General features: G+C 48.7%; 2 protein-coding genes across 3 annotated transcripts; one reads left to right on the top strand and one right to left on the bottom strand.

Annotated features, from left to right (window-relative positions):
* The first annotated feature begins 3477 nt into the window (after window positions 1-3477).
* LOC147097535 (uncharacterized) lies at window positions 3478-21687 on the top strand. Its single transcript, XM_085971465.1, has 2 exons — window positions 3478-6256; window positions 16179-21687. Exon 1 carries the CDS (start codon window positions 3946-3948, stop codon window positions 5308-5310), a length of 1365 nt encoding a protein of 454 aa, XP_085827591.1. The 5' UTR covers window positions 3478-3945; the 3' UTR covers window positions 5311-6256; window positions 16179-21687.
* Window positions 21688-57691: 36004 nt separating this feature from the next.
* pkn1a (protein kinase N1a) lies at window positions 57692-243553 on the bottom strand. 2 transcript variants are annotated; one of them, XM_085971466.1, is made up of 21 exons: window positions 243367-243553; window positions 217695-217824; window positions 203330-203475; window positions 185019-185232; window positions 178384-178584; window positions 176897-177006; window positions 171139-171282; window positions 165448-165523; window positions 153200-153365; window positions 146609-146717; window positions 139393-139425; window positions 132360-132430; window positions 131744-131819; window positions 122095-122186; window positions 116167-116343; window positions 115729-115791; window positions 110417-110493; window positions 99386-99528; window positions 84184-84291; window positions 68650-68730; window positions 57692-60746 (listed from the first exon to the last, which is right to left on the bottom strand). In XM_085971466.1, exons 1-21 carry the CDS (start codon window positions 243424-243426, stop codon window positions 60543-60545), a joined length of 2481 nt encoding a protein of 826 aa, XP_085827592.1. In that variant the 5' UTR covers window positions 243427-243553; the 3' UTR covers window positions 57692-60542. The 2 variants fall into 2 exon arrangements, with proteins under 2 accessions (XP_085827592.1, XP_085827594.1); XM_085971468.1 differs by lacking the exon at window positions 139393-139425.
* Window positions 243554-253509: the final 9956 nt, after the last annotated feature.

Here is a 253509-nt window from a genome sequence, read left to right on the forward strand (position 1 = left end):
TTTAAAAATCCGCCAATTGTAGTCGACATTTCCCTCGAGATTCAAATGCTCTGGTGGCTTCAAATTCTCCATGTCGCTTTTCACAATTTTTTAGCAGATATTTACAACTCTTGGTATCCTGGTACCATCTTATATTCATTAATAAATAGACATTCTTATTATGAACACAGCTAGCGTTTGCTAGACACTTTTATTGAGCACATGTGGACTAGGTACAGTATCTGTAGAGGCTTCCATATTGACTGCTGCCTTGTGGGTAGCCTAGTGCCTCATGGGTAATGTAGTCTTAATATACATACAGCTGGGTAGTGTAGTCTTATACAGACAGCTATATATAGCTCTACACAGCTCTACAGCTACACCTAGTGTCCACTATAGAATGACATGTTATTGATCATTACATTGGGATGAGGGTTGCCAGGCAGCATTTGTCAGGCTCAAGAAGGACTTACAGACCGCATCAGCTCTAGGGGCCATAGATGGGGGGAAAGAGATTTTCCTGGAGGTAGCAGCCAGCGGGGACTGCCTGAGTGCTGTGCTGCTCCAAGAGTGGCATGGCAGGCTGAGGCCAGTGGCCTACTCCTCCAGGATACTCACGGATGTGGAGAGGAGCTACTCCAACTGTGAGAGGCACTTTTTAGCCACATATTGGGCTGTGAAAAGATCACTGATCTTCACAGGCACCTCTCCCATCACCCTCCTCACCCATCACACACCCGCCCAGATGCTCTTGGATGGGAGGATCAAGGATGGAACAGTGAGCAGTGCCCGCATTGCTCGCTGGACCCTGCTCCTCTCACAGATAGACCTCAAGGTGAAGGGTCTCTGCAAGCCAAAGCTCGCAGCCAACCTGATATATCCTGGAACAGCCCACCGGTGTTCCATAGAAGGGGTTTGAGAAGTGGACATAGGTTTACGGGCCAGGAAAGATCCCACAGGCCACGAGATCTATGTGGACAGCTCCAGCACGGTATCTGCTGGCGAGCGACTCACGGGGTGTGGAGTTTATGACCCAGCGGCTGACATTGCCCTGGCAATTAAGCTCCCCAGCACCATGAGTGCCCAGCAGGCTGAACTGTCTGCGGTAGTGTACGTCATTACACACCCCGAAATCTTCCCCACCCCATACACGATTTGCTCAGACAGCATGTTTACGTGCAATTCGTGTATGGCGTACCTAGCCATTTGGTCCCGCCGCGGATACACCTCCGCCGACGGGAGACCCCTCACAGTGAAACCCCTGCTGGAAAAGATCCTAGCGGCAGTGGGGGAGGAAGAGGAGGTTTTCATTCACAAGGTGAAGGCCCATTCCTCCACAGAACCCCGCGGCCAAGGCAACCAGCAGGCTGACATGCTCGCCAAGGAGAGTGCCCACACAGGCACTTTCTGGGACCCATATGGGTCCAGACCCATGGCGGCGGTCAGAGGTAGGGACAGGACCCAAGGGAGTGCAGGGGTAGCTTTAGCCCTGGACCTTAAGACGGTACAAGCCCAAAGCCCCGTCCTCAAAACAGTCCTTAGTGCAGTGACTGAGGGAAAAAGGGTAGAGGGTCCTTACGGCACAGCAACCGTCTCCGTCAAAGAGGGCATGCTGTTCCAGGGGGAGCAGTGGGCTGTGCCGCAACAACACCGGAGGGAATTCCTTCAACTGGGCCATGAGGGTCCAGGAGTGGGGCATCCCGGACCTGAGACCACCTGGCAACGGGTGGATCAGGCAGGATGGTGGCCAGGACTCAGGGAAGATGTCCGCGAGTTCTGCGCCGGCTGTCTGGTGTGCGCTGCGAATAACCCTGACCCCCACAAAAGGAAGGTACCCATGGGACACATCAGGAGGGTAGAGGGATGATGGCAGTCGATACAGGTCGACTACATCGAGCCCCTGCCCACCGCCCAGGGAGGCTATAAGTACTGCCTAGTCCTGGTAGATGTGTTCACGAAATGGGTAGAGGCCTTCCCCTGCAGAACAGCCACAGCTCTGGGTACTGCCAGGATCCTGGTCCGGGAAGTGTTCTCGCGATGGGGGCTACCACAGTATGTGGAGTCCGACCAAGGGAGTCACTTTACCGGGCATGTAATGCAGAATACCCTTATGCTGCTAGGCATCGAGGGGAAGTGGCACGTGGCCCACAATCCACAGTCATCAGGGATTGTGGAGAGAATGAATAGGACCCTGAAAGAAAGGTTGAGGAAGGAGACGGTGGACTCGCCACGTAAATGGGTCGAGGTCCTACCGTTGGTTCTGATGGGGATCCTGGCCAGCCAGTCAAAAAGCACGGGGTACTCCCCGTACGAGCTGATGACTGGCCGGGTTATGCGGACCCCCACCCATGTACTAGCCCCGGTGCTCACAGACGGTCAGCTCAGAGAGGTAAACCGGGACATGTTCGCCCGAAACCTCTTCGAGCACCTTAAACAGGCCCACGAGCAGGCGGCTGGGAACATGGGAAAGCAGCATTGGAGTAACCGATTGCTGTTAGAACCCCGAAAGCACCACGAGTGGGAGGTAGGAGATCAGGTCATGGTGAGGAACTATGCCCGAGTAGGGAGTCTGTAACCATTATACATGGGGCCCTACAGCATTGTAGACAAAGCCAGCCCCATGGTATACGCCGTTAAGATGCCTCGGCGCACAAAATGGTTTCACATTAATCGGTGCAAACTGTTTAAACCTGAAAGGAGAAAACAGCCAGTTGGGGTAGGGTCTGAGGATAGAAATCCTCAGCCTGCAGCGGGGGCGAGTTCACAGGCTGCACAGGCAGGCGCTGTGGCTTGCTTAAGGGGAGGGGCCATCCCGCCCACCGATTGGGACACCCCCCCACTCTTCTGGGCTCCAGATGAGGAGGGACCCGAGGGCGAAGACCCCACCCCTGACCCAGGTTTAAAGGAGGAGGGACCCGAGGGCGAAGACCCCGCCCCGGACCCAGGTTTGGGGCCTGGGGGCGGAGACTCTCAGCCTGCAGCAACAGGCCGTGAAGAGTTAACTGCCCCTAGCCCAGGTTCGGAAGAGGTAAAGCCTGAGGGCGAGGACCCCCAGCCAGCGGCAGTGGTGAGCCCACAGACCGCACCGGAGGGGGCAGCGGTTCGGGTTAAAGGACCACCAGCCAAGAAAACCCCACCTGCCAAAGTCCTCAGAAGGTCCCCAAGGACGCCCCAGCCAAGGAAACCATGGTCACCAGCTCCCCATTTTAAAGGGACAGCCCCCCGAGTGAGGGGGAAGTCCAAGGACAGAGGTCCCCAGCCGGCAACCACAGGCTGCGAGGGACCGACAGTGCAGGACAGTGCGGCCACGCCAGAGGGAGCGGTGTGCCGCAGTCCAAACAGAGATTAGCCTGGCCGCCCGGAGACGAGTGGCGGATGTACATAGTTTAGGTAACGTAAGTTTATATTGTTAAGTTCGGGTGTTTTAGTTTAAGTCTAACCACGGTGACGGGTAGTTTTTAAATAAATAGTATTGTTAAGAATGTGTGTATTGAGTCGAGGTCGCAAGACTCGACTCTGCTTCACCCAAGCCAGAGAATCTCCTCGGGACCTGGTTATATGCTCTTGTGTCTTTTTGCAGAAAGAGGATTTCAGAATGAAGGGGGCGTACTCCTACTCGCCCTGCTGGGGATGAGCGTCGGAAAGTGAGGCAACGTGGAGGACTCTCACATCTATGGGTGCTCGGGAGAAAAGGCTCCAGTGGTGACTGCTGGGAGCAGCGAACAAGGCGCGGAGGAGCCCGCCGTCTGCGCCCATGAGGGAAGATGGCCCGGGTGGTTAGGATCCAACTCCACCCGGTACTCCAGCCAGACCAGGTTCACCTACGGGGAGGCCTCCCTCCCCTGCCCCAGCGTACAGGTTGTGGCCTCACGGGTCGGGGTCGCTGAGGGGAAACGCGTGTGCCTGACTTGCAAAGGACAGATTCCCCTGAGAAGGTGGTGGTGGCTCAGAAAGCTGAGCACGGACATGGGGGATCGTACAGCCGACTGGGTACGGATGGGGAACGACACTCACCGGACAGTCACTGGGACCCAAGAAGGGACTAGCATATGTTGGGATAAGTGGTGGGAGTCGGAACAGGGAATCTATGTCTGTATGCAGGGGTCGAAAAGGGCCTGCCCCACAGGCATATCTATCATCTTCTCCGCATCATGGCAGGATAAGGGGAAGGGGGTGGAATGGGATTCCCACCTACACACCTGCATAGTCCCACCTTACCCAGCCCCAGTCAAAGCCACTGAGCTAGTGGCACGCACCCGGAAGCCCCTGCCCACGACTCAGGCAGCAAGGACACACAGAGAGGGGTGCCCCACCACCACCAAGGGACCAGGGAATGGGCTGGTATTGGTGCCTACGGATCAGGTACTATACCAAGGGGTACACTACGCGGTAGCCTCCGTGATTTTAAACCTCACCGAGGTACACTTACCAGAGTGGTGTCCCAAAGAGACAGAGCAGCTGTACCAAGCCCTGTTAAAGGACATCTTTAAGAAGGTTTATGAGTTCGATTTCGCCAATGTCGACAAAACCGAACTGTACACCACACACCGCGAGTACTTTGGTAATACAGGGAGACAAAGAAGGGGAGTATGGAATGATGTTTTTACTGCGTTTAACACAGGGTCCTCTGTCATCAACAGTCTGGATGACATAGAGCTGCAGACCCAGATAAACGGCTTAAAAACACAGTTAAGGAAGATATTAATGGATGAAAACAAAGTAGTAGGCTCGGAGTTACATAAGGACCAGGTCATGACAGTCCATTTAAAAGAGATTATAGCCGAGCTGGAGAAGCACGCAAAGACTGTAAATGCCCTCATAAGGGAGGACAGAAATGCTTCTGACCAGGCTGCGCAGAATGAGGTGTGCGTGTTATACGGGGCATGGTTGCTGGGCGAGGGCCGCAGTAACCTGGAGGATTTAAAACAGGGTTTAGTCCCCTCCTGGATCAGCAACAAGCACCTCGCAGCCCTCTATCTGTTTGAGAATGCATTAAGCCTGTGCCAACTCTGGCTAGCTTCCGAGGCCTACCCAGTCCCAGTGGATTGTGGGCGGTCCAACCACACCATCATGGGGATAGTTAGAATGCCAGTGACGGGTAGGATGGCCCGACCCGCACCGGTATACAGGGTAGAGAACATTGGAGTCATTCAAGGGGGTGCACACATTCGTTTCACAGCGGTCCCACCTTATGTCATAAAGTGGGAGCACGCTATAACAGGTACTGACTTCTCGGGGTGCCGGAGCCGGGGAGCACACATAATACTGTATCCCCAGCACTTGATTCAAAACCACAGTGCGGATTTAAAGCTGTTGGCGCAAAACCTATAAGTTGCACCATGGAGGCAATGGCACAAAGCCATGTTCCCCCACAGGTAGCATATATAGGAGGTGGGACATATTGTGTCACCACAGGTGCGCCCCACTACCAGCATGGACATAATGTGCTCCATGAGTCCGGCACTTCTCTTCAGTGCAGGGCTCTTTTGCCGGCACTCTGATCGCCGAGGGCCCAGCTGGCCCCGGTTCGTGCTGCGCAAGGCCCCTCCCCTTTAAGAAGGGGAGGAAGGCCTGCAATACCGTGGCACGTAGTGCCGCGATATTCCCTCGCAGCGCCCACAGAGGGAGGCGGGGTGCTTCCAGTAGCGCCCCGCTTTCTTATTGGGGTGCTACCACTCAATTTCTGCCGCGGGAGCACTAATTTTTTTCGGGGGGCTAAAAGTAACACCCCGGCAAAGTTAGCACCCCAGAGGGGGCGTGACTCAATTTTTCCCCCCAGGGGGTGAATGTAAATAAAACTCTGAAGGTGGCAGGAGAAGTTGAGAAGGCTGTTACTGCTACTTTCATATGAGGGGAAAAGCTTCTAATGGGATGTCCAGTTTGGCTCTCCATTCGAGGGCCTCCTGAGATGCCGAGTGGAGGAGTGAGGTGCCTCCTGCAACAGATCTCAGTGAGCAGGTCGATGTGATGTGTTCCACGGTCTGGGACTCATGGCCACAGTCGCACTTCGGGCCTTCCCTCATCTTCACTTGTGGAGCAGGCGGCCGCATCGTCCGTGCCCTGTGCGGATTGAGTTGAGCGCTGTCCACGGTCTGCGAGGAAGGTCGAAGCCGGGGCCTCTGCTTTTTTCCAGTTCTGACGAAGGGTCATCGACCTGAAAAGTTAACTCTGTTTCTCTTCCCACAGATGCTGCCCTGACCGGCTGAGTGTCTCCAGCATTTTCTGGTTTTACCTCTGCTGTTGGGTCAGTGATGAGGTGTTGGTTCTTCAAGTTGCCGTGAGTGACACGATTCTGTCTATTTAGATAGCGGGTCGATACCAGCTGTGTGAATATTGGCTGCTATTTCCCAGAATGGCCGGTGCCTTTAACATACTAAACCATTCCAATGGGCTGTTACAGAGGCACACGGCATCCTGGGCTTCACTAATGGAGGCGGAGAGCCTTGCCCGCAACACCCATATCCTGTGAATAAATAAATCAACAAAATCAGAAATCCTTCCTTTGTGACTTCTTAATGGCTACAAAACAAGACCAGTTTTTGCTTAAATTCACAAAGGACCTGAACATTATAAAACCTGCCGAACAAAGCAAAGGTTCCACTGGGATTCACCCCAGGATCTGCCTGCTTACTAGACAAGTGCTTTTTTAAAATTGTATCATTTATTGAACATTAAGAACATTTACAACATCGTGATCATTCCATTGTATCATACAAATCCATTCCGCCGCTCTGCACTGCCATTCCTCCACCACATATTGGGCCAGTAATTCCATTCCCAACGCGTGAGTATGGACGGTGTACTCACGCGTGTGGCCGGAGGAATTGCCGGATTCCAGCATGCACAGTGCATGCGTGGGAAACCGGCATTTCCTCTCCATCGAACTAAGGGGTTAAGAGGTCCAACACGTGCGCGCAGGACTCTGTGCGCATGCATTGAACTTCCTTCGTTTTGACAGGTTTGCGCGTGTGCAAGGGCCTGGACTTTTTGGAAATGAAAAAAGGAGGCGTAAGGATTGGATTCTTGAAGGTAAGTGGTCTATTATTTAAAATTATTACATTTTTTCCACAGCTTCATTGTTTTTAAGGACTGTACAGTAAGGTAAGTTTATTTTTAGACCCGAATTCGTAAAAAAAAAAAATTTCAAAAATGTTATTAATTGTTTTAAATAGTTTTTAAAAGTTACTTATAGTTTATTTAATTATTGGGATGTTTTTTAAAATTTTAATTAAAGTTAAACTAGTCTTTTGGGCGCCCGTACTTTTCATGAGTTTGACAGTCTTTACTATCAAACTCATGAATGAGTTTCCCCTCCCCTGATTGGCTGCATAGTGCTCACCTGATCCCAGCCGGCACATCGCACTAACTACACCGCTGGATCAGGTAAGCACATCGCGCCGACATCGGAACCGGGCCAGGGACAGGAAATGCGAGCAGGCCCGGGCTTCAGATGTCGGCGCGCAGGGTGAGTGCAGATCGGGGGCTTGCACGCGCGGCAAGCCCCCGACACCAAGTTCTGGCTCATTAACACCAAAACCTGAAGTTTAATTTGTCTCCCGTAACATATATTACAGGAAACTTTGGTTTATCCGGAGGTTGTATGCCCGGAAACCTCGATCTAATGGCAGAAATCAGCAGCCATTTTGTTAGGTTTTTTTTCTTTTTTTTTCTTCTCCTAGCATTTTTTTAAACAGTCAGTCTCTGGAAAGCCTCTCTGAAGCTGTTGCTAAGCTACAGAGGCGCTTCCAAGGTATGGGCCGACTGTTTACAAGCTGTTGCTACGCAACAGTGTTTGTTGTCAGATACGGAGATGAAAACCTCCGTATCCTTCAACATTAGCGCTGGTCTATCCGGAAGTTTTCATAGATCGGCATCACGCCGGTCCCATCGGTGCCGGATATCGCGAAGTTTCCTGTAATCGATACTAGACAAGTGCTTTAACCAACTAAGCCACAGATTGATTAAGTTTTGCCAGCTTCTCTCATTACCATATCTGATAGCTGCTTGCCCCTGACTGTCGGGTATCCGACAGATTTGTCCATGTCTATTTTTCTTGTCTATTTCCCTCTGAGATCTCTGCACTCCTCCAATTCTGGCCTCTTGTGCATCCCCCGATTTTAATCGCACCACCATTGGCGGCCGTGCCTTCAGCTGCCTGGGCCCTCAGCTCTGGAATTTCCACCCTAAACTTCTCCGCCTCTCTACTTCTCTCCCCTCCTTTAAGGTGCCCCTTAAAATCTACCTCTTTGAGCAAGCTTTTGGTCACCTGTCCTAATATCTCCTGATATGGCCCGGTATCAAAGTTCGTCTGATAAAGCTCCTGTGACGCGTGTGGAATGTTTTAGAATGTTAAAGGCGCTATATAAATGCAAGTTGTTGTTGTAAGTTGGTGTCGCGGTGGGTGACGACAAGGTGGATCCTATCATGGTTCTGTGAGGGTGGGGAAGGGGTGAGGGCTGAAGTGCAGAAATGGAATGGACACAGTTGAGGGCCCTGCCAACCACAATGGAGGGGTATCCTTGGATCAGCAATAAGGAAGACATTTCGGAAGCACTGCTGTACAAGGTTGCATTGTCAGAACAGATGCGACGGAGAAACTGGGAGAATGACATCAGTGGTAGGGAAATTATTGGAAAAAATTCTGAGGGACAGAATTAGTCTCCACTTGGAGAGGTAAGGATTAATCAAGAATAGTCAGCATGGCTTTGTCAGGGGGAGATCATGTCTGACCAATTTGATTGAATTTTTCGAGGGGGTGACTAGGTGTGTGGATGAGGGTAGTGCAGTTGATGTAGTCTACATGGACATCAGTAAGGCTTTTGACAAAGTCCCACATGGGAGACTGGTCAAGAAGGTAAGAGCCCATGGGATCCAGGACTATTTGGCACACTGGATCCAAAATTGGCTTAGTGGCAGGAGGCAGAGGGTGATGGTCGAAGGTTGTTTTTGTGACTGGAAGCCTGTGTCCAGTGGTGTACTGCAGGGATCGGTGCTGGGTCCTTTGCTGTTTGTAGTGTACATTAATGAGTTAGATATGAAGGTAAAAGGTATGATCAGTAAGTTTGCAGATGAAACGAAAATTGGTGGAGTGGTAAATAGCGCGGAGGGAAGCCTCAGGCTACAGGATGATATAGACGGGTTTGTTAGATGAGCAGAACAGTGGCAAATGGAAAGTGTGAGGTGATGCATTTTGGGAGGACTAACAAGGCAAGGGAATACACAATGAAAGATAGGACCCTAGGAAGGACAGAGGATCAGAGGGACCTTGGTGTGCATGTACATAGATCCCTGAAGGCAGCAGAACAGGTGGATAAGGTGGTTAAAAAGGCATATGGGATACTTGCCTTCATTAGCCGAGGCATAGAATATAAGAGCAGGGAGGTTATGCTGGAGCTGTACAAAACGCTAGTTAGGCCACAGCTGGAATAGTGTATGCTGTTCTGGTCACCACACTATAGGAAGGATGTGATTGCATTGGAGAGGGTGCAGAAGAGATTCACCAGGGTGTTACCTGGGCTGGAGCGCTTCAGCTATGAAGAGAGGCTGGACAGGCTGGGGTTGTTTTCCTTAGAGCAGAGAAGGCTGAGGGGGGACCTGATTGAGGTGTACAAAATTATGAGGGGCATAGATAGGGTAGGTAGAAAGGAACTTTTACCCTTAGTAGAGGGGTCAAAAGCCAGGGGGCATAGTTTCAAGGTAAGGGGCAGGAGATTTAGAGGGGATTTGAGGAAAAACGTTTTCACGCAGAGGGCGATTGGAATCTGGAACTCACTGCCTGAAAGGGTGGTAGAGGCAGGAACCCTCACAACATTCAAGAAGCATTTGGATGAGCACTTGAAACGCCATAGCATACAAGGCTATGGACCAAATGCTGGAAAATGGGATTAGAATAGACAGGGTTTGATGGCCGGCGTGTACACGATGGGTCAAAGGGCCTCTTTCTGTGCTGTATAACTCTATGACTCTATGAAATAGAGCTCTTACAGGAAGCAAGATGGGAAGAAGTGTAAGCAAGATAATTGTGGGAGTCGGTGGGCTTAAAGGAGACAGTGGTGGCCACCCTATGCCCAGAAATGGAGATAGCAAAGTCGAGGAAGCCAAGGGATGAGTTGTAGATGGACCATGTGAAGGCAAGGGAGGGCTGGAATTTGGAAGCAAAGTTGGTGAAATGTTCCAGTTCGGGGCGAAAGCAAAAAGCAGCACCGACACAGTGCTGAACATACTGGAAAAAGAGGTGAGGGAGGGGACATGAGTTGGACTGGAACATAGAACGTTCCACATAGCCCACTAGGGCCCATACAGGTTCCCATAGCAACACATTGTATTTGGAGGAAGTTGGTAGAGTTAAAGGAAAAGTTGTTCAATTTGAGAACAAGTTCGGCCAGGCAGAGGAGGGTGGTGGTTTATTGGGACTGGTTGGGTGGCTGTTCAAGGAAGAAACAGAGGGTGCGCAGGCCGTCCTGGGGGAGAGGGAGGTGTGGGGGGAATGGACATCCTGGGGGAGAGGGAGGCGTGGGGGGGGGGCGGGACGGGACGTCCTGGGGGAGAGGGAGGTGTGGGGGGAATGGACATCCTGGGGGAGAGGGAGGCGTGGGGGGTGCGGGACGGGACGTCCTGGAGGAGAGGGAGGTGTGTAGAGGGACAGTACATCAATGGTGAAAAGGAGACCGTTAGGGCCAGGAAACTGGAAATGGTTAAAATGGAAGAAGATGTCAGAAGAGCCACGGATGTAGGTCGGAAGTGACAACAGCGCCATGCTTGTCAGCAGGTTTAATGACATTATCAGGGTTGGACCTGAGAGAACGGAGTGCTGCAAGTTCAGGGGGATATAGATCTGAGTGAGTGAGGGGAGCAGAGAAATTGAGATGCTCAATGTCATGCCAACAGTTCCCAATGAAAAGATCAAGAGAGGGTAAGAGGCCAGAGGGAGGGATCCAGGGGAATGAGAATTCTGGGATGTGCAGCGGGAAGACTCCTGGCCAAAGAGGTGGGCATGGAAGCGAACATGATGGAAAAAGAGCTCAGCATTGTGTCGAAGCAGAAATTCATTGATGTGGGGGTGCACGGGAATGAAGCTGAGGTCTTTGCTGAGGATTGATCTTTCGGGGTCAGAGAGGGGAAGGTCAGAGAGGAGAAGGTCAGAGGGGGGAAGGTCAGAGAGGGAAGGTCAGAGAGGGGAAGGTCGGAGAGGGTCAGAGAGGGGAAGGTCGGAGAGGGGAAGGTCAGAGAGGGGAAGGTCAGAGAGGGGAAGGTCAGAGGAGAAGGTCAGAGAGGGGAAGGTCAGAGAGGGGAAGGTCAGAGAGGGGAAGGTCAGGGAGGGGAAGGTCGGAGAGGGGAAGGTTGGAGGGGAAGGTCAGAGAGGGGAAGGTCAGAGAGGGGAAGGTCAGAGAGGGGAAAGTCAGAAAGGAGAAGGTCAGAGAGGGGAAGGTCAGCGAGGGGAAGGTCAGAGAGGAGAAGGTCGAAGAGGGGAAGGTCAGAGAGGGGAAGGTCAGAGAGGAGAAGGTCAGAGAGGAGAAGGTCAGAGAGGGGAAGGTCAGAGAGGGGAAGGTCGGAGAGGAGAAGGTTGGAGAGGAGAAGGTCAGAGAGGAAAAGGTAAGAGAGGAGAAGGTCGGAGGGGAGAAGGTCATAGAGGGGAAGGTCAGAGAGGGGAAGGTCGGAGAGGGGAAGGTCAGAGAGGAAAAGGTCAGAGAGGAAAAGGCCAGAGAGGGGAAGGTCAGAGAGGGGAAGGTCGGAGGGGGGTAAGGTCGGAGAGGGGAAGGTCAGAGAGGGGAAGGTCGGAGGGGAAGGTCGGAGAGGGGATGGTCACAGAGGGGAAGGTCGGAGAGGGGAAGGTCAGAGAGGGGAAGGTCAGAGAGGGGAAGGTCGGAGAGGGGCAGGTCGTAGGGGGGGAAGGTCGGAGAGGGGAAGGTCAGAGGAGGGAAGGTCGGAGAGGGGAAGGTCAGAGAGGGGAAGGTCAGAGAGGGGAAGGTCGGAGGGGGGAAGATCGGAGAGGGGAAGGTCAGAGGGGAAGGTCAGAGAGGAGAAGGTCAGAGGGGGGAAGGTCAGAGAGGGGAAGGTCGGATGGGGAAGGTCAGAGAGGGGAAGGTCAGAGAGGGGAAGGTCAGAGAGGGGAAGGTCGGAGAGGGGAAGGTCGGAGGGGAAGGTCAGAGAGGGGAAGGTCAGAGAGGAAAAGGCCAGAGAGGAGAAGGTCGGAGAGGGGAAGGTCAGAGAGGAGAAGGTCAGAGAGGGGAAGGACGGAGAGGGGAAGGTCAGAGAGGGGCAGGTCGGAGAGGAGAAGGTTGGAGAGGAAAAGGTCAGAGAGGAAAAGGTCAGAGAGGAGAAGGTCAGAGGGGGGCAGGTCAGAGAGGGGAAGGTCAGAGAGGGGAAGGTCGGAGAGGGGAAGGTCGGAGAGGAGAAGGTCAGAGAGAAAAAGGTCAGAGAGGAAAAGGTCAGAGTGTCAGGAATGACCCAGGTTCTGCCTCGCCTCATCACCAGAGGGCACCATGAACTCTTAATTGTTTCCTTCTTTATTCCTAATTGTACTCACCTGTGCATGGTTATATGCCTGCTATTTAAGTGGTGCTTAGTTTATGTTCATTGCTCAGTCTTGAGTTTCACTGCCTTGTGATCCTCTTGCCGGCCTGCTAGCCTGTATCTGTGCTGTTGCCAGGGTCAAGGATGTCACTGAACAGCTGCAGGGCATTCTGAAGGGGGAGGGTGAACAGGCAGAGGTCGTGGCTCACATTGGGACCAACGACATAGGTAGGAAGAGGGATGAGGTCCTGCAACAAGAATTTAGGGAGCTAGGTAGCAGATTAAAGAGCAGGACCTCAAAGGTTGTAATCTCTGGATTACTCCCACTGCCACGTGCTAGTGAGTATAGGAATAGGAGGATAGAGCAGATGAATGCGTGGCTAAAGAGTTGGTGCAGGAGGGAGGGCTTTAGTTTCCTGGATCACTGGGGAAGCTTCTGGGAAAGGTGGGACTTGTACAAGTTGGACGGGTTGAACCTGAACCAGAGCGGGACAAATATCCTTGCGGGGAGGTTTGCTAGCACTGTTTGGGGGGGGTTTAAACTAAAATGGCAGGGGGTTGGGAACCTGAGCAGGGAGACAGAGGAAAGGAAAACAGGGATAAAAACAAAAGATAGGAAGGAGAAAAACAAAAGTGGCAGTCAGAGAAATCAACGGTTTAAATCAAACATGGCCACAGTAAATAATAATTCTAATAGGTCTAAGAGCGTTAAAAAAACAAGCCTGAAGGCTTTGTGTCTTAATGCGAGGAGCATTTGTAATAAGGTGGATGAATTGGCTGCACCAATAGAGGTAAACGAATATGATTTGGTTGGGATTACAGAAACGTGGCTCCAGGATGGCCAAGACTGGGAACTCAACATCCAGGGGTATTCGATATTCAGGAAAGATAGGCAAAAAGGAAAGGGAGGTGGGGGTAGCATTACTGGTTAAAGAAGGGATTAATACAACTGTAATGAAGGATATTAGCTCTGATGATGTGGAATCTGTATGGGTAGAATTGAGAAATACTAAGGGGAAAAAAACATTAGTGGGAGTGGTATATAGACCTCCAAACAGTAAGGCGGAGGTTGGGGATGGCATTAAAAGGGAAATTAAAGAAGCGTGCAATAAGGGCACAGCAGTCATCATGGGTAACTTTAATCTACATATAGATTGGGCCAACCAAATTAGTAACAATACTGTGGAGGAGGAATTCCTGGAGTGTTTACGGGATGGTTTACTGGACCAATATGTCGAGGAACCAACCAGAGATCAGGCCATCTTAGACTGGGTATTATGTAACGAGAAAGGATTAATTAGCAATCTTGTTGTACGAGGCCCCTTGGGTCGGAGCGATCATAATATGATCGAATTCTTCATTAAGATGGAGAATGAAGTAGTTGACTCAGAGACAAGGGTCCTCAATTTAAATAAAGGAAAGTAGGATGGTCTGAGGAGCGAGTTGGGTAGGATTGAGTGGGGAATGGCGCTCAAAGGGTTGACGGTGGATAGGCAATGGCAAACATTCAAAGACCGAATGGATGAGCTACAGAATTTGTTCATCCCAGTTTGGCATAAAAATAAAACAAAAAAGGTGACTCAACCGTGGCTAACAAGGGAAATTAGGGATAGCATAAGATCCAAGGAGAGGACGTATAAATTGGCTAGAAAAAGCAATAATCCTGAGGATTGGGAGCAGTTTAGGAGTCAACAAAGGAGGACAAAGGGATTAATTAAGAAAGGGAAAATAGAATATGAGAGTAAGCTATCAGGGAACATAAAAATTGACTGTAAAAGCTTTTATGGATATGTGAAGAGAAAAAGATTAGTGAAGTCAAGCGTAGGTCCCTTGCAGTCAGAATCAGGGGAATTTATAATGGGAAACAAGGAAATGGCAGACCAACTAAATATATACTTTGCTTCTGTCTTCACAAAGGAGGACACAAATAACCTCCCACAGATGCCGGGGAACATAGGGTCTGATGAAAGAGAGGAACTGAAAGAAATCAGTATTTGTAGGAAAATGGTGTTAGGAAAATTGATGGGACTGAAGGCCGATAAATCCCCAGGGCCTGATGGTCTACATCCCAGGGTACTTAAGGAAGTGGCCCTAGAGATAGTAGATGCATTACTGGTCATCTTCCAGAACTCGATAGACTCTGGAACGGTACCCATGGATTGGAGGGTAGCTAATGTTACCCCACTATTCAAAAAGGGTGGTAGAGAAAAAGCGGGGAATTATAGACTGGTAAGCCTGACACCGGTAGTGGGGGAAATGCTAGAGTCTATTATAAAAGATGTAATAGCAGAGCACTTGGAAAGCAGTGACAGGATCGGACAAAGTCAACATGGATTTACAAAAGGTAAATCGTGCTTGACTAACCTACTGGAATTTTTTGAGGATGTAACTGGTAAAATAGATAAGGGAGAACCAGTGGATGTGGTGTATTTGGACTTTCAGAAGGCTTTCGATAAGGTCCCACACAAGAGATTAGCATGCAAAATTAAGGCACATGGGATTGGGGGCAAGGTATTGACTTGGATAGAGAACTGGTTGGCGGACAGAAAGCAAAGAGTTGGAATAAACGGGTCGTTTTCCGAGTGGCAGGCAGTGACTAGTGGGGTACCGCAAGGATCGGTCCTAGGACCCCAGCTGTTCACAATATATATTAATGATCTGGACGAGGAAAATGGATGTAATATCTCCAAATTTGCAGATGACACAAAGCTGGGTGGGAGGGTAAGCTGCGAGGAGGATGTCGGGAAACTCCAGTACGATTTGGACAGGTTGGGTGATTGGGCAGAAACATGGCAAATGCACTATAATGTGGATAAATGTGAGGTTATCCACTTTGGTGGCAAAAACAGGAAGGCAGATTATTATTTGAATGGCAATAGATTGGGAGAAGGGGAAGTGCAAAGAGACCTGGGTGTCCTTGTGCACCAGTCGCTGAAGGTAAGCATGCAGGTGCAGCAGGCGGTTAAGAAGGCAAATGGTATGTTGGCCTTCGTAGGAAGAGGGTTCGAGTACAGGAACAAGGATGTCTTGCTACAGTTGTACAGGACCTTGGTGAGACCGCACCTTGAGTATTGTGTGCAGTTTTGGTCACCTTACCTGAGGAAGGACGTTCTTGCCATGGAGGGAGTGCAGCGAAGATTCACTAGGTTGATACCTGGGATGGCAGGAATGACGTATGAGGAGAGATTGGGTCGATTGGGCTTATACTCACTGGAGTTTAGAAGATTGAGAGGGGATCTCATCGAAACCTATAAAATTCTGTCAGGTCTGGACAGACTAGATGCAGGAAGGATGTTTCTGATGGCCGGGGAGTCCAGAACCAGGGGTCATAGTCTAAGGATAAGGGGTAAGCCATTTAGGACTGAAATGAGGAGGAATTTCTTCACCCAGAGAGTGGTGAACCTGTGGAATTCTCTGCCACAGAGGGCGGTGGAGGCTAGTTCATTAAATATATTCAAGAAAGAGTTGGATATATTTCTTGAGGCTAAAGGGATCAAGGGATATGGGGAAAAGGCAGGGACAGGGTACTGAATTTGGATGATCAGCCATGATCACATTGAATGGCAGAGCAGGCTCGAAGGGCCGAATGGCCTACTCCTGCTCCTATCTTCTATGTTTCTATGTTGTTATTTTGTTTATTTCAAGTAAAGTCTATCTTTGTTTTTGCAACCTAACCTCTGCCTCAGTTTGCCTTCCTGCAGTTGGGTTCACCAAGTTCCATTCCTCTCAGCAAGACTGAGCCAAACATGGACCCAGCAGGGAAGGACCAATGGCTACGACAAGTCTTTGAACAGCTACAACTGGTCTTGGACGAACTGCGGTGCCTCGCCACGTCATTCTCCCGAAGCCAGAAACAGCTGGAGGCCCTCGTCATTGCTTTCCATCAGAGCCAGAGTCAGGGGACACAAGCTACTCCAGCACCATTACCCGCTCCTCTGGTTTCACCTCCCCCTCTGAAAGAACCCCGATTACCTGCACCCGAGTGCTACGACGGTAACCCAGGAGGATGTCGAGGCTTTCTAACCCAGTGTTCCCTGGCTTTCCAACTGCAGGGTTCATTATTTCCCAGTGACCGTTCCCGAGTAACCTACATCATTTCGCTACTCACCGGCAAAGCACTTACCTGGGCTACGGCCATCTGGGAACAGCAAACTCCGGCATGTTCAAACTACCAACTTTTCTCTGAGGAAATGAGAAGGGTCTTTGATCATCCTGTCAGTGGGAGAGAAGCATCTAACAAACTGCTTCGGCTTCGCCAGGGGGCTCGTAGCATTGCGGACTACGCTATTGAGTTTCGCACTTACAGAGAGCCAATGGAATTCGGAGGTGCTCATCGCCACTTTTCGCCATGGTCTCACGAATGAAATCAAGGACGAACTGGCTTCCAGAGATCCGGTGAGTGATTTGGAGTCTCTCTTTGATATCTCCATTCGAGTGGATAATCGTCTCCGTGAGAGGCAAAGAGAATGCCGCTCCTTTTTCACCCCACTTCCGGAGACAAGAGCCTTCCCTGCTTCGAAGCCACCCGAGAACCTCCGAGCCATCCCGAGTCCATCTTTGTAGTGTATGTGCCATTAAGAGCCCCATATGTGCTGTAATGCCGGTAATGGCCACTCGGGCTATATAAGCCTGTATATTGTGTTATATCCGTTAGTACCCCTCCAGACTTTGCTTAATAAACACCTATGAACCAACTCCTGTCTTCAGTGTCTCTATCAACACACGGACACTACAGTGGCGACGAAGTGGAAACGGACTTACCTGCAATTCGGCAGCACCTCAAGGACATCGATTCCTCGGGCGTCCAGAAGACTCAAGAAAGTGAGAGAAACTGTGGATTCACCAGCTGGCCAAGCTGGTGGCAGGTACTGCGCTAATCCTTCCTGGGCATCAGGCTGGGGCTCCAGCGGCTGGCTCTAAAACTGGGCCAAGCAGCGAAAGCAGAGGCAAGCAGTAACAGACGGGGAGGGAGCACTTGGGAGACGGCTGCGGCTGCAAGCAGGTCGGCGTTCAGACCTACAGAGAGAGTCCGACGGGAAAGAGTCTCCAACTGTAAATAAATAAAAAAGGAACGGAAACCGCGGGAAACAGCGTTGTCATCGGCAGCAGCGGCGGGAAAGCGCGGGAAGCGCCATATCTTTTCTAAGATGTCTAATTTTGGCAATATTGATGCTTTTGATAACGAGATAGAGGATTGGACCACATATGTGTAAAGAGTGGAGATATATTGCACCGCAAATGGAATAGAAGATGAAAAAAAAGCTTCAGTACTTCTAGATCTAATGGGCGCAAAGACATACAAGCTGTTACAAAACTTAATCACTCCAGCCGAACCGATGGACAAGAATTTTAAGGAGATTGTTGATACCCTACACTGCCAATTCGAGGCAGGACTGGCAGATTCTCTGCGAGACCAATTCGTCTGCGGTCTCCTAAGTGTAGGAACACAAAAAAGGCTATTTTCTGAGAAAGATTTAACACTGAACAAGGCTTTCAGTGCAAGAGGAGCTGCAGAGATACAGCAAAGGCCACAGGACTTCGGCACCCATGAAATGACACGGGTTTCGAGAGATGTTATCGCTGTGGCAGATCCACCCATGACCAGAGGGACTGCTGGTTCAAGGACAAAGCATGCAGGCAATGCGGAAAGATGGGACACATTACACGTGTATGCCGATCTGGGAACAACAAATCCACTAACAGGAAAAGAATCAATAAGGAAAAGCACGGAAAGGTACAAATGATGACGGACAGTAGCTCCGAAGACCAGAAGAGCGATAGCAACTCCGGGAACAAGAGACTAAGCTCTCTCAAATTACATAATGTAATTGCCAAAGAAGATTACCAGACCATTTGGGTTACCCTCACAATAGCAGGGCCCCCAATTAAAATGGAGCTAGATACAGGATCAGCTCTGACCGTCATAAATCGACGGGATTACGAGCAGCTATTTCCGCATATACCTTTAAAAGACACATCCATTATCTTGAAAACATATATGGGGCAGAAAGTATACCCCAAAGGAAAAATAAGGGTGCCTGTTGTATACAACGGCAAGGAAATACAGAAGTTGTATTTATACGTTCTACAAGATGGTGGTCCACCGCTGTTGGGACGTGAATGAATCAGGAAAATACGTTTAGACTGGCACTCCATTCAGGCACTGACGGTGACCAGTAAGAAAAAAAATGATGATGACATCATACCTGAACGATTAAAAGACATCTTGGCCAATGCCAAGGAAGTGTTTCAAGAGAAACTAGGAACCTTGAAAGGCATCACCGCCTCAATAAAAGTGGAAGATGCAGCAATTCCCAAGTTTTTTAAGGCAAGACCGGTGCCATACACAATTCGTCCAGCAGTCGAGGCAGATGGAAAAGGCAGGCGTATTATCTAAAATAGATTGGAGCGAGTGGGCAACACCCATCGTCCCAGTCATGAAGAAAGCATTGAAGAATGATAAATCTGAAGAACAGAGAAAAATTTGCATCTGTGGAGACTTCAAGGTGACTGTAAACCCGATCCTTCACACGGTACAGTATCCTCTTCCGAGGATAGAAGATATTTTCGCCTCACTATCCGGAGGGAAACGGTTCACCAAAATTGATTTGGCACAGGCGTATCTACAGATGGAGGTTGAAGAGGCCTCTAAAAAATATCTCACGATAAATACACACAAAGGTCTGTACCAGTACAATCGACTGGTTTTCGGAGTAGCATCCGCTCCAGCTATCTGGCAAAGAGCTATGGAGCAAGTCCTCCAAGGGATTCCGGGGACTCAATGCTACCTAGACGACATCCTTGTAACAGGAGAAAACGACAACGAGCACCTTGCCAATTTAGAGCAGGTGCTCACTAGACTGAGAGAACGGGGCCTACGAGCAAATCGCCCCAAGTGCGAATTTTTCCGAAATCAAATATCATATTGTGGCCACATAATAAATAAGGAAGGGTTGCATAAGTCACCTGAAAAAATTGAAGCAGTCATAAAAGCCCCAGCACCTGAAAATGTTTCACAATTAAGGTCGTTCCTGGGATTAATAAATTACTATCATAAATTTTTACCGAACTTATCAACTCTTCTACACCCTCTTAATGAACTGCTACAAACAGGAGTAATTTGGAAATGGAACGAAGACTGCAAACGTGCCTTCCATAAATGCAAAGACTTAATCACATCCAAAGAAGTTTTGGCTCATTACAACCCATCACTGCCAATCAGACTGGCGTGCGATGCATCCCCTTACGGCATAGGAGCAGTATTATCGCATAAATTCCCTGATGGCTCGGAACGGCCGATAGCTTTTGTGTCACGCTCATTGAACTCAGCTGAGCGTAACTATGCCCAAATCGACAGGGAAGCACTCAGCCTGGTATGGGGAGTGAAGAAATTCAACCATTACCTACACGGACAAAAATTTACCCTGTTGACTGACCATCAACCCCTCATCTCCATATTCAACCCTAAAAAGGGTGTTCCCATTATGACAGCGCAAAGGCTACAGAGGTGGTCTCTTTTTCTAGGGGCACACCAATACAACATAGAATACAAAGGATCGAAACAGCATGGGAATGCTGACAGTTTATCACGCCTACCATTGCCAACAGTAGAAGAGGCACCTACAGTAGACCCAGTGGAGATGTTCCACTCTACCATAGTGGAATGTCTACCAGTAACAAATTCTGCCATTGAAAGGGAAACGAGAAATGACCCGACTCTCTCACGGGTCTACGATTTAACAGTGAAGGGATGGCCAGCACATGGCGAACCACTGTTGCCAGCATTCTTGCAAAGAAGAGAACAGCTGTCAGTGTGCCGAGGAACCTTGATGTGTGGATCCAGAGTGGTGATTCCACCCAAACTCCAGGATAAAGTGCTAAAGGAGCTTCACGAGGGGCATCTGGGTGGAGTGAAAATGAAGAACCTAGCCAGGGCGTTTGTATGGTGGCCAGGTATTGATGGAGACATCGAAGAAATGACCAAGAGCTGCCTAGGATGCCAGAAGGTCCAAAACGCTCCACCACAAGCCCCTCTACATCCATGGGAGTGGCCCTCATCTCCCTGTCAAAGAGTACACATTGACTTTGCTGGTCCATTTATGGACTCAATGTTCTTAATCGCGGTTGATGCACACTCCAAGTGGCCGGAGGTAATAAAGATGTCCTCCACCACCACGGAAAAAACCATCACAGTATTAAGGACCATATTTGCCAGGAATGGGCTGCCGGAACAGATCTGTTCTGATAATGTACCGCAATTTGTGTCCGAAGAATTCAGGAAGTTCTTAAAAAACAATGGGGTTAAGCACTACACATCCGCCCCATACCATCCCGCCACCAATGGATTGGCTGAAAGGTTTGTCCAGACCTTCAAGAAGGCCATAAAGGCCATGGGTAATGAAGACATAAAACTTCAGCACAAGGTGGATAACTTCTTGTTCGCATACAGGAATGCAACACATATGGTTACCAACCAAACTCCCGCCATGATGTTCTTCAATAGAAACCTAAGATGCCGGCTGGATTTGGTCAAGCCCAATATCAGAAGGGACGTGGAGAACCGACAGTTTCAAGGCATGAATGAAAGGCCAACTAGAACCTTCCAGATAGGTCAACAAGTTTTGGCCCGGGACTACTGTACCGAGAAATGGCAGCCTGGAACTATCTGCACACGACTAGGACCACTGATGTATACCGTGGACATCGGAGAAAGCATAATAAGGTGCCATGCTGACCAAATCATAGAGTCATCCGAAAAGGGACAACCTACACCACAAATCTATACGCCAAACAATGAAGTAGAGATACACATATCTACCTCCGATCCGGTGATACTGGAACCCGATGAACCCGACACTGGCATTCAAGCCGAATCAGCCTTGCCAAAAGAACCTACTACACCACCAGAAACTACTACACCACCGAGGCGTTATCCGGACCGAGTCAGGAAGCCTCCAGAGAGACTGACTTATAATTAATTAACTACAGCAATGTATATATTATTTTTCTTATAACATATAATTAATAATTACTTAAAATATGATGTACTAGTTAGCTAAAAGGGGAGGAATTGTAGTGTATGTGCCTTTAAGAGCCCCATATGTGCTGTAATGCCAGTAATGGCCACTCAGGCTATATAAGCCTGTATATTGTGTTATATCCGTTAGTACCCCTCCAGATTTGCTTAATAAACACCTATGAACCAACTCCTGTCTTCAGTGTCTCTATCAACACACGGACACTACAATCTTTGACTGATCCAGAGGAGCCCATGCAGTTGGGAGTAACTCGTCTCTCGCAGCCTGAACGTGATCGCCAAATGAGAGAGGGATCTTGCCTCTATTGTGGGGAACCGGGCCACTTTCGCTCTTCTTGTCCAGAGTTGGTGGGAAAAGCCAGGGCTCGTCCAGGACGGAGGGACCTGAGATGAGCGTAACCGTCCCTCCTGGTCCCACTGTTTCTAGGGTCCTGCTGACATCCTCCCTTTTCTGAGGCAATCAACAACATGATCTTAAGGCCCTGGTGGATTCTGGGTCCGATGGTAACTTCATGGATCTGGGTTTAGCTAAACAGCTCAAGATTCCCCTGACCCATCCAGTTCACCCCCTCACTGTTATCACCCTGGATGGAAGACCCCTGGGCTCCGGAACTATTCACCATCTTACTGCCCCCCCTGTGTTTGGGCGTGGAAGGACAACATTTCGAGACCATCCAATTCTCCCTTATCCACTCTCCCGAGTTTCCATTAGTTCTGGGTTACCCTTGGTTGGCCTGCCATAATCCATGCATGGATTGGGCCGCTGGCCGGCTTACGGAATGAGGCTCCGCCTGCCACACCACCTGTCTTCGCTCCAAGCCTCCCTCCCAGCCCCAGGAGCCCCCATCTCACTCTGAATTGTCCCGAGTGCCTCCCGAGTATGAGGATTTAAGAGAGGTTTTTAGTAAGGTTCGAGCCACATCACTTCCCCCTCATAAGCCATATGACTGTGCCATTGACCTCCTGCCTGGGACATGCCCACCTAGGGGTAGGATCTTCTCCCTTTCTGCTCCAGAGACCGCCGCCATGGAGGATTACATCCGTGATGCCCTCGCCGCTGGCTTCATCCGTCTGTCCACCTCTCCTGCTGGTGCTGCTTTTTTCTTCGTGAGTAAGAAAGATGGAGGTCTCCGCCCCTGCATCGACTACCGTGGCCTTAACAAGATTACTATAAAAAAACGTTATCCTCTTCCGCTCATGTCGACGGCCTTCGAGCTACTACAGGGAGCCACAGTCTTCACAAAATTGGATCTCCGCAACGCCTACAACCTCATCCGCGTCCGCGAAGGGGACGAGTGGAAGACGGCATTCAACACACCTACCGGGCACTATGAGAACCTGGCCATGCCTTTTGGATTGGCCAACGCCCCTGCTGTGTTCCAGGCGCTCATCAACGATGTCCTCCGAGACATGCTGAATCGCTTTGTCTTTGTCTACCTGGACGACATTCTCATTTTCTCCAAAACTCTTCACGATCATGTCCAGCATGTAAGGCAAGTCCTGCAACGTCTGCTTAATAACCTCTTGTTTGTCAAGGCTGAGAAGTGTGAGTTTCACGTTTCCATGGTTTCATTCCTGGGCTTCATCATCTCCAGCGGCAACATCCAAATGGACCCTGGCAAGACCCAAGCTGTCTGAGATTGGCCTCCACCCACCTCTCTCAAACAGGTGCAACGTTTCTTGGGGTTTGCTAATTTCTATCGGAGATTCATCAGGAACTTCAACACTATTGCTGCCCCTCTCAACGCCCTCACCAAAACCGCTTCCACCCGGTTTAGTTGGCCCGCTGAGGCTGCGCAGGCTTTCGAGGACCTCAAGCGGTGCTTCACGTCTGCTCCTGTCCTCGTGATTCCGGATCCCTCACTCCCCTTCATTGTCGAGGTGGATGCCTCTGATATAGGAGTGGGTGCCGTTTTGTCCCAGCGGTCTAATGACGACAAACTGCACCCTTGCGACTTCTTTTCTCGCTGACTCACTCCTGCAGAATGAAACTACGATATTGGAAATCCTAAACAGGCACAGCTGAATGTACGTTCAGCTCCCCGAGGGGCCCCTCGCCAGCGCAATTTAAAAGGGATAAATTCAACTTGCAGCTAAATTGATTTTTTTTCTCTTTTGCTGGCTCGTGATGACTGGACCGACTGATTGAATGACTGACTTAGGTGAATCTGGTTAAATCGGAACATTTTCAATCCTCCAGTCCTTTGGCACCACCCCTGTATCCAAGGAGGATTGTGGCCACAGCTCGCCCTTTCTACCCTTACTTCCCACAGACACCTAGGATGCGTCCCATCCAGACCGGGTGACTTAGAAACATAGAAGATAGGAGCAGGAGTAGGCCATTTGGCCCCTCGAGACTGCTCCGCCATTCAATGAGATCATGGCTGATCATCCAAATACAGTACCCTGTCCCTGCCTTCTCCCCATATCCCTTGATCCCTTTAGCCTTAAGAAATATATCTAACTCCTTCTTGAATATATTTAATGAATTGGCCTCCACTGCCTTCTGTGGTAGAGAATTCCACAGGTTCACCACTCTCTGGGTGAAGAAATTCCTCCTCATCCCAGTCCTAAATGGCTTACCCCTTATCCTTAGACTGTGACCCCTGGTTCTGGACTCCCCGGCCATCGGGAACATTCTTCCTGCATCTAGTCTGTCTAGTCCTGTTAGAATTTTATAAGTTTCAATGAGATCCCCTCTGATTCTTCTAAACTCCAGCGAGTATAAGACCAATCGACCCAATCTCTCTTCATACGTCATTCCTGCCATCCCAGGTATCAGTCTTGTTGTGTCTGTGTATAATAAGACACAGACTGCAGGAGAACGGTACAACAGGTGTTTACTCAACGTGGCTCACACTGGAACTGATCTGTACAGATTCCTACTCAGTACTATATAGAGGTGTGGTCACTGCTGGTACTGCAGTATACATGAGCTGTAAAAGATAGTTCCCCCTTAAAGGTATATACATTACAATTCCTCACCTTTTAGATTAACAGCACCATAACACTCATTTAACAATTAAATATCAAACTAATTACAATTAACACTTTTAACATGCAACATTAGCTGAAAATAGTCTATTTATATATTCAGTCTTTGGGGAGGCTTCCTGATCCTTTCTGGATAGCGCCTTTCCCGAGTGTCTTGCTCTTGGTGCGGAGACGATTCTGCCCCCTGTCGTTGGTTGGTTCATCAGCTTCCGATGCTACTGTTTCTGGGGTAGATGCGACCTGTACGTCGGGTTCATCACCAGGTACGTATGGGCGAGGCATGGGGTTGACTTGTTCCTGTGACTCTAGGATCTGGTCAGCATGGCGTCTCACGATGCTCTCCCCAATGTCCACTGTGTACATTAGTGGGCCCTGCCGTGTGCATATCGTTCCTGGCTGCCATTTTTCTGTTCGGCAGTCGCGGGCCAAGACTGGTTGCCCTACATTGAAGCTCCTTGTTGGCTTCTCATGGATGTGCTGGAATTGCTTACTCTCAACATCTCTTCGTACGTTTGGTCTGAGCAAATCCAGGCGAGATCTTAACCTTCGGTTAAAGAACATCATGGCTGGGGCCTGGTTGGTGACTGCATGTGTCGCATTCCGGTAGGCGAACAGGAAATTGTCCACCTTGTGCTGCAGCGGAATGTTGTCATTGTACATAGCCTTTATTGCCTTCTTAAAGGTTTGTACGAACCTCTCAGCCAATCCATTTGTGGCTGGATGATACGGGGCGGATGTGTAATGCCTTACCCCATTCTTTTTCAAGAACCTCCGGAACTCTTCGGACACAAACTGTGGTCCGTTGTCAGAGCAAATCTGTTCTGGCAAGCCATTCCTGGCAAAAATGGTCCATAGGACTGCAATAGTTTTCTCCGTGGTGGTGGAGGACATTTTGATGACCTCAGGCCATTTCGAGTGCGCATCCACTGCGATTAAAAACATTGAGTCCATGAACGAACCAGCAAAATCAATATGCACCCGTTGCCATGGAGATGAGGGCCACTCCCATGGGTGTAGAGGGGCCTGTGGTGGTGCATTTTGGACTTTCTGGCATCCTGAGCAGCTCTTGGTCAGGTCCTCGATTTGTTTATCGATTCCCGGCCACCACACATAAGCTCTGGCTAGGCTTTTCATTTTTACCCCTCCCAGATGACCCTCATGAAGCTCATTGAGCACTCTATCCCTTAATTTGGGTGGAATTACCACTCGGGATCCACACATCAAGGTCCCCCGGCACACTGACAGCTGTTCTCTCCTTGTCGAGAATGCTGGCAACAGTGAGTCGCCATGTGCTGGCCATCCCTTCACCGGGCAGTAGACAGAAGGCTGGAAACTATAGACCGGTTAGCCTAACATCTGTGGTAGGTAAAATTTTGGAGTCCATTATTAAGGAGACAGTAACAGGACATTTGGATAATCATAATTTAATAGGACAAAGTCAGCATGGTTTTATGAAGGGGAAGTCATGTTTGACAAATTTGCTGGAGTTCTTTGAAGAAGTAACATATAGGGTGGATAAAGGGGAACCAGTGGACGTAGTGTATTTAGACTTCCAAAAGGCATTTGACAAGGTGCCACACAAAAGATTATTGCTTAAGATAAAAAATCACGGGATTGGGGGTGGATAGAGGATTGGCTATCTAACAGAAGGCAGAGAGTTGGGATAAATGGTTCATTCTCAGACTGGCAATCAGTAACTAGTGGTGTTCCGCAGGGGTCAGTGCTGGGTCCCCAACACTTTACAATCTATATTAACGATTTGGAGGAGGGGACCGAGTGTAACATATCAAAGTTTGCAGATGATACTAAGATGGGAGGGAAAGTAGTGAGTGAGGAGGACATAAAAAACCTGCAAGGGGACATAGACAGGCTAAGTAACTGGTAGAATAGATGGGGGAGAGCCAGTAGATGTGGTGTACCTGGACTTCCAAAAGGCCTTCGATAAGGTCCCACATAAAAGATTAGCATGGAAAATTGAGGCTCATGGGATAAAGGGGAAAGTTTTGGCGTGGATAGGGAACTGGCTGTCAGATAGAAAACAGAGAGTTGGAATAAACGGCTCATTTTCTGAATGGCAGGCAGTAACAAGTGGGGTACCACAGGGATCTGTCCTGGGCCCCCAGCTGTTCACAATTTACATTAATGACCTGGATCAGGGAGTCGGATGCAGCATTTCCAAATTTGCAGACGACACTAAACTAGGAGGGGGGGTGGGCTCAGAGGAAGAGACCAGGAAGCTCCAGAGCGATTTGGACAGACTGGGCGATTGGGCGGATAAATGGCAGATGCACTATAATGTGGACAAGTGCGAAGTTATCCACCTTGGGTGCAGGAACGGGAGGGCAAATTATTATTTAAATGGCAATAGATTGGGAGAGGGGGAAGTACAGAGAGACCTGGGTGTTCTTGTACACCAGTCACTGAAGGCGAGCATGCAGGTGCAACAGGCAGTCAAGAAGGCAAACGGTATGCTGGCCTTCATAGCAAAAGGGTTAGAATACAGGAACAGGGATACCTTGCTGCAGCTGTACAGGGCACTGGTGAGACCACACCTCGAGTACTGTGTACAGTTTTGGTCGCCTCATCTGAGGAAGGATGTTCTTGCCATGGAGGGGGTGCAGCGGCGATTCACCAGGCTGATACCAGGAATGGCGGGAATGACCTATGAGGAGAGACTATGTAGTTTAGGGATGTACACACTGGAGTTTAGAAGATTGAGAGGGGACCTCATAGAAGTGTATAAAATTCTGACAGGTCTAGACAGACTGGATGCAGAAGGAATGTTTCCCTTGGCGGGTGAGAACAGAACTAGAGGACATAATTTGAGGATAAGGGCTAAACCATTTAGGACAGAGATGAGGGGGAATTTCTTCACTCAGAGAGTGGTGAACCTGTGGAACTCATTGCCACAGAGGGCAGTGTACGCCAGCTCATTAAATATATTTAAGAGGGAATTAGATATATTTCTACGGGCAAAAGGGGTTAAGGGTTACGGAGAGAAGGCGGGGACGGGATACTGAATTAAAAGATCAGCCATGATCTCATCGAATGGCGGAGCAGGCACGAAGGGCCGAATGGCCTACTCCTGCTCCTATCTTCTATGTATCTATGTATCTATGTAAGTGGGCAGAGATTTGGCAGATGGAATACAATACTGGAAAGTGTGAGGTTATGCACTTTGGCCGGAAAAGTCTTCGAGCAAGTTATTATCTTAATGGCAAGAAACTGGAAAGTACTGAAGTACAAAGGGATCTGGGGGTCCTGGTGCACGAAACTCAAAAGGTTAGTATGCAGGTGCAGCAAGTGATTAAGAAGGCCAATGGAATGTTGGCTTTCATTGCTAGGGGGATAGAATATAAAAATAGGGAGGTATTGCTTCAGTTGTACAAGGTATTGGTGAGACCGCACCTGGAATACTGCATACAGTTTTGGTGTCCATATTTAAGAAAAGACTTACTTGCTCTCGAGTCAGTACAAAGAAGGTTCACTCGGGTAATCCCGGGGATGAGGGGATGGACATATGAGGAGAGGTTGAGTAGATTGGGACTCTACTCATTGGAGTTCAGAAGAATGAGAGGCGATCTTATTGAAACATATAAGATTCTGAAGGGGTTGGATCGAGTGGATGCGGGGAGGATGTTCCCGATGATGGGTGAAACTAGAACTAGGGGGCATAGTCTTAGAATAAAGGGCTGCTCTTTCAAAACTGAGATGAGGAGGAACTACTTCACTCAGAGGGCGGTAGGTCCATGGAATATGCTGCCCCAAAAAGCTGTAGAAGCTACATCATTACATAAATTTAAAACAGAAATAGACAGTTTCCTAGAGGTAAAGGGAATTAAGGGTTACGGGGAGCGGGCAGGAATTTGGACATGAGCCTAGGTTCGGATCGGTCATGGCCCTGTGGGTAGTGGAGCGGGCCCAGGGGCCGTGTAGCCTGATCCTGCTCCTGTTTCGTGTGTCTAATTCTGTTAGATGCAGGAGATGGTTCTGTGATAGTGGATTGGCGGTTAGGATCAGATCAGCCATGATCTTATTGAATGGTGGAGCAGGCTCGAGGGGCCGATTGGCGGAGCAGGATCGAGGGGCCGATTGGTCTACTCCTGCTCCTGTTTCTTATGTTCTTATGTCAAATCATATACCCGAGACAGTGTCGGGTCATTTCGGGTTTCCTTTTCGATACAAGCGTTAGTTACCGGTAGGTATTCAACTATAGTCGAATGGAATATTTTGACAGGATCCACTGCTGGTGCTTCCTCCGCAGTAGGCAGTGGCAGGTGTGATAGCCCATCAGCATTTCCATGCTGTTTCGTGCCCTTATATTCAATCTCATAGTGGTGCGCCCCTAGAAAAAGTGACCATCTTTGTAGTCGTTGCGCAGTCATCACCGGAACGCCCTTCTTCAGATTAAAAATGGAGACAAGAGGCTGGTGATCAGTCAGCAAGGTGAATATCTGCCCGTGCAGATAGTGATTGAACTTTTTCACTCCCCACACTAGGCTGAGGGCCTCCCTGTCAATCTGAGCGTAGTTACGCTCGGCTGAGGTTAGTGATCGTGACGCAAAGGCTATTGGCCTCTCTGAGCCGTCCGAGAATTTGTGCGACAGCACCGCTCCAATGCTGTAGGGTGACGCATCACATGCCAACCAAATTGGTAATGCCGGGTTGTAATGGGCCAATACCTCTTTCGATGTGATTAGCGTTTTGCTCTTCTGGAAAGCTCGTCTACATTCATCACTCCACTTCCATGGCACCCCAGTTTGCAGTAGGGTGTTCAGTGGGTGTAGTATTATAGACAAATTTGGCAAGAACTTATGGTAGTAATTTACCAGCCTGAGGAACGACCTCAGTTGTGACACATTTCCCGGTGCTGGAGCCTTGACTACCGCCTCAATCTTCTCTGGGGACTTATGTAACCCCTCTTTATCGATAACGTGGCCACAATACGAGATCTGTTTTCTAAAAAACTCGCATTTGAGGTGGTTAGCTCGGAGCCCATATTCCTGCAATCTAGTGAGCACATGCTCCAGGTTGGCAAGGTGATCACTGTCATTTTCGCCCGTGACCAGGATGTCATCCAAATAACACTGGGTCCCTGGGATCCCTTGCAGGACTTGTTCCATTGCCCTCTGCCAAATAGCCGGAGCTGATGCTACCCCGAATACCAGCCGGTTGTATTGGTAGAGACCTTTATGGGTGTTGATTGTGAGGTATTTTTTTGATGCTTCTTCTACCTCCATTTGCAGATACGCCTGGGCCAGAGCAATCTTAGTGAAGCGTTTCCCTCCAGATAGCGAGGCGAAAATATCTTCAATCCGCGGAAGTGGATATTGTACAGTGTGAAGGACCGGGTTCACTGTTACCTTAAAGTCCCCACAGATGCGAACCTTCCTTGGTTCCCCAGGCGTGCTGCTCAATGACTTTTTCATCACAGGGACGATGGGTCTCCACTCGCTCCAGTCTACCTTGGACAGTACACCTGAACGTTCCAGACTCTCCAGCTCTGCTTCGACGGCTGGGCAGATTGCATAAGGTCTTAAAAAATTTTGGGCTTGCGTTTTCTTCAATTTTAATCGTCGCTGTCATGCCTTTTAGTGTTCCGAGTCCTTGCTGCAACACTTCTTTCGCGTCAGTTAGGATCTTTGACAGTCGCCCAGGTGTGACGTCGTCATCCTTTTTGTCAGCCACAGTCAGTGCCTGTATGGAATGCCAATCCAGTTGTATTTTCCAGATCCATTCACGTCCCAGTAATGGTGGTCCTCCATCTTGCAATACATACAGGTCTAGTTTTGGTGTTTTCTTACCGTTATATATAACGGTCACCCTTATTTTTCCTTTGGGGTAGACTTTTTGCCCCGTGTACGTCTTCAAAATAATTTTTGTGTCTCTCAAGGATATGTGTGAGAATAGCCGCTCGTAGTCCCGTCGGTTTATGACTGTTAGGGCTGATCCTGTGTCCAATTCCATCTTTACCTGGAGTCCTGCTATCTTGAGAGTGACCCAAATGGTTCGGTGATCCTCCGTTGTGATCACATTATGTAGTTTCAGACAACTCAGTTTCCTGCTTTCGGAGTCGTTATCACTCTTTTGTTCATCTGAACTATTCTCCGTCATCTTATGTACCTTCTTGTACTTTTCTTTGGCAGGTTTCTTATTGCTGGTTTTCTTTCCCGACCTGCAGACTCATGCTATGTGTCCTACTTTTCCACACTGTCTGCACACTTTGTCTTTGAACCAGCAATCATTCTGGCCGTGTGCTGTTCTGCCGCAGCGATAGCACTTCTCTGTTCTATATGACATTTCGTTTGTGCCATTTTCTTGCGGTCTCTGTTGTATCTCTGCAGCGCCCCGTGCTGCTGCTTCATATGATACCGCAATGCTGAAAGCCTTTTCCAGCGTAAGGTCCTTTTCAGATAAAAGCCGTTTCTGGGTTCCTTCACTTTGAAGCCCACACACAAACTTGTCCCTTAAGGTATCTGCCAGTCCCGCTCCAAACTGGCAGTGTTTCGATAGTTTGTGCAGTTCTGTTAAATAATCAGCATTGCTTTCATCCTTATGCTGGTTCTGTTTGTGAAACTTGAATCTTTCTGCTATCAGCAGCGGTGTGGGGTTTAAATGTTCCTGTAGTATCGTTACTATGTCTTCAAAACTCTTTTCCATTGGCTTCGTTGGGGTTACTAGATTTCGTAATAAACCATACGTCTTTGCACCCATTAAATTTAACAATACCGACGCTTTCTTGTCACCTGACACCTCATTTGCCTTGCAGTATACCTCTATTCGTTCGACATATGTAGTCCAATCTTCGACTTCATTGTCAAATGCGGTGATACTGCCACTCTTCGGCATTTTGGGTGTGGTTTAAAATGGCGTCTCCCAATGGCTTAAAATGGCGTCTCCCGCGCTTTCCTTCCTCCCCCGCTGCTGCCAACGCCACTCTCGGCGGTCCACGTGGCAATGGTGATGCCCTGTAGGTTTCGTGCGCTTCTCCTGCGCTGCTGCCAACGCCGCTCTCGGCGGTCCTCGTGGCAATGGCGGTGCCTCACGGGTTTCTGCGCGTCTCTCTCTCCCTCTCCCTCACTTCGATGCTGCTCGGCCCCTAAACACCGGCTGCGCCCTGTGCGCTCTGCCCTCTCTCTCTCTCCCCCTTCGACGCTGCTCAGCCCTTTGCTGTGCCGCTCGGTCGGGCTCTAGCCCGCCGCTGTCCGGGAAGAGTCTGCGCACTACCTGTTGCCAGCCCGTTTCACTGGACCACCTCGACTGGAAAGCCAAGACTGGCTCTCGACAGCCTCCCCCGCAATTCTCGAGTCTCTGCTGGATGACTGGGCGGTTGCCCGTGGTCGACGCCCGAGTCTCTGGCCTTGACCTCCAATCCACTGATCTCCAGGAACGAATCCCCAGGAGGTGATGCAGAGTTGCAGGTAGGTTCGAACTTGCCTTGTCGCCAATGTTGTGTCTGTGTATAATAAGACACAGACTGCAGGAGAATGGTACAACAGGTGTTTACTCAACGTGGCTCACACGGGAACTGATCTGTACAGATTCCTACTCAGTGTTATATACAGGTGTGGTCACTGCCGGTACTGCAGTATACATGAGCTGTAAAAGATAGTTCCCTTTTTAAAGGTATATACATTATACAAGTCTGGTGAATCTTCGCTGCACTCCCTCCATGGCAAGAACATCCTTCCTCAGATAAGGCGACCAAAACTGCACACAATACTCAAGATGTGGTCTCACCAAGGCTCTGTACAACTGCAACAAGACATCCTTGTTCCTGTACTCAAACCCTCTCGCTACGAAGGCCAACATACCATTTGCCTTCTTAACCGCCTGCTGCACCTGCATGCTTACCTTCAGCGACTGGTGCACAAGGACACCCAGGTCTCGTTGCACTTCCCCTTCTCCCAATCTATAATAATCTGCCTTCCTGTTTTTGCCACCAAACTAGATAACCTCGCATTTATCCACATTGGATAAATCATACTGGAGTTTCTCAGCATCCTCCTCATAGCACATACGCCCACCCAGCTTTGTGTTGTCTGCAAACTTGGAGATATTACATCTAGTTCCCTCGTCTAGATCATGTATATATATTGTGAATAGCTGTGCCTTAACTTTACACGCTAATCTCTTATGCGGGACCTTATCGAAAGCCTTCTGAAAGTCCAAATACACCACATCCACTGGTTCTCCCTTATCTATTCTACCAGTTACATCCTCAAAAAATTCCAGTAGATTAGCCAAGCACGATTTATCTTTTGTAAATCCATGTTGACTTTGTCCGATCCTGTCACTGTTTTCCAAGTGCTCTGCTATTACATCTTTTATAATGGACTCTAGCATTTTCCCCACTACCGATGTCAGGCTTACCGGTCTGTAATTCCCCGTTTTCGCTCTACCACCTTTTTTAAATAGTGGGGTAACATTAGCTACCCAACAATCCATGGGAACTGTTCCAGAGTCTATCGAATTTAGGAAGATGACCAGCAATGCATCTACTATTCCTAGGGCCACTTCCTTAAGTACCCTAGGATGTAGATTATCAGGCCCTGGGGATTTATCGGCCTTCAATCCCATCAATTTCCCCAACACCATTTCCCTACAAATACTGGTTTCTTTCAGTTCCACCCTTTCATCAGACCCTATGTTCCCCGGCATCTCTGGGAGGTTATTTGTGTCCTGCTTTGTGAAGACAGAACCAAAGTATGTAATAATAATAATAATAAATCAACTTTATTGTCATTGTTAGTGCACAAGTGCAGTACAACGAAATGTAGGCTTGCGGCTCCTGAGAGTGTACATTTAGATTAAGACATTTCTTTGTTCCCCATTATAAATTCCCCTGATTCTGACTGCAAGGGACCTACGCTTGACTTCACCAATCTTTTTCTCTTCACATATCTATAAAAGCTTTTACAGTCAGTTTTTATGTTCCCTGCAAGCTTACTCTCATACTCTATTTACCCCCTCTTAATTAATCCCTTTTTCTTCCTTTGCTGAATCCTAAATTGCTCCCAATCCTCAGGTTTACTGCTTTTTCTGGCCAATTTATATGTCCTCTCCTTGGATCTTATGCTATCCCTAATTTCCCTGTTAGCCACGGTTGAGTCACCTTTTTTGTTTTATTTTTATGCCAAACAGGGATGAACAAATTCTGTAGTTCATCCATGCAATCTTTGAATGTTTGCCTATCCACCATCAACCCTTTGAGTAACATTCTCCAATCAATCCTACCCAACTCGCGCCTCATACCAGCGTAGTTTCCTTTATTTAAATTCAGGACCCTAGTCTCTGAGTCAACTACTTCACTCTCCATCTTAATGAAGAATTCTATAATATTATGATCGCTCCGACCCAAGGGGCCTCGCACAAGATTGCTAATTAATCCTTTCTCATTACATAATACCCAGTCTATGATGGCCTGATCTCTAGTTGGTTCCTCGACATATTGGTCCAGGAAACCATCACTTAAACACTTCAGGAATTCCTCCTCCACAGTATTGTTACTAATTTGGTTAACCCAATCTATATGTAGATTAAAGTCACCCATGATAACTGCTGTGCCCTTATCCACTTTAATTACCGCCAGCCTTTCTAGTACCTCCTCTTTATCTATTTTTATCTCATCCAGTATCCTGGCAACCTCCTCATTTACCATAGCTTTGGCAAAGTCCTCTTCCTTGGTAAACACCGATGCAAAGTACTCATTTACTACCTCAGCCATGCCTTCTGCCTTCATCGGTAGATCTCCATTTTGGTCCCTAATCGGCCCCACCGCTCCTCTGACAACCATTTCACTGTTAATATGCCTATAGAAGACCCTTTTATGTTAACCGTCAATCTATTCTTGTCCTGTCTCTTTGCCCCTCTTATTTCCTTTTTCACTTCTCCTCTGTACATTTTATATTCCGCCTGATTCTCAAGCTGTATTATCAAGCTAACGTCTGTCTTCTGCTCCCTTTTGTCTGCTTCATTCTACTCTCTAACTCCATCATCCAGGGAGCTCTGGCATTGGTTTCCCTCCCTTTCCCCCTTGTGGGAATGTACCTCGACTGTACCCGAACCACCTCCTCTTTAAAGGCCGCCCATTGCTGCATTACATTTCTGGCCAGAACCCTCCTCAATTTGCTGAAATTAGCCCTCCTCCAGTTAAGTATTTTTATTCCAGGTTGCTCCTTGTCCTACTCCATAACTAAACTAAAGCTTATGATACTATGATCGTTAGTCCCGAGATGCTCCCCCACTGTGACAAATCTGACTTTAGATTCCTGAGGAATTGGACCGGTTGCACCTCAACGGAAACGGGACCAATATCCTCGGGGGAGGGTTTGCTAGTGCTGTTGGAGTTGGTTTAAACCCACTTGGCAGGGGGATGGGAACCTAAGAATAGTGTCAGTGGGGAGGGAAGAAAAACAGGAATTGGAAAACAAAAACGTAGAAAGTAAATTGGAAGGACAGAGGAATCAAGCACTAGATAGTAGTCAACAAGGAGGTTTGCCTGTATTAAATGGTATATACTTCAATGCAAGGAGTATAGCGAACAAGGCAGATGAGCTGAGGGCACAGGTGGATACTTGGGACTATGATATTATAGCTATTACAGAGACGTGGCTGAAAGAGGGGCAGGTATGGCAGCTCAACATTCCAGGTTACAGGATTTTCAGATGGGATAGAGAGGGAGGTAAACATAGAAGATAGGAGCAGGAGTAGGACATTCGGCCCCTCGAGCCTGCTCCGCCATTCAATGAGATCATGGCTGATCATCCAAATTCAGTACCCTGTCCCTACCTTCTCCCCATATCCCTTGATCCCTTTAGCCTTAAGAAATATATCTAACTCCTTCTTGAATATATTTAATGAATTGGCCTCCACTGCCTTCTGTGGTAGAGAATTCCACAGGTTCACCACTCTCTGGGTGAAGTAATTCCTCCTCATCTCTGTCCTAAATGGCTTACCCCTTATCCTTAGACTGTGACCCCTGGTTCTGGACTCCCCCACCATCGGGAACATCCTTCCTGCATCCAGTCTGTCTAGTCTTGTTAGAATTTTAGTGGTTAGCACTGTTGCCTCACAGCGCCAGGGACCCGGGTTTGAATCCGGCCTCGGGTGACTGTCTGTGTGGAGTTTGCACATTCTCCCCGTGTTTGCGTGGGTTTTCTCCGGGTGCTCCGGTTTCCTCCCACAGTCCAAAGATGTGCGGGTTAGGTTGATTGGCTATGATAAATTGACCCTTAGTGTTAGGGGGATTACATACGTGGGGTTACGGGGATAAGGTGGGATATGTGTTGGTGTAGGGGTTATGGGGATCAGGGTGGGATATGTGTCGGTGCAGGCTCGATGGGCCGAAATGGCCTCTATCTGCACTGTGGGGTTTCTGTGATTCTGTGAATTTTATAAGTTTCAATGAGATCCCCTCTCATTCTTAAAAAGGGAGGGGGGAGGGTTGCGGTATTGATTAAAGAAACTATTACAGCAGTGAGGAGGGATGATATGTTGGATGGTGTTACGTCCGTGAATAATTGAGACACGGACAGCAGGAGTGAACAAAGTAAGTCTTTACTGGTGGAAGTCAATAGTGAAACTAAAAACACAGAGGCTCAATAGCGCCTTTTATACAGGGGTGGTCACTGCCAATACTGCAGTCTGAGACCAGTTATTCTCTTAAAGGTACATACACAACAATTCCTCCCCTTTTAGATAAACAGTACATAACATTCATTTAACAACTAAATGATAACTAGTTACAATCACAATTACTGTTGCTAGATACATTGGTTAAGTTTAAGCAATTATAAGTTCAGTCTTTGAGGAGGCTTCCTGATTCTGTCTGGATAACGCCTCTTTGGGGTATCAGGTTCTTCTGGCAATGTTGAGTCGGGATCAATGTCGTTGTGTGGTTCATCTGCTTCCAATATTACCGGTTCTGTGGTAGCTGCAATTGGAACGTCGATTTCATTACCAGGTGTATCAGATCGTGGTGTGGAGTTGACGTTTTCCCGTGACTCTAGAATCTGGTCAGCATGGCGTCTTACAATGCTCTCCCCAACGTCCACGGTATACATGAGAGGTTCTTGTCGTGTACAAATCGTTCCTGGCTGCCATTTCTAAGTGCGGTAGTCCCGGGCCAAAACTGGTTGACCTATTTTAAAACTCCTGGTCGGCCTTTCATTCATATTCTGAAACTGCCTGTTCTCCACATCTCTTCGGACGTTTGGCTTAACCAAATCCAAGCGGCATCGTAGTCTTCGATTGAAGAACATCATGGCTGGAGTTTGGTTGGTAACCGCATGTGTCGCATTCCGGTAGGCAAACAAGAAGTTGTCCACCTTGTGTTGTAGGGGTATATCTTCATTACACATTGCCTTGATAGCCTTCTTGAATGTTTGGACAAACCTCTCGGCCAATCCATTAGTGGCTGGATGATATGGGGCGGATGTGTAATTCTTAACACCATTGTTCTTTAAGAACCTCCGGAACTCTTCAGACACAAACTGTGGTCCATTGTCAGAGCAAATCTGTTCAGGCAGCCCATTCCTGGCGAATATGGTTCGTAAAACTGGGATAGTTTTTTCCGTGGTGGTTGAGGACATTTTTATTACCTCTGGCCACTTTGAATGTGCATCCACCACAACTAAAAACATCGAGTCCATGAAGGGACCAGCAAAATCAATGTGCACCCTTTGCCATGGAGATGAGGGCCACTCCCATGGATGCAGAGGAGCTTGTGGTGGGGCGTTTTGGACCTTCTGGCATCCTGCACAGCTCTTGGTCATCTCTTCGATTTCTCTATCGATTCCCGGCCACCACACAAACGCTCTGGCTAAGCTCTTCATTTTTACCCCACCCAGATGACCCTCATGAAGCTCATTGAGCACTCTATCCGTCAACTTAGGTGGAATTACTACTCTGGATCCACACATCAAGGTTCCTCTGCACACTGACAGCTGTTCTCTTCTCGGCGAGAATGCTGGCAGCAGTGGTTCGCCATGTGCTGGCCATCCCTTCACCGTTAAATCATAGACCCGTGATAGTGTCGGGTCATTCCGTGTTTCCTTTTCTATGTTTGCATTCGTCACAGGGAGACATTCGACTATGGTCGAGTGGAATAACTCCATTGGATCCACTGCAAGGTCGTCTTCTTCCACCGTCGGCAATGGTAGACGTGACAATCCATCAGCATTTCCATGCTGTTTAGTTCCTTTGTACTCGATGTCATATTGGTGTGCCCCTAGGAAAAGGGACCATCTCTGCAGCCGTTGTGCTGGAGTCCATCATTAAGGATGAAATAGCGGAGCACTTAGCAAATGGGGACAGGATAGGACAGAGTCAACATGGATTTACAAAGGGTAAATCGTGCTTGACTAATCTATTGGAATTTTTTGAGGGAGTAACTGGTAGAATAGATGGGGGAGAGCCAGTAGATGTGGTGTACCTGGACTTCCAAAAGGCCTTCGATAAGGTCCCACATAAAAGATTAGCATGGAAAATTGAGGCTCATGGGATAAAGGGGAAAGTTTTGGCGTGGATAGGGAACTGGCTGTCAGATAGAAAACAGAGAGTTGGAATAAACGGCTCATTTTCTGAATGGCAGGCAGTAACAAGTGGGGTACCACAGGGATCTGTCCTGGGCCCCCAGCTGTTCACAATTTACATTAATGACCTGGATCAGGGAGTCGGATGCAGCATTTCCAAATTTGCAGACGACACTAAACTAGGAGGGGGGGTGGGCTCAGAGGAAGAGACCAGGAAGCTCCAGAGCGATTTGGACAGACTGGGCGATTGGGCGGATAAATGGCAGATGCACTATAATGTGGACAAGTGCGAAGTTATCCACCTTGGGTGCAGGAACGGGAGGGCAAATTATTATTTAAATGGCAATAGATTGGGAGAGGGGGAAGTACAGAGAGACCTGGGTGTTCTTGTACACCAGTCACTGAAGGCGAGCATGCAGGTGCAACAGGCGGTCAAGAAGGCAAACGGTATGCTGGCCTTCATAGCAAAAGGGTTAGAATACAGGAACAGGGATACCTTGCTGCAGCTGTACAGGGCACTGGTGAGACCACACCTCGAGTACTGTGTACAGTTTTGGTCGCCTCATCTGAGGAAGGATGTTCTTGCCATGGAGGGGGTGCAGCGGCGATTCACCAGGCTGATACCAGGAATGGCGGGAATGACCTATGAGGAGAGACTATGTAGTTTAGGGATGTACACACTGGAGTTTAGAAGATTGAGAGGGGACCTCATAGAAGTGTATAAAATTCTGACAGGTCTAGACAGACTGGATGCAGAAGGAATGTTTCCCTTGGCGGGTGAGAACAGAACTAGAGGACATAATTTAAGGATAAGGGCTAAACCATTTAGGACAGAGATGAGGGGGAATTTCTTCACTCAGAGAGTGGTGAACCTGTGGAACTCATTGCCACAGAGGGCAGTGTACGCCAGCTCATTAAATATATTTAAGAGGGAATTAGATATATTTCTACGGGCAAAAGGGGTTAAGGGTTACGGAGAGAAGGCGGGGACGGGATACTGAATTAAAGGATCAGCCATGATCTCATCGAATGGCGGAGCAGGCACGAAGGGCCGAATGGCCTACTCCTGCTCCTATCTTCTATGTATCTATCTATGTATCTATGTATTATGGGTACGCCCTTCTGAGGGTTGAAAATGGAGACAAGAGGTTGATGATCGGTTAGTAGAGTAAATTTTTGACCGTGCAGGTAGTGATTGAACTTCTTCACCCCCCACACTAGGCTAAGGGCCTCTCTGTCAATCTGGGCGTAGTTACGCTCGGCAGAAGTTAACGAGCGTGACGCAAAAGCTATCGGCCTCTCTAAACCATCAAGGAACTTATGTGACAGTACCGCCCCAATGCCGTAGGGAGACGCATCACATGCCAGCCTGATTGGCAGTGCTGGGTTGCAGTGAACCAATACTTCCCTTGAAGTGATTAAGTCCTTACTCTTCTGAAAAGCACGCTTACAATCATCGCTCCATTTCCATGCTACCCCCGTTCGTAGCAGGGCGTTCAGTGGGTGCAGAATTGTCGACAAATTCGGCAAAAACTTATGATAGTAACTCACCAATCCGAGGAATGACCTCAGTTGCGGCACATTTTCAGGTGCTGGGGCCTTAACAACCGCTTCAATTTTGTCAGGGGACTTATGTAACCCCTCTTCATCAATCACGTGGCCACAATACGATATCTGTTTCTTAAAGAATTCGCACTTGGGGCGGTTGGCTCGCAGCCCATGTTCCCGTAGTCTAGTGAGCACCTGTTCTAGGTTGTTAAGGTGTTCACTGTCATCTTCACCTGTTACAAGGATGTCGTCCAAGTAACACTGAGTCCCCGGAATCCCTTGCAGGACTTGTTCCATCGCTCTTTGCCATATCGCCGGAGCCGATGCTACTCCGAATACCAATCGACGATACTGGTAAAGACCTTTGTGAGTGTTTATCGTGAGATGCTTCCTAGAGGACTCCTCAACCTCCATCTGCAAATATGCTTGTGCTAGGTCAATTTTTGTAAAACGCTTCCCTCCAGACAGTGAGGCGAATATGCCTTCTATCCTTGGAAGAGGATATTGTACTGTGTGAAGGACCGGGTTCACTGTCACCTTGAAATCCCCACAGATGCGAATCTTCCTTGGCTCCCCGGACTTATTGCTTAACGTTTTCTTCATGACAGGAACGATGGGTGTCGCCCACTCGCTCCAATCGACCTTAGACAACACGCCCGCCTTCTCCAGATTCTCCAGCTCTGCCTCGACGGCTGGGCGAATTGCATATGGTACCGGTCTTGCTTTGAAAAACTTGGGAACTGCATTCTCTTCTATTTTTATCGAGGCGGTTACGCCTTTAAGCGTGCCCAGTTCTTGTTGAAATACCTCTTTGGCGTTAGCTAAGATTGTTGACAATCGTCCAGGAGTGACGTCTTCATCTTTTTTACCGTCCACCGTCATTGCATGAATGGAGTGCCAATCTAAGTTTATCTTCCTGATCCATTCCCGTCCCAATAACGGTGGTCCACCATTTGGCAGTATGTAGAGATACAATTTCCGTATTTTCTTGCCGTTGTATTCGACAGGCACCCTTATTTTTCCTCTGGGATATACTTTTTGCCCCGTATACGTCGTCAAGACGATGGATGTCTCTCTCAAGGGTATGTGTGAAAATAGCCGCTCGTAGTCTCGTCGATTCATGAAGGTTAACGCTGATCCTGTATCCAACTCCATTTTAACTTGGGACCCTGCTATCGTGAGGGTGACCCAAATGGTTCGGTGATCCTCTTTTGCGATTACATTGTGAAGTTTGAGACAGCTTAGTCTCCTGTTCCCGGATTCACTATCGCTCATCTGGTCTTCGGAACTACTGTCCGTCATCTTTTGTACTTTCTTGTACGGTTCCTTAGTAGCCTTTTTGTTGTCGCTGGTCTTCTTCCCAGACCTGCAAACTCGTGCAATGTGTCCCATCTTCCCGCATTGCCTGCATATTTTGTCTTTGGACCAGCAGTCCTTCTGGTCATGGTTAGTTCTGCCGCAGCGATAACATTTAGCAAATCCCCGTGTCATTTCGTGGGTGCCGTATTCCTGTGGTTTTTGTTGAATTTCTGCAGCTCCCCTGGCTGCTGCTTCATACGATACTGCCACGCTGAAAGCCTTATCTAGCATCAGCTCTTTCTCTGAGAGTAACTTCTTCTGTGTTCCTTCACTCAGGAGTCCACAGACAACTTTGTCCCGTAAGGTATCTGCCAGTCCTGCTCCGAACTGGCAGTGCTTTGATAGCTTGCGTAGTTCCGTAAGATACTCAGCATTGCTCTCATCTTTGTGCTGAGTTCTCCTGTGGAATTTAAATCTTTCTGCTATCAACAGCGGTGCAGGGTTTAAGTGTTCCTGTAGGACAGCAACAATTTTGTTAAAACTCTTCGCCTTCGGTTTGGCTGGAGTAATCAGGTCCCGTAATAGGCCGTACGTTCTAGCGCCCATTAAGTTTAGCAATATCGATGCCTTTTTCCCCTCCGCTATTTCGTTTGCCTCGAAATATACCTCGACTCTTTCCACATACGTGGTCCTGTCCTCTATTGTATTATCAAAAGCAGTGATACAGCCAGTCTTCGGCAAATCTAAAATGGTGCCTCCCGCGCTTTGCCTTCTTCCCCGATTTAACAAAATGGCACCTCCCGCGCTTTGCCTTCTTCCCCGCTGTTGTTAGCGCTGCTTTCCACGGTTTCTTGCGCGTTTAATATTGATTTTTTTTTTCTTTTATTATTTTCCCGTCGTGGAGCGGACCCTCTGGGACACTTCCCTCCCTCTTCTTAGGTCCGAACGCTGCCCGGCTCCGAAGCACCGGCCACGCCCTGTGTGCTCCACCGTCTCTCTCTCTCTTTGCTTCCCGACTCGCTGCCCGGCCCCGTTGAAAAGCCAGCCGATCGAGCTTCAGCCCGCCGCAGCCCAGGAAGGATCAGTGGACTGGATTATTACCTGAGCCACGAGCGAATTTGGCTAGGACAAATTAAATAAGAGAGTTAAATGCGTGGCTCAAAGACTGGTGTGGGAGAAATGGGTTTTGCTTCCTGGGACACTGGCACCAGTACTGGGGCAGGAGGGAGCTGTTCCATTGGGACGGGCTTCACTTGGCCAGTACTGGGACTAGAGTCCTGGCGGATCATATAACTAGGGCTGTAGAGAGGGCTTTAAACTAACTAGTGGGGGGGAGGTTCCTAGAGAACAAATAATAAAAATGACAACAGAGAAGGTCATAGACTTAGGTAGCAGTGGGGAAATTAAAAACCAGAGCATGTCAGGAAGGGGCAGAAGGTATGGAGTAAAAGGTAAAGTAATAAAAAGGGCAAAAGCAGGAACTAAGTGTCACAAAACACATTTGAAAGTTCTCTATCTGAATGCACGTAGCATTCGTAACAAAATAGACGAGTTAATGGCACAAATAGCTACATATGGGTATGATCTTGTGGCCATTACATAAACATGGCTGCAGGGTGACAATGCCTGGGAATTAAACATACCAGGTTATTTAACAATCAGGAAGGACAGGCAGGAAGGAAGGGGAGGTGGGGTGGCTATGTTAATAAAGGAAGGAATCACTGTAATACAGAGAAATGATATTGGGTCAAAAGATCAGGATAATGAAACAGTTTGGGTGGAGATAAGGAATAATAAGGGGAAAAAAACACGAGTGGGCGTAGTCTATAGGCCTCCGAACAGTCGCAACTCGGTTGGACGGAGTATCAATCAGGAAATAGTTGAGGCTTGTAATAAGGGAACATCTATAATTATGGGGGATTTTAACTATCATATTAATTGGACAAATCAAATTGGGCAGGGCTGCCTTGAGAATGAGTTCATTGAGTGTATTAGGGATGGGTTTCTTGAGCAGTATGTAACTGAACTGACCAGAGGGCAAGCAACCTTAGATCTGGTCCTGTGTAATACATAGATACATAGATACATAGAAGATAGGAGCAGGAGTAGGCCATTCGGCCCTTCGTGCCTGCTCCGCCATTCGATGAGATCATGGCTGATCCTTTAATTCAGTATCCCGTCCCCGCCGTCTCTCCGTAACCCTTAACCCCTTTTGCCCGTAGAAATATATCTAATTCCCTCTTAAATATATTTAATGAGCTGGCGTACACTGCCCTCTGTGGCAATGAGTTCCACAGGTTCACCACTCTCTGAGTGAAGAAATTCCCCCTCATCTCTGTCCTAAATGGTTTAGCCCTTATCCTTAAATTATGTCCTCTTGTTCTGTTCTCACCCGCCAAGGGAAACATTCCTTCTGCATCCAGTCTGTCTAGACCTGTCAGAATTTTATACACTTCTATGAGGTCCCCTCTCAATCTTCTAAACTCCAGTGTGTACATCCCTAAACTACATAGTCTCTCCTCATAGGTCATTCCCGCCATTCCTGGTATCAGCCTGGTGAATCGCCGCTGCACCCCCTCCATGGCAAGAACATCCTTCCTCAGATGAGGCGACCAAAACTGTACACAGTACTCGAGGTGTGGTCTCACCAGTGCCCTGTACAGCTGCAGCAAGGTATCCCTGTTCCTGTATTCTAACCCTTTTGCTATGAAGGCCAGCATACCGTTTGCCTTCTTGACCGCCTGTTGCACCTGCATGCTCGCCTTCAGTGACTGGTGTACAAGAACACCCAGGTCTCTCTGTACTTCCCCCTCTCCCAATCTATTGCCATTTAAATAATAATTTGCCCTCCCGTTCCTGCACCCAAGGTGGATAACTTCGCACTTGTCCACATTATAGTGCATCTGCCATTTATCCGCCCAATCGCCCAGTCTGTCCAAATCGCTCTGGAGCTTCCTGGTCTCTTCCTCTGAGCCCACCCCCCCTCCTAGTTTAGTGTCGTCTGCAAATTTGGAAATGCTGCATCCGACTCCCTGATCCAGGTCATTAATGTAAATTGTGAACAGCTGGGGGCCCAGGACAGATCCCTGTGGTACCCCACTTGTTACTGCCTGCCATTCAGAAAATGAGCCGTTTATTCCAACTCTCTGTTTTCTATCTGACAGCCAGTTCCCTATCCACGCCAAAACTTTCCCCTTTATCCCATGAGCCTCAATTTTCCATGCTAATCTTTTATGTGGGACCTTATCGAAGGCCTTTTGGAAGTCCAGGTACACCACATCTACTGGCTCTCCCCCATCTATTCTACCAGTTACTCCCTCAAAAAATTCCAATAGATTAGTCAAGCACGATTTACCCTTTGTAAATCCATGTTGACTCTGTCCTATCCTGTCCCCATTTGCTAAGTGCTCCGCTATTTCATCCTTAATGATGGACTCCAGCATTTTGCCCACAACTGATGTAAGGCTTACAGGTCTGTAATTACCTGCTTTTTCCCTACCCCCCTTTTTGAATAGTGGGGTAACGTTAGCTACCCTCCAATCCATCGGCACTGTTCCCGAGTCTAATGAATTCTGAAAAATCATCCTTAGTGCATCCGCTATCTCTAGGGCCACCTCCTTCAGTACCCTAGGATGCATGTTATCAGGCCCTGGGGATTTGTCCACCTTCAATCCCTTTAGCTTCCTTAACACCATATCCTTAGAGATATTGATTTGCGTCAGTTCCTCCTTTGCCAATGTCCCTATTTTTCCCGATATCCCAGGGAGGTTTTTTGTGTCTTCCTTCGTAAAGACTGACCCAAAGTATGCATTTAGTTGATCTGCCATTTCCTTATTTCCCATTATATATTCCCCCGTATCTGACTGCAATGGACCAACTTTGGTTTTCACCAGTCTTTTCCTTTTGATATATTTATAAAAGCTTTTGGAGTTAGTTTTTATATTTTCCGCCAGCTTGTTTTCGTAAGCTATTTTGCCCCTCTTGATCATGCCCTTTGCCCTCCTTTGCTCTATCTTAAACTGTTCCCAATCTTCCGTCCCAATGAGACAGGATTAATTAAAAATGTCCTAGTAAAGGATCCCCTTGGAATGAGTGACCATAACATGGTTGAATTCCATATTCAATTAGAGGGTGAGGAGGTTGTATCTCAAACAAGCATGCTAAGCTTGAATAAAGGAGACTATGAAGGTATGAGAGCGGAATTGAGTAAAGTGGATTGGGAAAATAGATTAAAGGGTAAGACGATACATGATCAGTGGTGTACATTTAAGGAGTTATTTTACAACTTCCAAAAAAAGTATATTCCACTGAGAAAAAAAGGGTGTAAAAGAAAAGACAGCCATCCGTGGCTAAGTAAAGAAATTAAGGATCGTATTCGACTAAAAACAAGGGCATATAAGGTAGCCAAATCTAGTGGGAGGATAGAGGATTGGGAAAACTTTAAAAGACAGCAAAAAATGACAAAAAGATTGATTAAGAAAGGGAAGATAGATTATGAAAGTAAATTAGCAAAAAATATAAAAACAGATAGTAAGAGTTTTTATAGTTATATAAAAAGAAAAAGGGTGGCTAAAGTAAATGTCGGTCCCTTAGAAGATGAGACCGGGAAATTAATGGTGGGAAATATGGAGATGGCAAAAACACTGAATGAATATTTTGTATCAGTCTTTACAGTAGAGGACACCAAGAATATCCCAACACTGGACAAGCAGGGGGCTATAGGGGGGGAGGAGATAAACACAATCAAAATCACTAAGGAAGTGGTACTCGGTAAAATAATGGGACTCAAGACGGATAAATCACCTGGACCTGATGGCTTACATCCTAGGGTCTTGAGGGAAGTGGCGGTAGGGATTGTGGATGCATTGGTAATAATCTTCCAAAACTCCCTGGACTCAGCAAAGGTCCCGGCAGACTGGAAAACTGCTAATGTAACACACTTATTTAAAAAGGGCAGTAGACAGAAGGCTGGAAACTATAGACCGGTTAGCCTAACATCTGTGGTAGGTAAAATTTTGGAGTCCATTATTAAGGAGACAGTAACAGGACATTTGGATAATCATAATTTAATAAGACAAAGTCAGCATGGTTTTATGAAGGGGAAGTCATGTTTGACAAATTTGCTGGAGCTCTTTGGATAAAGGGGAACCAGTGGACGTAGTGTATTTAGACTTCCAAAAGGCATTTGACAAGGTGCCACACAAAAGATTATTGCTTAAGGTAAAAAATCACGGGATTGGGGGTAATATTCTGGCATGGATAGAGGATTGGTTATCTAACAGAAGGCAGAGAGTTGGGATAAATGGTTCATTCTCAGACTGGCAATCAGTAACCAGTGGTGTTCCGCAGGGGTCAGTGCTGGGTCCCCAACACTTTACAATCTATATTAACGATTTGGAGGAGGGGACCGAGTGTAACATATCAAAGTTTGCAGATGATACTAAGATGGGAGGGAAAGTAGTGAGTGAGGAGGACATAAAAAACCTGCAAGGGGACATAGACAGGCTAAGCAAGTGGGCAGAGATTTGGCAGATGGAATACAATACTGGAAAGTGTGAGGTTATGCACTGGCAGGAAAAATCGTAGAGCAAGTTATTATCTTAATGGCAAGAAACTGGAAAGTACTGAAGTACAAAGGGATCTGGGGGTCCTGGTGCGCAAAACTCAAAAGGTTAGTATGCAGGTGCAGCAAGTGATTAAGAAGGCCAATGGAATGTTGGCTTTCATTGCTAGGGGGATAGAATATAAAAATAGGGAGGTATTGCTTCAGTTGTACAAGGTATTGGTGAGACCGCACCTGGAATACTGCATACAGTTTTGGTGTCCATACTTAAGAAAAGACATACTTGCTCTCGAGTCAGTACAAAGAAGGTTCACTCGGTTAATCCCGGGGATGAGGGGATGGACATATGAGGAGAGGTTGAGTAGATTGGGACTCTACTCATTGGAGTTCAGAAGAATGAGAGGCGATCTTATTGAAACATATAAGATTGTGAAGGGGTTGGATCGGGTGGATGCAGGGAGGATGTTCCAGATGATGGGTGAAACTAGAACTAGGGGGCATAGTCTTAGAATAAAGGGCTGCTCTTTCAAAACTGAGATGAGGAGGAACTACTTCACTCAGAGGGTGGTAGGTCCGTGGAATATGCTGCCCCAAAAAGCTGTAGAAGCTACATCATTACATAAATTTAAAACAGAAATAGACAGTTTCCTAGAAGAAAAGGGAATTAAGGGTTACGGGGAGCGGGCAGGAATTTGGACATGAATCTAGGTTCGGATCGGTCATGGCCCTGTGGGTAGCGGAGCGGGCCCAGGGGCCGTGTAGCCTGATCCTGCTCCTGTTTCGTGTGTCTAATTCTGTTAGATTCAGGAGGTAGTCCTGTCATCGTGGATTGGCGGTTAGGATCAGATCAGCCATGATCTTATTGAATGGCGGAGCATGCTCGAGGGGCAATTGGCCTACTCCTGCTCCTATTTCTTATGTTCTTATGTAGTGCACTACCTGCCACCAGCCCGATTAGCTGGGAAACCACAGACCGAGGAACCAAGACTGGCTCTGGACAGTCTCTCCTGCAAGTTTCCAATCCGACGATTTGGAGGGCGGTATGCAGTATTCCAGGTGCGGTCTCACCAATACCTTGTACAACTGAAGCAATACCTCCCTATTTTTATATTCTATCCCCCTAGCAATGAAAGCCAACATTCCATTGGCCTTCTTAATCACTTGCTGCACCTGCATACTAACCTTTTGAGTTTCGTGCACCAGGACCCCCAGATCCCTTTGTACTTTAGTACTTTCCAGTTTCTTGCCATTAAGATAATAACTTGCTCTACGATTTTTCCTGCCAAAGTGCATAACCTCACTTTCCAGTATTGTATTCCATCTGCCAAATCTCTGCCCACTTACTTAGCCTGTCTATGTCCCCTTGCAGGTTTTTTATGTCCTCCTCACTCACTACTTTCCCTCCCATCTTAGTATCATCTGCAAACTTTGATATGTTACACTTGGTCCCCTCCTCCAAATCGTTAATATAGATTGTAAAGTGTTGGGGACCCAGCACTGACCTCTGTGGAACACCACTAGTTACTGATTGCCAGTCTGAGAATGAACCATTTATCCCAACTCTCTGCCTTCTGTTAGATAGCCAATCCTCTATCCATGCCAGAATATTACCCCCAATCCCTTGATTTTTTATCTTAAGCAATAATCTTTTGTGTGGCACCTTGTCAAATGCCTTTTGGAAGTCTAAACACACTACGTCCACTGGTTCCCCTTTATCCACCCTATACGTTACTTCCTCAAAGAACTCCAGCAAATTTGTCAAACATGACTTCCCCTTCATAAAACCATGCTGACTTTGTCCTATTAAATTATGATTATCCAAATGTCCTGTTACTGTCTCCTTAATAATGGACTCCAAAATTTTACCTACCACAGATGTTAGGCTAACCGGTCTGGCTAACTGGACAGAAAGATTAGATTGGATCAGAACAGAGCAGAACTGCACTGGACTGGTAGATCAGGATAGATCGGAAGTGACCTGATGGATCAGATCAGAACTGAACTGGACTGAATTGGATCGATTGGAACTGAACTCAACCACACCCTCGCCTTTGATGCCCTCGTCCCCATTAAAACCTTTACTCTCTCACCCTGGCCATTTCCCCGGTACAGCCCTCATCCCTGCTCCATTTGGGATGCAAACTTGAACGGATATGGCGGATAACTGGTTTAGCAATTCACTGTCAGATCTGGCGGGACCACATGAAGTACTATCTAGTCCAGCTCTCGCCTGCCAAAACTGCTCACTGTTCCAGGATCATCCTGGAATGCAAAGATAACCTGTGGCTTCTTTTCTCTACTGCGACCCGTCTTCTTAAACCACTCTCCCTGTCTCCTCCAACAACAAGTGCGAGGAGCTCATAGACTTCTTTGTTACTGACATTGAGACCATCTGAGCAGCTGCCTCTGCCACTTGGCTCCCTTCCCCGATCCCACCGGGCCAAATTTCCCTAAGGTTCCCCCTGCCCTAACCCTGAACTCGCATCTTTCTCTAGTTTTTCTCCTATCTCCCCTCATGCCCTCTCCGCGCTCACCTTGTCCATGAGACCCACCCCCTGCTCCCTCAACCCTATTTCCACTAAGCTGCCGACCACCCAACTTCCAATTCCTGGCTCCCATGTTAGCTGATATTGTTAACAGTTCTCTCCTTCGGTACTGCCCCCCTCTCCTTCAAATCTGTCGTCATTACACATCTCAAAAAACAACCCTTGACCCCTCCATCCTTGCCAACTACTGCCCCATCTCCAACCTCCCTTTCCGCTCCGAAGTCCTTGAACGTGTTGTCTTCCAAATCCGTGCCCATGTTTCCTGGAACTCCATGTTTGAATCCTGCCAGTCATGTCTCCGCCCCGCCACAGTACCGAAATGGCTCACGACATCCTATGTGATTGTAACAAACATAAACTGTCCCTTCGCGACCTGTCTGCAGCCTTTGACACGGTTGACCACACCATCCTGTTCCAACGCTTCTCCACCGGCGTCCAGCTGGGTGGGACTGCACTCGCCTGGTTCCATTCTTATCTACCTAATCATAGCCAGAGAATCCCCTGCAATGGCTCTTCTTCCTGCTCCCGCACAGTTACCTCTGGTGTCCTCCTTGGATCTATCCTTGGCCCCTCCTATTTCTCATCAACACGCTGCCCCTCAGCGACATCATCCGAAAACACATCAGTTTCCACAAGTACGCTGACAACACCCAGCTCTACCTCATCACCACCACTTCGCTCAACCGTCTCTAAATTGTCAGACTGCTTGTCAGATATCCGGTACGGGATGAGCAGAAATTTCTGCTAAACAACTAAATATTGGGAATACCAAAGCCAGTCTTCGGTTCCTCTCACAATATCCGTTCCCTAGCCGCCGACTCCATCCCTCTCCCTGGCAAATGTATGAGTCTGAACCACACTGTTTGCAACCTCGGTGTTATATTTGAGCCTGAGATGAGCTTCCGACCACACAGCCATGCCATCACTAAAACCGCCTATTTCCACCTCTGTAACATTACTTGACACCACCCCCGCCTCAGCTCATCTGCTGCTGAAACCCTCATCCATTCCTTTGTTACCTCTAGACTTGACTATTCCAATACACTGCAGGCCAGCCTCCCACATTCTACCCTCCATAAAGTTGAGGTCATCCAAAACTTGGCTGCCCATGTCCTAACTCACACCAAGTCCCGTTCACCCATCTCCTCTATGCTCGTTGACCTACGTTGGCTCCGTTAAGCGACACCTCGATTTTAAAATTCTCATCCTTGTTTTCAAATCCCTCCATGGCCTCCCCCTCCCAATCTCCTCCAGCCCCACAACCCTCAGATATCTGCGCTCCTCTAATTCTGCCCTCTTGAGCATCCCCAATTTTAATCGCCCCACCATTGATGGCCGTGCCTTCAGCTGCCGAGGCCCTATGCTCTGGAATTCACTCCCTAAACCTATTTCCTCCTAAGATGCTCCTTAAAACCTACCTCCTTGACCCAGCTTTTAGTCCTCTGCCCTAATTTCTCCTTATGTGGCTTGATGTAAAATTTTGTTTTATAACGCTCTTGTGAAGCGCCATGGGACATTTTACTATGCTAAAAGCGCTATATAAATACAAGTTGTTGTTGTTGGAACTGATCGCATCGGAACTTAACTGGTGAATGGGATTGGATCAGATCGGATTAGAACTGAACTGGTGGACCAGATCGAGACTGTACTGATGGATCGAAACAGATCGGATAAATGGGATAAAGGGGAAAGTTTTGGCGTGGATAGGGAACTGGCTGTCAGATAGAAAACAGAGAGTTGGAATAAACGGCTCATTTTCTGAATGGCAGGCAGTAACAAGTGGGGTACCACAGGGATCTGTCCTGGGCCCCCAGCTGTTCACAATTTACATTAATGACCTGGATCAGGGAGTCGGATGCAGCATTTCCAAATTTGCAGACGACACTAAACTAGGAGGGGGGGTGGGCTCAGAGGAAGAGACCAGGAAGCTCCAGAGCGATTTGGACAGACTGGGCGATTGGGCGGATAAATGGCAGATGCACTATAATGTGGACAAGTGCGAAGTTATCCACCTTGGGTGCAGGAACGGGAGGGCAAATTATTATTTAAATGGCAATAGATTGGGAGAGGGGGAAGTACAGAGAGACCTGGGTGTTCTTGTACACCAGTCACTGAAGGCGAGCATGCAGGTGCAACAGGCGGTCAAGAAGGCAAACGGTATGCTGGCCTTCATAGCAAAAGGGTTAGAATACAGGAACAGGGATACCTTGCTGCAGCTGTACAGGGCACTGGTGAGACCACACCTCGAGTACTGTGTACAGTTTTGGTCGCCTCATCTGAGGAAGGATGTTCTTGCCATGGAGGGGGTGCAGCGGCGATTCACCAGGCTGATACCAGGAATGGCGGGAATGACCTATGAGGAGAGACTATGTAGTTTAGGGATGTACACACTGGAGTTTAGAAGATTGAGAGGGGACCTCATAGAAGTGTATAAAATTCTGACAGGTCTAGACAGACTGGATGCAGAAGGAATGTTTCCCTTGGCGGGTGAGAACAGAACTAGAGGACATAATTTAAGGATAAGGGCTAAACCATTTAGGACAGAGATGAGGGGGAATTTCTTCACTCAGAGAGTGGTGAACCTGTGGAACTCATTGCCACAGAGGGCAGTGTACGCCAGCTCATTAAATATATTTAAGAGGGAATTAGATATATTTCTACGGGCAAAAGGGGTTAAGGGTTACGGAGAGAAGGCGGGGACGGGATACTGAATTAAAGGATCAGCCATGATCTCATCGAATGGCGGAGCAGGCACGAAGGGCCGAATGGCCTACTCCTGCTCCTATCTTCTATGTATCTATGTATCTATGGAACTGGACACAACTACTGGATTAGAACTGAACTGTAGTTACGGATTGGATCGGAACAGAACTGGTGGATCGGATCAGAACTGGTGGATCGGATCAGAACTGGATGATCAGATCGGAACTGAACTGGTGGATCGGATTGGAACTGAACTGGTGGATTGGATCGGAACTGAACTGACCTGTTGAATAGGATCAGATTAGAAATGAACTGGATGATCGGATCGGAATTGAACTGGTGGATCGGATCAGATTAGTACTGGACAGGACTGGTGGATCGGAACTGAACTGAAAGATCAGATGGGATTGGAACTGAACTGGTGGATCAGATCGGAACTGGACTATCGGACAGGAACTGGACTGAAATGGAAGATCGGATGGGTTCGGAGCTGGACTGGTGGATTGGATGGGTTTGGTAAATAGAGGAATATAAAAGCAAAGAGATCATGCTAGAACTTTATAAACCACTGATTAGGCCTCAGCTGGAGTATTGTGGACAATTCTGGGCCCCACACTTCAGGAAAGATGTAAAGGCCTTAGAAAGGGGCCAGAGGAGGTTTACCAGGATGTTACCAGGGATGAGGGGCTTCAGTTATGAGGAGAGGTTGGAGATGTTCGGGCTGTTCTCCTTGGAACAGAGAAGGTTAAGATGTGACCTAATAGAGGTTTTCAAGATGATGAGGTTTTGATAGAGTAAATAGGGAAAAAATATTGACCCACTTACCAGAGGGAATAACTCGAGTCATAGATTCAAAATCATTGGAAAAAGATCTTGAGGGGAGAAATGTTTTCACTCCGAGAGTTGTGGGGATCAGGAACGCTCGACCTGAGAAGGTAGTGGAAGCTGATTCATCAATAATTTTAAAAGGGAGTTGGACGGTTCTTGAGGTTGAGGAACTTCCAGGGTTACGGACAAAAAGCGGGGATGTGGGACTGAGCACGACTGCTCATTCAGAGGCAGCACAGGCACGACGGGCCGAATGGCCTCCTTCTGTGCTGTAAGTTTCTGTGATTCTAGGGTGGATTGGAACTGAACTCAACTGAATGATCGGATTGTATCTGAAAGGGACTGAACTGTTAGATCGGATCGGAATTGAACTCAGAAATTTACGGCATTGGAGACCACCATTTGGCCCATCATGTCTCTGCTGGCCGAAAAAGAGCTATCCCGCTCTCGGTCCGTAGCCCTGTATGTTATGGCACTTCAAGTGCATATCCAAGCACTTTATAAATAGCACCTATTCAGGCAGTGAGTTCCAGACCCCCGCCACCCTCTGGGTGAAAAAAGTTCTCCTCAACTCCCCTCTAATCCTTCTACCACTTACTTGGTGTCTCTGCCCCCTGGTTATTGACCTCTCTGCCTTCCTATCCACTCTATCTGGGCCCCTCATAATTTTATACACCTCAATTAGGTCTCCCCTCAGTCTCCTCTGTTCCAAAGAAAACAACCCCAGCCGATCCAATCTTTCCTCATAGCTAGAACTGGACTGAAGGATCGTATCAGATTTGAACAGGGCTGTAGTTATTGATTAAATTGGATCGGATCGGAACTGAACTGGTGGATTGGAACTGAACATGAGAGTAGAGGGGAGGGGGGGAAAGAAAGAGGGAAAGAAAGAGGGGAGGGGGGAAAGAGGGGAGGAGTAGGGGAGAGTAGAGGTGAGGGCAGGAGAGGAGCGTAGAGAGGGGAGAGAAGGGGTCAGGAGAGATGGGAAAGGAGGTGCGTAGAGGAAAAGGGGAGAGGAGAGAAGTGGGGGAGAGGGGAGGAGGGAGTGGAAAGGGGGAGAGTGTTTTTTAAATGTCATCAGAATCTGTTACATTGAAAAGAGAAAAGCTTCCACAATTGCATTTTCATAAACATGCTGTGCTTAAGGTGTATAAATGATTGATGGCTTCAACTTTCATTTTCATAAATCAGTAAGATAGAGAGCGATTTAAAGAAGATTGTGTAGTCTCTGCCTTTTCCCTGGGGCCCGATTCTTTACACCTGCTTTTAGGTTTCTATTATTTGCCCATGTGATTTTCAGGAAATGTCAGGAAGCTCGGCCTACAAAACCTACTTACATTTCCTCGTGATTTTGGTATAAGTACAGTCCTTTGAATCCTTTTTTAATTCAAACATCTTTTGTGGATTTTTGTTTTTCACAGAAGCTTTCAAATTCCTTTTTAATCCTGTTGGTATCTTAAGATTGTTTTCCAATTTTTGTGTTGTATGATGTTATGCTCAGAGTCATGTGCAGGTACAGTGCCTTTGGATTATTGCTGCCACACATTTATAATACAATAGATATATTTATTAAAAATGCTGCCCTAGTCCACATCAACCAACACCACCAAAACAGATTATCTGGTAACTTATCTCATTGCTATTTGTGAGACTTTACTCTGCGCTAATTGGCTGCCGGTTATCCCTACATTACAACAGTGGCTACACTTCAAAAGTACTTCATTGGCTGTAAAGTGCTTTGGGACGTCATGAAGCTGTGAAAGGCGCTATATAAATGCAAGCTCTCTCTTTTTTGCTTTCTATGTAACGCATGTGAACTCATCAATTAGATATGAACCTGCAACTCTCTTCCAGGCATCCATTGTTCTATAATTAAATTACAGCCTGTAGCTCGATTCTCAGTATCCATTATGCTACACATAAAGCATCCAAACCCTTAGATTAGTTTCACCCATGGAACTCACTTTGTCGCTCTCGGTAATTGTATTTCAAGCTCCTCGATAAAATTCCAGGGAGAAAGTTCACTCCCAGTTATATATTCTATATGTACATCAGAAATTCGGTGGCACCCCCACCTGGGCGCCGGAATTTCCACTCCAGACGGAGCCGCTTGCGCCAGCGCGTATTCAGTTTCAGTGCCCCAAACGGAAGCGGGGCGCTGCTCGAGGCGCCCCGCGTCCCTCTTGGGGCGCTGCAACTGAATATCGCAGCGCAACGTGCCGCAGCACCGCACGCTGTGGTACTGCAGGCCTTCCTCCCCTTCTTAAAGGGGAGGGGCCTGTACCAGCGCGATCAGAGATCGCGAGTGCCGGCAGAAGAGCCCGGCACCGAGCTCTTGGGACACAGCCAGCACTGCCCCGGGGGGGGGGGGCGCTGAGGAGGCCAGGGACGGCGGCGCGAGGTGCTAGCAGGCGGCCAGCAAAAAAAATGTCCGCTCCGCACCTCCCCTTTAATTAGCGCCACTACCGCCACAGGTCGGCCCCCCTGAACCGGTCGCAATCAGCGGGGGGCGCGACCCAATATCGCGATCGGGGCGGTAGCGGGGCGCTGCGCACACCGATGACGTCATCGATGGCGGCACAGCGCTACAGGCTAACGCCGCCATTAGCGCCCCGCTAAATTTCACGGGGGGGGGCGTGGCCAGTGGCGCTAAAGCCACTAAGTGCCCTCTTTGGGCGCTAACTGGTGGCGCAGCCCACCGAATTTCTAGGCCAAAGGATCATCTAGCTCGCCCTCTACCATCCTGGCACGATATGACAATAATGGAGTTGTTGACCAATCACAGCGATCAATCTCTATCAATGAGTCTACAACAGACCCAGAAACGAGGTGTGGAAAACCCCCAGTGGAGGAGAGCTTTGGAACCATAGGCCCAAAGTCACCTGTTCCTCCCAAACATGCTACACTCACCACGTCATGTCTCTCATTACTATAAACCACCTGAATACCTCAGATTACAGCCTTTAACCCAATCTCCATTATCTGTTAGTTGAAACTGTCTGAACTATTAGATACCGTGTTACTCACTGCCAGGTATCTTGTAGATAAGTCATCTAACTCCTTTGATTAGATCCCAGACTGAAACTCACTCAAACCATCCAAACTTGATATAAAATTCTAGCCGCATAGTCATTCCCAGGTATCCATTATTCTACATATGAACCATGGAAATTGTTCAATTAGATTCCAGCATGGAATTCACTGCTAGCTGGGGACCCTTTCTTCTATACATAAAATATCCCAAGCCCTTGAATACATTCCAACTGCAACTCCCCACCACCAACTTCTGTTCAGCCCAAGTCGGGTTTGATGATGGTGGTGGAGCGAGGGATATGGAAGAGCGAGGGATCCTCCAAAGTTCCAGGCTGGAATCTATTTAAAGATTTCAGATGATTTATTTACAGGAATGAGTTACAGATTGATATCTAGTCAATGGGTTTTGATGGTGTACAGATGATTATCTATTATATAAAATAATGATACCCATGTTATGGGCTGGAAACTGATTGAAGTGTACATTTAGTTCAATAGAATAATAGGTGAGGGTCTAAAAATATTCCAAACACTAAGACTGGAACAGGACATGCCCCAGGTGGGCACGGGTCCGAGATCCTAGTACACACTCCTGGGTCACGGGTCCGAGATCCTAGTACACACTCCTGGGGCATGGGTCTGAGATCCCAGTACACACTCCTGGGGCACGGGTCTGAGATCCCAGTACACACTCCTGGGGCATGGGTCTGAGATCCCAGTACACACTCCTGGGACACGGGTCTGAGATCCCAGTACACACTCCTGGGGCACGGGTCTGAGATCCCAGTACACACTCCTGGGACACGGGTCCGAGATCCTAGTACACACTCCTGGGACACGGGTCTGAGATCCCAGTACACACCCCTGGGACACGGATCTGAGATCCCAGTACACACCCCTGGGACACGGATCTGAGATCCCAGTACACACTCCTGGGGCACGGGTCTGAGATCCCAGTACACACCCCTGGGGCATGGGTCTGAGCTCCCTGTACACACCCCTGGGACACGGGTCCGAGACTCCCGGTACACACTCCTGGGGCACGGGTCTGAGATACCAGTACACACCTCTGGGGCATGGGTCTGAGATCCCAGTACACATCCCTGGGACACGGGTCTGAGATCCCAGTACACATCCCTGGGACACGGGTCTGAGATCCCAGTACACACTCCTGGGACACGGGTCCGAGACTCCCAGTACACACTCCTGGGACACGGGTCCGAGACTCCCGGTACACACTCCTGGGGCACGGGTCTGAGATCCCAGTACACACTCCTGGGGCACGGGTCTGAGATCCCAGTACACACTCCTGGGACACGGGTCCGAGACTCCCAGTACACACTCCTGGGGCACGGGTCTGAGATCCCAGTACACACTCCTGGGGCACGGGTCTGAGATCCCAGTACACACTCCTGGGGCACGGGTCTGAGATCCCAGTACACACTCCTGGGGCACGGGTCTGAGATCCCAGTACACACTCCTGGGACACGGGTCTGAGATCCCAGTACACACTCCTGGGGCACGGGTCTGAGATCCCAGTACACACTCCTGGGACACGGGTCCGAGATCCCAGTACACACTCCTGGGGCACGGGTCCGAGATCCCAGTACACACTCCTGGGACACGGGTCTGAGATCCCAGTACACACTCCTGGGGCACGGGTCTGAGATCCCAGTACACACTCCTGGGACACGGGTCCGAGACTCCCGGTACACACTCCTGGGACACGGGTCTGAGATCCCAGTACACACTCCTGGGACACGGGTCTGAGATCCCAGTACACACTCCTGGGACACGGGTCCGAGATCCCAGTACACACTCCTGGGGCACGGGTCCGAGATCCCAGTACACACTCCTGGGGCACGGGTCCGAGACTCCCGGTACACACTCCTGGGGCACGGGTCTGAGATCCCAGTACACACTCCTGGGACACGGGTCCGAGATCCCAGTACACATCCCTGGGACACGGGTCTGAGATCCCAGTACACACCCCGTGGGTGCCAAAGATGCAACTTACCATGCCACGCAGAGATAATCAGATAACTTGTTAAATATCTAATTTGTTGTGAGGCTTGCTCCAGGGAAGTTTTAAATAAACAGGCAGCAGGCTCCACACTGGGCTAAATCATCTTATTCTGACAATGAACATCTGTGGTAATGATACGTGGAACAAACAAAAAGGTTATTTATAACAATAAGATATTTTTCTTTCTTAAAAAATACACCTTTCTATGAATAAAAAAATAGTCACGTTTCCTTAACAATCTAAGTTATTGTTGCTAGTGAGACAGCGAGCCCTTGGAGTGAAGAGGAACAGTAAGAGCTGCAGTAATTCAGTAGCGTGTTCAGCCTTGGGCCCTTCGCTCAAACCCATGCTTCTTCTTCATTTGCTGGGGTTTGAGCTCCAGGCATTCCGCGGAGGCTGAATGAGCAATGACAGGTTTGATGGAAATACACAGGCAACTGGGACCAGCATCAGAGTGTACGATTCACAGCGGAGATCAAGAATCCTTCAGAATACACCAGTTACCACCCAATGGCTCATTTCAAAGTAGCATCTGGAATAATTCTTGCAAAATATCCACCTGGAGTAACATCAGCAGCGTTCCAGGGGGAATGAGGCGTATCCCAGGGGGAATGCTTACTATGAGAGTGTGAAGCAACACTTCATCTTACTTTTTTCATGAGACGGTGGACACGACCCCCGAACAGAGACTTCAGGAAACCCAACTCAAGTATCAGGCAGTATTTTTTTTATATATTCATTCTCGGGGTGTGGGCCTCATGGTCAAGGCCAGCATTTATTGCCCGTCTCTTGCAGCCCTTAACTCTGAAACTTGTTAGGCCACATGGATGTGGGACGGGAGTCACATATAGGCCAGACCGGGTAAGGTCGGCAGGTTTCCTTCTCTAAAGGACATTCGTGAACCAGCTGGGTTTATGTGGGGGTTACAGAAATATCGAAGCCCAGCACCGGACGTGACCACTCCGATTTGCTGATCATTTCAAACACTTAAGAGGCCACAGCGCTATATTTCAGTGCAGGTAGCCCGTGCCATGCTGATATCTGTTATGTACTTTTGTTTTAAGGTTGCAAATTTATATGTAAACAAAGTCAGCAGTATCACAACAGCAAGATCACTGATCTGGGAACCGAGGAAGCTGCAGCCACACTGGGTCAGGCATTTATTTCAAAAGCGATTTCAATAAAACTCTGAACCTTGATTAGATTAGGTGGGTTATGGGGGATTTGTGGGGTGGGGGGTGGGGCAGTGGATGTGGTGGGTCATGGGGGGGGCAGTGGGTTGTGGGGGATGTGGTGGGTCACTTGGGGGGGGGGGGGGGAGATGGTGGGTCGTGGTGAGTCGCGGGGGGCTGTGTATCCTCTCCAATCGTAGACATTATTCACTGGGAGTGGGATCCTTACATTACGGACAATCTGAACAAACAGCTGGCTCTGTCAGAAAATAAAAGAGCAATTATGGGAAGTCATTGCACTGCCCTGCTCATCTTCAAAACTCTTCTCATTGGAACTAATGTCTGACACTTTCTATATAACTCTATGTAACAGTCCAACAACTGCAGCCTGCACTTGAACCCGAGAGCAATACTATCCCCTGGGTTCTACTAATCATGATTAATGCGGTCACAATGTCGTAGACATCACAGGTCAGGAATTAGCAATCGGCTCAGTGACAGTGTGACCTGACTTTTGGGGGGGGGGGGGGGGGGGGTGTTCGGTACAGCGGGTGACAGTGTGGGGGGTGGGGTTCAGTACAGCGGGTAACAGTGTGGGTGGGAGCGGGGGGGGGGGGGTGTTCGGTACAGCGGGTGACAGTGTGGGGGGGGGGGTTCAGTACAGCGGGTGACAGTGTGGGTGGGAGCGGGGGGGTGTTCGGTACAGCGGGTGACAGTGTGGGTGGGGGGGGTTCGGTACAGCGGGTGACAGTGTGGGTGGGGGGGGTTCGGTACAGCGGGTGACAGTGTGGGTGGGGGGGGGTTCGGTACAGCGGGTAACAGTGTGGGTGGGAGCGGGGGGGTGTTCGGTACAGCGGGTGACAGTGTGGGTGGGGGGGGTTCGGTACAGCGGGTGACAGTGTGGGTGGGGGGGGTTCGGTACAGCGGGTGACAGTGTGGGTGGGGGGGGGTTCGGTACAGCGGGTAACAGTGTGGGTGGGAGCGGGGGGGGGGTGTTCGGTACAGCGGGTGACAGTGTGGGGGGGGGGTTCAGTACAGCGGGTGACAGTGTGGGTGGGAGCGGGGGGGGGTGTTCGGTACAGCGGGTGACAGTGTGGGGGGGGGTTCAGTACAGCGGGTGACAGTGTGGGTGGGAGCGGGGGGGGGGTGTTCGGTACAGCGGGTGACAGTGTGGGGGGGGGTTCAGTACAGCGGGTGACAGTGTGGGGGGGGGTTCAGTACAGCGGGTGACAGTGTGGGTGGGAGCGGGGGGGGGTGTTCGGTACAGCGGGTGACAGTGTGGGGGGGGGTTCAGTACAGCGGGTGACAGTGTGGGTGGGAGCGGGGGGGGTGTTCGGTACAGCGGGTGACAGTGTGGGGGGGGGGTTCAGTACAGCGGGTGACAGTGTGGGTGGGAGCGGGGGGGGTGTTCGGTACAGCGGGTGACAGTGTGGGTGGGAGCGGGGGGGGTGTTCGGTACAGCGGGTGACAGTGTGGGTGGGGGGGTTCGGTACAGCGGGTGACAGTGTGGGTGGGGGCGGGGGGGGGGGTGTTTGGTCAGTTTGATTCCAACATCTTGATTTGAAAAGGCTTTTAAAAGTATAAAAGTTAAGATTGATGAAAAATATATATAAATAAAAGTTCTTTTTAAAAAAAAAAGGCAGAGAGGAATTGCATCACATTTCAGAGCATTGGTTCCACAAACAGATGCTGCTTTTAAGGTTCAACTTTTTGGAAATATGAAACCAGTGACTAGAATTTCTGTTGAACAAGCCAGTCACTGAACATTAACAATTTTCAGAGACGTAATCGAAGTCCTTGAACATGATCTGCTCCTTCTCGGTGAGAATGCGGGGCTCGCGCGGGGGAGTCAGCGTCGCCTCCTCTGCTGTAAACTCTTCGTCAAAATTGCTGACATCCTCCCGATCCTTGATGGTGGGAACGAAAGGCGGTTTCAATTTCTTTGCAAGTAAGGCTTCCCAATCGATCTCCTGAGAAATTTAAAGCATCATGATTTCAACATTACCATCAACTTGGGAAATAAAAGTAAAAAATGAATATTAATTTGTAATATTTGGAGAACACCATTTAAATAGAAATATTTAAACAAGCACCAATAAATCCCTGGGAACTGGAACATTTTGAGGCGCTAGCACACACAACCAAACTGATGGCCCAATGGAGGTCCATCAAACCCGAACAAAGCATTACTGCAATGTCCTGCAAAAGATGTCCACTTAACACTCAGACCTCAAACACTGCCATTTTATTGAAGGCACCGTGTAGTGAGCAATAATGACAGGGCAGCTCCAGCTCCAATCACCTGGTGTGAGCCAAATTCATTGCTGAGCCAGGGTGGCAATAGGAGCCCATCTACATCAGCCAGGGTCCCCGCTCCTGATTGATGGCAGCACATGTCGACAGCGGGTAATGGCAGGATTGGGGTTGGATGTGATGCATCCCCTCCAGCCGTGGTTGAAAAACCTTGTGGTGCAGACTCACAAACGGTTTGGCACTTGGACGAGGCACCCGAGGCAGCCTTTGGACCCATGCCCAAGCCCAAACTTACACCCTCGGGGAAGGGGAAATGAAACAAACAAATTGCTTTCCTCTGCAAATGGGTTTCATTTATCGTAGGAAAAACCACTGAACTCTGAACCATCTGCTGTTTCCCCAGTAATACACAAAGACACCACTGGTGCCCACGCAGCCTCACTGCTGAGCAATGATCGAGACTACACCCAGTCTGCAGGAGTGGATGGAACTGCCAAGCCAAGGAAAATGATGTGAGGATGTAAACCAAGGGAACAATATTGGGGTGAAGATTTACCAGGGCTCTCCCAAACTTCTGCCATACCTTCAGCAGAAATCCCAACCCAATGGTGGGAATGGGTGATGAGGCTGTTTCTCTGAAGTTTTGCCAAAGCAGGAGATTGGGAAAATTAACCCCAACCCTCTCAGTCCACTGATGTATGTTATCAAAACAGAATTTGACACTGAGCCACACAAGAACATATTAGGGCAGATGACCAAAAGCTTGGGTGGGTTTTAAGGAGCGTCTTAAAGGAGGAAAACAGGAAGAGATGTTGGCATAGAAAGCCATATTTCCAAATTTGCCGATGACACAAAGATAGGCGGCATTATAGGCAGTGTAGATGAAAGCATAAAATTACAAAGGGATAGCGACAGATTAAGTGAATGGGCAAAACTGTGGCAAATGGATTTCAATGTAGGCAAATGTGAAGTCATCCACTTTGGACCTAAAAAGGATCGAACAGGGGACTTTCTAAATGGTGAAAGGCTAAAAACAGCGGAGGTCCAAAGAGACTCGGGGGATCAGGTACATCGATCATTAAAATGTCATGAACTGGTACAGAAAATAATCAAAAAGGCTAATGGAATGCAGGCCTTTCTATCTCGAGGACTAGAATACAAGGGGGCAGAAGTTATGCTGCAGCTGTACAAAGCCCTGGTTAGACCACACCTGGAGCACTGGGAGCAGTTCTGGGCACCACACCTTAGGAAGGATATATTGGCCTTGGAGGGAGTGCAGCGTAGGTTTACCAGAATGATACCTGGACTCCAAGGGTTAAGTTACAAGGAGATTTTACACAAATTAGGTTTGCATTCCCTAAAATTTAGAAGGTTAAGGGGTGATCTGATCGAAGTTTTCAAGTTATTAAGGGGAACAGATACGGTAGACGGAGAGAAACTATTTCTGCTGGTTGGGGAGTCTGGGACCAGGGGATATAGCCCGAGTGAAATTAGGAAACACTTCTACCTACAAAGGGTGGAAGAAGTTCGGAGAACTCTTCCAGAAATGGCAATTGATGCTAGATCAATTGTTAATTTTAAATCCGAGATTGATAGATTTTTGTTAACCAAAGGTATTAAGGGATATGGGCCAAAGGTGGGTATATGGAGTTAGGTCACAGATCAGCCATTGTCTCATTGAATGGCAGGACGGACAGGCTCAAGGGGCTCACTGGCCTACTCCTGTTCCTATGTTCCTAAGAGATGCAGAAAGGTTTATGGAGGGAATTTCTGAGCTTAGGGCCTCGGCAGCTGAAGGCACGACCGCCAATGGTGGAGCAATTAAAATCAGGGATGCTCAAGAGGCCAGAACTGGCGAAGCCTCTTGAGCATCCCCGATTTTAATTGCTCCACCATTGGTTGTGAGGCTGGAGGAGATTACAGAGATAGGGAGGGGCGAGGCCATGGAGAGATTTGAAAACAAGGATGAGAATTTTAAAATTGAGGCATTGCTTAACTGGGAGCCAATGTAGGTCAGCGAGCACAGGGGTGATGGGTGAACGGGACCTGGTGCGAGTTAGGACACGGGGCAGCGAGCACAGGGGGTGATGGGTGAACGAGACTTGGTGCGAGTTAGGACACGGGGCAGCGAGCACAGGGGGTGATGGGTGAACGGGACATGGTGCGAGTTAGGACACGGGGCAGTGAGCACAGGGGGTGATGGGTGAACGGGACTGGGTGTGAGTTAGGACACGGGGCAGTGAGCACAGGGGGTGATGGGTGAACAGGACATGGTGCGAGTTAGGACACGGGGCAGTGAGCACAGGGGGTGATGGGTGAACGGGACTGGGTGTGAGTTAGGACACGGGGCAGTGAGCACAGGGGGTGATGGGTGAACGGGACATGGTGCGAGTTAGGACACGGGGCAGTGAGCACAGGGGGTGATGGGTGAACGGGACATGGTGCGAGTTAGGACACGAACAGCAGAGTTTTGGGGGATCTCAAGTTTGCATAGGGTAGAACATGGGAGGCCGGCCAGGAGTGCGTTGGAATAGTCAAGTCTAGAGGTAACAAAGGCATGGATGAGGGTTTCAGCAGCAGATAAGCTTAGGCAGGGGCGGAGCTGGGCGATGTTACGGAGGCGGAACTGGGGAGTCTTAGTGATGGCACAGATGTGCGGTCGCAAGCTTATTTCAGGGTCAAATATGACACCAAGGTTGCGAACAGTGTGGTTCAGCCTCAGACAGATGCTAGGGAGAGGGATGGAGTCGGTGGCTAGGGAACGGAGTTCGTGGTGGACTGAAGACAATGGATTTGGTCTTCCCAATATTTAGTTGGAGGAAATCTCTGCTCATCCAGTACTGGATGTCAGACCAGCGGTCTGACAATTTAGAGACAGAGGATGGGTCGAGAGAAGTGGTGGTGAGGTAGAGCTGGGTATTGTCAGTGAGGTAGAGCTGGGTATTGTCAGCGAGGTAGAGCTGGGTATCGTCAGTGAGGTAGAGCTGGGTATTGTCAGCGAGGTAGAGCTGGGTATTGTCAGTGAGGTAGAGCTGGGTATCGTCAGCGAGGTAGAGCTGGGTATTGTCAGTGAGGTAGAGCTGGGTATTGTCAGTGAGGTAGAGCTGGGTATTGTCAGTGAGGTAGAGCTGGGTATTGTCAGTGAGGTAGAGCTGGGTATTGTCAGTGAGGTAGAGCTGGGTATTGTCAGTGAGGTAGAGCTGGGTATTGTCAGTGAGGTAGAGCTGGGTATCGTCAGTGAGGTAGAGCTGGGTATTGTCAGCGAGGTAGAGCTGGGTATTGTCAGTGAGGTAGAGCTGGGTATTGTCAGCGAGGTAGAGCTGGGTATTGTCAGTGAGGTAGAGCTGGGTATTGTCAGCGAGGTAGAGCTGGGTATTGTCAGTGAGGTAGAGCTGGGTATTGTCAGTGAGGTAGAGCTGGGTATTGTCAGTGAGGTAGAGCTGGGTATTGTCAGCGAGGTAGAGCTGGGTATTGTCAGTGAGGTAGAGCTGGGTATTGTCAGCGAGGTAGAGCTGGGTATTGTCAGTGAGGTAGAGCTGGGTATTGTCAGTGAGGTAGAGCTGGGTATTGTCAGTGAGGTAGAGCTGGGTATTGTCAGCGAGGTAGAGCTGGGTATTGTCAGTGAGGTAGAGCTGGGTATTGTCAGTGAGGTAGAGCTGGGTATTGTCAGTGAGGTAGAGCTGGGTATTGTCAGTGAGGTAGAGCTGGGTATTGTCAGTGAGGTAGAGCTGGGTATCGTCAGTGAGGTAGAGCTGGGTATTGTCAGTGAGGTAGAGCTGGGTATTGTCAGCGAGGTAGAGCTGGGTATTGTCAGCGAGGTAGAGCTGGGTATTGTCAGCGAGGTAGAGCTGGGTATTGTCAGTGAGGTAGAGCTGGGTATTGTCAGTGAGGTAGAGCTGGGTATTGTCAGTGAGGTAGAGCTGGGTATTGTCAGTGAGGTAGAGCTGGGTATTGTCAGTGAGGTAGAGCTGGGTATTGTCAGCGAGGTAGAGCTGGGTATTGTCAGTGAGGTAGAGCTGGGTATTGTCAGTGAGGTAGAGCTGGGTATTGTCAGTGAGGTAGAGCTGGGTATTGTCAGTGAGGTAGAGCTGGGTATTGTCAGTGAGGTAGAGCTGGGTATTGTCAGCGAGGTAGAGCTGGGTATTGTCAGTGAGGTAGAGCTGGGTATTGTCAGTGAGGTAGAGCTGGGTATTGTCAGTGAGGTAGAGCTGGGTATTGTCAGTGAGGTAGAGCTGGGTATTGTCAGCGAGGTAGAGCTGGGTATTGTCAGCGAGGTAGAGCTGGGTATTGTCAGCGAGGTAGAGCTGGGTATTGTCAGTGAGGTAGAGCTGGGTATTGTCAGTGAGGTAGAGCTGGGTATTGTCAGTGAGGTAGAGCTGGGTATTGTCAGTGAGGTAGAGCTGGGTATTGTCAGTGAGGTAGAGCTGGGTATTGTCAGTGAGGTAGAGCTGGGTATTGTCAGTGAGGTAGAGCTGGGTATTGTCAGCGAGGTAGAGCTGGGTATCGTCAGTGAGGTAGAGCTGGGTATTGTCAGTGAGGTAGAGCTGGGTATTGTCAGTGAGGTAGAGCTGGGTATCGTCAGTGAGGTAGAGCTGGGTATTGTCAGTGAGGTAGAGCTGGGTATTGTCAGCGAGGTAGAGCTGGGTATTGTCAGCGAGGTAGAGCTGGGTATTGTCAGCGAGGTAGAGCTGGGTATTGTCAGTGAGGTAGAGCTGGGTATTGTCAGTGAGGTAGAGCTGGGTATTGTCAGTGAGGTAGAGCTGGGTATTGTCAGTGAGGTAGAGCTGGGTATTGTCAGTGAGGTAGAGCTGGGTATTGTCAGCGAGGTAGAGCTGGGTATTGTCAGTGAGGTAGAGCTGGGTATTGTCAGTGAGGTAGAGCTGGGTATTGTCAGTGAGGTAGAGCTGGGTATTGTCAGTGAGGTAGAGCTGGGTATTGTCAGTGAGGTAGAGCTGGGTATTGTCAGCGAGGTAGAGCTGGGTATTGTCAGTGAGGTAGAGCTGGGTATTGTCAGTGAGGTAGAGCTGGGTATTGTCAGTGAGGTAGAGCTGGGTATTGTCAGTGAGGTAGAGCTGGGTATTGTCAGCGAGGTAGAGCTGGGTATTGTCAGCGAGGTAGAGCTGGGTATTGTCAGCGAGGTAGAGCTGGGTATTGTCAGTGAGGTAGAGCTGGGTATTGTCAGTGAGGTAGAGCTGGGTATTGTCAGTGAGGTAGAGCTGGGTATTGTCAGTGAGGTAGAGCTGGGTATTGTCAGTGAGGTAGAGCTGGGTATTGTCAGTGAGGTAGAGCTGGGTATTGTCAGTGAGGTAGAGCTGGGTATTGTCAGCGAGGTAGAGCTGGGTATCGTCAGTGAGGTAGAGCTGGGTATTGTCAGTGAGGTAGAGCTGGGTATTGTCAGTGAGGTAGAGCTGGGTATTGTCAGTGAGGTAGAGCTGGGTATTGTCAGTGAGGTAGAGCTGGGTATTGTCAGTGAGGTAGAGCTGGGTATTGTCAGTGAGGTAGAGCTGGGTATTGTCAGTGAGGTAGAGCTGGGTATTGTCAGTGAGGTAGAGCTGGGTATTGTCAGCGAGGTAGAGCTGGGTATTGTCAGTGAGGTAGAGCTGGGTATTGTCAGTGAGGTAGAGCTGGGTATTGTCAGTGAGGTAGAGCTGGGTATTGTCAGTGAGGTAGAGCTGGGTATTGTCAGTGAGGTAGAGCTGGGTATTGTCAGTGAGGTAGAGCTGGGTATTGTCAGCGAGGTAGAGCTGGGTATTGTCAGTGAGGTAGAGCTGGGTATCGTCAGCGTGCATGTGGAAACTGAGGCTGTGTTTTAGAATGATGTCGCCAAGGGGCAGCATGTAGATGAGAAATAGGAGGGGGCCAAGGATCCTCGGGGGACACCAGAGGTAACGATGCGGGAGTGGGAAGAGAAGCCGGTGATTCTCTGGCTACAATTAGATCGATAAGAATGGAACCAGGCGAATGCAGTCCTGCAGCTGGACGACGGTGGAGAGGGGTTGGAGCAGAATTGTGTGATCAACCGTGTCAAAGGCTGCAGACAAGTCGAGAAGGACGAGGAGGGATAGTACACCTTGTGACTTTGGCAAGAGCCATGTGGCGGGGCGGAAAGAAAAAGACTTAAAGAAAGCCTCCAACATAGTGCCACAAACGTCTACTAAGCACGATTATGTCTTCTGGGATTGATGGGCAGATCTGGTGTTGGATAAAGAGCTGGCTGTGCAAACAAATTGTTGATAAAGATGATGATGAAGGTGTTGTGGAAACTATCCACAAGTTTGCAGATGACACGAAGATATGTGAGGGTGTAGGGACCTTAGATGAGACAAAGGGCAAGAGATTCGGCTCCTTAGCACCTGCCATTAGCGCCTCCGGTGGGCACTAACGGCTTATCACCCGGGGGAGGGACGAAAAAAGCACCTCCCAAGAAATTCGGTGGGGCGTTGCTGAGGTGCTACCCGCTGTGCGCCACAACCCCTTACTGCCCCGTGGCAGAAATGCGGCTGCACCCCGCGAGGCTGCTGCAGGCGGTGTCAGCGCCAGCTTCGCAGGTCGCGAACTGGGCCGACCTCCGCTCGCGGGCGGTATTTAAAGGGGAGGTGCGGCCGCGACCCACGCTGCCATTTTCTTTTCTTGGCCAACCTCCAGGTCGACCCTCCGTGGCATGTCGTGATGTGGTCCTGGCCGCCATTGCGCAGCCCAGCACCGCAGAGTGCGCAGCGGCCCTCCCCTTTAATTAAAGGGGAGGGGCGTTGAAACGCGGCAGCCCTCGATCGCACCCCGACATCGCCTCGGCTACTGCCCCAACAGGAAGTGGAGCGCCCGAGATTGCGCTCCACTTCCTGTGCGGGGCGGTAAGCTGAATTTAACATCCAGGGCAGTACTTCCGCGCCGGGCGTTAAATGTCCGGCCTTACCTCGGTTACCGCCCCCAAACAGGGCGTAACCGAATTTTGCACCCAAAGATACTGCAGGCAAATCTAGATGCAATGGGAGACTGGGCCTGTGTCTGGCAGAAACGTCCTTTAATACAGATGAATGTAACGTGATGCACTTGGGGAGGGTCAAGGCCTAGCACGTATACACGATGCAGGATTGTGTGCTGGAGGCTGGGAAATGGGGAATAGGAGCTGGGGGTTGTAGTGTACGAGTCACTGATGGACCATGACCAATGCCACCAGGTTATTATGAAAGTGACTCGGACCAAGACGTTGTACAGAGAAGGAGCTGTATTTCTTGTTTTGTTTTGGATTAAGCCGGCATTATATCTGAACACTCTCTGCTTCTCTAATAGCCCGTGGCTTTGGTCAGGGCCTTCAATGCTCGATCTCGTCCATCACAGCCTGACACTGCTGGAACGTTTTAGATTTTCCCGGTACTTCAACATCAGTGGCGCTCGGACAAAGGGAGGTTCCTGCTCCTGGGGTGTGGCTCCAAGTTCCAGGCCTGTATTTCTCTACCCTCCAGCCCAGTGTAATCACAAGTAGAGAAATAAAAGGCATTTAACAAAATTTGACTTGGCTGATTTGAAGACTATATAAATGTAATGAAACAATGAGTACAAACAACTGCTGTGGGATGCAGAAGGGAACAGAAGGGCAGTGTGATCACACGGTTTACTCACCCTGAAGAATGGCTGCTTCTTGACTTCTTCTGCATCTCGTTCACTGGACCCCAACCGACGCTCAGGATTCCTTCGCAGCAGCTGGGCATCAAGAAAACTTTCATCATTACTGAGTCACTTAACATGTGCTACACCTTCAAAATATCCATCCCCGTGCTTATTCAGATTTCACATCATGGAACAGAAGGAGGCCATTCGGCCCACCGTGTCTGTGCCGACTGAGAAAGAGCGATCCAGCCTAATCCCACTTTCCAGCTCTCGGTCCGTAGCCCTGCAGGTTACGGCACTTCAAGTGCACATCCAAGCACTTTTTAAATGTGATGAGGGTTTCTGCCTCTACCACCCTTTCAGGCAGTGAGTTCCAGACCCCCACCACCCTCTGGGTGAAAAAACTTCTCCTCAACTCACCTCTAATCATTCTACCAATTACTTTAAATCTCTGCCCCCTGGTTATTGACCTCTCTGCTAAGGGAAATAGGTCCTTCCTATCCACTCAATCTAGGCCCCTCATAATTTTATACACCTCAATTAGGTCTCCGCTCAACCTCCTATGTTCCAAACAAAACAACCCCATCTTTCCTCATAGCTAAAATTCCCCAGTCCTGGTAACATCCTCGTGAATCTCCTCTGTACCCTCTCTAGTGCATTCACATCCTTCCTGTAATGTGGTGACCAGCAATGCTCCCTGTAAGTTGCACGGACATGCAGCGCTCCAGGGAACCCGTGCAGCCGGCTTGCCAATGTAAAAACCGCACATGCGCGGTATTTTGAAGAGGCTGCGTAGCCCTATAAAGGGACCACCCAGGGCCAAAAAAAATGACAGGGAACATTGGTGACCAGAGCTGTACGTAGTACCCTAGCTGTACGTGTATAATTTCAAACTTCAAAGATAAGGAAATTGAGGGGAGGCGAGTTGTGTGGTGCACGCTCTCGACCACTCGAGCTGCCTCTGCTCTCACACTGTGTCCAACATCAAATCCCAGATGTGACAGCTTACTCCAATTCAATTCTGGGACGACCGAAGCCGTCATCTTCGACCCCCGCCACAATCTCTGCTCCCTGACCATCGCTCAGCAAAGGCCACTTACAATTAGGGCCTAGTTAAACCTCACATCCTTCCCAACACAAAGACTGCTTACTGTCACAAACACATCATAACCTTCCCCATCCACTGCCTCACCCACAGCATGTGATTTGCAACTTGAAATCCTCGTACGAATGCAAAATACTGCGGATGCTGAAAATCTGAAATAAAAGCAGAAAATGCTGGAAATACGCAGCAGGTCAGGCAGCATCTGCTGACCTCCAGTTTACTCTGACCTCTCTGTCCTCGGACTCTTACACTGTTCCAATGAAGCTCAAGGTAAGCTCAAGGAACGGCCCCATATCTTTCGGTTAGGCACTTAACAGTCTTCTGGCCTCAACATGGAGTTCACCAATTTGAGGTGATAACCACTGTTCCCTCTAAGGTGTGCGGGTGCAGTGATCCCTGGGCTCGTGTCTCTATGGTGTGCGGGGTGATCCCCGGGCTCGTGTCTCTATGGTGTGCGGGGTGATCCCCGGGCTCGTGTCTCTATGGTGTGCGGGGTGATCCCCGGGCTCGTGTCTCTATGGTGTGGACGCGGCGATCTCCGGGCTCGTGTCTCTATGGTGTGTGGACGCGGCGATCCCCGGGCTCGTGTCTCTATGGTGTGCGGGGTGATCCCCGGGCTCGTGTCTCTATGGTGTGCGGGGTGTTCCCCGGGCTCGAGTCTCTATGGTGTGGAAGCGGTGATCCCCGGGCTCGTGTCTCTATGGTGTGCGGGCGGGGCGATCCCCGGGCTCGTGTCTCTATGGTGTGCGGGCGGGGCGATCCCCGGGCTCGTGTCTCTATGGTGTGCGGGCGGGGTGATCCCCGGGCTCGTGTCTCTATGGTGTGGACGCGGCGATCTCCGGGCTCGTGTCTCTATGGTGTGTGGACGCGGCGATCCCCGGGCTCGTGTCTCTATGGTGTGCGGGCGGGGCGATCCCCGGGCTCGTGTCTCTATGGTGTGCGGGGTGTTCCCCGGGCTCGTGTCTCTATGGTGTGCGGGCGGGGCGATCCCCGGGCTCGTGTCTCTATGGTGTGCGGGCGGGGCGATCCCCGGGCTCGTGTCTCTATGGTGTGCGGGCGGGGCGATCCCCGGGCTCGTGTCTCTATGGTGTGCGGGCGGGGCGATCCCCGGGCTCGTGTCTCTATGGTGTGTGGACGCGGTGATCCCCGGGCTCGTGTCTCTATGGTGTGCGGGCGGGGTGATCCCCGGGCTCGTGTCTCTATGGTGTGCGGGCGGGGCGATCCCCGGGCTCGTGTCTCTATGGTGTGCGGGGCGATCCCCGGGCTCGTGTCTCTATGGTGTGCGGGCGGGGTGATCCCCGGGCTCGTGTCTCTATGGTGTGGACGCGGCGATCCCCGGGCTCGTGTCTCTATGGTGTGGACGCGGTGATCCCCGGGCTCGTGTCTCTATGGTGTGTGGACGCGGCGATCCCCGGGCTCGTGTCTCTATGGTGTGCGGGGTGATCCCCGGGCTCGTGTCTCTATGGTGTGGACGCGGCGATCCCCGGGCTCGTGTCTCTATGGTGTGCGGGGTGATCCCCGGGCTCGTGTCTCTATGGTGTGGACGCGGTGATCCCCGGGCTCGTGTCTCTATGGTGTGCGGGCGGGGCGATCCCCGGGCTCATGTCTCTATGGTGTGGACGCGGCGATCCCCGGGCTCGTGTCTCTATGGTGTGCGGGCGGGGCGATCCCCGGGCTCGTGTCTCTATGGTGTGGACGCGGTGATCCCCGGGCTCGTGTCTCTATGGTGTGTGGACGCGGCGATCCCCGGGCTCGTGTCTCTATGGTGTGCGGGGTGATCCCCGGGCTCGTGTCTCTATGGTGTGGACGCGGCGATCCCCGGGCTCGTGTCTCTATGGTGTGCGGGGTGATCCCCGGGCTCGTGTCTCTATGGTGTGGACGCGGTGATCCCCGGGCTCGTGTCTCTATGGTGTGCGGGCGGGGCGATCCCCGGGCTCATGTCTCTATGGTGTGGACGCGGCGATCCCCGGGCTCGTGTCTCTATGGTGTGCGGGCGGGGCGATCCCCGGGCTCGTGTCTCTATGGTGTGGACGCGGCGATCCCCGGGCTCGTGTCTCTATGGTGTGCGGGCGGGGCGATCCCCGGGCTCGTGTCTCTATGGTGTGCGGGTGCAGTGATCCCTGGGCTCGTGTCTCTATGGTGTGCGGGCGGGGCGATCCCGGGCTCGTGTCTCTATGGTGTGCGGGCGGGGCGATCCCCGGGCTCGTGTCTCTATGGTGTGCGGGTGCAGTGATCCCTGGGCTCGTGTCTCTATGGTGTGCGGGCGGGGCGATCCCGGGCTCGTGTCTCTATGGTGTGCGGGTGCAGTGATCCCCGGGCTCGTGTCTCTATGGTGTGTGTGTGCGGGGCGATCCCCAGGCTCGTGTCTCTATGGTGTACGGGCGGGGGGATCCCCGGGCTCGTGTTTCGATGGTGTGGACGCGGTGATCCCCGGGCTCGTGTCTCTATGGTGTGCGGGCGGGGCGACCCCAGGCTCGTGTCTCTATGGTGTGTGGACGCGGCGATCCCCGGGCTCGTGTCTCTATGGTGTGCGGGGTGATCCCCGGGCTCGTGTCTCTATGGTGTGCGGGGTGATCCCCGGGCTCGTGTCTCTATGGTGTGCGGGGTGATCCCCGGGCTCGTGTCTCTATGGTGTGGACGCGGCGATCCCCGGGCTCGTGTCTCTATGGTGTGCAGGCGGGGTGATCCCCGGGCTCGTGTCTCTATGGTGTGCGGGGTGATCCCCGGGCTCGTGTCTCTATGGTGTGGACGCGGCGATCCCCGGGCTCGTGTCTCTATGGTGTGCAGGCGGGGTGATCCCCGGGCTCGTGTCTCTATGGTGTGCGGGCGGGGCGATCCCCGGGCTCGTGTCTCTATGGTGTGCAGGCGGGGCGATCCCCGGGCTCGTGTCTCTATGGTGTGCGGGCGGGGCGATCCCCGGGTTCGTGTCTCTATGGTGTGCGGGCGGGGCGATCCCCGGGTTCGTGTCTCTATGGTGTGCGGGTGCAGTGATCCCCGGGCTCGCACACAGTTGAACTGAAAGGCGGCTCAGAGAACTGGCTTGGGCGGGGGAGGGGCCCAAAACACACTGGCCCCGGGAATCCAGACAGACTCGTGTGTGAGTCTTTCGACCTCAGTGCCGGTCGCAATTGCAGCTCTTGAAGTGTGTTCCGATGGTTGATGGCTCACTGTGTAACGCCGGGAGGGGTTTGGTTTACTCCACTGAACTTTGACCTTTCAGCGGGAGAATCCCCCGCTCTGATTATTCGCCTTTCAGCCTTCAGCGTCGGATCGCGGGACACCAGAGCCGTCCATGCACAGTATCCAGTTGGACCACGCTTTCGTTGGCTCCATGCAGAGGTCAGGGGATCCATTGGTGGCCGGTGGGGGGGAAGATCGAGGATCGGAGGGGGGAAGAGAGAGTGAATCGGAGCAGGGAGAGAGAGGGAATCGGAGGGGGAAATCAGAGGGGGGAGAGAGGGAATGGGAGGGGGGGGGGGGAGAGAGAGGGAATGGGAGGGGGGGAGAGAGAGGGACAGGGGGGGGAGAGAGGGACAGAGAGGGGGGAGAGAGCGACACGGAGGGGGCAGAGAGCGAGAGGGAATCGGAGGGAGAGAAAGAGGGAATCGAGATCGACGGGGGAGCGAGCGAGTGACCGGGGGGGAGCGAGCGAGTGACCGGGGGGGGGAGCGAGCGAGTGACCGGGGGGGAGAGCGAGTGACCGGGGGCGGGGAGCGAGCGAGTGACCGGGGGGGGGGGGGGAGCGAGCGAGTGACCGGGGGGGGGGAGCGAGCGAGTGACCGGGGGGGGAGCGAGCGAGTGACCGGGGGGGAGAGAGCGAGTGACCGGGGGGGGAGAGAGCGAGTGACCGGGGGGGGAGAGAGCGAGTGACCGGGGGGGAGAGAGCGAGTGACCGGGGGCGGGGAGCGAGCGAGTGACCGGGGGGGGGGAGCGAGCGAGTGACCGGGGGGGGGACAGAGCAAGTGACCGGGGGGGAGAGAGCGAGTGACCGGGGGTGAGAGAGCGAGTGGCCGGGGGGGGGAGAGAGCGAGTGACCGGGGGGGGGGGGGAGAGAGCGAGTGACCGGGGGGGAGAGAGGGAGTGACCGGGGGGGAGAGAGGGAGTGACTGGGGTGGAGGGGGGGGGGGGGGGGGAAGAGAGAGAGAGAGAGAAACTGGGAGAGGGAGAGACCGGGGAGAGAGACTGGGGAGAGAGAGACTGGGGAGAGAGAGAGACAGACTGGGGGGAGAGGGAGAGAGAGAGACAGACTGGGGGAGAGGGAGAGAGAGAGACAGACTGGGGGGAGAGAGAGAGAGAGACTGGGGGAGAGAGAGAGAGAGACTGGGGGGAGAGAGAGAGAGAGAGACTGGGGGGAGAGAGAGAGAGACTGGGGGGAGAGAGAGAGAGAGAGACGGGGGGGAGAGAGAGAGAGAGAGAGAGAGACTGGGGGAGAGAGAGGGAGAGACTGGGGGGAGAGAGAGAGAGAGACTGGGGCGAGAGAGAGAGAGACTGGGGGAGAGAGAGAGACTGGGGGAGAGAGAGAGAGACTGGGGAGAGAGAGAGAGACTGGGGGAGAGAGAGAGAGAGACTGGGGGAGAGAGAGAGAGAGACTGGGGGAGAGAGAGAGAGAGACTGGGGGGAGAGAGAGAGAGACTGGGGGAGAGAGAGAGACTGGGGGAGAGAGAGAGAGACTGGGGGAGAGAGAGAGAGACTGGGGGGAGAGAGAGAGAGACTGGGGGAGAGAGAGAGAGACTGGGGGAGAGAGAGAGAGACTGGGGGAGAGAGAGAGAGACTGGGGGGAGAGAGAGTGAGACTGGGGGGAGAGAGAGTGAGACTGGGGGAGAGAGAGAGAGACTGGGGGGAGAGAGAGAGAGACTGGGGGAGAGAGAGAGAGACTGGGGGGAGAGAGAGAGAGACTGGGGGGAGAGAGAGAGAGACTGGGGGGAGAGAGAGAGAGACTGGGGGGAGAGAGAGAGAGACTGGGGGGAGAGAGAGAGAGACTGGGGGGAGAGAGAGAGAGACTGGGGGAGAGAGAGAGAGACTGGGGGGAGAGAGAGAGAGACTGGGGGGAGAGAGAGAGAGAGACTGGGGGAGAGAGAGAGAGACTGGGGGGAGAGAGAGAGAGACTGGGGGAGAGAGAGAGAGACTGGGGGGAGAGAGAGAGAGACTGGGGGGAGAGAGAGAGAGACTGGGGGGAGAGAGAGAGACTGGGGGGAGAGAGAGAGAGACTGGGGGGAGAGAGAGAGAGACTGGGGGGAGAGAGAGAGAGACTGGGGGGAGAGAGAGAGAGACTGGGGGAGAGAGAGAGAGACTGGGGGGAGAGAGAGAGAGACTGGGGGGAGAGAGAGAGAGACTGGGGGGAGAGAGAGACTGGGGAGAGAGAGAGAGACTGGGGGAGAGAGAGAGAGAGACTGGGGGGGAGAGAGAGAGAGACTGGGGGGGAGAGAGAGAGAGACTGGGGGGGAGAGAGAGAGAGACTGGGGGGGAGAGAGAGAGAGACTGGGGGGGAGAGAGAGAGAGACTGGGGGGGAGAGAGAGAGAGACTGGGGGGGAGAGAGAGAGAGACTGGGGGGAGAGAGAGAGAGACTGGGGGGAGAGAGAGAGAGACTGGGGGGAGAGAGAGAGAGACTGGGGGGAGAGAGAGAGAGACTGGGGGGGAGAGAGAGAGAGACTGGGGGGGAGAGAGAGAGAGACTGGGGGGGAGAGAGAGAGAGACTGGGGGGGAGAGAGAGAGAGACTGGGGGGAGAGAGAGAGAGACTGGGGGGGAGAGAGAGAGAGACTGGGGGGGAGAGAGAGAGAGACTGGGGGGAGAGAGAGAGAGACTGGGGGGGAGAGAGAGAGAGACTGGGGGGAGAGAGAGAGAGACTGGGGGGAGAGAGAGAGAGACTGGGGGGGAGAGAGAGAGAGACTGGGGGGAGAGAGAGAGAGACTGGGGGGAGAGAGAGAGAGACTGGGGGGAGAGAGAGAGAGACTGGGGGGAGAGAGAGAGAGACTGGGGGGAGAGAGAGAGAGACTGGGGGGAGAGAGAGAGAGACTGGGGGGAGAGAGAGAGAGACTGGGGGAGAGAGAGAGAGACTGGGGGAGAGAGAGAGAGACTGGGGGAGAGAGAGAGAGACTGGGGGGGAGAGAGAGAGAGACTGGGGGGAGAGAGAGAGAGACTGGGGGGAGAGAGAGAGAGACTGGGGGGAGAGAGAGAGAGACTGGGGGGAGAGAGAGAGAGACTGGGGGGAGAGAGAGAGAGACTGGGGGAGAGAGAGAGAGACTGGGGGGAGAGAGAGAGAGACTGGGGGAGAGAGAGAGAGACTGGGGGGAGAGAGAGAGAGACTGGGGGGAGAGAGAGAGAGACTGGGGGGAGAGAGAGAGAGACTGGGGGGAGAGAGAGAGAGACTGGGGGGAGAGAGAGAGAGACTGGGGGGAGAGAGAGAGAGACTGGGGGGAGAGAGAGAGAGACTGGGGGAGAGATAGAGAGACTGGGGGGAGAGATAGAGAGACTGGGGGGAGAGAGAGAGACTGGGGGAGAGAGAGAGAGACTGGGGGAGAGAGAGAGAGACTGGGGGAGAGAGAGAGAGACTGGGGGAGAGAGAGAGAGAGACTGGGGGGAGAGAGAGAGAGACTGGGGGGAGAGAGAGAGAGACTGGGGGAGAGAGAGAGAGACTGGGGGAGAGAGAGAGAGACTGGGGGAGAGAGAGAGAGACTGGGGGGAGAGAGAGAGAGACTGGGGGGAGAGAGAGAGAGACTGGGGGGAGAGAGAGAGAGACTGGGGGGAGAGAGAGAGAGACTGGGGGGAGAGAGAGAGAGACTGGGGGGAGAGAGAGAGAGACTGGGGAGAGAGAGAGAGACTGGGGGGAGAGAGAGAGAGACTGGGGGGAGAGAGAGAGAGACTGGGGGGAGAGAGAGAGAGACTGGGGGAGAGAGAGAGAGACTGGGGGGAGAGAGAGAGACTGGGGGAGAGAGAGAGAGACTGGGGGAGAGAGAGAGAGACTGGGGGAGAGAGAGAGAGACGGGGAGAGAGAGAGAGACTGGGGGGAGAGAGAGAGAGAGAGAGAGAGACTGGGGGGAGAGAGAGAGAGAGAGAGACTGGGGGAGAGAGAGAGAGAGAGAGAGAGAGAGAGAGAGAGACTGGGGGGAGAGAGAGAGAGAGAGAGACTGGGGAGAGAGAGAGAGAGAGAGACTGGGGAGAGAGAGAGAGAGAGAGAGAGAGAGAGACTGGGGGGAGAGAGAGAGAGAGAGAGAGACTGGGGGGAGAGTGAGAGAGAGAGACTGGGGGGAGAGTGAGAGAGAGAGACTGGGGGGAGAGTGAGAGAGAGAGACTGGGGGAGAGTGAGAGAGACTGGGGGGAGAGAGAGAGAGACTGGGGGGAGAGAGAGAGAGACTGGGGGGAGAGAGAGAGAGACTGGGGGGAGAGAGAGAGAGACTGGGGGAGAGAGAGAGAGACTGGGGGGAGAGAGAGAGAGACTGGGGGGAGAGAGAGAGAGACTGGGGGAGAGAGAGAGACTGGGGGAGAGAGAGAGACTGGGGGGAGAGAGAGAGAGACTGGGGGGAGAGAGAGAGAGAGACTGGGAGTGAGAGAGAGAGACTGGGAGTGAGAGAGAGAGACTGGGAGTGAGAGAGAGAGACTGGGAGTGAGAGAGAGAGAGAGACTGGGAGTGAGAGAGAGAGACTGGGAGTGAGAGAGAGAGACTGGGAGTGAGAGAGAGAGACTGGGAGTGAGAGAGAGAGACTGGGAGTGAGAGAGAGAGACAGGGAGTGAGAGAGAGAGACAGGGAGTGAGAGAGAGAGACAGGGAGTGAGAGAGAGAGACTGGGAGTGAGAGAGACAGACTGGGAGTGAGAGAGAGACTGGGAGTGAGAGAGAGACTGGGAGTGAGAGAGAGACTGGGAGTGAGAGAGAGACTGGGAGTGAGAGAGAGACTGGGAGAGAGAGAGAGACTGGGAGAGAGAGAGAGACTGGGAGTGAGAGAGAGAGACTGGGAGTGAGAGAGAGACTGGGAGTGAGAGAGAGACTGGGAGTGAGAGAGAGACTGGGAGTGAGAGAGAGACTGGGAGTGAGAGAGAGACTGGGAGTGAGAGAGAGAGACTGGGAGTGAGAGAGAGAGAGACTGGGAGTGAGAGAGAGACTGGGAGTGAGAGAGAGAGACAGGGAGTGAGAGAGAGAGACTGGGAGAGAGAGAGAGAGACTGGGAGAGAGAGAGAGAGACTGGGAGAGAGAGAGAGAGACTGGGAGTGAGAGAGAGACTGGGAGTGAGAGAGAGACTGGGAGTGAGAGAGAGACTGGGAGTGAGAGAGAGACTGGGAGTGAGAGAGAGACTGGGAGTGAGAGAGAGACTGGGAGTGAGAGAGAGAGACTGGGAGTGAGAGAGAGAGACTGGGAGTGAGAGAGAGACTGGGAGAGAGAGAGAGAGAGACTGGGAGTGAGAGAGAGACTGGGAGTGAGAGAGAGACTGGGAGTGAGAGAGAGAGACTGGGAGTGAGAGAGAGACTGGGAGTGAGAGAGAGAGAGACTGGGAGTGAGAGAGAGACTGGGAGTGAGAGAGAGAGACTGGGAGTGAGAGAGAGAGACTGGGAGTGAGAGAGAGAGACTGGGAGTGAGAGAGAGAGACTGGGAGAGAGAGAGAGAGACTGGGAGAGAGAGAGAGAGACTGGGAGAGAGAGAGAGAGACTGGGAGAGAGAGAGAGAGAGTGACTGGGAGAGAGAGAGAGGGACTGGGAGAGAGAGAGAGAGAGAGAGACTGGGAGAGAGAGAGAGAGACTGGGAGAGAGAGAGAGAGACTGGGAGAGAGAGAGAGAGACTGGGAGAGAGAGAGAGAGAGTGACTGGGAGAGAGAGAGAGGGACTGGGAGAGAGAGAGAGGGACTGGGAGAGAGAGAGAGAGAGAGAGTGACTGGGAGAGAGAGAGAGAGAGAGAGAGAGAGACACTGGGAGAGAGAGAGAGACTGGGAGAGAGAGAGAGAGACTGGGAGAGAGAGAGACTGGGAGAGAGAGAGAGAGTGACTGGGAGGGAGAGAGAGAGAGTGACTGGGAGAGAGAGAGAGAGAGAGACTGGGAGAGAGAGAGAGAGACTGGGAGAGAGAGAGAGAGAGACTGGGAGAGAGAGAGAGACTGGGAGAGAGAGAGAGACTGGGAGAGAGAGAGACTGGGAGAGAGAGAGAGAGTGACTGGGAGGGAGAGAGAGAGAGAGAGAGAGTGACTGGGAGAGAGAGAGAGAGAGAGAGAGACTGGGAGAGAGAGAGAGAGACTGGGAGAGAGAGAGAGACTGGGAGTGAGAGAGAGACTGGGAGTGAGAGAGAGAGAGACTGGGAGTGAGAGAGAGACTGGGAGTGAGAGAGAGAGACTGGGAGTGAGAGAGAGAGACTGGGAGTGAGAGAGAGAGACTGGGAGTGAGAGAGAGAGACTGGGAGAGAGAGAGAGAGACTGGGAGAGAGAGAGAGAGACTGGGAGAGAGAGAGAGAGACTGGGAGAGAGAGAGAGAGAGTGGGAGAGAGAGAGAGAGAGTGACTGGGAGAGAGAGAGAGGGACTGGGAGAGAGAGAGAGAGAGAGACTGGGAGAGAGAGAGAGAGACTGGAGAGAGAGAGAGAGACTGGGAGAGAGAGAGAGAGACTGGGAGAGAGAGAGAGAGAGTGACTGGGAGAGAGAGAGAGGGACTGGGAGAGAGAGAGAGGGACTGGGAGAGAGAGAGAGAGAGAGAGTGACTGGGAGAGAGAGAGAGAGAGAGAGAGAGAGACACTGGGAGAGAGAGAGAGACTGGGAGAGAGAGAGAGAGACTGGGAGAGAGAGAGACTGGGAGAGAGAGAGAGAGTGACTGGGAGGGAGAGAGAGAGAGTGACTGGGAGAGAGAGAGAGAGAGAGACTGGGAGAGAGAGAGAGAGACTGGGAGAGAGAGAGAGAGAGACTGGGAGAGAGAGAGAGACTGGGAGAGAGAGAGACTGGGAGAGAGAGAGAGAGTGACTGGGAGGGAGAGAGAGAGAGAGAGAGAGAGTGACTGGGAGAGAGAGAGAGAGAGAGAGAGACTGGGAGAGAGAGAGAGAGACTGGGAGAGAGAGAGACTGGGAGAGAGAGAGAGAGACTGGGAGAGAGAGAGAGAGACTGGGAGAGAGAGAGAGAGACTGGGAGAGAGAGAGAGAGACTGGGAGAGAGAGAGAGAGACTGGGAGAGAGAGAGAGAGACTGGGGGGAGAGAGAGAGACTGGGAGAGAGAGAGAGACTGGGAGAGAGAGAGAGAGACTGGGAGAGAGAGAGAGACTGGGAGAGAGAGAGAGACTGGGAGAGAGAGAGAGAGACTGGGAGAGAGAGAGAGACTGGGAGAGAGAGAGAGAGAGACTGGGAGAGAGAGAGACTGGGAGAGAGAGAGACTGGGAGGGAGAGAGAGACTGGGAGTGAGAGAGAGACTGGAGAGAGAGAGAGACTGGGAGAGAGAGAGAGACTGGGAGAGAGAGAGAGAGACTGGGAGAGAGAGAGAGAGACTGGGAGAGAGAGAGAGACTGGGAGAGAGAGAGAGACTGGGAGAGAGAGAGAGAGACTGGAGAGAGAGAGAGAGACTGGGAGAGAGAGAGAGAGACTGGGAGAGAGAGAGAGAGACTGGGAGAGAGAGAGAGACTGGGAGAGAGAGAGAGAGAGACTGGGAGTGAGAGAGAGACTGGGAGAGAGAGAGAGAGAGACTGGGAGAGAGAGAGAGACTGGGAGAGAGAGAGAGAGAGACTGGGAGGGAGAGAGACTGGGAGAGAGAGAGAGAGAGACTGGGAGAGAGAGAGAGAGACTGGGAGAGAGAGAGAGACTGGGAGAGAGAGAGACTGGGAGAGAGAGAGAGAGACTGGGAGAGGGGGGAAGAGAGATGCTGGGGAGAGAGAGAGACTGGGAGAGAGAGAGAGAGAGACTGGGAGAGAGAGAGAGAGACTGGGAGAGAGAGAGAGACTGGGAGGGAGAGAGACTGGGAGAGAGAGAGAGAGAGACTGGGAGAGAGAGAGAGAGAGACTGGGAGAGAGAGAGAGACTGGGAGAGAGAGAGACTGGGAGAGAGAGAGAGAGACTGGGAGAGGGGGGAAGAGAGATGCTGGGGAGAGAGAGAGACTGGGAGAGAGAGACTGGGAGAGAGAGAGATTGGGGGGTGAGAGAGAGAGAGAGAGAGAGAAAAGAGAGAGAGTCCAGATGCGTGTAGTCCGTTCCCGGGGACTGAGCGGTGGCCGCTCTTGGAACAACACAGGTGGAGGCGCAGCACATGTAAAGCAAACAAGTTTTAGGCCCCCAGTGAAACAAAAATGAGGACTTAAAAAAAAAAAAAATTCAGAAAATTGTTTAAAGCTGGAAGAAATTCGGGAAAGTGATGTTGATTGTCCTGCGGTAAGTTCCAGGTGTTGTCCTCTTTTTGAAAGAGTCCATCAGGGTTATTTAAATCATGTTATGAGAGGGGAAAAAGTTTGTGCCCCTGTTTGTACCTCAGTCTGTGAGGGACGGAGGGAACGGCAGCAGAAAAGGAGGAAACAACTTCTCCAAAACTGATCCCAACTCATCGCCAAGGCTGGGGATAGATAACCTCACCGCCTTCTGAGGAAGTTTAACCACTTTATTCACTTTCTGATTTGAGCTCCGTTTGGAATTAAGAGTTTATTTTATTATTTTTTGTTGTATGTTTAACGACAGCGTTGAAGAGGGAAAGAGAAACTTGGAGCAACTTCTGGCAAAGCTGCAACGACAGTTGAAAGACTTTAAAGATTTTTAATGAACTTTTCACAAATAATGAGTGTTAAAAACACTTTTTCCCCCTAAGTTTCAAATATGATTTTGGAAGAAACTGAAACAAAAATCAATTTTCCCCTCATCTGAACAAGTTTCAACCAGGTCTTGAAGTCCTAATGCTTTTAAAGAGGCTCTGAAATGCTTAAAACATTTTAAAATTGAAATTTCTCAATATTTGATTTGGAATGATCGACTGGAGTGAGTAGCTGTACACAAACATGCAACCATGCTGTTGATGATGAGGGGGAGGGGCAGGGGAGGATTTGTAGGAGTTACATATTATTTTTAAAAATGTCAATAAAAAGTAAGATGTTTAGGAAGAGAACCAAAAAAGGGGAAATAAACAAACCATTGTGGCGTACCGACCACAGAAAGGACACAATCCGCTTTTCTGTCCGTAGACTATAAATCAGGCGTCATGCCTTTAAGAAGGATCACACCTTTAAGAAACTCGATCTGCAACATAGTTAAGCCCAGAGGAGCAGTCGAAGCTGTGGACTGATGAAAAGCAGTCAGACTTGGTGTAGGCTTTGACGCCATTTTGTGTTCAACATGCAGTCTCAAGAATTAAACCTTTTCTGTTGAACCTCTCCGAGTTCAGTATATTTTGTTAGGAGTACGTAGACTCCTACATTGGTGCCCCCGACGCTCAGGACGACTCCTAAGCGTAACCATGGCTGACACAAACGCAGTTTCTGTGAAGCTGCCGGAGTTCTGGGAGAACCTAGCCACCGCCTGGTTTCTTCAAGCCGAATCGCAATTCCGACTCTGCGGCATCACCGCCGACGCAACGATGTACGACTACCTCCTCGCCTCCCTGGGCAGCTCCACAATCACGAAAGTCTGGACAACACTACAAAACCCTTCGGAGGAAGGCAAGTATGCACATCTCAAGGCCGCGCTCCTTAAAAAATTCACAGCCTCCCAATTTTTGCGCAACTGCCACCTCCTCGACCTCGGTGACTCCACGCCGTCAGACTTGCTCTCACACATGCTTGCTCTGACCGACGAGAAACCGCCCGGCTCCCTCTTCCGCGCACTCTTTATCCGCCAACTACCTCCCAGCATCCGCCCGGCGATCGTGGCGTCCAGCCTCACGGACCTCGAGGTCCTGGCCGACGAAGCCGATAAGCTCCTGTCCGCCGGCTCCAACCACGCCATCACCCCTGACCTGGCCTCCGCAGCGTCGGCGCGCGCTCCACCCTCTATCGTGTGGCCACACAGCTCGGCCACGAGGCCCCCACGTCCCCCAAGCCCTCCGACCCAGGGCTACTGCTACTTCCATACCCAGTTCGGCGCATGGGCACGCCGCTGCAGCCATCCCTGCACGTTTCCAACCGCCCCCACACTGGCCTACACGATGGCCGTGGGGCAAGCAGGCGCGCTGCTGTACGTTACGGACAGCGCCTCCGGACGCCGTTTCCTATGCGACACGGGCGTGCAGCGCAGCATCATCCCCGCGTCCGCCCTCGAGATCCAGCGAGGCGGCCGCGGCCCTGCGCTGGCTGCCGCCAACGGCACCGACATCCGGACGTACGGCACCCGCACCGTCACCATCGACCTCGCAGGCCGCCGCTACCACTGGGAGTTTATCACCGCCAAGGTGCTCTCCCCGCTCCTCGGTGCGGATTTCCTGTGCGCCACGGCCTGTTGGTCGACATGCCTCGGCGCCGCCTCGTGGACATGAACACCATGGCCCCCCCCCCCACCCGCCGAAGTGGCGTGGCAGTGCCGCGCCCGCTCAACGGACGACTACTCAGCACTCCTGGCTGAGTTCCCAGCCCTCACCAACCCGACCTTCTCCGCGAAAGTTGCTAAGCAACTCTGCCCCATTTTTTCGGAGAGCAGCTGTTGATGATTCTGCCATTCCCATTTACACCTCCTCGAGATCCATCTTTTGTTTCTTTACTTGTCCCATTACCATCTCCTTTTGCCTTGTACCATCCTCCCTTTTGTCTTTTAATCTCACCTGCCTTCCACCCGATCAGACCTTCCCTTTTATTATTCCCTCCCCCTTCCGACCTGAACAGTTCACTCTCTCCACAGCATTTTGTTTTTATTTTATATTTGAACTCCTCGTACTTGCTTTTGCCACTTCCATATTTAAGTACGCCCATCCTCAGCCCCATAAACTCCAACTGAAACAAATTCTGCTGCCTAGATCCTGTTCCACAATAAATTACACTCTCCCGTTACCTCTTCCCTCTCTGACCTATGCTGGCTCGCTGTCCCCAGCACATTAAATTTAAATTCTTCATCCTCGTCTAGAAAATGCCTCTTCCCCACTCTACCTGTGCCAGCTCCTCCAGCCATATCCTCTGGCCTGCCCTGCACTCCCTGTCTCAGCCCTCAAGGCATGGATGAGGGTTTTAGCAGCAGATGAGCTGAGGCGGGGGGAGTGGGGGATATTACGGAGGTGGAAGTAGGTGGTCTTGGTGACGGAGAGATATTAGGTTGGAAGCTCAGCGGACAAGAGACGGTGCCGATAGGTTAAGGCGTTGGATTTCTAATTAACTGTAAACTTCACGCATGGGTGCAATCTCCATCCTCGTTATTCAAATGTAACAAACAGTGAGGAAGATAGTGATAGACTTCAAGAGGACATAGACAGGCTGGTGGAATGGGCGGACACGTGACAGATGAAATTTAACGCAGGAAAGTGTTGCCCTGGGACATCTTGTGTGTTAAAGGTGTCAATTAAAGGCAAGATGATGAGTTAAGTTGATCCCTTACCCTTCTCATTATGGCAATGGCCTCAGTAGAGAGGAATCGTGGGTATCGAACCTCATCATTGACGATACTGTCAAACACTTCCTCCTCATCATCCCCGGGGAATGGTGACTGCAAAACAAACAGTGAGAACTTAGTGCTTTAACCACAGCTCGGTCGAAATTAAGGCTTAATGGCCTTTGAATGACTCAATTTAAATCCAGTTATCATTGTACAATACACCACATACTGTGGTGTGTGAGGTGGCTGATAGTGAGTAGAGGAGCTGCACATGACCTGCCTTGATTATTCATTCACACTTTGATTCGCCATTATCAGTAGGATTAGAAAAACAAACAAATTCAAATCTTCCACAACACAGTGCAGATTTAGAACAAGATTGGCTGTCCCAATCACTGCACAAGCCTCGCTGTCCTTATCTGCTGATTCACACTTCAATGTCATTCCTGAGCAGTCCGCAAGCTTCTGCAAAATGCCCGATAGGTTATTTCCACTGTTGCTGAAGTTATTCAGTCCGAAATAGAGCTTGAGTTGTAAAGTATCAGTATGTAAGTGAGGTACCAATAGGTATGTGAGAAGGCAGATATAGTATCAATGCACAGATGTGTGAGAGCATCTCGAACACCAAGTTGGGTGGCTTCACATTATTTCGTTTTTTTTACTGACTTGATGTATACATCACAGAAGATGTTCACTTCCTCCAAATGTGTGCATAGCTGTCAGCATTTATTGCCATCCCTAGGTGCCCTGAGAGGGTGGTGGTGGGACGTCTTCATAGACACCACTTCATAGAATGATACAGACAGGAGGCCATTCAGCCCATCGTGACAGGATAGCTCTTTCAAAGAGCCAACACGATGAGTCCTACTCCATTGCCCTTTACCTATGGCCCTGCAAATTGACCTCCTTCAAGGATTATCTAGTTCCCTTTTGAAAGTTATTATTGAATCTGCTTCCGCCACCCGGAACCCACAAAGTCTCATGGCATCAGGTTAAGCATGGGCAAGGAAACCGCCTGCTGATTACCACCTACCGCCCTCCCTCAGTTGATGAATCAGTACTCCTTGGAAGAAGCACTGAGGGTAGCAAGGGCACAGAATGTATTCTGGGTGGGGGACTTCAATGTCCCATCACCAACAGTGGCTCGGTAGCACCACTACTGACCGAGCTGGTGGAGTCCTGAAGGACATACCTGCCAGTCTGGGCCTGCAGCAGGTGGTGAGAGAACCAACACGAGGGAAAAACTTATTTGACCTCATCCTCACCAATCTACCTGTTGCACATGCACCTGTGCATTACAGTATTGGTAGCAGTGACCACCGCACAGTCCTCGTGGAGACGCGGTCCCGTCTTCACACGGAGGACATCCTCCATTGTGTTAAACGGGATAGATTCAGAACAGATCTAGCAGCTCAAAACTGGGCATCCATGAGGTGCTGTGGGCCATCAGCAGCAGCAGAACTGTATTCCACCACAATCTGTAACCTCATGGCCTGGCATATCCCTCAATCTACCATTAACATCAAGCCAGGGGACCAACCCTGGTTCAATAAGGAGTGTAGAAGAGCATGCCAGGAGCAGCACCAGGCGTACCTAAAAATGAGGTGCCAACCTGGGGAAGCTGCAACACAGGACTACATGCATGGTAAAAAGCAGAAGCAGCATGCTATAGACAGGGCTAAGCGATCCCACAACCAATGGATCAGATCAAAGCTCTGCAGTCCTGCCACATCCAGTCATGAATGGTGGTGGACCATTAAACAACTGACGGGAGGAGGCGGCTCCATGAATACCCCCACCTCAATGATGGTGGAGCCCAGCACGTGTGTGCAAAAGACAAGGCTGAAGTGTTTGCAACCATCTTCAGCCAGAAGTGCCGAGAGGATGATCCATCTTGGCCTCTTCCTGAGGTCCCCACCATCACAGCAGCCAATCTTCAGCCAATTCGATTCACTCCACGTGATATCAAGAAACAATTGACTGCACTGGATACAGCAAAGGCTGTGGGACCCGACAATATCCTGGCTGTCGTGCTGAAGACTTGTGCTCCAGAACTAGCCGTGCCTCTAGCCAAGCTGTTCCAGTACAGCTACAACACTGGCATCTATCCCACAATGTGGATGAACTGCAGCAACTTGCCAAGGCTTCTTCGGCAGCACCTCCCAAACCCACAAAGTGATGGAAGGTGTTGTCAACAGTGCTATCAAGCGGCACTTACTCAACAATAATCTGCTCACCAATGCTCAGTTTGGGTTTCGCCAAGACCACTTGGCTCCAGACTTCATTACAGCCTTGGTCCAAACATGGACAAAAAAGCTGAATTCCAGAGGTGAGGTGAGAGTGACTGCCCTTGGCATCAAGGCAGCATTTGACCGAGTGTGGCATCAAGGAGCCCTAGTAAAATTGAAGTCAATGGGAATCAGGGGAAAGACTTTCCGCTGGCTGGAGTCATACCTAGCATGAAGGAAAATGGTTGTGGTTGTCAGAGGCCAATCATCTCAGCCTCAGGACATCACTGCAGGAGCTCCTCAGAGCAGTGTCCTAGGCCCAACCATCTTTAGCAATGACCTTCCCTCCATCATAAGGTCAGAAGTGGAGATGTTCGCTGATGATTGCACACTGTTCAGTTCCATTCTCAATTTCTTAGATAATGAAGCAGTCCGTGCCCGGATGCAGCAAGGCCTGGGCAACAACCAGGCTTGGACTGGTAAGTGACAGGTAACATTCGCACCACACAAGTGTCAGGCAATGACTACCTCCAACAAGAGAGTGTCTAACCACCTCCCCATGACATTCAACGGCATTACCATCGCCGAATCCCCTAACATCAACATCCTGGGGGTCACCATTGACCAGAAACTTAACTGGACCAGCCACATAAATACTGTGGCTACAAGAGCAGGTCAGAGGCTGGGTATTCTTGGGTATTCTGCGGCGAGTGTCTCACCTCCTGACTCCCCAAAGCCTTTCCACCATCTACAAGGCACAAGTCAGGAGTGTGATGGAATACTCTCCACTTGCCTGGATGAGTGCAGCTCCAACAACACTCAAGAAGTTCGACACCATCCAGGACAAAGCAGCCCGCTTGATTGGCACCTCTTCCACCACCTTAAACATTCTCTCCCTCCACCACCGGCGCACCGTGGCTGCAGTGTGTACCATCTACAAGATGCACTGCAGCAACTCGCCAAGGCTTCTTCGGCAGCACCTCCAAAACCCACAACCTCTACCACCTAGAAGGACAAGGGCAGCAGACGCAGGGGAACACCACCGCCTCCAAGTCACACACCATCCTGACTTGGAAATATATCTCCAATCCTTCATCGTCACTGGGTCAAAATCCTGGAACTCCCTCCCTAACAGCACTGTGGGAGCACCTTCACCACACGGACTGCAGCGGTTCAAGGTGGCGACTCACCACCACCTTCTCAAGGGCAATTAGGGATGGGCAATAAATGCTGGTCTTGCCAGCGACGCCCACATCCCAGGAACGAATAAAAAAAATAGGTGTCAGCCTCGGCTCAGTGGGTAGCACCCTCGCCTCTGAGTCAGAAGGACGTGGGTTCAAGTCCCACTCCAGAGACTTAAGCACAAAATTTAGGCTGACACGCCAGTGCAGTACTGAGGGAGCGCAGCATTGGAGGTGCCGTCTTTGGCATGAGATGTTAAACCTCTTGGGCAGACCAACATCACTAAAACAGAGTATCTGGTCATTACCTCATTGCTGTTTCACAGAATCACAGAAACCCCACAGTGCAGATAGAGGCCATTTCGGCCCATCAAGCCTACACCAACACATATCCCACCCCTATCCCCGTAACCCCACGTATTTAATCCCCCTAACCCTAAGGGTCAATTTTATCATAGCCAATCAACCTAACCCGCACATCTTTGGACTGTGGGAGGAAACCGGAGCACCCGGAGGAAACTCACGCAAACACGGGGAGAATGTGCAAACTCCACACAGACAGTCGCCCGAGGCCGGATTCGAACCCCGGTCCCTGGCGCTGTGAGGCAACAGTGCTAACCACTATGCCACCGTGTTTGTGGGATCTTGCTGTGTGCAAATTGTCTGTCATGTTTCCCAAGTACTTCATTGGCTGTAAAATGCTTTGGGACACCTGGGGTGGTGAAAGGTGCTATCGAAATGAACGTTCTTCCTTGAAAACAGCTACCAGGCGATTTTAAGATGAAAAACAGAGTGGAGGTGAAGCATGATTCTGAGGGCCATTTTTTAATGTTAACCCACGCTTCAAATTAAAAATTGATACAGAGGAGGTACTAGAAAGGCTGGCTGTACTTAAAGCAGATAAGTCACCAGGACCGGATGGGATGCATCCTAGGACACTGAGGGAAGTAAAGGTGGAAATTGTGGAGGTGCTGCCCATAATCTTCCAAACCTCGTTAGATATGGGGGTGGTGCCAGAGGACTGGAGAATTGCAAATGTTACATCTTGTTCAAAAAAGGGTGTAATGATAAACCCAGCAACTACAGGCCAGTCAGTTAGAAACAATAATCAGGAACAAAGTTAACAGTCACTTGGGCAAGTGTGGATTAATTAAGGAAAACCAGCACGGATTTGTTAAAGTCAAATCGTGTTTAACTAACTTGATTGAGTTTTTAGGGTTGATGAGGGCAATGCAGTTGATGTGGTGTACACAGACTTCCAAAAGGCGTTCGACAAAGTGCCACATAATAGGCTTGCCAGCAAAGTTGAAGCCCATGGAATAAAAGGGACAGTGGCAGCATGGATACGGAATTGGCCAAGTGACAGGAAACAGAGAGTAGTGGTGAACGGTTGTTTCTCAGACTGGAGGAAGGTACACAGTGGTGTTCCCCAGGGGTCAATACTAGGACCACTGCTTTTCTTGATATATATTAATGACTTGGACTTGGGCGTACAGGGCACACATTTCAAAGTTTGCAGATGACACAAAACTTGGAAGTGTCATACTGAACAGTGAGGACGACAGTGATAAGACTTCATAAAGACATAGACAGGCGGGTGGAATGGGCGGACACGTGGCAGATTAAATTTAACATAGAAAAGTGTGAAGTGATACATTTTGGTAGGAAGAACGAGGAGAGGCAATATAAACTAAAGGATACAATTCTAAAGGGGGTGCAGGGACAGAGAGACCTGGGGGTATATATGCACAAATCATTGAAGGTGGCAGGGCAGGTTGAGAAAGCGATTAGAAAAGCTTAAGAGATCCAGGGCTTCATGAATAGCGGCATAGAATACAAAAGCAAGGAAGTTATGATGAAGCTTTATAAAACACTGGTTTGGCCTCAACTGGAGTATTATGACCAATTTTGGGCACCGCACTTTTGGAAGGATGCGAAGGCCTTAGAGATGGTGCAGAAAAGATTGACAAGAATGGTTCCAGGGATGAGGGACTTCAGTTACGTGGATAGACTGGAGAAGCTGGGGTTGGTCTCCCTAGAGCAGAGAAGGTTGAGAGGAGATTTGATAAAGGTGTTCAAAATCATGAGGGGTCTGGACAGAGTAGATAGAGAGAAACTGTTCCCATTGGCGGAGTGGAGAACTGGAGGACACAGATTTAAGGTGATTGGCAAAAGAACCAAAGGCGACGTGAGGAAAAACTTTTTTACTCAGCGAGTGGTTAGGATCTGGAATGCACTGCCTGAAAGGGTGGTGGAGGCAGACTCAATCGTGACTTTCAAAAGGGAGTTGGATAAGTACCGGAAGGAAAAAAATTTGCAGGGCTACAGGGAAAGGGCGGGGGAGTGGGACTAGCTGAAGTGCTCCTGCAGAGAGCCGGCATGGGCTCGATGGGCCGAATGGCCTCCTGCTGTGCTGTCACCATTCGATGATTCACCTACAGCATTATATCAGCTGTCACAGACACGACGGGCCGAATGGCCTCCTGCTGTGCTGTAACCATTCTATGATTCACCTACAGCATTATATCAGCTGTCACAGACACGACGGGCCGAATGGCCTCCTGCTGTGCTGTCACCATTCTATGATTCACTTACAGCATTATATCAGCCGTCACAGACACGACGGGCCGAATGGCCTCCTGCTGTGCAGTAACCATTCGATGATTCACCTACAGCATTATATCAGCTGTCACAGACACGACGGGGCGAATGGCCTCCTGCTGTGCTGTAACCATTCGATGATTCACCTGCAGCATTATATCAGCCGTCACAGACACGACGGGGCGAATGGCCTCCTGCTGTGCTGTCACCATTCTATGATTCACCTACAGCATTATATCAGCCGTCACAGACACGACGGGCCGGATGGCCGCCTGCTGTGCTGTAAATTTCTATCATTCTGAAATGAAATTGCAATCTCAGCAGCATTCTTACTGCTTACATTCTTTCAGATGCTTACATCAAATCTCCATTGCTGGTAAAATTCAGTCACAGGCAACCCGAACCATCGAATCACCAATGAAATAGGAGCCTGGTTACTAAGATTCAGGCATATGGTACAGGAGGTAATGTAACAGCATGGATAGCAAGTTGGTGACAGACAGGAAGAAAAAAAGTTAGGGTTAATGAGTGCTACTCAGACTAGAGAAGAGTTGGAGGGAGTGTGTCCCAGGGGGCACGGCTGAGCCCACGTTCTTGGTATATAGAGATGATTAGGGCTCGGGTACAGGGAACAAGATATTGAAATCTGCTGAAGACACATAATTAGGGGGTTTGGCAAACAGCAAGGAGGCGGAAAAAGACCAGACACGGGCAGTGCGGGTCGGTGCGGCGGGCAGGTCGGCGCGACGGGCGGGCAGGTCGGTCTGACAGGCGGGGTCAGTGTCACAGGTGGGCAGGTCGGCGCGACAGGTGGGGTCGGTGTGACAGGTGGGGTCAGTCTGATGGGCGGGGTCAGTGTGACCGGCGGGGTCAGTGTGACCGGCGGGGTCAGTGTGACCGGCGGGGTCAGTGTGACGGGTGGGGTCAGTGTGACGGGCGGGGTCAGTGTGACGGGTGGGGTCAGTGTGACGGTGGGGTCAGTGTGACGGGCGGGGTCAGTGCGACTGGTGGGGTCAGTGTGACGGGCGGGGTCAGTGTGACGGGCGGGGTCAGTGTGACGGGCGGGGTCAGTGTGACGGGCGGGGTCAGTGTGACGGGCGGGGTCAGTGTGACGGGTGGGCAGATGCAATTTGATGTGCATATCACAGAATCACAGAAACCCCACAGTGCAGATAGAGGCCATTTCGGCCCATCGAGCCTGCACCAACACATATCCCACCCTATCCCCATAACCCCATGTATTTAATCCCCCTAACACTAAGGGTCAATTTATCATAGCCAATCAACCTAACCCGCACATCTTTGGACTGTGGGAGGAAACCGGAGCACCCGGAGGAAACCCACGCAAACACGGGGAGAATGTGCAAACTCCACACAGACAGTCACCCGAGGCCGGATTCGAACCCGGGTCCCTGGCGCTGTGAGGCAACAGTGCTAACCACTATGCCACCGTGTGAGGAAAAGTCAGGAATGGGAGCATACATTCAATGCAAAGACACTGAAGGGTGTGGATGAACAGAGACTTATAAAGTTTCAAATATATAATTCATTAAAAGTGCGAGTGCAGGTACAGCCGTAAATAAGGCCAAGAGAATATTACATTTCCAGCATTTTCTGTTGTTATTTTACATTTCATAAATTGGGCAATTTTTGGAATTGTATTATGGAAAGGACATTAAGCAATAGAGTGCAGACCGTGTAGATTCACCAGGATGATGTCAGGGATGAGGAACCATGGTTACGGTTAGAGGCTTGAGATACTGGGACTATTTCCACTGGAGCAGAGAGGGCTAAGAGATTGAATTGGGGTTTTAACAGAGTGAATAGAGAAAGACTATTTCCTCTGGTTGGAATTAGTGGTGAGAGGCCAGCAGTTTAAAATGGTGACAGAGTGAGGTTAGGAGCAATATCTTTTTGCAAAGGGTTATTAGGAGCATCAATGCTTTGCCACAGGGAGTGGTTGAGACAGTGACCATTGCATCTTTTAAGGAAAAAGTGCATAAATATTTGAAGTAGATGATGATAGAGCTATGGGTTGTGGATTAGTTCTGGGCGTTCCAGCAAAGAGCTGGTACAGGCACAATGTCCCGAATGGCCTCCTGCTGTGCTGCAAGCTTACTCACCAATAACCTGCTCACTGATGCCCAGTTTGGGTTCCGCCAAGACCACTCGGCTCCCGACCTCATTACAGCCCTGGTCCAAACATGGACAAAGGAGCTGAATTCCAGAGGTGAGGTGAGAGTGACTGCCCTTGACATCAAGGCAGCATTTGACCGAGTCTGGCATCAAGGAGCCCTAGTAAAACTGAAGTCAATGGGAATCAGGGGGAAAACGCTCCACTGGCTGGAAACATACCTAGCACAAAGGAAGATGGTTGTGGTGGTTGAAGGTCAATCATCACAACCCCAGGATATCGCTGCAGGAGTTCCTCAGGGCAGTGTCCTAGGCTCAACCATCTTCAGCTGCTTCATCAATGACCTTCCCTCCAACATAAGGTCAGAAATGGGGATGTTCGCTGATGACTGCACAGTGTTCAGCGCCATTCGCAACTCCACAGATAATGAAGCAGTCCATGCCCGCATGCAACAAGACCTGAACGACGTTCAGGCTTGGGCTGATAAGTGGCAGGTAACATTCGCGCCACAGAAGTGCCTGGCAATGACTATCTCCAACAAGCGAGCGTGTAACCACCTGCCCTTGACATTCAATGGCATTACCATCGCCAAATCCCCCACTATCAACATCCTGGGGGGTCACCATTAACCAGAAACTTAACTGGACCAGCCACATAAATACTGTGGCAACAAGAGCAGGTCAGAGGCTAGGTATTCTGCGGCGAGTGTCTCACCTCCTGACTCCCCAAAGCCTTTTCACCATCTACAAGGCACAAGTAAGGAGTGTGATGGAATACTCTCCACTTGCCTGGATGAGTGCAGCTCCAACAACACTCAAGAAACTCGACACCATCCAGGACAAAGCAGCCTGCTTGATTGGCACCCCATCCACCACCTTAAACATTCACTCCCTCCACCACCGGCGCACCGTGGCTGCAGTGTGTACCATCTACAAGATGCACTGCAGCAACTCGCCAAGGCTTCTTCGGCAGCACCTCCCAAACCCGCGACCACTTCCACCTAGAAGGACAAGGGCAGCAGGCGCATGGGGACACCACCACCTCCAAGTCACACACCATCCTGACTTAGAAGTATATCGCCGATCCTTCATTGTTGCTGGGTCAAAATCCTGGAACTCCCTCCCTAACAGTACCTTCACCACACGGATTGCAGCAGTTCAAGAAGGCAGCTCACCACCACCTTCTCAAGGGCAACTAGGGATGGGCAATAAATGCTGGCATTGCCAGCGATGCCCTGATCCCATAAACAAATTTTAAAAAACCTTCTCCGATCCTAACCGCTCACTTCGTAAAAAGTTTTTCCTCCAGTCGCCTTTGGTTCTTCTGCCATTCTATGGTTCAGTCAGCAGGTAGGGTGCCTCAGAAAGAAAAGGTCACTCTTATAGTGGTAAAGGGAAAAGACAACTCATCTTGTAATCCAGCCAGTAAGGTCGCTTTCTGCCAACAGCCCTGTCGCTCCCTCACCCGACTTCTAACTGAGTAAGGTTTCGTGGGGCAACATTAGAGCGGAAGGACAGGTTCGGGCTTGTGGACCAAATGAGCCTTCTTTATACAAACGCATGGAGTATAAGGAACAAATGGAATGAATTATAGGCGTAAATTCAACTTAGAGGGTACGACATGGAGCCATTACTGAGACGTGGCTGCAAGATGGTCAGGACTGGGAACTGAATATACCAGGTTATAAAGTCTAAGGACAGAAAGGGAAGATGGTAGAGGAGGAGGAATAGCCTTCGTGATTAAGGATGAAATCACTTCAATGATAAGAGATGATATAACAAGGGGAAAGCAGGCAGTGGAGCCATTATGGGTAGAATTAAGAAATAGGAAAGGATTGAAGGCTGGAGTGGGAGTTGTGTATAGGACCCTAGTAACAACAGTGAAGTGGGAAATGGTATAAATGCAGAGATTAGACAAGCACGTAGCAAAGGCAGAGTGGATTTAATGGGGGATTTTAACTTTCATACAGATTGGGATAGCTCATGTTAGAAAGGTAGGTAATTTCTTGTGTGTTCAGGACAGTTTTCTGCAACAATATGTCCTAGAACCAACAAGGGGGCAGGCCATATTAGATTTAATAATGAGCCAGATTTAGTTAACAGCCTTACGGTATGTGAATATTTATCTAATAGCGATCATAATATGACTGAGTTCAATGTTGTTTTTGAAAGGGAGAAATACGAAACAGCTTCTAAGATTCTAGGTTTAGGTAAGGCTGACTTCAAAGGGGTGAGACAGTGACTGTCCACAGTAACCTGAGTAAATCTGTTAATGGGTAAATCAACAAAAGATCAGTGGCAAGTGTTCAAAAAAGAATTTAATGTGATACAGAGCCAGTTTATACCCCTAAGGGGCAAGAGCTCTACTAGTCATAAAAAAACAGCCATGGACGACTAAAGAGGTATGGGACAACATAAAACTAAAAGAAAAAGCATACAAGACGACAAAAAATAGCACAGATCCTGGCGAATGGGAAAGATACAAAGAATAGCAAAAGGTGACAAAACAGATAGTAAGAGCTACAAAAAGGGAATATGAAAATAAACTTGCAAGGGATATGAAAATCAACAAAACATTTTTACAATTATATTAGGTAAAAGAGGGTGGTCAGGAGCAATGTGTGCCCCTTAAAAACTGATAACGGTGATATTATAAATGAAAATAAGGAAATGGTGGACATGTTGAATAATTACTTTGCATCAGTACAGTCGAGGAAGAGGACAGTATGACGGTCACCCCAAGGAAACTAATCAGGCACAAGGACTCACCATAAACAAATTAACAGAAATGAAGAAAATAATGGCACTAAAGTGTGACAAATCCCCAGGACCAGATGGTTTTCATCCCAGGGTTTTAAAGGAACTAGGTGAGCACATTGCAGATGCCCTAACTATAATCTTCCCAAATTCTCTCGATTTAGGAACTGTTCCTTTAGATTGGAAAATTGCACATTTCACTTCGCTATTTAAGAATGGCGAGAGAGGGAAACCAGGGAATTATAGACCAATTAGCCTAACATCTGTTGTCGGGAAATTACTAGAGTCTATAATTAAGGATAGGGTGACTGAACACCTCGAAAATTTTGAGCTGATCAGAGATAGCCAGTATGGATTTGTAAAGGGCAGAACATGCCTGACAAAGCTGACTGAACTTTTTGAGGAGGTGACTAAAGTAGTGGACAGGGGACTGTCTATGAATGTTATTTATATGGACTTCCAGAAGGCATTCGATAAAGTCCCTCATAAGAGACTATTAGCTAAAGTTGAAGCCTATGGAATTGTGGGCAAATTATTGCCCAGGTTAGGAGATTGGCTGAGCGGCAGGAGACAGAGAGTGGGGATAATGGGCAGGTACTCAAATTGGCAGGATGTGACCAGTGGTGTCCCGCAGGGATCTGTGTTGGGGCCTCAACTATTTACTGTATTTATTAACGACTTAGATCCCGGGATAGAGAGCCACATATCCAAATTTTAAGATGACACAAAGATAAGCGGCATTGTAAGCAGTGTAGATGGAAGCATAAAATTATAAAGAGATATTAATACATTAAGTGAATGGGAAAATCTGTGGCAAATGGATTTCAATATAGGCAAGTGTGAGGTCATCCACTTTGGACCTAAAAAGGATCGAACAGGGAACTTTCTAAATGGTGAAAAGCTAAAACCAGTGGAGGTCCAGGGTAGAACTTAAAAACAAAAAGGGGCAAGCACTTTGCTGGGAGTGTACTATAGGCCCCCAAACAGTCAGGGGGAGAGAGAGGAACAGATATGTAGGCAAATCTCAGAGAAGTGCGAAAATAATAGGGTAATAATAGTGGGGGATTTCAACTTCCCCAATATTAATTGGGATAGTCAGAGTGTGAAAGGCTGAGAGAGTGCGGAATTCTTAAAGTGCGTCCAGGAGAGCTTTTTGAGCCAGCGTGTAGAAAGTCCTACAAGAGAGGGGGCGGTACTGGACCTAATTCTAGGGAATGTAGCCGGGCAAGTGGTGGAAGTGTCAGTAGGAGAGCATTTTGGCGACAGTGACCATAATTCGGTGAGATTTAAGGTGGTCATGGAAAAAGACAAAGATGGCCCGGAAATAAGGGTTCTAAATTGGGGGAAGGCCGATTTTAATATGATAAGGCAGGATCTGGCCAAAGTGGACTGGGAGCAGCTACTTATAGGAAAATCCACATCAAAACAGTGGGAGACTTTCAGAAGGGAAATAGAGAGAGTACAACGCCAACATGTTCCTGTAAAGGTCAAGGGTGGTACCAACAAGCAAAGGGAACCTTGGATGACAAGGGATATACAAAAATGCATTAGGAAAAAAAGGGGGGCTTTTGGCAGTTACAAAAGACTAAAGACGGAGGAAGCCCTAGAGGAGTATAAAAAGTGCAGGGGCATACTTAAGAAAGAAATTAGGAGAGCGAGGAGGGGCCATGAAATAACACTGGCGAGCAAAATAAAGGAAAATCCTAAGGTGTTTTATAAGTATATTAAGGGCAAGAGGATAACCAGGGAAAGGGTAGGGCCCATTAGGGACCAAAGTGGCAATCTGTGTGTAGAGCCAGATGATGTAGGCGGGGTTTTAAATGAATTTTTTGCATCTGTGTTCACTATGGAGGAAGACGATGTAGACATAGCAATCGGGCAAGGGGGCTGTGATATACTTGAACATATTAGCATCGAGAGGGAGGAGGTACTAGCGGTTTTAGCAGGCCAAAAAGTGGATAAATCCCCAGGCCCGGACGAGATGTATCCCAGGCTGCTGTGTGAGGCAAAGGAGGAGATTGCAGGGGCTCTGACACAAATTTTCAGAACCTCTCTGGCCACAGGGGATGTACCAGAGGACTGGAGAACAGCTAACGTAGTACCATTATTCAAGAAGGGTAGCAGGGATAAACCAGGGAATTACAGGCCAGTGAGCCTAACATCCGTGGTAGGGAAATTATTGGAAAAAATTCTGAGGGACAAAATTAGTCTCCACTTGGAGAGGCAAGGATTAATCGGGGATAGTCAGCATGGCTTTGTCAAGGGTAAATCATGTCTGACCAATCTGATTGAATTTTTCGAGGGGGTGACTAGGTGTGTGGATGAGGGAAATGCTGTGGATGTGGTATACATGGACTTCAGTAAGGCTTTTGACAAAGTCCCGCATAGGAGACTGGTCAAGAAGGTAAGAGCCCATGGGATCCAGGGTGCCTTGGCACGTTGGATCCTAAACTGGCTGAGTGGCAGGAGGCAGAGGGTGATGGTCGAAGGTTGCTTTTGTGACTGGAAGCCTGTGTCCAGTGGGGGTACCTCAGGGATCGGTGCTGGGTCCCTTGCTGTTTCTGATCTACATAAATGATTTGGATGAGAATGTAAAAGGTATGATCAGTAAGTTCGCAGATGACACGAAAATTGGTGGGGTGGTAAATTGCGAGGAGGAAAGCCTCAGGCTACAGGACGATATAAACGGGTTGGTCAGATGGGCGGAAAAGTGGCAAATGGAATTTAACCCTGAAAAGTGCGAGGTGATGCATTTTGGACGGACAAATAAGGCAAGGGAATACACAATGAGTGGTAGGGCCCTAGGAAGCACAGAGGGTCAGAGGGACCTTGGTGTACATGTAGGCAGCGGATCAGGTAGATAAGGTGGTTAAAAAGGCATATGGGATACTTGCCTTCATTAGCCGAGGCATAGAATATAAGAGCAGGGAGGTTATGATGGAGCTGTACAAAACGCTGGTGAGGCCACAGCTGGAGTACTGTGTGCAGTTCTGGTCGCCTCACTATAGGAAGGATGTGATTGCTTTGGAGAGGGTGCAGAGAAGATTCACCAGGATGTTACCTGGGATGGAGCGCCTCAGCTATGAAGAAAGACTAAACAGGCTGGGGTTGTTTTCCTTGGAGCAAAGAAGGCTGAGGGGGGACCTGATTGAGGTGTACAAAATGATGAGGGGCATAGATAGGGTAGATAAAGAGGAACTTTTCCCCTTAGTAGGGGGGTCTATAACAAGGGGGCATAGATTCAAGGTAAGGGGCAGGAGATTTAGAGGGGATTTGAGGAGGAACTTTTTCACCCAGAGGGTGGTTGGAGCCTGGAACTCACTGCCTGAAAGGGCGGTAGAGGCAGGAACCCTCACAACATTCAAGAAGCATTTGGATGAGCACTTGAAATGCCATAGCATACAAGGCTATGGACCAAATGCTGGAAAATGGGATTAGATTGGACAGGGCTTGATGGACGGCGCAGACACGATGGGCCGAAGGGCCTCTTTCTGTGCTGTATAACTCTATGACTCTATGAGACTCGGGGGCCCAGGTACATGGATCATTAAAATGTCATGAACTGGTACAGAAAATAATCAAAAAGGCTAATGGAATGCTGGCCTTTCTATCTCGAGAGGACTAGAATCCAAGGGGGGTAGAAGTTACGCTGCAGCTGTACAAAGCCCTGGTTAGACCACACCTGGAGCACTGGGAGCAGTTCTGGGCACCACACCTTAGGAAGAATATATTAGCCTTGGAGGAAGTGCAGTGTAGGTTTACCAGAATATCTGGACTCCAAGGTTTAAATTATGAGGCGAAATAACACAAATTAGGGTTGTATTCCCTGGAATTTAGAAGATTAAGGGATGATTTGATCGAAGTTCTCAAGATATTAAAGAGAACACATAGGGTAGATAGAGAGAAACTATTTCCGCTGGTTGGGGATTCTTGGACTAGGGGACAAAGGCTAAAAATTAGAGCCAGACCTTTCAGGAGTGAAATTAGGAAACACTTCTACACACAAAGGGTGGTAGAAGTTTGGAACTCTCTTCCACAAATAAAGAAAATGATGCTCGATCAATTGTTCATTTTAAATCTGAGATTGATAGATTTTTGTTAACCAAAGGTATTAAGGGGTGTGGGGCAAAGGCGGGTAAATGGAGTTAGGTCACAGATCAGCTATGATGTCATCGAATGGCAGAAGAGGCTCGAGGCTAAATGGCCTCCTCCTGTTCCTAGCAGCCTTCTCCGAACAAAGTAAAAAACACACAAGGGGTATATACATACAACTTCTATGTAATAATGATGCTCTTCAACACTCACCTCTCCCACCAACATCTCATAGACGAGAACACCGAGCCCCCACCAGTCCACAGCCCGCGTATAGGATGTGTCTGTCAGAACTTCGGGAGCAAGGAACTCCGGAGTACCACAGAAAGTGCTTGTCCGTTCTCCATAGCCCATATCTACAGTGAAAGAACCAGATGCTTTGAGCCTTTTCTGTCACACAGTTTGAGCTGAACACATCAATAGCTGTTGCAGAATTCACACGAGTCTAGAGAATAAACCCAGAAATGTACCACGGTGCACTTAAACAAAGTATCAAAGCGCTGCTGGCCCCAATAGTATCAAAAGTGGCTTAACGGAAGCTTATAGAGATAGAAGAAATGGGAAACACACTTAGGTCAGTGGGTAGCACTCGTGTTTCGGAGTCAGAAAGTCATGGGTTCAAATCCCACTCCAGGACTTGAGCACATAATCCAGGCTGATAGTCCAGTGAAGTACTGAGGGAGTGCTGCACTGCCGGAGGTGCCGTCTTTCAGATGAGACGTTAAACCTCTCAGATAGACCAATATCACTAAAACAGATTATCTGGTCATTATCTCATTACTGTTTGGGTGAGACCTTAAACTGAGGCCCTGTCCGTCTTCTCAGGTGGACGTAAAAAAAATCGCACTGCACTAGTTCAAAGAAGGGCAGGGGAGTACTCCCTGCTGTCCTGGCCAAAATGTATCCTTCAATTAACAACTCCGAAAACATATGATCCGGTCATTTATCTTATTATTACTGCTTGTGGGACCTTGCGGTGTGCAAATTGGCTGCCACATTTGCCTATATTACAAAGTGACTGCATTTCAAAGGTACTTCATTGGCAGTGAAGCACGTTGGGATGTCCTGAAAGACCAAATGTAAATGCATAGAGGGTTGGGAGAGACAAACAACATTGGAATAAAGAGTAGTCCAGAAAAAGGAAGGATCAGACAGGGGAGAAGTGCAAAGCAGACTAAGGCGGGTTTGGAGTGCATGTGCGTAAATGCACAGAGCGTGACAAATAAGGTGGGAGTTGCTGCAGGTACAAGTTGTCACATGGGGTTATGATATAGCAGCAATGGGGGACTTCAGTTATCGTAATATAGACTGCGTAACAGGGTAACATAAACAGTGTAAAGGACAGAGAGGGGGAGGAATTCCTGAAATGTGTACAAGAGAACTTTGTTTCCAGCCCAATGAGGAAGGAAGCAGTAACAACAACTTGCATTTATATAGCGCCTATAACCGCAGTAAAATGTCCCAAGGCACTTCACAGGAGCCTTATCAATCAAGATCTGACATAAGGAGTCATTAGGACAGGTGACCAAAAGCTTGGTCAGAGAGGTAGGTTTTAAGGAGCGTTTTAAAGAAGAGATAGGTGGAGAGGTTTAGGGAGGGAATTCCAGAGCCTAGGACCCACACAGCTTAAGGCACGGCCGTCAATGGTGACGCGATTAAAATCAGTGATGTGCAAGAGGCCCGAATTGGAGGAGCGCAGAGATCTCGGAGGGTTGTACGAGATTAAAGAGATAGGGACGGGGTGAGGCCATGGAGGGATTTGAAAAACAAGAATGAGACTTAAAATCGTGGCGTTGCCAGGCCGAGAGCCAATGTAGGTCAGCGAGCACAGGGACAATGGGTGAACGGGACTTAGTACAAGTTAGGGTATGGGCAGCAGATTTTTGGATGACTTCCTAGTTTACGGAGAGTGAAAGATGGGAGGTCGGCCAGGAGAGAATTGGAATAGGCAAGTGTAAGAAAGGCATGGATGTGGGTTTCAACAGCAGATAAGCTGAGGCGGGGTGGAGTCGGGCAATGTTAGAGGTGGAAGTAGGTGGTCTTGACGTTGGAGTGGCTATGTGGTCGGAAGCTCATCTCTGGATTAAATATGACAGCAGGGTTGCGAATAGTCTGGTTCAGCCTCAGACAGTTACTGAGGAGAGGGTTGGAGTCGATGGCTAGAGAACGGATTTGTGGCGGGGACCGAAACAATGGCTTTGCTCTTCCAGATATTTAGTTGGAGAAAATCCTGTTCATCCAGGACTGGAAGTCGCACAAGCAACGTGACAAATCAGAGGCAGTGAAAGGGTCGAGAGAGGCGGTGGATGTCGTCAGCGTACATGTGTGGAAACTGACAGTGTTTTCGGATGATGTCGCCGAGGAGCAGCATGTAGATGAGAAATAGATCGGGGCCAAGGATAGGCTCCAGCGGTAACAGTGCAGGAGCGGAAAGAGAAACCATTGCAGGTGATTCTCTGGCTATGACTGATAGATAAGAATGGAACCAGGCGAGTGCAGTCCCACCCAGCTGGACGACGGAGGAGAAGGATGGAGTGGGCAACTGTGTCAAAGGCTCTAGACAGGTTGAGAAGGGATAGTTTATCACAGTCACATAGGATGTCATTTGTGACTTTGAGATGGGCTGTTTCAGTGCTGTGGCAAGGCCGGAAACTTGACTGGAGGGGTTCAAACATGGGAGTTCTGGGAGAGATGGGCACGGATTTGGGAGGCGACAGCACGTTCAAGGACATTGGAGAGGAAAGGAAGGTTGGAGATAAGGTGGCAGTTTGCAAGGACAGAGGGGTCAAGGGTTGGTTTTTTGAGAGGGGTGATGATGGCAGATTTGAAGGGGAGGTGGACTGTACCTGAGGAGAGGGAAGCATTAACAGTAACAGCTAACATGAGCACCAGGAATGGAAGTTGGGTGGTCAGCAGTTGGGTGGGAATAGGGCCGAGGGAGCAGGAGGTGGGTCTCATGGACAAGATGAGCTCAGAGAGGGCATGAGGGGAGATAGGGGAGAAACTAGAGAAAGAGGTGAGTTCAGGGTTAGGGCAGGGGGGGAACCCGAGAGGATGTTTGGCCTGGTGGTCTAAGGGAACGGAGGGAAGCGGCAGAGGTAGCTGAATGAATGGTCTCAATCTTAGTTACAAAGAACTACAAGCTTCTCACACTTGTTGTTGGAGGTGAGGGTGGAGGGGGCAGGGGAGAGGGGTTTAAGATGGTTTGTAGTGAAGGAGAGAAGCCGGGGATTATCTTTGCATTCCAGAATGATCCTTAATAGTGAGCAGTTTTGGCAGAGGAGAGCAGGTGATAGATGGCTAAACCAGTTGTCCACCATAAACGTTCAAGTCCGCGTCCTTTGGACTTCAGGGAGCGGAGATGAGGGCCGCACTGGGGAACGACCACGGTGAGAGAGAGAGTAATGGTTTTAATGGGGACTAGGGGATCAAAGGTGGAGGTGAGGGTGTGGTTGAGCAGATCGACAGCTGCAGCAATGTCATGGTGAATGGAGGGCCAAAGGCTGGACAGTTGGGAATTTGAAAGTGCCGTTGTATGTAACTTTGGGGAGAGCGCTTTCCAGGGGCAGACACAGAAGGAAGTGGGTTTGGGAGGGTGAAGGGGGACGTGAGTGGAGAGTGATACAAGGAACTGATCAGAGATGGCTTTATCTGTGATTGACATGATAGGAGTAGAGAGACCATGTGAGATGGCAAAGTCAAACGGATGGCTGTGAATATGGTTAGGCGAGTTTAAGGGGGGTCAGTGATCTCAGAGGAGAGAGGGCACGATGACTTGAGATGGAGCTTGAAATCACCAACAATGAGAAGTCGCTCGGTGCAGAGGGTGATGGAGGAAAGCAGTGAGGATAACCTGGTGAGAAGCTTGCCGTGGTACTTGGGTGGGCGGTAGAGGATGAAAATTTTAAAGAAAAACCGAGGGGTGGAACAAGTAAGATGTTCAAAGGAGGAGAAGTTGCCAGGGGAGTGGGAGACAGACCAAATAGCAATTTGGTGATAAGGGCCACACCGCCACCACAGCGTTCTGGGCGGGGAAAGTGTTAGAAGGTAGCCAGACGGGGAGACTTCATTTAGGGGGAAGGTGTCATCATCACCCGGCAGCCAAGTTTCCGTCAAGACCATGATGTTGATGCAATTATCCACGATAAGCTCATGGATGGCAAGGGCCTTGTTGACAAGTGAACAGACATTCTGGAGGGAGATGTGGAGAGGGGCGGCGATAGTCAATCCGCTGGCAGAGTGCACAGGGTCAGTGCTGGGAGGGGTGAATGGGACAGGAAGGAGATTGGCAAGAGTAGACCCCAGTGGACGGGCTGGGCGGCAAGGTCGGTGAGAGAGTAGGATGGGGCAGTTGGGGTTGCTGCTCGTAAGGAGGCAGCGACGAGTGCATCAATGGGCCCCTCGGAGGATGCCAACAGAGGCTCAGAGGGAAGCTGTAGGTTTATCTAAGAGGGAATCAAGCCTGGGATGGCGGCAGGAGAGTAGGAAGGTCGAGGAGTGTTGAAGGGTTGGGGAGGGATTTTGGGGGAGTACAGCACCCGAGTGGGGAGAAATGAAAGGACAGGGCAGAGGGACCTAGGAGGGGTAAAGAGAACAGAAGAAAAAAATGGAAAATAGAAGCGATGGGCTCGGGTCTAGGGCTGGATCTAGTTCTGGGGAATGAAGTGGGGCAAGTGGAGCATGTTTCAGTGCAAGAGCATTTGGGAAACAGTGATCACAATATAGAATCATGGAATCATAGAGAGATGCAGCACAGAAGGAGGCCATTCAGCCCATCGTGCATCAGCCAGCTCTTTGAAAGAGCTCTCCAATCAGTCCCACTCCCCTGCTCTTTCCCCATGGCCCTGTAACTTTTTTCCCTTCAAGTGTTTGCTATTCTGAGTGGCAGGAGGTGGGAAGTGGGGTCCCACTAGGATCAGTGCTGGGACCACTGTTGTTCACAATTTATATTAACGGTTTTGACTTTGGAATCAAAAACAAAATTTCTAAATTTGCGAATGACACCAAATTGTGTGTGTGGGGGGGGGGGGGGGGGTGGCGGGGATAGTGAATACTGAGGGGAACTGCAACAAATTATAAGACATTAATAAACTTGCAGAATGGGCATATAATTGGCAAATGAATTTCAACACAGATAATTGGGAGGTCAGATATTGGAAAATAAGAATCTAGATGGGGTAGAAGAGTAAATGGATCTCGGAGTACAAATACACAAATCACTAAAAGTAGCGATGCAGGTTAATAAGGCCATAAAAAAGCAAACCAAGCACTAGGGGCTATTTCTAGAGGGATAGAATTGAAAAGTAGAGAAGTTATGCTAAACTTGTATCAAACCTTGGTTAGATCACACTTGAAGTACTGGGTACAATTCTGGTCGCCATATTACAAAAAGGATAGAGGCACTGGAGAGGGTGCAGAGAAGATTTACAAGGATGATACCAGAGATGCGAGGGTATACATATCAGGAAAGGATGAACCAGGGGGGAACCAATATCCTTGCGGGGAGGTTTGCTAGCACTGCTGGGGAGGGTTTAAACTAACTTGGCAGGGGGTTGGGGTACAGAGTGGAGCTATAGTAGGGGGTGATTTACGGCCAAATACAGAGGGAAAAACAAGTCAGCTGGGAAGGCAGAGCAAATATGTGAAGGCAAAAGAGAATATGGCAGGGCTGGAAGGCATTTATTTTAATGCAAGGAGTCTTGCAAATAAGGTGGATGAACTGAAGTTGTTGTTGAACACATGGGAGTACGATATTGTTGCTATCACGGAGACATGGTTGAGGGAGGGTCAGGACTGGCAGCTCAATATTCCGGGGTATAGAATCTTCAGGCGAGACAGAGGGGGGTGTAAAAGGGGAGGGGGTGTTGCAATATTAATTAAGGAGTCAATTACTGCTGTAAGGAGGGATGATATATTAGCGGGTTCCTCTAATGAGGCCATATGGGTAGAACTTAAAAACAAAAAGGGGGCAAGCACTTTGCTGGGAGTGTACTATAGGCCCCCAAACAGTCAGGGGGAGATAGAGGAACAGATATGTAGGCAAATCTCCGAGAAGTGCGAAAATAATAGGGTAATAATAGTGGGGGATTTCAACTTCCCCAATATAAATTGGGACAGTCAGAGTGTGAAAGGCTTAGAGGGTGCAGAATTCTTAAAGTGCATCCAGGAGAGCTTTTTGAGCCAACATGTAGAAAGTCCTACAAGAGAGGGGGCGGTACTGGACCTAATTCTGGGGAATGTAGCCGGGCAAGTGGTGGAAGTGTCAGTAGGAGAGCATTTTGGCGACAGTGACCATAATTCGGTGAGATTTAAGGTGGTCATGGAAAAAGACAAAGACGGCCCGGAAATAAGGGTTCTAAATTGGGGGAAGGACGATTTTAATATGATAAGGCAGGATCTGGCCAAAGTGGACTGGGAGCAGCTGCTTATAGGAAAATCCACATCAAAACAGTGGGAGACTTTCAGAAGGGAAATAGAGAGAGTACAACGCCAACATGTTCCTGTAAAGGTCAAGGGTGGGACCAACAAGCAAAGGGAACCTTGGATGACAAGGGATATACAGAAATGCATTAGAAATAAGAGGGGGGCTTTTGGCAGTTACAAAAGACTAAAGACAGAAGAAGCCCTAGAGGAGTATAAAAAGTGCAGGGGCATACTTAAAAAAGAAATTAGGAGGGCGAGGAGGGGCCATGAAATAACACTGGCGAGCAAAATAAAGGAAAATCCTAAGATGTTTTATAAGTATATTAAGGGCAAGAGGATAACCAGGGAAAGGGTAGGGCCCATTAGGGACCAAAGTGGCAATCTGTGTGTAGAGCCAGAGGATGTAGGCGGGGTTTTAAATGAATTTTTTGCATCTGTGTTCACTATGGAGAAAGACGATGCAGACATAGAAATCGGGCAAGGGGACTGTGACATACTTGAACATATTAGCATCGAGAGGGAGGAGGTGCTAGCGGTTTTAGCGGGCCAAAAAGTGGATAAATCCCCAGGCCCGGACGAGATGTATCCCAGGCTGCTGTGGGAGGCAAGGGAGGAGATTGCAGGGGCTCTGACACTAATTTTCAGAACCTCTCTGGCCACAGGGGATGTACCAGAGGACTGGAGAACAGCTAACGTAGTACCATTATTCAAGAAGGGTAGCAGGGATAAACCAGGGAATTACAGGCCAGTGAGTCTAACATCTGTGGTGGGGAAATTATTGGAAAAAATTCTGAGGGACAAAATTAATCTCCACTTGGAGAGGCAAGGATTAATCGGGGATAGTCAGCATGGCTTTGTCAAGGGTAAATCATGTCTGACAAATCTGATCGAATTTTTCGAGGGGGTGACTAGTGGGGTGGATGAGGGAAATGATGTGGTGTACATGGACTTCAGTAAAGCTTTTGACAAAGTCCCGCATAGGAGACTGGTCAAGAAGGTAAGAGCCCATGGGATCCAGGGTGCCTTGGCGCGTTGGATCCTAAACTGGCTGAGTGGCAGGAGGCAGAGGGTGATGGTCGAAGGTTGCTTTTGTGACTGGAAGCCTGTGTCCAGTGGGGTACCTCAGGGATCGGTGCTGGGTCCCTTATTGTTTGTGATCTACATAAATGATTTGGATGAAAATGTAAAAGGTATGATCAGTAAGTTCGCAGATGACACGAAAATTGGTGGGGTGGTAAATTGCGAGGAGGAAAGCCTCCGGCTACAGGACGATATAAACGGGTTGGTCAGATGGGCGGAAAAGTGGCAAATGGAATTTAACCCTGAAAAGTGCGAGGTGATGCATTTTGGACGGACAAATAAGGCCAGGGAATACACAATGAGTGGTAGGACCCTAGGAAGTACAGAGGGTCAGAGGGACCTTGGTGTACATGTACATAGATCCCTGAAGGCAGCGGAGCAGGTAGATAAGGTGGTTAAAAAGGCATATGGGATACTTGCCTTCATTAGCCGAGGCATAGAATATAAGAGCAGGGAGGTTATGATGGAGCTGTACAAAACGCTGGTGAGGCCACAGCTGGAGTACTGTGTGCAGTTCTGGTCGCCTCACTATAGGAAGGATGTGATTGCTTTGGAGAGGGTGCAGAGAAGATTCACCAGGATGTTACATGGGATGGAGCGCCTCAGCTATGAAGAGAGGCTGGACAGGCTGGAGTTGTTTTCCTTGGAGCAGAGAAGGCTGAGGGGGGACCTGATTGAGGTGTACAAAATAATGAGGGGCATAGATAGGGTAGATAAAGAGGAACTTTTCCCCTTAGTGGGGGGGTCAATAACAAGGGGGCATAGATTCAGGGTAAGGGGCAGGAGATTTAGAGGGGATTTGAGGAGGAACTTTTTCACCCAGAGGGTGGTTGGAATGTGGAACTCAATGCCTGAAAGGGTGGTGGAGGCAGGAACCCTCACAACATTCAAGAAGCATTTGGATGAGCACTTGAAATGCCATTGCATACAAGGCTATGGACCAAATGCTGGAAAATGGGATTAGACTGGACAGGGATGGATGGGCGGCGCAGACACGATGGGCCGAAGGGCCTCTTTCTGTGCTGTAAAACTCTATGACTCTATGAGAAGGGTGAGGGGTGACCTAATAGAGTGCTGTATATCCTATCTATTTATCCAATTCCCCTTTGAAAGTCATTATTAAATCTGCTTCCACCACCCTTTCAGGCAGTGCGTTCCAGGTCACAACTGGCTGCGTAAACTTTTTTCCTCATGTCGACTCTGGTTCTTTTGCCAATCATCTAAAATCTGTGTCCTTGGTTTTGGGTAGAGGGGGCATAATCTCAAAACATGACACAAAACATGTCTGAAGGTGGCAGAACAAGTTGATAAATCTGTTAAAAAAGCATATGGGATCCGTGGCTTTATAAATAGAGGCATGGGGGCGATTTTCTGCTGTCAGAGGAGGCGGGAAAATCAGATTCAATGAGTGCGGGTTCGGAACCCGCCTCCAAGGGATTTTGCTGGTGCCGGTTTTGGAGGTCGGGAAATGGTCCCGCCTCCAGCTGGCCATAGCGATACTTGTGATCATTAAATGCTCATTAAAGGTCTCTCGAAGCCTATTTTGAGAGGCCCTCGTGATTTTTCGAGCATTTCGGAATGCTCCACGCACCTCCTAAATCACGCCAGATAAACCTGGCGGGTTGACTCATGGGTGGCCTCCTCACAGCTGCAGGTCCAACAAGACAGCGTTTATTGCATCAAGGATTACTTGCAGGTGCCAGACCTTGGCTTTAAAAGGTCTCTGAGCACGTTTAGAAGTCGGAGATGCTGCAGCTTGACTCCATCAACTGTGGGACCTCCTCTCCCCACTTGCAATGAGTGCTTCCCCAAAGGAGGCAGCTGCAAGCAGCATGGGAGCCATTCATTTTCTTTTACCATGGACCTCAGATGAGGAGGAGGAGGAGGAGGAGCAGGAGGTCAGAGCGCCAGTGTATCGACCAGCAGCAGCACGCAAGCACATGGCTGCCCAGGATGCAAGGGATGAACTTATCCTGGCCAGATTTGCATAGGTTGCCCAAGTTGGCACATGTCCTTGGCTCCATCCTAGTACATCATTGACAATGGACATGACTCTCTGGCCTCCTTTCACACTGGCCACCAACCTGACAACGCAAGTGTGGCGGAGCCCGCAATGTGGGGCTGCCTAAGGCGAAAGAACAGATGCCATAACGCCAACATTTTGGCTTCAAATCATTTTAATGCTTTCCAACGGGGATGGCATTTCATCAATACACAGAAACATTCTCCCAATCTGCACTCAGATCTGGAGGTTGTATCCCTTGCCAGCTGTACCCACACAGCCTTGGTTTCTTTGGCAGGCCTCTACCTCCCAGATGAGTGGAAGAGCACCTCCCTGCTAGCTGTCACCCCCTCAAACAACATTTGCAGCGCCTCATCCGAGAGCCTCGGGGAGGCCCTTGCCTTGGAATTGGACATAGTGGTTTCTCAGAAAATGTTGCAGGTGGTGCAGCATAGGCAGAAATGCTGTGGTATGAGACAAGAAACCATAAAATCAGGCTGGAAAAGTGATGTCAGCAGAGGCGAGTTTCAGTCCCAAAACACTCATTGACCAAGGGCATCCCACACCTCTGAAATCAAGTGGCCAATCAGGGGAAAATCACAATTTTTTGAAAACTCAGTGGAGGCGGGTTTCAAACCCACCCAAACCAAAAACCGCCTCCATCTCGCCTCCAGTGGGAAAATCGCCCCCATAGAGTACAAAAGCAAACAAGTTATGCTAAACTGCTTCCAATGGAAGAAGGGTCGATAACCAGAGGATACAAGTTGGTGGAAGTAGATTCAATATGAAGAGAGATCTAGATAAAGGGGCCGTATTGACCCAGTACTGGATAAAGGGGCCGTATTGACCCCGGACTGGATAAAGGGGCTGTACTAGGACTGGATAAAGGGGCTGTACTGACCCAGGACTGGATAAAGGGGCTGTACTGACCCAGGACTGGATAAAGGGGCTGTACTGACCCAGGACTGGATAAAGGGGCTGTACTGACCCAGGACTGGATAAAGGGGCTGTACTGACCCAGGACTGGATAAAGGGGCTGTACTAGGACTGGATAAAGGGGCTGTACTGACCCAGGACTGGATAAAGGGGCTGTACTGACCCAGGACTGGATAAAGGGGCCGCACTGACCTCGGACTGGATAAAGGGGCTGTACTGACCCAGGACTGGGTAAAGGGGCCGCACTGACCCAGGACTGGATAAAGGGGCTGCACTGACCCAGGACTGGATAAAGGGAGCGTACTGACCCAGGACTGGATAAAGGGGCTGTACTGACCCAGGACTGGATAAAGGGGCTGTACTGACCCAGGACTGGGTAAAGGGGCCGTACTGACCCAGGACTGGATAAAGGGGCCGCACTGACCCAGGACTGGATAAAGGGGCTGCACTGACCCAGGACTGGATAAAGGGAGCGTACTGACCCAGGACTGGATAAAGGGGCTGTACTGACCCAGGACTGGATAAAGGGGCTGTACTGACCCAGGACTGGGTAAAGGGGCCGTACTGACCCAGGACTGGATAAAGGGGCCGCACTGACCCAGGACTGGATAAAGGGGCTGCACTGACCCAGGACTGGATAAAGGGAGCGTACTGATCCAGGACTGGATAAAGGGAGCGTACTGACCCAGGACTGGATAAAGGGGCCGTATTGATCCAGGACTGGATAAAGGGGCTGTACTGACCCGGGACTGGATAAAGGGGCTGCACCGACCCAGCGCTGAATTAACAGGAGTGATACCAACCTTCCTTACAGAGTCCAAAATCAGCAATTTTCACATAACCCTGTGTGTCCAGGAGCAAGTTATCGAGCTTCAAATCCCTGCAGGAACAATACACAGACTCGTAGAAATCAATGCCAAGAAGCAATAATTTTGGAATAATCTGCCACGCAAGGTAACATTGGGGCTATTCAAAATACAACTGGAAAGGCCGTGCATTTTTATAGCATCCTCAGACTCTCCCACAATGCTTTACAGCCCATGAAATACTTTTAAAATGTGGTCACTTTTGGATGGCCAGAGGAGATGTTAGTGATGCAGAAGGGAAGTTAAATTACTGGGGGTGGGGTGGAGTTTTCCAACATTTCAACAGAGACCACACTTCAAAACATACTTCATGAGCTGTAAAGTGCTTTGGGATGTCTGGTGGTCGTGAATGGCGCTATATAAATGCAAGTCTTTTTTTTGAGTGAATTACTGCACAAGGGGGAGACCCGAGTATATTGGGGTGAGTTGAGTTTGTGTACCAGAGGGGATCAGAGACTTGGATGATCTGAACGGCCTGTTTGGTTTAGGAGCTCCCACATTCACTTTGTATAATACCAAATCATACAGACCCAAAGGAACATGTTCAAACTCCTTACACATCATCACACATCCTCAGTTCGGTTTGAGTTCGTGAGCGTGAGGCTAAATATTACCGAGGCTAACTTCTGAGGTGCTCACAGACAAACTGAAGCAATAGTGATCATTTGATCCTGAGTGTGAGCGGGTTAATAATCATAGAATCATAGACTACTAAGCACAGGAGGCCATTCGGCCCATCGAGTCTGCATCGGCTGTTTTGAAGAGCAATCTAGTCAGTCCCACTCCGCTGCTCTTTCCCCATATCCCTGTAATTTTTTCTCCTTCAAGTATTTATCCCATTCCCTTTAGAAGGCTACTATTGCATGGCTCAGTAGGGAGCACCCACACCTTAAAGTCAGAAGGTTGTGGTTTCAAGTTCCACTCCAGAGACTTGAACACAAAATCCAGGCTGACACTCCAGTGCAGTGCTGAGGGAGTGCTGCACTGTCGGAGGTGCCGTCTTTTGGATGAGACGTTAAACCGAGCCCCCGTCTGCTCTCTCAGGTGGATGTAAAAGCTCCCATGGCACTATTTCGAAGAGGAGCAGGGGGGGTTCTCCCTGGTGTCCTGGGACCAATATTTATCTCTCAATCAACATAACAAAAACAGATAATCTGGTCATGATCACATTGCTGTTTGTGGGAGTTTACTGTGTGCAAATTGGCTGCTGCGTTTCCCACATTACAACAGTGACTACACTTCAAAAAAAAAAGTACTTCATTGGCTGTAAAGCGTTTTGGGACGTCCGGTGGTCGTGAAAGGCAGTGCATTCCACATCCTCACCACTCGTCCTGTAAAAAAGTTTTTCCTCGTGTCGCCTCTGGTTCTTTTGCCAATCACCTTAAATCTGTGCCCTCTGGTTATCGACCCTTCAGCCATTGGAAATAGTTTCTCTTTATATACTCTATCTAAACCCTTCATGATTTTAAGCACCTCTATTAAATCTCCTCTTAGCCTTCTCTGGTCCAAGGAGAACAACCCCATCTTCTCCAGTCTGTCCACATAACTGTAATCCCTCATCCCTGGAACCATTCCACAGAATCACAGAAATCACAGAAACCCCACAGTGCAGATAGAGGCCATTTCGGCCCATCGAGCCTGCACTGACACATATCCCAGTAACCCCATGTATTTAATCCCCCTAACACTAAGGGTCAATTTATCATAGCCAATCAACCTAACCCACACATCTTTGGACTGTGGGAGGAAACCGGAGCACCCGGAGGAAACCCACGCAAACATGGGGAGAATGTGCAAACTCCACACAGACAGTCACCCGAGGCCGGATTCGAACCTGGGTCCCTGGCGCTGTGAGGCAACAGTGCTAACCACTATGCCACCGTGCTGCCAGTAAATCTCTTCCGCACCCTCTCCAAAGCCTTCACATCCTTCCTACAGTGTGGTGCCCAGAATTGGACCCAATACTCCAGCTGGGGCCGGACTAGTGTTTATATTGGTTTAGTGTAACTTCCTGCCTTTTGCACTCTCTGCCTCTATTTATAAAGTCCAGGATCCCATGTTAACTGCTTTGTTAACCTGTCCTGCCACCTTCAAAGATTTGTGCACAAACACCCCCAGGTCTCTCTGTTCTCGCACATTCTTTAAAATTGTACCATTTAGCTTGTATTGTCTCTCCTCATTCTTCCTACCAAAACGTATCACCTCACACTTTACTGTGTTGAATTTCACCTGCCGTGTGTTCGTCTATTCCACCAGCCTGTCCACATCCTCCTGAAGTCTATTACTATCTTCCTCAGTTCCAAGTTTTGTGTCATCTGCAAATTTTGAAATTGTGCCCTGTACCCCCAAGTCCAAGTCATTAATGTATATCAAAGACAGCAGTGGCCCTAGTACTGAACCCTGGGGAACTCCACAGTATACCTCCCTCCATCCCCCAGTACTGAACCCTGGGGAACTCCACAGTATACCTCCCTCCATCCCCCAGTACTGAACCCTGGGGAACACCACAGTATACCTCCCTCCATCCCCCAGTACTGAACCCTGGGGAACTCCACAGTATACCTCCCTCCATCCCCCAGTACTGAACCCTGGGGAACTCCACAGTATACCTCCCTCCATCCCCTAGTACTGAACCCTGGGGAACTCCACAGTATACCTCCCTCCATCCCCCAGTACTGAACCCTGGGGAACACCACAGTATACCTCCCTCCATCCCCCAGTACTGAACCCTGGGGAACACCACAGTATACCTCCCTCCATCCCCCAGTACTGAACCCTGGGGAACTCCACAGTATACCTCCCTCCATCCCCCAGTACTGAACCCTGGGGAACACCACAGTATACCTCCCTCCATCCCCTAGTACTGAACCCTGGGGAACTCCACAGTATACCTCCCTCCATCCCCCAGTACTGAACCCTGGGGAACTCCACAGTATACCTCCCTCCATCCCCTAGTACTGAACCCTGGGGAACTCCACAGTATATCCTCCCTCCATCCCCTAGTACTGAACCCTGGGGAACTCCACAGTATACCTCCCTCCATCCCCCAGTACTGAACCCTGGGGAACTCCACAGTATACCTCCCTCCATCCCCTAGTACTGAACCCTGGGGAACTCCACAGTATACCTCCCTCCATCCCCTAGTACTGAACCCTGGGGAACTCCACAGTATACCTCCCTCCATCCCCTAGTACTGAACCCTGGGGAACTCCACAGTATACCTCCCTCCATCCCCTAGTACTGAACCCTGGGGAACTCCACAGTATACCTCCCTCCATCCCCCAGTACTGAACCCTGGGGAACTCCACAGTATACCTCCCTCCATCCCCCAGTACTGAACCCTGGGGAACTCCACAGTATACCTCCCTCCATCCCCTAGTACTGAACCCTGGGGAACACCACAGTATACCTCCCTCCATCCCCTAGTACTGAACCCTGGGGAACACCACAGTATACCTCCCTCCATCCCCTAGTACTGAACCCTGGGGAACACCACAGTATACCTCCCTCCATCCCCTAGTACTGAACCCTGGGGAACACCACAGTATACCTCCCTCCATCCCCTAGTACTGAACCCTGGGGAACACCACAGTATACCTCCCTCCATCCCCCAGTACTGAACCCTGGGGAACACCACAGTATACCTCCCTCCATCCCCTAGTACTGAACCCTGGGGAACACCACAGTATACCTCCCTCCATCCCCGAGTACAGAACCCTGCGGAACTCCACAGTATACCTCCCTCCATCCCCGAGTACTGAACCCTGGGGAACACCACAGTATACCTCCCTCCATCCCCTAGTACTGAACCCTGGGGAACACCACAGTATCCTCCCTCCATCCCCGAGTACTGAACCCTGGGGAACTCCACAGTATACCTCCCTCCATCCCCTAGTACTGAACCCTGGGGAACTCCACAGTATACCTCCCTCCATCCCCTAGTACTGAACCCTGGGGAACTCCACAGTATACCTCCCTCCACCCCCTAGTACTGAACCCTGGGGAACTCCACAGTATACCTCCCTCCATCCCCTAGTACTGAACCCTGGGGAACACCACAGTATACCTCCCTCCATCCCCCAGTACTGAACCCTGGGGAACACCACAGTATACCTCCCTCCATCCTCTAGTACTGAACCCTGGGGAACTCCACACTATCCTCCCTCCATCCCCGAGTACTGAACCCTGGGGAACTCCACAGTATACCTCCCTCCACCTCCTAGTACTGAACCCTGGGGAACTCCACAGTATACCTCCCTCCATCCCCTAGTACTGAACCCTGGGGAACACCACACTATCCTCCCTCCATCCCCGAGTACTGAACCCTGGGGAACTCCACAGTATACCTCCCTCCACCTCCTAGTACTGAACCCTGGGGAACACCACACTATCCTCCCTCCATCCCCGAGTACTGAACCCTGGGGAACTCCACAGTATACCTCCCTCCACCTCCTAGTACTGAACCCTGGGGAACACCACAGTATACCACCCTCCATCCCCGAGTACTGCACCCTGGGGAACTCCACAGTATACCTCCCTCCATCCCCTAGTACTGAACCCTGGGGAACACCACAGTATACCACCCTCCATCCCCCAGTACTGAACCCTGGGGAACTCCACAGTATACCTCCCTCCATCCCCGAGTACTGAACCCTGGGGAACACCACAGTATCCTCCCTCCATCCCCTAGTACTGAACCCTGGGGAACACCACAGTATACCTCCCTCCATCCCCTAGTACTGAACCCTGCGGAACTCCACAGTATACCTCCCTCCAATCCCGAGTACAGAACCCTGGGGAACTCCACAGTATACCTCCCTCCATCCCCTAGTACTGAACCCTGGGGAACACCACAGTATACCTCCCTCCATCCCCTAGTACTGAACCCTGCGGAACTCCACAGTATACCTCCCTCCAATCCCGAGTACAGAACCCTGCGGAACTCCACAGTATACCTCCCTCCAATCCCGAGTACAGAACCCTGGGGAACTCCACAGTATACCTCCCTCCAATCCGAAAAACAGCCATTCACCACAACTCTCTGTTTTCTGTCCCTGAGCCACTTTTGTATCCATGCTGCTGTTGTCCCTTTTATCCCATGGGCTTCAATTGTGCGAAAAAGCCTAATATGCAAATTCTAATTTCTCTAAAATCTAGTAATGTGCAAATTATTCACTGTAGTATTCAGCAGCCGAGACGAAGCGGAGGCTCTAACCTGGTCATGAGCTGGAGGGTGAAAGCTCTCTTACCTGTACACAATCTTGTTATCATGAAGAAACTGCAGCCCAAGAACAACACATGCAGAGTAGAACCTGCGGAAAACATAATAAAAATTAATTTTCATGCTATTTTTGATTTTAGTCCCCTTCCAGTATCCAAGCTAAGGATCCCATATGCTTTTTCAACTTGTCCTGCCACCTTTGTGCACATACACCCCCAGGTGGCTCTGTTCCTGTACCCCCTTTAACATTTTACCATTTAGTTTATATTGTCTCTCCTCATGCTTCCTACAAAAATGCAGCACTTCACACTTTTACATGTGCCACAATTAGCTAATCATGTCTAAAATGGTCTTTATGAATTAATGCCACTTTAAACCATGCTATGTGAATGTATTATAGGTTAAAGTTGATAACTTTGGGAAGGCAACTGAAAAAGACAAAGGTCTGCGAGCTGATTGCACTCACACAGCTCTGGTTTCTGAGAAGACGTCGGCGTGAATGTGCATCATGAGATCCCCACCGGCCGTGTATTCCATCACAAAACATACATGTTCCTGGGTTTGAAAACACGCAAACAGATTGACCAGGAATGGATGATTGGAGATGTTGACTGTCTCGAAGATCCGTTTCTCACACATAAGGCTGTGGAGGCAACAGAACATTTCAGAGCATTGACTGGCACACAGGGGTGGAGCAGCACTGGACTTGCATAACATGTTAAAGTAGCATCACATCCGCCTGATCGAAGTGTTAAGCTGCAGCCCTTCCATTGACCTGATCAATGCCAGACACAAAACATCAAATTACATGCTGGGAATCTGCTCACAACTCCACAGTTAATCAAAAAAAATTAAATAATGGGTCTGTATCAATGAATGAAAAATGACTTGCATTTATACGGCGCCTTTCATGATCTCAGGATGTCCCAAAGTGCTTTACAGCCAATGAAGTACTTTTGGAGAGTAGTCACTGTTGTAATGTAGAAAATGTGGCAGCCAATTTGTGCACAGCAAGCTCCCACAGGCAGCAATGAGATAATGACCAGATATTCTGTTTTTGGGATGTTGATTGAGGGATGAATATTGGCCAGGACACCAGAGAGAACTCCCCTGCTCTTCTTCGAAATAGTGCCCATGGGGATCTTTTACGGCGCCTGGGTTTAAAGTCTCATCTGAAAGACGGCACCTCCGATAGTGCAGCACTCCCTGCACTGCACTGGGCGTGTCAGCCTAGATTTTCGTGCTCAAGTCTCTGGAGTTGGACTTGAACCCACAGCCTTCTGACTTAAAGCAAGGGTGCTACCAACTTGTCAAATATCAATTATTACCAATAATGGTTCTGCATGAAATGCCGCCAATAATGGATCTGTTTTGCATGCTGCCAATAATGGGTCTGTTTTACTTTGTGCCAATAATTGGTCTGTATTAAATGGCTCCTATAATGGGTCCGTATTAATTATCGTCAAAAATGGGTCTGTATTAAGTGGTGCCAATAATGGGTCCGTGCTAAATGGTGTCAATAATGAGTCAGTATGAAATGGTGCCAATATGGTTCCTATATTGGGTCTGTATCAATTATCTCCAATAATGGGTCAGAAAAAAGTGACGCAGCCATCAGTAAGACAGAAATAGAATCCATGTGGATAGAGATAAAAGATGATAAAGGATCAATCACACTACTGTAATAGGTGTAGTCTACAGGCCACCTAATAGTAGAAGGGAGGTGGAGGAAGGAATATGCAAACAAATTAGGGAAATGAGTAAAAAACATAGAATAATAAACATGGGGGATTTCAACTACCCTGAAATTAATTGACCAGAAGAGGTAGGTAAAGGGGATAAGGGAATGGAGTTCCTACAACATGTACAGGACTCCTTCCTACCCCAGTAAGGGAGAATTTGCTACTTCATCTCGTAATTGGAGGGGGGGGGGGGGGGGGGTGGTGAACCAAAGTAAATAAGAGAAGTAAAAGTTCGGAGAACACCTAGGCAATAGTGACCATAATATATATAGGAATCCCGCCCCAACCGCGGTTTTGCCATATGCGGATTTCACGTATACACGGTTTCCTCTCTGCGACAATTTTTGCCAACCGCGGCAGTGAATTTTGCGTATACGCGGTTTTAAATTTAGGATTAAGGTAAATAACATGATTTTATTGCTTTTTATATTATTTTTTGTTGTGTTATTTGAACATGTATACTGTATTTGCCAACCGCGGTTTTACTAACCACGGGGGTTTTCAGGGACGTATCCCCCGTGGTTGGGGAGGGATTACTGTGATACACTTTCAGGTAATATAATCGAGAAGGACATAAGCATGACAAAGACCAGGGTAATCGATTGGACAAAAAGTCGATTTTGGAGGGGTTGAGAATAGAACTTGGGAAAATAAAATGGACAACAATATTGGCAAACAATGATGTAGAACAGCAATGGGAAATATTTAAAATGGTGTTCAATAGAGTCCAGGAAAATATATTCTGCTTAAAAAAAACTAAACACTAATGAGACACGATGGATGAATAAAGACAGAAGGGAAAAATCGAGGGTAAGGAAAGAGGCCGACACCAAGTACATGTACAGCAGGGGAGAGCATGATAAGGGACAATATGATTAGGATCGGTTTGCATGCTGCTAATAATGGGTCTGTTTTACTTTGTGCCAATAATTGGTCTGTATTAGGAGAGAAGTCACAAAAACAATTTGGAAGGCAAAGAGGAGCGATGAAATTAAATGATCAAGGAACATAAAACAAAATAGTAAAATATTCTACAGGCACATAAATTTAAAAAAAAGGAAAGCCGGGATGGGAATAGGGCCACTAAGGGATGAACAGGATAAAACCTCAGGCAGCGATAGCGAAATGGCAGAAATATTAAACAATTACTTCAGTATTTACCGGGGAGATAGATCAGGTGGACAGGACATCGGAAGATGAAATTAGAAATGATATAACTGCATTTAAAATAAAAAGAAATATTAAATAAACTATTCAAACTCACAAGAACATAAAACCCCTGGTGTGGACGGATTGTATCCGCGCATTTTAAAAGAATCTAGGGAAGAGCTAGCAGAGGCACTATTACCCATATTTAATAATTCGTTAGAAAAAGCTGTAGTGCCAGAGGACGGGCAGATAGATAACTTTATTATACCTATATTTAAACATGTCCAGGGAACTACAGTCAGCTTAATATCGGTGACAGGAAAAATAATGGAATCCGTACTAAAAGAGAAAACAGAAAAACATCTAGAAACCAAAAATAGAATAGATAGAATTTCATAGAATATACGGCACAGGAACAGGCCATTCGGCCCAACCAGTCCATGCCAGCATTCATGCTCCACTCGAGCCTCCTCCCGTCCTTCCTCAAACCCTCTATTCCCTTCTCCCTCATATACTTATCTAGCCTCCCATTAAATGCATCTATACTATTCGCCTCAACCACTCCCTGTGGTAGCAAGTTCCACATTCTCTGGGTAAAGAAGTTTCTCCTGAATTCCCTATTTGATTTCTTGGTGACTATCTTATATTGATGGCTTCTAGTTTTGCCCTTCCCCATAAGTGGAAACACTCACTCTGTGTCTACTCTATAATGGGCCTGTATTAAAAGGTGCCGATAATGGATCTGTATTAAAACTACTACATTCAAAGTTCCAGATTTCGATTTTATGCCTTCAAATCTTTCCACAGGTGATTGCATGGAGTGGCTCTCAGCCTCGCTCCACTTGCTCTTCAGGATCCGCGTTTCACCCAGCAGAACTGGTCGTAGGAGGGAAGCCATATCATTTTGGCAACAGATTTGAAGAGCAGATTCAGAATTGTGTAATTGCTTTTTTCCTCCCACTTCAGCTTGCTCTCCTCTTTTTCTGTATGACATGCCCACCTCTCGGTTACCTCGCAAGTGGCAGGTGAGCACCCACGAGCCTAGACACTGTAGGCAGGTCACTGGCCCTACATTGCATCCGAACACATCCTGTTCTCAGGAACTGTTAAACTGTACAACAACAACTTGCATTTATATAGCGCCTTTAACGTAGTGAAATGTCCCAAGGCACATCGCAGGAGCGTCATCAAATCAAATCAGACACCGAGCCACAGGAGATATTACGACAAGTGACCAAAAGCTTGGTCAAACAGGTAGGTTTTAAGGAAGGTCGTAAAAGAGGTGGAGAGGCGGCGAGGTTTAGGGAGGGAATTCCAGGCAGCTGAAGGCAATGGTGGCGCGGTGAAAATTGGGCTGGCACAGGAGGCCAGAATTGGAGGAGTGCAGAGATCTGAGGGTTGCAGAGCCGGAGGAGATTACAGAGATAGGGAGGGGCGAGGCCACGGAGCGATTTGAAAACAAGGATGAAAATGTTAAAATCGAGGTATTGCCGGACCGGGAGCCAATATAGATCAGCGAGCACAGTATTGATGGGTGAACGAGACTTGGTGCGAGTCAGGACACAGGCAGCAGAGTTTTGGATCAGCTCAAGTTTACGGAGGGAGCAAGGCGGGAGGGCGGCCAGGAGTGCGTTGGAATAGTCCAGAGGTAATAAAGGCATGGATGAGGGTTTCAGCAGCAGATAAGCTGAGGTGGGGCGGAGACGGGCGATGTTACGGAGGTGGAAGTAGGCGGTCTTGGTGATGGAAAGGATATGGAGTCGGAAGCTCAGCTCAGGGTCCAATAGGACACGAGGTTGCAAACAGTCTGGTTTATCCTCAGACAGTGGCCAGGGAGAGGAAACGAAGTTTGTGGCGGGGACCGAAAACAATGGCTTCAGTCTTCCCAATATTTAATTGGAGGAAATTTCTACTCATCCAGAACTGGACGTCAGACAAGCAGCTAACAATTCAGAGGCACTGGAGGGGTCGAGAGAAGTGGTGATGAGGTAGAGCTGGGTGTCATCCGCACACATGTGGAACCTGATGTTTTGTTTTCGGATGGTGTTGCCAAAGGGTAGCATGTGGATGAGAAATAGGAAGGGGCCAAGGATAGATCCTTGGGGACTCTAGAGATAACACTGTGGGAGCGGGAAGAGAATCATAGAATGATACAGCACAGAAAGTGGTCATTCAGCCAATCGTGCCTGTGCCATTGCAGGAGATTCTCTGGCTACAAGTGGATAGAGAAGAATGGAACCAGGTGAGGACAGTCCCACCAGCTGGGAAACGGAGGAGAGACCTTGGGAGGATGGTGTGGTCGTTCGTGTCAAAGGTTGCAGACAGATCGAGAAGCATGAGGAGGGATAGTTCACCACGGTCACAGTCATATAGGGTATCATTTGTGACATTGATAAGGACTGTTTCAGTGCTGTACAGCAATGTCACTAGACAGTGGTCAGCAGGAGGAACCTTGGCTGATCTTTTCTCCGACAGCGGTCTGGCTCAGATCAGCAAGAGATTGAGTCTGGAATTTTTCTAGTCTGTATAACTTTGCACCACATCACAGGGTGCCTAACCCACTGCATCAACCCACACCCAAGGGAATGGGTTTACATTAAAAAAAATCTTCACAGTATGAAGTTCTTGCAGAATGGGTGTGTAAATGGCAATTAAATTTCAATATGAGTGTGATGTGGTGCATTTTGGTAGGAAGAATAAGGAGGCCACCTGCTCGTTGGAAAATAAAGAGTCTAAATGGGGTAGAGGAGCCGCGGGATCTTAGGGCACAGGTACACAAATCACTAAAAGTAGTGACGCAAGTTAATAAGACCATTAAAAAAGCAAACAAAGCACTGGGATTCACTGAGGCATAGAATTGAAAAGCAGAGAAGTGATGTTAAACTTGTACAGAACCTTGGTTCGACCACACTTGGAGTTACTGTGAACTGTTCTGGTCTCCATATTAGAGAAAGGATATGGAGGCACTGGAGAAGGTGCAAAAATGATTTACAAGGATGATACCAGAACTGAGAGGTTATAACCATCAGGGAAGATTGAACAAAACAGGCTCTTTTCGCTAGAAAAGAGAAGGTTGAAGGGTGATCTGATAGAGGTCTTTAAGATTATGAAGGGTTTGATAAGGTAGACGTTGTGAAGATGTTTCCACTTGTGGGGGAGACCAGAACTAGGGGCCATCAATATAAGATGGTCACTAATAAATCCAATGGGTAATTCAGCAGAAACTTCTTTGCCCACAGAGTGGTTAGAATGTGGAACTCGCTCCCCCATGGAGTAGTTTGGGTGAATAGTGTAGATGCATTTAAGGGGAAGTTAGATAAGCACATGAGGGAGAAAGGAATAGAAGGATGTGCTGATGGGGTTAGATGAGGAGGGGTGAGAGAAGACTCGTGTGGAGCATAAACACCAGCATGGACCAGTTGGTCTGTTCCTGTGCTGTATATTCTCCGTAATTCGATATAAAATACAGTGTACTGGTGTTTAAAAAGAAAGCAAAATCTCACCTGTCAACCTCATCTCTTGCAACAATATCTCCTTTCTTCAAGGCTTTAATGGCAAACAGCTGTCCTGATTTTCTGTACTCGGACAACAGGACCTGCAGCAAGGAAAAAGCCCATGGTGTGAAAAATGAAAATGTGTTGATTGCAGTGACATGTTGCTGTTCCCTTCCTTTTCCCCATGCTCTGAGGCTGATAACTTTGAGCGGCTTGGCTGTTTGAAGTGCTGCTTGTACACTGAGCTTACCTCACTGCCCGTGTTGATGGCCTGCCATGGATTTTGGAACATTTAATGTTAAACAGTAAGAGAAGTAGCAGCAACGCAACACAATATATATTCTGCTGCCATTTAGCTGCCTACTTGTGCGGTGGAAAATTAAAACTCTCAGCTGCTAAACTACGATACCTGCAATATTCCTGGACACTTTGTCACCATCTATGGAAGCAATCTCTCTGTGAGGGCTCCAGACACACTCACTGATTTGGAAAAAGACAGACTGATAAATGCTTCAACAAATTACTGGAACTCCGTTAATTATAATAACTGTTAGATTCAAAAGTAACTGCAATCAAGAATGTATTCAAACGAGATATCTGTATTTGAATTAAGTGACCTGGCTTCTCCCCTGGCCCGACAAACACTAACAAATCTCTCAGGTGAGCTAGAGCATTCCTCTTTGAGTCTTTAACCATTTATACACTGATTATTATTCAGAAGCTCAGACCAAGCTAAATTTAGAAAACATTTTTTTTGGGCACAGAACATGCGTCAGGAATATATGAATCATTAGACTGATCCGTTGCTTACGATGATGATTTGTGCGACTGGCCACAGCAATCACTATAACCAATTCAACTGTACATAGAAACATAGGAGCAGGAGAAGGCCATTCGGCCCGTAGAGCCTGCTCCGCCATTCAATACGATCATGGCTGATCCTCTATCTCAGTATCATATTCCCGCGCTCTCCCCATATCCCTTGATATACCTGAGAATAAGTCATTGAAAAGCCCACCTGTGTGTGCTGCAACTCCCACACAGCCCGATTCTCAAGTAAAATACTGTAAGGAAAGGGTTAATCGGATTGTCCCGAAACGGGCTCATGTCATACTTTGACTGATTTCTCTTTATATTGTAATAATAGTAACCTTTAGCTTTGGCCTGTTCAATAAGGAAGTGTAAGTCAATTTAGATACACTGGCCACTGAACTGTAGAGTTAATACTGAACTTAAAACAATCGCCAGTTTAGACAATAAACCTAATTAACAATACATTCCAGTGCATACTGCAGAGAACCTTAATCAGTTGAAAACAAGTTAGTTCTGCAGAAGGAAACATTTACGACTACATCATCCTTTTTAGAAGCAGGAGATTGGTGTGGAATGGCACAGATTTAAGAACATAAGAATTAGGAGCAGGAGTCGGCCATTCGGCCCCTCGAGCCTGCTCCGCCATTCACTAAGATCATGGCTGATCATCGACCTCAACTCCACCTTTCCCGCACTATCCCCATATCCCTTGATTCCCTTAGTATCCAAAAATCTATTGATCTCTGTCTTGATTATACTCAGTGACTCAGCATCCACAGCACTCTAGGGTAGAGAATTCCAAAGATTCACAACTCTGAGTGAAGACATTTCTCCTCATCTCAGTCCTAAATGGCTAACCCCTTATTCTAAGACTGTGACCCCTGGTTCTAGACTCCCCAGCCAGGGGAAACATCCTCCCTGCATCTACCCTGTCAAGCCCCTTAAGAATCTTCTATGTTTTAATGAGATCACCTCTCATTCTTCTAAACTCCAGAGAGTATAGGCCTAGTCTCCTCAATCTCTCTTCATAGGACAATCCCCCCATCCCAGGAATCAGTCTGGTGAACCTTCGTTGCACTCCCTCCAAGACAAGTATATCCTTCCTTAGGTAAGGGGACCAAAACTGTGCTCAGTACTCCAGGTGTCATCTCACCAAGGCCCTATACAACAGTAGAAAGGCTTCTCTACTCTGATACTCCAATCCCTTTGTAATTTATAATTACAAGTTTCACTTGATGAATAGAAGAAGAGTGAAACTATCGATAAGATAACAGAGTAGGAGAGTTGTACTGGTCTGTGGGTAAAGACGGCTAGGGAAGAATCTCATTAAATTCACCTTATATGGAGCTGTATTTGTTAATGCAAAAATGTGTGCCTTGTCGTGTAGAAGTGGCAAGGAAAAGGTATAAAAACTGGGTGTTGGAACAGAGACTTTGGATTCGATTAAGGTCTGCAGTCCGCATACCGAGCTCGGAGCTATAACGTGTTTGAGTTCTCCGACTAAACTCGCAAAGTTTGGTCCTAAGTACGGCTTCTTTAAGTGTATGTTTTACTGAATACTTAATAAATCTGTGAAATCTGGCAATCAATGTTGCGAACCCTATTGATTTGAGGAGTAAATTAGGAGCAAAAACGCACACATTCACCCGCTCTCCAACAGCTGGCACGCCAGGGTGAGCATTGTGTTGGTGCATCATAGGACGGAGCCTCAGGATCACAACCTGAGAAATAGAGTTAGGCTTTGAGCCTTCCACTGATTTTCAGTACTGGCCCATTACAGTAAATTATAAAGGCATGGCAGAATCAGAATGGAAACTAGAGGAGAGATTAGAGAAGTTTATCCTTGAACATCAAGCATCAGAATTTGCATTGGACACGGTCGGACTCGAAGAGGAATTTCAATGGTTTGGAGCCCACTTCGATGTGGAGTCTAAGACCAAAACGGGTTTGATGGTCCAAAGGTACCAATTAATAACAGCAGCAGCTTGCCTTCAGAGTGCTTTCAACTTAAAAACATCCCACAGAGCTTCACAATTGGCATAAGGTTAATGGACACTTACCTGGGAAGTGGCGTGATGAAAAGTCTTGGGCCTAGAAATTCGGTATAGCCGCGTTTGGGGCGCTAGTCCTGGCGATGCGCAAAGTTTAGCGCCAGGCGCAATTTAGCGCGATATTGGGTTGCAGCGCCCCTAAAGGTGATTGCGGCGCTAAATCAGGCGCTGCACGCTACTCTTAAGGCGCTAACCTGGCGGCGCAACCCAATTTCACGGCGGCGGGGCGCAGCGACGGTGCTGTCAATAATCACTTTCCCTGAGACACACTGGCACCGGCCAGCTCTTAAAGGGGCAGGTCAATTGGCATCACCAGACACACTCACTGCCTTGTAGGCCTTCAAAGCGGTGGGAGCCTACCTGTGGCGCACCACCCTAGCAAGACATGGAAAGGGTGAGGCAGAGGGCGGAACGCCTCACTGATGGGGCATTGGATGCTTTGGTTGGCGCAGTGGAATCAAGGCCAAGGAAGATGTTCGGAATGTGATTTGTGTTTTGGACAGTCTCCCGGGTGTGAGAGGCAGTTATGTGTCAGTGTATTAGTTTTGCTTTCTGTTGCCATAGCTTTCTCATGTTTGAAGGAAACACATTTTGTGTAATGAAACACTTTCTTCATTTACAATGGCCATGCCTGCTATTTACATGCATCTTGCCCTTCACAGGCTTGGGGGTATCAGACCGGTTCCATTCCTGTTCTTGGAATGGCAGCAAGCATTCCGTGAGAGGGGCCTAGAAGCTACTTCTGATCAGTCTCTGACGCGCAGCCTGAGAAGAGCCGCTCGCGTAGACGTTCAGGCCAGCAGGCATCTTCTCAGCCACCGACAGAGATGTCCTGCACCTTATCTGAGGCTGCAGATCTGGCTGAAGCAGCTGGCACAGGTCAGTCACCACCTCCTTTCTAAATCGCAGCCTTCTGACACACTGCTCCTCTGGCATGTTCATGTAGGAAAACTGCTGTCGGAAAACCCTGCCAGCGTAAGGTCTGCTGTGGCGACGTCTGTTGGCCCTCCTCTGTCTGGCCATGCCCGCCCCCCTCTCCCTGCGTCTCAGTGCCCTTTCCAGATGATTCTGCAGCAGGACGTTCCCCTCCAATGCAGCCCCCATAATAAGTGCCCACAGGAAGGTTCCCCGTTGTCAAGGCTCACCAACAGCAAGGTGATGGTCAGAAGGCTGAAGATCGTCTGCCTGCGCTGGCTCAGTGGTCAAATGGCTCTCAGTGTGCAGCTCAGCAACTCTTTGTAGCTCTCGAGGAAGTTGTGCTCCAAAAATGGCTGCCGCTTTTAAACCACACCAGTCCCCTTTAAATAACGCTCCGACAGCCCGAGAGCGACTTGGTAAGGTTCCAGGTAAGCTGTCACTATTAGCGCCAGGTGCTACGGAGGGGGGGCGCCACTGAATTTCCGGTCCGGGGCACCCAAAAGGCGGTGCACACTCAAATGACGCTGGCGCTAAATGCATGCTCAATATGGGGCAAGGCGCCCTGCGCCCGCCCGGAAATTGGCTAGCGCCCCACTTCTCGGCCTCTTTAGGCGTTAATCGGTGGCGCTAACAACCGAATTTCTCCCCCTTGGTCTCAGATGGGCTTTGAGAAGGTTTCTAACAAGGTAGAGAGGTTTAGTGAAAGACTCGCAGCAACAAGGCCAAGGTGTGTGAAGTGTCTGCCACCAATGGTGAGGGAAAGGAGGGGGATCCACAGAAGCACAGAGTTATTGAAACAGCATATTTAGGGAAGAGGGGGATATTGGGCTGGATTCCAATGCACCTGGGCCAGATCCTTTTTCAACTCACTAAAATTAGCCCTCCTCCAGTTAAGTATTTTGACACTTGATTGTTCCTTGTACTTTTCCATAACTATTCTAAACCTGTTATTCCAATCACTGTTCCCCAAATGCTCCCCCACTTTATTCCCCAGAAACAGATCCAGCACTGCTTCCTTCCTCGTTGGTCTACAAACATACTGAGCAATAAAGTTATCTTGTACACATTTCAGGAATTCCTCCCCATCTTTTCCCTTTACACTGCGACTATCCCAGTCTGTATTGGGATCATTGAAGTCTCCCATTATCACTACACTGTAGTTCTTGCATAGAATCATAGAATAGAACAGCACAGAAGGAGGCTATTCGGCCCATCGAGTCTGCGCCGGCTCTTTCGAAGAGCAATCCAGTCAGTCCCACTCCCCCGCTCTTTCCCCATATCCCTGCAGATTTTTTCTCCCACAAGTATTTATCCAATTCCCTTTTGAAGGCTACTATTGAATCTGTATCCAGCGCCTGATCAGGCAGTGCGTTCCAAATCCTAACCACTCGTTCTGTAAAAAGGGTTTTCCTCGTGTCGCCTCTGGTTCTTTTGCCAATCACCTTAAATCTGTGCCCTCTGGTTATCGACCCTTCAATCTGGGCCCTCTGGTTATCGACCCTTCAATCTGTGCCCTCTGGTTATCGACCCTTCAATCTGGGCCCTCTGGTTATCGACCCTTCAATCTGGGCCCTCTGGTTATCGACCCTTCAATCTGGGCCCTCTGGTTGTCGACCCTTCAATCTGGGCCCTCTGGTTATCGACCCTTCAATCTGGGCCCTCAGGTTATCGACCCTTCAATCTGTGCCCTCTGGTTATCGATCCTTCAATCTGGGCCCTCTGGTTATCGACCCTTCAATCTGGGCCCTTTGGTTATCGATCCTTCAATCTGGGCCCTCTGGTTATCGATCCTTCAATCTGGGCCCTCTGGTTATCGACCCTTCAATCTGGGCCCTCTGGTTATCGAGCCTTCAATCTGTGCCCTCTGGTTATCGACCCTTCAATCTGGGCCCTCTGGTTATCGACCCTTCAGCCATTGGAAACAGTTTCTCTTTATTTACTCAGGATTTTAAACATTTCTATCAAATCTCGTCTTAGTCGTTTCTGTTCCAAGGGGAACAACCCCGGCTTAGAAACATAGAGATAGAAACAGGAGTAGGCCATTCGGCCCTTCGAGCCTGTTCCGCCATTCAATGAGATCATGGCTGATCTTCGTCTGAGATCATAGCTGATCTTACCAGTTCAGTACCCCGTCCCCGCCTTTTCTCCGTAACCCTTAATCCCCTTAGCCTTCAGAAATATATCCAATTCTCTCTTGAAAATATTTATTGAATTAGCCTTCACAGCCCTCTGTGGCAGGGAATTCCACAGGCTCACCACTCTTTGAGTGAAGAAATTCTTCCTCATCTCTGTTTTAAATGATTTGCCCGCTATTTTTAGACTGTGGCCCCTGGTTCTGTGCTCCCCGGCCATTGGAAACATTCTCTCTGAATTCAGCCTGTCCAGGCCTGCCATAACTTTATATGTTTCGATGAGATCCCCTCTCAATCTTCTAAACTCCAGTGAGTACAAGCCCAAACTATTTAATCTCTCTTCGTAGGTCATTCCCGCCATTCCAGGTATCAGCCTGGTGAATCGCCGTTGCACTCTTTCCATGGCAAGAACATCCTTCCGCAGATGGGGCGACCAAAACTGTACACAATACTCCAGATGCGGTCTCACCAGCACCTTGTACAGCTGTAGTAAGGTATCCCTATTCCTATACTCGAACCCCCTTGATATGAAGGCCAACAGACCATTTGCCTTCTTAATCGCCTGTTGCACCTGCATGCTCTCCTTCAGTGACTGGTGCACAAGAACACCCAGGTCCCTCTGCACTTCCCCATCTCCCAATCTATTGCCATTTAGATAATAATCTACCCTCCTGTTTTTACCCCCAAAGTGGATAACCTCGCATTTATCCACATTATAGTGCATCTGCCACGTATCCGCCCATTCCCCCAACCTGTCCAAATCGCACTGTAGCCTCCTGACATCCTCATCAGAGCCCACCCCTCCTCCTAGTTTAGTGTCGTCAGCGAATTTGGAAATATTGCATCCAATTCCCTGATCCAGATCATTTATATATATTGTGAACAGCTGGGGTCCCAGGACAGATCCTTGCGGCACCCCGCTGGTCACTGCCTGCCACTCCGAAAACGAGCCGTTTATTCCAACTCTCTGTTTTCTATCCGCCAGCCAGTTCTCTATCCACGTTAATACTTTGCCCCCAATCCCATGAGCCTTAATTTTGCATGATAATCTTTTGTGTGGAACCTTATCGAAGGCTTTCTGGAAGTCAAGGTACACCACATCCACTGGCTCTCCCCCATCTATTTTACCAGTTACTTCCTCAAAAAATTCCAGCAGATTAGTCAAACACGATTTACCCTTTGTAAATCCATGTTGACTCTGTCCGATCCTTTCCCCATTTGTCAAGTGCTCCGCTATTTTATCCTTAATAATGGACTCTAGCATTTTGCCCACAACCGATGTAAGGCTTACTGGTCTATAATTCCCTGCTTTCTCTCTACCCCCCTTTTTAAATATTGGGGTAACATTAGCTACCCTCCAATCCACGGGTACTGTTCCCGAGTCAATGGAGTTCCGGAAGATGATCCTTAGAGCATCTGCTATCTCCAGGGCCACCTCCTTAAGTACCCTAGGATGTAGTTTATCAGGCCCCGGGGATTTGTCGGCCTTCAGTCCCCTCAACTTACCCAACACCAAATCCCTAGAGATACTAATTTCTGTCAGCTCCTCCCTCTCATTAGTCCCTATGTTTGCCGATATTCCTGGGAGGTTATTTGTGTCCTCCTTTGTGAATACAGAACCAAAGTATGAGTTTAATTGGTCTGCCATTTCCTTATTCTCCATTATATATTCTCCCGAATCGGACTGCAAGGGACCGACTTGGGATTTTACCAGTCTTTTCCTCCTGATATACCGATAAAAGCTTTTGCAGTCTGTCTTTATGTTTGCTGCAAGTTTACTTTCGTATTCTATTTTCCCCTTCCTGATTAATCCCTTTGTCCTCTTTTGCTGTATCCTGTACTGCCCCCAATCTTCCGGTCTGGTGCTTTTTTTTGCCAGTTGATATGCCCTTTTTTTTGATTTTATGCTGTCCCTAATTTCCCTCGTTATCCACGGTTGAGTCACCTTTTTAGGTTTATTTTTATGCCAAACCGGTATAAACATGTTCTGGAATTCTTCCATTCTATCTTTGAATGCTTGCCATTGTCTATCCACTGTCAATCCCCCCAGAAACACCACCCAATCAATCTTACCCAATTCCCGTCTCATACCCTCGTAATTCCCTTTATTTAAGTTCTGGACCTTAGTCTCTGATTCAATTTCCTCACTCTCCATCTCGACTGAGAGCTCGATCATATTATGATCGCTCTGACCCAAGGGGCCTCGTACAAGAAGATTGCTGATAAGTCCCTTCTCATTGCACAATACCCAGTCTAAAATGGCCTGATCTCGAGTCGGCTCCTCGACATATTGGTCCAGATAACCGTCCCGAAAACATTCCAGGAATTCCTCCTCCTCAGAATTTTTACTAATTTGGGTAGTCCAATCAATATGTAAATTAAAGTCACCCATGATGACAGCTGTGCTCTTATCGCACGCTTCTCTAATTTCCCTTTTTATGCCTTCTCCAGTCTCTCCACGTAACTGTGATCCCTCATCCCTGGAACCATTCTAGTAAATCCCTTCTGAACCCTCTCCAAAGCCTTCACGTCCTTCCTACAGTGTGGAGCCCACAATTGGACCCAATACTCCAGCTGGGGCCGAACTTTGGCATAACTTCCTTTCAAAACCTCACACCCCTTCTCGAACAGCTCACCCACAGCCAGCCCGTCTACTCCAACTACCGTGCAATCATTAACCTCCCTTCTTTGTCCAAGGTCCCTGAACATAGTCATCTCCCAGGTGAGTGCTCACCTCACCCAAAATAACTGTTCAAATCCCTTCAGTCTGGTTTCTGCCCTGTGCATTGTATGAAGACCATCCTGGTCAAAGTCCCCAACCTCACTGGAGCGCTCAACATGGTCTATTACACCATCCTCATCTCATCTGTCCATCCCAGTGGCACTGCCCTTGCATTGTCCCACCTCTGCCTGTCCCAAAGCACCAGTGCATCTCCATCAATGGCTTCTCTTCCTGTATCCAGCACAGCCCCCTCTTCTTCTTCATCCCCGTGACATCATCTGTAGATATATAGTCAGCTTTCACATGTATGCTGACGACACCTAACTCTACCTCTCCCAACACTTTCCTCAGCCACGAAACCATCTCCATGCTGTCTGACTGATCTGACATTAATTTGCAGATGAGCCATAATTCCCTACAGTTCAACACAGGAAAACAAAGCTGTTGTTTCCGATTGACAGCCCCTCCCGTAAGCTCAGGCTGAGTGCAACCTAGGCAGTCTGTATGACCCAGAGCTCAGCCTCCTATCCACCTCCACAACGCTGCTCACCTGCAGCCTACCTTACCCCCACGGAAACCCCTTCCACACCTTTGTCACCCCCAGACTCAACTACACCAACCCATAGCCTTGCCCCACCCTACCTCTACAACTTTCTCCAGGTTTATGTTCTCTCTCGCATCCTCCAGTCCTGACTCTGGCCTCTCATGCATCTCCCCTCCCTCTGCTCAAACTTTTGCCCAGCTTCGGCCCTTCTCTCTGGAACTGCCACTCCTTTCTCAACACCCACACCCCGCCCGACCCACCCCGACCCTGACCAAGCTAACAGTCACCTCTCCGAGCCCTCCTGCAAAAGCTCGGCACCCGCTCCTTGTCTCTGTGTGAAATGCCTTTCAATGTTTTTCTATTTTAGAGGTGCTATACAAGTTGTTTTATGTGTGAGGATAAATTTAGAACAACAGCATAGCAGTGACTGTGAAGTGGAAACCCTGAACGACTCACGAGAAGCTCTCTGGATCCTTACCTTTCCAAAGTGTCCCCTGCCCAGGACTGCAATGAATTTGAAATCATGCAGATTCAGTGAGGATTTCAGATGTATGCTATGTGGAGGAAGAGGAAACATATATTAATGCCATGATTCACCTCTCCAGTACAGTTTAGTCTTTGTTGAAGAGACATTGGTGTTGAATATCCAATAAACCCGGTTGCTCCAAATGCTCAGGTCCAGTAATGTGGGGGTTCCGTTACCCGACTAATCTTCCAGGGAATGGACTTCAAATTTCACCATGGCTGTTTGAGAATTTACATTCAGTAAAAGTGACGATTGTCGTAAAAACCCAACGGGTTCACTGATGTCCATTAGGGAAGGAAACTTGCCGTCCTCACCCGGTCTGGGCCTATATATGACTCCCATCCCAATGGCCTGGCAAGCAACTCAGTTATTTTAAACTGTTACCAGCAGTTCAAGCTGACCCACCGCCACTTCTCAGAGCAACGAGGGATGGGCAATAAATGGCAGCCTTGCCAGCAACGCCCACATCCCGAGAATGACAATAAAACACCGTTTCTAGTAAACCTTCACACACAATGAGCTTTGCAAGAAGATAAATTGACCCAAAGGCACTGCGAAGTGGACGTACCTTTGTCGATTACTATCTGCGTCAGATGTCGATGAAATTCGCCTTACTGGAGAAACTGGACTGACATCAGTCTGGAAAGGAGAAACCGATGGACATGAAGATACCATTCAACAGTAAAAGGGACTGCAACTTCCCAAATACACCGGGCAAACTTGCTTTTAGTTTTAAAAACTTAAAGCTACAATAGCTCAACTCCTCCACAAAATGTATTTAGAATTCACAGGAGTCTTTTACCTTGGGGTTTACCGTTTATATTAGCTTTTATTGGTCTTCATCTAGCGCACACCTTAACTGGTAGGGAAGAACCCTGCTCTAAGAGGATGTAAGGCTCCACCTTACACACTGGAGGAGCAGTCAGTCTGACAGCAGACACAGTCTGTGGGGGAGCAGTCAGTCTGACAGCAGGCACAGTCCTCGGGGGAGCAGTCAGTCTGACAGCAGACACAGTCTGTGGGGGAGCAGTCAGTCTGACAGCAGACACAGTCTGTGGAGGAGCAGTCAGTCTGACAGCAGACACAGTCTGTGGGGGAGTAGTCAGTCTGACAGCAGACACAGTCCTCGGGGGAGCAGTCAGTCTGACAGCAGACACAGTCTGCGGGGAGCAGTCAGTCTGACAGCAGGCACAGTCCTCGGGGGAGCAGTCAGTCTGACAGCAGACACAGTCTGCGGGGAGCAGTCAGTCTGACAGCAGACACAGTCTGTGGGGGAGCAGTCAGTCTGACAGCAGACACAGTCTGTGGGGGAGCAGTCAGTCTGACAGCAGACACAGTCTGTGGGGGAGTAGTCAGTCTGACAGCAGACACAGTCTGCGGGGAGCAGTCAGTCTGACAGCAGGCACAGTCCTCGGGGGAGCAGTCAGTCTGACAGCAGACACAGTCTGCGGGGAGCAGTCAGTCTGACAGCAGACACAGTCTGTGGGGGAGTAGTCAGTCTGTGAGAAGGCACAGTCTGTGGGGGAGTAGTCAGTCTGACAGCAGACACAGTCTGCGGGGAGCAGTCAGTCTGACAGCAGACACAGTCTGTGGAGGAGCAGTCAGTCTGATAGCAGACACAGTCTGTGGGGGAGTAGTCAGTCTGACAGCAGACACAGTCTGCGGGGAGCAGTCAGTCTGACAGCAGACACAGTCTGCGGGGGGCAGTCAGTCTGTGAGCAGACACAGTCTGTGGAGGAGCAGTCAGTCTGACAGCAGACACAGTCTGTGGGGGAGCAGTCAGTCTGACAGCAGGCACAGTCTGTGGGGGTGCAGTCAGTCTGACAGCAGACACAGTCTGTGGGGGAGTAGTCAGTCTGACAGCAGACACAGTCCTCGGGGGAGCAGTCAGTCTGACAGCAGACACAGTCTGTGGGGGAGCAGTCAGTCTGACAGCAGACACAGTCTGTGGGGGAGTAGTCAGTCTGTGAGCAGACACAGTCTGTGGAGGAGCAGTCAGTCTGACAGCAGACACAGTCTGCGAGGAGCAGTCAGTCTGTGAGCAGGCACAGTCTGTGGAGGAGCAGTCAGTCTGACAGCAGACACAGTCTGTGGGGGAGCAGTCAGTCTGTGAGCCAGCACAGTCTGTGGAGGAGCAGTCAGTCTGACAGCAGACACAGTCTGTGGGGGAGCAGTCAGTCTGTGAGCCAGCACAGTCTGTGGGGGAGCAGTCAGTCTGACAGCAGACACAGTCTGTGGGGGAGTAGTCAGTCTGACAGCAGACACAGTCCTCGGGGGAGCAGTCAGTCTGACAGCAGACACAGTCTGTGGAGGAGCAGTCAGTCTGACAGCAGGCACAGTCTGTGGAGGAGCAGTCAGTCTGACAGCAGACACAGTCTGTGGGGGAGCAGTCAGTCTGACAGCAGACACAGTCTGTGGGGGAGCAGTCAGTCTGACAGCAGACACAGTCTGTGGAGGAGCAGTCAGTCTGACAGCAGACACAGTCTGTGGAGGAGCAGTCAGTCTGACAGCAGACACAGTCTGTGGAGGAGCAGTCAGTCTGTGAGCAGACACAGTCTGTGGAGGAGCAGTCAGTCTGTGAGCAGACACAGTCTGTGGGGAGCAGTCAGTCTGACAGCAGACACAGTCTGTGGGGGAGCAGTCAGTCTGTGAGCAGACACAGTCTGTGGGGAGCAGTCAGTCTGACAGCAGACACAGTCTGTGGGGGAGCAGTCAGTCTGACAGCAGACACAGTCTGCGGGGAGCAGTCAGTCTGTGAGCAGACGCTGTCTGTGGAGGAGCAGTCAGTCTGACAGCAGACACAGTCTGACAGCAGACACAGTCTGTGGGGGAGCAGTCAGTCTGACAGCAGACACAGTCTGTGGGGGAGCAGTCAGTCTGACAGCAGACACAGTCTGTGGAGGAGCAGTCAGTCTGTCATCCATTTGCCAAAGCCCTTAACAAAGACCTGGGTTAAACAACTGGTGAGCAGGTATGCAACACTGGACTTGATACGTAGAACACTTGCTCTGCACAAGTTCTTCCCCTACACTGAAGGCAAATGCCTGTCATGAAGCTGAAAATTAAATTGAAGAGGCTTGGCACTGCAGCTACAGGAAGGCGTTGTCTAGAGGCTACGAGAAGCGACAATCCCATATCCAGGAATTAGTGCCCATTATCATCAGGTTGTAGACACTCGCACTCTCAGCTGGTAGAAGCACCATTCAATGGGGCACAGTGCGCTCTCGTGGTCAGAAGGAGGCGCGTACAAATCCTACCGAGTTGTACTCCTCATTAGAAGCTCCTGATATTACATAGGATATACAACACAGAAACAGGAATTTATAATGGGGAACAAAGAAATGGCAGACCAATTAAATACATATTTTGGTTCTGTCTTCACAAAGGAGGACACAAATAACTTCCCAGAGATGTTGGAGAACATAGGGTCTGATGAGAGGGAGGAACTGAAAGAAATCAGTATTTGTAGGGAAATGGTGTTAGGGAAATTGATGGGATTGAAGGCGGATAAATCCCCAGGACCTGATAATCTACATCCTAGGATACTTAAGGAAGTGGCCCTAGAAATAGTAGATGCATTGCTCATCATCTTCCAACATTCGATGGAATCTAGAACAGTACCCATGGATTGGAGGGTAGCTACTGTTACCCCACTATTCAAATAAGGTGGTCGAGAGAAAACGGGGAATTACAGACCGGTAAGCCTGACATCGGTAGTGGGGAAAATGCTAGAGTCCATTATAAAAGATGTAATAGCAGAGCACTTGGAAAACAGTGACAGGATCGGACAAAGTCAACATGGATTTACAAAAGGTAAATTGTGCTCGACTAATCTACTGGAATTTTTTGAGGATGTAACTGGTAAAATAGATAAGGGAGAACCAGTGGATGTGGTGTATTTGGGCTTTCAGAAGGCTTTTGATAAGGTCCCGCATAAGAGATTAGTGTGTAAAGTTAAGGCACATGGGATTGGGGGCAAGGTATTGACTTGGATAGAGAACTGGTTAGCAGACAGAAAGCAAAGAGTTGGAGTAAACGGGTCTTTTTCCGAGTGGCAGGCAGTGACTAGTGGGGTACCGCAGGGATCGGTCCTTGGACCCCAGCTATTCACAATATATATTAATGATCTAGACAAGGGAACTAGATGTAATATCTCCAAATTTGCAGACGACTCAAAGCTGGGTGGGCGTGTGTGCTGTGAGGAGGATGCCCAGAAACTCCAGGATGATTTGGACAGGTTGGGTGATTTGCATCTGCCATGCTTTTGCCCATAGAACGTGGATAAATGTGAGGTTATCCACTTTGGTGGCAAAAACAGGAAGGCAGATTATTATCTGAATGGCAATAGATTGGGAGAAGGAGAATTGCAACGAGACCTGGGTGTCCTTGTGCACCAGTCGCTGAAGCTAAGCATGCAGGTGCAGCAGGCGGTTAAGAAGGCAAACGGTATGTTGGCCTTCGTAGCGAGAGGGTTTGAGTACAGGAACAAGGATGTCTTGCTGCAGTTGTACAGGGCCTTGGTGAGACCACATCTTGAGTAGTGTGTGCAGTTTTAGTCGCCTTATCTGAGGAAGGATGTTCTTGCCATGGAAGGAGTTCAGCGAAGATTCACCAGGCTGATACCTGGGATGGCAGGAATGACATATAAGGAGAGAGTGGGACGATTGGGCTTGTACTCGCTGGAGTTTAGAAGAATGAGAGGGGATCTCATTGAAACTTATAAAATTCTGACAGGATTGGACAGACTAGATGCAGGAAAGATGTTCCCAATGGTCGGGGAGTCCAGAACCAGGGGTCACAGTCTAAGGATAAGGGGTAAGCCATTTAGGAGAGAAATGAGGAGGAATTTCTTCACCCAGAGAGTGGTGAACCTGTGGAATTCTCTACCACAGAAGGCAGTAGAAGCCAATTCATTAAATATATTCAAGAAGGAGTTGGATATATTTGTTAAGGCTAAAGGGATCAAGGGATATGGAGAGAAGGCAGGAACAGGGTACTGAAATTGGATGATCAGCCATGATCGCATTGAATGGCGGAGCAGGCTCGAAGCGCCGAATGGCCTACTCCTGCTCCTATCTTCTATGTTTCTATGAAACAGGCCATTCGGCCCAACCAGTCCATGCCAGGGTATATGCTCCACTTGAGCCTCCTCCCGTGATTTCTGCTGCCCATCAAAGGTTCAAACCCTTGCTTGCCAACTCATGACTGGAGACTATTCTTCTCATGTGCGAGGTGGAGGGGTCGGGAAGGTCAGCAAAGTCTGAGTCAACTGAAAATGCTGGAAACACTCAGCAGGTCGGGCAGCATCGTGGAGAGAAACAGAGATAACGTTTCAGGCCGATGACCCTTGGTCAGAACTGGAAAAGTCCGAGTCAAGTTAAGTCCAAGATGAGGCACCTGATATCAAGAACCTTTGGCAGACAGTGAATCCAGTATCTAAGCTGGGCAGTACTGATGGGGATTGAGCCTGTCTTATTAATAGGAGCTGGAAGAGAAGACCGATCACTGAAGGGAGGGTGGTGCTGGCTGGACAAGCAGCAGGAGCTTTACCAGTGCACGATATTGGTAGCTGCATGGTTTTAACTGGTTAAATTCCAGTACTGCCCTTGCACACAATAGGGGGGTCCCCAAGTCGTCGCTCTTGCCAACCTGCAGCTATGCGCTCTGAGCTTGGGCAGGTGGAGTATCTCTCTCCAGGGAGACGGTGTGCAGTCCACGAGGAACAGAAAAACTCTGTGTCGGCGTCTCAGTAGCTGTGTTTGGAGACAGGCCTAGTTTCCATGTCAGACACCCCACTGACCAATAGAACGTCTCAGGAGGTTAAACCGATCAAGCACTTACTGAAATCGAGCAAGCTGATCCCAGCCAACATGGATAAAGTTGAGAACAGTTAGAGTGCAACAACCTACTGGGATTCAGAATAGCAGAGGGTGGTGAGGGAAGGGCATCACCCCCTCCAATCGGCAACCAGTGTCCTAAGACCTCAACAACAATCAGGAGTCGGACGATTGAGAGAGTACAACAGGTACAGGCCTTCGGACTGAAGCTGATAACCAGAACACCTGCAAAGGCACCCAGTACCCCGGGTACAGGAATAGGGGAGGAGCGGCCCCGGGTACAGGAATAGGGGAGGAGCGGCCCCGGGTACAGGAATAGGGGAGGAGCGGCCCCGGGTACAGGAATACGGGAGGAGCGGCCCCGGGTACAGGAATACGGGAGGAGCGGCCCCGGGTACAGGAATACGGGAGGAGCGGCCCCGGGTACAGGAATACGGGAGGAGCGGCCCCGGGTACAGGAATACGGGAGGAGCGGCCCCGGGTACAGGAATACGGGAGGAGCGGCCCCGGGTACAGGAATACGGGAGGAGCGGCCCCGGGTACAGGAATACGGGAGCAGCGGCCCCGGGTACAGGAATACGGGAGGAGCGGCCCCGGGTACAGGAATACGGGAGGAGCGGCCCCGGGTACAGGAATACGGGAGGAGCGGCCCCGGGTACAGGAATACGGGAGGAGCGGCCCCGGGTACAGGAATACGGGAGCAGCGGCCCCGGGTACAGGAATACGGGAGCAGCGGCCCCGGGTACAGGAATACGGGAGGAGCGGCCCCGGGTACAGGAAAACGGAGGGAGCGGCCCCGGGTACAGGAACACGGGAGGAGCGGCCCCGGGTACAGGAACACGGGAGGAGCGGCCCCGGGTACAGGAACACGGGAGGAGCGGCCCCGGGTACAGGAACACGGGAGGAGCGGCCCCGGGTACAGGAATACGGGAGGAGCGGCCCCGGGTACAGGAGGAGCGGACCCGGGTACAGGAATACGGAAGGGACGGCCCCGGGTACAGGAATACGGGAGGAGCGGCCCCGGGTACAGGAATACGGGAGGAGCGGACCCGGGTACAGGAATACGGAAGGAGCGGACCTGGGTACAGGAATACGGGAGGAGCGGCCCCGGGTACAGGAATACGGGAGGAGCGGACCCGGGTACAGGAATACGGGAGGAGCGGACCCGGGTACAGGAATACGGGAGGAGCGGACCCGGGTACAGGAATACGGGAGGAGCGGACCCGGGTACAGGAATACGGGAGGAGCGGCCCCGGGTACAGGAATACGGGAGGAGCGGCCCCGGGTACAGGAATACGGGAGGAGCGGCCCCGGGTACAGGAATACGGGAGGAGCGGCCCCGGGTACAGGAATACGGAAGGGATGGACCCGGGTACAGGAAGGGATGGAATTAGCCGCAGATACTGGAAGGGGGAAGGGCTAGCATATATTTTAGGAAGCACCATTAACCCAGAATTCCCAGAAAAACAAAAATCCTAAGTAAAACAGTATTCACAGGACAGGTCGAGGTTGAAAATAGATGAGTTTAGAGATATACACCAATAGCCCAATGTATCAAGAGGTAAGCTCGCTATTGAGCCTAGGCACAGAAAGGAAGGTGCACCCATGCCAGAACTAATTTACTAAGACTGTTAACACACAAAGGAACAATAGCTGTACACTGGTGAGAAAACAATACTGCACATTAGCCTAAACGTAGCCCTGCCCTGTTAGAGAGGGGCTACAGCATGTTACCCATGCAAACTGGAGCAGTGTAACCCATACCTGGAGTTGCCTGTAACATTGCAAGATGACAGACTGCATTGGAGAATATGGTGAGATACAAAAAACAGTAATTTGTATAAACATAGCACTCACTGAGTGTTAGCACAGATGTATTACTACTGTCACATTTAGAACAGATTTTCATTCCGTTTGCACCAAAAGCCCTTCAAAAAACAATAAAACTTGCGAGTTACAATTGGGAAAATGGCAGCACCCACGACATTACATTTTCAATGAGGAACCCATATGAAGGGTCAGGGCCGAGAGTACAGTGACGGTTTTAAAGAACAGGAGAAGGTGAGGTAAAGCAAGCAGTTGTGCTTAGGTGACATGAGATTTGGATTTTAAAAGCCTGAGTACTGAGGGAGGAGAGAGTTTCATAAATTTCAGGTCGCAGGAAAGCACCTGGGACTAGTCCTGTGTGTACAGTGAGTCTGATATCCGTTATGTGCTGTCCCCGGCACTGTGTACAGTGAGTCTGATATCCGTTATGTGCTGTCCCCAGCACCGTGTAGTGAGTCTGATATCCGTTATGTGCTGTCCCCAGCACTGTGTACAGTGAGTCTGATATCCGTTATGTGCTGTCCCCAGCAATGTGTACAGTGAGTCTGATATCCGTTATGTGCTGTCCCCAGCACTGTGTACAGTGAGTCTGATATCCGTTATGTGCTGTCCCCAGCACCGTGTAGTGAGTCTGATATCCGTTATGTGCTGTCCCCAGCACTGTGTACAGCGAGTCTGATATCCGTTATGTGCTGTCCCCAGCACTGTGTACAGCGAGTCTGATATCCGTTATGTGCTGTCCCCAGCACTGTGTAGTGAGTCTGATATCCGTTATGTGCTGTCCCCAGCACTGTGTACAGTGAGTCTGATATCCGTTATGTGCTGTCCCCAGCACTGTGTAGTGAGTCTGATATCCGTTATGTGCTGTCCCCAGCACTGTGTACAGCGAGTCTGATATCCGTTATGTGCTGTCCCCAGCACCGTGTAGTGAGTCTGATATCCGTTATGTGCTGTCCCCAGCACTGTGTACAGTGAGTCTGATATCCGTTATGTGCTGTCCCCGGCACTGTGTAGAGTGAGTCTGATATCCGTTATGTGCTGTCCCCGGCACTGTGTAGAGTGAGTCTGATATCCGTTATGTGCTGTCCCCAGCACTGTGTACAGTGAGTCTGATATCCGTTATGTGCTGTCCCCAGCGCTGTGTACAGTGAGTCTGATATCCGTTATGTGCTGTCCCCAGCACTGTGTACAGAGAGTCTGATATCCGTTATGTGCTGTCCCCGGCACTGTGTAGAGTCTGATATCCATTATGTGCTGTCCCCGGCACTGTGTACAGTGAGTCTGATATCCGTTATGTGCTGTCCCCAGCACGGTGTACAGCGAGTCTGATATCCGTTATGTGCTGTCCCCAGCACTGTGTACAGAGAGTCTGATATCCGTTATGTGCTGTCCCCAGCACTGTGTACAGTGAGTCTGATATCCATTATGTGCTGTCCCCAGCACTGTGTACAGAGAGTCTGATATCCGTTATGTGCTGTCCCCGGCACTGTGTACAGTGAGTCTGATATCCGTTATGTGCTGTCCCCAGCACTGTGTACAGTGAGTCTGATATCCGTTATGTGCTGTCCCCAGCACTGTCTACAGAGAGTCTGATATCCGTTATGTGCTGTCCCCAGCACAGTGTACAGTGAGTCTGATATCCGTTATGTGCTGTCCCCAGCACTGTGTACAGTGAGTCTGATATCCGTTATGTGCTGTCCCCAGCACTGTGCACAGTGAGTCTGATATCCGTTATGTGCTGTCCCCAGCACTGTGTACAGTGAGTCTGATATCCGTTATGTGCTGTCCCCAGCACTGTGTACAGTGAGTCTGATATCCGTTATGTGCTGTCCCCAGCACCGTGTACAGTGAGTCTGATATCCGTTATGTGCTGTCCCCAGCACAGTGTACAGTGAGTCTGATATCTGTTATGTGCTGTCCCCAGCACTGTGTACAGAGAGTCTGATATCTGTTATGTGCTGTCCCCAGCACTGTGTACAGTGAGTCTGATATCCGTTATGTGCTGTCCCCAGCACTGTGTACAGCGTCTGATATCCGTTATGTGCTATCCCCGGCACTGTGTACAGTGAGTCTGATATCCGTTATGTGCTGTCCCCAGCACTGTGTACAGAGAGTCTGATATCCGTTATGTGCTGTCCCCAGCACCGTGTACAGTGAGTCTGATATCCGTTATGTGCTGTCCCCAGCACCGTGTACAGTGAGTCTGATATCCGTTATGTGCTGTCCCCAGCACCGTGTACAGTGAGTCTGATATCCGTTATGTGCTGTCCCCAGCACTGTGTACAGTGAGTCTGATATCCGTCATGTGCTGTCCCCAGCACTGTGTACAGTGAGTCTGATATCCGTTATATGCTGTCCCCAGCACCGTGTACAGTGAGTCTGATATCCGTTATGTGCTGTCCCCAGCACCGTGTACAGAGAGTCTGATATCCGTTATGTGCTGTCCCCAGCACCGTGTACAGAGAGTCTGATATCCGTTATGTGCTGTCCCCGGCACTGTGTACAGTGAGTCTGATATCCGTTATGTGCTGTCCCCAGCACTGTGTACAGTGAGTCTGATATCCGTTATGTGCTGTCCCCAGCACTGTGTACAGTGAGTCTGATATCTGTTATGTGCTGTCCCCAGCACTGTGTACAGAGAGTCTGATATCCGTTATGTGCTGTCCCCAGCACTGTGTACAGAGAGTCTGATATCCGTTATGTGCTGTCCCCAGCACTGTGTACAGAGAGTCTGATATCCGTCATGTGCTGTCCCCAGCACTGTGTACAGTGAGTCTGATATCCGTTATGTGCTGTCCCCAGCAGTGTGTACAGTGAGTCTGATATCCGTTATGTGCTGTCCCCAGCACTGTGTACAGAGAGTCTGATATCCGTTATGTGCTGTCCCCGGCACCGTGTACAGTGAGTCTGATATCCGTTATGTGCTGTCCCCAGCACTGTGTACAGTGAGTCTGATATCCGTTATGTGCTGTCCCCGGCACTGTGTACAGTGAGTCTGATATCCGTTATGTGCTGTCCCCGGCACTGTGTACAGAGAGTCTGATATCCGTTATGTGCTGTCCCCAGCATTGTGTACAGTGAGTCTGATATCCATTATGTGCTGTCCCCAGCACTGTGTACAGTGAGTCTGATATCCGTTATGTGCTGTCCCCAGCACTGTGTACAGAGAGTCTGATATCCGTTATGTGCTGTCCCCAGCACAGTGTACAGTGAGTCTGATATCCGTTATGTGCTGTCCCCAGCACTGTGTACAGTGAGTCTGATATCCGTTATGTGCTGTCCCCGGCACTGTGTACAGTGAGTCTGATATCCGTTATGTGCTGTCCCCGGCACTGTGTACAGAGAGTCTGATATCCGTTATGTGCTGTCCCCAGCATTGTGTACAGTGAGTCTGATATCCATTATGTGCTGTCCCCAGCACTGTGTACAGTGAGTCTGATATCCGTTATGTGCTGTCCCCAGCACTGTGTACAGAGAGTCTGATATCCGTTATGTGCTGTCCCCAGCACAGTGTACAGTGAGTCTGATATCCGTTATGTGCCGGCCCCAGCAATGTGTACAGTGTGTCTGATATCCATTATGTGCTGTCCCCGGCACTGTGTACAGTGAGTCTGATATCCGTTATGTGCTGTCCCCAGCACTGTGTACAGTGAGTCTGATATCCGTTATGTGCCGGCCCCAGCAATGTGTACAGTGAGTCTGATATCCGTTATGTGCTGTCCCCAGCACTGTGTACAGTGAGTCTGATATCCGTTATGTGCTGTCCCCAGCACTGTGTACAGTGAGTCTGATATCTGTTATGTGCTGTCCCCAGCACTGTGTGGAGTGAGTCTGATATCCGTTATGTGCTGTCCCCAGCACTGTGTACAGTGAGTCTGATATCCGTTATGTGCTGTCCCCAGCACCGTGTACAGTGAGTCTGATATCCGTTATGTGCTGTCCCCAGCACAGTGTACAGTGAGTCTGATATCCGTTATGTGCTGTCCCCAGCACTGTGTACAGAGTGTCTGATATCCGTTATGTGCTGTCCCCGGCACTGTGTACAGTGAGTCTGATATCCGTTATGTGCTGTCCCCAGCACTGTGTACAGTGAGTCTGATATCCGTTATGTGCTGTCCCCAGCACTGTGTACAGTGAGTCTGATATCCGTTATGTGCTGTCCCCAGCAATGTGTACAGTGAGTCTGATATCCGTTATGTGCTGTCCCCAGCACTGTGTACAGTGAGTCTGATATCCGTTAAGTGCTGTCCCCAGCACTGTGTACAGTGAGTCTGATATCCGTTATGTGCTGTCCCCAGCACCGTGTAGTGAGTCTGATATCCGTTATGTGCTGTCCACAGCACTGTGTACAGCGAGTCTGATATCCGTTATGTGCTGTCCCCAGCACTGTGTACAGCGAGTCTGATATCCGTTATGTGCTGTCCCCAGCACTGTGTAGTGAGTCTGATATCCGTTATGTGCTGTCCCCAGCACTGTGTACAGTGAGTCTGATATCCGTTATGTGCTGTCCCCAGCACTGTGTAGTGAGTCTGATATCCGTTATGTGCTGTCCCCAGCACTGTGTACAGCGAGTCTGATATCCGTTATGTGCTGTCCCCAGCACCGTGTAGTGAGTCTGATATCCGTTATGTGCTGTCCCCAGCACTGTGTACAGTGAGTCTGATATCCGTTATGTGCTGTCCCCAGCACTGTGTACAGTGAGTCTGATATCCGTCATGTGCTGTCCCCAGCACTGTGTACAGTGAGTCTGATATCCGTTATATGCTGTCCCCAGCACCGTGTACAGTGAGTCTGATATCCGTTATGTGCTGTCCCCAGCACCGTGTACAGAGAGTCTGATATCCGTTATGTGCTGTCCCCAGCACCGTGTACAGAGAGTCTGATATCCGTTATGTGCTGTCCCCGGCACTGTGTACAGTGAGTCTGATATCCGTTATGTGCTGTCCCCAGCACTGTGTACAGTGAGTCTGATATCCGTTGTGTGCTGTCCCCAGCACTGTGTACAGTGAGTCTGATATCCGTTGTGTGCTGTCCCCAGCACTGTGTACAGAGAGTCTGATATCTGTTATGTGCTGTCCCCAGCACTGTGTACAGAGAGTCTGATATCCGTTATGTGCTGTCCCCAGCACTGTGTACAGAGAGTCTGATATCCGTTATGTGCTGTCCCCAGCACTGTGTACAGAGAGTCTGATATCTGTTATGTGCTGTCCCCAGCACTGTGTACAGAGAGTCTGATATCCGTTATGTGCTGTCCCCAGCACTGTGTACAGTGAGTCTGATATCCGTTATGTGCTGTCCCCAGCACTATGTACAGTGAGTCTGATATCCGTTATGTGCTGTCCCCAGCACTGTGTACAGAGAGTCTGATATCCGTTATGTGCTGTCCCCGGCACCGTGTACAGTGAGTCTGATATCCGTTATGTGCTGTCCCCAGCACTGTGTACAGTGAGTCTGATATCCGTTATGTGCTGTCCCCAGCACTGTGTACAGTGAGTCTGATATCCGTTATGTGCTGTCCCCAGCACTGTGTACAGTGAGTCTGATATCCGTTATGTGCTGTCCCCAGCACTGTGTACAGTGAGTCTGATATCTGTTATGTGCTGTCCCCAGCACTGTGTGGAGTGAGTCTGATATCCGTTATGTGCTGTCCCCAGCACTGTGTACAGTGAGTCTGATATCCGTTATGTGCTGTCCCCAGCACCGTGTACAGTGAGTCTGATATCCGTTATGTGCTGTCCCCAGCACAGTGTACAGTGAGTCTGATATCCGTTATGTGCTGTCCCCAGCACTGTGTACAGTGAGTCTGATATCCGTTATGTGCTGTCCCCAGCACCGTGTACAGTGAGTCTGATATCCGTTATGTGCTGTCCCCAGCACTGTGTACAGTGAGTCTGATATCCGTTATGTGCTGTCCCCGGCACTGTGTACAGTGAGTCTGATATCCGTTATGTGCTGTCCCCAGCACCGTGTAGAGTCTGATATCCGTTATGTGCTGTCCCCAGCACTGTGTACAGTGAGTCTGATATCCGTTATGTGCTGTCCCCAGCACTGTGTACAGAGAGTCTGATATCCGTTATGTGCCGGCCCCAGCACTGTGTACAGAGAGTCTGATATCCGTTATGTCCTCACGCCCCTGGTCACTACGCATGATGAAATTGGCGGATTATTGAGAATCTAAGATCACTTGTACAAGTAGTGTCAGGCTGCACATCACAGTAACTACATCTCAAGGGCAGTGAGGGATGGGCAATAAATACGGGCCTGCCAGCGATGCCCACATCCCGTGAATTAATTACAAAAAATCTGATTCTGTATTTTGCGGTTTTTGTTCATAGGCAGTATCTAATATCTTTGTTATCTGCCCAGCAGCTTGCATTACCACTGAACTGCCGAATACAATTGGTGCATTGAAGCTTACATATTTCCCACAAACATAACCATGCGGTCTGCATTAACGAGAATGCCTAGTCACAGGAGTAACAAGGAGCCCCCGGCAGTAGTAGTGAGGAGCCCCGGGCAGTGGTGGTGAGGAGCCCCGGGCAGTGGTGGTGAGGAGCCCCGGGCAGTGGTGGTGAGGAGCCCCGGGCAGTGGCAGTGAGGAGCCCCGGGCAGTAGTAGTGAGGAGCCCCGGGCAGTAGTAGTGAGGAGCCCCGGGGCAGTAGAGTTCGGACACGGGCAGCAGAGTTTTAGATGACCGCAAGTTTACGAAGGATGGAAGATGGGAGGCCGGCCTGGAGTACGTTGGAATAAAGTCTCGAGGTAACAAAGGCCTGGATGAGGGTTTCAGCAGCAGATGGGCTGAGGCGGGGTGGAGTCAGGCGAAGTTACGGAGGTGGAAATACGCGGTCTTAGTTTTGGTGCAGTTATGTGGTCAGAAGCTCATCTCGGGGTCAAATACGACAAAGACTGCAGAGGTCAAGGAGGGACAATGCACTCACAGGATACCATTCCTGACTTTGGTTAGAGCTGCTATAATGGGGCAGAAATCTGAATGGAGAGTTTCAGAGAGTTGCGGGAAAGATGGGCATGAACATGGGAGACAGCAACATGTTAAAAGCCTGTGGTTTACCGCAGCATCTAGTAACTGTACTTAATCATGTGCAAGCTATTTGCTCCTAGTATGAAATTGTGAAAAAATAGAATAGTGTCTCACCTGTGTTGTCTTTTCACCGTTGGGGCTGCCCTTTGACTCGAATGAAGCTTTTCGAGGTGTACTTGAAGACTCATCCGCATCAAATGTCAACTTTTCAAATGACAGGTCTCTGGAATGAGAAGCTCCATTAGTATGTGGGGATGCACCCAGCCCAGCATGGTTCAGCCCCAGTACAATCACTGAGCGCAGGAAACAGCCATTCAGCCCATCGCCCCTGTGCCTGCTCTCCCACACCTCGCCACTGAGACTCATCCCCATGCTCTTTCACATTACTCCTTTTCAAATGTTTCTCCACATCCCTTTTAAAAGCTATGATGGATTCTGCTTCTAGTTTCTGGTTGGGCATCCCATTTCCCAAGAACCCTCGAGGTACAATAACTTCTCCTAATCTCTCCCTTCATTTTGTTTTTGCTGATTATCTTAAGTTTATGCCCTATAGTTAACAACGCATCCATCAGGAAAATCAAAAGCTTGCATAATTGTGACCACCACGATCAGATCTCTTCTTTGTCTTCTTTGTTCTAATGAACAGAGCCTAATTTCTCCAATCTCCTCTCATTTTTCTTCTCATCACGAGTGTCAGGACACAGCCATTTACTGAAACCTCCTGGGCTCCATGAACAGACTGGGGTGAAATGGCCCCATCAGAGGTGCTTTTAAAAGAAAATATTTCTCCCCCTATTTTCACTACTCCTGAAGACCCCGAGATTTAGCTCTGCTACCTTGCCCAAGTAATCATTTTTCATACAGGAGCCTGGAAACTGATCATCAGCAGCTATACAACAGCTCAGCCTCACTTCGTATCGGCATATCTTCCCATTTTGGCAGAGGTCACTGGATAGTGAGAAGGAAGCAGAACTGCCTAATGATACTTGAGGCAGATTGAAAAGGGATCACGGGGGAAGGTAGTCAGGAGCAGCAGGGCCTGAAGATCAAATGGTCCCTCCATGGGGAAAGATTAACATTAACCAATTAATCCCCGAATTAAGAGAAGTTGTGGCTCATAGAAACATAGAAACTTACAGCACAGGAGGAGGCCATTCGGCCCGTCGTGCCTGTGCTGCCTCTCTGAATGAGCAGCCGTGCTCAGTCCCACCTCCCCCGCTCTTTGTCCGTAACCCTGGAAGTTCCTCAACCTCAAATACCCGTCCAACTCCCTTTTAACATTATTGATGAATCAGCTTCCACTACTTTTTCAGGTCTAATGTTCCAGATCCCCACAACTCTCGGAGTGAAAAAAATTCTCATCTCCCGCCTAGATATTTTGCCAATGATTTTGAATCTATGACCCCTGGTTATTCACCCCCTCGCCAGAGGGAATAGTTTTTCTCTCTCGACTCGATCAAAACCTCTCATCATCTTGAAAGCCTCCATTAGGTCACCTCTTAACCTTCTCTGTCTAAGGAGAACAGTCCGAACATCTCCAACCTCTCCTCATAACTGAAGTCCCTCATCCCTGGTAACACCCTGGTAAACCTCCTCTGTCCCCTTTCTAAGGCCTTTACATCTTTCCTGAAGTGTGGGGCCCAGAATTGTCCACAATACTCCAGCTGAGGCCTAACCAGTGATTTATAAAGTTCGAGCCTGATCTCTTTGTTTTTATATTCTGGGCCTCTATTTATAAACCCAAGTAACCCATATGCTCTTTTAACCACCTGATCAATTGATGGCACAGGAATGAGGAGGATGGAGATGTAGCAAGGACAGTTTGAAGAATTACAATTTAAATGAAAGAACAAGACCTCAAGGGTGCTAACCTCAGTATTACTCCTAGGGTCATGTACTGGGCCAGTTTACAGAAAACGTTTATACAGTAATACAGGCCGTATTTATGAAGTAGAAAGGACACATTGTGGAACTGGGGGATGCTCTACAGATGGAAGGGGCTTCACTTCAATTGACCAATATCAAAGTCAATGTGGAAAGTGTAAATAAGGCAGTAGGGAGAATTTAAACTAATGAAGTAGAGACAGGAGCAAATGTTACAAGGCTCTGGTATGGCCACATGTGGAGTGCTGTGTTCAGTTCTGGGCCCTGGTACGGCCACACCTGGAGCACTGGGGACAATTCTGTTTACCGTACTACAGCAATGATATCCAGGCACTGAGGCAGTGCGGAAAGTGGTAATCAAATATATATCGAGCTTACGGGAGCGGAGCTCTGAGGAGAGGTCCAAGAACCTAGATCATTTACTCTGGGGATGAGAAGGCTCAGAAGAGACAATGTTTGAAGCATTCCATATTCTTAAAGCAATATTAAAATTGAGCCTCGATAAAATGCTGAAGATTGCCAATGCCAGAGGACAAGAGATGACGCATAGAAGAGGGGAGGTACTTTACACGGGGCGGGTGGGGAGGGGGAGGTAAATCTGTTGGAATGGACAGCACGGAGAGACAGTGGGCAGATAGTGTATAAATAATTAAGGGACAATGGACAGGCATTGAAAGTGACAGTTTAGTTTTTGGGGACTGGTCAGATGGACTGCAGTCTTTTCCTGTCCTGTCCTAAGTAACTCGACAAGAATTGGAACATTATCTTGCTGTGGTAAGTATGTGGACAGAGCGTTCTTCTATTCCTAATGCATCAGCCCACTTCCCGAGGACTTCTGCCTAATGAGATGATGCACAAACATTTCAATCAGGAGAAAAAGGCCTTGTTTGGAATATATTGAGCTGTTAATTTATCTACTGCTTTGTACAAAGATTGCTAGGAGCTGAAAAGCAAATTAGCTGCAAAAAAACAACAGGGCCGCCATTTTAATCCGCTCTACGCAACAAATGAAGAAGGGACAAAAGCAAGATACTGCGGATGCTGGAAATCTGAAATAAAAACAGAAAATGCTGGAAACACTCAGCAGGTCAGGCAGCGTCTGTGGAGAGAGAAACAGAGTTAACGTTTCAGGTCGATGACCCTTCGTCAGAACTGGAAAAAGTTAGAGATATAACAGGTTTTAAGCAAGTGTGGGGGCAGGGAAAGGGGGGAGGAAAGGACAAAAGGGAAGGTCTGTGATCAGGTGGAAGGCAGGAGAGATTAAATGACAAAAGAGATGATTGTACAAGGCAAAAGGAGATGGTAACGGGACAAGCAAAGAAACAAAAGACGGATCGAGAAGAGGTGTAAATGGGAATGGCAGAATCAGCAACTGCTGCCATCCAAAAGAATGGGGGCCGAGGTTATGATCTGAAATTGTTGAACTCGATGTTGAGTCCGGAAGGCTGTAAAGTGCCTGATCGAAAGATGAGGTGCTGTTCCTCGAGCTTATGTTGAGCTTCATTGGAACAATGTAATAGGCCGAGGACAGAGAGATCAGAGTGGGAGTGGAATGAAGAAGGGAAATTAATTTTATTTACAATGGAAAATACTGGAAACACCCAACAGGTCAGGCAGTATCGGTGGAGAGAGAAACAGAGTTAATGTTTCAGGTCAATGATCTTTCATGAGAACTGGAAGATGTTCGAGATGAACAGATTTTAAGCATGTACTGAGCCAGGGAAAAGGGAGCAGGGAGAGAACAAAAGGAAGAGGTCTGTGATCGGGTGGAGGGCAGGAGTGATTAAATGATAAAAGGGCTGATGGTGCAAAGCAAAAGGAGGTGATAATGGGACAAGTATAGAAACAAAAGATGGGTCCAGAGGAGGTGTAAATGGTTTTAGCAGAATAGCAGAGAAGGAGGGAAGCATGGAAAATCTGGCAAAGGAGGCTCCCGTGGCCTGGGAATGTGGTGGAGAAAGGTGGGGAGACGCCAGGGCTGCGAACGACCCTGCCGGTCTGTGTACTGATGAGGAATCCGCACCCCAAGCACCAGCCCACACCTCCTCCACTCCCCATGGCTCTGGTGCAGCCATTCCCCACTGACAGCACCGGCTGTCCGAGCCGTTAGGAGCCGTGGTTCAGATCTGAAACTGTTGAACTCTATGTTGAGGCCGGAAGGCTGTAAAGTGCCTAATCGAAAGATGAGGTGCTGTTCCTCAAGCTCGTGTTGAGCTTCATTGGAACAGTGTAGGAGGCCGAGGACAGAGAGGGATGGAGAATTAAAATGGCAAGCGACAGAAGCTCAGGGTCAATCTTGCGGACTGAACAGAATTGTTCAGCAAAGCGGTCACCCAATCTGCGTTTGATCTCCCCAATGTAGAGGAGACCGCATCGTGAGCTGTGAATACAGTGTACTAAGCAACAAGTAGTACTAGTAAATCGCTGATTCACCTGGAAGGAGTGTTTGGGGCCCTGGACAGCAGGAAGGGCAGGTGTTGCATCTCCTGCGCTTGCACGGGAAGGTGTAGGGGGAAGGGGAAGGGGTGTTAGGGGTGATGGAAGAGTGAACCAGGGTGTCACGGAGGGAACGGTCCTAACAGCATGCTGAAAGGGGAAGGGAAAGAAAGAAAGAAGAAAGATAGTCTTGCGTTTATACGCCACCTTTCACGACCACCGGATGTCTCAAAGCGCTTTACAGCCAATGAAATACTTTTTGAAGTGTAGTTACTGTTGTAATGCAGGAAACAACAGGGGAAGATGTGTTTGTTGGCGATATAGCGCTAGAGGCGGAGGAAATGGCGGTGGATGTGGAGATTGCTGGTGTGGAAGGCGAGGGGAGGGGGGCTCTATCATGGTTCGGAGGGAGAGGCAGTGGTGAGTGCAGAAGTGTGGGAAATGGAACGGACATAGTTGAGAGCCCTGTCAACCACAGTGGAGGGGAATCCTCGGTTGAGGAAAAAGATATTTCGGAAGCACTGGTGTGGAAGGCGGCATCGTTAGAGCAGGTGTGACGGAGATGGAGAAACTGGGAGAATGGAATAGAGTCCTTACAGGAAGCAGGGTGGGAGGAAGTGTAGTCCAGGTAGCTGTGGGAGTCAGTGGGCTTACAGTGGATGTTGTCAATAGCCTATCCCCAGAAATGGAGATGGAGAAGTCGAGGAAAGGACTGGAAAACTTGCAGATAGACTGTATGCAGGTAAGAGAGGGGAGGAATTCGAAGCAAAGTTGATGAAGTTTTCCAGTTCATGGTGAGAGCGGCAAACGGCACCGATACAGTCATCAATGTATCAGGAAAAGAGGCAAGGGAGGGTAGCTGAGTAGGAATGGAACAAAGAATGTTCTACATATTCCCACGAAAAGGCAGGCATAACCAGGACCTATGCGGGTTCCCATAGCAACACCTTTCATTTGGAAGAAGTGAGCAGAGTTCAAGGAAAAGCTTTTCAATGCGAGAACAAGTTCGGCCAGGCGGAGGAGGGTGTATCGGGACTGGTTGGGCCTCTGTTCAAGGAAGAAGCAGAGGGTGCGCAGGCCGTCCCGGGGGAGAGGGCGGTGTGGGAGGGACGGGACGTCCTGGGGGAGAGGGAGGTGTGGGGGGGGGATGGGACTGGACGTCCTGGGGGAGAGGGCGGTGTGGGAGGGACAGGACGTCCTGGGGGAGAGGGCGGTGTGGGAGGGACGGGACGTCCTGGGGGAGAGGGAGGTGTGGGGGGGGACGGGACTGGACGTCCTGGGGGAGAGGGAGGTGTGGGGGGGGACGGGACTGGACGTCCTGGGGGAGAGGGAGGTGTGGGGGGTGGGGACGGGACTGGACGTCCTGGGGGAGAGGGAGGTGTGGGGGGTGGGGACGGGACTGGACGTCCTGGGGGAGAGGGAGGTGTGGGGGGGGGGGGGGGATGGGACTGGACGTCCTGGGGGAGAGGGAGCTGTGGGGGGTGGGGACGGGACTGGGCGTCCTGGGGGAGAGGGAGGTGTGGGGGGGGGGGGGGGGGGGGGGCGGGACGGCGGGGCGTCCTGGGGGAGAGGGCGGTGTGGGAGGGACGGGCCGTCCCGGGGGAGAGGGAGGTGTGGGGGGTGGGGACGGGACTGGACGTCCTGGGGGAGAGGGAGGTGTGGGGGGGGGGGGGGGCGGGGCGTCCTGGGGGAGAGGGAGGTGTTGGGGGGGGGGGGGGGAGGGACATTCTAGGGGAGAGGGAGGTGTTGGGGGGGGGGGGGGGGAGGGACGTTCTAGGGGAGAGGGAGGTGTTGGGGGGGGGGGGAGGGACGTTCTAGGGGAGAGAGAGGGAGGTGTTGGGGGGGTGGGGAGACGTCCTGGGGGAGAGGGAGGTGTGGGGGGACGGGATGGTGTGGGGGGGGATGGGGCATCCTGGGGGAGAGGGAGGTGTGGGGGGGGGGGGACGGGACTGGACGTCCTGGGGGAGAGGGAGGTGTGTTGGGGGGGGGGGGGGGGACGGGACTGGACGTCCTGGGGGAGAGGGAGGTATGGGGCGGACGGGGCGTCCTGGGGTAGAGGGAGATGTGGGGGGACGGGATGGTGTGGGGGGGATGGGGCATCCTGGGGGAGAGGGAGGTGTGGGGGTGGGGGGACGGGACTGGACGTCCTGGGGGAGAGGGAGGTGTGGGGCGGACGGGGCGTCCTGGGGTAGAGGGATGTGTGATGGCTAGGGCCAGGAAACTGGAAATGGTTCAAGTGGCAGAATGCGCCGGAAATGTTGCGGATACAAGTAGGAAGAGACTGGACAAGAGGAGAAATATAGGGTTGAGAATTACAATTCATTTACGCCGTAAATGAAGATGGGAAATTCAACATAGTGTGCACCTATGACCTTGCAGTCTTACCCAGGCATGTTGGTGGACAGTGTCTGCCTGCCCTCGGAGACAGCAGCCGTGTAAGACGAGGGGCTGTACGTCCCTGTGGAATTAACAGCAGGAAATGCTTTCCTCAACAGCCGACCCCAAGTGGCGATGTTAATATTCATCTGAGGAGCTCGAAGGAAAGCCTTCCCTAAAACACAATACATTAGGCAGCTAGTTAGTAGGTTTAGTGAGCATGTGCATCGTATATGACAGACCCTTCAGCCATCATGCCCCCTCACTCCAGACCACACCCGCCATCTCGCCTTCACAACCCTCAAAACACAACTCAACCACCCTTTCCGATATCGCCCCCAATGATTTTCCTCCCCCGCTTGATGTCCGTGCCGTTCCTCGTTCGTTCTAGATCTGCGCCCCTCTATTTCGCAAGCATGTGAGTTGTTATAGCTCTATCAATGACTTGGATGAAGAAATGGAGAGCCATTTAGCCAAGTTTGCTGATGACACGAAGTTAGGTGGCAGAGTAGAAAGTTGCAAAGGGACATTGATCGATTAAGGAAGTGGGCAAAACTGTGGCAGATGGAGTTCAATGGTGGAAAGTATGAGGTTGAAGTTGGACGCAAGAAAGATAGATCAGAGTTTCTAAATGGTGAGAAGCGAGGAACTGTGGAGGAGCAGAGAGATTCAAAGGTCCAAGTACAGAAATCACTAAAAACTAGTGGGCAGGTACAACTTGTATTTATATAGCACCTTCAATGTCCTAAAACATCCCAAGGCGCTTCACAGGAGCGTTATCAGACAAATTTGACACCGAGCCACATAGAGATATTAGGACAGGTGACCAAAAGCTTGCTCAAAGAGGTAGGTTTTAAGGAGCGTCTTAAAGGAGGAGAGAGAGGTAGAGAGGCGGAGAGGTTTAGGGAGGGAAATCCAGAGCTTAGGGTCTCGGCAGCTGAAGGCACGGCCACCAATGGTGGAGCGATTAAAATCAGGGAGCTAAGGCACAGGTCGCAATGTGAACAGAGTGCATCGTAAACAGGGAGCTAAGGCACAGATCGCAATGTGAACAGAGTGCATCGTAAACAGGGAGCTAAGGCACAGATCGCAATGTGAACAGAGTGCATCGTAAACAGGGAGCTAAGGCACAGATCGCAATGTGAACAGAGTGCATCGTAAACAGGGAGCTAAGGCACAGATCGCAATGTGAACAGAGTGCATCGTAAACAGGGAGCTGTGGCACAGATCGCAATGTGAACAGAGTGCATCGTAAACAGGGAGCTAAGGCACAGATTGCAATGTGAACAGAGTGCATCGTAAACAGAGAGCTAAGGCACAGATCGCAATGTGAACAGAGTGCATCGTAAACAGGGAGCTAAGGCACAGATCGCAATGTGAACAGAGTGCATCGTAAACAGAGAGCTAAGGCACAGATCGCAATGTGAACAGAGTGCATCGTAAACAGGGAGCTAAGGCACAGATCGCAATGTGAACAGAGTGCATCGTAAACAGGGAGCTAAGGCACAGATCGCAATGTGAACAGAGTGCATCGTAAACAGGGAGCTAAGGCACAGATCGCAATGTGAACAGAGTGCATCGTAAACAGGGAGCTGTGGCACAGATCGCAATGTGAACAGAGTGCATCGTAAACAGGGAGCTAAGGCACAGATTGCAATGTGAACAGAGTGCATCGTAAACAGGGAGCTAAGGCACAGATCGCAATGTGAACAGAGTGCATCGTAAACAGGGAGCTAAGGCACAGATCGCAATGTGAACAGAGTGCATCGTAAACAGGGAGCTAAGGCACAGATCGCAATGTGAACGGAGTGCATCGTAAACAGGGAGCTAAGGCACAGATCGCAATGTGAACAGAGTGCATCGTAAACAGGGAGCTAAGGCACAGATCGCAATGTGAACAGAGTGCATCGTAAACAGAGAGCTAAGGCACAGATCGCAATGTGAACAGAGTGCATCGTAAACAGGGAGCTAAGGCACAGATCGCAATGTGAACAGAGTGCATCGTAAACAGAGAGCTAAGGCACAGATCGCAATGTGAACGGAGTGCATCGTAAACAGGGAGCTAAGGCACAGATCGCAATGTGAACAGAGTGCATCGTAAACAGGGAGCTAAGGCACAGATCGCAATGTGAACAGAGTGCATCGTAAACAGAGAGTGAGAAGTTGAGAATTAGGCGAGAATGAGAATTCAGTGCAGAGGGGGGAAGTAGATGCTCCTTTTAGTTCAATTAATTAGTTTAAAATAAATCAAGTGAATGAATTACATAAAATTAATTAAATATATAACACAAGATGAGATAAGAGATGCAGGAGGTGAGCCGCATTTGCAGCATGTGGGAGTCTGTGGAGAGCAGGCAACCACATCTGCAGTAAGTTTCTGCATCTCGAGGAACTTTGGCTCAGTTGTTGAGCTGGAGTCTGAGGTGCAGACATTGCAATGCATCAGGGAAGAGGACAGTTACCTGGACACTTTGTTCCAGGGGGCAGTCACACCCCTTAGATTATGTAGTGAGTTAGATCTGATTAGTGGTCAGGGGCAGGAGGGTGTGACTGTGACTCAGGCGGGTAAGGGGATTGCAGATGCAGTGGTGGAGGAGCCTCAGCCTTTGCCATTGTCCAACACGTATGAGGTGTGGATGAGAAGGAAGACTACAGGGAGGATGGGCAAACTGACCACGGCCCATAGTACAGGAGGCCTTTCAAGTGGGGGGGGGGGGGAGAGGGGGAGTGAAAAGGAATGTTGTAGTGGTAGGGGACAGTATAGTCAGCGGATAGATACTGTTCTCTGCAGCTGCATCCGGGAGTCCCGAAGTGTTGCCTGTTAAGGACATCTCCTCGAGGCTGCAGAAGAACTTGGAGGAGAGGGAGCATCCAGTTGTTGTGGTCCACGTAGGGTCCAACAACATAGGTAGAACTAGGAATGAGGTTCTGCTGAGGGAGTTTGAGGAGCTAAGGTACAAATTAAAAAGCAGAAACTCAAAGATAATAGTCTCTGAATTACTACCGGAGCCACATGCAAATTGGCATAGGGACAAACAGATTAGAGGTTTATATGTGTGGCTGAAAGAGTGGTGTGGGAGGGTGGGGCATCAATTCATGGGGCACTGGCACCAATACTGGGGAAAGAGAGAGCTGTTCCGTTGGGACGGGCTCCACTTGAACCAGGCTGGGACCAGTGTCCTGGCGAATCAAATAACTAGAGCGGTAGACAGGGCTTTAAACTAATAAGGAGGAGGGAGGATTCAGATAAGAGTAAATCTATAAGTCTGAAGAGAAAAGTCAAGGCTGTGGAGCAGAGTAGAGATTTGGGTAAAATCAAGCAGGTTGTGTCAGGAAGGGACAGCGAGTTTAATAACGGTAATAGGGCGTTCGCGACTAAGGCCACATCAGGGCAAAAATAGTAAAACGTCAAAATTAAAGGCGGTATATCTGAATGCACCAAGCATTCGTAACAAGATGGATGAATTAATAGCACAAATAGAGATAAATGGATTGGTTTTGTAGCCATTACTGAGACGTGGTTGCAGGGTGACCAAGGTTGGGAACTAAATGTTCCAGGGTATGTGACTTTTAGAAGAGACAGGCAAAATGGAAAACGAGGTGGAGTAGCCCTGATAATTAAGGATGAGATAAAGGCAGTAGTGAGAAAGGATCTTAGGCCAGAAAATCAGGATGTAGAATCAGTTTGGGTGGAGCTATAAAATAACAAAGGACAGAAAACACTGGTGGGAGTAGTTTATAGGCCCCCTAACAGTAATTAGTGTTGGACAGAGTATAAATCAGGAAATTAGAGGGGCATGTAACAAGAGTAATGCAATAATCATGGGGAACTTCATGCTTCATATAGCCTGGGCAAACCAAATTGGCAAAAGTAGCTTGGAGGACAAGTTCATGGAATGCACTCAAGATAGTTTTCTGGAACAATATGTCGAGGAACCAACTAGGGAACAGGCTATTTTAGGTCTAGTATTGTGTAATGAGACAGGTTAATTAGTAATCTTATAGTAAAGGATCCTCTGGGGAACTGCGATCATAACATGGTAGGATTTCATATTAAGTTTGACGTGGTTAAGTCCAAAACTGGGGTCTTAAATTTAAACAAAGCCAATTACAGAGGTATGAGGTGTGAGTTGGCTGAGGTAGATTGGGAATTTAAATGAAAAGATACGACAGTAGATAAGCAATGACAAAAATTTAAAGAAATAATTCATAATTCTCAATGAACATACATTCCCTTGAGGATTAAAAACTCCACTGGAAAAGTGATCCATCCGTGGCTAACTAGAGAAGTTAAGGATAGTAATAGATTAAAAGAAGCTTACAATGTTGCTAAAAATTGTAAGCCTGAGGATTGGAAGGCTTTTAGAAATCAGCAAAGGACCATTAAATTGATAAAAGATGGAGAAAATAGAATATGAGAGTAAACTAGCAAGAAATATAAAACAGAGATTGTAAGAGCTTTTACAAGTAATAAAAAAGGAAAAGATTAGTGAAATTAAACGTGGGTCCCTTAAAGGCAGAGACAGGAGAAATCATAATAGGGAAAAAGGAACTGGCAGAGATGTTAAGCAAGTATTTTGTGTCTGTCTTCACAGAAAAAAACACAAAGAACGTACTGGAAATTGTGGGGAACCAACAATCTAATGAGAGTGAGGAACTTAAATAATTAGTATTAGTAAAGAAAAAGTACTGGAGAAATTAATGGGACTAAATGCTGACAAATCTCCTGGACCTGATGGCCTACACCCTAGGGTTTTTGAAGAGGTGGCTGCAGAGATACTGGATGTATTGGTTTTGATCTTCCAGAATTCCCCAGATTCTGGAATGGTTCCCCTGGATTGGAAGGCAGCAAATGTAAACCTGCTGTTCAAAAAAGGAGTGAGAGAGAAAACAGGGAACTGTAGGTCAGTTAGCCTGACATCAGTCGTAGGGAAAATGCTAGAATCTATTATTAAGGACATGGTAACAGGGCACTTGGAAAATCATGATGTGATTAGGCAGAGTCCACAGTTTTATGAAAGAGTAATCGTGTTTGACAAATCTCTCAGTTTTTTGAGGAAGTAACATACAGGGTGGATAAAGGGGAACCAGTGGGCGTAGTGTATTTAGACTTCCAAAAGGCATTTGACAAGGTGCCACACAAAAGATTATTGCTCAAGATAAAAAATCATGGGATGGGGGTAATATTCTGGCGTGGGTGGAGGATTGGCTCTCTAACAGAAGGCAGAGAGTTGGGATAAATGGTTCGTTCTCAGATTGGCAACCAGTAACTAGTGGTGTTCCACAGGGGTCAGTGCTGGGTCCCCAACTCTTTACAATCTACATTAACGATTTGGAGGAGGGGACCGAGTGTAACATATCAAAGTTTGCAGATGATACAAAGATGGGACGGAAAGTTGTGAGTGAGGAGGACATAAAAAACCTGCAAAGGGACATAGACAGGCTAAGTAAGTGGGCAGAGATTTGGCAGATGGAATACAATACTGGAAAGTGTGAGGTTATGCACTTTGGCAGGAAAAATCATAGAGCAAGTTATTATCTTAATGGCAAGAAACTGGAAAGTACTGCAGTACAAAGGGATCTGGGGGTCCTGGTGCACGAAACTCAAAAAGTTAGTATGCAGGTGCAGCAAGTGATCAAGAAGGCCAATGGAATGTTGGCTTTTATTGCTAGGGGGTTGGAATATAAAAACAGGGAGGTATTGCTGCAGTTGTACAAGGTATTGGTGAGGCCGCACCTGGAATACTGCATACAGTTTTGGTGTCCATACTTAAGAAAAGACATACTTGCTCTCGAGTCAGTACAAAGAAGGTTCACTCGGTTAATCCCGGGGATGAGGGGGTGGTCATATGAGGAGAGGTTGAGTAGATTGGGACTCTACTCATTGGAGTTCAGAAGAATGAGAGGCGATCTTATTGAAACATATAAGATTGTGAAGGGGCTTGATCGGGTGGATGCGGTGAGGATGTTCCCAATGATGGGTGAAACTAGAACTAGGGGGCATAATCTTAAAATAAGGGGCTGCTCATTCAAAACTGAGATGAGGAGAAACTTCTTCACTCAGAGGGTGGTAGGTTTGTGGAATTTGCTGCCCCAGAAAGCTGTGGAAGCTACATCATTAAATAAATTTAAAACAGAAATAGATAGTTTCCTAGAAGTAAAGGGAATAAAGGGTTACGGGGAGCGGGCAGGAAATTGGACATGAGTCTGGGTTCGGAATGGTCATGGCCCTGTGGGTAGTGGAGCGGGCCCAGGGGCCGTGTAGCCTTGTTCTGCTCCTACTGTGTTCTAATTCTGTTAGATTTCAGGAGATGGTTTTATTCCTGTTCCTGGCTGGGGTGGAGATCGCCTTTACAGAAGGTAGGTACTGCAGAAAATATAGGGACAGAGTGATCTCCTGGAAGAATTTCGATCGCCTAGATGGGTCGGAGAGGAATTTCCCAGATTTTTTTCTCCCAAATTGGCCATTGGGTCTTTATCTGGTTTTTCGCCTCTCCCAGGAGATCACATGGGTTCGGGTGGATGCAGAGTGATAGAAGATTTGAGGTTAGGATCAGATCAGCCATGATCTTATTGAATGGTGGAGCAGCCTCGAGGGGCCGATTGGCCTACTCCTGCTCCTATTTCTTATGTTCTTATGTTCTTATGTAACTAGCAGGGTCGATAGGGGGGGGGGGGGGGGGGACCTGTTGATCAACGTTCTTTAACTTTGTTTTGGGTGCGCGGCCCCTTCAAGGGGTTGTGCAGCTCATTCAAAATCCATGCACGGTTTCTCCTATTTAAAAGCCGGTGAATCGGCTGCGCGGCCATGCAGCTTAAAGGGAACACTGCAGCGAATGTACTATACTTGGATTTTCAGAAGGTATGCGGTAAGGTGCCACAGAGGAGGTTGTTGCATTAGGGCTCATGGGATTGCAGGTAATATATTAGGATGGATAGAGGATTGGTTAACGGACAGAAAACAGAGAGTAGGGATAAATGGTTTCAGGTTGGCAGGCTGTAACTAGTGGAGTGCCGCAAGGATCAGTGCTTGGGCCTCAGCTACTTAGAATCTATATCAATGACTTAGATGAGGGGAACAAGTGTAATATATCCAAGTTTGCTGACGATACAAAGCTAGGTGGGAAAGTAAGCTGTGAGCAGGATACAGACTGGTTAAGTGACTGGCAAGAAGGTGGCAGATGGAGTATAATGTGGGGAAGTGTGAAATTATCCACTTTGGTAGGAAGGATGGAAAAGCAGATTTTTTTTTTTTTTAAAGAAGGTGAGAGACTAGTAAATGTTGGGATTCAGAGTGATTTGGGGGTCCTTGTACACGAATCACAGAAGGTTAACATGCAGGTACAGCAAGCAATTAGGAAGACAAATAGCAGGTTAGCCTTTATTGCAAGGGGGTTGGAGTATAAGAGTGAGGAAGTCTTGCTGCAATTATACAAGGCTTTGGTGAGACCACACCTGGAGTACTGTGTACAGTTTTGGTTTCCTTACCTAAGGAAGGATAGACCTGAGAGGGAGTGCAATGAAGGTTCACTAGATTGATTCCTGGGATGAGAGGGCTGTCCTATGATGAGAGATTGTGTAGAATGGGCCTGTGTTCTCTGGAGTTTAGAAGAATGAGAGGTGATCTCATTAAAACATAAAATTCAGAGAGGGCTTGACAGGGTAGATGCTGAGAGACTGTTTCCCCTGGCTGGAGAGCCTAGAACTAGGGGGTCATAGTCTCAGGTTAAGGGGTCAGCCATTTAGGACTGAGATGAGGAGAAATTTCTTCACTCAGAGGGGGGTGAATCTTTAGAATTCTCTAGCCCAGAGGGCTGTGGAGGCTCAGTCGTTGAGTAGATTCAAGACTGAGATCGATAGATTTTTGGGCACTAAGGGAATCAAGGGATATGGGGATAGGGCGGGAAAGTGGAGTTGATGTAAATGTTTAACCATGATCTTACTGAATGGCGGAGCAGGCTCGAGGGGCCGTATGGCCTACGACTTCTTATGGTCTTATGTTAGGGATGTGCAAGAGGCCAGAATTGGAGGAGCACAGAGTTCTCGGAGGTTTGTAAGGCTGGAGGAGGTGACTGAGATAAGGAGGACTGAGGCCATGGAAGGATTTGAACAAGAGGATAATAATTTTAAAATCGAGGCATTGCCGGACCGAATGGAATGATAGCCTTTATCCCAAGGGGGCCGGAATACAAACGGGTGGAATTATATTGCAGTTGTATAAAGCACTGGTTAAACCCCATCTGGACACTGCGTTCAGTTCTGGGCCCCGCACCTTGGGAAGGAGATATTGGCCTTGGCGGGGGAGCAGCACAGGCTCACCAGAATGATACCGGGACTAAAAGGGTTAAATTATGAAGACAGGTTGCATAAACTAGGCTTGTATTCCCTTGAACAAAGAAGATTAAGGGGTGAACTCATTAATTAAGGGGTGAACTCATTAATTAAGGAGTTTAGGGTGCTTAAAGGATTCGATAGGGTAGAGAGAGAAACTATTTCCTCTGGTGGGGGGAGTCCAGAACAAGGGGGCATCACCTTAAAATTAGAGCTAGGCCGTTCAGGGGTGACGTCAGATAACACTTCTTCACACAAAGGGTAGTGATTACTTGGAAATCTTGCCCCCCAAAAAGCTGTTGAGGCTGGGGGTCAATTGAAAATTTCAAAACTGAGATTGATAACATTTGTGTCAGGCAAGGGTATCGCGGGATATCGAACCAAAGCAGGTCGATGGAGTTAAGCTACAGAGGCCATGGAAGGTTTTGAACAAGAGGACATGGTCTAATTGAATGGCGGAACAGATTTGAGGGGCTGAATGGCCTCCTCCTGCTCCTGTGAAAACAGCCTGAGGCACTTGGGTGAATCAATGATGTTCAGTTCCAGTATTAATTGGTCCTTCCATGATCTTGGAGTTTGTATTTGGAGTTACATGTCAGCCAGACTAGGTAGGGGTGGCAGAATTCTTTCTCTCACGGTGGCATAGTGGTTAGCACTGTTGCCTCACAGCGCCAGGGACCCGGGTTCGAATCCGGCCTCGGGCGACTGTCTGTGTGGAGTTTGCACATTCTCCCCGTGTTTGCGTGGGTTTTCTCCGGGTGCTCCGGTTTCCTCCCACAGTCCAAAGATGTGCGGGTTAGGTTGATTGGCTATGATAAATTGACCCTTAGTGTTAGGGGGATTAAATACATGGGGTTACGGGAATAGGGTGGGGATATGTGTTGGTGTAGGGGTTACGGGAATCGGGTGGGATATGTGTCGGTGCAGACTCGATGGGCCGAAATGGCCTCTATCTGCACTGTGGGGTTTCTGTGATTCGTGAATCAGTTGGTTCTTTATGACAAACATTTTGCAAGTGCCCCACAAATTACCAAACTTATTGAATTCATAATTAGTGGTCATAACCCTTCTGATGCAGCAATGCTGCTGTATAACTGAGTGCTGGGGGAGTGGGGGTGGTGGAAGAGCGGGAGCTTGAGGAGGCAAGATGTAAAAACAGGCAGGCTGAAACTCCATGAAATTTCCCATCTCTGCCTGTGGGAAGGTGCCTGGCATCTGCTCAGCATCTCAGTGCAGAATCAGGGCCCAAATACAAAGCCTACCCCTCCATACTCTGGGGATCCGGCACATTGAAACTTACAAACACATTATTCTTACCAGTTCAACTGGTAGACAGTGCGTAACTGAACTGTACAGATCACTAAAGTTAGACTGGAGACATATTGATCGAGAAAGATCTCCTGTACACATATCAGAAATTCCTCTCCTTCCCTACCCTTAGCACAATGTTTTTCCCAGTCTATATTAGGGTAAGTAAAGTCTCCTAATATTGCTACTCTATTTTTGTTACATGCCTTTGAAATTTGCCGACAAATTCATCTATTTCCTTCTCACTGTTTGGAGCTGTATAAAAAAGCTCCCAGATGTGTAACAGCTCTCCCTCTGTTCCTTAACTCAAGCCAAATAGATTCAGTCCCAGAACCAGTAAATCCCTTCTATTTATAACTGTAACAATATCCTTAATCAATTCTACCACGCCCCCTCCTCTTTTTCCTTCTCTATCATTCCTTATTGCTTGGTAACCAGGAATATTAAGAACCCATTCCTGGCCTTGTTTGAGCCATGTCTCTGTTAATGCAACCACATCATAATCCCATGTGACAATTTGTGCCTTAGCTCACCAACCTTATTAGTTACACTGCGGACATTGACGTACAGACAACTTAATACCTCCTTCCTCACTTTTGCTCTTTTCCTCAATCTGGTCCCTGCAATTTTTGGGCTATTTCTAACTTTACTGCTGTTTCTATCTGAATGCAGTATTTGGCAAGTACAAGACACAGTGTTCAGTTGCTCTTATTTCATCAATAGTTGGAAATAGAAACAGGAAATGGAAACAAATTCAGAGGTATTCTATATAAAAAGGTTAACATTCTACAAAAATAGTGCAGTGGTTATTTAATATACAGATAATTATTTTTATGGTTACATGATCTTCTTTCCGCTCCTTGTTATTTTCTGGTTCCTCTTTCCCTGCCAAATTAGTTTAAACCCTCCCAACAGTACCAGTTAACCTCTCAACGAGAACATTGGTCCCAGCTTTGTTCAGGTGCAACCCGTCCATCTGGTACATGTGCCCCTTCCCCCAGAACCGGTCCCAATGCCCCAAGAATCTGAAACCCTCCCTCCTGCACCACTTCTCCAGCCACGCATTTATCTATGACAGTGGCTGCTTGGATACAAAATTGGTTAAGGGACAGAAAGCAGAGATAGTGGTGAGTGGTTGTTTTTCAGACTGGAGGGAAGTGTGCAGTGGTGTCCCCCAGGGGTCGGTATTAGGACCACTGCTCTTTTTCCTATATATGTTAATGGCCTGGACTTGGGTATACAAGGCATCATTTCAAGGTTTGCAAATAGCACGGAATTCAGAGATGCAGTAAACAAGGAGGAGGATAGTAACAGACTTCAAGGGGACATCGACATTCGGGTGAGTGGGCAGGCACACGGCGAATGAAATTTACCGCAGAGAAGTGTGAAGTGAAAAAATGAGAGGCAATATAAACTAAATAGTCCAGTTTTAAAGAGGGTGAAGGAACAGAGAGGCCTCGGGTATATGTTCACAGAACTTTGAAGGTGGCAGGACAAGTTGAGAAGGCTGTTAAAAAAGCAGAGAGGATCCTTGGCTTTATTAATAGAGGCAGAGAGTACAAAAGCAAGGAAGTTATGTTAAACACTTATAAATCACTGGTTGGACCCCAGCTGGAGTACTGCGTCCAGTTCTGGGCAACACACTTTAGGAAGGATGTCAAAGCCTTAGAGAGGGTGCAGAAGATTTACTACAGTAGAATGGTACCAGGGATGAGGGACTTGAGTTTTGTGGAGAGACTGGAGAAGCTGGGTTTGTTCTCCTTAGAGCAAAGAAGGTTAAGAGGAGATTTGATGGAGGTGTTCAAAAATCATGAATTTTTTGATAGAGTAATGTTTTCGGTAACCGGATTTAAGGTGACTGGCAAAAGAACCAGAGGCGACATGAGGAAACATTTTTTTTATGCAGCGAGTTGTTGTGATCTGGAATGCGCTGCCTGAAAGGGCAGTGGAGGCAGATTCAATAGTAACTTTTAAAAGGAAATTGGATAAATACTTGGAGAAAAAAATTACAGGTCTACGGGGAAAGAGAAGGGGATTGGGATTAATTGGATAGCTCTACAAAAGAGCCAGCACAGGCCCGATGGGCTGAATGGCCTCCTTCTGTGCTGTGTGATTCTATTATGCTATGATTCCAAGGATCCCATTAAAATAATGGCACATGTGGCGATCTCCTGTCTGAGTAATGTCAGGAAGAGTGTGCATAAAGATGTATGTTATAAACACAGCAAGAGACTTACATGTTGGTAAGTCATGAACTACCAGTTGCATTTTAAAAATTCTTATGAGGACACCTTTCAAAAATGTCAAATCTTCAGCTCCTCTACTGAACCGCAGATTGTTTCTCACAGATACGACCATGGTAACCTCTCACATCAAATGTGTTTTATTAAACAGCTTCTCTTAGCATTATCATTTCAGGTTTTTTCAAATCCCTTCCCTCTGAGCATAATCATCCTTTTTGGATATGTAGTGACATCAGAAAGACAAATCTTTTCCATATTAGCCCCATTCAGAACATTTCAGTTCAGACAATGCTGAATGGGCTGAGAAACTAAAATTGAAAGTAGCGAGGTCCGACAGGTAATTCCACTGACCAGACTGAAACAAGCTCACTTTACCTTGCTGTTTGGAGAAAATCTTCTTCTGCCGTTGCAGTTTGGGTATTCTTTCAATCACAGGATTGGAGAACGTGACCTGCCAAATGACAACGAGGAAGCACGATTAAGAAGTTTGCAGATGATACAAAAATTGGCCGTGTGGTTCATAATGAAGAAGAAAGCTGCAGACTGCAGGAAGATATCAATGGGCTGATCAGGTGGGCAGAACAGTGGCAAATGGAATTCAATCTGGAGAAGTGTGAGGTAATGCATTTGGGGAGGGCAAGGGAACACACAATAAATGGTAGGACACTGAGAAGTGCAGAAGATCAGAGGGACCTCTGAGGGGCATAGATTTAAAGTAATTGGTCAGAGATTTAGAGGGGATTTGTGGAGAAGTTTTTTCACCCAGAGGGTGGTGGGGGTCTGGAACTCACTGCCTGAAAGGGTGGTAGAGGCAGAAACCCTCATCGCATTTAAAAAGTGCTTGGATGTGCACTTGAAGTGCCGTAACCTACAGGGGCTACGGACCAAGAGCTGGAAAGTGGGATTAGGCGGGATGGCTCTTTCTCAGCCGGCACAGACACGATGGGCTGAATGGCCTCCTTCTGTGCCATAAATTTCAATGATTCTATGAATTGTGGAAAGCCAGTAACTGTTAGAGCACGACAAGAGGAATCGGCCCTGCAACCAACCGAGCACCTGAGCTGGTTAACTGTGGGGACACATCTCAAAAGGTCACCACACGCAACTGCTTCTTACAAACAAGGCTTAGACGCTTCATTACCGGCTCCATCTACTGATGGTACAGGGCCACCAAAATGATCCTCTCGGCTTAATGGTCTTCCTCTACTTAGCCTATAATTGAAGTGTTTTTGTGCTGGTATTAGTAAATCCTCTCAGCATTCTTTAACTGAATTATAAACAGTGGCCACTTCATGACATCGCAAAACAGTTTGCCAGGTTAACTGACTTCAGTATTAAACTATCCATCAAAAGTGCCATTGGCAAAATGTTGGAGTCCATTATTAAGGAAACAGTAACAGAGCATTTGGATAAACATAATTTAATAGGACAGAGCCAGCATGGTTTTACGAAGGGGAAGTCATGTTTGACAAATTTGCTCGAATTCTTTGAGGATGTAACATACAGGGTGGATAAAGGGGAACCAGTGGATGTAGTGTATTTGGACTTCCAAAAGGCATTTGACAAGGTTCCACACAAAAGATTACTGATCAAGATAAAAAATCACGGGATTGGGGGTAATATACTGGCATGGGTGGAAGATTGGCTATCTAACAGAAAACAAAGAGTTGGGATAAATGGTTCATTCTCGGGCTGGCAATCAGTAACTAGTGGTGTTCCGCAGGGGTCAGTGCTGGGACCCCAACTCTTTACAATCTATATTAACGATTTGGAGGAAGGGACCGAGTGCAACATATCCAAGTTTGCCGACGATACAAAGATGGGAGGGAAAGCAGTGAGTGAGGAGGACATAAAAAACCTGCAAAAGGACATAGACAGGCTAAGTGAGTGGGCAGAGATTTGGCAGATGCAATATAATGTTGGAAAGTGTGAGGTTATGCACTTTGGCAGAAAAAAATCGAAGAGCAAGTTATTATCTAAATGGAGAGAAACTGCAAAGTGCTACAGTACAAAGGGATCTGGGGGTCCTGGTGCATGAAACACAAAAAGTTAGTATGCAGGTGATCAGGAAGGCCAATGGAATCTTGGCTTTTATTGCAAGGGGGATGGAGTATAAAAGCAGGGAAGTCTTGCTGCAGTTATACAGGGTACTGGTGAGACCACACCTGGAATACTGCATGCAGTTTTGGTTTCCATATTTAAGAAAAGATATACTTGCTCTCGAGGCGGTTCAGAGAAGGTTCACTCGGTTGATTCCAGAGATGAGGGGGTTGACGTATGAGGAAAGGTTGAGTAGGTTGGGACTCTACTCATTGGAGTTCAGAAGAATGAGAGGCGATCTTATCGAAACATACAAGATTGTGAGGGGGCTTGATCGGGTGGATGCGGTGAGGATGGTTCCACTGATGGGTGAGATTAGAACTAGGGGGCATAATCTTAAGAATAAGGGGCTGCCCTTTCAAAACTGAGATGAGGAGAAACTTCTTCACCCAGAGGGTAGTAAATCTATGGAATTTGCTACCCCAGAGAGCTGTGGAAGCTGCAACATTAAATAAATTTAAAATGGAGATAGACAGTTTCCTAGCAGATAAGGGAATTAGGGGTTACGGGGAGAGGGCAGGGAAGTGGACGTGAGTCTAGATTCGGATCAGCCATGATCCTATTGAATGGCGGAGCAGGCCCAAGGGGCCGTATGGCCTACTCCTGCTCCTACTTCTTATGTTCTTATGAACTGGGTGGTGTGATGGATCAACATGGGCCTTTCATCTCTGCCAGCCCAGACCAGTGAGGGTCTTCTGTGTGAAACCCATTTCAGCTGTCTCTATCCAGCTCCGAGACATGACCTGAAGCACAAAGCAGCCCTTAATTCAACACCAACTGGCAATGTCACTCATGCCCGAGTCTCTGTCCGAGTGATACTGTCATCGATTGGTGTGTGGCGAAAGCAAAATAATGCCACATAATTATAGCTGGTGAGGGAGCTTTACACTCTATCTGGCTATGCGAGACCTCCGAGCCAGGACTGCTGGATGCTGACACTGAATCTGCCAAGTCTTTATGAGCACAAAAAAAAAATTGGGACATGGTGTCAAAGAATACGGCTTCATCGCATGCAGGTATTTATTCCCCCTCCCAGTTTTCTTCCAATCTCTCTTGATGTCGGTGACTTTTGCAGTGTTGCAGACACTAGCAGCCTGCCCAACACTGGTCATTTTAACATCTGAGCTCGACAGTGAGGCTTGGCAGAATATTTTACCATGGTTGACATCACCGTCAAGCCCAATCCCAGCACACACATACATCCATACACACATGTATATACACCAACACACACACGTGCACAGGCATTTCCACACAAACACGTGCACAGGCACAGGCACATCCAGACACACTCACCTATCATCAGTATGAATCGGACAGATTTTTCTGCTCCCTAGCCCAGGGCTGCAGTGATCTATTGCACTGGTCTTACCACCACCCTAGTGGAGACCAATTAACTCACCACAGACCAGGGGCCAAAGCTGGAGCTTTCTGCCATGGGTCAGCCATTTGGAACTGAGATGAGGAGAAATTTCTTACCTCAGAGGGTGGTGAATCTTTACTTCTCTACCCCAGGGGGGTGTGGAGGCTCAGTCGTTGAGTATATTCAAGGCAGAGATCGATAGATTTTTGGATATTAAGGGAATCGAGGGATATGGGGATAGTGCAGGAAAGTGGAGTTGAGATTGGAGATCAGCCATGATCTCATTGAATGGCGGAGCAGGCTCGAGGGGCCAAATGGCCTACTCATGCTCCTATTTCTTATGTTCTGCCCTGTGTACTCAGTAACACTCCCTAAACCATTCAACCTCCATTTGGAGGAGGTGATCAAGTGAATCTTCTACTAATAATAATGGCCTGTTTACCCAAGCAGCCCTCACACTGTCCCCAGTGCCTGGTTCACAGTATCATGGAACGAGGCTGGGTCTGTACCCAACCACTTCTTCAGGAATGGTAGAGGGAAAATAAAATCTGAACTCGGGTGAATTTAAAGCCTTAGGTGTTTAGCTTTTCCCATTCGACACAATATCACTGTGTGATAGTGCGCACATATTAAAAATGCTGAGTAGGTGGCAACATCCTGTCTGAAAATACATGAAAGATCTTAAGTCAGGTCTTGTCAATGGGAAAACCCTCTTAGCTGTAAATGGTCAGTGATGTTAAGCAGAATACCCGGACTGGAAGCTCACTAATCCTCATGTACTTCCACACACCGGGCACCAGGTGGCTCTGCAAGACACGGTGCACACCATTATTTAGAACCAAGTCTTTCCTCATTTACAATCTCAAGAGCTTAAATGGAAATCCAGGATATTTACCAAATGCTCAGTCACCAGGCTAGCATGAGCAAACCTCTAGCATCTGACTACATTCATCACCCCCCCTGTAACTAACGCAAGTCTGACCTCTCCTAACACAACCCTGCCACCGCTGAGCGAACAGACTCCATCCCCACTGGAACAAACAGTGCATGGAGGGACGCCTCCTCACTGGCCATTTAGCTGCCCCCTCAGACACGAGACTGAAATGGGGGCCTGATGAGGAAGCTTAGGCCACATCATCTCCCCAAAGTGAGACCACAAAATGGTGTGTTGGGGAAATGAAGGCTTTTCCAACACAAGTCCCACCCCTTTCCTCCTCCCTCTTAGATAAAAACACAAGAATAGTAGGCTATTCAGCCCTTCGAGCCTGATCTTCCACCTCATCTCCACTTTCCCGCCCGATCTCCATATCTCCAGGGAATTAAGGGTTACGGGGAGCTGGCAGGAATTTGGACATGAGTCTAGGTTCGGATCGGACATGGCCCTGTGGGTAGCGGAGCGGGCCCAGGGGCCGTGTAGCCTGATCCTGCTCCTATTTCGGTGTCTAATTCTGTTAGATTCAGGAGATAGTTCTGTGATAGTGGATTGGCGGTTAGGATCAGATCAGCCATGATCTTATTGAATGGCGGAGCAGGCTCGAGGGGCCGATTGGCCTACTCCTGCTCCTATTTCTTATGTTCTTATGTTCTTATTCCTAGACAGCCTTAGTGCCCAAGAATCTCTCGATCTCCGTCTTGAATATACTCAACGACTGAGCATCCACAGCCCTCTGGGGTAGAGAATTCCAAAGATTCACCACCCTATGAGTGAATAAATTTCTCATCTCAGTCCTAATTGGCCGACCCTTTATTCTGAGACTATGACCCCCCTAGTTCTAGACTCCCCAGCCAGGGGAAACATTCTCCCAACATCTACTCTGTCAAGCCCCTTAGGAATTGTATACGTTTCAATGAGATCACCTCTCATTCCTGTAAACTCTAGAGAATATAGGCCTCGTCTACTCAATCTCTCCTCATAGGACAATCCCCCCATCCCAGGAACCAGTCTGGTGAACCTTCGTTGCACTCCTTCCAAGGCAAGTATATCCTTCCTTAGGTAAGGAAACCAAAACTGTGCACGGTTACCATGCCTTTGCCCCCACCACTAATGTTCCCTCTTTTTGTCGTGCGCGGTCCCTTTAACTGGCTACACGGCCCATTCAAATGTTCACGTTTGTGTGGTTTCTGCCATGTAAAAGCCAGTGAGCGGCCTGCGCGTGACCTCCAGGCGGCCGCGCAGCTTAGCGGGAACGTTGCTACCACCCCTCTCTTGCCTCTCCTGCCCACCTTGCCCCATCGTCCTTACCTCACCCCCACCTCTCCCCTCCTTCCCGGGTCCAATTACGGACTCTCTCATCCTGCATGATCTAAATTTGGCTTTACTCCCAAGTGGGCAAAGTCCCAGGAAGTCAACTAATTATATTCACACAGGCCCACGTACATATCACCCAGAGTGTTTTGTAATCCTCTGCTCTTTACTTTGTGTGCACCTCATGCGTTTTGTGTGTGAGCGGCGCGGGGAGAGGAGGAACTAAACCAAGGAGCGAGGAGTAATAGGGCAACAAAATATAAGTAAAATATGATGGAAAATAGTTTTATTCCTACCATGTTTCTAAAAGCCAGCAATAGTAAAAATGATACAAGTGGCACCAGAGCCTGGTGTGTACCTCTGCCAGGAGCACTCCCTGAGGCTCCAAATCCAGGTGAATTTCATGCCGTTGATTATCCAGGAAGTCTTCCAGCTTGAGATATTTTAAGGCACAGAGGGAACGCCAGTCCCGCCAGTAAACACTGATCTCTAATTCCCGAGACTGCAACGTAAAAAAACATTTTAAAAATTAAAATTAAAACTTCCAGGCGCGTATAGAGAAAAGCCCATTCCTAGAAACCTACGATTTCCTCCATCACACCATTTAACTGCCCCTTGAATGACGAGAATTTTATCTCCACTCCCCCACATGCAGATATTTCCTATCAGTCAACTCTGTGCAAAGGAGGGATTCCACACATCAGTCCTGAACTTGCCTTTGAGAAGTTTGCACCTAACACTCCTCATCCTCATACAGTTGCACTAAAGCGTCCACACATTTTGATATAAACCTTCCGATTTCAGAGTCCAAATCAATTATGTAAATGGTAAACAACAGTGGTCCCAGCACTGATCATGTGGAACACCACTACCCACTTTCCACCAGCCTGAGTATCTGCCTTTAACCCCTACTCCCTGTTTTACAGCAAGCTTGCTATCCATTCCACTACTTGTCCCCTGACTCCATATGCTCTGACCTTAGTTGAGTCTACTATACGGTACCTTATCAAAGGCCTTTTGAAAGTCCATGTATATTACATCTGCTACATTACCCTTGTCTACTCTTTGTTACTTCTTCAAAGAATTCAATAAGGTTGGTCAAGCATGATCTTCCTTTTGAAATCTGTGCTAACTATTCTTTATTATATCCTCAGTATTTAAATATTTTTCTATTACGCCTTTGAGTAAAGATCCCAGTGTCTTTCCTACCACTGACTTTAACCTGACTGGTCTATAGTGCCCTGGATTTGTTCTTCCTTTTAAATCTAAGTATAACATTAGCTGGCCACCAGTCCTCTGGCACTATTCCCCTCTCTATTGAACTTTTAGGAATATGTAATCAGTTCCCTAACGTCTTCGAGTATGCGCGGATGCAATCGACCTGGAGCAGGGGTTTTATCCTCTCTAAGTTTGTCTAGTTTATCAATGATTTGACAGGAAGAATGAGGAGAGGCAATATAAACTAAATGGTGCAATTTTAAAGGGGTGCAGGAACAGAGAGACCTAGGGGTGCACGTACACAAATCTTTGAAAGTGGCAGGACAAGTTGAGAAGTCTGCTAAAAAAAAAAGCATAAAACAACAGAAAATGCTGGAAAAACTCAGCAGGCCAGGCAACATCCGTGGAGAGAAAATAGAGTCAACGTTTCGGGTGAAAACCCTTTGTCAAAAAAAGCATACATTTTCCTTGACTTTATAAACAGAATAGAATGATACCTTTGTCAATCACTGGTTCGGCCCGAGCTAAAATATTGTATCAAATTCTGGGCACCACACTTTTGGAAGGCCGTCAAGCCCTTGCAGAGGGCGCAGAGGAGATTTACTAGAATGGTACCAGGGATGAGGGACTTCAGTTACGTGGAGAGACTGGAGAAGGTGAGGTTGTTCTCCTTAGAGCAGATATGGTTACGGGGAGATTTAATAGAAGTGTTCAAAAGCATGAAGGGTTTTGATTGAGTAAATAAGGAGAAACTGTTTCCACTGGCAGAAGGGTCGGTAACCAAAGGACACAGATTTGAGGTACAGGAAACTTTCGATTAACCGGCACCTAAATAACCGGAAATGTCGGTTAACCTGCAAAATTCAGGAGTAGGTTCAGGTAACTTTTATTACTTGCTTTCCTCCATGTGTTGCTGTGCAAGGGTGTGGCTGCAGCTGTTGCTAAGCTACAGAGACGCTTGCAACTTGTGGCCACTGTTTTGAAGCAACAGGGTTTGTTGCTTTATACGGAGCTCTCAGCTCCGTATCTTTTACTATAGCGTTCGGTTATCCGGAATTTTTGATGAACCGGCACCACGTCGGTCCCGTCTGTGCCGGATAAAAAAAAAGTTTCCTGTAATTGGCAAAAGAACCAGAGGCGAGATGAGGAGAAAATTTTTTACACAGCGAGTTATGATGATCTGGAATGCGCTGCCTGAAAGGGCGGTGGAAGCAGATTTGATAGTAACTTTCAAAAGGGAATTAGATAAGTACTTGAAGGGAAAATATGCAGGGCTACAGGGAAAGGGCAGGGGAGTGGGACTAATTGGAGAGCTTTCAAAGAGCCGGCACAGGCACAATGGGCCGAATGGTCTCCTTCTGTGCTGTATGATTCGATGATCTCTCCCCCTTTCTATCATAAATGTCTTGATATCGTCCTCTAATGTTATGTCCACCTTGTTAGTCTCCCTGGTAAATACTGAGGCAAAGTAATTATTCAATATTTCTGCCATTTCACTTTCATTACCTGAGTTTATCTTAGTGGTGCTATCCCATCTTAATTTTCCTTGTGTTATTTAAGTGTCAGTAGAATACTTCACTATTTCTTTTTATATTCTTTGATAATTTAATTTAGAAATTCCTCTTTGCCGTCTTAATTGATTTTTTGACTCATTTCCAAACCTCTTCGAACTCCCTTTCGTCATCCTCTCCTTTTTCTTCTATGTACTACTCAGAAAGTCTGCTTTTTCACATTTATCTTCATCTCTTTATTCATACCTGGTGTTTTATTATTGCCTAGTTTGTTCTCGTTGTTTAGCGGAATATATTTCTCCTGAAATCTATTGATCACTATTTTAATATTTTAATTCTCTTTGTCTGTCAATCAGTTTACCTTCCCTAGCTCCATCCTCATCTGCTCATAATTGGATTTTTTCCAATCTATTACTTTGGTCTTTGTCTTATGTCTCTCTCAATGATTATTTTAAACTTTATTATATTGTGATCACTATTGCCTAGCTGCTCACCTAAGCTTACACCTCTTATCTGCTCTGTTCATTTCCCAGTACTAGATGCAGCTTCCAGGACCTGGATGTTCCCTCGTGTCTTGGTTCAGTTCTGGTCCCCAGTATTCAAGTCGCAGCCTGACTAGAGCACTATACCTCAGACATGCACTTTATTGATTTGGCGATATAACTTTCTGTTTACTTTTTAATTGCTGCTGGGCAAGGATTAGACATAGTCAGTGCTGAGCCCACTATCACTCCATCTTTCATTCTTGCCCTTCTCAGCTAGTTTGACACCAACAATAAGTTCTTCATTGTTTCTTCCACTGTGTAAGATCTTGCTCCTACCTATATTGAATTTCTTCTCCTACAGTTCTGCCAGTTTACAAATGTTGTACAAATCACTCTGCATTTCCTTGGCTGCTTCTTCATACTCTACTACCCCTTTCAACCCAGTTTAGTACCATCTGTGAATATGACTAACTTACATTGTGATTCTAAGTCCAGGTCCTTGATGTAGATGAAAAGCATCAAGGGCCCCAGCAATGATCCCTGGGGTACCCCACACACTACATCCCCCAGTACTGATCCCTGGGGTATCCCACACACTACATGCCCGAGTACTGATCCCTGGGGTATCCCACACACTACATCCCCCAGTACTGATCCCTGGGGTATCCCACACACTACATGCCCGAGTACTGATCCCTGGGGTATCCCACACACTACATCCCCCAGTACTGATCCCTGGGGTATCCCACACACTACATGCCCGAGTACTGATCCCTGGGGTATCCCACACACTACATCCCCCAGCACTGATCCCTGGGGTACCCTACACAGTACTTTCCCCCCAGCGCCAATCCCTAGGGTACCCCACACACTACATGCCTGAGTACTGAGCCCTGGGGTACCCCACACACTACATGCCCCAGCACTGATCCCTGGGGTACCCCACACATTGGTAGCACTGATCCCTGGGGTACCCCACACATTGGTAGCACTGTAACCTTGGAGTCAGAGGTTGTGGGTGCAAGACCCTCTCCCGAGACTTGAGCACAATATCTAGGCTGAGACTCCAGTGCAGTACTGAGGGAGTGCTGCACTGACAGAGGTGCCGTCTTTCAAATGAGTCTGCCCTCTCAGGTGGATGTAAAAGATCCCATGGCACTATTTCGAAGAAGAGGATGAGAGTTCTCCTCGGTGCTGTGGCCATTTTTATCCCTCAACCAACATCAATAAAACCGAGTATCCAGTCATTATCACGTTGCTGTTTCTGGGACCTTGCTCTGCACAAATTGGCTGCTCTGTTCCCTACATTACAACTTCAAAAGTACTTCATTGGCTGTAATGTGCTTTGGAACGTCCTGAGGTCATGAAAGGCACTATATAAATGCAAGTCTTTCTTTCTTTACATTCCCTAGCACTGATCCCTGAGGTACCACACACAGTACATTCCCCAACACTGATCTCTGGGACACCCCATTCCTTACTTACCCCCAGTACCAATCCTTGGGGCACCCCATTCATTATATCCCCTCAGTACTGATTCCTGAGGTACACCACTCAGTATATTTGCCTAGCTCGACATTATTCCCCAAACTAGTACCTCCTGCTTTCTCTCTTGCAATCACTTCCTTAGCGAACTCCAAGTTTTACACAGGATACCCATTGCATTAACCTTGCGGAACTTTATCAATTAATCAGGTGATGCTAAGTCATTTCTACTTGTTCTTCAGCCAGCATCTGCTACATAGCCAAGTCATCAAAACCAATTATTTACCTGGTAACCAAAATCGACAAAATCCAACACATTAATCATAGCTTCCCGCAGCAATTCATCCGCTACGGAGTAGTATTTCCCAGTTCCTGCAATGTTCGGATGAGGAGCAATGGTGTCAAAAGGCTCAGGTGTGACAATAACCCAGACTTATGTTAATACATGATGCATGGATCAATTATGTTTCATTCTCCCCACACTGTTTCCGATTCTCTCCTTCTGGGATCCCTCCAGCTAACAGGCTATCTGTATCCTGCTGCTCTGTAACCTGACCCGACACACAAAGACTGTTGACTCATCGACCTTTCACCACAGAGAAAACATACAACCACCACTGGAGAGTACGGCAAGCGCTCCACTCCCTCCCACAAATCCGCAGCAGCAGAAAAATGACCAACTAATTATCTCTGCCCTAGGAAGTACTGAATGCATTGTCTGATATACAACTGGAAACCTGGGTATTTGGCAATGTGTATCAAAGTGCGACTGAGTGTCAAAGCAGCTGCTGCTTTCTGGCACGGAGTAAATATACTCAATAGGCCACTGAAATGCATCCTCGTCATAGACAGGCGGGTCCTGCTTGAAGTTGGGAGGTTTACAATTTGTACTGAAGTGACTGCATGCAGAGCAACTTCTGGGAGGTGTGGGCAACAAGATACCCCCTGTAAGGAACCTTGGAGTTAAACAGCAAACTTGCGCACTGACCATGTTCTTGATTCAATCTTTTCCAGTGCCTATAATCTCCCAAACATCCAATGTAACATCAACAGAATCGTAAAACTCATCTTAAAAATTCACCTTCTGCAGCCCGCCTCTGTATCACCGTTACTTGAAAATTCTTCATATAAACCGAGCAAGCAGGAAAACTGCATTAAAACACCCCCAAATAGGGACTGCGATTAAATGACTTCTCCATGTTCTCATTCAGCAACCTATTTAAAGAATACTCGGCCATAAAACACTCTTCTTCCGGTCTTATCCTCAAGTATTCCTCTGGAAGTACAGCCCCCTCCCCCTCTAAATCTACCCCTCCCCCTTTAAACAACCCCCAAACTCTCCCTCCCCACCCCGTCTGAAAAGGATCTGTGGGAATCATGGCTATGTGGACTGCCGCTGTTGACCCACTGTACTCACGCGCTCCAGCTCCACGGCGAAGCTCTGATTCCACGACTGTTCACCTGTTGCTCTCCATGCAGTCTGTCCAACGACTGTGTTATCAAGCTTCAGGACAGCACTCACATCATCTGGAGAACAAAACGTGGAAGGACAGAGGTTATCACAATGATCAGCTCGTTGCAGTAAATATCTACGGTGAATCCTGGATTTTTCTGTTCCCAAATGTATTGAGACCAAGTGAAATAGCACCATGCCAACCAGCAGCTCCGCGACCATTTGATGGAACAGAGAACCCTGAGGATAGGTAGTAGATAGCACCATCCAACTGTGCCACCAGAGGAAATGGAGAAAAATCCTCACATTTCAAAGTAACAAGATAATTTGCAAACAATTAGTAGAAATTTCTCTTTTGTTTATCAAAATTTTACATATAAATTCACAATTAATAGAAATTTCAGTACACAGAACCATAATTCAATGATGAGCTGCAATATCTAATGAATAAATCGGTTCAAAATCAGTTAAGCTCAGCTGCATATAGACAATGATCTGCGATAGCAGGGGCTACACAGCTTTCTGCGGCCACTGTCAATATCACCATGCTGAATTATGCTGAGGAAACAGAGAGGGAAGCACTCTTGACTTTTCCTGTCCAAGAGATGAAGGAAGTTGACAGTCGGACAAACTATCTTCCATGAGGGAACGCTGGGCATCCAATACCATTTGTGTTGGAATTGACAGCCCACTCCCAAGTGCCCACTCCCAGATTACAGGGAAGGGGTAGCAGCTAACATTCACCTTCATCAGAAGGTGTACTCACGACCATCTGATAACACAGCTTTCAAAATCGGACTTCATTTCACAGTACATCTGACAAAACTTGTGATACAAACAACAGAGGTCACATAGTGACACAGGAATATTTCAAAAGCAAAATACTGCGGATGCTGGAAATCTGAAATAAAAACAGAAAATGCTGGAAATACTCAGCATCTATGGAGAGAGAAACAGAGTTAACGTTTCAGGTCGATGACCCTTCGTCAGAACTGGAAAAAGCTGGAGATGGAACAGGTTTTTAAGCAAGTGTAGGGGCGGGGAAAGGGGGGAGGGGAGGAAAGAACAAAAGGGAAGGTCTGTGATAGGATGGAAGGCAGGAGAGATTGTGAGAGATTAAGAGATGGTGCAAGGCAAAAGGAGATGGTAATGGGACAAGTTAAGAAACAAAAGATGGCTCTAGATGAAGTGTAAATGACACTGGCAGAATGAAAGACAGCTGCCATGTGGAAGAGAGAAAAAAAAATTAAATAAATGGAAAAAATATTTCAGTTGTTCAACTAATATGGGCCGACTTTTTTTCTTTCCGAGAAGAGTCATCAAGGGAGATTTAGAGCTCACGCATCTACTAATAGTTTCAACTGAACAAGAGGCGATCCCTTGGCTAATTCGGAATCTCACAGCTAAGCAATCTACCCAAAGACACAGAATCTCTGTTTAATGCACTCAACTGGACAACTCTTCAGTTTTGATGAAGTTACGGCCACTGCCACTGCCACTCCTTCCATACAGACCTCTGCTGGTCCTGCTCATGAAAGAACTCCTACTTTCGTTGGGGCTGTATGCAGGCAGAGGAATACCAGACCCACGAGATCGCCCTGGAACCGACTCCAAAAGTCCCGTACAGCCAGCAATTCGGACCTCCAGCGTGCCTGAAATAAACAAACCGTAAACAGCAAAACGTCCCATCGGCGTGCCCATCTCAATTAGACATGCACAATTCTTGCTTATTGTCCCTCTTCACAGAATCACAGAAACCCCACAGTGCAGATAGAGGCCATTTCGGCCCATCGAGCCTGCACCGACACATATCCCACCCAATCCCCATAACCCCTACACCAACACATATCCCACCCTATCCCACCCACCCCACGTATTTAATCCCCCTAACACTAAGGGTCCATTTTTATCATAGCCAATCAACCTAACCCGCACATCTTTGGACTGTGGGAGGAAACCGGAGCACCCGGAGGAAACCCACGCAAACACGGGGAGAATGTGCAAACTCCACACAGACAGTCACCCGAGGCCGGATTTGAACCCGGGTCCCTGGCGCTGTGAGGCAACAGTGCTAACCACTATGCCACCGTACTCTTCTTTGAGTATTTTCCCTGTCTTTTTAGCCTTGTCATTACCGCACACCATCATTCACCTTACTTTACAATCACACCACGTAGCCATCTGGTGCAAAATTCCAGAGAAACACCCGGCTGGGTTTGCCTTCTGAATTAACTACTGCTTTGTGAGGAAGCACCTCAACTCCACTTCTCAAACCCAAGGGAAGATTGAGAACTCACTGTTTGGTGTTGCTCTTCAATACCCATGTTCAGTACAGAGCATGTTCATGTTTCCACTGGCAGGAGGGTCGGTAACCAGAGGACACAGAATTAAAATAATTGGCAAATAAGCCGGGGGGGGGGGGGGGCGGGGCGGGCGGTTGTGGGGTGAAGAGACTTTAAAAAAAAACACAGCAAGTTGATGTCATCTGGAATGCGCTGCCTGAAAGGGCGGTGGAAGCAGATTCAACAGCAACTTTCAAAAGGGAATTGGATAAATAATAAAAAGAAAACATTTGCAGGGCTACGGGAAAAGAGCAGGGGAGTAGGACTAATTGGGTAGCTCTTTCAAAGAGCCGGCACAGGCACGATGGGCAGAATGGCCTCCTTCTTGCTGTATCATTCTGTGTCAATCTGTACAAGCTGTGTAGTCCTGAACTGGCAGCTGATGTAGGAACATTTAAAGGTATCCTGAGCATTCCAAGAGACAATACTGCTGGGATGAAATTCTACTTGAATCTATGATTCCTATTCCCTTACCAAACCCACCTTGTCCATGTGCACCTGTGAGACAACATGATAACCAATATCTGTACAAGATTTTTACTGTGAATAAGGGAAGTGGGCCTGAGAAACAGTCTCTAGGTCACCATAAATGTCAGTAATCTTTTAAATCCTGCAAGACCCAATCCCTCCAGCTTCCGATCTTCCAAAAGCAATTTGTCAACTCACCATTTCAGAACGACTGCAGGAAAATGAATGATTTCCACTGAAATGGTTACAAATGGTATCCTGATTAGAAGTGGATAGCAACATCTTTGAGATTAACAGAATATATTTCAGAAACAGAATCATTGGCCCGGATTTTACGGTCAGCAGTGACGGGACGGCGCTCGTCGCTGACCTCGGATAGAGCTGCCCATGAAGATTCAGTGGGCTCCAGAGCGTCGATTTCCTCTATTCCGACGTGACTTTAAATCTAGTACCATCTATAGGGGATCTGTGACATCCAGCAACAGAGAGGCCATCAGGCAGGCTGATCAGCCAATCAGTTTGAAGAATTCTCATAGACCGTAAATCAGGAAGTAAAAGGTACAGATTATAATTCACTTTTTAATCATTTTACAAAAATCGAAATAAAGATTGGGACATACTTGAGATTAAGGTAGAAGATGAAATGTCAAACAAACTTTTATTATTTTAAAAATCATGGAATTTTTAAATGTTATTCTGTTGGGAATGACACTCCACACTTGTAAAATTAGGTTTTCAGGGCCAGAAAGGTTGTTCTGCAGTAATTACGACTTAGTACGGCATTAAAAACTCAGTTACACCCCATTCAACAAGGCTTAACATTTTCAATGGTTTTTACAGCGAGAATAGTGCGTAAAAAGTTGAAGTTCACATCAAATCACAGATTCTATGTTGATTGCACCTGCAAAGTCTGCAACCGTGCACCCTGTGGAACAGCAACATCCGGATTTCCACATTTAACTGCGCATGTGCGGATGCCAAAAGTTGCTGTTAGTTTTACACAGTAATGACGGCGAGCGCTGACAGTTTCGCTGTCATTACAACCGCAAATTCTGGGCCATAATGGGCTAAACGAAGCACAGAAACGTCGTTGCCCATCAAATCTGAGCCCGTGGTTTCTCCAAGAACCACCCAGTCTAATACCTGATGTTCCACTTTTTCAGGTAACTATCTAATCCCTATTAATATAATTTATAGACACTTTTCAATAGTTTATGGTAGAGAATTTACATCTAATCATCTCTGTAAAAAAAAAACTTTTTCTACCCTCTCTTACAATTCTTTTTGTAACAATCTTAAATTTGTGCCCTATCGCGACTGCCTCCTGTCTTGGTCATTAAGCCCACTAAATTCCTCGCAATGATCCAAATTTGGCCTGGAATCGGTCCAAAACAGTCCCAGAACCAAAGAGCCTTCCCTTCACACACACCGAGGTCTATACAAGTTTGGAGCCAACTTTAACACTAAAATTAGCCCTCTTCCAGTTTTCACCTTTGATTGTTCCTAGTCCCTTTCGATCTCTACTCCAAACATATTGATACTGTGATAAATTTGGACTGGCTATTATTTGTTATTAATTTGTTGTATTTATATAGTGCCTTTAACGTAGTAAAACGTCCCAAAGTGCTTCACAGGAGCATTACCAGACAAAATTTGACACCAAGCCACAAAGAGATATTAGGGCAGGTGGGGGTAGGTTTTAAGGAGTACCTTCAAGGAGGGGAGAGAGGCGGAGAGGTTTAGGGAAGCATTCCAGAGCTTAGGGCCTCGGCAACTGAAAGCACGGCTGCCAATGGTGGGGCGATGGAAATCGAGGGTGGCCAAGGAGGCCAAAATTGGAAGATCGCAGATATCCCTGAGGGTCGAGGGGCTGGAGGAGTTTACAGAGATTGGGTGGGGCAAGGCCATGGAGAGATTTGAAAACAAGGATGAGAATTTTAAATTTAAGCCGATGTAGGCCAGCGAGCACAGGGGTGATGGGGGAACGAGACTTGGTGCGAGTTGGGATATGGGCAGCAGAGTTTTTTATGAGCTGAAATTTATGGAGGGTGGAAGTCGAGAGGCTGGCCAAGAGAGCATTAGAATAGTCGAGTCTGGAGGTAACAAAAGCATGGATGAGGGTTTCAGCAGCAGATGGGCTGAGGCAGGAGTGGAGACGGGTGATATTACGGAGATGGAAGTAGGCGGTCTTGGTGATGGATAGTGAAAGGCGGTAAAATTGGACACTAAGGGAACTAAAGGGTTAACAACTTTGTGCTAATATGCACAATACATATAAGTATTGCCAGTAACACAGAACAAAGGAACTGTTGAATATAAGAGAACACGCTGTAAGACTCAACAGAAATGTGGTGATAAGAAAGTTGGCCGAACGCCCGGAGATGTCCATCAAGGACCTGTTATGCACCTGGCACAGGGGCATTGCACTCATTATGAACCGTTTTCCACCCAAAACATATGTTTTGCACATGGCACCACTATGCCACAGGTTGTACAAAACCTGAAGGGAAACTGTGTTCATGGAGCATTTGTCCCCGGATGAGTGTCTCCCCTGTTAACTTGTAATAAAGGCTATTCTACTCTAGTGAAACCCCGGACTCCGAATGGTTAATTACCAGCGGGCGAACAGTTCCCCAACAGACAGGTATGGTGTTGTTAGCTCAGCTCAGGGTCAAATAGGTCGCAGAGGTGACGAACAGCCTGGCTCAGCCTCAGACAGTGGCCAGGAAGCGGGACGGATTCGGTGGCTATGGAATGGAGTTTGTGGTGGGACCGAAGACAATAGCTTTGGTCTTCCCAATATTTGTTGGAGGAAATTTCTGCTCTTCCAATACTGGATGTCGGACAAGCAGTGCGACAAACCAGCGGCAGTGGAGGGGGCGAGAGAGGTGGTGGTGAGGTAGAGCTGGGTATCGTCAGCACACATGTGGAAACTGATGCGTTTTCAGACGATGTCGCTGAGGGGCAGCACGTAGATGAGAAATAGGAGGAGGGCAAGGATAGATCCTTGGGGGACTCCAGAGGTAACTGAGTCACCAGGGAACCACCATCATAGGGAACTGTAGCATAGCGTTAAAGTTACTGGACTAGTAATCCAGAGCACTTAGACTCATGATCCAGAGACGTGAGTTCAAATCCCACCACGGCAGCTGGGGAATTTAAATTCAGTTAATTAAATAAATCTGGAATAAAAAGTTAGTATCAGTAATGGTGACCATGAAACTATCGGATTGTCGTAAAAACCCATCTGGTTCACTAATGTCCTTTAGGGAAGGAAATCTGCTGTCCTCACCAGGTCTGGCCTATACATGACTCCAGACCCAGCAATATGGTTGACTGCCCCCTGAAAAGGCCTAGCAAGTCATTCAAGGGCAACTAGGGCAATAAATGCTGGCCTTGCCAGCGACGCCCACATGCCGTGAACAAAAAAGAAATCCCGTTCAGCATGTACTGTGAGTCACAAACTTGGAAACGGTGCAGTCTACATCAGTGTGCTAGGAATGGCAGCTCAGTGTCGGCATGGATTGGCCACTGGTAACACTCGGTCCATAAAATCCCAAATCACATTCTTCAGATTTCTGCAGTGCCCTTTTCAGGAAAATGTACAAGGATATTAGTAGGATACATTATACTGTGGTTTATTGCAGAGATATCGATATTTTGGTGATAATCCCAGCACTTCCCTAAATTTAAAAAAAAATTATGTTTTTGTAGAATCTCTTACCCCAAAAGATCCAGCTAATCGCGGACTGCGGGATTACATTTCTGCTGTGGGATTTTAGGACATGTTTGTGCAGAAAAAAACCTAAACTGCTTCAATTTATGCAGAGAGTACTGTACTATAAACAAAGTAACTTTGTTCCATCTCCTAGTTGATTTTACAATATTCACACTAGCATGCAGAATTTAATTTTTGTTAGTGTTTATACAACATGAAACATACATGCAGCTGATTGGGCCGGAGGTTGCGGTAGAGATAATGGTGAGGCTCACAGCGCTCACTGTTAGTTATATGGAAATCGGACAGCAACCTCCAGCAACTGCACCCTGCGCAGTTAAACTCAGAAATTCAGCTCCTCCAAAAGCTGCACGATAACAGTATCTCGCCGTCTTACTCACTATTCAAATACGTTGAACAGCGTGAAGTTGCTGTACCTACCTCGGAGATAGCAACTAAACTCGCCAGAAAAAGTTAGGGCTCGTCCATTCCAGTGTAAATGCCCTTTTAAACATAGAAACATAGAAGATAGGAGGAGGAGTAGGCCATTCGGCCCCTCGAGCCTGCTCCGCCATTCAATGAGATCATGGCTGATCATCCAAACTCAGTACCCTGACGTGGCAAGTCATAATTACTGCCAAACAACCTCTCTGGCACTGAAAATTAACATTTACAAGTGTGGAGTCTCATTCCTTCAGATTTTAATTATTGTTGGAGACTATAAAAAAAAAATCTTTTTGTTTACTTTTTCTTTCCATCTCTCTTTTCTCTCTCTCTCTCTCTCTCTCTCTCTCTCTCTTAATCCAGTCCTTCTTTCCCTCTGTTTATTTCACTTTGAATTCCACTGTGTGGAGTTTGCACATTCTCCCCGTGTTTGCGTGGGTTTCCTCCGGGTGCTCGTTTCCTCCCACAGTCCAAAGATGTGCGGGTTAGGTTGATTGGCTATGATAAATTAACCCTTAGTGTTAAGGGGATTAAATACATGGGGTTACGGGGATCGGGTGGGATATGTGTCGGTGCAGGCTCGATGGGCCGAAATGGCCTCTATCTGCACTGTGGGGTTTCTGTGATTTCTGTGAATATTCTAACTGACACTTCCCGGTTCAGACTCTGCGTTGCTCATTCACAATTCTTCAATCTGATTGGTTAAGGAGATACACAGTTGCTGGCCCTGTTCACACAGGTCCCAGATGCTCTGTAGAGGGCGCTGCACTTTTTTGGATCCCGAATGTACAGTAAGTTCCAGTGTAAAATCCCACAGAAAGTCTATGGGTAAGTGCAAGTGGAATGATGGGCTGGCGCCATTCGTTCACCGCTGGGAGTAGAATCTGGCCCATTGAAAACTGTAGTCTGGATTGTTTCAAAAACCAAACTGGTTCACTAATGTCCTCCAAGGAAGGAAACCTGCCAGCTCTACCCAGTCTGGCCTACATGTGACTCCAGTGTCACGCTATGTGGTTGATTCTTAATGCCTTCAGGGCAACTAGGAATGGACAATAATTGCCGGGTTTGCCAGCGACACCCACATCCCAAGAATGAATTAGAAAAGACTGCATACCCGTCAGTGGTGAAGGCTTGTAGAGCGTGCTGTACTGGTTCTGTTGGTAAGAAGTGCTGTTCCGATTGCTGAATGCTGGAGAGCATGCCATAACAAGTTCCTCTTTAATGATACAGCCTTTGGGATGATCCTCTGGCAGCTCATTTAATCTCAGCTCTAGAGAATGCTTTAACAGGTCCACCTTCTCACTCGACTCATTCAACCTGGATTGAGCCTAAGATTAAAAACAAATAGATTTTTTGGATATATAATGTAATATAATATATTACTTCAAGCTAGTTTAAAAAAAAAGTTACATACAAACCAGAATTGCATGACCTATCTCAATGGCTACACAGTGAGTAGCTGAACCATACATGGTCCCACCCATGACTATAGAATCATTGAATTCTAGAGCACCAAAAAGGCCATTCAGCCCATAATGCCTTTGAACGCCTTCATCTGATCTCCCCTTAACCGTCTCTGTTCCTACAAAAAGTTTTTCTGGTCTCTCATCTCTGAATTAGTGCTCAAGTTAGCTGATACCGTGTGGAGTGGCAGTCTAGATGCTACAACTGTCTCAAAATCCCTGGATTAAAGAGGCAAAAATCAACCAGGGCTCCACATACAACTATTACACAGCAACTCACGCTCGAAGTATAGAGAACTGGTGAGGACTGAATCAGTACTGGTGATGTCCCATGGTCAAACAGCCTGCCAACACGCCAGTGCTTCGGCTCACTTGGGCGAGATACCTGTAGGATCGATTCCTCCCCCCAACGGTGAAAATATTGGACTATGAAAGATAAAAACCCAGAAGTGCACAGCCCGCAAAAAAGAGCTGGGCAATAAAGGGTTAATTCAAACATTGCAGCCGAAACTACGAACCTTCAAGAGACTGGATCACAGACAATCTAATATAGGAAGATACAAGAACATTCGCATCTTCATGTACCTTAAGGGGTTACATTGTCCAACTTAGACCATGGCCCCCGAATAACCAGTTTCAGTGCAGGCCTAGACAATGGGCCGGGCCTTGAATCTTTTGAATACGAATGCTAACAGAGACCAACAACTTCGCACATGCAGTCATTTTGGGAGGGTTGCATTGTCAAAAAGATCTCTCAAATCAATGGACAATCCCAGGAAGAATTCACACGTTCTGATATGGCCATCGTATGTTCAGAGGGGGCCAGGAAATACTGAAGGTTGGTTGTGGTTTAAAGTGAGATCACTTCGAAGACATCGTGGGTGGAAGCCGACGGCAGAGCAGCGAACAGAAAGATTCGGGCCGACAATCAACTCCAAGAGACAGTCGATCGAGAGTGGGGATTGTATGTTTCAGCCAAATCATAGAGGGGGCTTTTATGATTGAGTTTCAGTAAGTTTCAGTTGGATCACAATAAGGGTTTTGTGATTGAGTCTGGGTAACTTTATATGTAACAGTCAAATCGCGGACGGGTTTAATTGTGTCATACTGTGTCGATGCAAATGACCCTTGCGTAGGGGTTTGTATTTTGGGGTTATTAGCCTGATATAAATTGCAGGGATTTATACTGGAGAAGTAATTGTGTGTGTGTTCAATAAACAAACCAATCAAAGGTGGCACAGTGGTTAGCACTGTTGCCTCACAGCGCCAGAGACCCGGGTTCGAATCCAGCCTCGGGCGACTGTCTGTGTGGAGTTTGCACATTCTCCCCGTGTTTGCGTGGGTTTTCTCCGGGTGCTCCGGTTTCCTCCCACAGACCAAAGATGTGCGGGTTAGGTTGATTGGCTATGATAAATTGACCCTTAGTGTTAGGGGGATTAAATACGTGGGGTTACGGGGATCGGGTGGGATATGCGTCGGTGCAGGCTCGATGGGCCGAAATGGCCTCTATCTGCACTGTGGGGTTTCTGTGATTCTGTGAAAGGTTGAGTCAAAACCCTGGGCCGTGTGTATTTTGTTCTTATAAATCCTGACGTTTAAGAACTGTGTGTAACGGAGAAAACCTCTTACAGAATCTTGGCGACCACGACAGGACGTCAAGGTTTAGAACAAAATTATGGACAGGGTTAAGTGCAAGAAACCCGCGATGGAGGATAGGATATCCTCGAACATGTTTTGGAAAGTAAACATTTCCGAGCACTGGGTGCGGGAAATGTTACACTCTGACAGACCGTATGAGAAAGCGGTAGTGTTGACGTGTAGTAGTATACATAAGAAATCGAAGGAAGAGGCGATTTGGCTAATATGTATGCAGAAGCAAATTCATATGCTCACGGAGAAAGTTGAGCGTTTAGGAAAAAGAGAAACAGGAATCAGAAAGTAGGGCAAGAGAGAGAGAGGCCGGAGTGAACCGGCTGACAGAAGATTTGTGAAAGGCAGAAAAGAAAAGCGCAGGAAGAAACAGCTAGAAACACCTTAGAGTACCCCAAGAAAGCCCAAATAGGACAGGAGGTGAAATTCTTAGGATTGACGATTAGGGCAGAGGAAAGGGCTATAGATGAGGCAAAGGGGAGGGCAGTACAGGAACTACCCGCTCCAAAGAGTGTAACTGAGGTGAGATCTTTTCCTGGTATGACAGGGTATTGCAGGGATTTTATTGAAGGCTATCCAGCCATGGCAGCCCCTTTGCTTAGACTCCTTAGGAAAGGAGTAGGATGGGAATGGGATGAGAGTTGTAAGGAAAATTTACAAACTGCACCCGCACTAGGAGCAATAAACGGGAACAAAGATTTTTATCTGGAGGTAGCAGCTACTGGGGATAGCTTGAGTGCAGTGTTGCTCCAAGAACGACATGACAAGTTGAGGCCAGTGGCTTATGCCTCCCGAGTCCTGACAGATGTGGAGAGGGGTTACTCCAACTGTGAAAGACACCTTTTGGCGAGCTATTGAGCCGTCAAATGTTTTCAATTATTTACGGGGTCATGTCATACCCTGACACAGATGCTATTGGACGGGAGGATAAAAGATGGGACAGTGAGTAGCAGTCGTATTGCCCACTGGACATTGCTACTCTCCCAGATGAACCTGAGGGTGGAAAGATTGGCGGAACCTAAGCTGGCCTTGAACATGATTTATCCAGGGACGAATCACTTGTGCATGGATGTAGACGTGGAATTCCAGGCCGGTCGACATCCGACAGGGAGAGATATATATGTGGATGGGTCCGGCTCGGTGACAAATGGAGAGCGTAGGACAGGGTGTGGAATTTATGACCCGGGGCTGGGATAGAGAAAGCCATCAAACTCCCCAGCACACTGAGCGCACAGCAGGCTGAGCTGGCGGCTGTAGCTTATGTGGTCACACATCCCGAGGAATTCCCAACCCTCTACACAATATGCTCAGGCTCGATGTTCATGTGCAATTCTTGCACTGAGTATCTGGCAATATGGGCTAGACGAGAATTCAAGTCCGCCGACGGGAAACCGTTAGTAATCGCCCCACTGCTGAACACAATCCTGGGCGTTACGGGCAATAAAGGGGAGCATTACATTGAAAAAGTAAAGGCGCACTCAAAAACCCAGTCTAAATGGAAAGGTAACCAGAAGGCCGACGAGTTGGCAAAAAAGGGGCCAGGGAGGGAGTATTTTGGGACCCGTACCGATCTGGACAGATCGCGGCCATAAGGGATATGGAGGGCCCACAGGAGGTGAAGTTGCCCCCAGGCCTGACCCAGGTTCAAGCACAAGATGCGGTTTTAAAAACCGTGATTAAGTAAAGGGTAGAAGGGGAACCAATGGAGGCTCCTTTTGGAGCAGCAGATATAGTGGTCAAAGAGGGGATGTTGTTTAAAGGGGAAAGGTGGATCGTGCCCACACAGTACCAAGAGGAATTTATACAGCTAGCTCACGGGGGTCCGGGAGCTGGACATCCAGGACCGGAAAATACCTGGAAGAACGTGGAAGAGGTGGGTTGGTGGCCTCATCTCAGGGAAGAGGTGAAGGAATATTGCAGTGAGTGCCTAGTGTGCACTGCAAATAATCCAGACCCCCACCGTAGAAAGGCACCATTGGGACATGTTGGGAGGGTAGAGGGACCATGGCGTTCTATACAAATAGACTTCATTGGGCCCCTGCCCACCACAAAAGCAGGCAACAAGTATTGTCTGGTGTTGGTGGACGTTTTCTCTAAGTGGGTTGAGGCCTTCCCTTGTCGAACAGCCACAGCGTTAAACACGGCTAAGATCCTAGTAAGGGACGTGTTCTCCCGATGGGGATTGCCCCAGGTAGTGGAATCAGATCAGGGGAGCCATTTCACAGGACAAGTCATGCAGACCACTTATAGGGCTACAGGGAAAATGGCATGTGGCCCACAACCTCCAATCATCGGGAATAGTGGAAAGGATGAACCGGACCTTAAAGGAAAGGCTTAGGAAGGAGTTAGGGGGGGGTACCCAAAGAAATGGGACGAGGTCCTCCCTCTAGTTCTCAGGAATATCAGGGCCAGCCTCTCCAAAAGCACGGAACACTCTCTATGAGTAGGGCGATGAGGGCCCCGACTCACGTGTTGGTACCGGTCCTGACCGAAGCTCAAACCAGGGAGGTCATAAGAACATAAGAAATAGGAGCAGGAGTAGGCCAATTGGCCCCTCGAGCCTGCTCCACCATTCAATAAGATCATGGCTGATCTGATCCGAACCTCAAATCTTCTATCACTCTGCATCTACCCGAACCCATGTGATCTCCCGGGAGAGGCGAAAAACCAGATAAAGGCCCAATGGCCAATTTGGGAGAAAAAAATCTGGGAAATTCCTCTCCGACCCATCTAGGCGATCGAAATTCTTCCAGGAGATCACTCTGTCCCTATATTTTCTACAGTACTTACCTTCTGTAAAGGCGATCTCCACCCCAGCCAGGAACAGGAATAAAACCATCTCCTGAAATCTAACACAGAATTAGAACACAGTAGGAGCAGAACAAGGCTACACGGCCCCTGGGCCCACTCCACTACCCACAGGGCCATGACCATTCCGAACCTAGACTCATGTCCAATTTCCTGCCTGCTCCCCGTAACCCTTAATTCCCTTTACTTCTAGGAAACTATCTATTTCTGTTTTAAATTTATTTAATGATGTAGCTTCCACAGCTTTCTGGGGCAGCAAATTCCACAAACCTACCACCCTCTGAGTGAAGAAGTTTCTCCTCATCTCAGTTTTGAAAGAGCAGCCCCTTATTTTAAGATTATGCCCCCTAGTTCTAGTTTCACCCATCATTGGGAACATCCTCACCGCATCCACCCGATCAAGCCCCTTCACAATCTTATATGTTTCAATAAGATCGCCTCTCATTCTTCTGAACTCCAATGAGTAGAGTCCCAATCTACTCAACCTCTCCTCATACGACCACCCCCTCATCCCCGGGATTAACCGAGTGAACCTTCTTTGTACTGACTCGAGAGCAAGTATGTCTTTTCTTAAGTATGGACACCAAAACTGTATGCAGTATTCCAGGTGCGGTCTCACCAATACCTTGTACAACTGCAGCAATACCTCCCTGTTTTTATATTCCATCCCCCTAGCAATAAAAGCCAACATTCCATTGGCCTTCTTAATCACTTGCTGCACCTGCATACTAACTTTTTGAGTTTCGTGCACCAGGACCCCCAGATCCCTTTGTACTACAGTACTTTCCAGTTTCTTGCCATTAAGATAATAACTTGCTCTATGATTTTTCCTGCCAAAGTGCATAACCTCACACTTTCCAGTATTGTATTCCATCTGCCAAATCTCTGCCCACTTACTTAGCCTGTCTATGTCCCCTTGCAGGTTTTTTATGTCCTCCTCACTCACAACTTTCCGTCCCATCTTTGTATCATCTGCATAAAGACCTGTATGAGACCTTGAGGACAGTACAATGGGAAGCTGCAAATAACATGGGAAGCCAGCACCAGAAGAATAGAGTGCTGTTAGAAAGTACAGGAGTGGAAGGTAGGGGACCAGGTCATGGTGAGAAATTATGCCCGGGTATGTACATGGGGCCGTACAGTATAGTGGACAAGGCAAGCCCTATGGTTTACACAGTGCAGCTGCCAAAACAGACAAAGTGGTGTCACATCAATCAATGTAAACTCTATGACCCCGGGAAAAGGGGAATAAAACGAACTAGAGCCCAGGGAACGATCATGAGTTTGACCAATGGAAGTTTTTCTCCCATGTTGTGGGATGATGACGAAAACCCAGAGAGCGGAGCAGTGAGACGGAGTAGTCGAACACCTCGACCTAGGGTGCCTTGGACGCCTCCTCGCACACCGCCCCTGAGCCGCAAGAGGTCCCAACCGGACAGTCAGGAAAAAGGGACACGGTGATTGCAGCAATCACAGCATGTATAAATATATATAACCGAAGTCTGACCTGTGGAGGGAAGACCTCTCACAGAGCGTTGCTATTTTTCTTTTCTTTTATTTGCAGGGGCGAGTTGAACGGAGGTCGCAGGATGGAATGCACTCTGTGGCTGGGCCTGTTGGTAATCCTGATCAGATCAGGACAGATGGAACGAGGCGACATCGAGATGTAGTTTACTTACATGGGAGGAGCCGGGCCCACCGTAACACAGGGAGGTAGAGCACGGGGAACTGACGGGATAGCTACATACTTCCATGAGGGAGTATGGCCGGGTTGGTTGGGGTCAAATTCCACTAAATATTCCAATTACACTGGTTACAAATTCGGTGAAGCATCAGTGCCCTGCCCCAAATTAAATATCACCACCAAAAAGGTACTGGTGAACGAGGGAAGGCAAGTGTGCCTAGAATGCTGGGGAAGGATCTCCGTGGGATGGTGGTGGTGGCTACGGAAAGCAGACAAGGCAAAGGGTAATGAATCCACAGATTGGGAAACGACTCGTACAGATCGATTGTGGGGACAAAGGGGGATGTAAAATTATGTTGGGACAAGTGGTGGAAGGAGGAACAAGGGGTTTGTGTGTGTGTGGGAGGATCGGAACGTAAATGCAGAAAGGGGTGTCCATCACTTTTAAACAGCAATGACAAGAATGCTGGATTCGTGTGTGGTCCCAGATCCTCCAAACGCAGTCAATGCTACTGAACTAGTAGCGCACGATAAGAAGCCCCTACCATCAGCCCCAAAGACACGGGATAAAGAGGTTAAGTGCCCCATAATGACACCCGGACCTAGGAATGGGTTAGTACTGATTCCAACAGGGAAGGTGTTGTACCATGACGTGCATTACGAGGTAGCCTCTGTTATCCTTAATTTGACAAAGGTACGGCTGCCCCGGTGGTGCCCAGCTGAAACGGAAAAATTGTACGAGAAACTATTAAAAGAAATGTTCCGGCAATTCTACGAGTTGAACTATGGGGAAGAAAGTCGGAAGGATTTGTATAAACGAGCTGACAACAGTCACACCGGTTTGGGCAGACAGAAGAGGGGATTGATCAATGACGTGGCCACGGTGTTTAATACGGGGACGTCACTGGTCAATAGTAGAGATGATGCCCAGCTGCAAACGCAGGTCAATATCTTACGGGATCAGCTAAAGAAGATACTGGGGGAGGGTAATGAGATTGAGGGACAGGAATTACGAGAAGATTATGTATTACATTTTGGGTATGATATCCCGCCATTACCTGAACACTTGACAAAAGTGGTATAGGAAGTGGAGCTTTCCCAGAAACATTACTACACTCTCCAGCAGGAAAACAGAGAAACGCGAGAGGGGATCAGAGAAATGACCATCCCACCTTGGTGGGACATTGGGTTTAATATTGAAAATCCTCCTTGGATCAGAATTGCCTCACATGTATTGATGATTGTGCAATTAATGATGGTGTTCTATCTGTTCAGGTTATCGTGTAAAACGAAACGAAGGGTAAAAAGGGAAAAACAGGAAAGACTGTTATAAATCTCTCATTCATCAAGAAACTACTCGTGAAATAACGCTGGACGGCCAGCTGGTGGCGCCGTCCAAGGAGTATAAATACTCGGGCGTGGGCCCAGCTTTCCAGGGACATTTTGTAAGACAGGAATTAGTGAAGTACAACTAGACCTCCATGTTCTGAAACAAGTTGATTAAAGCCTTGCTTTATACTCAAACCAAGTGTGTAGTGAGTTTTATTACGTCAATTTTATCAACTTGATATCGACTCCACACTTTGGGTGATTCGGGAACAGCCAGCTACGACTCGAACTGTAGAAGGGAACTCGGACAAGTAATCGATCCATCATGGAGAAACTACTCAGACCCGCCCGTCTCGACCTGGACCCGAATTCACTTACAGCCGCTAAGGTATGGAAACACTGGTGTCGTACCTTTAACAACTTCCTTGAGGAGTGTGGTGAGAATGTTCCTAACAAGTTACGAATGCTTGCTAATTATGTATCCCCTCATGTGTTTGATTATATCGAAGATTGTGTAGACTATGACGCCGCTATCCAAATACTACAGCAGCTATATGTCAAGTCCCCAAATGAAATTTTTGCTCGGCATCTACTGGCCACAGGTCAACAACAACCCGGGGAATCACTTGACGAATTCCTTCAAAAACTTCGCAGGCTCAGCAAGGATTGTAATCTTAAAGCTGTTACAGCTGAGCAGTACCAGGAGGAGTTAATTTGTGATTCCTTTATTAATGGGATTGCGTCTCCCTTCATGCGTCAGCGTCTGTTGGAGAATAAAACCCTCAAGTTACAGGCTGCCTATGACCAGGCATGTTCTCTGAACTTAGCAAAGAGGAATGCAGACACCTATCTTTCACCACGTGCACGGGCTGCTGCTATCACTTTTAGTGACTCTTTCGCTAGGCCTCGGGCGGAAGCCCTCACGGATGGCGGCTCCAACCCGGCTGATGACAGCCCTACCCTAGAAACCTACACTGATGACGACCCCGCCCTAGCGGCATCTTGGCAATCTGGAAGGAAGTGTTTCTTTTGTGGAGGTGCGTTCCATTATAGGAAATTTTGTCCTGCTCGTAACGCGACCTGCAATCATTGCAGCAAGAAAGGTCACTTTTCTAAGGTATGCCAGTCAAGAGCCGCTGTTAATAAGAAAGGCCACTTTTCTAAGGTATACCGGTCAAGAGCTCCCGTTAGTTTTGCATCTATAAAACTGCTCCTCCCCCAAGAGCCACTACTAAGGTTACAGCTGCAATCTATAAAACTGCTCCTCCGCCAAGAACCACTACGAAGGTTACAGCTGTCAAGGGTAAAACTGCCCCTCCTCCCATCACAGCTGTTTTTCCCCAAAGTCTGTCCCATGCAGCCACGAAGGTTTCGGTAAATGGACACATTGAGTGCACTAATCGACTCATGCAGCTCTGACAGCTTCATTATTGACCGGGCTGTCAGTAAGTTAAAACTGTGTATTTACCCCTCGGACAGGGAAAATTGCAATGGCTCCGACGACACTGACCACCAATTCTTCCGACTTTTGTCTTGTCGACTTTATTCTCAATGGCCGCACTTATTTCTCCACCCGGCTCGGGGTGCTCAAGAACCTATGCAGTAACGTGCTCCTGGGACAGGATTTCCAGAAACAACACAAAAGACTCACTTTCGAGTTTGGAGGGTCAAAGCCGGAGCTTACTATTTCCAAAGTACCGTTTTGTGCGCTTTTGGCGGCTTTGCTCAACGAGCCCTCCTTGTTTGCCAATCTTTCCCCCCGATGTAAGCCCATAGTCACTAAATCACGACGTTTCAGCCAAGATGATCGATCCTTTATCGAGACAGAAATCTCCTGCCTTCTAGCTGACGGTATCATTAAGCCATGTTCATCTTCCTGGCGGGCTCAAGTTGTCGTTGTTAAAAATCCTCTGAAGCAACACAAGAAACGTCTTTGCATCGATTACTCGCAAACTATTAACCAGTATACCGACTTGGATGCCTACTCACTACCACACATCGATGACATGGTCAATAACCTTGCCAACTACAAGGTATTTTCAACTTTTGATTTAAAGAGCGCTTATCATCAAGTGCCGTTAAAGGGCTCTGACAAGAAGTATACGGTCTTTGAGGCCAATGGTCGGCGTTACCAGTTTTGTCGCCTTCCATTTGGGGTCACCAATGGGGTGGCTGTCTTTCAATGGACAATGGATAGCCTAGTCAAACAGGAGAACTTAACGGACACTTTTCCGTATCTGGATAATATCACCATTGCTGGTCATGACCAGAAGGAGCATGATGCCAACCTCCAGAAATTTTTTGACGTTCTCCGTCATCGCAACTTAACCTTAAATGAGTCCAAATCTGTGAAATCAGTACCAGTCAACATCCTTGGCTACTGGGTGGGCAACAGTGTCATCAAACCAGATCCGGAGCGACTTCGTCCGCTTCAGGAGCTCCCTCCCCCTACGAATCTCGGTTCTCTTTGTCAGGCACTTGGCATGTTCGCCTATTATGCAAAATGGATACCCCACTTCTCCGACAAGATCCAGCCCCTGCTTCACACAAAGTTATTTCCATTGGAGGCAACGGCTATTTCAGCTTTCAACCTCCTCAAGCGACAACTGGAAAAAGCCACGCTTCGTTCTATTGATGAAAATCTTCCTTTCGTGGTCGAGTGCGATGCATCGGATGTGGCGATCTCTTGAATCAAGGTGGTCGACCCGTTGCATTTCTGTCCAGAACTTTGCAGGGTAGCGAGCTCCATTATCCTCCTGTCGAGAAGGAGGCTACGGCCATCATCGAAGCGGTACGTAAATGGAGTCATTTTCTCGCTCGTCGCCATTTCACACTTATAATCGATCAGCGCTCCGTGGCTGGATAACCGAAAACGCACTAAGATCAAGAATAACAAAATACAACTCTGGAGGATGGAATTGGCTGCCTTTGGATACACCATACATTATCGACCCGGCAAAGAGAATGTGGCCCTGGATACCCTCACGCGGGCATTCTGCTCTTCTATGTCAACTTCGACTCTGGCGGATCTTCATACTGACTTATGCCATCCTGGCGTTACCCATATGTTGCACTTGGTGCGATATAAAAATCTTCCATTTTCTACGGAAAATGTGAAAAGAACGTGTTCCTCCTGCAGAATTTGCGTGTAATTAAAACCGCAATTCTTCCGTCCATCGGATGGCTCGCTCATACACACTATGCAGCCTATGAAGCGACTCAGCATTGACTTTAAAGGGCCATTGCCTTCCTCAACGCGAAACACCTACTTACTGACTATGGTGGGCGAATATTCACGCTTTCCCTTTGCTTTCCCCTGTCCCAATATGCTTACTTCCACAGTGATCAAATGCCTTGATCAAGTCTTTTCCCTTTGCGGTACGGCCAATTTCATCCACTCTGATCGGGGTCCCTCCTTCATGTCAAGCAAACTCAAAAGTTATCTCTCCCAACGGGGAATCGCCACAAGTAAAACGACACCGTACCATCCCATCAGTAACGGACAGGTTGAGAGACACAACGCTATCATTTGGAACGCTGTTCGTCTTGCGCGGAGGTCATGCAACCTACTAGACCAGCAGTGGGAAACTATGCTCCCTGACGTGTTGCATTCCATCAGGTCTCTCCTTTCTACGTCTACCAATGTCACACCTCACGAGCGAGTCTTCAGCTTCCAGCGTCGCTCCACCCATGGGACGTCTCTACCATCATGGTTGGCAGCTCCCGGCCCCGTGCTGCTCCGAAGATTCATCCGATCATCTAAAAATGATCCTCTCATCGACGAGGTAGAACTCACGGACGTCAACCCCACGTACACGCACCCTGATGGCTGGGAGTCCACCGTTTCGCTCCGGGACCTGGCTCCCTGTCTGGCCGGTTCCACGGACCCAACCAATAGAGGGACCCACGGGGATGATGCCGACACTCTGCACTCCCCCGAAGATAACGCCCTACCTGGGACATCGAGAGATCTGCCAGCTGCCCCACCGGATCCACTCGGGGAGCTGAGCGCTCCCCGTGGGATGGCCACCCGAAGCCAGGACGCCGGTCAATCCCCGGCTATCCAACAGGATGAAGCCAGTTCTGCGCCTGTGGGGACCCGCACTCGGGGTCACGATCTCCCCAGCTTCCCTCGGGTCGATCAGAGCAACGCGGGCCCTGTCGATCTACCGGTACGGATCAAGCGGCCCAGGGACCAAGACACGGTCCGGGGAGACGTGCCTTCTAGTCATAAACAAAAATCTAAAAGACTGCGGCTATTAGTGGTCCGCCTAATCCGCTAAGAGGAAGTCGTCGGACTTCCAAATCTTTTAGGCAGGAAGAATGTTATAAATCTCATCATTCATCAAAAAACTACTCATGAAATAACGCTGGACGGCCAGTTGGTGGTGCCGTCCAAGGAGTATAAATACTCGGGCGTCGACCCCAGCTATCCAGGGACATGTTGTAAGACAAGGAACTAGTGAAGTACAACTAGACCTCCATGTTCTGAAACATGTTGATTAAAGCCTTGCTTTATGCTCAAACCAAGTGTGTAGTGAGTTTTATTATGTCAGACTGTATAAAGGGGATTTGGGTTTATAGAATCAAATTTATAGACTGTGTAAAAAAATGTGAGATTTAGCTGGGACCGACAATGCAGAAGAATGGACGGAAGTAATATCTCTAATGTAAGAGATATTAAAGGGGGGAGATGTAGGATCGATTCCGCCCCCAACAGTGAAAATATTGGACTATGAAAGATAAAAACCCAGAAGTGCACAGCCCTCAAAAAGAGCTGGGCAATAAAGGGTTAATTCAAACATTGCAGCCGAAACTACGAACCTTCACAGACAATCTAATATACGAATCTAAAGGGAAGATACAAGAACATCCGCATCTTCATGTACCTTAAGGGGTTACATTGTCCACCTTAGACCATGGCCCCCGAATAACCAGTTTCAGTGCAGGCCTAGACAATGGGTTGGGCCTTGAATCTTTTGAATACGAACGCTAACAGAGACCAACAACTTCGCACATGCAGTCACTTTGGGAGGGTTGCATTGTCAAAAAGATCTCTCAAATCAATGGACAATCCCAGGAAGAATTCACACATTCTGATATGGCCATCGTATGTTCAGAGGGGGCCAGGAAATACTGAAGGTTGGTTGTGGTTTAAAGTGAGATCACTTCGAAGACATCGTGGGTGGAAGCCGACGGCAGAACAGCGAACAGAAAGATTCGGGCCAACAATCAACTCCAAGAGACAGTCGATCGTGAGTGGTGATTGTATTTTTCAGCCCAATCAGAGAGGGGGCTTTTATGATTGAGTCTGAGTAAATTTGTGAGTTTCAGTCAGATCACAATAAGGGTTTTGTGATTGAGTCTGGGTAACTATGTAACAGTCAAATCGCGGACGGGTTTAATTGTGTCATACTGTGTCGATGCAAATGACCCTTGCGTAGGGGTTTGTATTTTGGGGTTGCTAGCCTAATATAAATCGTAGGGATTTATACTGGAGAAGAAATTGTGTGTGTGTTCAATAAACGAACTAATCAAAGGTTGAGCCAAAACCCTGGGCTGTGTGTATTTTGTTCTTATAAATCCTGATGTCCAAGAACTGTGTGTAACGGGGGACCGGTATCGGTGAAAACCCACTACATGCCAGCGTGCATCACTTTGCAGGAAGAAGAATTTACAATCTTCTCTCCTGAATGGTCTGGCTCTTGTCCCCTTGTCCTAGACTCCCCCAGCAGTGCAAAAAGTTAACATAGTGGGGACTGAGGGCCCATTTTACACAGCGGAGACTGAGAGCCCATTTTACACAGTGGGGACTGAGGGCCCATTTTACACAGTGGGGACTGAGGGCCCATTTTACACCGTGGGGACTGAGGGCCCATTTTACACAGTGGGGACCGAGGGCCCATTTTACACAGTGGGGACTGAGGGCCCATTTTACACCGTGGGGACTGAGGGCCCATTTTACACCGTGGGGACTGAGAGCCCATTTTACACAGCGGAGACTGAGGGCCCATTTTACACAGTGGGGACTGAGGCCCATTTTACACCGTGGGGACTGAGGGCCCATTTTACACAGTGGGGACTGAGGGCCCATTTTACACAGTGGGGACTGAGGGCCCATTTTACACAGTGGGGACCGAGGGCCCATTTTACACAGTGGGGACTGAGGGCCCATTTTACACCGTGGGGACTGAGGGCTCATTTTACACTGGGGGCTGAGGGCCCATTTTACACAGTGGGGACTGAGGGCCCATTTTACACAGTGGGGACCGAGGGCCCATTTTACACAGTGGGGACTGAGGGCCCATTTTACACCGTGGGGACTGAGGGCCCATTTTACACAGTGGGGACTGAGGGCCCATTTTACACCGTGGGGACCGAGGGCCCATTTTACACCGTGGGGACCGAGGGCCCATTTTACACAGCGGAGACTGAGAGCCCATTTTACACAGTGGGGACTGAGGGCCCATTTTACACCGTGGGGACCGAGGGCCCATTTTACACAGTGGGGACCGAGGGCCCATTTTACACAGCGGAGACTGAGAGCCCATTTTACACCGTGGGGACTGAGGCCCATTTTACACAGTGGGGACTGAGGGCCCATTTTACACAGCGGAGACTGAGAGCCCATTTTACACCGTGGGGACTGAGGCCCATTTTACACCGTGGGGACTGAGGGCCCATTTTACACCGTGGGGACTGAGGCCCATTTTACACCGTGGGGACTGAGGGCTCATTTTACACCGTGGGGACTGAGGGCCCATTTTACACCGTGGGGACTGAGGGCCCATTTTACACCGTGGGGACTGAGGGCCCATTTTACACCGTGGGGACCGAGGGCCCATTTTACACAGTGGGGACTGAGGGCCCATTTTACACAGTGGGGACCGAGGGCCCATTTTACACAGTGGGGACTGAGGGCCCATTTTACACAGTGGGGATTGAGGGCCCATTTTACACAGTGGGGACTGAGGGCCCATTTTACACAGTGGGGACTGAGGGCCCATTTTACACAGTGGGGACTGAGGGCCCATTTTACACAGTGGGGACTGAGGGCCCATTTTACACAGTGGGGATTGAGGGCCCATTTTACACAGTGGGGACCGAGGGCCCATTTTACACAGTGGGGACTGAGGGCCCATTTTACACAGTGGGGACTGAGGGCCCATTTTACACAGTGGGGACTGAGGGCCCATTTTACACAGCGGGGACTGAGGGCCCATTTTACACAGTGGGGACTGAGGGCCCATTTTACACAGCGGGGACTGAGGGCCCATTTTACACAGTGGGGACTGAGGGCCCATTTTACACAGTGGGGATTGAGGGCTCATTTTACACAGTGGGGACTGAGGCCCATTTTACACAGTGGGGACTGAGGACCCATTTTACACAGTGGGGACTGAGGGCCCATTTTACACAGCGGGGACTGAGGGCCCATTTTACACAGCGGGGACCGAGGGCCCATTTTACACAGTGGGGACCGAGGGCCCATTTTACACAGTGGGGACCGAGGGCCCATTTTACACCGTGGGGACCGAGGGCCCATTTTACACAGTGCGGACCGAGGGCCCATTTTACACAGTGGGGACTGAGGGCCCATTTTACACAGTGGGGACTGAGGGCCCATTTTACACAGTGGGGACCGAGGGCCCATTTTACACAGTGGGGACCGAGGGCCCATTTTACACAGTGGGGACCGAGGGCCCATTTTACACAGTGGGGACCGAGGGCCCATTTTACACCGTGGGGACCGAGGGCCCATTTTACACCGTGGGGACCGAGGGCCCATTTTACACAGTGGGGACCGAGGGCCCATTTTACACAGTGGGGACTGAGGGCCCATTTTACACAGTGGGGACTGAGGGCCCATTTTACACAGTGGGGACCGAGGGCCCATTTTACACAGTGGGGACCGAGGGCCCATTTTACACAGTGGGGACTGAGGGCCCATTTTACACAGTGGGGACTGAGGGCCCATTTTACACAGTGGGGACTGAGGGCCCATTTTACACAGTGGGGACTGAGGGCCCATTTTACACAGTGGGGACTGAGGGCCCATTTTACACAGTGGGGACTGAGGGCCCATTTTACACAGTGGGGACTGAGGGCCCATTTTACACAGTGGGGATTGAGGGCCCATTTTACACAGTGGGGACTGAGGCCCATTTTACACAGTGGGGACTGAGGGCCCATTTTACACAGTGGGGACTGAGGGCCCATTTTACACCGTGGGGACTGAGGGCCCATTTTACACAGTGGGGACCGAGGGCCCATTTTACACCGTGGGGACCGAGGGCCCATTTTACACAGTGGGGACCGAGGGCCCATTTTACACAGTGGGGACTGAGGGCCCATTTTACACAGTGGGGACTGAGGGCCCATTTTACACAGTGGGGACTGAGGGCCCATTTTACACAGTGGGGACTGAGGGCCCATTTTACACAGTGGGGACTGAGGGCCCATTTTACAAAGTCGGGACTGAGGGCCCATTTTACACCGTGGGGACGGAGGGCCCATTTTACAAAGTCCGGACCCCTATCCAACATGGAACTGTCCTAAAATTCCATTAGATCTATTTTTCCTAGCAGCTGCTTTATCAAAATCTTTTTGGAAGTTAAGGCATACATCAATGATTTGCATACAGGCCTAGGGGGAGTGGTGTTGAAAGTTGCAAATGATAAACAAAATAGGAGGTCTAGTTGATTCTTTAGAAGACCAAAGGAAGTCATAAATAATATTGATAAAAGGAGGAATGGGCCAAAATGTGGCAGATGGAATTCAATGTCAGTAATTGTTCGGTGATGCAATTTGGTTTTAAAGAATATAGCAGCGGTAATGATCTTCTGAATGGAAGGAAGGTCGGTGCTGTGGAAGAGCAGAGGGATTTAGGGGACAGGTTCACAGGACATTAAAGGCAGCACCCTCAGCTTGGTGCGGCTGTGAAAAATGTTCATATAATTCCAGGCTTTATCTCAAGACGTATAAAACATAAAAGCCAAAAGGTAGTGATGAGCCGACATAGAACCTCAATTAGAGTATTGTGCGCAGTATTGGGCTCCACAATATAGGAAGGCTTTTGCGGCTTAAGGGTACCGCGTCGATTCACTAGGATGCTGCCTGGTATGAAGAAATATAAATGCAAAGAAAGACTTGAAACATTGGGTCTTTTTTCATTAGAACACAGATGACGGGGTGATATAATAGAATCAGACTGTTTCCAGTGGTTCAGGGGTCAAAAACAATGGGCCAGAGATTAAATACAAGAGATTTATAACAGAGCGAGGAGAACATTCTTTAGACAGAGCTGCAAGACTACAGAATTTACTTTCAGATTTAGAGTTTGAGGCAGAAACTATGTCAAAATTCAAGATTAAATTGGATAGGTGGATGAAGCAAACGGGTTGAGGGGATAAGGGAACAGGGCGGGTAAATGTGATTGTAACTACTTGTTCGCGTGGAGCGCCAGTGCCAACACTGACTGACTGGGCCTGTTTCCGTGTTGTAACGTCTACATACTAAAACAGCTCGGAGAGATGGAACACAGGATGTGGCACAGTGCAAACACAATCCAATCGGAGACAATAATACACATGCTGATGGATTGAAGGAGACGGCAGATAGATTTTTTGAATTCTCTCTTTCTGCCTCCAACCATAAATTCCAGCCGTTAGATCTCCACACCAATTCTGATGTTTCAGCAATTCGCCACAGATTTTAACACAATAAAAGGGAGGAAAGTCTAGGGTTCAAAACACTGCCAAAGTAAAAATATATATTTTGCAATATATTCTTTACTGTTTGAAAGAAACTTCAATATTCCCTCGCTAGCAGAGACGCCTGCAGTGACGTCACTGACCAGAAGGAGAGGCCCCTCTCCTGTCGCCTGACTTTAGATTGCCCCAGAAGCTAATCAGAGCTGCCCAAGTCCAGGAAGAAGTGCTCGCTATCAACAGTTCCTTCATAGAATTTACAACAGAGACAGGCCACTCGGCCGAACTGGTTCATGCTCCACACGAGCTTCCTCCCACCTTACTTCATCTAAACCTATCGCAATATCCTTCTCGTCCTTTCTCCCGCATGTACTTACCTAGCTTCTCATAAGTGCAGTCTAATGGAGCAGTCATCGTTAGTACTTCGAAACTGCAAACATTTGATTATGGCTAACCCTGACCCCACCAAATAAAAATTCAAAAAGTTTTAAAAGGAGACAGAACTTTTACAGATGCAATTAAAGTGAGAAATTCAATTCTAGAATTTAGAGATAAACAAACAAAATATAGGAAAATCAATTGAAACTGGCCACGTTAAAAGGGATAGGTTGTAGAATTACTAGTTATAGTGAATAAATATTCGACAGTGAATTGCAAAGCGGCAATCTCAGTGACAGTCTCTTGTCAAAATGAAAGCCAAGAGTGGATTGCTCACTCTCACCAAGTACATGACATGGAGGGAATCTCATTTTCAAAAGACGTCTTGCCTCCGATTCTTTACCTCGGACAGTGCTTTCTTATCGTGAACCTTCCCCGACCCCAGCAGGCGAAGGACGTTTTTCGCCCCTTCCGACACAGCATGTTCCACACGAAAGTGATGCCGCAACTCTTCAATTCTCAGCTCAAGGAGACTTAATTCCGGTTTGCCTTTAAAAAGAAATAACAGACCATGCATTAATGTATGCAAACATTGCTAAAGTAGATTCATCCTATCCTCAGACAGGAGGGCTGACCCAAGCTCTTGTCTTAGTCTCGTCTCCTTATTTAAGGAAGGATATACTTACATTAGGGGCAGTTCAGAGACGATTCACACGGTTAATTCCACAGATGAGGGGGTTGACTTATGAGGAAAGGTTGAGCAGGCTGGGCTCATTGGAATTCAGAAGAATGAGGTGTGATCTTATTGAAACATATAAGATACTGAGGGGGCTCGACAAGGTAGATGCAGAGAGGATATTTCCCCTCGTGGGGAAATCTAGAACTCGGGGGCACAATTTTAGAATAAAGAGTCGTCCTTTTAGAACTGAGATAAGGAGGAATTCCTTCTGAGGGTCGTAAATCTGTGGAATTCTCTGCCCGAGAGCTGTGGAGGCTGGGTCATTAAATACATTAAGGTGGAGATAGACAGGTTTTTGCAAGATAAGGGAGTGAAGGGTTATGGGGAGCGGGCGGGGAAGTGGCTTGGAGCCCAAGATCAGCCATGATCTTATTGAATAGCGGAACAGGCTCGAGGGGCTGAGTGGCCTATTCCTGCACCTATTTCTTATGTTCTTTCTGTCTTCATGGACCACGCAGGTGTGTTTAATGGCACCTCAGGGCCGACCTACAAAAGTTAAATCTCAGTTCCTACGGATTTCCATCTACTTCAACTTGCTGATATTAACAGATCTCGGTGTTCTAACTCAGGATTCATCCAACAATGAGGAATCACTGAGAACAGCCCTTCCAAAACATCCCAGCAACAAAACTCAACCAGGATCAACCAGATTTTTAGAATTATATACTGGCGGAATTCCCTGTACATTTGTACCAAGACATACATTTAAACAGTAAATTAACTTTTCAGAATTAAGTCCAGTAATTCTTCTCCTCACTAAAGTATAAAACTCGAATATAATAATATTTATACAGAGGTAATAGGGAACGGGAAAATTTGAAACTCTAGCAGGAGCAGGGTGCGAGAGTGACACTGTACGGGGAGCAGGGTGCGAGAGTGACACTGTACGGGGAGCAGGGTGCGAGTGACACTGTACGGGGAGCAGGGTGCGAGAGTGACACTGTACGGGGAGCAGGGTACGAGAGTGACACTGTACGGGGAGCAGGGTACGAGAGTGACACTGTACGGGGAGCAGGGTACGAGAGTGACACTGTACGGGGAGCAGGGTGCGAGAGTGACACTGTACGGGGAGCAGGGTGCGAGAGTGACACTGTACGGGGAGCAGGGTGCGAGAGTGACACTGTACGGGGAGCAGGGTGCGAGAGTGACACTGTATGGGGAGCAGGGTGCGAGAGTGACACTGTACGGGGAGCAGGGTGAGAGAGTGACACTGTACGGGGAGCAGGGTGCGAGAGTGACACTGTACGGGGAGCAGGGTGCGAGAGTGACACTGTACGGGGAGCAGGGTGCGAGAGTGACACTGTACGGGGAGCAGGGTGCGAGAGTGACACTGTACGGGGAGCAGGGTGCGAGAGTGACACTGTACGGAGAGCAGGGTGAGAGAGTGACACTGTACGGGGAGCAGGGTGCGAGAGTGACACTGGACGGGGAGCGCGGTGAGAGAGTGACACTGTACGGGGAGCAGGGTGCGAGAGTGACACTGTACGGGGAGCAGGGTGCGAGAGTGACACTGTACGGGGAGCAGGGTGCGAGTGACACTGTACGGGGAGCAGGGTGCGAGAGTGACACTGTACGGGGAGCAGGGTACGAGAGTGACACTGTACGGGGAGCAGGGTACGAGAGTGACACTGTACGGGGAGCAGGGTACGAGAGTGACACTGTACGGGGAGCAGGGTGCGAGAGTGACACTGTACGGGGAGCAGGGTGCGAGAGTGACACTGTACGGGGAGCAGGGTGCGAGAGTGACACTGTACGGGGAGCAGGGTGCGAGAGTGACACTGTATGGGGAGCAGGGTGCGAGAGTGACACTGTACGGGGAGCAGGGTGAGAGAGTGACACTGTACGGGGAGCAGGGTGCGAGAGTGACACTGTACGGGGAGCAGGGTGCGAGAGTGACACTGTACGGGGAGCAGGGTGCGAGAGTGACACTGTACGGGGAGCAGGGTGCGAGAGTGACACTGTACGGGGAGCAGGGTGCGAGAGTGACACTGTACGGGGAGCAGGGTGTGAGAGTGACACTGTACGGGGAGCAGGGTGCGAGAGTGACACTGTACGGGGAGCAGGGTGCGAGAGTGACACTGTACGGGGAGCAGGGTGTGAGAGTGACGCTGTACGGGGAGCAGGGTGCGAGAGTGACACTGTACGGGGAGCAGGGTGCGAGAGTGACACTGTACGGGGAGCAGGGTGAGAGTGACACTGTACGGGGCGCAGGGTGCGAGAGTGACACTGTACGGGGAGCAGGGTGAGAGTGACACTGGACGGGGAGCAGGGTGCGAGAGTGACACTGTACGGGGAGCAGGGTGCGAGAGTGACACTGTACGGGGAGCAGGGTGCGAGAGTGACACTGTACGGGGAGCAGGGTGAGAGTGACACTGTACGGGGAGCAGGGTACGAGAGTGACACTGTACGGGGAGCAGGGTGAGAGTGACGCTGTACGGGGAGCAGGGTGCGAGAGTGACACTGTACGGGGAGCAGGGTGCGAGAGTGACACTGTACGGGGAGCAGGGTGCGAGAGTGACACTGTACGGGGAGCAGGGTGCGAGAGTGACACTGTACGGGGAGCAGGGTGAGAGTGACACTGTACGGGGAGCAGGGTGTGAGAGTGGCACTGTACGGGGAGCAGGGTGCGAGAGTGACACTGTACGGGGAGCAGGGTGCGAGAGTGACACTGTACGGGGAGCAGGGTGCGAGAGTGACACTGTACGGGGAGCAGGGTGCGAGAGTGACACTGTACGGGGAGCAGGGTGCGAGAGTGACACTGTACGGGGAGCAGTGTACGAGAGTGACACTGTACGGGGAGCAGGGTGCGAGAGTGACACTGTACGGGGAGCAGGGTACGAGAGTGACACTGTACGGGGAGCAGGGTGCGAGAGTGACACTGTACGGGGCGCAGGGTGCGAGAGTGACACTGGACGGGGAGCAGGGTGTGGGAGTGACACTGTACGGGGAGCAGGGTGCGAGAGTGACACTGTACGGGGAGCAGGGTGCGAGAGTGACACTGTACGGGGAGCAGGGTGCGAGAGTGACACTGTACGGGGAGCAGGGTGTGAGAGTGACACTGTACGGGGAGCAGGGTGCGAGAGTGACACTGTACGGGGCGCACGGTGAGAGTGACACTGTACGGGGAGCAGGGTGAGAGTGACACTGTACGGGGAGCAGGGTGCGAGAGTGACACTGTACGGGGAGCAGGGTACGGGAGTGACACTGTGCAGGGAGCACGGTGAGAGTGACACTGTACGGGGCGCAGGGTGCGAGAGTGACACTGTACGGGGAGCAGGGTGCGAGAGTGACACTGTACGGGGAGCAGGGTGCGAGAGTGACACTGTACGGGGAGCAGGGTGCGAGAGTGACACTGTACGGGGAGCAGGGTGTGAGAGTGACACTGTACGGGGAGCAGGGTGTGAGAGTGACGCTGTACGGGGAGCAGGGTGCGAGAGTGACACTGTACGGGGAGCAGGGTGCGAGAGTGACAATGTACGGGGAGCAGGGTGCGAGAGTGACACTGTATGGGGAGCAGGGTGCGAGAGTGACACTGTACGGAGAGCAGGGTGAGAGAGTGACACTGTACGGGGAGCAGGGTGCGAGAGTGACACTGGACGGGGAGCGCGGTGAGAGAGTGACACTGTACGGGGAGCAGGGTGCGAGAGTGACACTGTACGGGGAGCAGGGTGCGAGAGTGACACTGTACGGGGAGCAGGGTGAGTGTGACACTGTACGGGGAGCAGGGCAAGAGTGACACTGTACGGGGAGCAGGGTGCGAGAGTGACACTGTACGGGGAGCAGGGCAAGAGTGACACTGTACGGGGAGCAGGGTGCGAGAGTGACACTGTACGGGGAGCAGGGTGCGAGAGTGACACTGTACGGGGAGCAGGGTGCGAGAGTGACACTGTACGGGGAGCAGTGTACGAGAGTGACACTGTACGGGGAGCAGGGTGCGAGAGTGACACTGTACGGGGAGCAGGGTGCGAGAGTGACACTGTACGGGGAGCAGTGTACGAGAGTGACACTGTACGGGGAGCAGGGTGCGAGAGTGACACTGTACGGGGAGCAGTGTACGAGAGTGACACTGTACGGGGAGCAGGGTGCGAGAGTGACACTGTACGGGGAGCAGGGTGCGAGAGTGACACTGTACGGGGAGCAGGGCGCGAGAGTGACACTGTACGGGGAGCAGGGTGCGAGAGTGGCACTGTACGGGGAGCAGGGTGCGAGAGTGACACTGTACGGGGAGCAGGGTGCGAGAGTGACACTGTACGGGGAGCAGGGCGCGAGAGTGACACTGTACGGGGAGCAGGGTGCGAGAGTGACACTGTACGGGGAGCAGGGTGCGAGAGTGACACTGTACGGGGAGCAGGGCGAGAGTGACACTGTACGGGGAGCAGTGTACGAGAGTGACACTGTACGGGGAGCAGGGTGCGAGAGTGACACTGTACGGGGAGCAGGGTGCGAGAGTGACACTGTACGGGGAGCAGGGTGAGAGTGACACTGTACGGGGAGCAGGGTGCGAGAGTGACACTGTATGGGGAGCAGGGTGTGAGTGACACTGTACGGGGAGCAGGGTACGAGAATGACACTGTACGGGGAGCAGGGTGCGAGAGTGACACTGGACGGGGAGCGCGGTGAGAGAGTGACACTGTACGGGGAGCAGGGTGCGAGAGTGACACTGTACGGGGAGCAGGGTGCGAGAGTGACACTGTACGGGGAGCAGGGTGAGTGTGACACTGTACGGGGAGCAGGGCAAGAGTGACACTGTACGGGGAGCAGGGTGCGAGAGTGACACTGTACGGGGAGCAGGGCAAGAGTGACACTGTACGGGGAGCAGGGTGCGAGAGTGACACTGTACGGGGAGCAGGGTGCGAGAGTGACACTGTACGGGGAGCAGGGTGCGAGAGTGACACTGTACGGGGAGCAGGGTGCGAGAGTGACACTGTACGGGGAGCAGTGTACGAGAGTGACACTGTACGGGGAGCAGGGTGCGAGAGTGACACTGTACGGGGAGCAGTGTACGAGAGTGACACTGTACGGGGAGCAGGGTGCGAGAGTGACACTGTACGGGGAGCAGGGTACGAGAGTGACACTGTACGGGGAGCAGGGTGCGAGAGTGACACTGTACGGGGAGCAGGGTGCGAGAGTGACACTGTACGGGGAGCAGGGTGAGAGAGTGACACTGTACGGGGAGCAGGGTGCGAGAGTGACACTGTACGGGGAGCAGGGTGCGAGAATGACACTGTACGGGGAGCAGGGTGCGAGAGTGACACTGTATGGGGAGCAGGGTGTGAGTGACACTGTACGGGGAGCAGGGTACGAGAATGACACTGTACGGGGAGCAGGGTGCGAGAGTGACACTGGACGGGGAGCGCGGTGAGAGAGTGACACTGGACGGGGAGCAGGGTGCGAGAGTGACACTGTACGGGGAGCAGGGTGCGAGAGTGACACTGTACGGGGAGCAGGGTGAGTGTGACACTGTACGGGGAGCAGGGCAAGAGTGACACTGTACGGGGAGCAGGGTGCGAGAGTGACACTGTACGGGGAGCAGGGCAAGAGTGACACTGTACGGGGAGCAGGGTGCGAGAGTGACACTGTACGGGGAGCAGGGTGCGAGAGTGACACTGTACGGGGAGCAGGGTGCGAGAGTGACACTGTACGGGGAGCAGGGTGCGAGAGTGACACTGTACGGGGAGCAGTGTACGAGAGTGACACTGTACGGGGAGCAGGGTGCGAGAGTGACACTGTACGGGGAGCAGGGTGCGAGAGTGACACTGTACGGGGAGCAGTGTACGAGAGTGACACTGTACGGGGAGCAGGGTGCGAGAGTGACACTGTACGGGGAGCAGTGTACGAGAGTGACACTGTACGGGGAGCAGGGTGTGAGAGTGACACTGTACGGGGAGCAGGGTGCGAGAGTGACACTGTACGGGGAGCAGGGTACGAGAGTGACACTGTACGGGGAGCAGGGTGCGAGAGTGACACTGTACGGGGAGCAGGGTGCGAGAATGACACTGTACGGGGAGCAGGGTGCGAGAATGACACTGTACGGGGAGCAGGGTACGAGAGTGACACTGTACGGGGAGCAGGGTGAGAGTGACACTGTACGGGGAGCAGGGTGAGTGTGACACTGTACGGGGAGCAGGGTGAGTGACACTGTACGGGGAGCAGGGTGAGAGTGACACTGTACGGGGAGCAGGGTGAGAGTGACACTGTACGGGGAGCAGGGCAAGAGTGACACTGTACGGGGAGCAGGGTGCGAGAGTGACACTGTACGGGGAGCAGTGTACGAGAGTGACACTGTACGGGGAGCAGGGTGCGAGAGTGACACTGTACGGGGAGCAGGGTGCGAGAGTGACACTGTACATAGAAACATAGAAGATAGGAGCAGGAGTAGGCCATTCGGCCCCTCGAGCCTGCTCCACCATTCAATGAGATCATGGCTGATCATCCAAATTCAGTACCCTGTCCCTGCTTTCTCCCCATATCCCTTGATCCCTTTAGCCTCAAGAAATATATCCAACTCTTTCTTGAATATATTTAATGAACTGGCCTCCACCGCCCTCTGTGGCAGAGAATTCCACAGGTTCACCACTCTCTGGATGAAGAAATTCCTCCTCATTTCAGTCCAAAGATGTGCGGGTTAGGTTGATTGGCTATGATAAATTGACCCTTAGTGTTCGGGGGATTAAATACGTGGGGTTACGGGGATAGGGTGGGATATGTGTTGGTGTAGGGCTTACGGGGATCGGGTAGGATATGTGTCGGTGCAGGCTCGATGGGCCGAAATGGCCTCTATCTGCACTGTGGGGTTTCTGTGATTTCTGTGATTCTAAATGGCTTACCCCTTATCCTTAGACTATGACCCCTGGTTCTGGACTCCCCGGCCATCAGAAACATCCTTCCTGCATCTAGTCTGTCTTGACCTGACAGAATTTTATAGGTTTCGATGAGATCCCCTCTCAATCTTCTAAACTCCAGTGAGTATAAGCCCAATCGACACAATCTCTCCTCATACGTCATTCCTGCCATCCCAGGTATACCAGCCTGGTGAATCTTCGCTGCACTCCTTCCATGGCAAGAACGTCCTTCCTCAGGTAAGGTGACCAAAACTGCACACAATACTCAAGGTGCGGTCTCACCAAGTCCCTGTACAACTGTAGCAAGACATCCTTGTTCCTGTACTCAAATCCTCTCGCTACGAAGGCCAACATACCATTTGCCTTCTTAACCGCCTGCTGCACCTGCATGCCCACCTTCAGCGACTAGTGCATAAGGACACCCAGGTCTCTTTGCACTTCCCCTTCTCCCAATCTATTGCCATTCAAATAATAATCTGCCTTCCTGTTTTTGCCACCAAAGTGGATAACCTCACATTTATCCACATTATAGTGCATTTACCATGTTTCTGCCCAATCACCCAACCTGTCCAAATCGTACTGGAGTTTCCCGACATCCTCCTCACAGCTTACCCTCCCACCCAGCTTTGTGTCGTCTGCAAATTTGGAGATATTACATCCATTTCCCTCGTCCAGATCATTAATATATATTGTGACCAGCTGGGGTCCTAGGACTGATCCTTGCGGAACCCCACTAGTCACTGCCTGCCACTCGGAAAATGACCCGTTTATTCCAACTCTTTGCTTTCTGTCCGCCAACCAGTTCTCTATCCAAGTCAATACCTTGCCTCCAATCCCATGTGCCTTAATTTTGCACGCTAATCTCTTATGTGGGACCTTATCGAAAGTCTTCTGAAATACACCACATCCACTGGTTCTCCTTTATCTATTTTACCAGTTACATCCTCATAAAATTCCAGTAGATTAGTCAAGCATGATTTACCTTTTGTAAATCCATGTTGACTTTGTCCGATCCTGTCACTGCTTTCCAAGTGCTCTGCTATTACATCTTTTATAATAGACTCTAGCATTTTCCCCACTACCGATGTCAGGCTTACCAGTCTATAATTCCCCGCTTTTTCTCTACTACCTTTTTTGAATAGTGGGGTAACATTAGCTACCCTCCAATCCATGGGTACCGTTCCAGAGTCTATCGAGTTCTGGAAAATGACCAGCAATGCATCTACTATCTCTAGGGCCACTTCCTTAAGTACCCTGGGATGTAGACCATCAGGCCCTGGGGATTTATCGGCCTTCAGTCCCATCAATTTTCCTAACACCATTTCCCTACAAATACTGATTTCTTTCAGTTCCTCCCTTTCATCAGACCCTATGTTCCCCGGCATCTCTGGGAGGTTATTTGTGTCCTCCTTTGTGAAGACAGAACCAAAGTATGTATTTAGTTGGTCTGCCATTTCCTTGTTTCCCATTATAAATTCCCCTGATTCTGACTGTAAGGGACCGACGCTTGACTTCACCAATCTTTTTCTCTTCACATATCTATAAAAGCTTTTACAGTCAGTTTTTATGTTCCCTGAAAGCTTACTCTCATATTCTATTTTCCCCTTCTTAATTAATCCCTTTGTCCTCCTTTGTTGACTCTTAAACTGCTCCCAATCCTCAGGATTATTGCTTTTTCTAGCCAATTTATATGTCCTCTCCTTGGATCTTATGCTATCCCTAATTTCCCTTGTTAGCCACGGTTGAGTCACCTTTTTTGTTTTATTTTTATGCCAAACTGGGATGAACAATTTCTGTAGCTCATCCATTCGGTCTTTGAATGTTTGCCATTGCCTATCCACCGTCAACCCTTTGAGTGCCATTCCCCAATCAATCCTACCCAACTCGCTCCTCAGACCATCGTAGTTTCCTTTATTTAAATTGAGGACCCTAGTCTCTGAGTCAACTACTTCATTCTCCATCTTAATGAAGAATTCGATCATATTATGATCGCTCTGACCCAAGGGGCCTCGTACAACAAGATTGCTAATTAATCCTTTCTCGTTACATAATACCCAGTCTAAGATGGCCTGATCTCTGGTTGGTTCCTCGACATATTGGTCCAGGAAACCATCCCGTAAACACTCCAGGAATTCCTCCTCCACAGTATTGTTACTAATTTGGTTGGCCCAATCTATATGTAGATTAAACGTCACCCATGATGACTGCTGTGCCCTTATTGCACGCTTCTTTAATTTCCCTTTTAATGCCATCCCCAACCTCCGCCTTACTGTTTGGAGGTACCACTCCCACTAATGTTTTTTTCCCCTTAGTATTTCTCAATTCTACCCATACAGATTCCACATCATCAGAGCTAATATCCTTCATTACAGTTGTATTAATCCCTTCTTTAACCAGTAATGCTACCCCCACCTCCCTTTCCTTTTTGCCTATCTTTCCTGAATATCGAATACCCCTGGATGTTGAGTTCCTAGTCTTGGCCATCCTTGAGCCACGTTTCCATAATCCCAACCAAATCATATTCGTTTACCTCTATTTGCGCAGCCAATTCATCCACCTTATTACAAATGCTCCTCGTATTAAGACACAAAGCCTTCAGGCTTGTTTTTTTAACGCTCTTAGACCTATTAGAATTATTATTTACTGTGGCCACGTTTGATTTAAACCGTTGATTTCTCTGACTGCCACTTTTGTTTTTCTCCTTCCTATCTTTTGCTTTTATCCCTGTTTTCCTTTCCTCTGTCTCCCTGCTCAGGTTCCCAACCCCCTGCCATTTTAGTTTAAACCCCCCCGAACAGTGCTAGCAAACCTCCCCGCAAGGATATTTGTCCCGCTCTGGTTCAGGTGCAACCCGTCCCACCTTCCCCAGAAGCAGGCCCAGTGATCCAGGAAACTAAAGCCCTCCCTCCTGCACCAACTCTTTAGCCACGCATTCATCTGCTCTATCCTCCTATTCCTATACTCACTAGCACGTGGCACCGGGAGCAATCCAGAGATTACAGCCTTTGAGGTCCTACTCTTTAATCTGCTACCTAGCTCCCTAAATTCTTGCTGCAGGACCTCATCCCTCTTCCTACCTATGTCGTTGGTCCCAATGTGAACCATGACCTCTGCAAGAGTGACACTGGACGGGGAGCAGGGTGCGAGAGTGACACTGGACGGGGAGCAGGGTGCGAGAGTGACACTGGACGGGGAGCAGGGTGCGAGAGTGACACTGGACGGGGAGCAGGGTGCGAGAGTGACACTGGACGGGGAGCAGGGTGCGAGAGTGACACTGGACGGGGAGCAGGGTGCGAGAGTGACACTGGACGGGGAGCAGGGTGCGAGAGTGACACTGGACGGGGAGCAGGGTGCGAGAGTGACACTGGACGGGGAGCAGGGTGCGAGAGTGACACTGGACGGGGAGCAGGGTGCGAGAGTGACACTGGACGGGGAGCAGGGTGCGAGAGTGACACTGGACGGAGAGCAGGGTGCGAGAGTGACACTGTACGGGGAGCAGGGTGCGAGAGTGACACTGGACGGGGAGCAGGGTGCGAGAGTGACACTGGACGGGGAGCAGGGTGCGAGAGTGACACTGGACGGGGAGCAGGGTGCGAGAGTGACACTGCACGGGGAGCAGGGTGCGAGAGTGACACTGCACGGGGAGCAGGGTGCGAGAGTGACACTGCACGGGGAGCAGGGTGAGTGACACTGAACGAGGAGCAGGGTACAAGTCATGTTTGACACCATGTTTCTCACACTCGAGCCTGTCCTGCTCAAATGATTTACTCACACATTTGATATTTCTCTTTCCTAGTTTAATTGCTTTACAGCTTTTAGTTTTCCCTTTACCTGTAGTGCCTAAAGCACCATTTCTGACTACTACTCTCCTACCTTTTACACCTGAGCCCTCCCTGCCTCCCGCTCTCCACACCCCCACCTCCATTTACTAGTTTGAAGTCCTCGTGACCGTCCTACTTATCCTTTCCACTAGGACCCTGGTCCCAGCCCGGTTCAGGTGGAGCCCGTCCCAATGGTACAGTTCCTTCCTGTCCCAGTACTGGTGCCAGTGTCCCACGAAATGGAACCCCTCTTTCTCACACCACTCCTTCAGCCACGTGTTCACCTCCTTAATCTGCTTATTCCTATGCCAATTTGCCTGTGGCTCGGGTAATAATCCAGAGATTATAAACCTTGCGGTCCTGTTCTTTAATTTAGCAGCTAGTTCCTGTTACTCTCCAAACAGGACCTCTTGCTTACTCTTCCCAATGTTGTTGGTTCCAACATGGACCACAATGACTGGATCCTCTCCCTCCCTCTCCAATATATTGTCAAGTCAGTTCGAGATGTCCCTCACCCTGGCACCAGGTAGGCAACATTCCATGTGGGACTCCTGATCCTGCTTACAAAGGATGCTATCTGTCCCCCTAATTATTGAATCCTCTACAACTGCCACATCACACTTCCCCTCGTCCTCCCTTTGGACAGCCTCCTGCTCCAAGGTGCCATGGTCAGCATTCTGGCTGTCCTCCCGACAGTCTTTATCCTTATTCTCACAGGTAGCAAGTACATTGTACCTGTTGAATAGGCCATTTCCTGCGGATCCTCGTTCTCTATCTCACCGGGGTTCCCCTTACTCTGTACATTATCGGTCACACCAACCCCATTCTGATTTTGCACCTCACTCCAAGGTGTGACCGAGGTCTGGAGCAAATTGTCCAGCTACTCGTCCCCCTCCCTCACGTGTCGGTGGCTCTCCAGCTCAATGACTCTGAGCCGGAGAGATTTGAGACGGAGACATCTACCGCAGACATGTTCGCTCGGGACAGTCTCTCTGTCCACAATTCCCACATACTGCAGTCCAGACACAACCTGCTCTGCCATATCTCAGTCTAGATTATTTATATCTACTTTTTAGTCTGTTGTAATTTTTTTTAAACACAAACTGGACAAATTTTTTCACTCGCTGCCTCAAGCTTACATTATTGGAGGTAAAAATCAGTACCTCCTTCCCCCTCCGCACTCTTCCCCCGCCGCCCCTCCTTCCCCCTCCTTCCCCCTCCGCACCCTTCCCCCGCCGCCCCTCCTACCCCCTCCGCACCTCCTTCCCCCTTCCCCCCTCCTTCCCCCTTCCCCCCTCCTTCCCCCTCCGCACCTCCTTCCCCCGCCGACCCCCTGCCCCATCTCCCCCCTCCGCCCCTCCTCCCCCCTCCGCGTCCCCTTCCCCCGCCGACCCCCCTTCCCCCTCCGCGCCCCCTTCACCCTCTCACCAAATTCTCCACTTTTGCACTCATCAGTTCTGTGCGTCCACGTGGTGCGTCAGCAGATACTGTTTACTTTTATACACCTTTTCGAGCCACACCCAAGCTAGGAGTGCTGACTGAGCTTCCTGCTCACAGTAACGAGGCCCTATTCTGGCAATCATTTATAGCCGATTGTTAACTGCCACTGACGGGCAGTTTCTATGAACTGTTGACTAACTTGCAATTTCTTTTACAGTTTTTAAAGTTCTAAGTTAAATTCAAAATGTTAAACATAAAGATACAGATCAGCCGTGATCTAATTGAATGTTGGAACAGGCTCGAGGAGCAGAATGGCCGACTCCTGTTCCTATGTTCCCACATACTTGGGGTGCAGAAACACAAGCAGATGCTGCTGAAGGTGCGCATCCTCCAACCAGTAGGACCACCTGGTCAGACACCCAACTTCCCCAAACACAAATGCCACAGTGATCAGAATGAGCTGAATACCTCCTCCACTCTGCATTGGATCTGTGAAAACAAGACTCCCATTCAGACCAACCCAAGTTACACTGAGCTCAGTAAACAGCACCCCTGGGTGGTGTAGAAACATGGCGTTACGGCACACTGACTCCAGGTACTGCCCTCTTCACACTACAGATCAAAGCAGTGAACTGCACAGGCGCAGAGCTAGTGCCATCACATCAGCTCACCTTGCTTTAGGGAGCCCCCCATTGAGAATGTGTGATATCTGGATTCAATCGCCACAGCTTGAGATTTACTGAGAAGTGAATGTAGAGTCAATAACTCCAATGAATGAAGGGATTATTTATAAATCCAACTCAAATATACTTTTACATCAAATTAGATGGAATCTACAGCACAAGAACAGCCCAACTCATCTCGGCTGGTGTTTATATTCCACATGCGCCTCCTCCCACTTCGATCACCTCTTCCCACTCCATCCCCAGAGCCCTCTATTCCCTTCTCCCTTGTGTATGCAGCAAGCCTCCCCTTAAATGCATCAATGCTCTCTGCTTCAACCACTCCACGTGGCAGACAGTGCCATATTCTCACTTCACATTCCCTTTGAATGAAGTAGCACAATACTGTATATAGTAAAGTGGTGCTTCAGTGTGGAGAATGCATCACCACTTCCCCAAGTACATGTGAAAGGATGTCCTCAATAGGTGGTAAGGATACTGCGGCAATATAGATGATTATCACTTATAGACTTAAATATGTTGATAAACCGTGACCGATTAGAATGTTACATAAACAGAACCCTCACCTCCTGTGACAGCCCAGGTCGAATACATTCAGCCAACAAGTACCAACACACATCTGCCACCGACTGCTGCTTTAGGCTGGTTGACAGGAGTGAATAAACTAATTTCACAAATAGTTTAATAGTTTGATGCATACCAGCTGCATAAACCCGTCACCTGCAGCCCCCCAACCCCCCCCCAACACCATTTCATCGACCCCCCACCCCGTTTGATCCCCCCGACACCGTTTGACCCCCCCCGACACTGTTTGATCCCCCGACACCGCTTGACCCCGCCGACACCGTTTGACCCCCCCCCGACACCGTTTGACCCCCCAACACCGTTTGACCCCCCCGACACCGTTTGACCCCCCCGACACCGCTTGACCCCGTTTGACCCCCCCGACACCGTTTGACCCCCCCGACACCGTTTGATCCCAGCCCGACACCGTTTGACCCCCCCGACACCGTTTGATCCCAGCCCGACACCGTTTGATCCCAGCCCGACACCGTTTGACCCCGACACCGTTTGACCCCCCGACACCGTTTGATTCCCCCCCGACACCGTTTGATCCCCCCCCCCGACACCGTTTGACCCCCCCCCCCCGACGCCTGTAGAGCTCAGCAATGATGGGTATCATCCATGCCTTAAATAAACTAAACGTCCACCTTCAGCCCAACACCCTCTCGCCAACACTCACCTTGGCCATCCTCAATTTCTAAGTGCAGCTCGTCTGCCTGTACTGCCTTACGGACCTGCATACGGATCACTTCAATTTTGGTTTTACTGTCCTGCAGCATCTGTTGAGCAGTAGACAGCATCTTTCGATCCTGTAGGATTAAAACAAAATCAAAATGAAAGTGCTTTTCATCTGACAAGGAGCAAAATGCTTTGTTGGAGATATTTTTTAATATTACATCCATTGAAAGGGTTTTGACAATAGAGTTTTGAGTTGTATACCTCTCGGGACTAATCACAATATCAAGCAGGAATGGTACAGGGAGTTCCAGGTGTTTCTGGGTCTAGAATTACGGACAATATGGGACCAGCCACGTGGACTGCAGAATCTTTTCTGCTTCTGTACCTTCCTGTGTCTGATCATTCAAACTAGGCTCCAAGTGAAAGGCCAGTGCTCTAACCCACTGTGCTTCTCAATCTAAAATCACAGGCCAAAATATCAATTCGCAGTTTTTAAAAAATTAAATTTTGTGCATTAATACTTGGTAAATTTGGTTCCTTACCAAGATGATGTACGTTGGTGCTGGAGCATGCAATACACCGCATCCTGCACAAACCAGGGGAGCCGTGAGGTATTACTATCTCATGGCACACAGGAAACTTGCATCCCACCAGCCCGAGTTGCACAGAAACCCAGGTCTCCAGTGAAAGTCGAACCTGTGACGCCAGCCCAAGGGGTGCTTACTGCAAACCATGGGCTCCAACAACCAGGGTCGGAAAAATTCAACATTGTCCATTTGTTTTTGGAATAAATTTGATTCCTCATTAAGGAAAGGGAAGCCGGTGTGGGGCCACTAAACAAACATACCCAGACAACATAGGCCCTCAGGGCAGCCCCACTTGCTGATTTAAGGTGACTTTGCCACACCAATTGCCTCCCTGGTGCCAGGGTAATGGAGCTGGGGCACAGCGCTGAGCCACACATCACCACATCAATGGAGTGAGATGTTGGGAATTTGGAGAGAGTGGGAATTCGGTGCAGAGGGGAAGGAGGTGCTCCGTTTTGCCTCCAATACTTGTAGTGGTTTGTGTAAGCTTGAGGCAGTAAGTATTTAAAACTTTGTCAGGTTTTAGCGCATAGTGCAAGTTAGTGTGAAAAAAAAATTAAACAGATTAAAAAGTAATTATCTATAAATAAATCTAGATGTAATCCCTCATCCCTGGAACCATTGTGGAAATCTTTTCTGCACCCTCTCTAAAGCCTTCACATCCTTCCTAAAGTGCGGTGCCCAGAGTTGGACACAATACTCCAGTTATGGCTGAACCAGCGTTTTATAAAGGTTCATCATAACTTCCTTGCTTTTGTATTCTATGCCGCTATTTATGAAGCCCAGGATCCTGTAAGCTTTTTTAACCGCTTTCTCAACCTGCCCTGCCACCTTCAACGATTTGTGCACATACACCCCCAGATCTCTCTGTTCATGCACCCCTTTAGGATTGTACCCTTTATATTGCCTCTCCTCGTTCTTCCCACCAAAATATATAATTTCGCACTTTTCTGCGTTAAACTTCCTCTGCCACGTGTCTGCCCATTTCACCAGCCTGTCTGTGTCCTCTTGCAGTCTATCACTATCCTCCTCACTGTTCACTGTCCTCTTGCAGTCTATCACTATCCTCCCCACTGTTCACTATACTTCCAAGTTTTGTGTCATCCGCAAATTCTGAAACTGCCCTGTACACCCAAATCCAATCGTTAATATACATCCAGAAAAGCAGTGGTCCTAGAACCGACCCCTGGGGAACACCACTGTGTACCTTCCTCCAGTCCAATAAACAACCGTTCACCACTACTCTCTGTTTCCTGTCACTTAGCCAATTTCATATCCATGCTGCCACTGTCCCTTTTATTCCATAGGCTACAACTTTGCTGGCAAGCCTATTATGTGGCACTTTATCGAACGCCTTTTGGAAGTCCATCTGCATCACATCAACCACATTGCCCTCATCAACCCTCTCTGTTACTTCATCAAAAAATTAAATAAAGTTAGTTAAACAAATCCGTGCTGGCTTCCCTTAATTAATTTACATTTGTCCAAGTGACTGTTAACTTTGTCCCAGATTATCGTTTCTAAAAGCTTCCCCACTACCGAGGTTAAACTGACTGGCCTGTAGTTGCTGGGTTTATCCTTCCACCCTTTTTTGAATAACGGTGTAACATTTGCAATTCTCCAGTCCTCTGGCACCACCCCCGTATCTAAGGAGGATTGGGAGATTATGGCCAGTACCTCTGCAATTTACACCTTTACTTCCCTCAGCATCCTAGGATGCATCCCATCCGGTCCTGGTGACTTATCTACTTTAAGTACAGCCAGTCTTTCTAATACCTCCTATTTATCAATTTTTATCTCATCCAGTGTCTCCACTACCTCCTCTTTCACTATGTCTATGGCAGCATCTTCTTCCTTGGTGAAGACAGATGCAAAGTACTCATTTAGTACCTCAGCCATACCCTCTGCCTCCATGCGTAGGTCTCCATTTTGGTCCCTAATCGTCCCCACCCCTCCTCTTACTACCCATTTACTATTTATATGCCTAGAGAAGACTTTTGGATTCCCTTTTATGTTAGCTGCCAGTCTATTCTCACAATCTCTATTTGCCCCTCTTATTTCCTTTTTCACTTCCCCTCTGACCTTTCTATATTCAGCCTGATTCTCACCCTGACATCTGTCATAAGCCCCTTTTTTCTGCTTCACCTTACTCTCTCGCCATCCAGGGAGCTCTGACTTTTGTTGCCCTACCTTTCTCCCTTGTGGGAATCACGTCTGTGGCCACAGAAATGCCTGTCTGTTCCCCGAACTACTGAATCCCCTATCACTATTGCTTTCCCGATCTTCCTCCTCCCACCCTGTTCAGCTGAGCCACCCGCGGTGCCATGAACATGGCTCTGGCTGTACTCCCCAGAGGAACCATCTCCCTCACCAGTACCGGTTGTAGAGCGAGATGCACTCAGCGGACTCCTGCACTACCTGCCTGGTCCTCCTTTTCTTTCTGGCAGTCATCTGTTCCCTCTCTGCCTGCACACTCTTAAGCTGAGGGGTGACCACCTCCTGAAATGTGCTATCCACATAGCTCTCAGCCTCATGGAAGCACTATTAGACCACACCTGTGAGCAGTTGTGAGCACCACACCTTAGGAAGGATATATTGGCCTTGGAGGGAGTGCAGCGTAGGTTTACCAGAATGATACCTGGACTCCAAGGGTTAAATTACGAGGAAAGATTACATAAACAAGGGTTGTATTGCCCAGAATTTAGCAGGTTAAGGGGTGATTTAAATCAAACATAGAAACATAGAAGATAGGGGCAGGAGTAGGCCATTTGGCCCCTCGAGCCTGCTCCGCCATTCAATGTGATCATGGCTGATCATCCAAATTCAGTACCCTGTCCCTGCCTTCTCCCCATATCCCTTGATCCCTTTAGCCTCAAGAAATATATCCAACTCTTTTTTGAATATATTTAATGAACTAGCCTCCACCGCCCTCTGTGGCAGAGAATTCCACAGGTTCACCACTCTCTGGGTGAAGAAATTCCTCCTCATTTCAGTCCTAAATGGCTTACCCCTTATCCTTAGACTATGACCCCTGGTTCCGGACTCCCCGGCCATCAGAAACATCCTTCCTGCATCTAGTCTGTCCAGACCTGACAGAATTTTATAGGTTTCGATGAGATCCCCTCTCAATCTTCTAAACTCCAGTGAGTACAAGCCCAATCGACACAATCTCTCCTCATACGTCATTCCTGCCATCCCAGGTATCAACCTGGTGAATCTTCGCTGCACTCCCTCCTTGGCAAGAACGTCCTTCCTCAGGTAAGGTGACCAAAACTGCACACAATACTCAAGGTGCGGTCTCACCAAGTCCCTGTACAACTGTAGCAAGACATCCTTGTTCCTGTACTCGAACCCTCTTGCTACGAAGGCCAACATACCATTTGCCTTCTTAACCGCCTGCTGCACCTGCATGCTTACCTTCAGCGACTGGTGCACAAGGACACCCAGGTCTCTTTGCACTTCCCCTTCTCCCAATCTATTGCCATTCAAATAATAATCTGCCTTCCTGTTTTTGGCACCAAAGTGGATAACCTCACATTTATCCACATTATAGTGCATTTGCCATGTTTCTGCCCAATCACCCAACCTGTCCAAATCATACTGGAGTTTCCCGACATCCTCCTCGCAGCTTACCCTCCCGCCCAGCTTTGTGTCGTCTGCAAATTTGGAGATATTACATCCAATTCCCTCGTCCAGATCATTAATATATATTGTGAACAGCTGGGGTCCTAGGACCGATCCTTGCGGTACCCCACTAGTCACTGCCTGCCACTCGGAAAACGACCCGTTTATTCCAACTCTTTGCTTTCTGTCTGCCAACCAGTTCTCTATCCAAGTCAATACCTTGCCCCCAATCCCATGTGCCTTAATTTTGCACACTAATCTCTTGTGTGGGACCTTATCGAAAGCCTTCTGAAAGTCCAAATACACCACATCCACTGGTTCTCCCTTATCTATTTTACCAGTTACATCCTCAAAAAATTCCAGTAGATTAGTCAAGCATGATTTACCTTTTGTAAATCCATGTTGACTTTGTCCGATCCTGTCACTGCTTTCCAAGTGCTCTGCTATTACATCTTTTATAATAGACTCTAGCATTTTCCCCACTACCGATGTCAGGCTTACCAGTCTATAATTCCCCGATTTTTCTCTACCACCTTTTTTGAATAGTGGGGTAACATTAGCTACCCTCCAATCCATGGGTACCGTTCCAGAGTCTATCGAGTTCTGGAAGATGACCAGTAATGCATCTACTATCTCTAGGGCCACTTCCTTAAGTACCCTGGGATGTAGACCATCAGGCCCTGGGGATTTATCGGCCTTCAGTCCCATCAATTTTCCTAACACCATTTTGCTACAAATACTGATTTCTTTCAGTTCCTCTCTTTCATCAGACCCTATGTTCCCCGGCATCTCTGGGAGGTTATTTGTGTCCTCCTTTGTGAAGACAGAACCAAAGTATGTATTTAGTTGGTCTGCCATTTCCTTGTTTCCCATTATAAATTCCCCTGATTCTGACTGTAAGGGACCTACGCTTGACTTCACCAATCTTTTTCTCTTCACATATCTATAAAAGCTTTTACAGTCAGTTTTTATGTTCCCTGATAGCTTACTCTCATATTCTATTTTCCCTTTCTTAATTAATCCCTTTGTCCTCCTTTGTTGACTCCTAAACTGCTCCCAATCCTCAGGATTATTGCTTTTTCTAGCCAATTTATATGTCCTCTCCTTGGATCTTATGCTATCCCTAATTTCCCTTGTTAGCCACGGTTGAGTCACCTTTTTTGTTTTATTTTTATGCCAAAGTTTTCAAGATACTAAGGGGGGGGGCAATGTTCCCACATTTTTTTTGGGTGCGTGGCCCCTTTAAGGGGCTGTGCAGCCCATTCACAGTTTCACGCATGTGCAAAACTTATCGTTGAAAAAGCCAGTTCTGGGTTGCGTGGGACCGGCAGAGCTGCATAGCCACGCAGCTTATAGGGAACGTTGCGAATAAGGTAGATCGAGAGAAACTATTTCCGCTGGTTGGGGAGTCTAGGACTAGCCTACAAATTACAGCCAGGCCTTTCAGGAGTGAAGTGAGGAAACACTTCTACACACAAAGGATGGTCAAAGCTTGGAACTCTTCCACAAACGGCAATTGATGCTGGATCAATTGTTCATTTTAAATCTGCCCAGAATTGGACACAGTGCTTCAGCTGAGGTCCAGCCAGTGATTTATAAAGTTTTAGCATAACTTCCTTGCTCTTGTACTCTGCCTCTATTAATAAAGCTAAGGATTCCATCAACGGTTTTAACAGCCTTCTCAACTGGCCCTGCCACCTTCAAAGATTAGTGTACATACACTCCCAGGGTCTCTGTTCCTGCACCCCCTTTAGAATTGTACCATTTTGTTTATATTGCCTCTCCTCACTCTTCTTCCAAAATGAATCACTTCACACTTCTCTGCATTAAATTTCATCTGCCATGTACCTGCCCATTTTACCAGTCTGTGTCCCCCTGACGTTTTACTATCCTCACTGTTTACTACATTTACTAGTTTTGTGTTATCTGAAAATTTTGAAATTATGCCCTGTACACCCAAATCCAGGTCATTAATTTATATCAAAAACAGCTGTTCTGGACTTATTACATGCAGATAGCACCCTCTAGTGGTAGCTATTGTATAGCAGTGTTAGTGCATAGCAGTATGTTATTTGACCTTCCTTCCTGTTGACCCAGTAGTAGTATTCCAGGGAGTGTTCTGCTGAGTTGTGAAGGAGCTCACGAGGGATTCTCAATCCTGTTGCACCCCTTCTTATACGCTAGGCAAGACGCAATGTCTGTGAGTATCCTTGTTTAGTAACGTGATAACCTTGTCAGTGTAGTATTTTGACAATACTTTGTCTATAAGAAGTTATTAGCTGTTAGTTACCGAGGTTTAGCTTCAGTGCTATTTAGTTATACAATTAGTCTATTCTGTTGTCATAAACATGTTTATATCTTATGTAACATCTAATGTATAGTACTCAGTTCTATGTACAAAACATACTTTGTTTACAGTTTCACAAATTTGTTCAAGTAAAGCTTCAAAACAGCAACCTGCTTCTCGGAGGAATTATTTGAATGAGTGTTTAGCTGGCTGGATAACTAGATAGGAGCACGTCTAGCGAGACCAGTACAGTGAAAAGACAGCATTACGGCTAGCTGTGAAGAGAGGACATCCTCGACGTGGAGCAGCAAGGACTCAGAGTTAAGTGGCCGTCACCTAGTACACCACACTTGCCTCACATCAACATGGCAGAAGGTAATACCGAAAACGCTACGCAGCGAGTAGAAGACCTTAAACAGTTAGATGAAACTGAAGAATGTGACAATCTGTCTATAAGCTCTCGTTACTACAGGTCATCAGCTGGTTCTAGGTCATCAGCCGGTTCATGGTCATCAGGTGGTTCTAGGGTAAGCATGGCCATCGCCAAAGCACGGGCTAGGCTAGAAGAGCCCAAGCCAGAGCTGCTTATGCCAACAAAGAAATAGAAATAAAAGTTGACCAGGCCCGTCTCCAAGCCACATTAGACGCTCTGCAGGAAGAAAAAGAGATAGATGCTGCATTAGCTGAGGCACAAGTATTGGAGGCAGTTTTGGTGGACGCTGATCCTGAGGCAGCTAACAAACTTTTAATTCCCGTTCCGCGGCAGAGTCGACGACAGCGCACCAGAGATTACGTGAGCGATCAAGCCGCCACACAGTTTACGAGAGAGATGAAGACCCGCACATCTCTACTACAGACTCAAGCACTTCATATAACATGCCCCATGTCACCAACCATGGTCAAAATGGACAGCGTGCCTCAAGTCACAGGATCCTCCCCCGCAGAACAGAGGACACCGTGCAGAGGAGTGGAGCACTGAAGAGAGAAAGTCAGCAGCAAACCCCCTCTCGTTTCCTTGAGACCCCCAACAGAGCCCCTACTCAAGGCAACCTTGGCACAGGTCCCACCACCTACGACCTTGCCAAATACCTTGCACGCAGCCAGCTGGTGACTACAGGGTGAACCACGTTTGATGATAGACCAGAGAATTATCGGGCGTGGAAGTCCTCCTTCCACGGTGCCATATCGGGCTTAGACCTGTCGGCAGGAGAGGAGCTCGACCTCCTTATCAAATGGCTCGGCCCAGAGTCCGCCGGACAGGCACGCAGGATAAAAGCGGTCAATGTGGGACATCCGCCAGCTGGGTTGAAGATGGCTTGGGCGAGGCTGGAAGAAATTTTTCAATTTTTCAATTTTATTTGTCACATATAACCAAATACAACAAGTGAAATCCAGTCAGTGAAATGCTTTTTCTTAACGAGCCGAGCGCACCAAGCAACAAAGGACACTTAGCTGCCTGGTACGCACGGAGCCCGCAAGGACGGCAGCCATCTTCATCGGCGCCATCACAATAGAGCTACGGCTCGCCTGAAGCCACTGAAATGGTTCTCTTTGCCAGGTTGGAGAACTTTCCGAAGTTGACAAATAAGGAACCCCAGAAGCTCCGCGACCTTGGAGATCTGCTGTCGGAACTCAAAGCCGCAAAGCAGGACGGCTACCTACCCGGCCTATCGTATTTAGACACTTCCAGAGGGGTAAGTCCCATCATTGAGAAGCTTCCATTCAATCTGCAGAAGTGGATATCATTCAGGTCAGAGTTCAAGCTAAAGCACAACAACGTTACCTTCCCTCCAGTCTCTGTGTTTGTCAACTTCATTCGTAGAGAAGCCAAAGCCAGGACAGACCCCAGCTTCAACTTCTTCTCCGCCCACCCAGCACTTGCCAGAAGAGACAAGTTTGACAGACATGGAAAGACACCAATATCTGTCCACAAAATGCAAGTGTCTTCAACTGAGAACACAAGGGTTCAGAAGAAATCTGAGGATATGAGCAAACAATGCCCCATCGACTACAAGCCCCATCCATTAAAGAAGTGCAGAGGCTTCAGAGAGATGTCCCTGGAAGACCGCAAACAGTACCTCAAAGAGAACTCTATATGTTTCAAGTGCTGCTCTTCCACGAACCACCTCACCAAGAGCTGCAGGGTAGATGCAAAATGCACAGAATGTGAAAGTGATCGGCACATTTCAGCACTCCACCCAGGCCCAGCTCCTTGGAAGTCAGAGTTGTCTCCTCCCGCCTCAGAGCACGACGGGGAAAGAGAGGGAGCCGCCGGTCCGGAGATTACATCCAAGTGCACTGAGGTGTGTGGAGAAGGAGTGAGCGCAAGAGCATGCTCCAAGATATGCCTCGTTAATGTGTACCCCGTAGGACGTCGCCAGGAATCTGAAAAGATGTATGCCATACTAGACGAACAAAGCAATCGTTCTCTAGCAAGATCCGAGTTCTTCGTCATCTTCAAGGTCAAAGGAAGTCCGTCGCCTTACACGCTGAAGACGTGTGCTGGACTTTCAGAGACAGCCGGCAGGAGGGCCTGTGGTTATGTTGTTGAGTCAGCCGACGGGAAGATTAGTCTCCCCCTTCCTACACTCATCGAATGTAATCAAGTCCCCGACAACCATTCTGAGATTCCCACTCCGAATGCAGCTCATCACCACCGTCATAATAATAATCAATAATAATAATAATTTCCCCCCCCCTTTCCTTTTGTTTCTCTCTCACACCTGGCAGCTATCTTTTGCCCTGCCAGTACACTTTACACCTAATCTCAGCCTATTACCATCTCGTCTAGCTTCTAATCTCTTTTACTTCTTTTGTTTCTTTTATTCTTTTGTCCGATCGCAGCCCTGCCTTCGATCCAGTTTCTTTTCTTTCCAGTTTTGAAGAAGGGTTCGACCCGAAACGTCAACTCAAATTTCTCTCCACGGATGTTGCCTGACCTGCTGAGTTTTTCCAGCATTTTCTGTTGTTATTTCGGATTTCCAACATCCGCAGTATTTTACTATCATAATAATAATCAACTTTATTGTCATTGTTAGTGCACAAGTGCAGTACAACGAAATGTAGGCTTGCGGCTCCCGAGAGTGTACATTTAGATTAAGACATTTAAACATTCAACATACATTTGGCTTGTAATACATTAACATAAACATAACCATAATAAAGTGCATTGGCAGATGTGCAGGCTTTAGAGTTTATTTGTGGAGTTCAGTAGGATGACAGCCCTGGGAAAGAAGCTGTTCCTGAATCTGGTCGTACGGGTGCGAATGCATCTGTAGCGTCTCCCAGATGGCAGGACGGCGAACAGACTGTGGCTGGGGTGGGTAGGGTCTTTGATGATGGACCGTGACCTCCGTAAACAGCGTTTCTGGTATATGTGCTCTATGGTCGGTAGCCGGGTGCCGGTAATGCGTTGGGCAGTTTTGACTACCCGCATTGCAGACGAGATCCCACCTCTTGATCCAGATGCAAGCATACTTCTGTTGTTGGGAAGAGACATCCTGAGGGTACATAAGATAAGGGAGCAGATCAACGGTCCACATGACGCCCCTTTCGCCCAAAGGCTAGACCTCGGCTGGGTCGTTGTTGGAGATGTGTGCCTCAGGGGCGCTCACAAGCCATCTCAGGTGAGCACACTCAAGACTTCCATCTTGGAGAATGGTCGTCCAAGCTACCTTACCCCATGCAGTAGTCAGATCCGAGTGACAGAGAAGTTCAGTCATACGGCCCAGCCTCAGAAAACCCCGGCGCTGATCTCCGCAGACAGCACACAGATGATGCTCACTGGAGAGAACCCGGGTCAGTCAGTCTTCTGTCGCACCGCCAACGACCACAAACTTGCTCCATCGATCGATGACATGAGGTTCCTCCAGATTATGGACAATGAGGTCTCTCGTGACAGCTCTAACAGCTGGGTTGCACCCTTACCCTTCCAGAACCCCAGACGATGGCTGCCGAACAACAGGGAGTATGCCTATAATCATCTTAACTCACTCCGTCGCACACTAGAGAAGAAGCCAGAGATGAAAGCACACTTCCTAGAGTTTGTCAAGAAAATGCTTGTCAACGATCATGCAGAGCTAGCTCCTCCACTCCGGGAAGGCCAAGAGTGTTGGTACCTCCCCTCCTTCGGAGTCTATCACCCCAAAAAGCCGGAACAGATCCGCGTGGTGTTTGACTCCAGTGCAACATATCAGGGCGTCTCTCTCAACGACGTACTCCTCACAGGGCCTGATCTCAACAACAGCCTCTTGGGGGTACTCATGAGATTCAGGAAAGAGCCCGTCGCCATCACTGCTGATATCCAGCACATGTTTCACTGCTTTGTGGTGAGAGAAGACCACAGAGACTTCCTTCGCTTCCTGTGGTATCGGGACAATGACCCCAATAGAGACATTGTGGACTACAGAATGCGTGTCCATGTCTTTGGGAATAGCCCGTCCCCTGCTGTCGCCATATACGGACGAAGGAGGGCTGCCAAGGAAGATGATGACGACTTTGGCAGTGATGTGAGAGGTTTCATCGAACGAGAGTTCTACGTCGACGATGCACTGAAGTCATTCCCGACCGAAGCAGAGGCCATCAGTACCCTCGGACGAGCCCAGGAACTACTTGCACTATCCAACCTCAGGCTGCATAAGATAGCCTCTAACAGACCAGCAGTGATGGAGGCATTCCTCCCTGAAGATTGTGCTAAGGACGTCAAGGATCTAGACCTCTTCACTGATGACCTCCCCCTACAGCGTAGCCTAGGAGTGTCTTGGAACATAGCAACAGACACGTTCACGTTCCAAGCCTTAGATGACAAGAAACCCTTCACACGTAGAGGAGTGCTCTCTACAGTCAACAGCCTATATGACCCTCTCGGCTTCTTAGCCCATCACCATACAAGGCAGGCTGCTCCTCAGGGAACTCTCCACACGCGCTGAAGAGTGGGATTCACCCCTCCCTGAAGAGATGGAAGCAGAGTGGGACAGATGGAGAGACTCACTTCAAGACTTACAGGAGATCCAAATACCTCGCTCCTATACGTCCTTCTCTCCCTCAAATGCCCAATTCAAAGAGCTTTGTGTCTTTGCAGACGCATCCGCTAAGGCCATTGCAGGTGTGGCTTATCTGAAGGTCACCACTCAAGATGGACAAAGCAAAGTCGGCTTCGTCTTTGGTAAGGCCAAGTTGGCACCCCAGCCAGACCTCACCATACCCTGATTGGAACTGTGCGCAGCAGTATTAGCAGTTGAGATTGCAGAGTTCATAGTAGAGGAGATTGATCTGAAGTTCGACAGCATCAAGTATTATACAGACAGCAAAGTGGTGCTAGGATACATCCATAACCAAAGTAGACGGTTCTACGTATACGTGAACAACAGGATCCAACGTATTCGACAGTCCACATCCCCCGACCAGTGGAGGTACGTCCCCACAGACCTGAACCCAGCTGACCATGGGTCTAGATCTGTAACAGCGTCCCTTCTCAGCAGCACGACTTGGCTGTCAGGACCTGCTTTTCTTCAGGATCAGTTGCTGCACTCCTCTGAACTCAATGAGTCATTAAACCTCCTCAACCCTGTTTCTGACTCCGAGATACGCCCACAAGTCACAGCGAACGTTACTCAAATCTCTAAGGACCTGATGAGCACCAAACGCTTTGAGCGCTTCTCCAAATGAAACACTCTCAAAGACAGTAGCACGCCTAACCCACATAGCTCATACCTTCTCCCAGCCTACACAAGAGAGTAGCTGCCATGGGTGGCACATCTGTCGTAAGAGTCCCTCTGAAGAGGAGCTCAAGAGAGCCACAATCCTTGTGATAAAGAGTGTCCAACACGAGTGTTACTCAGAAGAGTTGAAGGGCAGAGCAGCAGAACACAACCTACCCCCTCACAGCAGTCTATGGAAGCTGCATCCTATCGTCAACACCGATGGACTTCTCAGAGTTGGGGGACGCATATCGCAGTCTCAACTAGGAACAAATGCAACCAACCCCATCCTCATTCCAGGTCGTCATCACCTGGCCACTCTGCTTGTGCGTCATCATCATGAGGCTGTGAAGCACCAGGGCAGACATTTCACCGAAGGTGCCATCAGAGCGGACGGACTCTGGTTGGTTGGAGCTAAGAAATGTATCAGCGGCACGCTTTTCAAATGTGTCACCTGCAAGAAACTCTGTGGGAAGACAGAGCACCAACAGATGGCAGATCTGCCAGCCGAGCAGCTACAAGTAGCACCACCTTTCACCTACGTAGGTGTAGACGTCTTCGGGCCATGGGATGTGGTCTCACGCCGCACCAGAGGAGGACACGCCAATAGCAAAAGGTGGGCGGTGATGTTCTCATGTATGTCAACAAGAGCTGTACACATCGAAGTTATTGAAACAATGAGCTCCTCCAGCTTCATAAACGCTCTGAGAAGGTTTTTCTCAATCAGAGGCCCGGCAAAGCAGATACGCTCGGATTGCGGCACAAACTTTGTTGGCGCTTGCAGAGAGCTGAAGATGGATGGATCTAGTTCCAGCTCAGAGAGTGTGGAGAAGTGTCTCCAAGAGCAGAAATGTACCTGGGTATTCAACCCACCTCACTCATCCCACATGGGTGGCGCATGATCGGCATTGCCCGCCACATCCTCGACTGCATGCTTCTCCAAGGTAGATCGTCGTGCCTCACACATGAAGTCTTGACCACACTGATGGCTGAGGTCACCGCCGTGATGAATGGCCTATGGCTATCATCGTGAAGTCCCTTCCCAGCCAGGACGGGAGAGTGAGAAAGGTGGACTTGAGAGTTGTCAAAGAAGGAACAGCAAAGGTCTTCTCTCGGCCTGTCTCTGAGGTGGTCCTTCTTTTGTCGCCAGAGGACTCCACTGACAATGAGAGTTAGGATTTGTTGTATCCGTGTGTTAATAGAGTAGGTTTCACAGGTGTTTACTGAACAAAGTCTGGAGGTGAACTAATAGATACAAGACAATATACAGGCTTATATAGCCCGAGTGGTGGGTTGTAATGAGCCAAAACTTCCTTGGACGTGATCAAGCCTTTACATTTATAGAAGGCACGTTTACAGTCCTCGTTCCATTCCCAAATTACTCCAGTTTGTAGCAGTTCGTTAAGAGGGTGCAGAACAGTTGACAAGTTCGGTAAAAATTTATGGTAGTAATTTATCAATCCCAGGAACGACCTTAATTGTGAGACATTTTCAGGTGCTGGTGCTTTTATGACCGCTTCAATTTTCTCAGGGGACTTATGCAACCCTTCTTCATTAATTATGTGGCCACAATATGATATTTGTTTCTAGAAAAATTCGCACTTGGGGCGGTTTGCTCGTAGGCCCCGTTCTCTCAGCCTAGTGAGTACCTTCTCCAAATTGGCAAGGTGTTCGTTGTCGTTTTCTCCTGTTACAAGGATGTCGTCTTGGTAGCATTGAGTCCCAGGAATCCCTTGCAGGACTTGTTCCATAGCTCTTTGCCAGATAGCTGGAGCTGATGCTATTCCGAAAACCAGTCGATTGTACTGGTACAGGCCTTTGTGTGTGTTTATTGTGAGATACTTTTTAGAGGCCTCCTCAACCTCCATCTGTAGATATGCCTGTGCCAAGTCAATTTTTGTGAAACGTTTCCCTTCAGATAGTGAGGCGAAAATATCTTCTATCCTCGGAAGAGGATACTGTACCGTGTGAAGGACTGGGATTACAGTCACCTTGAAGTCCCCACAGATGCGAATTTTTCTCTGTTCTTCAGATTTATCATTATTTAACGTTTTCTTCATGACCGGGACGATGGGTGTTGCCCACTCGCTCCAATCTATCTTGGATAACACGCCTGTCTTTTCCAAATTCTCCAGCTCTGCCTCGACTGCTGGACGAATTGCGTATGGCACCGGCCTTGCCTTAAAAAACTTGGGAATTGCCGCATCTTCCACTTTTATTGAGGCGGTGACGCCTTTCAAGGTTCCTAGTTCCTGTTGGAACACTTCTTTGGCGTTGGCCAAGATGTCTTTTAATCGTTCAGGTATGATGTCATCATCATTTTTTTTCTTACTGGTCACCGTCAGTGCCTGAATGGCGTGCCAGTCCAAACGTATCTTCCTGATCCATTCACGTCCCAACAGCGGTGGACCACCATCTTGCAGAACGTATAAATACAACTTCTGTATTTCCTTGCCGTTGTATACAACAGGCACCTTTATTTTCCCTTTGGGGTATACTTTCTGCCCCGTATATGTTTTCAAGATAATGGATGTGTCTTTCAAAGGTATATGCGGAAATAGCCGCTCGTAATCCCGTCTACTTATGACGATCAGAGCTGATCCTGTATCTAGCTCCATTTTAACTGGGGACCCCGCTATCGTGAGGGTAACCCAAATGGTCTGGTAATCTTCTTTGGCAATTATGTAATTTGAGAGAGCTTAGTCTCTTGTTTCCGGAGTCGCTATCGCTCTTCTGGTCTTCGGAGCTACTGTCCGTCATCATTTGTACCTTTCTGTACTTTTCCTTATTGATTTTTTTTCTGTCAGTGGATTTTTTTTTTCCAGATCGGCATACACGTGTAATGTGTCCCATCTTTCCGCATTGCCTGCATGCTTTGTCCTTGAACCAGCAGTCCCTCTGGTCATGGGTGGATCTGCCGCAGCGATAACATCTCTCGAAACCCCGTGTCATTTCATGGGTGCCAAAGTCCTGTGGCTTTTGCTGTATCTTTGCAGCTCCTCTTGCTGCTGCTTCGTATGATACAGCCACACTGAAAGCCTTGTCCAGTGTCAAATCTTTCTCAGAAAGTAGCTTTTTTTGTGTTCCTTCACTTAGGAGACCGCAGACGAATTTGTCTCGTAGAGAATCTGCCAGTCCTGTCCCGAATTGGCAGTGTAGGGTATCAACAATCTCCTTAAAATTCTTGTCCATCGGTTTGGCTGGAGTGATTAAGTTTCGTAACAGCCCGTATGTCCTTGCGCCCATTAGATTTAGAAGTACCGATGCCTTATCATCTTTTATTTCATTCGCTGTGCAATATTTCTCCACTCTTTCCACATGTGTGGTCCAATTCTCTATATCGTTATCGAAAGCATTAATATCACCAGCCTTAGGCATCTTGGGAAAAAAAAAATGGCGCCTCCCGCGCTTTCCCGCCGCTGCTGCTGCTGACAACGCTGTTTTCCGCGGTTTATATTTACAGGTGGAGACTCGTTCCCGCCGGACTCTCTGGGACTTTTCCCTCCCTCTGCTTGTCCGAACGCCGACCTGCTTTGCAGCGCCGGCTGTCTCCCGAGTGCTCCCCCCATCTGTCTGTGTTTGCCTCCGCCTTCGCTGCTCGGCCCCGCTGCAGAGCCAGCCGATGGAGCCCCAGCCCAGGAAGGATTATTGCAGTACCTGCCACCAGCTTGGCTAGCTGGTGAAACCACAGTTTTTTTTTTTCTTGCTTTTCTTTGACTTTCGTCTGAGGAATCGATCTTCTTGAGGTGCTGCCGAATTGCAGGTAAGTCCGTTTCCACTTCGTCGCCACTGTTGTATCCGTGTGTTAATAGAGACACGGAAGGCAGGAGTAGGTTTCACAGGTGTTTACTGAACAAAGTCTGGAGGTGAACTAACAGATACAAGACAATATACAGGCTTATATAGCCCGAGTGGCCATTACCGGCATTACAGTACACAGGGGGCTCTTAAAGGCACATACACCACAGGATTATGTGGAGTCGTTAACGACCCCAGACGGGGAGTGTTATGGACTTATTACATGCAGATAGCACCCTCTAGTGGTAGTTATTGTATAGCAGTGTTAGTGTTAGTATGTTATTTGACCTTCCTTCCTGTTTGACCCAGTAGTAGTATTCCAGGGAGTGTTCTGCTGAGTTGTGAAGGAGCTCACATGAGGGATTCTCAATCCTGTTGCATCCCTTCTTATACGCCAGGCAAGACGCAATGTCTGTGAGTATCCTTGTTTAGTAACGTGATAACAACCTTGTCAGTGTAGTATTTTGACAATACTTTGTCTATAAGAAGTTATTAGCTGTTAGTTATCGAGGTTTAGCTTCAGTGCTATTTAGTTATACAATTAGTCTATTCTGTTGTCATAAACATGTTTATATCTTATGTAACATCTAATGTATAGTACTCAGTTCTATGTACAAAATATTCTTTGTTTACAGTTTACAAATTTGTTCAAGTAAAGCTTCAAAACAGCAACCTGCTTCTCGGAGGAATTATTTGAATGAGTGTTTAGCTGGCTGGATAACTAGATAGGAGCACATCTAGCGAGACCAGTACAACAGCAGTGGTCCTAATACCGACCCCTGTATACTTCCCTCCAGTCTGAAAAACAATCTTTCACCAATATTCTCTTTCTGCCTCTTAGCCAATTTCGTATCCAAGCAGCCACTATTAATGAAGATACTCAACTGGAAGAGGGCTAATTTCAGTGAGCTGAAAAGGAATCTGGCCCGAGTGGATTGAAAACAAGGATTGGCAGGTAAAACAGTCAATGGGCAATGAGAGGCCTTCAAAGGGGAGATAGTTTGTGTACAGAGTAGACACATTCCCACGAGGGGAAAAGGAAGGGCATCCAAAGCGAGAGCTCCCTGGGTGACTAAAGGTACAGAGATTAAAATGAGACAGAAAAAGGAGGCTTATGATAAATGTCAGGTTCATAATATAGTAGCGAATCTAGCAGAATACAGAAAGTGTAGTGGAGAACTGAGAAATGAAATAAGGGGGGCAAAGAGAATGTATGAAAATAGATTAGTGGGTAACTTAAAAGGGAACACTGCAGTCTTTTACAAACGTATAAATAGTAAAAGGTAAGTCAAAGGAAGGGTGGGGCCGATTAGAGCCAAAAATGATTTTTTTTTGTGGAGGCAGAGGGCATGGCTGAGGTAGTAAATGAGTATTCTGCATCTGTCTTCACCAGAGAAGAGGGTGCTGTCAATGGCACAGTAAAGGTGGAGGTCGTGGAGAAATTGGATAGGATAAAAATAGATAAAGAGGTACTTTAAATGTTGACAGTGCTCAAAGTAGATGTATTTCAGACCGGAGGGAAGTGTGCGTGGTGCCCCCCAGGGGTCGGTATTAGGACCACAGCTCTTTTTGATATATATTAATGGCCTGTAGTTGAGTATAAAGAGTTTGCAGATGACACGAAACTCGGAGATGTAGTAAACAGTGAGGATAGTAGCAGACTTCATGAAGGACATCAAGGCCCTGGAGAGGGTGCAGAGATTTACTGGAATGGTACCAGCAATGAGGGGCTTGAGTTATGTGGAGAGACTGGAGAAGCTGGGTTTGTTCTCCTTAGGGCAGAGAAGGTTAAGGAGAGATTTCATAGAGGTGTTCAAAATCATGAGGGGTTTTGATGGAATAAATAGGGAGAAACTCTTTCCACTGGCAGGAGGGTCAGTCACCAGAGTACATAGATTTAAGGTAATTGGCAAAAAAAAATAGACGGAGATGAGGAGAAAAAATTTGACACAGCAGGTTATGATGATCTGGAATGCACTGCCTGAAAGGGCGGTGGAAGCAGATCGAGTGGAAACTTTCAAAAGGGAATTGGATAATTACTTGAAGGGGAAAAAGTTACCGGGCTCTGGGGAAAGAGCGGGGGAATGGGGCGAATTGGAGAGCTCTTTCAGTGAGCCGTCACAGGCACGATGGGCCGAGTGGTCTCCTTCTGTGCTGTATGATTGTATGATTCTACCAGCTGTATAAAAATCCAATGAGGGGTTTTAAATCACTGAATTTTCCATTATATGAGACTGTCCCAGATTGCCACAATTACAGGAAATATCTCTACTTTGAGTCATTGAATACGGGTTAGAGACACTCCAACACAGAAGGCAGGGGGGAGGAAATTCTGGATATTTCTCTCCAGCGTGCAGTCACACCTCAGGAAACCACAGGAGCAGGAAGGGGAGAGTGTGACTGAAAGTTAGCTGGGTAAGGGGAACCCAGGAGAGGCAGCGAAGGAGGTCCCGCAGACACTGGTCCTGTCCAACAGGTAGTGTACTCACTACCCGTGAGGATAAGGATGAAGGCTGCAGGGAGGATGGCCAGAATGCTGACTGTGGCACCGTGGAGCAGGAGAGGTGAAGGAGCAGGATAGATAGGTTGACATCAAAGGTTGACAGATTCGAGAATTAGAGCGACAGATAGTGTCCTCTGCGGTCACGACCAAGAGTCCAGGTGTTGCCGACCTGGTGCAAGGGTAAAGGATATCTCGGAGCAACTGAAGAGGAACTTGGAAAAGGGGGGGGGGGGGGGGTGAAGATGTTGGGACGAATGACATAGGGAAGAACAGGGAGGAGGTCCTGCTGAGGGAGTATCACAAGCTAGGAACTAAATTAAAAAGCAGGACCTCATGGATGGTTATCTCAGGATTGCTACCCGAGCCACGTGCTAATTGGCATAGGGATAGGCTGATCAGGAAGGTGAATGTGTGGCTGAAAGACTGGTGTGAGAAGATGGGGTTCCATTTCATGGGACACTGGCACCAGTACTAGGCCAGGAAGGAGCTCCACCTGAGCCAGAATGGGACCAGAGTCCTCGCCGAAAGGATAAATAGGGCCATGGTTAGGGCTTTAAAACTAGTAAGGGTGGGGGGGGCGGCGGAGAATCTGGCAGATGTAGCCTAAGTCTGAAGAGAAAAGAAATGGGAGATGAAAGGAGAGTTCAGACCAAAGACATAGAATAATAATCATGGGCGATTTCAACTACCCCCAAGTCAACTGGAAAGAAGAGGTAGGGTAAGGGGAGAAAGGAATGGAGCTTTTTTTACAGTGTGGTCTGGACTCCTTTCTTACCCAATACACAAGATCACCAACCAGAGAGGAATTACTGCTGGATCTAGGAATGGGAAATGAACCAGAGCAGAAAGCATAGGGGAACATCTAGGCAATGCTGATCATAACATAGTAAGTTTTAAAATAATGACTCAGGAAGACATGAGTAAAAAAAACTAAAAGTAATAAAAAGGAAAAGAAGCTAATTTTATGGGGATGAGAATGGAACTAGGGAAGGTAAACTGGAAAAGAATGTTGACTGACAAAGAGATGGAACAGTGGGAAATATTAAAACTATGATCAATAAGGTTCAGGAGAAATAAATTCCGCTAAAAAACAAGAACAAACTAGCCAATAATGAAACACCATGCATAAAGAAAGAAATCTGGGTAAAACTGAAACCAAAGAGAAATGCATACACTAAGTACATAGATAACAAAGGAGTGGGTGACAAAAGTTAATACAAAGAGTTCAGGAAAAAAGTCAAAAATCAGTAAGGAAAGCAAAGAACAACTAGAAATTAAATCATCATGGAATATAACACAAAATAATAAAGATATCTACCGACAAATAAATAACAAAAAAGAAATCAGGATAGGGATAGGGCCACTAAGGGATGCACAAGATAAACTCACAGTTAATGACAGCAAAATGGCAGAAATATTGGCCCAGATTTTGCGTTGAGAATAACGGTGAGGCTAACAGCGCTCACCGTTATTATGGAGCAATTTGGACAGCAACTTCCAGAGTCCGCACATGCGCAGTTAAACGCGGAAATCCGGAACTTGCTGTCCGAGTTAACCTGCTTCGCCACATGCTGCACTATAACCGTATCTTGCTGAGAGACTCGGCATTGAAATCCATGTAAGGGCATAAAGCTGCTGTACTTACCCACTAAACATGCCAGAAAAAGTTAGGGCTGGTGCATTCAGGTGTAAGTGAATTTTAACGGTGAGAAGTCATAATTACTGCTAAACAACCTCTCTCACACTGAAAATGTTACTTTACAAGTGTGGAGTCTCATTCCTTCAGAATTTAATTAGTGTTGGAGATTATTAAAAAATTAAAAAAGTTAAAAATGTATTCTTCCAACCAAAATGCATCACCTCACACTTTCCCGCGTTGAATTTCATCTGCCATGTGTCCACCCATTCCACCAGCCTGTCTGTGTCCTCTTGAAGTCTATTAATATCTTCCTCACTGTTCACTACACTTCCAAGTTTCGTGTTATCTGCAAATTTCAAAATTCTGCCCTGTACCAAAGTCCTAATCAATAATGTATATCAAAAACAGCAGTGGCCCTAGAATTGAACCTTGGGGAACTACACTGTATATCTCCCTCTAGTCTGAAAGCAGCCATTCACCACCATCTGTTTTCTATCCCTTAGCCAATTTTGTATCCATGCTGCTACTGCCCCTTTTATCCCATGGGCTTCAATTTGCTAAGAAGCCTAATATGTGGTACTTTATCAAACACCTTTTGAAAGTCCATATACACAACATCAACCGCACTGCCCTCATCTACCCTCTCTGGTACATCATCAAAAAACTCAATCAAGTTCGTCAAACACGATTTGCCCATAACAAATCCGTGCTGGCTCTCCTTTATTAGTCCATGCTTGTCCAAGTGGCTGTTAATTTTCTCCCGGATTATTGTTTCTAAAAGCTTCCCCACCACCGACGTTAAACTGACTGGTCTGTAATTGCCAGGCTTATCTTTCTCCCCTTTTTTGAACAAGGGTGTAACACTTGCAATCCTCCAGTCCTCTGGCACCACCCCCGTATCTAACGAGGATTGGAAGATGGTGGCCAGCACCTCCACAATTTCAATCCTTACTCTCCTCAGCAACCTAGGATGCATCCCATCCGGACCAGGTGACTTATCCACTTTAGGTACTGCTGGCCTTTCTAGTACCTCCTCTATCTATTTTTTATCTCATCCAGTATCTCAGCAACCTCCTCGTTTACCATAACTTTGGCAAAGTCCTCTTCCTTGCTAAACACCGATGCAAAGTACTCATTTAGTACCTCAACCATGCTTTCTGCCGATACCAATAGATCTCCATTTTGGTTCCTCATCGACCCTAGCAATCCTCTGACAAGGCTTTTACTGTTAATATGCCAATAGAAGAACTCTGGAATTCCTTTTATGTTAGCCGCCAATCTTTTTGCCCCTCTTATTTCCTTTTTCACTTTTCTGTACTTTTTATATTCAGCCTGATTCTGGCAGAGAGCTAATATTATGCCTACATTTAAAAAGGCAGATAGAGTAAGTCCAGGGAACTGTAGACCAGTTAGCTTAACATTGGTGGTAAGAAAGATAATGGCGTCATTACTCAAAGATGTAACAGAAAAACATCTATAAACTGAAAATATAATAAAGAGTAGACAGCACAGATTTCAAAAGGGAAGGTCATGCTTGGCCAACCTTATTGAATTCTTTGGAGTAGTAACAGAAAGAGTAGACAAGGGTAATGCTGCAGATGTAATATATTTGGATTTTCAAAAGGCCTTCGATAAGGTAGTAGACTCATGACCAAGGTCAGAGCATGTGGAGTCAGGGACAAGTAGCAGAATGGATAGCAAGCTGGCTACAAAACAGAAAACAGAGTAGAGGTTGAAGTTAGCTACTCAGACTGGTTAAAAGGTGGGAAATGGTGTTCCACAGGGATTGGTGCTGGGAACAGTTGTTCACAATTTATGTAAATGATTTGAACTTGGGAATCGGAAGTACAACATTTTCAGGTAACACCAATTTGGGGGGCTTTAGTTGATAAAGAATGTGACAAAATACAAGACGACATTAATAAACTTGCAGAATGGACGTGTAATTGGCAAATGAAATTCAATATAGCTAAGTGTGAGGTGGTGCATTTTGGTAGAAAGAATAAGGAGGCCACATACTGCTTGGATAATAAGAGTCTAAATGGGGCAGAGGAGCAAAGGGACCCATGGGTACAGATACACAAATCACTGAAAGTAGCGACGCAGGTTAATAAGGGCATAAAAAAGCAAACCAAGCCCTGGGGTTTATTTCTAGAGGGATAGAATTGAAAAGAATTGTTAAACTTACATAGAACACTCGTTAGACCACACTTGGGAGTACTGTGCACAGTTCTGGTCTCCATATTATAAAAAGGATATAGAGGCACTGGAGAAAGTGCAAAAAGGATTCACAAGGATGATACTAGAACTGAGAGAATGTACTCATCAGAAAAGGCTGAACAGGCTGAGGCTCTATTCTCTAGAAATGAAAAGGCTGAGGGGTGACCTGATAGAGGTTTTTAAGATTATGAATGGGTTTGATAGGGTAGACGTAGAGAAAAATGTTTCCATTTGTGGGGGAGTCCAAAACTAAAGGTTATAAATATAAGATAGTCACCAATAAATCCAATAGGGAATTCAGGAAAAACTTCTTATTCAGAGAGTGGTTAGAAGCGATCATAATATGATAGAATTCTTCATTAAGATGGAGAGTGAAGTAGTTGACTCAGAAACTAGGGTCCTGAATTTAAATAAAGGACACTACGATGGTATGAGGCGCGAGTTGGTTAGGATGGATTGGGGAACATTACTTAAAGGGTTGACGGTGGATAGGCAATGGCAAACATTTAATGATCGTATGGATGAACTACAGAATTTGTTCATCCCTGTTTGGCATAACAATAAAACAAAAAAGGTGACTCAACCGTGGCTAACAAGGGGAATTAGGGATAGCATAAAATCCAAGGAGAGGACATATAAATTGGCCAGAAAAAGCAGCAAACCTGAGGATTGGGAGCAGTTTAGGATCCAGCAAAGGAGGACAAAGGGATTAATTAAGAGGGGGGAAAATAGAGTATGAGAGTAAGCTTTCAGGGAACATAAAAACTGACTGTAAAAGCTTCTATAGATATGTGAAGAGAAAAAGATTGGTAAAGTCAAGCGTAGGTCCCTTGCAGTCAGAATCAGGGGAATATATCAGGGGGAACAAAGAAATGGCAGACCAATTGTGGTAAACCACTGTTTGTATTCCTGTTTGTCCTGTTTGTATTCCACTGTGTACATGCCTGGACATGCCTCGGCTGACTCCTCCCACAGGTCCTAGTATAAAGGTGACTGCTCCCCAGCCCTTTCCTGGACCGGTCGACCACTCGAGGCAGACCTCCATTCTGTTGTTAATAAAAGCCTTTAGTTACTCTTCTAACTCTCAGTCTTTTATGAGTAATTGATAGCGCATCACCAATTAAATACATACTTTGGTTCTGTCTTCACAAAGGAGGACACAAATAACCTCCCAGAGGTGTCGGGGAACATAGGGTCTAATGAGAGGGAGGAACTGAATGAAATCAGTATTTGTATGGAAATGTTTAGGGAAATTGGCGGGATTGAAGGCTGATAAATGCCCAGGGCCTGATGATCTGCATCCTAGGGCACTTAAGGAAGTGGCCCTAGAAATAGTAGATGCATTGCTGGTCATCTTCCAAAATTCTATAGACTCTGGAACAGTTCCCATGGATTGGAGGGTAGCTAATGTAATCCCACTATTTAAAAAAGGTGGAAGAGAGAAAACGGAGAGAGAATGGAGAAAATGGGTAAGCCTGACATCGGTAGTGGGGAAAATGCTAGAGTCCATTATATGTAATAGCAGAGCACTTGGAAAACAGTGACAAGATCGGACAAAGTCAACATGGATTTAGAAAAGGTAAATCATGCTCGACTGATCTACTAGAATTTTTTGAGGGTGTAACTGGTAGAATAGATAAGGGAGAACTAGTGTATGTGGTGTATTTGGACTTTCAGAAGGCTTTCGATAAGGTCCTGCATAAGAGATTAGCGTGTAAAGTTAAAGCACATGGGATTGGGGGTAAGGTACTGTCTTGGATAGAGAACTGGTTGGCAGACAGGAAGCAAAGAGTTGGAATAAACGGGTCTTTTTCCGAGTGGCAGGCAGTGACTAGTGGGGTACCGCAGGGATCGGTGCTAGGACCCCAGCTATTCACAATATATATTAATGATCTAGACGAGGGAACTAGATGTAATATCTCCAAATTTGCAGACAACACAAAGCTGGGTGGGCGTGTGTGCGGTGAGGAGGATGCCGAGAAACTCCAGGATGATTTGGACAGGTTGGGTGATTGGGCAGAAGCATGGCAGATGCAATATAACATGGATAAATGTGAGGTTATCCACTTTGGTGGCAAAAACAGGAAGGATGTTCTTGCCATGGAGGGAGTGCAGCGAAGATTCACCAGACTGATACCTGGGATGGCAGGAATGATGTATGAGGAGAGATTGGGTCGATTGGGCTTATATTCGCTGGAGTTCAGAAGAATGAGAGGGGATCTCATTGAAACTTATAAAATTCTAACAGGACTAGACAGACTAGATGCAGGAAGGATGTTCCCAATGGCGGGGGAGTCCAGAACCAGGGGTTACAATCTAAGGATAAGGGGTAAGCCATTTAGGACAGAGATGAGGAGGAATTTCTTCACCCAGAGAGTGGTGAACCTGTGGAATTCTCTACCACAGAAGTCAGTTGAGGCCAACTTATTAAATATATTCAAGAAGGAGTTAGATATATTTCTTAAGGCTAAAGGGATCAAGGGATATGGGGAGAAAGCAGGGACAGGGTACTGAATTTGGATGATCAGCCATGATCTCATTAAATGGCGGAACAGGCTCGAGGGGCCGAATGGCCTACTCCTGCTGCTATCTTCTATGTTTCTATGTTTCTAATATGGAACTCGCTACCACAGGGAGTGGTTAAGGCGAATAACAGAGGCATTTAAGGGGAAGCTAGATAAGCATATGAGGGAGAAAGGAATAGAAGGATATGCTGATAGGATGAGATGAAGAGGGGTGGGAGGAGGCTCATCTGGAATGTATATGCCGGCATAGGCCAGTTGAGCCGAATGGCCTGTTTCTGTGCTGTGGGCGCTATGATACTCGATGTATTTGAATACCCAATCTAATAAAACTCTCAGTCAGCAGGTTGAACTGTTACGAAGTATAGTCAGTTTCTTTTGGAACAAGAAACAACTAACATTTATTTGGCACTCATTATTTACAGGAAGACCGCTTCAAGCCTTATTGAGGATGGTAGCTACACATTTTAAATACAGAAACACACTCTCCTTCCTTTTTCTATTCATGTACCAAAATAACTATTCCTTCTTCATGGTTTTAAGCTCAATGGCAACTGGGTCTTGCATTGGTTGCTGTGTTGTGTCACAGAGCGATGGAGTGCAGCTTCTTACCCACAGTTCTCATCATGGCCAAGTATCAGGTGGAGGAAACCCCTCATTGGGAGGCTATTTCTGTTTTGCTCCTTAATGCAAAAACCTCAACCAACGTTTGTACACCAGCAGTGGTTAAGGAGCAGCTAATGCAAAGATTGTCTGAAACACAGAAGCTCACATTTGGCAAATTCCTGCCTTACCTTTACGGGTCCATTGGAGTACATCTGGATCATATTCTCAGCTCCTTGTTTCACCTTCATCTCTATATTGAGCTGTTTCTCAAGTGCCACGATCCGGTTCTTGTTGGCAGTCGCACGAGCCTCCCGGCTCAAAGCACCAGGAGATTGAGGTGCATCTGCACAAGCAGAAACAGGACAATCAGATCTTTGCCCGTATTTGTTCCCAGCCAACAAAGCTGAGACTGGGTCCTTGAAACAGATTTCATCCCTTCTTTTACTGGGATGGGCATTAAACTGCGCCCATAAACACAGTTGCTTAACGCCCACTGGGGACTCCCAATAACACTGCATAACTCCACAACATTTCATACCTGTTGTGACTGCAAAGGGTTGTAACCTCTTTAGGGAAAGAGCCATAAATTACAATCATTGGAAAAACAGTTAACAAACTTTGACCATCCAGCCAGCTGTTCTACCATTAAGTATTATACAAGAGCATTCCGAAGCTGCAGAGCAGAACTAGGTGTTAGACTACATAGAATCATACAGCACAGAGGGAGGCCATTCGGCCCCCCGTGCCAGTGCCGGCTCTTTGAAAGAGCTTTCCAGTTACTGCCACTCCCCAGCTCTTTCCCCATCGCCCTGTTTCCTTTTCAAATATTTATCCAATTTGCTTTTGAAAGTTACTATTGAATCTGCACCCATCGCCCTTTCAGGCAGCGCATTCCAGATCATAACTCGCTGCGTCTAAAAAAATTCTCATCTCCCATCTGTTTTTTTGCCAATTAAGTGCTCTCGTTACCGACCCTCCTGACAGTAGAAAGCTTTTCTCTCTATTTACTCAATCAAAACCACTCATAATTTTGAACACCTCTATTAAATCTCCCCTTAACCTTCTCTGTCTAAGGAGAACAGTCCGAACATCTCCAACCTCTCCTCAAACTGAAGTCCCTCATCCCTGGTAACACCCTGGTAAACCTCCTCTGTCCCCTTTCTAAGGCCTTTACATCTTTCCTGAAGTGTGGGGCCCAGAATTGTCCACAATTCTCCAGCTGAGGCCTAACCAGTGGTTTATAAAGTCCGAGCCTGATCTTTGTTTTTATATTCTGGGCCTCTATTTATAAACACAAGTAACCCATTGGTTCTTTTAACCACCTGATCAACTTGCCCTGTCACCATTAAGGATGTGTGTGTCTGGACACCAAGGTCTCTCTGCTCATCGACACTTTTCATAATCGTGCCATTTATATTAAACTGTCTTTCCTCCCAAAGTGCATCACTTCACACTTCTCCACATTGTACTCCATCTGCCATGTTTCTGGCCATTTCACCATCCTGTCTGTGTCATCCTGAAGTCTACAACTATCATCACTATCTACTAAGTTGCCAAGTTTTGTATCATCAGCAAACTTTATAATGCTGCTCCCTACACCCAAGTCTCGGTCATTTATCAATTGGCAAGAGTAATGGACCCAAAACTAACCCTTGGGGAACACTACAACAAACCACCTCCCAGTCTGAAAAACATCCATCCTCCACCACTCTCTTCTTCCCATCACTGAGTCAATTCCACATCCGTACCGGCACTTTCCCCTTAATTCCAGGGGCTTCCACCTTCTTAACAAGCCTCCTGTGTAGCACTTTGCCGAATGCCTTCCGAAAGTCCACATGCACAACATCTACTGCACTACCTTGATCAAACTTTTCTATTTTTAAAAAAAATTCGTTTATGGGATCAGGGCGTAGCTGGCAATGCCAGCATTTATTGCCCATCCCTAGTTGCCCTTGAGAAGGTGGTGGTGAGCTGCCTTCTTGAACCGCTGCAGTCCGTGTGGTGAAGGTTCTCCCACAGTGCTGTTAGGGAGGGAGTTCCAGGATTTTGACCCAGCGACGATGAAGGATCGGCGATATATTTCTAAGTCAGGATGATGTGTAACTTGGAGGTGGTGGTGTTCCCATGCGCCTGCTGCCCTTGTCCTTCTAGGTGGAAGAGGTCGCGGGTTTGGGAGGTGCTGCCGAAGAAGCCTTGGCGAGTTGCTGCAGTGCAGCTTATAGACGGTACACACTGCAGCCACGGTACGCCGGTGGTGGAGGGAGTGAATGTTTAAGGTGGTGGATGGGGTGCCAATCAAGCGGGCTGCTTTGTCCTGGATGGTGTCGAGCTTCTTGAGTGTTGTTGGAGCTACACTCATCCAGGTAAGTGGAGAGTATTCCATCACACTCCTGACTTGTGCCTTGTAGATGGAGGAAAGGCTTTGGGGAGTCAGGAGGTGAGACACTCACCACAGAATACCTAGCCTCTGACCTGCCCCACCACCGATGTTAACCGGACTGGCCTGTAGTTTCCTGGTTTATCCCTCTCCCCTTTCTTGAATAGTGGTATAACACTAGTAACCCTCCGGGTCTCTGACACTACTCCTGTATCCAATGAGGATTGAAAGATTGGGACCAATGCCTGTGCTATTTCTACCTTTGCTTCGTTCATTAATCTAGGATGCATTCCATCTGGACCAGGTGACTTACCAACTTTCAGTAATGCTAATCTTTTTATTAAGTCTTCTCTATCTATTACTATCCTGTCCATAGCTTCCTTCTCCTGTTTTAGAAAGAAAGACTTGCATTTATATAACACCTTTCACAACCACCAGACGTCCCAAAACACTTTACAGCCAATGAAGTACTTTTTGAAGTGTAGTCACTGTTGTAATGTGGGAAATGCGGCAGCCAAATTCCGAACAGCAAGTTCCCACAAACAGCATTGTGATAATGACCAGATATTCTGTTTTTAGTGCAGCTGATTGAGGGATAAGTATTGGCCAGGACACCGGGGATAACTCCCCTGCTCTTCTTCGAAATAGTGCTATGGGATCTTTTACCTGAGAGCGCAGACTCGGTTTATCATCTCATCCGAAGAGCGGCATCTCCGACAGTGCAGCACTCCCTCGGTACTGCATTGGAGTCTCAGCCTAGATTTTTGTGCTCAAGTGTCTGGACTGGGACTTGAACCCACGACCTTCTGCCCCAGAGGTGAGGGTGCTACGCACTAAGCCACGGCTGACACTCAGTGTGACCTTCACATCATCCACTTCCTTTGCGAAGACAGATAAAACGGACTCATTTAATAGTTTGGCCACGTCCTCTGCATGAAGATTTCCCTTTGGGTCCTTAATAGGCCCAAGCTTTTTCCCCATCTAAACCCTTACACTTTATATGTTTATAAAATGTTTTCGGGTTCAATTTAATGTTCCCGTTAATCTTTTCTCGTAACCTCTCTTTGCCACCCGTATTAACTTTTTCAATTCCCTCCTGTACTTTGCAGAATCTTCCTGGTTATGAACTGAATCTTGCTCCTGACATTTGTCATAAGCCTCCTTTTTGTGTTTTATTTTAACTTTTATTTCTTGTCATCCAGGATGCATTAGCTTTGGATGCTCTTCCTTTTCCCTTCAAAGGAATCTGCCTAGTTTGTACCTGAACTCTCTCTCCCCGGAATGTCTTCCATTGCTCTGTTACTGCTTCACCCTGCAATCGTCTTCGCCAGTCTCTGGGTCCCTTCTTAATGAATTTAGATCTTCCCCAGATGAGCATTTTTACTGGTCTCTTTCCTTAATTACTCTAAACCACATGATGGTCTCTGTCAACGAGATGATCTCCTACAGTAACACTCTCCACTTGCCCTACTTCATTCCCCAGAACCAGATCCAACACGGCTTCCTTCCTTGTTGGACTGGAGACATATTGATCGAGAAAGATCTCCTGTACACACATTGGAAATTCCTCTCCTTCCCTACCCTTACCACAACGTTTTTCCCAGTCTATATTAGGGTAATTAAAGTATCCTAATATTACTATACTCTTGATGATACCAGAACTGAGAGGATCCCATCAGGAAAGGATGAACAGGCTGGGTCTCTTTCCTCTTGAAAAGAGAAGGGTGACCTGATAGAGGTCTTTAAAATAATGAAAGGTTTTGAAGTGTTTCCACTTGTGGGGAAAGGCAAAACTAGAGGCCATCAATATAAGTTAGTCACTAAAATATCAAATAGGGAATTCGGAAGAAACTTCTTTACCCAGAGAGTGGAACTCTCTGCCACAGGGAGTGGTTGAAGCGAATAGTATCGATGTATTTAAGGGGAAGGTAGATAAGCCTATGAGGGAGAAGGGAATCGAGGGTTCTGCTGATAGAGTTAGATGGGGAAAGACGGGAGGAGGCTCGAGTGGAGCATAAACGCCGGCATGGACTGGTTGGGCTAATTGGCTTGGTTCAGTGCTGTATGTCCGATGTAACTCTATTTTTGTGACACACTTTGAAACTTGCCAACAAATTTGGTCATCTATCTCCTTCTCACTGTTTGAAGCTCTATAAAAAAATTCCCAGCAACGCAACAGCTCTCCTTCTGTTCCTTAACTCAAGCCAAATAGATTCAGTCCCAGAACCATCTAGTAATCCTTTCTATTTATAACTGTAACATCAACCTTAATCAATTCTGCCACGCCCCTCCTCTTTTTCCTTCTCTATCATTCCTTATTGCTTGGTAACCAGGAATATTAAGAACCCATTCCTGGCCTTGTTTGAGCCATGTCTCTGTTAATGCAACCACATCATAATCCCATGTGACAATTTGTGCCTTAGCTCACCAACCTTATTAGTTACACTGCGGACATTGACATACAGACAACTTAATACCTCCTTCCTCACTTTTGCTCTTTTCCTCAATCTGGCCCCTGCAATTTTGGGGATATTTCTAACTTTACTGCTGTTTATATCTCGCTGTCCTCTGATCTCATTTCTGCCGGGTGTGGGGCACCAGATGCCACGTCCCCGAATACGAGAACACACCTGCAGCAGCTGTTGCACCGGGTGTGGGGCACAGTTGGTCTTAAATCCCTTTGAAACAAACAGTCCTTACAACATACAGGGCCCCGACACATGGTGCAACAGCTTCTGCGGGCGTGTTCTAGTAATGGGGGAGTGACACTTAATTCCACTGGTTCCCAATTATTTGGTTTAAGAACTGGTGTGATGGTGAGGGGAAAGAATGTGTGTGTGTATGGGGGAGAGGAGAGTAGAACACGGTTCTAAAACGCCCTGACCCATGTATAGTTATAAATTAGAAATCTATACATTGGAAATTCATCTCCATATCATTCTTGGATTAGAGAGTTCATAAAGCACACAGTATTTGTTGATACTAAAACAAACACACACAGCTTCCTCTTCCCTTCTCTCTCACTCTCCCCCTCCTCCCCACCCTTCGGCTTTGCATGACTGGGAAGGAAATCACCAGAACAGTACAGCAACTCACTGTGCCCGGGACTAAATCACCAGAACAGTACAGCAACTCACTGTCCCCGGGACTAAATCACCAGAACAGTACAGCAACTCACTGTCCCCGGGACTAAATCACCAGAACAGTACAGCAACTCACTGTCCCCGGGACTAAATCACCAGAACAGTACAGCAACTCACTGTCCCAGGGACTAAATCACCAGAACAGTACAGCAACTCACTGTCCCAGGGACTAAATCACCAGAACAGTACAGCAACTCACTGTCCCAGGGACTAAATCACCAGAACAGTACAGCAACTCACTGTCCCCGGGACTAAATCACCAGAACAGTACAGCAACTCACGGTCCCAGCGGACTAAACCACCAGAACAGTACAGCAACTCACTGTCCCCGGGACTAAATCACCAGAACAGTACAGCAACTCACTGTCCCCGGGACTAAATCACCAGAACAGTACAGCAACTCACTGTCCCAGGGACTAAATCACCAGAACAGTACAGCAACTCACTGTCCCCGGGACTAAATCACCAGAACAGTACAGCAACTCACTGTCCCCGGGACTAAATCACCAGAACAGTACAGCAACTCACTGTCCCAGGGACTAAATCACCAGAACAGTACAGCAACTCACTGTCCCCGGGACTAAATCACCAGAACAGTACAGCAACTCACTGTCCCAGGGACTAAATCACCAGAACAGTACAGCAACTCACTGTCCCCGGGACTAAATCACCAGAACAGTACAGCAACTCACTGTCCCAGGGACTAAATCACCAGAACAGTACAGCAACTCACTGTCCCCCGGGACTAAATCACCAGAACAGTGCAGCAACTCACTGTCCCCGGGACTAAATCACCAGAACAGTACAGCAACTCACAGTCCCAGGGACTAAATCACCAGAACAGTACAGCAACTCACTGTCCCAGGGACTAAATCACCAGAACAGTACAGCAACTCACAGTCCCCGGGACTAAATCACCAGAACAGTACAGCAACTCACTGTCCCCGGGACTAAATCACCAGAACAGTACAGCAACTCACTGTCCCAGGGACTAAATCACCAGAACAGTACAGCAACTCACAGTCCCAGGGACTAAATCACCAGAACAGTACAGCAACTCACTGTCCCAGGGACTAAATCACCAGAACAGTACAGCAACTCACTGTCCCAGGGACTAAATCACCAGAACAGTACAGCAACTCACTGTCCCCGGGACTAAATCACCAGAACAGTACAGCAACTCACAGTCCCAGGGACTAAATCACCAGAACAGTACAGCAACTCACTGTCCCAGGGACTAAATCACCAGAACAGTACAGCAACTCACAGTCCCAGGGACTAAATCACCAGAACAGTACAGCAACTCACTGTCCCCAGGGACTAAATCACCAGAACAGTACAGCAACTCACTGTCCCAGGGACTAAATCACCAGAACAGTACAGCAACTCACTGTCCCAGGGACTAAATCACCAGAACAGTACAGCAACTCACTGTCCCCCGGGACTAAATCACCAGAACAGTACAGCAACTCACTGTCCCAGGGACTAAATCACCAGAACAGTACAGCAACTCACTGTCCCCGGGACTAAATCACCAGAACAGTACAGCAACTCACTGTCCCAGGGACTAAATCACCAGAACAGTACAGCAACTCACTGTCCCAGGGACTAAATCACCAGAACAGTACAGCAACTCACTGTCCCAGGGACTAAATCACCAGAACAGTACAGCAACTCACTGTCCCCCGGGACTAAATCACCAGAACAGTACAGCAACTCACTGTCCCAGGGACTAAATCACCAGAACAGTACAGCAACTCACTGTCCCCGGGACTAAATCACCAGAACAGTACAGCAACTCACTGTCCCAGGGACTAAATCACCAGAACAGTACAGCAACTCACTGTCCCAGGGACTAAATCACCAGAACAGTACAGCAACTCACTGTCCCCGGGACTAAATCACCAGAACAGTACAGCAACTCACTGTCCCCGGGACTAAATCACCAGAACAGTACAGCAACTCACTGTCCCCGGGACTAAATCACCAGAACAGTACAGCAACTCACAGTCCCAGGGACTAAATCACCAGAACAGTACAGCAACTCACTGTCCCAGGGACTAAATCACCAGAACAGTACAGCAACTCACTGTCCCCGGGACTAAATCACCAGAACAGTACAGCAACTCACTGTCCCAGGGACTAAATCACCAGAACAGTACAGCAACTCACTGTCCCAGGGACTAAATCACCAGAACAGTACAGCAACTCACTGTCCCAGGGACTAAATCACCAGAACAGTACAGCAACTCACTGTCCCAGGGACTAAATCACCAGAACAGTACAGCAACTCACGGTCCCCGGGACTAAATCACCAGAACAGTACAGCAACTCACGGTCCCAGGGACTAAATCACCAGAACAGTACAGCAACTCACTGTCCCAGGGACTAAATCACCAGAACAGTACAGCAACTCACTGTCCCCGGGACTAAATCACCAGAACAGTACAGCAACTCACTGTCCCAGGGACTAAATCACCAGAACAGTACAGCAACTCACTGTCCCCGGGACTAAATCACCAGAACAGTACAGCAACTCACTGTCCCCGGGACTAAATCACCAGAACAGTACAGCAACTCACTGTCCCAGGGACTAAATCACCAGAACAGTACAGCAACTCACTGTCCCAGGGACTAAATCACCAGAACAGTACAGCAACTCACTGTCCCAGGGACTAAATCACCAGAACAGTACAGCAACTCACTGTCCCCGGGACTAAATCACCAGAACAGTACAGCAACTCACTGTCCCCGGGACTAAATCACCAGAACAGTACAGCAACTCACTGTCCCAGGGACTAAATCACCAGAACAGTACAGCAAACTCACTGTCCCAGGGACTAAATCACCAGAACAGTACAGCAACTCACTGTCCCCGGGACTAAATCACCAGAACAGTACAGCAACTCACTGTCCCCGGGACTAAATCACCAGAACAGTACAGCAACTCACTGTCCCCGGGACTAAATCACCAGAACAGTACAGCAACTCACTGTCCCAGGGACTAAATCACCAGAACAGTACAGCAACTCACTGTCCCCGGGACTAAATCACCAGAACAGTACAGCAACTCACTGTCCCCGGGACTAAATCACCAGAACAGTACAGCAACTCACTGTCCCAGGGACTAAATCACCAGAACAGTACAGCAACTCACTGTCCCCGGGACTAAATCACCAGAACAGTACAGCAACTCACTGTCCCAGGGACTAAATCACCAGAACAGTACAGCAACTCACTGTCCCAGGGACTAAATCACCAGAACAGTACAGCAACTCACTGTCCCCGGGACTAAATCACCAGAACAGTACAGCAACTCACTGTCCCAGGGACTAAATCACCAGAACAGTACAGCAACTCACTGTCCCCGGGACTAAATCACCAGAACAGTACAGCAACTCACTGTCCCCGGGACTAAATCACCAGAACAGTACAGCAACTCACTGTCCCAGGGACTAAATCACCAGAACAGTACAGCAACTCACTGTCCCAGGGACTAAATCACCAGAACAGTACAGCAACTCACTGTCCCAGGGACTAAATCACCAGAACAGTACAGCAACTCACTGTCCCAGGGACTAAATCACCAGAACAGTACAGCAACTCACTGTCCCAGGGACTAAATCACCAGAACAGTACAGCAACTCACTGTCCCCGGGACTAAATCACCAGAACAGTACAGCAACTCACTGTCCCAGGGACTAAATCACCAGAACAGTACAGCAACTCACTGTCCCCAGGGACTAAATCACCAGAACAGTACAGCAACTCACTGTCCCCGGGACTAAATCACCAGAACAGTACAGCAACTCACTGTCCCAGGGACTAAATCACCAGAACAGTACAGCAACTCACTGTCCCCAGGGACTAAATCACCAGAACAGTACAGCAACTCACTGTCCCAGGGACTAAATCACCAGAACAGTACAGCAACTCACTGTCCCAGGGACTAAATCACCAGAACAGTACAGCAACTCACTGTCCCCAGGGACTAAATCACCAGAACAGTACAGCAACTCACTGTCCCCGGGACTAAATCACCAGAACAGTACAGCAACTCACTGTCCCAGGGACTAAATCACCAGAACAGTACAGCAACTCACTGTCCCCAGGGACTAAATCACCAGAACAGTACAGCAACTCACTGTCCCAGGGACTAAATCACCAGAACAGTACAGCAACTCACTGTCCCAGGGACTAAATCACCAGAACAGTACAGCAACTCACTGTCCCAGGGACTAAATCACCAGAACAGTACAGCAACTCACTGTCCCCCGGGACTAAATCACCAGAACAGTACAGCAACTCACTGTCCCAGGGACTAAATCACCAGAACAGTACAGCAACTCACTGTCCCAGGGACTAAATCACCAGAACAGTACAGCAACTCACTGTCCCAGGGACTAAATCACCAGAACAGTACAGCAACTCACTGTCCCCAGGGACTAAATCACCAGAACAGTACAGCAACTCACTGTCCCAGGGACTAAATCACCAGAACAGTACAGCAACTCACTGTCCCAGGGACTAAATCACCAGAACAGTACAGCAACTCACTGTCCCAGGGACTAATCACCAGAACAGTACAGCAACTCACTGTCCCAGGGACTAAATCACCAGAACAGTACAGCAACTCACTGTCCCCCGGGACTAAATCACCAGAACAGTACAGCAACTCACTGTCCCCAGGGACTAAATCAACCAGAACAGTACAGCAACTCACTGTCCCAGGGACTAAATCACCAGAACAGTACAGCAACTCACGGTCCCAGGGACTAAAATCACCAGAACAGTACAGCAACTCACTGTCC

The sequence above is a fragment of the Somniosus microcephalus genome, chromosome 31, assembly GCF_052327205.1.
Source record: "Somniosus microcephalus isolate GS21.2 chromosome 31, FLI_Smic_1.0, whole genome shotgun sequence".
In the NCBI taxonomy this organism is placed as follows: domain Eukaryota; kingdom Metazoa; phylum Chordata; class Chondrichthyes; order Squaliformes; family Somniosidae; genus Somniosus; species Somniosus microcephalus.

Excerpts from the sequence above, each read along its gene's own strand:
- LOC147097535 (XM_085971465.1), top strand. The coding sequence starts at position 3,946 with ATGGGGGATCGTACAGCCGACTGGGTACGGATGGGGAACGACACTCAC.
- pkn1a (XM_085971466.1), bottom strand. The coding sequence starts at position 243,426 with ATGAAGGTGAAACAAGGAGCTGAGAATATGATCCAGATGTACTCCAAT. Across the intron at positions 116,344-122,094 it reads GCAAGAGATGAGGTTGACAG|CCTTATGTGTGAGAAACGGA; the intron begins GTGAGATTTTGC and ends TTGCCTCCACAG. Across the intron at positions 68,731-84,183 it reads CCATTGCCATAATGAGAAGG|CTGCTGCGAAGGAATCCTGA; the intron begins GTAAGGGATCAA and ends CTTGATGCCCAG.